The following is a 288358-nucleotide window of genomic DNA, read 5'->3' as shown; positions in this document are numbered from 1 at the left end:
AAGTTTGTTTTTTTTTTAAATTTTACCCAATTTTAACAAGACAAGACTGATGTCCTGACTGAAATTTATGCCTTTACTATTTTAAGATCAAATTTGTTGCATTCAGAACTTTATAATAAAATCCACTTTTAGAGCTTTAGCTGTTCTGGTCTCCTTTTTTTGTCCCTCAATTAGGCTATTCTCAGTTCTGGTACAAAGCTGTTCCTTGTGCTGAGAGAATTCCTTCTCCTAAACCCAGCATGCTTTTTCACCTAGTTAACTCCAATTCATCCATCACGTCAGCTTTCCTTAAGCATCACCATCCCCTTCAGTTTAGATTTGATTCATTTTGTCACATATTCAGCAACAGCTTGTAACTTTCCTATAAAGCATTTAACAACATGTAATTTCTAACTTTTTAATATAGAAACTTGTAGAGAGAAGAGTATGATGAATTTCCATGTACCCATCACCTTCAGCTTTAATAACAATAATCCATGGATGATTTTTCTCTCAACCGTGTAAATCACTTTTAATATATGTATAGCAATTTTAAATTTAAAGTCTGATTAATTTTGTCTACTACATAAAGTTCTGTTACCATCACCACAACTGTGATATAGAACATTTCCATCACCCTAAAATTTCCTCTAAGTCCCTTTGATGTCAATCTTATACCATTGGAGTATTATGGAGGAGATGCTATGCAACTCTTTTCTTTCTTTAGAAAAAAAAATGATTTCATTGTGGTTAGAACACTTAACATGAGATCTACTTTCTTGAATTTTTAAGTGTACAGTATAGTATTGTTAACTCTAGGTATATTGTACAGCAAATCTCTAGAACGTATTCCTCCTGCTTGACTGAAACTTTATGCATATTAACAGCCCATTTCCCCTTTCCCTTAACCCTTAGGAACCACCATTCCATTCTTTGAATCTGTAAATCGGACAATTTTATACACTTTGTATAAGTAGAATTTGCCCTTTTATGTCTGCCTTATTTCACTTGGTGTAATGTCCTTAAGGTTCATCCATATGGTCATATATTGCACAATGCCCTTCTTTTTTAAAGCTTAATAATATTTTATTTTATTTTATTTGTTTGTTTATTTATTTATTTTTAAATAAAATAAGCTTACTTTGGGGCCCCTGGGTGGCTCAGTCGGTTAAGCGTCTGACTTTGGCTCAGGTCATGATCTCACGGTTCGTGAGTTCAAGCGCCGCGTCTGGCTCTGTGCTGACAGCTCAGAGCCTGGAGCCTGTTTCATATTCTGTGTCTCCCTCTCTCTCTCTGACCCTCCCCTGTTCATGCTCTGTCTCTATCTGTCTCAAAAATAAATAAACGTTAAAAAAATTAAAAAAAATAAAATAAAATAAAAATAAAATAAAATAAAATCAGCTTACTTTATTTACTGGGGCTCCTGGATGGCTTAGTCACTTGAGTTTTTGACTTCTTGTTCAAGAAGATGTCATGAGATCCAATGGTTCATGAGCTTGACCCTGTCACTGACAGCACGTGGAGCCTGTTTGGGATTCTCTCTGCCCCTCCCTTGCACACTTGCATGCATGGGCTCTCTCTCTCTCTCTCTCTCTCTCTCTCTCTCAAAATAAATAAACAAACATATAAAAATCTATAAAGTTAAAAAATATTCCATTGTATGTATATATATATATATATATATATATATATATATATCACATTTTTTTATTCATTCACCTGCCAGTGAACATTGAGGTTGTTTCCATATCTTGACTATTGTGAGCAGTGGTGCTATGAATATGGTAATGCTCATATTACTATATTACTTCTTCTCTAAGCAAATTACTTCTTCAAGATCCTTATTTCAATTATTTTAGATAAATAAAGAAGATGCTGCCTGGCACTCTTTCTGTTTCACAGTGTTCACCTGTGGAATCCAGCTACCATGTTATAAAGAATACCAGGTGACATGTAGAGACAATGTGTTAACAGCCCCAAATAAGGTCTTGGTTGATAGACAGCAATGACCAGAAGATATGTGAGTAAAAAGTCCTCAGAAAATTATGGCCCCCAGCGTTCAAGTCTTACAACTGAGACTCCATTTGGGACTAGATGCCTTCTCTAAATTGATGACCTATAGAAACAATGAGAAAAGAAATCATTTTCTTATTTTAATCCATTAAATTGTGAGATGATTGGTAACAAAGCAATAGATATCTGAAATACTTTCCATGACATTTTCTGGCCATGATGCTAGCCATAGAAAGGGCTTAGAAGTTGCTTCATCTTGATTTTCCTCCTCTCAGCATGGTCCACCATGTCTACTCCTCCCATCTCATGGCACAGATTTGTCCATGGTTTCTTCTATTAATTCCTTTCAGCAAAAGGACATGGCATAGTAATCTGGGCTTCCATCTAGTCACTTTATAATCTTTTAATAAATAGCCAACACAAAATAAATATGACTTGTATTAATACACACACACACACACACATACACACACACACACACACACACACATACTAGTGTTTCCAAGGCTTCCATTTCAATTCTCAAGATATTGTTTAGATACTTAAGACAGTGAACCTTGATTCTTTCTTTCTTATCCCTTTTCTGTTGTACAAATTTTAATTCTCCTTGATTCAGTGTGGAAGACTGATGGGATGTGGAAAGAAAGAAAAACACAAAGGTGAATATTTTAAGATATAATCTTACTAAATGTGTATGTGACATATGTTATATGATTATAAATGGAAACAACATCACTTGTAGTAAGTATGCATTTAAAATGTCTTTTAAACTCTTCACATCCACTTTCCTGGGGAGCTTTAGCATTATTCCTATTCTAGATGTCCAGCACCAAAACCAGCTAGCCCTTAGTGATGTATATGTGTTATGCAATTCTCCCAAATCAGTCAATGTCATTTAACAATGTCCAATAATGAGGCAGATTAGAGCAAGGAAACATTTTTCCTATCACTCTTCTTATTGGATTACTATTTCTTTCTACCAACATATATTCTCAATCTTTTTCCAACTTTCTTGTTGAGCTGATGTAAACCTTCATTCAAACAACAATAACAGAACAAAATGAAAAACAAATGCAAATCTTCTTCTTCCTGTTATGAGAAGTTGTTCATCTGCTACTCCCACTTCTACACTCCTCCCCAGTACCATGCTTCTTAGCAAAAGGCACAAGGACCTTCAACATCTTTCCCATGTTTATTATATATATATATTAAAAAAATTTTTAATGTGTATTTATTTTTGAGAGAGAGAGAGAGAGAGAGAGAGAGTGCTAGTGGGGAAGGGACAGAGAGAGAAGGAGACACAGAATCCAAACCAGGCTCCAGGCTCTGAGCTCTCAGCACAGGGCCTGAACTCATGAAACATGAGCTCATGACCTGAGCTGAAGTCAGACACTTAACCAACTGAGCCACCCAGGCGCCCCATGTTTTCATTATATTTTTATTGCAAGACTCATGGATGGAAGTATTGGCAGGATAGGGTAAATGGAAAGAGAAGCAAATTACTTTTAATAAAATTTAAGATGCATACCTTAACATTTAAATAATAAGATTATAACTTAAAACAACACAATACTGGTTGCTACTCAGTTATTAAAAAGTTATAACTACATCTCGATTTTTCCCTGAAAGTGAATTTAGCAATATAAAGTTTAGAATATAAATTGGTGTAGCCAAATTATTTCTAATTTTATTCAGGTAGATCTTTTGTCAATGAAACTGTCAATCATTCAGATTTTTATAAGGTTTTTGCTAATGAGTGAACACAACATTAAAAAGCTATCAAGGTAAACCATCCAATCAGAGGTACTAAATGCACTTTACAAGAATGGTTGTCTTATCAGGAATTACATTTTCTTCAGACCAAATTTCAACGTATGCACGCGTACATATGAGTTTGGTGTCTCACAAATTTTCTCATTTTTCTGGAAATCCCTTATGGTTTGCTTACCTTTTATCTGCCATGTGGTTGAATCAAAAGGAAAAAAAAAATGGGCTGAAAGCCTTGGACATGAGGTAATTTGTTTTCTATAAACTAGAATTCGTATAAATAAAACCCAGGAGAAAGGTTGGCTAAAAAAGACCTTTTAAATCTCTTTCTGCCACATGCCAGAGGAGGATTTTTTTAGGCACCATGAGTGTGTTTCACAATATACTTAAGGGTCAAAGAAAGTGCAGTCATTCAACTCTAGGAACTTGAGGTCATATGATTTCAAGGGTGTCTGTTTTCTAATACCTCAGGACTGGAAAATTCACCTGGACTGAAGGGTTTAATTTAAAAGTTTCTAGTCATTGCTAGTTTATGGAGGAACACGAAGCTAGGTAAAGTGAACACAACACAACACAACAAAAACCAAACCAAAGATACGCAGAAAGTACAGCTACAACTTTATGTTCTCTGCACTCACACTCTCTTTCAAGGAGTCCTGTGGAGGCGGGGGTGGGGGGGGGTGGGGGGGTGGGGGGGTGGGGGGGTTTGGGGAGGGTGGAGAGTTGCTGACTGGGAATTCAGGACGAATTTTTGCCCGAGAGGAAAAGGCAAGCAGTGAGGTTTCAGGCCTTGGACTTTGAGTAGATGCCTGAGAGTATTGGTCAGTCCTCTCACATTCCTGCTTTTGGGAGAAGGGTGGGGCCACGAAGGCTTTCTTTCTAATTATTTACCGATATATTTTAATTCCCCATTATAGCAATAAATGATTCCAGCAGAATATTTACAATATCCGAAGGAGGAAATAAAACAAATACCCATAGACTTATTACACAGGCAAATACTCTTGGTATTTTGGGACGTTTTTTTTTTTTCTCCTGTGTTCTTTTAAAGCGTGGTTGTATTTATATAATACGATCAAAATTACATACTAATTTAAAATTTCATGCAAATGTAATATGCTATATTAAGTGCTGATGTCGAAAATAAATGCATTTCATATAGTTTCATATTTAACTTTTATAGATATAGTTTACATCTATATCTATCTATATATTTGTATTTTATCTGATATTGTTTTCTGATTAAAGAAGTAATACAAGATGTGTAACAACCAGAAATTCCAATTTTTCTTGAGAAATAGGAAAGTGTGTAGAAAGTAATTTGTAAAGATACCTGCATGGTATCTATCTTAGTTTTACAGTACTAAGGATACACGTATTTATATTCATACATACATTAAACAACTGATATGAAATTTTCAACTCACACGTTTTTTCCCAACAACATTGTCTAGGTGCTGATATATTGCACTCTTGTCATTTAAAGTTGCACAGGTATGTATGATATATGCTTCTTCCTTTGTGGTAAAACTTTTCTACCAATATACCTGAATAATATTCTTTTTATTCCTTATCAGTAAAAATATTTTGCAAGCATTTATGTTGTTAAGGGTCTTTCCATTTTAGTGTTCCTTGAAATATGGCATACTTTGGGTAGTACATTAGTTTTTGTCAATGAAGAAAAGATTTTCTTCCACTGTTTTAAGCTTCCTTGCCTTCACGTTTTCTGTTCTTCAAGAACATCATTTCTGTTCTTTTTTCTTCAAATCTATCAAATCCTGTTTAATTGTTTAATCAATTTAACATTTGGTCTGTATTTTAGATTTCTCAGTTAGTCTTGCTTTTACATCCATCAGTATTATGTATTTATACTATTTTCTTTGTTTTAGATTTTTAAAAATACCTCTTTTATTTATTTTCCTTTTCATCTCATCCTGTTAACTTTTTCTCTCAGATATGCTCCCCTTACAATTTTTTAAATTTCAAAATTGTTGGCTTCTTGAAGATATTTTATATTAAACCCTGTTCTGCTGAAGACTCAAAGACTGCTTTTAGACAATTGATTATATTTCAAAAAGTTCTTGAAGTTCATTGGAAATATTAAACCTTTTCCAGAAATTTACTTTGGGTACTAAAAATGGATGGTTTTCAAAATAATATTCAGTGGCAATGTACTGTAATGATTTGACAAGCAGACTAAGGGTCAGAGTATTGGAATCAAAGATTGCTTCCATTACTTACAATAGTAGAACTTTGGCCAAGTTACTTAATACTCTGTGCCTGGCTTCCTCATTGACAAAAGGGAGATGATATGAACTCATATGAAGTGTATGCCACCACACACATTAGTTGTTTATTAAATGTCAGCTATTAATAGTTAATTATTCTGGCTTTCTAAAAATGTCAGAAGGCAATCAAAATGAATAGCAAACTGGATGCCAAGTTTTCTGGTTAAGAATGACATTCCTCTAAGACTTTTTTTTTTCTGAAACTTAAGACAATTTTTTCTCAGTAACTTTCTCTGCTTTGTAGTTAATGGAGAACTCTCCCAGATTCGGGCATTACTTTATTTAACAGACTCAATTTCTGATACTGATGTTGTTTTTGACTTTTTCATTTTATTCACGTGTGTGTTTTTGAAGGAAAGCTGGTAGAAGCTGCTGTTTCAAGTCATAAAACAAACCAAGTCTGTGGATTATTTATTATGATTTCTTCATTCAGGTATGGAATCCTGCAACAATTATCCTGGGCTGCCTGGAGGCTGGGTCTGTTATTCTCCTGGGAGGAAATTGTAGTCTTTATTTTTACCAGGTTACTAGAGCAGTGATTTTCAGATTGAGGCTTTTATATTCTCTCTGGTGAGCTGGAAAGGGGGTAGCTGGGATCAGAGAGCAACCTGAGTGTGCTGAAGGGCCTCTGAACTTTATTACCTAGTTTAGTTTTATCAGACTTAAAGAAAGAAGTAACATTTTACCCAGGACCCACGTATATATAAACCAAAACAAAAGTTTCCTAAAACTCTATTTACTTTTACCATTTGTGATAAACTTTTTTTACTATTCCATTCTATTTTATGTATATATATATATATATATATATATATATATATATAAATAAATACCATCACAAGTTGTTAAATCGAATTTGTTACTTCTGAAGATTTGTGGCAATTTAAGAAAAAAAAATTAGGAATTATTGGATTAGAGCTTAAGGATCATAGGACTTTCCCTTACTCCATATTGATTCTTTTTAAATCTCCGTTGAAAATGACCAAAGATGATGGGGCCCGTGGGTGGCTCATTAGGTTGAGCATCCAAACTCCGCTCAGGTCATGGCCTCACAGTCCTGAGTTCGAGCTCCACAGGCTCTCTGTTGTCAGTGTGGAGTCCCTTTTGGATCCTTTGTCTCCTTCTTTCTCTGCATCTCTTCAACTCATGCTCTCTGTCTCAAAAATAAAATAAACATCACAAAAAAAGGGAAAAGAAAGAAAATGACCAAAGATGAGATGTGTATGAATGATACAGAAGGATATTAAATCAGATGTACAGTACATAGACAGAAAATAGGTCAACAGCACAACAAGTGTAAAAAGTAAATGCCTAATCAAAATATCCAGAATTTTTACTAATATTTATTGTATGCAAATTTATTTTCTGCATTTGGACAATTTTGCTTTCATAGGCTGGAAATCTGAAAAGAAGAAAGATCAACTAAAACAAGTTGCTTTGTGTCATTCAGAGGATGGAGAGGTTGTTCTCTGACAAAAACCAAAAGTTTGTAGAAATTGCTGTAGAGGCTGTAGAAATTGCAAACTCATGTCAATGAAATTTTCCAAGCGTTTATTATTTCCCCTTTAATTTAAGAATAAATAGGGGCTCCTGGGTGGCTCAGTTGGTTGAGCGTCTGGCTTCGGCTCAGGTCATGATCTTGCGGTCAGTGGGTTGGAGCCACACGTCAGGCTCTGTGCTGGCAGCTCAGAGCCTCGTGCCTGCTCCAGATTCTGTCTCCCTCTCTCTCTGCGCATCCTTGGCTCATGCTCTGTTCTCTCTGTCACTCAAAAATGAATAAACGTGAAAAGGCTTTTTTTTTAATTTAAGAATAAATAATTCTTATCTATATTGGTAACAGATAAAAGTAAAGGAAAAGAATAATCAGACACCAAACATATCTTTTATGTTTGCTTTTTTTTTCTTTTATAGGCAAGCAAATTACTGTAGCTAAAAACTGGCATTTTACTGTGTGCCATAACATGTCAGAATGATCTGAGATATATATATAAAGTTCTAAATTCAACTTATGATGCCCTAAGGACAATGTAGGGCTAATATTTTATAAGCCAAAAAAACAGACATCTGAATTATTGTAGCTTCTTGTTATTGCACACCAGGATTTACTGTACCTGCCTAATTAGACAGCTAAAAGTACCATAAAGGAATCTTTGAGCGTCTTTAGTTTATTTAGCGTAAACTTTTCTAGTTATTTAGCTTTGGGAAGTCTGCTGATATAAGGGTACAGTATCATTTTTCAAGTTTAATGCTGGCTCATAGTCAAAAAGAGAGAGAGTGAGAGAGAGGAAGAGAAAAGAAATTATTTCTTTGTCAAATTAAGTCATTTTTCAAGGGTCCCAGGGGGGAATATACTTACTCGCTTCATGTAACAGAAATTGGTAGGGAGGTTAGGTCAAAAATATTGTTCTGAAACTGAAGTGAGAACTAACAGCTGAGAAATGTATGTTTAAATTAGAGGTTCACATGAAGTATCAAAAGTTCAAAGAGTGTCTTTATTTCCATTCTATGTGTTTCATATCTATTTAACTGAAAGGCAGAAATAGTTGAATATTTTGAGTAATTTGTACACTCAGTGTCAGGACAGGGGATGGTGATTAAAAAAGAGCCTCTCACAAGACACTGCCATAAAGTTGGCAGTTATTTGCAATTTGATAGCTCTCTTTTCCACCTCTTGGTCTATCTGCTCCTAGACGTAAGCACACTCAATCAAATGAGTTTTACAGTTTAGTCCTAAAAGCTGTATTCTATAGGCAAACCCTTTAGGATGTTTTTTAATTTTCAGGCTTATGTACATTTATGTTCATTGTAGTCAAGCTAATTTTCTTTTATACTATAAAATTTGAAAAGATCACAAACAATTTTCTATTTAGATTTATCCCCCACCCCACATTGAATTTGACTGAATTCTAGAATAAGAAAAATACTTACTTTTTGTTGTACTTCAGTCCTATTAAAATATTTTGAAAAAGAAATTGAATAATTAACATCCATAAATATTTTTAAGGAATTATCAATAAATTATTATGAATTTTGTCTTCTACCTTAAAGGAGAAAAATATGTTAATAACAGAAAAAAATAATTTGTCACCTATTCATTTTTCTCCAATCTTCAGGTCAGCTGAATAATATACTATCGATGAAATAAAATACTCCAGGATTAAATTTTAAAGGAGCAGGAGGAACCTTTGCAAACTATTGCCACACACTTCAGGTGCTCTATTTTCTGTCTTTAATTAACTAAGGCATCTCTTCGGCTTCACTCTTTATTTTTTTTCTTTTTCTTGTAATTTTTTTACTCCATATAAAAAACTTTTAGTAGTTCCTCAGTGTTTGTTTATACCTTCTTCCATAGTAATGGAATTTTAGGTGGATTAAAGGTATTTCTCAGCTTCCTTTGCAACTAGTTATGGCCATTCAAATGTAATATGCTTCATGTTTTCATCTGTGAAAACTTTAATGGCTTAAAATAATACCTGAACATGATAAGCACTATTTACATTTTAGGAAGGGAAGGAACATGAATTAAAAAAAAAATACACCACTTACTTCCAGGTTTTGCTTTAAAACAAACAGGCATAGCTCCTCAAGTTTCTTACCTTCTTTTCACTAAGTTGAAGATGGTTGAACTGGAGCGGTCATGTTGGGCTCCCACGTTAATGGCAGAGAGAGATTGATAGAGGCATTTACTACTCCCGGATACCTGCCTACCATTAAATTGTCATATGAGAGGGAAATAAATTTCCATCTTCCATAACCCACTGAAATTTGGAATATCTTTGCAGCTGGGGCTTATCCTGTAATCAACTAATATGGATTACTAATAATTTTTTGAAGAAATTTTTTAGAAAAAAAATTTTCTAACAATTTTAGTTTTGGAAAAAACAAAACTAGTTATTAATTTTAAAATAGAACATAGAGGTTTGTTTGGCGTAGTTATTAACTATAATGTTACAAAATAAGAAGCATTTCTCTATAAATTTTTTAACATACTAAGGCATAGATTAGTTAAATTTGAGTAGTTATAATAATATTAACACATAAGTAGAAAGATTATTAATTTCAAATTTATTACTCCACAGAGAAATTTAATAGGGTCAGGTTTATCTTATCTTTCAGTCTGGTAGACATGCATTATGCAGCTCTTACTATATACGGCATTTTACCAACAACCTCTCCTCTACAGAAAATGATCCAGTATTACATACAAATTGTGTACAGACTTCCAACCAAGCCTCTCAAATCCTTCCCTTTCCCATTCATGTCCAACAAAATCACTAGACTGTTTTAACTTATTATTTTTCTTTTTTTTTTTTATTTTTTTAAATTTTTTTTTTTCAACGTTTATTTATTTTTGGGACAGAGAGAGACAGAGCATGAACGGGGGAGGGGCAGAGAGAGAGGGAGACACAGAATCGGAAACAGGCTCCAGGCTCCGAGCCATCAGCCCAGAGCCCGACGCGGGGCTCGAACTCACGGACCGCGAGACCGTGACCTGGCTGAAGTCGGACGCTTAACCGACTGCGCCACCCAGGCGCCCCTAACTTATTATTTTTCAAGATAGTTTGCTGTAATACAAAACTCTAAGACTTCCCTGCATGTTTAAAACTTCACATTTTTTGGCACGTTATTCAGAAATCGTCAATATCAAGTGCCGATCCACTTTTTTGTCTTCTTGGTTTATCCTTTTTTCCAAGTATTTCATGTTTTATCCAAGTAGGTAGAATGAGTCATGATTTTCTTATTGTTTCCATAGCACAATTGCTTTGCATATATTAGCATAATAATCATGTTGTTTTGTGGGTATTTGCTTATCTGCCTTCTTTATTATTCTGTGAAATTTGTGAAAGACAGGTATTTTATAGAATTCTCATTTTATACACTCCAGCATTTATTCCAGCATTTTAGTATTGCATTTCAATTTCAGTTATTTTTCTAAATATTGCCTGAACCATTTAGTGGTAGGAATAGAATGCTTTAGAATCATAAATTAAAAATGAAGTTTCTTATGTAATGCTTTATGTATGTGTGTGTATGTATGTGTATGTGTGTGTGTGCATGTGTGCATGTGCACGTACACCTTTACATCAGACATTCAGCCAAAAGATACTTTAAAAAACATCTTACATGTGTAACATTTTTATGGGAGTCATCAATATATACAAAAATACACAGAATACCACAAACAGCTACCATAAACCTAGCAATCAGTTTTAATATTGTCAATTCACTTCCAATCTTGTGTCATTTCTACACACATAATCTTCCTTCATGGCTTCTTTTGAAGTCAATCCCAAGAGTTGTATCTTTTTATCTGTAGATAATTCATTATGCTTTAAAAAATAAGACCTCTTATTAAAAATGTATCCACCAAAAAATTACCACACATAAAAACAATAATTTCTTTATGTCATTAAACATTCAATAGTGTTCAAATTTCCAATTTAAAAATGAAGTAAATGTTTTCAAATTTTAATGTATAGATTTCCTGCCTGTAAGTTTTTTTAAAGTTTTTTTTTAATGTTTATTTATTTTTGAGAGAGAGAGACAGAGACACAACACAAGTGGAGGAGGAGCAGAGAGAAGGGAAGACAGAATCCGAAGCAGGCTCCAGGATCTGAGCTGTTAGCACAGAGCCTGATGTGGGTCTCAAATCATAAACTGTGAGATCATGACCTGAGCCAAAGTCAGATGCTTAACTGACTGAGCCACCCAGGTACCCCCTCCATTAAAAAAAAAATTAATGTTTATTTTTGAGAGAGAGAAACAGTCTTTTTAAAAAATTCCAGTATAGGTAGCATACAGTGTTATGTTAGGTTAAGGTGTACAATATAGTGATTCAACAATTCTGTACATTACTCAGTGCTCATCAAGGTAAATGTACTCTTAATCCTCTTCCCCTATCTTACCCTTCCCCCCACCTGCCTCCCTTCTATTAACCATCAGTTTATTCTCTATAGTTAACAGTATGTCTTTTGGTTTGTCTTTTGTTTTGTTCATTTGTTCTGTTTCTTAAATTCCCCATATGAGTGAAATCATATATTTGTCCTTCTCTGACTGATTTATTTCATTTGGCATTATACCCTGTCAAGCCATCCGTGTTGTTGCAAATGACAAGATTTTATTATTTTTTATGGCTAATATTCCACTATGTGTATGTGTATACCACATCTTCTTTATGCATTCATCTATCAGTGGACACTTGGGCTGCTTCTATAATTTGGCTATTGTAAATAATGAGGCAATAAACATACGGGTGCATGTATCCCTTTGAATTAGTGTTTATTTTATTCTTTGTACAAATACTCAGTAGTGTGATTCTCTGATCATAGGAGAGTTCTATTTTTTAATTTTTTGAGGAACTCCCATACTGTTTTCCACAATGGCTGCACCAATTTGCATTCCCACCAACAATGCAAGAGGGTTCCTTTTTTTCTCCACAGCCTTGCCAACACTTGTTGGTTCTTGTGCTTTTCATTTTAGCCATTCTGACAGGTGTGAGGTGATATCAAATTGTGGTTTTGATTTGCACTTTTCTGATGATGAGTGATGTTGAACATCTTTGTATATCTTCCTTGGAAAAATATCTGTTCATGTCTTTTGCCCATTTTTTAATTGGATTGCTTGTTTTTTGGTGTTGAGGTGTATAAGTTCTTCCTATATTTTAGATACTAACCCTTTATTGGATATTTCATTTGAAAATATCATCTCCCATTCACTAGGTTGTCTTTTAGTTTTGTTGATTGTTTCCTTTGCTGTGCAGAAGTCCCAATGATTTATTTTTGCTTTTGTTTCCCTTGCCTCAGCAGACACATCTAGAAAAATGTCGTTACAGCTGATGTCAGAGAAATTACTGCCTGTGTGCTTTTATGGTTTCAGGTCTCACATTATATCTCCTACCCACATCTTTTTATATTATATATTGTTTTGTCTTTTAAAGTTTGTCACTATCTGGATTTTGCTATAATAATATAGTGTTTCGTCTCCCATATTACTTCTGCTATTGGTAGTTGGGTCTACTGGTTTGATTAGTATTGGATTTTTTTTTCTCATTGTACTAATTCAGGGTAATGTCATGTTCTTTTATCTGGAGGAACATCATAATATTTAATGTGCCAGTTTCTCAAAAGCAATATTTAGCTATTTGTTATTATCTGTAGAAACCTTTGGGGTGCCTGGGTGGCTCAGTTGGTTGAATGTCTGACTTCAGCTCAGGTGATGATCTTTCAGCTTGTGAGTTCAAACCCTGCCTTGGGCTCTCTGCTGTCAGTGCAAAGCCCACTTTGGATCATTTGTCCTCTTCTCTCTCTGCACTCACTGCTCATGCTCCCTCTCTCAAAAATAAATAAATATTTAAAAAGACTATAGAAACCTTCTACTATGATTTGAGAGCACAATCTTCAAGCTTCAATAAGTCTAGGAGCTCCTCTGATCTTCAGGCTTGTTTTTTTTAGCCAATCAAATCAATTTTCACAGGAAAAAAAGACAAAAAAAATTGAGTTTGGAGAAAAGCACCAAATATTCTAATGAAAATATGTTGAATTATAATACAGTCTTGTAGGAGATTGAACCACAAGTAAATGCTTAAAAGAATGTCATAAAGGGGCATCTCAGTGGCTTAGTTGGTTAAGCCTCTGACTCTTGATTTCAGATTAGGTCATGATTGAAGGGTTGTGGGATTGAGCCCCAGGTTGGGTTCCATGCTGTGCATGGAGTCTGCTGAAGATTCTCTCTCTTTCCTCCACTCACATTTGCTCCACTCACAGTTGCTTTCTATGTCTAAAAATAAATTTAAAAAATAAATAAAAAAGAATGTCATAAAGAGAAATATTGTAAGGTTTACAATAGGTTGGTCAGGCAAGATCCTAAAGAGATGTTGGATATGGTTAGGAAAAGTTTTCATGTAGAGAAAAAGATGGAGAACAGAGGCAAAGGATTAGTTGACTGTAAGTTTGATACGAAACAGTATAACATAACTACATAAAGACAAAGAATACTCTTTATAATATCTTATTCCATTCTGTAACATATGAAAATAGGTTTAGTTAAACATTGAGGATTTTGAGAATATTTAAAAGCAATTAAACATGATCATTGAACAGTTGGAGCCTCTGTCTTGCTTAGCTTGAAGAAGTAGCACGTGTGTGTGTGTGTGTGTGTGTGTGTGTGTGTGTGTGTATGTAATGGTATATGGGGGCAGTGTTAGATCAGCGGCATGATAAGAAAAGTTTAAAATATTTGAAAGGATATCATTTGGGACTTATTCTGTCTAATTTCAGAAGAAAAACCTATAACTGGTGGATAGAAACTGTAAATAGATGGATTTGGTCTCAAAAAAATTTTCATCTGTGGTAAATTAAAATGAGTTAAATTTTGGCAGACTATTGATAACCTCTTTAGGATTGTTATACAAGAGATCTCTGTTTTACATCAAAAACCACATGACCCTTTAAGGATGCTCTAGAGTAAAATCTAAAGCAATAAATTCTAAGTGAAATAGAAGCCACCCTGGTTGAAATCTTCAGAAACTAAGCTTATTCCCATAGTATATCACTTAGCTAACACATTCTCTAAACCTTGTTCTGCCAAATTCTGTCACTAAGGATGTAATACATAGAATGAGATGTTGTACAAATAATTCTAGCTTCAAGGACTCTTTTAATGACAAGCTTTCTGTTTATTCTTTTATCATCCTCATCATCATCATCATCATTACCAATAACATTTTGCTATTACCTTAAATCTTAGAAATCAGAACTCAGCTACAGCAGAGAGTATCAGGTTTTATGTTTTCAAGTCCCCAGAATTTCTTCAAAGACAGGAATTTAGGACAGTTGGAGAGGAATGGAAGCTGCCAGGTCTGTCTGGTTTGTCACTCCATTTGAGATTCTAGAGGATTTCTAGAGGTGGCTAGGAAACATAGGTGAGAAATGTGTAAGAGGGAGACAGACTAGCTGGGACATGCTGGCAAAATTCCCTTACCATTACTAGTAGCCTGGAATCAGCATTTGGCTCAGCCCAGTTTGGGCTTGCATTTCACATAGGGATGTCCAGCTTCTTAAGTACCTGGTCTTTTATCCCCTTTTGCTTGGTTGTTTCTAGGTCCCTATATAGTAGCTGTTTGATTTCAGGATTCCATCTGCCCATCTTGAGACAATGCATACATGGTCTATGCAGCACACACTCCTTCTTTCCAGGAGGCAACATTTATAGAATGTTTTGTCTCCTCTCCCACTTCCACTCACTCCTATCCTTTATCTGATTTTTCTCAATCCACCCCAAATTTCCAGAATCCACCAACGTGTACTCATTCCAAACCCCAAGAACATAGAGACAAGATTGTTTATTTAAAAGTTATTGTCAATATACCTTTTCCAGGATATACACATACCCATGGATAAAGCAGAAGGGGGTGAAGTGAGGTGAATGATGCAGATGTTGTGACAACAGCATTGCTGTTGGCCTCTGACCATATGTCAGAAGGAATGTCATCTGCTTCAGGATAGTGGTTGCCCATGGGTAACTGAAACCAAGAACAGCATAACTGCAAATAAGTGGGGACTGCTTTCTTTTTCTTTCTTTCTTTCTTTCTTTCTTTCTTTCTTTCTTTCTTTCTTCACATTGTTTTCACTTCCAAGATTTTATTTAAATTAAAGTTACTTAACACATAATGTAGTATTGATTTTAGGAGTAGAATCTAGTGATTCATCACTTACATATGATACCCAGTGCTCATCACAAGTGCCCCCCTTAATGCCCATCATCCATGCAGCTATCCCTCTGCCCACCTCCCCTCCAGCAATCCTCAGTTTGTTCTCTATAGTTCAGAGTCTCTTGTGGTTTGCCTTCCTCTCTATTTTTGTCTTATTTTTTCCTTCCTTTTCTCTATGTCATTTGTTTTGTTTCTTAAATTCCACATATGAGTGAAATCATATGATATTTGTCATTCTTTGACTTATTTTGCTTAGCATAATGTAATCTAGTTCCATCCATGTCATTGCAAATGGCAGGATTTCATTCTTTTTGATGACCAAGTAATATTCCATTATATATATATATATATATATATGTGTGTGTGTGTGTGTGTGTCTATATATATATATATATATATATAATCTCACATCTTTTTTTTAATATGAAATTTATTGACAAATTGTTTCTATACAACACCCAGTGCTCATCCCAACAGGTGCCCTCCTCAATGCCCATCACCCACTTTCCCCACATCTTTATCCATTCATGAATTGATGGACATTTGGGTTCTTTTCCAGAATTTGGCTATTGCTGATAGTGCTGCTATAAGTGAAAAGTGCCTTGGCATCAATTACTTACAGTGTCTAGGCTTCTCAAAATGTACAAACAAAACCACACATGTATGTAAGTGAACTGGTTCTTTTGCACAAAGCACTTGTTCACAAAAATATTCACACTGTGGCAGTTATTTTATTATTAATCTAAATATTTGAATAAAAACAACAAAATAATACAGGCTTTAAGATGATGATAATAATTGAAACAATGGAAAAGCAATTTTATATCTGCTCAATTTCCATTGTTTTTGCTCTAAGAATATATTTTTTAAGTTGCCTATCTTAAAATTGTATATTCTTAGAATTCTATAATATTGTAAATACACTTATTGGAGCTCTAACAGAGTAATCATATTTTTATTTAATGAACAGCTCCAGAAAGTAAACAATTGAAAATGTAGGGAGATAATAATATATTTATACACACACACACACACACACACACATAAACATGCACACACTTATACATAATTGTACATGGAGAGACAGAGAGGCAAAGAGAAGGAGAGACAGGAGAAGGAGAGAAGAATATGAAAACTTATTAAGACAGAGTCTAATCATTAGAATCATTAGGGCTAAATATGAAAGGCAAGTTTTTATATTTGAAAATTGTTGAGTGATTTCTCTTGAGATTGAATTTCTTTCAAACTAAACTTTGACAATTAACTAATTTTGAGTTATTTATTAAGTAAAAGAGTAACATTTTATAGTTTATTTTCTATTCATGAAGATAGACAGTCTATGACTCATCAGTCTTCTATTTAAAAAAAAAATTAAAAACACTGTAAAGTCTTGGTTTCCTTTTTCATGTCCTCTACTCTTTTCATTTAATCTGTCTAAATCATGTAAATTTCAATGGTGAATAAAGAGATTCTATTCATTGGAAATGGCTTGGGAAATACAAATGCTGATCCATAGGTAGGTAGATGATCAACTAGAAATAGAAACAGATACATTTCCATGTCATGGGCCATGAACTTGAAAACGATTTATTATTCTTTCTATTTGTACATCTTTATCTGCTGATATTTAATATATTATTTATATTTTATAAATGGAAGTAACAAAGGAGTTTTTTTTCTTTTTCTAAGTAGTTTAAGTTAAAATTTGGAATATTGACTTCTTATGCACAAATATGCAAAATATTCTGCATTCAATAACTAGGACAGCATTTTTTTTAAACAACTAGTGATTTCAGGGAGAAAACAAATGAAAAAAAAATCTTACCAATCCTTTGCCCCCCATGGAGTCTCAAAGGCCAACCTAGATCAACTGGGTTACACTGCTCTAAGTCAGCAACCAGGTAATTGTGTAATTCCTAACATGAATCTCTGGTCTCTCTCTGTCAGACCTTTTCAAATAAGCTTGTGCTTAGCCACTAGTATACTCAGTGTTGTCACCAAACTATGTGCCTATCACAACATAACATGTGGAATAGAACAGGACGTACATCATTCATTAGTCCTCCACATCAGAATTGTCTCATCCTTGCTGCTGGTGCTGCTTTGATTTGGGGACACCAATCATCCACTGTCTAAGTTTCCATTTTTGAGGCTCAAGTTCATACTATTTTTATTTAGAGATGGGATTCCAGACTTTGAAGTCTACTTTCTTGAACTAATTATGGCTTTGGCTGCCTTAACTCTTTACTATTCATTCTTCATTTTGATAAGATCTTGAATTCCAGTTGAAAGAACAGAAAACCCTGCTTTTCTAATCATTGTCCCTTTTTTCCTTTGCTTAGATTTATATAATTGGCTCCCATGTTTAGAGGGTTCTAATCAATTTCTTCTTCCTTGACTATGGAGGGCAGGTCCTCTACCTGGATCTTTTTAATGCTACCTGGACTGCGATCATGACACCATGAGGAAGATAACAATAACCTTTCCCCACTGTTCACTGACCCAAATTCTTTATCAACCAAGTTCAAGGAGATATCTTAAAAGGCTAATAAAAGAAACATAGCACATTTTGCAAAGTTTTACATAAATAGAAACAAAAATGCTACACCTGAGTTCAAAGACTATGGGGATACAGGAGATAATGAAAAGTAATGAATATGAGAAGAACTTGGTAGTGACAGTGAATTCTAAGAGAACAAAAAAAATAAATCATAATGGAAAAAAGTCTAAATGAAGTCAGATGATTTGTGAAAATTATATATACTCATCGTATCTTGCATGTATATATATATATATATATATATATATATATATAATCATAGCTACACTCTACTCAAGCATATATGTTGGAGAGCAGAGTACCCTCCCCCTCTTAGCAACCAGCAGCTTTTTGCCTTCAAACATCAGATTTGCCAGTTAACCATATGTGCCCTGCAAATACTACTTTCATTTGCTAGGTAGGCCATGAAGAGAAATAGATCAGGAAGCACTAGGGGCAGTCACACACTGATGGTGTTAGCATATGTTGCCTTGCAAAGGTCTTCTTTAGTTCACTTCATTATAAATATTATAACAACATGGGTTTGTCAAATATGGATTATCTTTTTTAGTAACTGAATTCTCAAACAAAATTATTTAGAAATGATGGATTAAAAAGTACTTTGTAATAAGTTATATGTAACTTCTTTGTGCCCTCCAAATCCCTGAGGCATACATCATAAATCTCAGATTTTCATTATTGTAAAATAGAAGAGCACAATTATCTAACTTATGAGGATGTTTCTAAGCTCCATCACTCGGTACTAAGATGCCTTCTGATTAAACTCACAGTATTAATGTTTCTAAGAGTAAGGGCATTTTTCAAGAACTTCAGTTACCAATGCAACATGTTAAGCATGATTTAATTAGTGCAGAACAGGCTGTCTCCAAGGCAATCAAACGAGCCACGTCCTACTCAGTGTGTGTCTCTCATTTTTCATAAGGATGGCAAATTAGGTTCACAAGATATATAGTAAGTTAATGTGGAAGTTGCATATTAAAATCATCTGGTTCTCTTAGATAAAATTGAAAACTTGGTAAAGATGTGAGGTCTTTGATAAGTCACTTGAAATTACTTTTACTGTCAGTTTTAAAAAAGAATATGCACTGCACTTGTCTCATTAAGGGAAAAAAGAATAAACAAATCATGTGAACTGATCCACCAATACTATAAATATGTTTGGCGCCCATGCTAAGTGTAATCCAATAAAGTGTAGTAAAACCGGAAGCTGACATGTAATGAGAAAAGAAGAAATGCTCTATTGATTTATAGGGGAAAGTTTGTTCTTTGAAATGAAATAAAAGCACCTGTTACCAGAAGAGAATATAAACGCCAAAGGGAGTAGTTCTGTTCATAAAGCTTTCTACTTAGAACTACAGGATTCAGCTTAGTAAATCAAAATTGTATGCAATAAAAGAAAAGCCAAGAACTACTTTGATTGTTAAAATGGCGTTTTAAAGGCTCACTAGACCATCAATTCTGTCACAATGTTGAAAAAATAAACTGTAGTTGACTATCCAATTGGCCCTTTCTTCCAGAACAAATTTTAAATTGGATTCAAACATCGTCTCTATGTTATATCCTACTGATGTTGACACTTGGCATACAAGCTTTGGTTGCTACTCACAAATGTTCACTGTAGGCCTCTTTATGTCTCAATTTTTTTCTTCTCTAACCCATTTCTTTCTACTAAACATTTACTGAGCATCCACTACGTGTGCAATACTCAGAGGTTTGGGGCAAAAATAAACATGGGATAGGGCAACAGCAAAGGAGACCCCAGCATTCTCGGTGCACGATGCCCAAGGTAGGGTCTCCATATCATGAGTTGGATCTGGATGAAAGAAGTGTGCCACCCTCTCTCAACCATTTGCCCAGGACTTAGCCTCAGTGACAGGTAGCTGGGGAAAAATGAGAAATGCTGAAGTCATGTTCCTCCCAGGAAGAAAGCCCTTTGAGAGTTTAGGGGAGAGAGAACCTGGTATCGTTGGCCACAGTCATCTGGATTAGAGTCTGTACCTTGCTCAGCCTGGAGTGGGTGGTAGAGTGGTCTTGGGCCCAATAGTATATATAGTCTTTTTTTTTTTTTATTGGATTCTCATAGATTTTCTTGAATAGATCTTTCTTCACTTGCTGTTTACTTTAAGTACCATTTCCACAGGCTTTAAATGGTTGAGTTTTTTAGATAATTTTCACCAGTTTCACTGGTGAGTCAGTAGAACTCCCCACATTGTCTTACTGGAAGTCAGTCTGATATCTCATTATTTTTAAACTGAAAATTTTTAGTCAGTGGGTGAAATTGGCAACTTTCAATTTCAAAGAAATAAGACCTTACTTGCCAGACTTGCTATCCTATGTTTCTCAAAGAACTCTGGCTGTAAGTGTAGTGACTTCAAGAAATCTTTCCTTCATCTTGCAGGTACTCAGTGTCCTTCTAAAAGTTAAATAAACAGAAAGAGAAAAGGAAGGAAAGAAGGAAGAAATGGAGGGAGGGAAGAAGAATGGAAGGGAGGGAGAAGGAGAAGGAACAAACTTACAATTTGATGAACAAATTAGACTTGTATAAGTATTTTGCTATAGACACCAAACCATGTCTTGGGTAAGCTAATATATAATATGCATAGCATATATTTATCATGTTTTAAAAATAACATGTAAATGAATGATTTTTTTTAAGTATTCTAAACTCTCTCCCTCCTGAAATTTGCTGTCACCTAAGATCCTGACCTCCTACAAGATATTTATGTTAACATTGTCTCTAGGTACCTGGTACCCAGTACAAACTTAATTCATATTTTAATTCATATTTTAAAATATATTTAAAAAATAAATAAATTACTCCATCTTGGCTACCACCTTTGAATAAAATTTAATAGTTTAGTACCATTACATTTGAGAAAAAAAATTAGGACCAACATCAAAGAAGAACTTAATTTTGAGAAGTGAACTTTTTAGAAAAGTTTCTAATCTCAGAAGCACTTAGTTAATGCTAATTAACAGCCATCAATTTAATTTAACTTTTTTCTACAATATTGCTATTATTGGTCTCCATCTGGACTAATTAATAAGAACCCTTCTTCCACTAGTTCTGATCATCAGCCAAATTTCATTTTCCCCAATCTGGTTTGATTAAGAAATATTGCTACTCCATCTGTACAGGCTTATTTCTCTAATAAGCCAGCAACAAAATGAGTGCTGATTATACCACCAAAGCTATGTTCTAGCATATCTATTGGGTCTCCATCTTGCCATTTACAAGGTGTGAAAAAGGCTGAAACTGAAAATGTCTCTTCCAGAAAAATGCTCTCTACATAACACATTACAGTTTAGAGTTTAGAGCTGGAAGTGTGTTGTTTGGAAGTCAATGATAATTATGAAACTTACCTAGTCAGTTACACATAGAAATTATGAATAAGCAACAGCCACAATACTATCAAATGAATAAATTATGCCTTTAAAAGGTTTTAGAAACAAGGACATCATTTCATGAGGACATATAACTCTTATTTTATATATGTATTCACAATAATTTATATTTTATGAAGAATTTTCAATGACACTTTTTTTCAGAAAAAGGAAGGTTTACATTATAGTAACTCAACACTAAAACACAATAAGTGCATGCTATTCAGCTTCCAGATATTCGTCTATAATCTATTCAATCTAAACACTTCTATACTTTTATACTCTTCTAACTAGATTGAGTACACTGTGAATTGCACCACCACCTTGATTATTACTTGTTCTCCCAGTGTGACATTTTCTTTTAAGTGTTTATTTATTTATTTTAAAAGAGCAAGCGCGCACGTGCACAAGCAAGCATGAGCGGGAGGAAGGGTAGAGGGAGGCGAGAATCCCAAGCAGCTGACAGCACAGAGCACAAAGCACCAGGCTCAATCTCAGGAACCGTCAGATCATGACCTGAGCCAAAATCAAGAGTCAGACGCTTAACCAACTTAGCCACCCAGTCACCCCAAAAATCCAAAGTTATTTTAAATTTTAAAAAACCCTATATTATTTATAACATCTAGTTTTTTGGAAATCAAACAATTGACATTTGTCTTATTTGCAAACAAGTTTTAGAACATCTTTTTCTCGATGACCACAGAAGGAAAGAAATACATTTCAGAAAAATCACTAATAAAAGGATTTTATTCCAGTTATGACCTTTTATTTTGCTTTTGTAAAGAAAAAAAATTAGCACCAGTTTAGGTTCACAACAAAATGGAGAGCAAGGTACCCAGATTTCCCATATATCCCCTGCCTCACATGGGTACAGTCTCCCCCATTATCAACATCACTCACCAGAATGGTACATTTGTAACCAAGGATAAACCTCCATTGATACATCATAATCAGTCAAAATACATATGTTACCTCAGGGTTCACTCTTGGTGTTGTACAATCTTCAGGTTGGGACAAATGTATAATGACATGTGTCTATCAGTATGATGTTGAAAATGAGTGGTTAAGAGTACACATTCTTGCATTGTACCTGATCTCAGTGAAAAACATCTTCAAGTTCCTCACACTTAGTATGATGTCATCTATAGTTTTTTTTTTTTTTGTAGATAATCTGTATTAAGTTGAGGCAGAAAAGGAAGAAGAAAAGGAAAAAAAAAATTCTCCTTGTGATAAGAACTCTCAGGATTTGCTCTCTTAATAACTTTCCTATATACCCCAGAGCAGTGTTAACTGTAGTCATGACATTATACATTATCTCCTTCAAGAGAATAGGGTTAGGGTCTCTGCATCTTTTTAAGTCCTACAGTTAGTTCTAAGACACATAAAAGTTTGAGAACCATTGCACAGTGATTTTTAAAATCACAACTTTTGGGGCACCTGGGTGGCTCCGTTGGTTAAGTGACTGACTCTTGATTTCAGCTCAGATCATTATCGCATGGTTCGTGGAATTGAGCCCCACATAGTATCTGTGCCCACATCATGGAGCCTGCTTGAGATTCTCTGTCTCTACCCCCTGCCCCATGCTCACATGTGTGTGCTCTCTCTCACTCTCTCTCTCAAAATAAATAAATAAACTTAAAATAAAAAATAAAATCACAACTTCTTAGTCTTCAGAAGTATGTGTTTTTTCTTTACAATTCTACCCTTTCAGAACTGTCTCTCCTCCCTTCTTCACTTCTTTAGTGGGTTCTCCTGGATCTGACTTTACTTGGGCAGTCTTACCCCCAGTGGGCTCTCAGGAAATATTTGTTGAAATAAACTGTGTAAACAAAGCCTTTATGAAAAATCTGATCTGTAGTCTGCTTTGCACTAACCAAATTTCATTTCCTTTAGAAATTAGCCTAAGGTTATTACTTTTTCAGAGTAGTGACACAGATTTTGCTTTTCAGATCTATGAGCAAATCATTTAAAATAAAAATCCAAACAGAAACACAATTCTTTCCCCTTCTCTGCCATGTCCATATTGGCATTTAGAAACAGAACTTAAATGATGACAAATTTGCCTGAGGAAAAATTGATTTAATATAATGCTATAATGCTTTATTGCTACTTTGCTGGTAACTGGATGGAGAATGCAGCATGTGGCTCTGATTCACAAATTGCATTTCTAATTCAAGGGCATATTCAATCAATGAAATACAGTTTTTAGTTTAAATTTTAGAACATATTGAAATATTTGGTAGAAAATTGAGTTTTGGGGGCCTATGGCTTTCTTCCCCTCAGAGGATCCTAATTGAAGCCAAATTCTAATGAAGCTAATAAAAATTTAGTAGATTGACAGTTGATTACAAGAATGCGTTTGTTGCCAACTTACTAAAATTAATCTATTCCACATGTAAAAATAGCATATGAGGCTATTCTTCTCTTTGACTCATGTTATTTTAGCTTTAGTACCTACCTTAGGATCCAAGTTCTCTTATAAGACTATCTTCCCTGAAATTGCTGGTGATAATGCACACATGGCTTTTCATGGCTATATAGGGCTGCATGTGGATCTTAGGCTTTTATATATGGAGCACATACGTGTGTATTCACACACATACTCTCGTTAACAGATCACATGCATGTCAGCTTACATGTAACAACGTTCTATCAGTGTTAAGCTGAGATGCTGAAGCCTACATAAATCAAGAGATTCAGAAGTTGGGTTCTCACAGCAATTTGAAACTAGCACTGATGTTATGTGCTATGACAGGGTTTTTCCATTACACAATCAGATAACCCTGTATAATGTGACATAAATATTTGGCAGATCTTCGCTTTGCAAACATACATATACTGCGTCATGTTGTATAAAAGGCTTCTATAACGTGGATGATGCTGAAAATGAAAGCTCTTGGTTTTATATATCATGTGTAAATATTTTGCTTATGAGACATGAATTAATTTTGAAGGTAAAACAATACAAATGATTGCCCTTTGAAAGACAGTATTTTGTTTAACAATGTATTTCTAATGTTAACCAAAAGAAAAAATGTTGAAGAATTAATTAGTAATCACAAATGATAAATGAAGCCTACATTTGGTAAATATAAGATAAACTATCTCGGCTCATAAAGATATTTTGTCATTAGGTTATAATCTTACAAAACATTAGATACTTGGAAATACAATAAGCCTAAAGAAAAGATTTTAAACGTGAGGAATGAAAGATGAATGTAAAATCTTAGACATAAGCTAATATTTTTATCCTTTATATATCTTAATGAATATTTGGTATAAATGACATAAATATTTTTTATTGTTGTTTTATATATATTTTATAATGAAAATACAAACATTTATCAAAAATAGGAAATACTCATTGAATGTGACTATTTAAATGCCTTCTAGATCTTCATCAAATTGCATGAGAAAAAATTGCAGTGAAATGCAGTTATTAGCATTTTTGGTTCTTTAACATGTCTAAATCTAAGCATAGGAAACCATTCTTAAATTATTAACCCTCAATTTAAATCAATTTAATTAAATATAATACCAATTACATATCAAACAATATGTAATACTGGTTTGGATTCACAGCAAATAAGAGGCAACTCTTTATTAAGTCATTCAATCTTCTCATACGCTAACCCATTTGGTCTTTAACCCACCAATCCACTTGGTGAATGGTCATTAGGAGTTCTCTGCACCACACACTTTGCTAGGCTAGGAGATTCTGGGATGAATTAAATAGACATAGGTGGGAACATCTCTCTGTTTTATGTCCAGCAGGGAAGATAGACATTCAAAATATCAGTATACGTGCTTCAAGACACATATTTTCTATCATTTATATATATACATATATACACAGTATATATAATAACAACTAGTATTTGTTGAAAGTTTATGTACCAAGAATCATATTAAAGATTTTACATGTATTAATTTGTTTATTCCTCACAATGTCAATGGGTAGGTATTATTACTCACATGTTATAGTGGAGGAAATTGAAGATCAGATTTACTCTAAAATGCCTAAAGTCATACAAATTATCTGGTGTTAATTTACATGAAATACATAGAAGTAAGAATTAGTGTGCAGGCATAAAATCCAAAAAGTTACAAAAAGAATAATAATTATAATATTCATTAACTATTGGAGGTTTTTTGACTATAAATAATTCACAAAAAGATCTTTTTAACAAAGGGTTAAATGTTTTCTCTTAAAATGGTCAGTAAAGTATATGAAATCTAATTTTTTAATGAAAAACAGAAATTATGCTTTCTAAATTTAAATATTTAAATTTGTATTCTACAAGAACTGAAAACTACTTTTTACATATTTTTATGTTTTGTACTACAGCTAATAGTACATGATAACTAACCTTCAGGCTTATCCTGGTAGTTTTAAATTCAAAAATAATAAGTTATGAGGACATTTTTATGTATGAGGTATTATTTGCTATAAAATTTTACACAAGAAAATCATTTTTAAAATGTGACTCCGTTTTGGGCATCTGGGTGGCTCAGTCGGGTAAGCAAACGACTTAGGCCCGAGTCATGATCTCACGGTTCTATGAGTTCGATCCCTGCGTTGGGCTCTGTGCTGGCAGCTCAGAGCCTCGAGCCTGCTTCAGATTCTCTCTCTCTCTCTCTCTCTCAAAAATAAACATTAAAAAAAATGTGACTCAGTTTTTCCCACATTTCCTTCATGTAGTTATGATCTTTAATTTCTCTTTGTTATTAAACTCTATTTTTCATCATAAAAAGAATATGATACAGAATTGTAATTTTTTTCCTCATAGCTGCATACCATGTAAAGAAAAGTATAAACCTTAAATCAGCATTTCTATTCTTAAAAGCCTTTGGCAAACACCAAAAGACAACATCGAGAAATTTTTGCAGACCTAATATATAACCAAGTTACCATGAGGCTATGAATAAGATCTTTTTCAGGGACAGAGAATTATCTAAAATTTATGAAACAAAAAATAAAAATAAACAAAACTTGTCTTAATATATATGCCTCAAAAACCTCTACATTTGGATACTGGACCTGGTTTCATTTAAGATTATTATAAGTAATCCAGAAGCAAGAGCCCTCTATAAAATCTTCACATCCATAGAAGGTGCATTTCCAGATAATTACATGCATATCAATGCAAAGAAATTACAGGTCTTTTTTTAAAAAAAATTTTTGATGTTTATTTTTGAGACAGAGACAGAGTGAGCAGAGGAGTGGCAGAAAGAAAGGAAGACACAGAATCTGAAATAGGCTTCAGGCTCTGAACTGTCAGCACAAAACCCGATGCAGGGCTGGAACCCACGAACCGCGAGATCATGACCTGAAGTCGGACACTTAACTGACTGAGTCACCCAGGTGCCCCTCAAATGAGTAATTTCTGCAGCTATGCTTGGCATTTTTACATGTCAGTGGATATTTCCAGTTAGCAAAATTACTATAAAACGGGATGAAATATGACAAATTATACACATTTTAATATATATTAATTACAAAATAATATGTATCAACTCTTTATGATGTGCAACATGCTATTCTACAGTGTGTTAAGAAAATAAAAAAAATTAAGACATGATCTTTAACCTAGAGGAGTATATAGCCTAAATAGGAAATATCACTCGTAAAGAGAGGGCCATAATATTGTAATGAGTAGGTGTAAAACTGTGATGCAGACCTTTAAGACCTCAGAGAGGATGCCTCAGAGGCTGTTGGGAGAAGGTGAAAGGTGTGAAGGGAAGGAGAGGATACTATCAAGAACTTACCCTTAGGTCAACGCAAATAAAAAACAATTCAATGAAACCTGATGGAATACTTTGCAAGCGGATTCAAAAGTGGTAGGTGTATTTGAAATAACTAGAGTTAGGCTGTTCAAACCCTAACATATAATAAAGGGGGATGTAATGAGTGTACTACTACTACTAATGCTATTACTATTTCTACAAGTGTAAGCAAATGCTTGAATAGTCTTTACAGGAACTTAATTGCGGAAGAAAATAACAGGAAAATAATTAGGAGATTCTTGAATGTCAGGGTTAGTGGGTTTGTGCTTAAATCAATAAAATTGGCCAACTATTCTGGCAAGGTGAACAGACAACTTTGAGGTTCACTTTTATTTTATTTGCTTATTTTTTTTATTGATTGATTTTGAGAATGGGAGAGAGAGCGAGCATGAGCAGTAGAGGGAGAGAATCTCAAGCAGGTTCCATGCCTAACATGGAGCCTGATGTGGGGCTGGATCTCATGACGCCAGGATCATGACTTGAGCTGAAATCAAGAGTCAGATGCTTAACTGACTGAGCCACCCAGGTGCCCCAATAAGGTTCACTTTTAAAAATGGGGTTCCTGGGTGGCTCAGTAGGTTAAGCATCCTACTTCAGCTCAAGTCATGATTTCGTGGTGGGTGAGTTCGAGCCTTGTGTTGGGCTCTGTTCTGAGAGCTCAGAGCCTGGAGCCTACTTTGGATTCTGTGTCTCCCTCTCTCTCCACCCCTTCCCCACTCACACTCTATCTGTCTGGTTCTCTATCTCTCAAAAATAAAATAAACATTAAGAAACATTTAAAAAAAGAGACTGATCTATAAGATTTGAGTAACATAAATTAAAACTGGGGGAATGTAGGAGAGGGACAAATTGGGCCTTTCTTGCAATAAATAATCATATATCTCAAAGAGATTGTTTACAGTCACAATAAAACAAATATAATATATATGAGAAGCACTGGAATTAACATCTGCAATATCTGACAGTAAATTAGATGTGGGGCTAAAAGAGGAAGGACAGAATTATTTAGTAACTCGGAGCTTTCCTGCCTGAGAGGTGGGAAAGATGGAGTCAGGGTAGAGCAGATTCTGGTGGAAAAATAATTTCTTAGATTCATTCTTATAAACTAAAACCTCAGTAATGCTTAAAGCCACAGCAGCAGATGGTTCTATGAGGGTGATAAGTTAGATAAGGAAATGAAGGAGGATAAAAATTTTACCAATGCCCGGCTTCAGGGTATAAGAGAGAAACAGAAGCCAAGTGCTATGGAGAGTAGATGAATATTTACAACTGAGTTAAGATTGCTTTTGACTTTTGAAAGAGCAAATTCATTCACCTGAGGAAAAAGTCGTTTTAGGGCAGTAGAAATGATATACTTTTCCCAAACATTCAAGAGTGCCTATACTTTATAGGCACTTTAAATTTCCTGAAACTCTCTATCAATAAACTGTGAAAGACCTTCCTCAACATCTTGTCATGTCTTTAAAAAGCTCATTTAAAAAAAAAGAAGAAGAAGAAGAAAAAGGGTGCCTGGGTGACTCAGTCAGCTGGGCATCTGATTCTTGATTTTGGCTCACATCACGATTTCATGGTTTGTAAGATTAAGCCCCAGGTCAAACCTGGAGTTAAGCTCAGTGCTGAGTGTGGAGCCTACTTGGGATTCCCTCTCTCCTCTTTCTGACCCTCCCTGCTCATGCTGTCTCTCTCTCAAAATAAATAAATATTAAAAAAAAAAAAACAACACCTCTCTCTAGTTCATCACTTTTTCCCTTTTAATTATTGTCTAATTATACAGCAAATAAGTAAATAGATGTGGTATCATATCATTTTATATCAGAAATATATCAGTAAATATCTTTAACAGATATATTTTTATTTAACTTACTTACCAATATCATAATAGTCCTCAGTATCATCTTACAGCCATTCTGCTTTTATTTTTCCACAATTATCTAAAAAAATAACTTAGTATGGTAATATTTTCGAATTGGTATCTCAACAAGGTCTATCTTGCAATTGTTCGGTATATCTCTAAAATCTATTTTTATGGTAATTTAATGTCACTATTTTTTTTTATAATCTGTATCATTTGTTCTGGAGATTTTCAGCATTCTGCAGTTGGCTAAATGTGTCCCCCTGGTGTTATTTAATATGTTTTCCACCCCCTATATTTCCTGAACATGGTTAGTTAGCTCTACAGTCTTGACCAAATATAAACCTATTTTCTTTTCCTTCTTTTTTCTTTCCCTTCCCTTCCTTCCTCCTCTCCTCCCCTTCTCTACCTCCCTCCCCTCCCCTCTCCCTTAGCCTCCTCCCCCTCCCTTCCTTCTCCCCTCCCTTCCTTTTCCCTCCCTCTCCTCTCCCTTCCCTTTCCCTCCCTCTCCTCCCCTCCCAAAACCAAGAGTCAGAGCTTAACTGACTGAACGTCCCCAGAGCCCCTATCTAGAGCTTCTTTGTAATAGTTTTTCTGTTGCTGCTGTTACAAATTACCACAAACTTAGTGGCACTAAACAACCCATATGTATCATCTCATAATTTCCATCAGTGGAGAGTCCAGGTACCATTTATCTGGATGTTCTGCTGAAGTCTTGCGGGCTGAGATTAAGGTGGCCCCCAGGGCTGCGATCCCCATTTGAGTCTAGTGCTTCTCTTTTGAGCTCACTGATGGTTGGCAGAATTTGTTTCCTAGTGCTCTTAGGACCAGTTTCCTCTTTTCTTGCTGTAGACTGTAGGCCACTCTCAGCTTCTAGAGGCCTCCCTCTTCACCAGTAGTTCAAAATTACCTTTGTGCTTTCTTGCTCAAAGCCAGCAAGACCTCATCCATCTGATTTCTGCCACCAGCCAGAGAAAACACTACTTTTAAAGAGTTTATCTGATTATATCAAGCCCACCCAGATTATTTTTGTATTTGAAGATTAAAGGACTTGGAACTTCCATTATGTCTGAAAAATCTCTTCCCAGAAGTGCCCAGATTAGTCCCAAATGAGAATCTCACAGAATTCTGCCTATTATGAGCTTGTCATACAAAACTTTTCTCTTGGGGATTTTGTGTCTATTTGTCACATCTCCTGGGAGCTCTCAACTAAGGTCTTTTCATGTTTGGTTTCTCATGCTTGGTTTTTCCTTCAAGTCCCAGTATAAATATATTTCCTCAAAACGAACCTCCTTGATTACCCTACTTCAATCTTCCTGTCACAACATTCTCAGTTTCCTTCATAACAATAATCACAATTTCTGTTTATTTAATTGGCATATTTGCTTAGTTGTTTATTGTTTCTCTATCCCAAGACAACATAGAACCTAAAAGACCATGAAACTTATACACCTTCTTATAACTCCCAAGCCTACCTGAGTGCATGCACCCAGTGGATCTTTATGAATTGTCATATTATAGCTTATAAATTTTATTGAATGAATGCAGAATATCGGTCTCCAAAGATGTAAATAAAATCTAAGCTCTGAAAAATAGTCAATTGCTACTTGCAATATAAAACCTTTATATAAATGGAACTGTAAATTCCTTGAAATTGAATTTCTACTTCTTTTATCTCAGAAGTAACAAACTTGGCATTAATTTTTAAATACAAAAGTAAAATAACCATTTCACTGAGGAAGAATAATGAGGCAAAAAAGAGAAAAGCACTGAGCAGTATATGTCCTTTTGACAAACCACACATGTTAATCTCTTTTGATCACATACACACTCACATACTTCTGAGGCTTTCCTTTGCTTGCAAAATATGGTATGTTAAAACACAGTGGAAATAGATGGGAAATTAGGGAAGAAAGTCATATTTTTCAAAGCTCATGATATTAACTTATTTCCGTTTTCAATCAGAGCCTAGGATTTCCACACTCCCATAATCTTGTCCTTTTGAAGTGCTTTTAGGGGCACCCGGGTGGCTAAGTTGGTTAAGCATCTGACTTCAGCTCAGGTCATGATCTCAAGGCTCTTGAGTTTGAGCTCCTGGTCGCAGTAGGCTCTCTGCTGACAGTTTGGAGCCCGGAGCCTTCTTCGGAATCTGTATCTCCCTCTCTCTGCCCCTCCCCTAATAGTGCTCTGTCTCTCTCTCAAAAATAAATGAACATTAAAAAAAAATCTCTCAAAAATGCCTTTAGCATATTGCATTTAGCAGAGTAGAGTGTTGGAACTAAGCTCCCTTCTGTGCTTTTTTTGGTCTTCTAACCAAAGAATGGACAAATTAAGGGTTTAGCTCCGGGTGGTGTACTAGGCACTGTTCAGTTTGTCTCCTCCCCTTCGAAGAGTTAAGCCCCAGTAATTTGCGACCCTTCACAATAAACCCTAAAGCTTACTTTGCTTTATGCATTTTCACATTTATTTAGCATATCGTGTCTTCAATATAACTTAAAGGCAGAGGAATAAGGGCATGTATTTCTGGCCCTTTTACTCCTTACTTTTCATCAACAGAGCCCTGACACTCACAAGTCTTTTGTTTAGTCCTTCCTTTTATGGGGATATTTGAAAAGGCAGCGATGTTAGCTAAAGCAAATCCTTTGTGTTAGCACTGGACCCACCCGCACTGCTTTGGCTTCCTGTGTGGCTCTGGCAGCCACTCTCCTTCACAGACAACTTCTCCAGTAGCTTAGAAGACTGGGCTGTGCTTCCCTTCAACCTCCTCAGTTAATAAGCTATTAATAAACTGCACTGTGTAATGAATAGGCTTTATGGGGGATCTTGCCCTCTTTGTTTCATTCATGCGTTGGTATCTATATTAGCACTCCGATTTTAAGCCTCTTTCTCTTCTTTCTCCTCTATTTGTAATATTATTTTTCCCTTCTCCCTGGCCTCTTCCTGCAATTTACTGTTTGATGTAGATAATTTTTTCCTGAGTTTTTTTGTTGGCTTGCATTTCCTCCCTTCAGTGGAGTGAAGTAACAAGGTGCTCTAAAAGAGTGAGCAGGGAAACATGAAAACTGAAGGTTGAAATTTTGCAGATGTAGCGCTTTTTATAAATTCATAGCTCTCTTTCAATAGCTGAAATGTCATTGTTTCATTAAGAAGAAATATATACATATCAGACGGAGCATACATATTTTTAATTATGTGATAATAGTCGTGATAAAATTATCACAATATATCCATTTATTAATTTCATTTCAAATAAAATATCTTTCTGGATTGGTATTTTAAAAAAGAAGAGAAAAGCCACATACTTTTGAAAGATTTCCTGGTCATTCGATCATAATGAGTTTGACTGAAGATAAAATGAGAGCAATTTTTCTCAGTGATGAGAGTAATTTTATATTTAATACTACAGGTTTCAGAAGAGTTAACCACAAATTCCTAACCCTCCCATAGGTTCCTTACCTTGCGGCTCACAGAAGCTGTAAAAGTAACTTAAATTTTGATGTAGACCATTTTGTAGTGTATAAAATGGTCAAATAATGAATTAATATTCCACATTGACTTTATCAATTGCTTTACTTGGCTCATATAAGTAGTAAGGCTCCTTATATTCCCAGGCTTGGGCTACATCTCTAAAGTGTGTATGCGCCAGAACAAATAAAATTAACATATAGATGATGGATTACTCAAATTAAAATTGAAAATTCTGGAATGAAAAAAGAATATCTTTAGAAAAACTAAGCACCTTTATATCTTCCTTAAACTGAGCTAAATTACCAATGTGCACATTGGGTTCTTACAAAGCTCCAGGCACTTTATTAATGGATTACAATTATACATTGTCTTATCAACAAAACAATTCCATTAAAGAGATTCTATAATTATCACCATTTCTCAGAATAAAACTGAGGCGCAGAGGTGTTAAATAACTTGTTCAAAGTTACCAATCCAGAAAGCAGCACTCCCAGAAATTGAACAGAGAGTACTTACAGACAATGTGTCCCTCCCACAAATGCACACAAACACACACACACACACACACACACACACACACACACACACACACAAACTCAGTTATTTTTAATAACGTGTTTACCACTATGCTTGCTGCTATATATACATGGTATTTTTATCTTTTCAGTAACACTGTAAAGTAAATATCATTTTAATTCCCATTTTATGATTGAGAAAACTGATTTAGCTGGGTTAATTTATGTAAATCAGTAAGTGAATAAATAGCAGAGTCAGGATCTGAAGCCAGCACTCTCTGACTCCAGAGCCTACCTGTTTTCCTGGATGCCATTGCTTCATTCCTAACCAAACTCTAAGGCTGTCTGGGGTATTTTTTAATCAAAATCCGTGCAGGACTCTACCTAAGGGATTTCAGAAATGCCAAAGTATAATTGTATAATTCTAATTCATTCTGTATCAGTTGCTTGTGGCTGATGTAAAAAATTACTATACATGTAGTGTCTTAAAACAACATAATTTTATCATCTCACAATTTTGGAGGCCAGAAGGCCAAAATCAAGGTGTTGACATTGCTGCACTCCACCTGGAGGCTCCAGGAGAAAAGCCCTTCCCTGCCTCTTCTCCTTCTGGTGGCTGCCAGAATCCCTTGATTTGCGGCTCCATTACTCCAGTCTCCAAGGTCACCATCTTCAAATATTTCTCTGTTCTGTCTTCATGTTGCCTACTCCTCTGTGTAGAGTATCCCTCTTACAAGGATGCATGACAGTGGACTTAAGGCCCATATGGATAATCCAAGGTAGTCTCTTCACCTCAAAATCCTTAATTTAATCACATCTGTCAAGATTCTTTTTTGCCATATAAAGTAACATTCATAGGATCCAGGGATTAGGAAATGGATATATTTATCACATACTTCACATTTATTAATAGTGTAACTGTAATTATCACCTTATTTTTGGCTCCAGGAAAAGACCAAGCTATCTTTTTTGCAAAACTAATCCCAACACCTGGTACTCCCAATTCCATTTCTTTTGATTCTATCCTAGGACCGTATCCCACCAATCACCCCTTACTTCATGTACCAATTTCTATTCCAATATTGGCTCCTTCCAGAAAGCCTATGTCTCCCCTGCCATTAAATACAAAACCAATAACAAAATTTTTTAAACTTCATTAAAATTTACCTTTCCATCAAGACTGCCCATTTCTCTTTTCTTTCATCAACAGATTTCTTAATTATATCATCTTTTAGAATCCTCTGACAATAAGATATCTTGGATACTTCCCCCATTGCTTTTAGGATTAAAATTCAAGCTCTTTTTCTTGACATTCAAAATTGCTTTAAATCTGATTTCCATGGTTGTCCTAGTCTCATCTGTTACTCATTACATACTCCTAAATGCAATATGCATATGATAGATTAAACAAAGGTGCTAATTCCTTTGCAATCCCCCCCTCCACACACACACACACACACACACACACACACACACACACACACACCTTTAATCTGGATAGGCTCTGTGACTACTTTCACCAGTGCAAAATGAACTAACATGGTGCCAGTGTTCAGGCTTGTGCCTTAATAGACTGGCAGCTTCCATGCCTGCCTCTGAGAATTTTCTCTCCAATAGTCCTCATCCACCATATAGAAGTCATACTATCCCAAAACCATGCTTGGAAGCCTGGCATTGTTTAGTATGTTTAATAGTCCACATTGAGCCTATCTTTTCTGTCATCTTTGATAAGGCATCAGAAATATGAGTGAAGTGGCTCTGGTCATTCTAGACCAGCCCACCCACCAGCTGAACACTATTGAGTGGCCTCAATCAATACCACATGGAGCAGAAGATTTGGCCAGATGATCCCTGCTGGAATTTCTGAAACACAAAATCATGAGATAAAATCAAATTGTTATTGTTTTTAGCCTCTAATTTTTTAGGTAATTTGTTGTGGAACACAGGATGGAATTTGGAACTTCAAATATCACTGACTTTTTTTTTCATCATGATAAGTATATTCTTTTATCCCCATCCCCTACTTCCCCCATACACCCCCCCCCCACCCAACTCCCCTCTGGTAACCATCAGTTTTTCTCTATAGTTGAGTCTGTTTCTTGGTTTGTTTCTCTCTCTTTTTTTTCCTTTGCACATTTGTTTTGTTTGTTGAATTCCATATATGAGTCAGATCAAATGGTATTTGTCTTTCTCTGACTGACTTACATCACTCAGCATTGTACTCTCTATCTCCATACATGTTATTGCAAATGGAAGATTTTATTCTTTTTTATGACTAAATAATAGTCCATTATATATATCTCACATCTTCTTTATCCATTCATCTATTGAGGTACATTGGCCTGATTCCATAATTTGGCTATGGTAAATACTACTGCAACTAATATAGGGGTACATGTATTCCTCTGAATTAGTGTTTTTATATTTTGGGGGTAAATATGCAGTAGTATGATTCCTGGATCATAGGATAGTTCTATTTCTAATATTTTTGAGAAACTTCCATACTGTTTTCCACAACTGTTGCACCAATTTGCATTCCCACCAACAGTGCAAGAAGGTTCCTTTCCCTCCATATCCTCACCTACATTTGTTACTTCTTGGGTTGTTGATTCTTGACAGGTGTGAGGTAATATCTCAATGTGGTTTTGATTTGCATTTCACTGATAATGAGTGATGTTGAGCATCTTTCTATCTGTTGGCCATTTGTATGTTTTCTTTGGAGAAATGTCTGTTCATGTTTTCTGTCCATGTTGAGCATCTTTCTATGTTGCTGTTGGCCATTTGTATGTTTTCTTTGGAGAAATGTCTGTTCATGTCTTCTGCCCAGTTTCATTTGGATTATTTGTTTTTTGGGTATTGAGTTGTATCAGTTCTTTATAAATTTTGGATACTAACCCTTTATCAGATATGACATTTGCAAATATCTTCCTCCATTCAGTAGGTTGTCTTTTGGTTTTGTTGACTCTTTCCCTCACTCTGCAGAAACTTTTTATTTTGATGTAGTCTCAATAGTTTATTTTTGCCTTTATTTCCATTGTCTCAGGAATATATCTAGAAAAATGTTGCTACCTCTGATGTCACAGAGATTCTTGCCTATGTTTTTTTTCCAATGATTGTTATGGTTTCAGGTCTTTAATCTATTTTGAGTTCATTTTTGTGTGTGGTGAAGAAAGTTTCGTTCTCCTGCATGTTGCTGTCCCATTTTCTCAACACCATTAGTTGAAGAGATTGTCTTTTTCCCACTGAATCGTCATTCTTCCTTTGTTAAAGATTAATTAACTATATAATTGTGGGCTTATTTCTAGGTTTTCTGTTCCATTCTGTTGATCTATGTGTCTATTTTAATGTAAGTGCCATCCTGTTTTAATTACTACACTTTGTCTATAGTCTAACTTGAAATCTGGAATTGTGATACCTCCAGTTTTGCTTTTCTTTTTCAAAGTTTCTTTGGCTATTCAAGGTGTCTTGTGGTTCCATACAATTTTTAGGAGTATTTGTTTCAATTATGTGAAAAATGCTGTTGATATTTTGATAGGGACTGCATTAAATGTGTAGATTTCTTTGGGTAGTGCAGACATTTAAACAATGTTCTATCATCCATGAGCATGTAATATCTTTCCATTTCTTTGCATCATCTTGTATTCCTTTCATCAGTGTTTCATAGTTTTCAGAGTACAGGTCTCTTACTTTCTGAGTAACTTTATTCCTGGATATTTTATGGTATTGGCTCTGGGTTTTTTAATCTAAGGTCCTTATTATGTTGAAATATGCTCCCTCTAGACCTACTTCACAGAGGTTTTGTTTGTTTGTTTTGTTTTTTTATCATGAATGGATGTTGTACTTTGTCAACATGTATTAAAATGATCGTATGGTTTTTATACTTTCTCTTGTTGATGTGATGTATCACATTGATTGTTTTGCAAATATTAAAGCACTCTCACATCCCAGGAATAAATCCCACTTGATCGTGGTGTATTACTTTTTAAATGCACTATTGGATTTGGTTTACTAATATTCTGTTGGGGATTTTTGCATCCATATTCATGAGAGACATTGGCCCTGTTTTTGTGGTGTCTTTATCTGGTTTTGGTATCAGGATGATACTTACTTTGTAGAATGAATTTGGAAGTTTTACTTCCTCTCGTATTTTTGGAGTAGTTTAAAAATGGGTATTAACTCTTCTTTAGATGTGTAGTAGAACTCACCTGTGAGCTGTCTGGTCCTGGACTTTGTTTTTTGAAATATCTCTGACTTCTGGACCAGATATCAATCAAAACTGAATGGGCCTAGAGGAGATTCTTAATAAAATCTGGAAGGGTCTCAGTGAGATTATTGGTGAATTCTGGGAGGACAGAGAGGAATTTGTAGTTGGTGGTTAGAGAAAATGATATCCTTATTATCTAGTGGGAAAACATTGACAATAGTGTGGAAAATAGAAAGGTTATCTACTTAACTTACGGATCTGGCTCTGGAGATTTCCAAGCAAAAGGTAGAAGGTGCCAACTCCTTTATCTTAGATGCCTATGAGGAAATATGAAAGACAGACATAAACTAAAGAAGGATTTTCTCAGCTTTCAAACATAATATACAGAAATATAAAGAAGTAAGAACTTCCTGGGTTGGAATTAGTCTGTTTCTCATCTATATTCTCTTCCAGAAAAAAAAAAAAAATTCTGAAAGTAAGAAATGGCTTCAGGATAAACATCAAATCCAGCATGAAGATTAAAGATGCTTTGCTAAGGCCACAGAAAAATTTGTGGTGGTGCAACACATACCATTTCAGCTAGTCAAAAATCAAAAAGATTACCTTATTGATCTTGTCTTCTAAGACAGAAATGCTTCTGGGTCTTAAAGACATTGTTTCATAGAACCCTCACACAGTGTCTTTCACAAGATAGAGAAGGGTCTATCCAATTAAGTGGCCTAAGGAAATTTGTTGAAAACCTGTAACATTTTAAAGAGGATTATATCATCAGAAGCAACAATACCTTGGACCGATGGGGACAGAGATAGTACAAAATGAAAAGAGACCTTATGGTCCCCTAGTATTCCAAATGGGAAAAGAGATATATGTGGTTGTAAACATGAACCAAGAAGGATAATTCAGAAGACAAAGAGTTCATGGGATAGAGCTAAGAGCCAGAAAAATTTTTCTTAGGAAGCAGGACTCAATCCTAATCAAGGAACTGATGACACCTTCCAGGCTGATTCAGAGTTTCTATGAAACAGTGACTACTACCTGGCCAAGAATATCCTCTTTTTTTAATGTCATATAAAAAAAATGCTTATTATTTATTTTGAGAAAGAGAGAGAGAGAGAGAGAGCAGAGAGGAGGGGCAGATAGGGAGAGAGAGAATCGCAAGCAGGCTCTGTGCTGTCAGTACATAGCCTAAGGTGGGACTCCATCCCACAAACTGCGAGATCATGACTTGAGCTGAAATCAAGGGTAGGAAGATGCTGGACTGACTGAGCCACCTAAGTACCCCTAATGTCCTCCTTTTTGAATAGGAATATCTATTGTGGTTATCCTGTCTCAGTCTTACCATTATGTAGTGAGGTTTTTTGAAAGGAGAGGAGAAGGAGTGTGGATACGTAACAGTGTAGTTCACATAATTTTAGAGTGAGAGGGCTCATACTCAAGAGATACCTACGGAGCAGCATAACACCTGAATCTAACTTAGGTGATAAGATCCAAAACTTTGAGCTAAAGAGATGAAATGTAATGGTGTTGGAATGGAGAGAATATGTTATTTAGGGGAAGGCAGCCAGAATATGAATAATATATGACAAAAGGGAGAATGATAGTGGACTAGAAATGGCCAAGCGTTCTCTGAAACTTCCCCCCTAATAGGTGGGGCCTGTTTTCCCTTCCCTTAAGTGAGAGCTCTCTCGCTGCTTTGGCCAACAGAATAAGACAGAAGTGAGGACTGTGCTAAATTTTTGTCTCAGTCCTTAAAACATTGACAGTGTATACTTCCTAACCTTTGAAAGACTTGCTTTTAGATTCTAGTTGCCATGCCAGGATCAGCCAAAGCCACATGGCAATGCTACATGCAGGCACCACAACAGATATCCCTGAGTTCTCAAAGAGCAATCAGAATTAACTGCCAGCTCTGAGTGATACATCTTGGATATCTGAGGGCAGTTTAGCCCTCAGATAATTCCATCCCCTGTCACTAACTGACTATAACTGTGAAAGAGTCCAAGTAAGAGCCAACCGTCCGCCCCGAGTCAAAACTCAGTGCCATGAGAAATTATTATAAATTCTAATTTACGCCACTATGATTTGGGGAGGTATATTACACAGTAATAGGCAAATGGAAACATGAACTATTTTATTTTGTTGCTGTCCAACAATTTCTATAATCTCACTAAAACTGTTTGTCATTTTTGCTATAAATAGTTGCACAGCCACGGGGTATATTTTGCAGACCTTCTTGGATTCAGAAATGTCCATGAGATAATTTTAACAAGTTAAGTGTGAGCAGAAATGAATTACCCTACCTAATCCACAATATTTCTGCTCCAAATTTAATTACTTTTTGGAATAGCTCATTATGATTTTATTTTATTTATTTTTTGCTAAGAAAAACATTCTTTTCTTAGGATAAATTGAAATCTCACCTCCTTCTAGCAGAATCTTTCTCCCACACATGCAGATTCTTATTACCTTTTCTGCCACCTTGGAATCAGTCCTTTTTCCTCTGTGCTCCAATCACATTTTAATAGCATTATTTTTTCTTTCCTTATGGTAAGTAGGAGAATAAATCTCCTCACTCATTATTATTCTAGACCACTTGGGCTGCTGTAACAAAATACCACAGACTGGCTGGCTTATAAACAACTGAAATTTATTTTTCGCAGTTGTGAAAGTTGGAAATCCAAGATCAGTATGGTCAGGTGAGGGCCCCAGCTTGTATCCTCACATTGCAGATGAGGTTAAGAAACTCTTTGGAGTCTTTTTTATAAGAGCACTTATCCCATTCACAAGGGTAAGCCTCCCAAAGTCCCCACCTCCTAAAGCATTGCCTTTAGGGGTTAGGATTTCAACATAAAATTTGGGGGAACACAAGCATTCAGATAATAACAAATGTATTAACATTTTGATATCAAGGAACTAAATTACTAGCACGCAACCCAATGTTAGATGCATAGAAAATATTTTAAACTTGTTGAATAGAAGATAAATGCACTAATTAGCTACAGTGTTTATTTAAAATTATTAGAATCTAGTAAGTTAAATTTTAAAAGCCAACTTTCAGATACAATATTTTATCTTTTTTTTTCCAAAATAAGTAAAAACCTTTTAAGGAATATCTTGGTAGTTTTTTTTTTTTTTTCTATTAAATGAGTTTTAAAAGAAATGTGTACAGGGGCGCCTGGGTGGCGCAGTCGGTTAAGCGTCCGACTTCAGCCAGGTCACGATCTCGCGGTCCGTGAGTTCGAGCCCCGCGTCAGGCTCTGGGCTGATGGCTCGGAGCCTGGAGCCTGTTTCCGATTCTGTGTCTCCCTCTCTCTCTGCCTCTACCCTGTTCATGCTCTGTCTCTCTCTGTCCCAAAAATAAATAAAAAACGTTGAAAAAAAAATAAATGTGTACATTAATGTTTTGGGTAGAAACAAGTGAAAGAGATTTAAAAAAACATACTGAGAAATTTACTTGAAAATAAATTCTTTTCAATTGTCTCCCTATAAAAAAAAAATTCACCAAAGCTGCCAAACATTAAAAATTATACCAAGCAAGTTAATAGATCATTGTATTTGAAGTTATATTGTTATTTCAGTTTTACTGCTATCAGTTTTAAGATTTATTTAATTAAGATTTTAACACTTAACTGTTACTAAAGAGTATTTCCATCTTATTATGACAACTTCTGGCTGAATAAACTTCATTTACTCAGAGCTAGTTAGATCTTTCTTTTCATATACTTGGAGAAGGTTAGTGTAGTTTTAGATTAAAAAAAAAAAAGACAGAAAGAAACCTGAAGCTTGAAGTAAATTATTTTATATTTATCACCAAATAATATTCATCCATGGATGTGTAGTAAAGCTTTTATAAAACTTTAAAAAAGCATGTGCACTTAAAGTTTTTATAAGAGCAAACATACACTAATTCAAAATGTTGTTTCTACCTTAAATCCATGCATAAATAGCCACACATAAATGTTTGGAGAAAACTGGGAGTGTTAAGATAATAAGTTCAAATGAGAGACATAATTTGTTTAGTTTCTTTAGTACTTTATGATACTTTACTATTTCACTATCTCTTGGAATGTGGACATAGATTGTCTTTATTTTGCGGGGAAGCAGACTGCTAGAGTCTCAGACCTTTCCATTTGAACAGGAAGCCTGTATCATTTCAAGTCAACACTTGGGACCAACTCAAGGAAGGATGTTGTCAGCACTGTGAACTTGAAGTTGGATGAGGGAAAAGTCTCAAAAAACTCTTTTCAATTATTTCTTTCAAAGTTTTAAAACTTTCTTTACATTTCAACATATTTATATTTAGAGAAAACAATGTTACACTCTGACCTGTAAAGGATAAAAAGTCCTCTTTTGACCACCAACAAAGCAATATGTTTTATGTTTGTTTGTTTGTTTGCTTTTTAAACAGATACTATTAAGAGAATTATGTGGCATTCTCAAAGATGAAGTGTATGTGAACATATACCTAATATTTTCTCACTGTGATGTGTAAAATGCTTAGGCTCATGAAGTGATTAAATAGTAATATGCTGAGAAGTAGAGTTGACAATTTTATACTTTGGACACTGTCTCTGTCTCTCTCTCTCTCAAAAATAAACATTAAACTAAGAAAAAAAATCCAAATTAACCTCATATATGCTGAGATTTGAAAACTATTAGATTATGCTTCCCCATCCCCTCTATACTTGAGCAGGATGAGTTTGGGCAAATAAGAAGAAAGGAGCTTTAAAAGGAAGCATACTTTATTCTTTGTAAATAAGACTAACAGACAGACATTGAACGGTTGCTTGATTAAAAAAAAAAAAGTTGATGCTTTATTTATACGCTTAAGTTTGTGGAGCAAATCTATGCAGTTCATATCCATTTATTATCAAGCATGTCTTCTCACTGCTCCACAGAGTTGCCATTTAAAGCACTATTTAATCTTGTTCGCAGTGAGAGGTTATATATCTATATATCTATATATCTATATGTTTATAGACATATAACTTCTTATGAAAGCCTAGATCAGCACTTTACTTGTGTACAGGGCTGAAGAATGTAAACTCACTTCCCTAAACACACTTCCCATAGAGCATATTTTCCTTTCTTTTCTTTCTCCTCATGAAATTTTAATATGTTCTTAATGTGTAATTTTACTCTTCATATTTTTATACATTATTTGTACACATATACATTTATTTCTTTGGGAGTAAAGCAGTAACATTTCTCCTATTGGTTGTAAGATACAATACAATATACAATATATAAAATTATACATATACAATATATAAAAATAAATAAATTATATAAGTAGATAAATACATCTCCAAATGCAATAGATTCAGTCCAATACTTTCCCAAGTGGTTCTACAGTTTACAACCCCACTGGTAATAATGACAAAGTTTGGTTACAACAGTCTTCTTAATTGTAGCTACTCTTCTAGGTATGTAATAGTATCCCCTTTGATTCTAAGTGGCATTTCCCTAATTATTAATGAAGTCAAACATCTTATTTCTATATTAATTGTTCAGGTGGACAAATGTGGTGAAAGTCTATTCAAATCCCATGCCCATTTTGTAGTGAAATTTTTCACTTTTTTTCTCATTGCTTTGCAGATTATATGAGATTTTTTTTGGTAATATATTGTTATATGTGTTGCAATTTTACATTTGTATTCTCTTACTGCTTTTGATATACAGGATTCTTTTTATCTTTACTGTTGTCCGTTTTTTTCAATCTTTTATTTAACGTTAGTGCATTTTGTATATCGTTTAAGAAATCTTTCCTTACTCAGAGTTGATAAAAATATTCTCCTTTATTAATTATTAGAGGCAATTGTTATGCCATCTGTATTTATATCTATAGTCTAACACAAATGATTTTGAATACAGTATGAAGGATGTTATCAAATATTATTTTTCTTGTCTATATCCATTATTCTGGGAATTAATGAAAAGACTCTTTCCTATAGGGTTTTCAGTACCACTTTTGTGGTATATAAATATGAATCGTTCTATTTCTAGACTCTTTATTCTGACCCATTAGTCTATTAATCTCTCATCATGCCAATGCTTCAATATCATAATTCATGTAGCTTATAAAAAGGTGTGACACTCACTAATGGTTTTTTTTTGCATTTTGCAGGTCTCAAAAATAGTCTTCTCTAATTTTAACTCTAAATTTTTGCATGCAATTTAGAATTAGTTTGTGAATTCATTCATGAACTTGTAGAGATTTTAAGGAGACTGCATAGATTCCACACAAAAATTTCTGAAATGCTGATCATTTTATAAGAGTAAGTCTTCTTGTTCCATGAATATGATATATTTCCCTTTATTTTGTTGTTTTAAAGTACTTTCAATAGTGTTTAATTAATTTTTGTGTAGATATCTTGTACAAATTTCATTATATTTATTTCTAGTTATTTTTTTTACTATATTCCTATATAGAGTGGCATTTTTAAAATTTCACTTTCAACTACTTGTTAGGATATGAAAATATGTATTTTTATATATTTGTCTTCTATCCAGAAATAGTGTTAAGCACATTTATTTATATTATTTGTAGACTGTTTAGTTTCTAATGTTCCCAATCATATCTATAAGTAATGGCAATTTTATTTCTTCTTTAACTAGACCCTAAACTTTCATTTCTTAGTTGTATATTTTGCACTAACTAGCAATCTGGCATGCTGTTGAATAACAGAGATATAGAGTGTATTCTTGCCTCATTCCCATTCTTCATTCAGACAGATTTCAGTATGTTATCACTAAATATGATTTTTATGTACTTTTTCTTTATAATATTAGGAAAGCTCTTTCTTATTTCTATTTTATCAAAAGCTTTCTTTCTCTATTTAGTTAATAATGAAGGAATGTTGAATTGGATCAATGCTTTCTCAGCAGCTACTGAAAAAGCCCCATGATTTTTTCTCTTTTGTTAATGCAGTGATATACCCAAACTTCTGTATGTATTTCACTTAGGTATGTTTGCATGATATGATAGATTTTCTAGTCATATTTGGTGGAAAACTTAGTATGGAAAACTTAGTCCGGTCCATAAGTGTCAGAAGTAGAATTTGTACATTATACAAATATATAAAATTTTTATATTATTGTTTTGTGCCTATATCTGAAAATGCCCCATCAAGAAATTTACTATAGATGAAAAGCATTGACTAAATTTTAATGTTATCCCCCTAACAAATGAAAGAATGAATTAATAGTTGAAAATAATTATAAAAAACAAGAATTAAGTGTTCCATAATTTTAAGATAAAATTACATGCTGTTGATCTGTTGATGTCTGGCTTATTTTTAGAACTTAGTAGTCATCTAATTTTTTTTTTTTTTTTGATAACAGACTGACTCATTTTCAGAACCAGTGTTTGTTTCAATTCCCTCCTCTTCAGGGTTACAAATTTCTAAGGAGGTATTTAAATTCATGTTTTTGAGTAATAATTTCACAAATATGCACATTCCCTTTACTGATATGCACTGGTAAGATGGCCATATGGCTGATATGCACCATTTATGTATGTATGGCGGCAAGACAAAAAATAAAAATGAGTGAAATCTGACACGTACTGGGTATTCAGTAGCTTCAGTATAATCTATTGTGAGAAATGAGCATTTCCTCATAATGCTAAGAATATTTCTATTCAATTGCAGATAGATAAGAAGAAACAATCCTCAGAGAATGCAAACCTATACTGGACCTAATAATACCTAATCTCATGTGAAAATCCTTCAATGAGTATTATTATGACTGTCTTTTCTGACTACATGAGTTTGATTACCATTGCTATTTCATATTCCACTCATGTATTTATGTTAGCAATAATGAAAAAATATTCTAAATTATGCCTTTATAAGGGAAACAGAAGGAGAGTGAAAAAGTACTCTTTCTGGAATTATAATTCAATCTAATTTTCTACAAATATTTAAATAAAATTGTTATATATCAGCTCTAAAGGAATTGATAAATTCCCAAGACATTCCAGGATATAAACATTTTTCCTGTCCACATTTACTCCTAATTCACTTTTTTTTCTTGGTTATATTATATTGTGTTGAAACTATATGAGACAAAAAAAAGGTAGTCTTGTCTCATATAGATCAAAAATAGTTATGTCTTGTGTAGTATTTTAAATTTTTTTTCAACGTTTATTTATTTTTGGGACAGAGAGAGACAGAGCATGAACAGAGGAGGGGCAGAGAGAGAGGGAGACACAGAATCGGAAACAGGCTCCAGGCTCTGAGCCATCAGCCCAGAGCCTGACGCGGGGCTCGAACTCACGGACCGCGAGATCGTGACCTGGCTGAAGTCGGACGCTCAACCGACTGCGCCACCCAGGAGCCCCTCTTGTGTAGTATTTTAATACTAATTGCATTCCATTACAACTCTGTACTCAAATACCGGGTGTATTTTGGTTATTATCTAGAAATACTATTCCTTACCACTCTTATTACTGGTGGTGCCATTTCTTCTTTCTCTGTTTTCTCAACCCATCAGAGTGTTGCATACAGACTCAATATCTTCTTACTGGAAGGACAGTTTCCTGATCAAACCAGACCTTAAAAGGAAGAATCATTGCTCCTTCAATGATACTCATAAATTTCTTTTCTGCTGATGAAAATAATGAAGCTTGTGGACAACGACTTGAGTAACAATTTAGGAGGCAAGAGGACCATGCAATGAACTCAAGGCTGGAATTATATATCATGTATTGATCTCAACTGATACAAAAAAAAAAGGAATATTGCCATGACATTCTATAATTATTTTTTTAATGTGGCTTGAGTAGAAAGATAATACATTCATATGTAGATCACGTCTATCATCTGGTCAGAGCAAAAGAATAATATGCATACAGTTGTTGCTTTGGAAACATCTCAATTTTAACATCTTGCTAGAACTGTACAGAACTGTGGAATAATGCCCAGAACCTCAAGAAAACAAAACAAAACAAAACAAAAACAACACAGACTCGTGCACACACACACACACACACACAACAAGCAACAAGCAACAAAAAACTAACTTCACTTTGAAGATAATTGTTAAATATTGACATTAGAACAGGGTTCAATAGTAGTTTGATCAATGATCTAAATTTTTTTTTCTTGAAAAAAAATCAAGGTGCTTAAAATTTTTAAATATAAAATGAACACAAGGTGTTTATTTGTCTCCTAAGCAAATTGTTAGGGTTTAGTATTTTTAATCATAAGTTGATAAAACTTTACCTAGTTAGAAACTTCAGTTGAAAAATTGTCAAGTTTTGTTCAACTTTAAAATACACGTGTTCTTTATTGTATACTGAGAGATAATACAGTATGAAACAGTTATTCCCCAGAGTATAATGTTGAATCAGCAGGCCTTGATTACTTACTCAGTAGGATGCCTTTGAATTGGTTAAATCAAATAACTGTCATGTTGGACAATTCATAGAGGACTAATGAAGTGGATAGAAATTGGAAAAAAGCCAAAATAGACTTTTGAAAAGGAAAAATGATGACCATGAAAATTATATATCATTCAGTTTAGGTGTAAACATCCATCTGTTTCCATTATGTTATAATAGTTTATTATTCAAATGCAGACTTTAAAGGAAGACTCTCAACTGATAAGCAATTGGTTTAGAATCTAATAAACACCAAAGAAAAGAAGATAAACATTTAGTCTTGCACAAACCATCTGTGTTTGACTACTGAAAAATTGGAGTGAAGAGACTTCTAAGAATAAGCTTCTGTTAAAATTTTCCATTTGTAATAAAGAGTCACCAGTATCCCAAACAAAAGAGTATTTTACATTTAATTACTTGATACTAGCAATAAACATTAATTAAATGTAAAATTTAAAAATATTTTGGACATTATAAAACTTTTACATGCACGTAATATTGAGGGATGCAAATTTATAGGAAATATTTGTGCTAGTCAAAAAGGAGAATAATTTATTTATGACCAGAAAATCCATTTCTGGATGAAATTAGTGAACTCAATAATTCAATTTAGTTTCAAAATCAAATTAATGGCTTCAATTCAGCTGACTATTCCATTTAATATTAATTATGCTCTTTTTATGACATTATTTTAGTTTTTACTTTTAAAGTTTACATTGAAGTTTAGTGAAATTTTCTGAATGTTCAATGGAGTTTTTGTTGTTAGGCTTTTGATTGTATGCTTTTAATTAAAAAGACATTAATCGTTCTAAGCACTTTTAGTTAAAAAGGACTCAAATTTCAGTAAAGAGGAAAAGTTAACGATGCTTAATGTTTTAAGCTCAGTTACTGAAATTTAAGAAATAAAACAACTTAGATCTTGAATTATTGTCAATTCTTCTTTTAAAATAATTTTCAATTTTTCACTTTTAAACATATTCATTATCACTAGCTCAATGTCATTTCACTAAGTACTTGGGCAGTTGCTATAAATTCTTAATAGGTTCTCTATTCCTTCAGTGTCCTTCTTTTCCAATACAAATTATTAAATCCTAGGAGGATAAACCTTTAAAAATTTTTGATAGCTATTACCTAGCAGATCAGGGCCAAAGCTTTTAGTCTCATGTTAAAACTATTTCTCAGCTGAGTCTCCATCTACATTACTAAATTTATTTTGAATTTGTTTTCTGAGCAAACTCTCCATTAGACTTTCTTCAACACCCATATGTAAGTTTCACAGTGTTAAGCTTCTTGTTATCTGTGGCCAATTTTTTCCTGAAGTATCGTAGCAAGTAACATTCCCACCAGCAGCGGAGATGTTTCCGTACATCATTGCCAAAACTACATAATTTTGTGTGTTTTCAGTAATACCATCTTCTAATTATATATTTGCATTATAGTTGTCCTCAGAAACTGCTTAGTTCGCAAGACTGTTAATAGTAGTAAAATTAAATAATTAAGAATAGATGTAAGATAATATTTGTATAATTTAATGATGCAAGTTCATATTACACAAACGTTATACTAGTTTCTGTATAGTAATGCATTGAATATGCTCAACAATTCTGTTTTATTACTCAAATAAGATAACTAAACTTTAAGAATGTAAGTAATATGTCCAAATTCACCAAACTAGAGGAAGATGTAGGTGCACCTCAACCTTATGCTTTACATAGCATATGACATTGTTGAGAATATAAAATGGTATGATGTAAGTACTGAAATAGCCTCATTCATAGTATGCATGAAATGTTCACAAAATAATATCTTATAAATACAAATTCTGAACTGCTTGTGTGCAGAAGCATAACTAATTCATTTTCATACCTGTCACCTCCAAGCAAAAAACTTGGAACATGTAAGTATCCAATAAATATTGGCTTACTTATTGTAGAACATATATTCTTAAATTTCTCACTTCTCTTTCCCAAACTGAAAGACAGGACATTTATTTTAATAAGAGATATGATTATGTCAACAGTTGTTAAGATCTATTCTATGAAGTTGGACCCATTATCATTAACATGTTATTTAATAAATATTTGTTGAACATCTATTATATGCCAGACATTGTTCTAGATGCTGGAGACAGTAGTTAATAAAACAAACAAACAAAAAAAATCTTAGCCTGATGGAGTTTAGATTCTAATAAAAGACAGACAATAAATGACACGAATAAGCAAAATGCATACTGAATAAAGTACTGATAGTGATAAATGCCAACAAGAAAAGCAAAATGTGTGTGTGTGTGTGTGTGTATGTGTATGTAGGTATGGAGGTGTAAGAATATGGAGTTTTAGATTGGGTTGCCAAGGAAGACTTCATGGATATTCTTCTGAGTAAGGATCTGAAGGGTATGAAAGATCCAGTCATGTGGATTTCTTTGGACAGAATATTTCAAGCAAAGGAAAAGAAATATGGAGGACTAAGGTGGTGTTTATCTAGAACATTCAAGAAACTTTACAAAGAGGCCTGAGCAGTGAAAGTGAGGGAAAGAGGAGTCCAGGTACAAGAGATGAGCAGCTCATGTGGACTCTGGAGTCCATCAGCAGGGCTTTGGCTTGCATTTCCAGTGAGGTGGAAGCTGATGTAAGATTTTGAGGAAAGGACTGAAAACATCTGATGTCTCTACACAGGTTCTCCCTCAATTTGCCCATTCTATTGAGAAAATATTTAAAGGGGAAGAATGGTAGATGGGAGACTCATTAATATTTTATTTATAATACTAATGTAGGCAAAAACAGAATGCAGATTAGACTCAGAAAGTAGCAGAATTGCATGGAAGGGAATGTTTTCAAGGTAGATTATGTGAGTCACCAGTGTGATACAAGGTATAGGAGAAAAAGAGCAGTTAAGGATGATTTCAAGATATTTGAACTAAACAATTGGAAGAATGGAGTCCTCATTTCCTGAGGTGGGAAAGATCAATAAAGGCATATTTAGGAGGGAGGGGTCAGTGGGAGACATATGAGGAGTTAGGTTTGGGCCTTTAGGTTTATAGCGGAGAATCTACTGGAAAACAACTACTTCCCATGCCCTTCTCCAGTAATATGTTAGCTCAGGCCAACATCACCTCTCCATGGATTTTTGAAATAATTCCTGATTAATGTTTTCTTTTCTTTCCATTCTTGCCTCCTACAATGAAGTCTCTCAGCTCTCAGTGGCAGTTAGTGTGAAAATTGTATGAAGTGAGTCAGATCATGTCAGTCCTACTGCTCAAGACCCTCCCATGCTTCTAAACTCATTCACCATGAAAGGTTTTACCCTGGTCTCTTTTGTTTGGCCAACAAAAAACTCTCTGATTTCTCTCCACCCTCTCCACTCATCCCATTCCCTACTCTAAACCCTTTCTGTTCTTCCAACCCTTCAACCACATGTCCAAGGCCTTTGTGTTTGCTATTTCCATTGCTCTATGTTCTTCACCAAGTGCCTCAAGGCTTGCTTCCTTAATTTTTTGTCAGGTCTTTGGTCACATGAAACCTTAACAGAGTCAGCTTCCCCGATAATTTTTTTCATAAAATATCAAGTTTCTCCATCCTTAATTAACAGAATAGTTAATTACTTTAATCTTGCTTATTTTAAAGCATTTAGTAATTTTTTAAAAATTTTATTTAACATACAATTTTACATGGTTATTTGGCACCAGGCACAGTTCTAAGATTTTTATAAATATTCATTCCTTCAATTTTCATAACCCTTCAGTGAGTAGGTTAGTCTCTCCTTTTATAGAGAAGGTAATAGAAGTATAAAGAGCTTATGTAATTTCTCCAAGATGCGATATCTAGAAAATGGTGGAATCAAGGCTGTCTTTATCTCTGTTTATTTATTTACCATATTCCCACCATGCTATTATAATATTTGTTTACTTATTTGTCATATCTCTACCATACTGTCTATTATATCTGTTTACTTATTTATCATCTCTGTTCCCCTATTAAAATGCAAGCTCCTTGAGAGGAGAAATTTTGTTTTTGTCACTGCTGTATCAACAGGGCCTAGAAGAGAGATCCATACATGAAAATATTTATGGAATGGGTAGAAACAGAGACACTTTATCACAAGAGAATATATGAGTAATAATGATGGTACTTAGACACATGAAAATTGTTCAGAGATATTCACTGCTTCCATTGAGGTTTCCAAGCCTCCACGACTTTGAGTTAGGACCCACTAAACTACAAAAATATAAACTATTTTATTTGCTATGAATATAGTTAGCATAATGTTCAACAGATCAGACTTTGAAGCATTTAGAACAAGTCTGCCTTTGGTATAACCCCAGCTCTGATACCTACTAGCTTTGTGACCTTGGGCAATTTACTTAATCTCCCTGTACTATCTACAAATTTTAATTGAAGAAAATTGTAATAACTTACCTTACAAGTCACTGAGAGAAACAGTGGGTTTATGCACATAAAGAACTTGGCAAATAATGCCAAGTACCTGGCAAATAAAAAGCATTCAGGAAACGTTGCTGATGAGATTATTTCTATTGTTTGGTTGTTGTTTAAAGAATATAAATTCATTTGCTCAGTAGAGGCTTATCTTACTGAGAAAATAATGGAGATTTCCCTCCTTCTAAATTTGTATATCATAATTAACAATAGACTGAACTATTTCTCATTGCCCACCTCACACAGGCTATTTGTCATTACATAATGTAAATAAAATGGGTGTGCACAAATATTTTCTTTTTTATATATTTAGTTAGCTACAAATCTAAAAATATCTATTGAAATTGATCTTTTGTTCTGGGTGTTCTTTTGAAAAATTTCTCTTATGTGTGAGGAAAGACCAAATTTTTAGGATTGGTGTAAAATCCCTTAACTTTCTTTGTAGTTACATGCTTACATACATAACTATACACATGTGTGTGCGTTAAATATGCCTGAAGGACCAGTGGTGTAATCTTACTGTATTTATTCAGTTTGGTACCTGGCCTTCAATATCCTTTATAGATGTCCATATTGGTATATGGGGTGCCTGGGTGGCTCAGTCAGTTAAGCAGACAACTTCGGCTCAGGTCATGATCTCACAGTTCCTGAGTTTGAGCTCCACGTCGGGTTCTGTGCTGACAGCTTGGAGCCTGGAACCTGTTTCAGATTCTGTGTCTCCCTCTCTCTCTCTGTCCCTCCCCTGCTCACGCTCTGTCTTTCTGTCTCTCAAAAATAACAAATAAACATTAAAATTTTTGTTTAAATTAAAAAAATAAATAAGAAGATGTTAATATTGGTATAAATTGATAGTTCTATTTTCTATTGACATTTTATGTTGTAAAAAACCTCAGTCTATTACTGATCTCAAATAGTGTAGAACAATATGAACTCATATAACTGCATGTTACTGACATAGAATTAAGAAACAGGAATATACATATGCACATATCCAACTTGAAGATATAATTGGAATTTGGAATCATGTGTTGGTAAACTGAGATATGTGTATCAGTGGGGGAAAAGAGAGGGAAAATAAGATCAGAGGTATATGACAGGATTAGTTCATAAAGGTACGTTTCAACTAGAAGTTGAACTCATACTGAAGGCCCTTATAGGCAACTTTGATTTCATAAAGTGGGCAACTTGATCTTAGTTTAGTCAATTATTGCATACAAATAACAGAAATGCTGCCATTTAGGAAGAAGATGGCTGGGTTGGTTAAAATACAAAACCCAACTATGTTAAATGTTTTTAATGTCACATATATATAAAATAACATACATATAAAGGCTACAAATTAAAGAATGGAAAAAGACATACTGTGAAACACTAAAAAAGGCAACATGTGTAGATATATTAATATAGCTCATGTAATAGACTTATAGGTAAAGCTCATTATTAGAAATATGAGAGATGCTTCATATTGAAAAATGATTCAACAGAAACATAAAACATCCAAATTCGTACACACCTAAAAATGTGACTTCAAGCCATGTAGAGTAAAATCTGACAAAATTAGAAGAAAAACAGAAATTTTTACACTTGCAGGTAATTTTGCAATACTTTTAGCAGTAACGGAACAAGTAGAAAAATACAAGTATTAACAGCACACAGTATTGATCAACATGATTGCAAATTTGAACTAATGGATATGTAAAGAATCCTAATCTTCTAAACTGCACTATGCACATTTTTCAAGCTTAATACATAAAACATAAACAAAACAATGACCGTATGCCAGGTGTAAATCTTGTTTCAATAAATTTCAAAATTGAAGTTCTACAGAAGACTTAATCTGAGAACAATAAAATAAAGCATGAAATCATTAGCCAAAGGTAATTATAAAATTCCATATTTCCTTAAATAAAACAGTAAATTTCTAAGTAATTTAGAATCAAAGAAGAAATTATAATTAACATTGAAAATTATTCCTGAACAAATAATAATAGCACACAAAATGCTACGTATCAACACTCCTGCATGTTGAAAGAGAATTGTTGTTTTAAATGCATATATTAGTAGAGAAGAAAACCTAAAAATCAATTCGAAATTTAGAGGGTTGCTTGGGTGGCTCAGTTGGTTAAGGGTCTGACTTGAATTCAGCTCAGGTCACACTGGGTGTGAAGCCTACTTAAAAAAGAAAAAAAAAAAAAGAAACAAACAAATAGCTATTTAAATCTTAAAAAGTAGAAGAAAAAAGATAATGAAAGAACAGAAGTTAGTAAAGAGAAAAATAACATATACTAAAATAATCAGCAAAGGCAAAATTGTTTTTTGTGAAAACACTTCAAACTTTTTAACTCTTAAGAAACTATCAAAAGAATAAAAGAGGGGCACCTGGGTGGCTCAGTGGGTTGAGCGTCCGACTTCCACTCAGGTCATGATTTCCCAGTCCATGAGTTCAAGCCCCATGTCGGGCCCTGTGCTGACAGCTCAGAGCCTGGAGCCTGCTTCAGATTCTGTGTCTCCCTCTCTATCTCTGTCCCTACCCTCCTCGTGCTCTGTCTCTCTCTGTCTCAAAGATAAATAAACATTTAAAATATTAAAAAGAAAAAAAAAAAGAAGAAGAAAAGGGAGCGGTGCCCTGGTGGCTCAGTAGGTTAAGCATCAGACTTTTGATCTCAGCTCAGGTCATGATCTCAAGATTCATGAGTTCTAACCCATGCTCTGCTCTGACAGTGGGGAGTCTGCTTGGAATTCTGTCTCTCCCCCTCTCTGCCCAGCCCCCATAAGCATGCACATGGTCTCTCTATCTCTCAAATAAATAAACTTAAAAACAGATAAAAAATAAAAAATAAAAGAATAAAAGAGAAAGGCACAAATAACAATATCAGTAATGAATGGGAGGGATGACTTGTAAGTCATCCAGACAATAATATTTTATCATGGTAAGTATTATATTATGTATATATGCATTATATGTAATACGTAATAATAATATTATGGTTAAATTCATGCAAACTAACTTGCAAATTTAAATGAAATTGAATAATTCTAAAGACAAAAGTAACCAATATTGATAAAATATGAAATGAAAATAGGAGTACTTCTATTGAAATGCAAGTATTTGTAGGCATTATTAAAAATTTTTTTATTAAAAACTTTTCACAAAGGAGACCTGTGCTTAGATTACTTCCCCAGAAATTTCTACTAAAATATTAAAAAAATAGATAATGCCACTTTTCCACAAATTTTTCCAGAACATAGAAAAGAACACTCACTATTTTTATGAAGCCAGGCTTTGGCACTCAAACTTGAAATATATTATTTTTTTTAAAATAACCTTTACACAGCAATCTATTCATTAATTAATTACATGCAAACATTTTAGACTAATATATTAAGTCAAATCTAGTAAATATTTTTAAAGGATACTATTGTTTTACTATCCTGTGTCTATTTTAGAAATGCAAATTTACTTTAAGATTTGAAAAAAACAATTGATGAAATTCATCACATTTACATACAGAAGAGAAAGAAAATCGTGCAATCAACAGAAGATATGGCAAAAGAATTTGATAAAATCAACAACTGTTCATGATAAATTACAAGACAAATTATGGACCAGAACTTTCTTATTATGATAAAGGATGTCACAGCATTTTACAAACATCATACTTGATAAGTTAATTTAAAATGGTATGTAGGAAAACACTAAGAATAATGAAGAAGACAATTTTTAGAAAATTGGAAGAACTCACTCTAATTGATTTTTAGACATATAATAAAGTTACAGTAATTATGACATTGCACCATAAAATAAGAATAGACAAATAATTCAACAATATATAAACAGAGAGCCCAGTCACTAATGCACACATACAGGGACAGGATGTAAAATAAATTTGACACTGTACGACAGCTGGGAAAAGGTGGTCTTTTCAATAAATGGTGCTGGGACACTTGGAAATCTGTGCGGAAGAGACATGACCATTACTTCAAACCATACACAAAAGCAACTTGAGATAAATTATAGATCTAATTGTAATCTTAAAATAAAATATAGTTTTGGGATGCCTGGATGGCTCAGTCAGTTAAGCATCCAACTTCAGCTCAGGTCATGATCTCGCAGTTGGTGGGTTCGAGCCCACAGCTCTGTGCTGACAGTGTCAGATTCTGTACTTCCCTCTCTCTCTGTCCCCTCCTGTTCACACTCTGTCTCTCTCTCTCAATAAATAAATAAATATTCAAAAGAATAAAAAAATATATAGTTGCCAAATGTACTGTACAAAACTGTCTTCATGTTATTAGAGTAGGTTATTTATTATTTTAGTTTATATTTTCATTTAAAGTGTTTTAAATGCAAGAATATTTAGTTCCCACTGGGAAAAGATGTGTTGAGGAGTATCTTCAAAAATGAGGAGGGAGCCAGCAATTGAGAATAAATTTCAATGATGCCTCCAGAGGAAGAATGAGAGTGAAAGTTGACAAAGGAAATAAACCATTGTGGAGAATTTAGGAGGTAGTTTGAAACAAGTTTGATAACTGATTGAAGATGAGAAGGTGAGGCAGAGGTAGGAAGTCGTTAAGAATGATTCCTAGGTCCTGAGTGTATGTCTGGACAGTATTAATCGCTAGAAATATTAATAAATAGATTACTGTTATGTGCTGGCCTGAATGCAGAGAACGAGACACACAAATTCAGTAATCCTATGTTATTTGCAAACTGTTGAAAGTGAGCTTCAGGCTGAAATCATGAGAATAGAATTCCTAAACCAGAAATACCATATAGACTGGACTCCAGTAAACTAAAGGAATGGTGTGGTACCATTATTGTAGAAAGACATTCCAATTCAGCTTGCAACGTGGATCTTATCAATAATCAAGTTTCTTTACAGTATAAATAAAAAGAGAACACAAAAAGAGTAAAAATGATTCTTCTGGGAAGCAGTCGTGTTTAATTAGCTCTTTATAAGTGGTGTAATAATTGGCAGCATTCAAATTGCTGACAGCTTCTCTTTCTCACTTCTTTCTTTTACTCCCTTCTTCTTTTCTCTTGCTCCTTTTAAAGGAAGATCAAAGCCTTTATAGCCTTTATAGCTGAGTGAATGCTAATGGTGCATACATTTATTTGAAAAGCTTTAAGCCCTTGAAAATCTGCACATAACATTTTTTATTCCCAAATGTCTGTAAGTGTATTCGATACTATTAGAGGAATTATCTCTACTTTTTTTTCTCCCCTGTCCTTTTAAAAAGAAAACAAGCCTACTTTAACATCTTGGAAATGTTGATTAAAATGAGAGTTACATAACCTTTTTTGACCCTCCACAAAATAGATACTTTGAACTACAGACTTGCCATAGAGTTAATGAGTCTCTTCCTCATGCATATGCACTTCCTTCCACATTGGACGTGGGATGGGGAGGGGCCTGAGCCCACCACACAAGCTTGGGAAAATGATTCAACCCTCTTGTTGGTGTATATATAACTCTGACAGGTGGGAGGTGTTGCTGCTGCAGTTTGTGAAGAAAGAATGGAATATTTTCAGTTGAACAAAAACATTTCCCGGATTCTTACAAGAACAAAATGCATTTCCGCTTTTCTTGACATAGTAAGAATTATTCATGGCAACTTTGCAAGACTGGCTCAGAGTTCCTTCAGAAAATGGAAGCTGATAAATACTAGTGCTGATAGTATGGTTTTAGAGGAATCAGTTTTCTGAAATATTTATAATGTTTAATTTGGGGTTTATGGATATGGATGTTCCTTATAATGGGATACTCAGTTTTGTTGACTCTTATGCTTAGTCAAATTTCAAGGGACACTATGTGTACTTGTATACTTTGAGACACACATAGTCTTAAGTTACTAGCTGCTATTGCTGCTATTGTAGTTAATGAAGGAGAAAGGGTGGAGGTGGAAAAAATTGAGAATTTAAAATACCTATAGCACTCTGTGACTTAAGGAAGCTGTACTACCGTTCCTGGTAACATTTCACATTTTTGGTAACCTCAGAGTGAAGAGTGGCCACATCGCATTAAATGGCACTTTATTAATTACAAAACACAGAAGCAAATGTTTAGTATGGCTAACCTAAACCTTCCGCTTGTTCAAAACCTGGAGAAGCCTTAAAATACCTCATCCTTGGGATGTCTGGGTGGCTCAGTTGGTTAAGCATCTGCCTCTTGATTTCAGCTCAGGTCTTGATCTCAGGGTTCTTGAGTTTGAGTCCCGCATGGGGCTCTGCGCTGACAGTGAGGAGATTGCTTGGGATGCTCTTTTTCCCTCTCTCTCTGCCTCTCCCCCACTCAATGCACGTGTGTGTGTGTTAGTTCTCCCTCCCTCCCTCTCCCCCCCCCCAAAAAAAAAGTAAAACTTAAAACAAAACAAGCCTGGTCTTTCTCCTAAGAATATACTGCACAACATACCAGTTTACACAACAGAGTATTAAAAAGGAAAAAGTCTTTCACCTGAGTCCCCACAGTATTGAAAACCAACTTCTCCCAAAATCTAATATGAGACAGATTCAAGAACACCTGTGCAGGGCAAGCAAAGGAAGGGGGCAAACTCCTTTATGGCTCTTGGCTCTTAATGCCTTCACTTTTTAAAACTATAACAGGGGATAAAATAGAAAGTGTGGGACCAATGAGAATTTGGAGGATTTCTTTAGAATAAGATTACCGTGCATCTTAGATTCCCGCCCCCCCACCCCCCCACCCCCCCCCCCCCCCCCCCGCCAAACGCACACACCACAAACACATACACAAAGCTAGCAGAGACCAGGAGATTTTCCTTTGAAAGGAGTGCAGAATTTTGACAGTTTTACGGTACTGAATATGTTACCATAAAAAAAAAGTATACTATGATTTGAGACCGGTAGGGGGGTTAAAGTCACAAAAGGCGTTTTATTATCTGAGAATATCCAGAAAAATCTCTCAATTGTATTCAAAAATAATTAATTCAGAAATTTAAGCAGGAGAGTCTCATCTTCCGTTCTATTCTTGTTGAGCAATGTTTGTTATTTAATATATGAATATTTCTAGGGGTCTCTATGGTAACAAAGAAATGTTTTGGCAGTGATTGGAGTGGTTCAGATGATTGAAAGGGTGATAAGAATTATTATTTTTAAAAATTCCAGGCCCCCTGCCAATATTTTAAAAACCTGTCCCTCTCCAAGCTTAGGATTTTATTTAACCACAAATTTTTAAAAAGGAAGAACTCCCTCGGTGGAGAAGCCTACTTTATAATGAGGACACTTCTGAAGCATTTTGCAATATGTTGGCAAAGAATTAAAGTGTTTATTCTTTGTTAAGTTTAAACTGATAACTGATTAATAAACAGTATAATAATTAATTCTCACTAAGTACTTAAAATGTGTCAAAGCTCAGAACTCAGCTCTTTATATGGGTTGTCTCATAAACTCACCACAACAATGCCCAGTGACTTCCTGTACCGTTATCACCCTCTTCACTTAACTGAGGAAACTCGGGAATAAGAAGTTAGTTAGGTGAATTCCTTAAGGTCATACAGAATTAAAATTTTATTTAATCTAACAGAAGACCCTATGTTTTTTATTATTTTGCTGTCACTCTCTCTCATGTTTCAATGTTCCAAACATAGCCTGGTTGGAGTATCCAGGAATTCTAATAAAATAAATGTGTGCTTGTTCTGTAAATTTGTGCACATGTGGTGTGTATTTGGGTGGAGCGTGTGTATGTGTGTGTGTGTTTCCATAAATCCTACAGTTTTCTACCCATCTGAATTAATCCTTCCTGTCAAGACCCTGTAGGATCACTTTTCTTCTATATGAGTTTATCCAGAGCAAAAGCAGACATCTCAAACACTTATCTCTTAAAGGTGAAATTTGTTACTCATATATAAAAGGATAATTATTACAGAGCACCCCATAGAGCAAGATCAAGTCCCAGTCCATGCTGTCTCAGAAAACTGTTGGTTTTGTTTGTTTGTTTGTTTGTTTAGCTCCTTTCTTTTCTTGCCATTGTTGCACGGCTGTTGTCCATTCTCCTGGCCTTTGGAGTCTGCTCGAGTATGCTGCTGAATGGGTCTAATGTCTGTGTGTGGCTGGCCAAGGCCAGGCTGGGTGTGCTATTTGTTTTGAGGCTCCACCTCTCACAGCATATAGGAGGGAGCAGGGGCACCTTCTAATGGCAAATCCAATAATCTAATCTAAAACATGAGTCTTCTGCTCCTTCCAGGTCTACCAGCATCCTGTGAAACACCTATTTACCAGTTAGGAAAAGGTCATCCTTCCTCTGGTAAGCAAAGCCCTGCATCCTGGTATAGCCAGAAGTAGGGAACACAGGTCAGATGCCATCATCGGGGGTGTGTACTTGTGTAGTAAAGACCTCGCTTGAATATATGCAGCAGCTACATATGCAGACTAAAGCAGCTAAAAAAGATGAGAACCTCACGTCTCAGAAGCTTTATATTTCTGGTTACCAACACAATCAACAGTAATACCTCATAGTTAGAGAGCGCTAGGTGGAAAATATGAAACCAGGCTGGTTGATGGAAATATTTGGGGAAAAAAATACAGTATGCTTCCTTCGATTCCTCCTGCCCATTTCTAGAAAGGGCATTCCATTTTTAGATCTTTTATTCTTCCTCTAGCTTACGGGTTCTCAACTCTGGCTGGGTATCAGAATCACCTGGGGAACTTGGAAAACGACTGATCTTCAGGTTCAACTCCAGAGCAGTTAGATCAGAAACTCGAAGGGTGGGACCTAGGCATGTATAGTTTTGTAAGTGCTTCAGGTGATTCCAAAGAGGGAAGTTGAGAATCACTGTTGATATGAATAAATAATTGAGCCGTGAAGTAGTGCAAGGATAAAACCATGCAATCTGCTCCCTTCCTTCAACCCATACCTCACTGTAATGAGTTTGCATGACTTACATTATTGAAAACATTAAAGGTTCACTTTATTATTTCAAAAATTTTAACTATGGAATTTAACTCAAGTCAATTATTATCTTCCTTCAACAAGATGATCAAAATTGTTAAGTCTAGGATATTGGTAATCAATTGAACAATGTATTTTAGCTAGCACAATTTCTTTTTCTAGAAAGTTCTAGCAAAGTAGCAGCAAATGAGCATTATTTAGATAACAAGAGCAGCTTTTCACTACATTAAGGTTCCTGATGAAATTATTAGGCCTGGAACAGCCTCTTTTTTTTAAGTTTTAATTATAATAATTACTATAAAGAAAAACAAAGGAAGTTTAGCATCAAATCAATAAATAGTTCCCTTTGAGAAATAACTTTTTAATAATTCATAAGTGATCCATCTGCAGAAGATATAATGGTACAAATAACAATGCCATCACTAGGCCTCAGTAGTATCATAGTATATCAGCAAACCACAGTTAACAGAGCAAATATTTTTGGCTATAGAGAGGTAGGCTCTCCAAACACAAATTAATCTCCTTAATGGATTTTCCTTACCTTCATGAAAAATGCATTATGGGCTCTTAAGTCACACTCAACACATTGTTAGGGTTTTATATGATGTGGGGTTGGCACAAAGATGATTTTTCTTTCACACTGTGGGTAAAAAAAACAATGAGCTGGGTGGTTTGGAGCCAGACTATTTAATCACTAGCAAAGGCTGGTTACTAAGAGAAGCTGTATTATTCTTAAGCTCCCTCTTTCTGCAAAAGCCCCTCAAAGTTTGTTGAGAGGTTAAAAGAAAGTGTATTAATGGGCTTAACATTTGTGAAATTTTAAAAGTATCCCAAAACTTGTCCCAGTTGACCTCTTTATTAATTGTTCTAATTTTTTAAAAAGCTGAATAAAGAAAAGTTATCCCAACACAACTGCTTCTGTTCATGCCCAGCCTCTCTTTGAAAATTTTTGTTATTTCTGGGTGTCATTTCCTATGCATGCCTTTACTGGCAGAGATGTAATACGTAGATTCGCATTTATTCAGGACTGAATGGCCACATTAACCAGGTCACATGCATTAAGTAACTAAGTTTATCCTGCCTCAGATACATAAAGATGGGCAAGGAAACCTTACTACCATGCTCCTTAGGGTGTTAATTGGATGCACAGCCACGAGAGTTTGGTAAGAACATTGAAAGGGTAGACGTGCGGCACTCAAAAGCCTAGGGCTACATTTGAGTTTTATGGCGCAATCTGCCTTGTCTTTAGTTTTCTGTTTCAGTGTGTAAAACTGTTTCCAAACTACTGACTTTTATTTTCTTTTAAGAAGAGGTCAACAATCAGCCTTCACATGGTTCAGATTAGTCAACATAGATCAGAGCTGAACTCACGCCCTGGAAGTGAACATAACTTTTCCTGGGAGAAATCACCTGGTGGGCAGAACCTTGAGATGAGAGCATTGTTACAGCTGTGCAGAACATTCCTTTTTGAAATGGCGTTCAGGAGCACATCGAGAGTGCAGCTCGAGATCTTTCAATAATCATTGCTACTGCCTGATGGTTATGTTTCTAAGGATCTGGATTTAAAAATCATTGATGGCCATGTCAAGGATTCATAGGATCCATGAATTTTAAGCAGTGTGCTTTCCAAATGTATCATACAAAGAAATGACATTACTCAGTTATTTGGGGTTGTCAACCTGTAATATGACCATTTCATCACAAAACTAAGTGAAGAAGAGTTAAGAGGGTCTTTCAATTTTTTTTTTAATGTTTATTCATTTTTGAGAGACAGAAAGAGAACGTGAGTGAGGGAGGGGGAGAGAGAAGGAGACGCAGACTTGGAAGAAGGGTTCAGGCTCTGAGGTGTCAGCACAGAGACTGATGTGGGGCTTGAATCCATGAACCGTGAGATCATGACCTGAGCGGAAGTCAGACACTCTACCAACTGAGCCACCCACGTGCCCCTAGAAGGCCTTTTGAAATTTTGTGAGCATCAACTAACAGAATGAGAACAATCATGTTTGGATTATAAAGGGAATTTTAATGATGGTAAACTGCTAGGACCAGGGTTCTGAGAGTCACTGTTTTAGTGTCATCATGCCGGAACTCATTTTTTCAGTTCACCATGTGCAGCCACCCACACGTTTTCTGAGAGTTTATTGCTGAACTCTTGACTCAAGCAAAGTCAAATGTGTGGTAGGGCCTTAATTTCCCAAATTTCACAGTTAATAACTTTTCCAGTTCAGAGGCTAAACATCTCTGCTCCTTTTTACAGTGAACTAAGTTTGTAAAGTAAAGCATTTTATCTCACAAACACCTGCCTAGTTGTTACTTATTTCATTTTCCAGATGAATATCTGAAAATATAGAAACGAAGTAAGTCTTTATTTTTACTCCTGCTCTGTTCCAATCAGTTGTTCCCCAGAAGAGGTGACATAAATTAGACCATGAAAATTTCTTGCTTGCAAAGAAACAAAAATTCAAGAACTCCTCACGGTGTTAATAATAAACCCAAACTTTGTACAGAAGCCTGAACAACTTAGAAGAACTGACCTCTGTCTCACTGTCACCCTCTGCTTGTGCCACAGTTCACTCCTCAATCTCAGATCATTGGCTGAATAATGGTCCCCCCAAATGTCATCCACACCCTAATCCCAGGAATTTGGGAGTATATCAGCTGACATGTAAAAGGAAGTTTGAAAATGTGATAAAATTAAGGATCTTGAGATGGATGGTTATCCTGGATTATCCAGTTGGGCCCAACATAATCACATATATTTCTAGAAGAGGGAGCAAGACAACAGAATTGCAGAGAGATGTAAGGACGGAAGCAGATTTCAGCAAGGAGAGAAGATGATGTGATGCTGGCTTTGAAGGCAGAGGACGAGGCCAAAAGCCAAGGATTACAAGATGCCTCCAAAAGCTGTGAAAGGCAAGGAAATGAGTTTTCCCTTAAACACTCTAGAGGGAATTCAGGCCAGCTGACACTTTTTTTTTTAATTTTTATTTTTTTAACATTTATTTATTTTTGAGAGAGAGACAGAGACAAAGAGTGAGCAGGGGAGGGGCAGAGAGAGAGGGAGACACAGGATCTGAAGCAGGCTCCAGGCTCTGAGCCGTCAGCCCAGAGCCTGATGTGGGGCTTGAACTCACAGACCGCAAGATCATGACCTAAGCCAAAGTCAGACGCTTAACTGACTGAGCCACCCAGGTGCCTCAGGCCAGCTGACACCTTGATGCTAGCCCAGAGAAACTGATTTTGGATTTCTGACTTCCAAAAATGGATGCCAATAAACTGAGGGTGTGTTAAGCCCCTACTCGTGTAGTAACTTGTTACAGCAGTAATAGGAAATGAATGCAGCCACGTTGCCTTCTTTCCTTTGAAACAAACACAAAACATCCCTGACTCAGAGGTTTGCAGTTTCTCTAGACTCTAAAATGTATGGAGGAGAGTTTCTATCTCTTTCTTTACCTTTGTCTCCTGAATAAACAAGGCACTGAAGAAATATTTGTTAAATAAATGAGTGATTGGACAAGAATATCAGAAGGCAAGCGTACAGACTTGGAACTGGTTCTAGTGTGTTTTTTCTTGCTCCACACAGGATTGGTTAGAAAAGTGTAAGCAAGCAACTACCAAGTACCCAGAGTATAGGATTCGCTAGATGCCTTCTAAGCTCCTATTCTCACTTTGTTTCTGTACAGAATATTCCTTACTCAAGACACATTGAGAGGAAAATGGAAACAACGGGATACGAACCATCCATCTCTCTCCAAAAGTGCTCATTCGGTTCCTGATTACTACAAACACAAGCAACCCACCCACACTACTAACCATGATATCACCAACTGCTGAGTTTCCAGAGGATGTGAGTGGTCAGGTATATCTTTGACAAGGAAAAATGTTACAAGGAGGGATTACTTCATGTTTCTCAGAAACACTGCGAATAGATCCTGATTGGTTTTATGACCCACTGACCAACTCGTGCCAAGGGTCTTCTCTTATACCTACTCCTACAATTGTATTATATTCGTTAAATAACTTCCTATTGCTCAATTAGTCCCATCAGAAACATATTGGCCTTTCTATTAATTTTTCACACAAAATTCTTTGTACAAAATTTGCTAGCATATACTATCACTATCAGAAGGTGATGAATTTGACCTTGTGTCAGTCTACAAATGATATTTTAACATATCAAGTATGAAAGACTATATGAAAATGCATATGCTATTCCTTTCTATATATTAGGAAGAGCCAAGCTTTTGGACCTTGAAGATTTCTTTTTTTTTTTTTTTAAGTTTATTTATTTTGAGAGCGAGAGAGAGGGTGAGAGACCATGGGAGGGGCAGAGACAGAGGAGTTCATGCTGTCAGTGCAGGGCCTAACGTGGGGCTGGATCCCATGAACTATGAGATCATAACCTGAGTCAAAATCAAGAGTTGAATGCTCAACTGACTAAGCTACCCAGGCATCCCGTATCTTGAATATTTCTTATTAAATGCCTTGAAATACAACTTTCATTTGCTATTGCTTTTTGAACTACAATGTTAAGATTCATTTATTTTTAAAAAGTGAATTATACTTTATTTGTGCAAAGAAACAATTTTAATATTTAAATATATTTTTGAAAAATATATGACTGGTGAAGCCACATAATTTGATTTGATGAGTAGTACTTACGCCATATTTAAAAGTGTAGAATTTTTGGGGTGCCTGTGTGGCTCAGTCTGTCGGGCATCCAACTGTTGGTTTTGGCTCAGATCATGATCTCACAGTTTGTGGGATGGAGCCCTGCATCAGACTCTGCACTGACAATGCAGAGCCTGCTTTGGATTCTCTCACTCTCTCCCCTCTCTGTACTCCTCTTGTGCTCTCTCTCTCTCTCTTTCTCTGTCTCAAAATAAGTAAACTTAAAAAAAAAAAAATTAGTGTAGAATTTTTTTTAAAATTACATCATTTTTTTTGAAAAGGATGTTTATATCAACTTAAATTTTTATAGAAAAATACTGTTTGTTTTTATCTAGCTTGAAATCCTTTTATATTCATATTTATTACATTTATTTATTTTATATGTTTATATTAACTAAAAGTTATACTTTATATTTATTAAAGTTACACTATACTATTTCTTACTAATGAACTAAAAGTTAGGACTCATTTTCTTCAGGATTATTTATGAACACTGTCATAAAACTATTATAAGACTCCAGAACCTCTTTTTGCTTGATCTAGTCTTACGAAAATAATATCTTTACAGAGATTCCCCATTTAAAAATAAGATGCTAGGGGCGCCTGGGTGGCTCAGTCAGTTGAGCATCCGACTTCGGCTCAGGCCATGATCTCGCGGTCCGTGAGTTCAAGCCCCGCGTCGGGCTCTGGGCTGATGGCTCAGAGCCTGGAGCCTGCTTCCGATTCTGTGTCTTCCTCTCTCTCTGACCCTCCCCCATTCATGCTCTGTCTCTCTCTGTCTCAAAAATAAATAAAAATGTTAAAAAAAATTAAAAAAAAAAATAAGATGCTATAGGAGTGCCTGGGTGGCTCAGTCGGTTAAACGTCTGACTTTAGCTTAGGTCATGATCTCGCGGTCTGTGAGTTCAAGCCGCACATTGGGCTCTGTGCTGACAGCTCAGAGCCTGGAGCCTGCTTTGGATTCTGTGTCTCCCTCTCTCTCTGCCCCTCCCCCACTCATGCTCGCTCTCTCTCTCTCTCTCTCTCTCTCTCTGTCTCACACACACACACTCTCTCTCTCTGTGTCTCTCAAAAATAAAATAAAATGTTAAAAAATAAAAATAAGATATTGTAATCTTTTTAGATATATTCTATTAAGAGATCGTGGTTATTTCATATTGATTTTTTGGTAAGAGAAAATAACTATAAAACCACAACACAAAAATAAACAAAAAACAAAAAACTGAAATCTAGACTTTTCTACCTAAGGAGGGTAATGATAAAGGACAGTGAACTAGTATTTTCTTCGAGTAGCTTAATGAGAGTCATAGGAGCATAATAGCACAGAGAACTATTTTATATTAAAGAAAAAGGTACTCATTCCCCCTAAAATTGTAATGGAAAAACTTGCTGAGCCTTCAAGATTAGCAATGGTTATCCTTGGAATACAAAACATTTAATAGATTTTCATTTCTGTTCTAAATTTTATTTTAAAATTTTTAAATTTTTTAACTTAAAAAAAAATTTTAATGTTTATTTTTGAAAGACAGAGAGAGAGAGGGACACAGAGCGCAAGCAGGGGAGGGGAGGTGGGGGAGGAAGGGACACAGAATCCAAAGCAGGCTCCAGGCTCTGAGCTGTCAGCACAGAGCCCCACACTGGGCTTGAACTGTGAGATCATTAACTGAGCGGAAGTCAGATGCTTGACTGACTGAACCACCCAGGCTCCCCTAGCGACCAACTCTTGATTTGGGCTCAGGTCATGATCCCAGGGTCATGGGCTTGAGCCCTTTGTCAGGCTTCATGCCCAGCATGCTTAAGATTGATTCTTTCTCTCCCCTTCTCCTCTCCTTCTCTCATTCTCTCTAAAATAAAATAAAATAAAATAAAATAAAATAAAATAAAAATTAAAGAAAAAATAGATCAGTAAGTTGTGGATATAACAGACTATATTTGCATTCTGTTCTGCAACACGCTTTTTTTCTTTTTTTTATTGTAGTAAAATACAACATAAAACTTATCATCTTAACCAAAGAGCCTGACGCGGGGCTCAAACACATGAACTGCGAGATCAACACCTGAGCCAAAGTTAGACGAAGTCAGACGCTCAACTGACTGAGGGCCCAGTGCCCGCTAAGTTTTTTTCTATGCTACATCAGTGTTGAGAAAAATGTTACATTTACTTCACCTTTATTTTCTTTTTCCTTAGAAATTATTGGTACTTTGTAAATTGTTCAGAAGAAGATATTACATCTCTCTACAAGAAGTCCAGTTTTGTTGAAGATACTTGAATCCAAACCTGCAAAGAATGTACTAAATGCACAACCATCCATTAAAAAATTATCCAGTTAAACTATACAACTTCAACTGACTCAAATTCTATCCGTGCCTTGGAAATAAACTAGGAGATTCATTTGCCTCTAAATGAAGAGGGAAGAAAGATTAACTGGCACCAGTATTAAATTGTATCTTTTCTTCCAAGTTTTTAAAAAGTAGGCAGAGAGCAGTTAATCAAAATATTTTGAGGTCACTATTTTTTTTTTAATATTTATTTATTTTTGACAGAGAAAGAGACAGCGCGAGCTGGGTGGGATGGCAGAGCAGAGAGAGAGCAAGACAGAGGATCTGATCCGAAGCAGGCTCTCAGTGCAGAGCTCTGCGCTGAGAGCAGAGATGCAGACATAGGCCTGGAGCTCAGGGTGAGATGGTGACCTGAGCTGAAGTCAGACACTTAACTGACATTCAGGCGCCAGGAAGTCACTCTTTTGGAGAAATTTTGTTTTCAGGCTTTTTTGGTACCTGAATGTCCCTGATCTTTTACATAACAAAATTAATTAGCAAATTTAAATTCTATTTGATTGAAACCACTATTACCTACTATCAGATTTTCTGGAACATTGTTGATTGTTCCACCCTTCAGTGAGAGCCACTGGGGAAATTTATATCTCAGGACAAGAAAATTATGTAATTTTGATTCTGTTATTGATTAGAAAACTGAGCAATATGAGGATTAGGAGAACACAGAACTGTCTACGGGGAATCGTAAGTCACTTGGTTTGTCTGAATTAACTGTTAACTTCAGACAAGCACGTTGTTTTGCTTCAGCCTGAGTTTACTTACTAAATTTAGTAGTTTCAAGCATTATTACTGCATATACAACATAGACAGCTAATTAGCCTCTGTTGAATATTTTAATATGTTCCTCTGTAATACAATTTTTAATGGTAGAGAATAAATTAAACTTGTGTTGCAGGAAGAAGGAGAATCCACAAACTGGTGCTTCTTAATTGTTACCAAAGGAAAAGTAACAACAACGCATGAATTCAGAGGGAGTATTAATAATTCAATCAACAGATGGTTAAGTGTACCTCTGAAAAACACAGACAAATTAATTCTCACTTGCTCTCATCTATTGGGAGATAGAAGCAGAATTATGACTTTCTATCTTAAAATATTTACATTACTCTATGCCAAAATATTTTAGTGAAATAATCTGATATAAGCAATAAGAGAGTATAAAGGATTTTCTGCAATTTCTGCAACAATTAATATCTTTATTGCCATTTGCTTCCAAGAACATTTGACACTATTAAACTTGAAGTTCAAGGTTACTCAAGTCTTTGTTTCATGAGCTTCTCTGTATTAGTCAGGTTTCAACAGACTCTGCTACGGTAACAAATCACCCCGTATTTCAACGGCTTACAACAATAAAGGTTTATTTTTCACTCACATTAGTTAATGTCTGTTGCAGCACTGCTGCACATGCTCACCGTTCCAATACCCACGTGGAAGCGGCAGCCTCTATCTCCTATGAGCCGCTTTTTTTAAAAATATGAAATGTACTGTCAAATTGGTTTCCATACAACAGCCAGTGACCATCCCAACAGGTGCCCTCTCCTATGAGCCACTTTTAAAACTTTTGCTCAGAGGGGTTCCTGGTGGCTCAGTCAGTTGAGCGTCTGACTTCAGCTCAGGTCATGATCTCATGGTCTGTGGGTTCCAGTCCCGCTCTGAGCTGTCAGCACAGAGCATGGAGCCTGTTTCGAAATCTGTCTCCCTCTCTCTCTGCGCCTCCCCTGCTCACACTCTGTCTCTCTGTCTCTCAAAAATAAATAAACATAAAAAAAAATTAAAGAAGCAAAAAACGCTTGCTCAGAGGGATCACGTATTACACATTCACCTTTAATCGGCAAAAGGAATTTACATGGCAAGCCTGATGCCAGTGAGATTAAAAAATAAAATCTTCCTACCGGGGTAGTCCCTGCAAGAAGATGCAGCAAGAATTTTGTTGCTAATTCTATCAATCCCATAATTATTTTTCTAAAATCAACTTATAAAACTGATTTATAAATTTATAAAACAGCCCCAAAACCAAGTTCTTAAGACTTGCTGAAAGACTGTGAGTCCACATGACAGGAAAATGAGAAACTCTTACAACTAATTATAAAATATGCTGCAACATATGTACATATTTTTTAATCTGGCTAAAAGTCAGAACATCCTGACATTATCACTCAAATATCTTCATGAAAGGATATATATTTTTATTAGACTATTCTTCTGCTTATAGGTCTGATCTAAGACTCACACAGCTGTATCAAAAGATTATAAAGAGAATCAGTTCACATTCTATTCTGAAATTTTAATCAGTAACATGGATAAATGCATTGATAAATACATAAATAAATTTATGTATCATGTATCAATGAGATGGAAAGTCTTGGAAGTAAGGTCAATAATATGGCTGGCCATTATTGCGCAAAAAGAGATAGTGGTAAGAAATCTTTACATTAAACCCATATTTTAACCCTGAGAGTGGGCTCCTTTAGAATTACTGGCAATAGTTTCAGAACAGCTCACAGTTTACTAAATACCAAAGCAATGTTAGAGCCTAAAGATAGTGCTCCAACTATGAAGTCATCCATAGTGCTTACCTATTCATCACCCAAAGCAATCAAGCCAAAGAGCTGGGGTTGGACTGATTATTTCCTAAGTCAGATTATGACCCCAGAAGCTAACTCCCAATGCCTGAGAGAAATGTTTTCTGACTCTGTAAACTCACAAGAAGAAGAATAAAATTTATTAGTGTTTTAACTGATATCACATCATATACAGCAAAATCATTTTAACATCCCAGTAAGTCTTGTTTGCCATATTATATCCTATCTCCATCTACTTTGTTTCTTGTCTCAGGATCCTAGACCTCAATCATCTCTATTCTCCAGTCAAAAGCAGAAAGGAAGGAAAATACAGTAACTACACCTCAGAATATCTTCTCCTTTCAGGACCACATGTTATGCAAACTGAAAGGTAGAATTTACTAAGAATTGTATGGTACATTTTTGTATTAGTCTCTATTCTTTCAAAAAAAATCAAAACAAAAAGTGCCATTCATTACTTTAAAACATATTCCAATTAGATTTCTTACATTATTCTCTCTTCCATTAAGAAATTATTTGTCTAGTCTTCAGAAAGATTTAGAAGAAAGAATGCACACATGCAAGGGTGGAGTGCTAGAAAAAAAGTACCACTGAGGCAGTCCTGAACATATTTGCATTTTGCTTTATACTCTACATATGTAGTTTCCTATATTGCATTTAATGAAACTTTTCAATCACTGGTGGGGGGGATTGAAGACACTGTCACTCAGAAAACTTGAACAATAGTGGAAATGTAATTTTTTTAAGTTTATTTTTTTGGGAGAGAGGGTGGGGGAGGAGAGAGAGAGGGAAAGAGAGAGAATCGCAAGCAGGTTCCACACATGAGCATGGAGTCTGATGCAGGGCTCGAACTCATGGAACCGTGAGGTCATGACTTGAGCCAAAACCACGAGTCAGATGCTTAACCGACTGAGCCACCCAGGCACCCCTGGAAATGTAATTTTTAAAAGAAGATGTGACATGAGAGCCAAGTTCAAGTTGAAGGTTTGCCCCCAAACCCCATCGCTTAAGAAGCTGTGTTGGGTACAGTAGGGCTTCAGTAGGTGGGGTCCAAAGAGCACACCTCTAGCCTCCCTACACCTCCTGTACTGTTAGGCTCACCCAAGACAGAGCTTCAGCAGGAGGAGCTCTGGCATTTTTTGTTAACGTTTTTTGAATGTTGTTGCTTCAAATATCACTTGAATCAAGTGTTTTCCTTCTTCTCCATTGGTGGGCTTCTTAGGTGTCGTTGGAACTGACAGTGAAACACCAATGGACTAAACTGTATGCAGGAGGAAATGAGAGCAAAATAAATCAACACAAGTTTACACATAATCAAATAAGGGAGAGAAGAATGAGAACTCTGGCACAACATTAAATAGCATTTAATAGCATTACAGAAGATAAATGCTGCTTTGTATTTAGAACCCAACTTCTACTGATGTTAGTCTACGGTGACTTTTTAAATTAGCGGACATTGAGCATAAGGGCACCCAGGATTTCAGAGCAACCCAGTTCCCTAAATAAGTATGCTCTATAATAAATAAAGTTTTGTTTGTTTGTTTCTAGGCCTCAGTATTTTCACTGGAATATCCTTTGTTCTTTGAGAAGAAGGAGACTATATAATGTAATTCATGTAACCCCCAGAAACAGGAAGAAAATTTTATAAACAATAGTAGGGAGCTAATACTATTTTAGTATTTGATCTCAGCAACCTTGTATAATGTGTCTAATGAAGAAGAGTTACTAATGTGGGCTTCATTCTGTAATTTAACATTACTTAAGTGGGAACTAAGTCAAAATAAGTACTTTTAAACAAAGTATGAAAAATGTTTAACTCTTATTAATTTTCTTTTTGTGACTTGCCTGAAAATGCTCCTTATCTTTCTTCAGCACATTTCTATTCCTTAGAACTTATTTGTAAAATCTGGAATGTGGTAAGAGGAAAATCATGTTAGAAAATGAAAGTTAACTTTTCTAAGGCATTGTTATTTACCAAATTATTGTAAAGAACTTCAGGAAGACATTTCTGTCTTTCAGCATGCCACTACCTTGTTTTTATATTGTATTCTTATGGCAACATTTATGCAAAATCAGCATTCTGAAATTTTAAAGGTAAAATTAAAAGCTAAATTTTAAAGTGATGAGCATGTTCACATAAAATACCTCAAGAGAAAGATGAAGCACTATAAATTTATGAGTGATTCATTATTTTATATTTTTTACTGTTTAGAAAAAGCCTTATAAACCATTTGGGACTTCGCATTTCAGAGAAGATTCATTTGTAGGTTTTTGTTTGTTGTGCATAGGTATTATATTATTTCTTTTCCACCCCAATTTTTATCAGATATAATGGACATATAAAATTGTATGAGTTTCAGTTGTACAACGTAATGGTTTGATACATGTATATATTGTGAAATGATTACCACAATAAGTTTAGTTAACATCCATCACTTCACATATTTACAAATTTGTTTCCTTGAGTTGAGAACTTTTAAGATCTACTTTCTTAGCAACTTTCAAATATACACAGTATCTATAACCATAGTCTCCATACTGTAAATTATATCCCCAGGACCTATTTACCTTATAACTGGAAGTTTGTGAATTTTGACCCCCTTCGCTCATGTCTCCCACCCCCTGGCCCCAGCCTCTGGCAAATACCACTCTTCTCTGTGTCTATGAGTTTATTTATTTATTTTTTCAATCCCACATGTAAATGAGATCATGCAATATTTGTCTTTCTTTTTCTGAGTTATTTCACTTGATGCTTTAAAAGTATGCTATTATTTCACAATAATAATTGATGAGCAATAATCTTATATATGCACAGTTCCCGTTCACGAGAGCAATGATTCACCCAGAGACCGTATGATGATTTATAACTCCGATATTTGAGAAAGATACTAAATTGGCTGCTCTAGAAATCATTACGTTAACTGAACGGGCGTCTCATTTATGCCTCGACTGCAACTTTCCTGGCTGCAAACTGCAAGGAAAAACCAACTCATTTCATTGTAAAAGAAATTTTTGATTTAGAAAGGTAAAACAATGTACCCACAATGGCTTTCTGATGAGAATATACTTTTGACAAGAAATATTTAAAACTTTGAATTAGGGGCACCTAGATGGCTCAGTCTGTTGAGGTCAGGCTCTTGATTTTGGCTCAGGTCATGATCTCAGGGTCGTGGGATCCACTCCCACTTCGGGCTCCATGCTGAGCGTGGAGTCTGCTTAAGATTCTCTCTCTCCCTCCCTCTACCCCTGTCTCCCGCTGGCACACTCTCTCTCTCTCACTCTAAAAATAAATAAATATGGGGCGCCTGGGTGGCGCAGTCGGTTAAGCGTCCGACTTCAGCCAGGTCACGATCTCGCGGTCCGCGAGTTCGAGCCCCGCGTCGGGCTCTGGGCTGATGGCTCAGAGCCTGGAGCCTGTTTCCCATTCTGTGTCTCCCTCTCTCTCTGCCCCTCCCCCGTTCATGCTCTGTCTCTCTCTGTCCCAAAAATAAAAAAAAAAAAAAAAAAAAAAAACGTTGAAAAAAAAATAAAAATAAATAAATAAATAAATAAATATTAATTCATTACCTCAAGTCTAATGAAGAGTACTGACAGTGATATACCATAGTTGCCAATTTTGTATTCTAGATTACAAACCCCTAAGGTTGTCTACAGAGAATCCTGTCTTTGGACATTATGAGCCCATAATGATATTAGAAAGGTGTTTCAAATTTGTTTGCCCCTTCTGTGGAGTAAAGACCTTATACTTTCATACCAAGAATATTAAACGATTAGTTTGGTATTTTTTCTATTCACTTGACTAGAGGCCAGATCAGATTCTACTAGTATGACAACGAAAACACCAGCCTCAGGATTAAAATCATTATGGCTGCTTACTCAAAGTTTGAAGAAAAATGATCTGCTTCATCCCCTTTATTGATGGACTTCTGATTATGTGTAGACACTTAATGTTTTAAGCACTTTGTGTAAATGAATCCATTTGCTCTTCACACCATAGTAGAAATTACTATCATCCTCATACACATAGAGGAATAACAAAGAAGAAGTAATAGCAGAAGCACATCGTTTCAGGATCAGCATCACAAGCAAAAAGACACGAGGGAAAAGAGACAGATGTATAAGCCATGTTGTAGGAAAACATGGCAAGGGCACACCATGTTAAGAACCGTAGGCAAAAGTTAAGGTTTACTAACTAGGAGTGAGCTTTGACTAATATGCAATTTATTGGCATATTTAGTAGTAAAGTTGACTTGTAACTCAGAGGAGCCTGGGCTTAAATTCCAGTTTTACTCTCCATCAGTTATATGACTTTGTACAACACCTAGCCCTCAATTTCTGCATGTACAAGTCAGGTAATAAAATTATGGTCGTTGTGAGACAAATGAAATCAACTAATTAAATGAAATAATGTACATTAAGTTGCTTAGCACATTTTAATGAACTTCTATATACATTACTCTTTATTTTTAGCTTGTTGATGTTATATTTTCTTTATTGCTTTTTTAATATTGGTTCCTAATTTCCAGTAACATTAACTACTGCCAGATGCAAATTTCATCATTATTTTTAACATGACAATTCCTGGCTCAATGTTTCTCAGATGACTATAGTTTAATGCCAAAGATGATACTCTGGCATTTCACCCTTTCTGCATCATAATAAACTGGAAGAAAACATTCCAAATGGGGCTAATAAGTCTATTTAGAAAGAAACACTAACTCAACCAGTTATTAACTGTGACTTTGTCTCTTTGTCTCCATTTTCCTCTCAATAAAATGCAACAATCATTCTTAGTCAACCCCACAGGTGTGATATAACATTCAAATTAGCTAACTCATTTGAAGACTCTTTGAAAGCTGGAAAGGCTTATATACATATTAGGGAGTAGGAGGAGCAGAGTGAGCTTTGAAATCCAGTTCAAGTTCAGTTCAAGTCCTAGGACCTTATCTACCTGTGGCAATTAGGGCTCATTTACCCTATTTGATCCTCAGTATTTTTAACTAAATTTGGGAAGAATAATAGCTAATTTCAAAGGACTAAATCTTACTGCCAATTTTTTTTTTTTTTGACAGAAGGGTATCTTATCTATAAATCAAATTGTCCCTAGGACTAGGACACTGTTTTGTGACTTCCTCATATGCTCCAGGCTCTGCTACGACCAGCACAAGCCAACACATAGTAAACAAAAAACAGAAACAAACAAAACAAAATAAACATAGGTAGAATTTTGATCACTATTCTCCAACCTTTTTGTCAATATCTACCTTGAGTCTAATAAGTTCCTAATGTTGAAGGAAGGAAGTTCACTGGAGTCTGAAAATCAGAATGAAAAGAAGATTCTTTTGTAGTCCATGACGATTTAATTATGTAGCACAATTATGAAAAATGAAAATGTGTTTACCATGGTACAATTTCACTGCATTAAAGTTGTGTAGAGAATGGATGACAGCAAGGCCTAGACAGCTGTCATAAGCCCTGATGAAACGGGTGGACTGCCAGCACAGAGGGCAAGCATCAAATGCTGGCTTGGCCATGGGCTTCCGAGAAATAAAAAGAGCTGACAAGCCAGCCTGGTTTGAAGCAGGAAGACATTAGTTCACCACTTTAAACCAACAGATTCAAACTGATGCTGAATATAAAAGGCAGGGTCACAAATGACGGTAGTAATGACTGTAATATGACAGATTGAAGAGTAATGGCTTACAATTGCATAGTAGAGAAACATCGAAGGATAAATTGTGTGAGAGTGTTACTTATATAACTATCACATTGGTGCATCTATTACAATTATCTGGGAAGAGATTCATCTCAACTGTTAAACAAACTAAGTTACAAAGCAAATTGATATTAAATACAATTTCTTAGGTATGCTTTAATTTCATGCCTGTTAGAAATTTTGCAATGGGAATCGAGCGTTGGATAGTAAGTTTTCATTAAGGCTGTGAGGTTTGATAGTGCTGTCACTTATGTGAATAAAGCACTCAATGAATATTCAGTGAGTGTGTGGAAGAAACATGCTTTCAGTGAGGGTTCCCAGTGCTCATTCCTCAAAAAAGATATATGTCAATAGCTGATTCATGAATTGCCTGCTTGTCACGTTTCTTGTAAGCCTAACACCATAAATCTGTGTTATCAAAACCTTCCCTGTATCTTCCAATGTTAAAAAAAAAAATGTTACTTTGAGCAACTAAAGTTAAAGCTGGGATTAAATGGTCTGTTTTGCCAACATTTAACATAGCTTAGAGAGGGGGTACCTGGGTGGCTCAGTCGGTTAAGTGTCAGACTTCGGCTCAGGTCTCACAGTTTCTGAGTTTGAAGGCTGCATTGGGCTCTGTGCTGACAGCTGGGAGCCTGGAGCCTGCTTTGGATTCTGTGTCTCCCTCTATTTCTGCCCCTCCCCCGCTCATTCTCTGTCTCTGTCTCTGTCTCTGTCTGTCTGTCTCTATCTCTCTCTCTCTCTCTCCCTCTCTGAAAAATAAGTAATAAAAACATTAAAAATTATAAAATAGCTTAGAGAGGAGACCCATGAGCATCACCACAAGCCTTTGTGGTATTGAATGTGGCTTCTCTTCTTTCCTTCTTTGGAGCCCCTCTTGGTCCCTTGCCACAATGCACAGACCCTGGCCCTTTTCAGCTCCCAGACATGGGACTTGGCTGATGGCGAGGGCTTTGTTCCTATGCCTGCCTCTGTGAGAGGTAAGTCACTGCTTCAGTCGTCACTCTAGAGAGGCCTTCTTCAACCAACCCATCAGTAACTTCCTAGTCACATCATAGCCTTTTGGAACTAAAAGGACATTCAGCATGCTAACTGCAAAGTCATTCTCTTTAAATCTGTATTTATTAGAATATTTCCTCAAGTCTCAGTGATATCAAATTGTCAAAAATACTCAAAAGGACTCAATTTTGAAAAAGGTCACAATTTGCTTCATTTAAGTATGTATAAATTTGTGTCTGCATGTGCTATCAAAGAGTTGTAGTCATAAGATATCATATTTAGATTGTTAGGTTTACTACTTTTACTTCCTTTTTAAACTAATCTTGTTCATACTCTTGATTTTTGTAACAATTTTTATATTAGGGGAATTATTAAAGTGGTAATCTTAGGTTAATGAACACTGAAGTTAGTATTTTTGTAATTGTCTTTGAATTTGCCTCAAAATTCTCAATTCTCCCAAAAGTTACTAGGAAACATTGTAAGAGACAACATTTTAAACACTTTGACTTTTCTTTTTCAATGTTTGATAAGAGGCAAAATGTTTCTTACTTCAGGTTGCTCTGGGACACCCCATTCATTATTCTGTGTGTTGTCTTTGTTACAGAGTATTATTAATAAGACTATTATTATTAATTTTATTAATTGATTATTAATCTTGTTAATTATTAATAAGACTATTATTAAGAATAATAAGACTTTGTTATTGGCCTTTGTTCCTCATTAACAAAATATAGCTAAGATTTCTAGGGCCATAAAACGAAACCAAATTCTTTAATGAATACTTTCAAACTGTAGCAATCAGTTATTACTCTAAAATGTATTTGTGGTAGAATTCAATATTTAAGATTTATTTCATTTGTTTTGTAACATTAATGATAATGGCAACATTTATGCTCTGACAAAATTAAATGCTATTTTTTTGATTATCTCATATGATAATTGAGTCTACAAAAAATTTTTGCTAGTTATTAAATGCAGCACCTTTTAGGGGATATGAAATTTTCTTCAATGAAAACCTTGAACTATATCATATGAAATAATGAACGCTCTAGAGAAAATTTACAGAAAAAGCAGGGCACATAGAGTTATTTTATGCAGTTTTTTCAGACTACTTAGAAAAAATAATATGGTTTAAAAAACAAAAATGTCAAGAAAAACATGAATCATTTGATTACTCTTTTTCCTCACAGTTTTGACTGCCTTCTTTCTACAAACATAGCCATAAATGAATCCTATGACAATTTGAAAGGGGCCAGAAAAATTAAAATGGAAAATTGAAAGGATCGGAATTGGAAAGCAAAGGAACTTTGAGATAGCTTGACAACTTGTCAGAGGTAATTTATTCAGTAATTTTACCCAAATTATACTTCAGTCCTATTTACCACAAACAGCAAAACATGCTGCATGTGGATAGCCTCACATACTTTTTACTGGGGATGACACCAAAGTTTGTGAAAAAGTACAGTTCTAAAAACAAATGAACTAGCTTAAAAATACACAGATGAAAGAACAAAGTTGATATTAGTTCAGGGCAATAGCTTTCAAATACCAAGTATATCAACTAAGTCTAACCTAAATAGGCAATGTAGGAATTGCTGAAAAATATTGGTAACTTGCCTAAAATTTTCTTTAAAAGTCACTAACCGTATTGTTACTTTTGAAGATGCAATAAATTGTCAAAGTTCAAGAAGTTATTGATTATATTGGATATCCAGGAGACTGCATGTGGAACATACATGAGTGCAAATAGAAATTTCTTTGAAAATATTGACATTATTCTCTGAAAGCAGAGCTATGCAGATTTTTAAGTATTTTGGAAAAGGGACAGTCTAGTCACCAGATGCAAGTTTCTTGAAGACAAAAATCACCTTGTTTGCTTAGTTCTTCCCAGTGCTGGATGCACAGAGCTGAGCAAATTAAAAACTGCATGCATCACCATGACTCACAAGCTAATTTCCAGGGAGTAGTTATGCTTTCAATTTGATGTTCCACAAATATCTATTTATAAGTGCATTAAATGCAGAATGGCCAGGGATTGGGCCTTAATTTGTACAGAAAGCTGCCTATAAATTATAGATAATTGATTTTGCCACTTTAAAATCTGTTGAGCATTTCTTGGACTCATTCTGTTCTGATCTGAAGCTGTATAAATTAAGAAGATTTCAAATGCAAATGTACTTTTTTTCTATGCTATAATACTGACAGCCCGAACCACCCTCTATCAGAGGGCATTATTACGTACTCACTGTCTAAAAACTTAAAAGAATAAAAACTTCTGGTTTTGATTCACCTCCAGATCCAGGTATCCCTGTATGCAGCATCTGCTATCGTAAGCTTTTTGCACGGGTTAGAAGAAATATTTTTAAGACATCAATGGTTTCCTGTTATATAGCACATGACTGACAGCCAAAGTTTCTTGATGGCAGTTTTCCAAAGCAAAAGAGGGCAGGTGAGTTTTTGTTTTGTCTTGTTGTTTTTTTTGTTGTTGTTTTGTTTTGTTTTCTTTTGTTTTTGTTTTTGTTTTCCATTTTCTATTTATCCAAATTTATTTCCCAAATGTATCAGGTTCCCATGAAGAGTCCATTTCATCATGTGACTTTCCGACTAGAATTACCCCAGTTTCAGTACATGATAGCTTTGTTTCCTTTTTACTTACAGCTGTAGAAGAATTAACCCATTTCTGGAGTAGGTTATGCTGCACTCATTGCCTTATTCATATTGCATTTCTAAAGAGATATTTCCCTAGATGTATCACTTTAGACTTCAAAGTCAGGTATATCGATAAAACTCTGTTTTTGGCGGCGCTCTGACCCAAGACCGTGTGAATAATGGAAGAGAAGGGTGACCCGAGTGAACAGATCGCTTGAGCAAAATGGAATCTTATTTTGAGCAACGTCTGCACCATACACAATATGGTTTCAATTTGAAATCTGGAACTCAGCGACATTGCCAGAGAACTTAGTGCATTGTTGGTTATTTTATTTGGGCTAAAATGGCACACAGATTAAGATCCTAACTTTCTGCCAGAATACCAGGATGACTGTACTTTATACTTTGCAACCTGATTTGAGGGTTTGGTACATTGATTCATAAACTAATAAAACCAGAAGTATCCAAAATGGGCCACCTGGAAATTATCTGCCTTTATGCGTGCATTTTTTTTTAACTGTGCTTTTAAATATTCTGGGGGTCTTTTTGTTTTAATTACAGTTCTTCAGATATGGAGATTCTCTCACAAATGATTTCAGTGTATCTATCTTGAACATATCACACACTGCATGAGGGTATGAAGAGTCTGTCATTACTCAGCATATTCCATTATTATGGGCAAAGAGTCCTTAGCTTACCTATATGATGTGAGTTACACATTGGTCAGAATCGCCTACATGAATCTTAATGTAATTATGAGTCTGCATATGCACACTGCACAGTACATGAAAAGACTTCATCCAAGAGTTTTTATGGTAAATGGCAAAAGTATGACTTTAAGTCTTAATCCCAGTGCATCACACTTCACTTGAATTTGAAAAAAGTTGTATTAGTGTTGCAAAGATGAAGGCTAACTTCACTTACAACAAAGACTCAGTAAGAGACATTTGGACAAGCCTTAGTTAACTTGAATTCAGACAGATTTATCATTGTGTCTTAGAGATATTTTATTTGCCATCACACTCCCCACCAATATAAGTCTTGTTTTATTTGAAAACCTTTTCTTGCAAATGAGCCACTTCACAAAAATAGAAGTCAGTTTTTAAAATTAAATTTTCTGGAATTCTAATCAGTAGATATCTCATACTTTGGATATGTTAAAGTCTCAGCAATAAGGAAGCAGACTGCCTTATTTTCAGACATCTTAACACACTTCCTGTGGATATGTCTACACATTTGGCTTCATCACTGAGAATAGCATGAATCAATCAATGTTAGCATAGACATTTATCTCAGTTATACATGTCTCTCCTTTTGTCTTCTGGATCTTAGGCACCAGTGCAGAATGAGGTCATACACACTTTCTCAGGATCTACTTTGCATTTAGAGAGGCTCTTATTTTGCAAGATAATGAACATATACGAAGATTTGGTTCAATGGTAACCTCTCTGGGTAAACTTTCTGGGACTGTTCTGAATTATTATTCTTATTTTTGACCGTTCATCCCTAAGATTTTTGTGGTGCAGCCTTTGCTGTTGTGTAGACAAACATCTGGCCCTCGACTCTCTGGCTGCTCCTCTAACATGGAATGTTCTCCTATTCTGGGCTTCCCCATGCCATTGCCCCTACCTGCAACAGCAATATCCATGAGAACCCATGACTTGCTCTTCTGCCTCATTCAGCTTTCTGCTCAAACGTCATCTTTCCAGAAAGGTTTTCCTTGATCAACCCGACTAAAATAGCCTACACATTCCCAAGTCAGTATCTAGCCCTTTGCCTGCTTCAGTTGACCTTCTAGCACTTGTTTTCACTAGATCCCACACTCTATAATTATTGCTGTATTTATGTATTGTCTCTCTCCTTTACTAGAATGTAAGTTCCATAGAGGAAGATGCTTTGTCTGTTGTCTTCACTATTTTATCCCATGATTTAGAGGAGTGCCTGGCATGCAAAGGGCACTAATTACTACTTGTGATTAAATAGATTTTCCCAGGACCCTGACCTTTTATATCTCAATTAATTTCTCTGTTGAGGGAGAATATTGTACTTCATGGACTTTAGGCCAGAATATATTTATTTGCAATGATTATCATACATACATAGATTATGTTAGGAGAGAATTACTGGTATTTATTCGTACACACCAAAATTTATTGGAACCTAATGCCTTTTCCCTCATTAACAATGAATGAAAATTTTAGGGGTGCTCACTCTGTTAAGCGTCTGCCTCTTTTTTTTTAATTTCTTTTTTAATGTGTAGTTATTTTTTAGAGACAGAATGCCAGAGGGGGAGGGTCAGAGAGAGAGGAAGATATAGAATCTGAAGCAGGCTCCAGTTTCTGAGCTCAGCACAGAGCCCGATACAGGGCTCGAACCCGCAGACAATGAGATCATGACCTGAGCTGAAGTCGGACACTTAACCGATTGAGCTGCCCGGGAGCCCCAAAGGTGTCTGACTCTTGATTTGGGCTCGGGTCATAAGCTCATGGTTTGTGAGTTTGAACCCTGCATCAGTCTCTTCACTGACAGCTGCAGAGGCTGCTTAGGAGTCTCTGTCTCTCTCTCTGCCCCTCTGTACTCTCTCTCTCTCTTTCTCAAAATAAATAAATAAACTTAAAAATTTTTAATTAAAAAATAAATGAAAATATTGAACTCATGTATAACACTGGTGTATACCTTTTGGACTGATAAACTGTTAAAACTACTGGCTTGGCTCAGTAGTAGTTACCATATATATTAATGATGTGACATTTCACACAAAGTATCTTTAAGGAGTATTTACTAAATTAATTTAGACTTTTTATTTCACACTGAAAGCTCTAATACATATATGCTAAAATATATTTTATCTCTAGTCTTGTTTTTCCTAGGGGAACGTAAATTCAGTCATCTTGAAATGTTAGTCCTTTTAAAATTAAATCTATAACAGGGGCACCTGGGTGGCTCAGTCGGTTAAGCATCTGACTTTGGCTCAGGTCATGATCTCACGGTTCGTGGGTTCCAGCCCCACGTTAGGCTCTGTGCTGACAGCTCAGAGCCTGGAGCCTGCTTCAGATTCTGTGTCTCCCTCTCTCTCTGCCCCTTCCCCACACAGGTTCTATCTCTCTCCGTCTCTCAAAACTAAATAAACATTAAGAAAAAATTTTTTTAGGGGCGCCTGGGTGGCGCAGTCGGTTAAGCGTCCGACTTCAGCCAGGTCACGATCTCGCGGTCCGTGAGTTCGAGCCCCGCGTCAGGCTCTGGGCTGATGGCTCGGAGCCTGGAGCCTGTTTCCGATTCTGTGTCTCCCTCTCTCTCTGCCCCTCCCCCGTTCATGCTCTGTCTCTCTCTGTCCCAAAAATAAATAAACGTTGAAAAAAAAATTTTTTTTTAATTAAATCTATAACATAAAATCGGGAAAAAGTGGATTGCTGCATTGCCGATTCAAAATTTTGAAGTCATTTTCACTTATTGCAGATTAATTTTACTATAATGTTGAATTCAAAAAAATAAAGCATTTTAGTGAAAATAGTGCTTTATTCTTAGATGGAATGTTAAAATCACATGATGATATATTTTATTTTCCATTATAAATAAAATATTTAAAAGGGGCATAACTTTCAGTGGTTTAAACCAGTTATATTTCTCATCAGCCTTGATGTTGGTAAACATTGTGACAATGACATGTAAGACAGAAGTTGTGCTCCAGGCCCTTTTGATCTTTCATTTCCTTAAATTGATTTTAATTGATCTGATAAACTATTGATGATATTAGCCAATTTAGAAATTTCCAGAAACAGCCTTGAAAACAACAGCAACAGCAAGAGCTAAGTGATCAGAGACCTGGGCCGTGTTGCCACTCTAAAGCCATGGGTCTTGCGTGGTCACGTGCTTTTCCTGACATGGTGCTCATGGAGGCATTTTCAGTGTGCATTTCAGCACTGAAAGAAAGTGCTGTTCTCCACAACACAGTTGCAGGAAGAGACCCAAAAACAAAGACTGTGCTCCAGGCCATTCAATAAACTATTGCAGGGGCTGAATAAAATTCTGAGGTCATGATTTTTACACGTGAATGTGCAGCTCACTACTCACCGTTAATTTTGGAGGGTGTTTACCTTGTCAGTTTGCCTATAATCCCTCCCCACATTCACCACAGTGCATGTTCTGTCACTTCTGTAGTTCAGTAAAGTAAGTATTAAACTCTATTTCAAGTGAGACTTTCATTCCATTCATTTCTGATTTGTTTTGCTCCAAGTATTGTTCTTGCTTCAGTGGAAAAGATTTTTAAGCGGAACCAAAGACTAGAAGTTTTCTTATAAAAATCCTATCTTATTCCAAAATTGGGATTGATTAATCAAAGGAATAATAATTCTCTATCTCACAAAGAACTCTTAGAGAATTAGAATACAGGATCTTGGCATCATGTTCGGAGGCCTTAACCCTTAGCTATAATGATGGTTATCATTTTTGCTTTTAGCTCTGTTCTCAATTATAGCATTTATATCCTTGAGGACATCTTAAGCTGCTTCAGAGTTTCTTGAGAAAAGAAAAGTATTCTGTTTTGAGTTACTCAAAGCAATCAGCATATTCCCATATTTGGCACATAGTTGGTTCATAATACTAAAATTCATAAAAAGATACTAAAACATGTTGGCTCATCACAGGTGACAAAAAAAAAAGAAAGAAAATTAGATTAGTGTCTTACACTCAGTCTCTAAACTACACTGTAGGAATGTTATAATTTCGATTAAACCCACATTTTATTTCCTATTCTGAAACAAAAAAATAATCTCATCATTATTAAATGACAAAATAATTCTGGCATGTATCTCAATCTGTTGGTATTAATTTAAAAATACTGTACTTACTAAATCGTTTACGTATTTCATGCACTAAAAACTTTTACATATTGTTAAAATTTTCAATACAGCACAGCCAACGTTAGAGGATAATATTCTGAACAAATATTCGCTATGGTGCAGATATTTAATAGCAAAAAGTTCTGAGGTTGTGAGGCAATTTGCAGAAATCCAATTATTTCAGATGCAACTCTTTGTACACAAATGAATCTTGTTCTGGACTAGTCCCTTCTGAGTTGTTTCACTCTTGGTGACTATTTAAAAGTAGAGGTTTGTCTTGGCCAGGATAACATGTAAAAATGTGTTTAGAATTTATGCAGCAGAGTGATCAATAAATTAAACACAGGTATGTGTAGCAGAGATATCAGTGTCATTTTTCCGACCCACCATCCGACCTAGAAAATTTGGGGCTGGGTCCTTGGAGAAAATGAGAGCCAGACATTTTTCCATAATTAGCTTTAATTCATTGCTGTTCCTAAAACTCTAAGCCTGGTCTAAAGCTAGCCTTGAGTGAGCATACTCTGCTGGGGATGTCCAAACATTTATTGCCTGAAGGCTTAAACCAGGTTCATAACAAACTTAATCCCCAAAGACCCAACCTCGTCTAGACTCATTAGGCTCTAGGGAATTTCAAGAACTCTGACAGGTAGGAATGTACTAACATGACCTTAAAATATCTGCTCTGGCAATTATCCATACTCAGGTTTTTTAAAAGAAAATGATGCTTCTCGTTTGTAGTTCAACTTGCAATACCCCTGTTGACAAGTAGAGATTATTCAGGTTGGGCGTAAAAGAGTAAAGAAAGATGAAAATACACTGTGAATGCAAAGTATTTTAAATAAATATTTTAATTCTATTGTTGGCATTTACAAGTAGAAAGCATACAGTATGTTACAAATATCAAAATGTGAAAAATATGAACGTTACATAAGTAACAAATGTAAAAAAAGTATTTTCTTACCTTCCCTGAAAGTAAGAAAACTTTTCAGCATAGGAAAATATCAGTATCAAAAACACAGCTTAGGTGTAAAAAAAAGCTTTTACACTGTATTAAAAAATGATCTACAAAATGACAGAAAGAAAGAAGAGTTGAAATTTGACTTTATATAAATTATAAAAACTGGGTACTTGGGGTAAACTTCAAATGGCTGAAAAGTCCAATCATAGGCTTTCTTTAGGTCGATTCTTTAAAATTTTAAAAGCATAGAACATTTTTCAATAAATAACTTCTAAAAGTGTCTCTGAGAAGCGCTGCTGAGAACATCATTCCACGGTAGGAAGGGAGCAGTGTTCTAAGGATAATAAGCAGTCATTTTGTTCCTATTGGAAGCCTGATGAAAGTCAGATGACCATAATTGTTCACAAAAAGAGAGAGAGAGAGAGAGCAAGAGAGAGAGAGAGATTCGGAAGTTTTAACACAATTTTGTAAGAAACTTCTAAAGTGCTGAACAAAATGACTTCATTTTAGTACCCACTGTCATGTAAAACCTACTCAAATATCAGACATTTCTGAGCAACATCAAATATGGAATCTACAGCTCTGGAAAGTGTTAATACTTAGTCTTTCATTCAAGAAGAGGAAGGCTCTTTCTACACTTTACAAGGATTGGTTAAACCCCAAGGATCTTGCAATGCAAAACATAAGGATGATAACACAATGGAAACAATACACATACCCCACTGTGAAAGCACAAATTCATTTCTGCAATGGCAACGGTATTCATTTCAAAAATCACAAATCAAACATTGGTAAATAAGAAAAAAACTTTCCAAACGCTGCATGCCACATGACTAGTTACAAAATACGATGCATGCAGGAAAAGAAATTCAACCAAGCATATTTAAATTAAAGACTTGTTTGGAGTCTGTTTCAGCAGCATTGTGGTTATTATTTTTTAAAGTTTCCCTCCAACACCAGTCCATACTGGCCTCTTTCGCAAATGGAATACCCCTTCGTCGGCAACCTTATAACGGTTTGAGTGTTCCTTGTTTTTCTGTTTTTCCAATGCCAGTACATAAAGTTCACACATACTGCTCTGATTCCCCATCTTTGGGGACGGGCTTAGCTGTCCCATTCTTGCCTTCTTCGTTTGCTGCTGCTTTTTCTGGGAGAGATGCCAAATCTTTAAAAACATCTACATAATGGCCAAAGCCAGGGCCCCAGTTCAAAAGGTTGTCCCAGTTGAAATTCCCTGCTTGCTGCCCAAGTTTCAAGGGCAGTGTGTTGTCAGCAACCCCTGGTGCTGCTGCCTGTGTGCCCCCAGGTCCTCCCTCAGCCCTTCGGCCATGGTATCTTCTAGGCTTCAGTCTGGCTCCATAATTATCTTCGTCATCTGCATCAGATTCATTGACTTGAGATAATTTGGGCATCCTGGAAGTATATACCATTGGCTTTTCCCTGTCATACTCCATCTCTGAGCAAGTGAAAGACTCATGTGAGTCACTATCAGAAGAAGATTCTGGAGCTGGAATGCCATCTGCTGGGTTCCTTGTTCTGGACAATGGCCTTCTGCAATCCTCTTCTGAAGAAGACCTTCCGTGATCTGCACTGCAGATACTTGGGTTTCTAGGGCGAGGGGTGTTTAGCCTCTCCACCTCTTCAATCGAGAGTCCTACCGGAGGGGAAGATTCCAAAGGAATCTGCCCAATTGGCTGCTTTAAGCGACTCCCTGGTCTAGAACCGTGAGAGGTCATGGCCTGAGGACTCTTACTTCTCCTTCCCAGCCTTGTGGCATAGTTGAAAATGCCAGGTTGGCAGGTATCAGCATGCATTTCCAAAGTATTTCCATCTCTTATAGGAAGATGCAATTCCCTGGCGGGACTGTTCCTATAGAAAGTAGAGGACTTTGAGAAAGGGGCTGGGCTGTGTCGAGACAGGGGGTTGGGGGTTGGGCAAGCTGAATGGCTCAGGGAGCTGGTTCTCAAACCCTGACCGTATGAAGGTTGGTAAGTCAAACTGCTTGCTCCTAAGGGCATGGGGGATTGCCTCGCAAAGCCTAGGGGACTATGCCTCTGGATAGAAAATTTAGGTGTGTGGCTGCGGAACTGCTTGTAGTGTTGGATGATGTCCGCGTCTGAAGGGGCGATGCTGCTGGCGTTGTCGATGTCGTAATGCTCTATCTCTTGCTCCGGCGAAGCCAAAGGGGCGCTGGGGATGGTTTCTGAGCTGTGGGGAATATCAGTCTCATCGTAGATGAGGTAGGGGTTTTCCCGCTCAATGATATCTGGCTTAGGGTTCCCCTCGGGCTGCTTCCTCACAGTCATATCGTCCCCGTAGGGGGGGATATTGTCTGGGTCATCAAAAGCAACGTTCTCGCTTCCCTTCTTCTTCTTCTCCTTCGGTTTCTTCTCCTCTTTAGGGTCTTTTGTCTTCTTCCCCCTGCACTGGTTACACAGAATCAGGCTCAGGACCAGGAGGGCCAGGACTGTCGCACAGCTGCCCACGATGGCAGGCACAGCCCACAGAGGCAGGGAGATCTCTTCGGGACCCTGACTCAGAACACAGACATGCCCTCCAGGGCTTCCAGCTTTGCACACTCTCCCCTGAGGACAGAGGACCCCGAGACAAGCCACCACCGTCTCACAGGTCCTCCCTGTGTGGGACTCTGGGCAACTACATGTGAAGCCAGAGTGCAGGCCCGGCTCGCAGCTGCCCCCATTCTGGCATGGGTGGGAGGCACAGTCTCCAGGGGGAACGCACTTGTAGGCATACCACTGATTAATGCACAGTAAGTCGCCCCAGCAGGGGTTGCTGGCACAGATGTTCGGGCCACGACAGCCAATCTTCACAGAGGGGTCCGTCTTAGAGATGGAGGCCAAGCTATGCTTCCCACTGAAAGGAAGACTTTCTCCACCATACAGCATAGAGGCAATGCAGCCATCAAAACCTGTAGGGGGGAGAAGGAGCAGTAAGGCATTTTAGAGAAAATGCTGCATTTAAAACACTGCACCACTGAACTATGGTAAAAAGAAGCCTCCCAATCACATCACAAGAGCTAAGAAACCACAGTCTCAGAGCCATCAGCCAGTCCAAAGTCAATAACTCTGTGTGTCTTATGACATAACTTAGTAAGATATATAAGATTTCCATGACAAAAGTATGAAGAGAATTGCTCAGATACTGCTCTTTCTGAAAATTTATAAATGACTCAGGCTAGATTTTCTTTTACTCCCTCTTTTATTAATTTGATTATCTATTTGTCTTATTTTTATAGTATATATATATCAAGAATTGCATACATAGAAATAAAATGTATTTAAAAAACTTATAAAGAACAAAAAAATAAGTTAATAGCTTTTTTCTCAATTTTTTAAAATTAAAAAATATTTTTAAAGGGAAAGAAAGACAGTGCAAGCAGAGGAGGGGCAGAGGCAGAGAGAGAGAGAGAGAGAGAGAGAATCCCAAATAGGCTCCATGCCCAATGCAGAGCCTGACATGGAGCTCGATCCCATGACCCTGAGATCATGACCTGAGCCAAAATCAAGAGTCAGTTGTTTAACCCACTGAGCCGCCCAGGTGCCCCTAGGCTAATAGCTGTAATCATTAGATCATGCATTCTCAATGGAGGTGATACTGCTCCCAAGGAGTTGAACATAAGTTCTTGAAGAGTAAAGGGAAAATCTTAGGTATTACAATGGTTTGCGGTCATCTAGAGGGCGGCTATAGAGTATAACTGTGGCATGAACGCTTCATGAGGTGGGACAGGCAGAGTTAGGAAAACATATCTTAAATGGCTCTTTAGAGGGTAGTAATTATTATTATTTCTTAAGGTTGAGAAACTCTTTGTTGAACTTGAGTGTGTTAATATTGCTAATGCCCCTGTCCCAGAGCCCAAGAATTGATTTTGACACTAACAAAAGAGTATGATCTACTTCGGCTTGTTTCTTAAAACATCCAAATGAATTATCATCCATATTCTAAAATAAGCTAAGTATATAAGAACAACTTGTGACCTGAACTTATACTTTTGTGCCTTAAGTCCATCACCCTCCCCTGCATTTTCCAATTTTCTTCATATTTGATATATCCTTCCACCTTAGTGACATTTCCATACCTGATACACTTTTTCCATAAGGTTCTGTAACATCTGCTTTTGTTCCTACTCTACAGATTGTTTTTCTATGACTTAGTCTCTTTCATGTTTCATTTTCCTCTCATCAACCACTGACTCCTAGAGTTGCTCAAGCTAAGGCTCCAGGCTTTCTTTTTAATCTACCCCTTCATGTTAGGTTATCACATCCATGACCAGTACATCAGTTACTTGCTTGACTCTGCTAACTCTTAATATGTATTTCCAGCTGGTGTCCATTCCTGATTATAGCCCATCTATCCAAAAGTCTTTCTCAAAGGTGCTGCAAACTCCAGGTGTCCCAAACCACCATTTTGATATTTCCCATAGACAGGCTTCTCTCTCCACTGCTCTGCAGTTTCCTCTTTCAATGGTGCTGCCCTTTTTCTAGTTGACAGGTCAGAAACCGTCTTGAATTTCACCACAATCATCAACAGTTTGATTTACTCTAATTCCTAAAAAAAATTTCTTCCCCATTTACTTCCCTCTAAACTCCTCTGCCACCACACTAGTCAGAACTCACATAATACCTTGCCTAGATCACTGCAGTATCATCCCAGCTAATTTATGCAAGCCCACTCTTGTCTCCACCAATGCATTCTCCATGTTGTAATCTGGAAGATCGTTAATATCGCTACCTGTCTCGTCTTGACACTCCTAACATAAATTTTTTATTGACTTCCCACTGTCCTGAGAGTAAACCCAAAAATGCAACATGGTCTAGGAGGCCCTGCTTCATTCTTCAACTCCCTTCATTACCTGATGACATCAGTCTCCAATGTGCTAATAGGTCAGGTTCTATGATTTTTATCTACTTTTTGTTAAGTTCCTATCAATGTAAATTAATCTTTCATACTCTCCCATCTTCATCTTCACAGTTCATTTTAAGTACCAATAGTCAATTTCCCATGGAAATTTCCCTTTCTCATTTTTTGGAAATCTCTTAGAATTCTATATTCCTTCTTCACATCCTTTTTCATATTTTAAAATAATACATCTAGTTGTATAATGGTTTGATCAATGTTGCCTTCCTTACTTGGTCATGTTTTGTATGAGGAGAGTAGCTATTTATTTAGCCCACCATTGTACTCCCAATGCCAAGTACAGGGCTCAGTAATATCTGCCATGTGAATGGACACATGAATGAATGGATAAATAAGTGTTTGGTGGACAAGGGAAGAACCATGGGATGAATTATGAACTTGGTAGAACAAATGTAAATGACTAAAATAAAGTAAGTGATGACCAATAGTTTATTATAGACTTTTTTTTTGTTTTATTTATTTTTGAGAGAAAGAGAGAGCGAAGGAGAGAGTGAGCATGGGAGGGACAGAGAGAGAGGGAGACACAGAATCTGAATACAGGCTCCAGGCTGTGAGCTGTCAGCATAGAGCCTGACATGGGGCTTGAACCCACAAACTGCGAGATCATGACCTGAGCCGAAGTCGGACACTTAACCGACTGAGCCACCCAGGTGCCCCTATTATAGGCTTCTTAAAGATAGTTATGAGAGACTTAGAATAGTCATAATGGATGTTATCAGAAGTCCAACTACTTTTATAGGAATAATTTTACCTTTCCTTTGCTCAACGCAAGCATTTTTTACCTGTGTGGGAATCTCGATGAGCTTGATTGGGTGGAATTCCTCCAAGAGATATAGTGAGTACATCGAGGCCACCAAAATCCTGTGTAGGGTGGATGATATCTCTGTTATATATTCTGTCGATGGACAGTACTGTGGCTGTTCCATTTTTTCCGATTAGAAAAGTATGCCAGTGGCCATCTGCAACATAAACTTCAGGAATATTTCTCTCCACTTTCCCAGCAATTCCTGCATCTGACGTAAAATGTACTTTGCCATTTTTAATCTGTAAAATGTATTAAAATAATGTTCAATTAAGCTATGATGTGCTTGAGTAAAAATAGAATAGAAATGAAATGAAACTTACAATATTGATCAACTGAAAGCTAACAGGCTAGCTGAAGAGTCTGGCTATATCAGAGTATACTTACCCATACTTCCCCTACAAACTTAGGTAACATATACCTTCATATTTAATAGTTTTAATAGTTTTCAAGTTGTTATTATATTTATACCTAATTTTTTAAGATGCCTAAAATTATTTTCTGGAACACAGCTGAGATAATAATGGAGTGAAAACCCATTTAAAGATAAGTAAAATATACCTTTTTGTAATTACTTATAATTTAATCACAACGGCAAGTATAGAGAATCAATCAGTTTAGTAAATGGTCCACAGTGATCAAAAAATGTTAAAACTACTTGCAGAAAAAGAAGCATCAATGCTTAGGCAAAAATGAAACATAGTTGGAAAAATAGACAAAAAGAAATTCTTTTATATGTTATCTATTATGCACTGGAATTTTAGATGAAAACATGCCTATTGTTTATATCATTTATTCAGATGAAAATTATGAGTGAATTCCTAATAATGAGGTGTCTGGGAAAGTCTTCACTTAGACTGCCTTTTACAATTTATCTAAGGGATATTTGGTTTCTTTGACTTTGCCCAGTAGAACATTGGGTAACAGGATGCTCCTACTCCAGTTTCCAGCTACCAAGTTTCCAGTATTCTGAGGAGACACTTTAGAAAATGAAATAATTTATGAGGCAACATGAACATTTGGTTCAGAGAGCATAATCCCATCATGCTGCCAGACAGAGCTGGTGCCTGGGCTGGGGGATGAAGTGGCACTGTGTATCAAATGACAGGAATGAATGGATGGATCAGTGATTTTGTCACTCGGATCAGATGCTATTTCTACATGCAACAAACACATCTGGTAGAACTAAAAGTCAGTTCATTTTTACTCTGTGGAAAATATGCCTAACACATTTACATACGTTACTCATACTGTAAGATTTTATTTAAAGAGTCTCTCTAGATGGTAATATAATTCAGTACCAAATTCAGATGGGAAAAGAAAAGAGAGTTGTGGTTAAATGACAATAACATTTCATCAAGTGAGCAATGTCTCATGAAACACGCGTTGAAAATAGCAGCCCGTCATTGGTGATACCTAGAGTCCTTTTGGAAAGAAGCCGTGAGAAGAGCCTTCTCCCGGCACTGTGTTTCCCTCCTACCTGATCAAACCCTGGCATCCTTCTATGTGACCAAATCTGATGAGAGTCTTTAGAATACACCATAGAGTAGGGTGAACAAGAACCTAAGTGCCCATTGTAACATTCCTGATGTTCTGCTTCTCCCCACTAATACTCTACTCGGCTCTTGCATCCTTCCTAACTTCAAAACATCATGCTCACTTTTTATGTTCATTTTTGCTTGGTTTTATTTATCCATAGATTTATTTATTTATTTATTTATTTATTTATTTTTGATCTAGACCTCCGAATCCCTCATCCCAACTCTGTACAATACATTTAGCCCCACTTAAAAATAAACACAAACAAACAAACAAACAAAAAAAACCTACACATCAAGAAAACAGGATTGATTTGGAACAGAAATAGAGTCCGTAATCTTACATTATTACAGAACTCTAAATATGGAGTTACACAAAATGCCATAAAAGAAGGGAGGTTGGCAGAACACTTTAAATATACCATCAGCACAGTTAGACATGAGTATGCTTCCTTCTGTTTTTCAATCTAATATTCTCTCTACCTAATGCCTTTTTTATCTGAACAGATTCTATCTATTCTACATATTCTCCTCTCTCTTCACATTGCTATTGCTACTCACTCTTGACACTCCCCCCAAACCATTGGACATCTCATTTACCCAACTCTCTTTTCTATGTTCAAAATGATCATCTTGATTCCTTTGTGTGTGTGTGAGAGAGAGAAGAAAGATGGATTGATGCAGAGAATGAAGAACAAAAGAAAGAAAGGAAGAAATAAAGGAAGGAAGGAAGGAAGGAAGGAAGGAAGGAAGGAAGGAAGAAACTGTCAGAAAGAAACTGTCAGAAAGTGAGCCAAAAGAAAGAAGGAAAAAAACCAGGGGCCTAACTCACCGATAAACTAAATGAAAAGTAACAGTTCCTTCTGACTAGCTTCCTAGCCTGTGCAAGTAGATCGTATTCCTGTCATCCGAATAATTTGCCTGCTTACTTACAATAGCCATTCTCTTTCCATCTATTTTGTTCTCTTTATTCACTGGTTTTTTAATCTACTTACTTTACCTGCCAACCCCCTTAATCTCTGAAAAGCTGCTTTTCAAAATATTCATAGAAAAGAAATGTGCATTTTGGTCTGCATTAGTCATTATTTTTATTCATTAGCATTTACTTTTCCTTCAGGAAAAAAATCTCTTTCTAAGTGCTTGCTACCAATGTAAGAATATCTGGAGAAGTTGAATGCTGCCGTCCTGTTGGAAATGCAAGATTTTATGGTGACAAAAATGGATCCTGACATTCAGCTTCTTCCTTAAGGAAAAAAAAAATATTCTCTCTCTGATTTCTTCAACCACATTGTATTTTGTATCTCTTGGCTTAAAGAGATAATGTACAGAAATATTTCATATGTCATTTAAATGGCACGAGGACTTGGAAGCAGCTTAACAGATAATGCACAGACCTCAATGTCAAAGCCTCTCAACGCATACAAAAAGTGTTTCTTGTAGACTGTGAAGCTGTACGTCTTTCTGTACTTCCACTTTCTTTGGTTCTGATACACTTTCCAATACAAATTATAAACACCAAATAAAATCATAATATAATGACATAGATGCTTTGTTTTGCAGTACATTTGTTAATTTTGAACTGGGCTCCTTGGTTGAATATGGAGGTAAATTTATAACCTGAAGATGTTCTTTTGTACTAGATTAGAGCGGAGTTGTTCAACTTCGGCACTATTGACATTTTGGACCAGATTCCTTCTTTGTTTTGGGGTGCTGCGTTGTGCAATGTAGGATATTTAGTGACATATCTGATCTCTACTTACTAGATGCTGGTAGCACCCCCTCCCCATTGTGACAATAAAAAATGCCTCCAGACATTGTCAAATGTCTCCTGGGGGAAAGAGAGGGTAAAATCATCCACAGTTGGGAATGACTGGACTGTGAGGACTAAGATTTTTAAAAATATTTTTTGTACTGCTTCCTAAAGATATGTGCATGCAGCATAACAACCAGAGTTGACTTGGATGGAGAGAAATTTTAAGAATAAAAAGGCTGAAGTTCAGAGGTGAATGTCTGTTTTATTTTTAAATATTATATGTGAGTTAAATGGAGTAATTCTCTATGCATATTGCTTTTTTTCTTCATGAACTAAGCTTTTAGTAATGTTCAAAATATTAATTTATAGGTGAAGAGAATACAGGATGTCTGAGTTTATTTTCTTCAGAATTTACCAAAATTCATGTAAAAATTATGAGTGGAATTATAATATCAAAATGATATTAATCAAAATCAGTCAAAAGAAACTGATGATTTAAAAGGTGAAGTCTTATTTGTGGGAAAGAAAGCAGACTAATATAATAGTCTTAGAATTAAGAAGCTAAAAGCTGAAGGAAAATGCATATCTTGGGAAATTATTCACTGGGTTAGCATCTCATTTATAGTTTAAAATATTATGTAAAAGCCTAATGATAAATCAATACATTGTTCTCATAAAACAGAATGTTAAAAAACAATGTTTTTAGAAATTATTTGGGGTAGTCAGGAGGAATTTAACTTGCAATAATTCCAAAGATACTTAATTTCACAGGGTTTACCTAGATAGTTAATTGACTATATGCTCCAGAATAAAGCCAGATAACTTAAAAATGTTTTTTTCTTATTCTTGTCCCACCAATTAATGTAAACATATCAGTGTTTGGAATAATTTCTGGAGCTTTTTTTTTTTTTCACTTCAAAAGCACATTATCTTTTTGTTTTACTTTGTTTAAAGGTAGAGAAAGAAAAGCAATATAAATTTTTATTTGACAAAATAGATTGCAACAAATTCTTTCTATGCTGGCCTACCTAGCAGTGGTCTTTACTCTAAACCAAGACAAAAGTGTTTAGAAAGCAAACCATTCAGATCTTTGTTACTCTGGCCAATGCCTGGGGAATAGTTAAGATAGATGATATTGGAATAGTGCCCAGTATTAGTCGGAACTCTAATGGGTTGTAAAGAAAGGACAGAAATTATGGGCGAAGTGATTTAAATCATGACACAGCAGGCGGTCTAATCAAATGAAGTCACCATTAGCTTTTATCTTACCTTCACAGTAGTGTAATTGCTGCTTTCTTGGATATGGATTAAAATGCCATTCTCGCTTCTTGTTCTGAATTTTATTTCCAGACTGTTCACACCAAAAGGCTCCAACATGGCACCTCGTATGCTCTGTCTTAACAAATATTCCCGTTTCTCATTCTGACTCATGTGGTAATCCAAGCGCCCTTTGCCTTCTAATGATAACGCAGTGTCAGGAGTAATAGCTGAAAGGCAACGAAGAAAGGGAAAAATGAATGCATCCATTTGGCTTCTGAAGAAGTTTTTATAAGTGACAAAAATTATAAAAAAGGACAATAAAATATCAGGTTTTTGGAATCCATATTCCCCAATCCTCCTCTTGGGAAAAAAAAAAAAATTCCATTTGTGAATTACTGTATAAGGTAATTTCAAATGCTTAAATCAAAATCAGAATCAATCATTTGGGTAATATTCAATAAAATATTTGGTATAGCAGGGGCGCCTGAGTGGCTCAGTTGGTTAAGGGTCCGACTTTGGCTCAGGTCATGATCTCATAGTTCGTGACTATGAGCCCCGCCACCGGCTCTGGGCTGACAGCTCAGAGCCTGGAGCCCACTTCAGATTCTGTGTCTCCCTCTGTCTGCCCCTCTGCTGCTTTCACTCTATCTCTCTCATTGTCTCAAAAATAAATAAACATTAAAAAATTTAAAAAAAAATATTTGGTATAGCATATAAATCATGAATACTTATAGAGATACCACCTGTTAAAAACATGGAGTTGCAAATGTGTTTATAGTAAGTGTTACTTTATTCCCAAAATTTATAAATGTGTTCAGAGTTGAATGATTTGTAATCATAAGTCTCTAGCATGTTAGAAATTTGGACAAAGAAGTGAACAAATATTTAATTTGTATTAATTTTATTATTAGCAATCATCATATAATCATGTTGAATTTAATTTATCATTATGTGTAACTGTAATGTGTAATTATAATTTATCATAATTTGGTAAAATGTTCACACTACTGAACTTTAGAAGTTTGTTATCATAACAGTTAATATAGCTAAAGAAAAGACATAAAGCAAATGAGCTCAAAAGGGTTTCAGCACTGAATAGTATACTTTATAGAGCTAAATTTTATAGTATGTGCATTATATCTCAATTAAAAAAAAAGAACCTCAGACATCTCTCAAGCCGATGACTCATTTCATGTTCCAGGCATAACTGGATTCCTATTTATAAATACTCATTACTTAATGAAAAAACTATCTGACAACATACTTTTTTGTTGTTTTGATGTTATCCTAATTCAATATGATTATATCTTCTGCTAGTAAGATCTTTTTGACTACAGTATACCCTTAACGTGATCATGAATTTATATTCATTCTTATAATATAATTAGGACTCCTTGGGAAGTGGTCAAATAACTGCAATGATTTGAGTATTAACCATATACTTGAAAATAAGGCAAATTTTATAGAAGAAACTCCATTAGGGTTAGTTAGTGGGATGTACAGCTTGAAATTAGAGAATGCTGTGTTCTAATGATGGCTTGAACGCCTCTAGCGTCTTATTAAAAAACAGTAGTAGGGTTTAAAAAACAAATAATCATACAAAGATTTAAAAAGTAAGACTCAAAACCAATTCTAATAATTGTAAATTAAAATGCAAGTATCACCCTTAATTGTAATAGATTATACTGCCATTGTATGATGGTTTGAACTCAGTGTTTGGTCATATATTATTTACATTTTTCTACCACATACAAAATATTTACTGGAGAAATATTCCTTAAAGGCAGATAATATTAGACCCAAACCTGAATATAGTCCTTGGCCTTGTATTTGTATAGCATTCCTATAAATTAGCTTTGCTAAATTCATAAATTTATAAAATGGAAATTAACAACTTAGTAAATAATTCTGAAAGACTATCACTCTTCCTCAGGTTAAAAAAATAAATGTAAAATGTCACTATAGTTTCTAATTGTTACCCATTTATTATTTTCAACATTTAGAATGAAAAAAAATTTCTTTGAATATAATTACATATTTAAGTGCATATATTTATACTTTTCATGATTACTATAATTTCCAGTGGAAGAGAAAACAGCTTGCATACATTTTTCACAGTATTTCCCAGTTAGTCCTTCTTTGCAATGACACTGCTGCCATGACCAGTAATCCGTACATGTGCCACCATGTTGGCAGGGGCTGTGAGTACAAGCACCTTCTAGTCTGGGACATCTAAAATGAAATAATAATAAAGACTCATAAGGCACAAAATAAAGTGTGGGGGATTTGTTAAAACTAGATATAAGCTTTTATTAACTTGCTTAGTTTCATGCACTCACTTCTTGGAAACTCAAGTTACGACTATATTTTGGGCATCTAGTCAAACTAGGAGCTGTAACACAGGGCTTGCCTCATTCAAAAAGGAGAAAGTTAAACCAAATAACATCCTACACAATACAGAAAAAGAGGTGATAATTTATTTTTTAAATTAATTCTTATTTGAGTAGGACATCTTTGGTTAATGTAATCTAAGGCCCCCATATTTATTTGCTTATACATCTCCTCCAGACAATTCATCAACTGATGTCTATTAAATGTCTACCATATGCCAATTACAAGCATACTATTCTAAGCATGGGGGCAAAGTGTTGAAAAATCCACATGTCGTGGAGTATTTATTTTTCCTTGTGTAGGAGGTAGTCAAAACAAAACAAAACAAAACAAAAATTAGGTAAATATGTAATATGTTAGAACAAAGAAAGTTCTTTGGAAAATTAAGATAGACAAAGGGTATCGAGAGATTTTTTTTTAGGATGGAGGGTAGATTCATCAGCGAAGGAAGGACATATTTTTGTAAAGACCTAAACAAATTGAGAGAATGAAGAATATTTGGTAGAAGATCACTCCAGACAGAGGAAACAGCAAGTAAGAAAGTTAAATTGTACCTAATATGTTTGAGGAACACCGAGGGGCCCAGTATGGTTGGAGCAGAGTGAACAAGAAAAAGAAGCATATGTAAATACAGTGAGAAAATGGAGAAAAAGGCTAGATCATGAAGGCCTTGTAAGTCAGGCTTAGGACGAACATCTGTTTTTAAATGTCATTCTGGTTGTTGGTAGATTGGATGTGAAGTATGTCAGAAAGAGAAGAATCAAAGGTAAGTCTAAAAGTTTTGGCTGAACAGTTTTGGCTGATTGACTTATTATTTAAGACAGAGAGAACTGTGGAAGAAATAGATTTAGAAGGTTTCGGGAAAGAAGGCCACGAATTCAGTTTTAAACTTAAGTGTGAGATATTTGTTAGAAAGACACATAGGATATTGGGGAGTCCGTTGGATAGAAGGGTCTAAAGTGCAGAAGAAAGGCCAAGTTGAAGATAACCATTTAAGAGTCACCAGTTTTAAAGTTAGTACTTAAAACCAAGGGCTATAAAACATGATTTAAAGAATGAATATATATACAAAAGAGAAGGGGTCAACCAGATGAGAAAAAGAAAACCAGGATTGTACCATATGCTGATAGAGGTATTTTTAGGGAGAGGAAGAAATGAACATTGGAATTCAAAGAAGATGAGAACTGACCATTGATTTTAGCAACACAAAGGTTATTGATCACTTTGACAAAGAACAATTTTTCAAAAAGAGAGAGGATGGTAATTAGAGAGTAAAATGGGATTAATAAAGTTTTTACAAAAAATAAAATGGGAGAAATAGCAGCATGGATTTAAATGAGGAAAGGCATGCCAAGGAGACAGCTGGACTATTGTTTTTAGAACATTGCAGGGGACTGAGCCTTTTACATAAAAAGGGGTTGGTCTTTATGGGAATAGGAGCAGTTCGTTCATAGTAATAGGATGCAATGTAGACCATGGGATGCACACGTGCATGGGCAAATGTGGAGGAATCAGCTTTTGGAAGTTTTCTTTTGATTGCTTCCATTTTCCGAGCAAGGTAGGAAGCAAATTCATTAGCTGGGAAAGATGGTACAGGAGTGATATTTGGGGTATGTGAAAAGGGGAGGCTGGAAAGTAATTGAGAAAAGTGAGCAAATGATTAAACTGGGGAATAGAATATGTTGCCACGCAAAATCATGGCCGCATTAGAGATTAGTAATCACGAATTTGAAGACAATGAACTCCTCCAGAGCAAGAATCTGCCTTGTTCATTTATTTGTAACTAACCTCAGTCCAAGTGCCTAATTCAAGACTTAGCTTTGCTACTCACCAGCTTGTTGACTTTGAGAAAGTTTTTAAAACACTGAGTAGCTCAGAAATAAATATTATCTATCTCATAAAATGGTTGTAAAAGTTAAAATAGACTAAAAATATTAAGAATAGTATTAACCACAGGGCTTTTAATATATTAATAAAATTAGAAACAAGTAAAGTGTATAATAATAGTTAAAATAGGGCACATTCATATGATGGAACAGCAGGCAGTCATGAACCTCACAATGAGGTTAAGAGTGTTTGTCTCTGGGTGGTGCATAGGATACTTTATATTTTTCTGAATTTTCCAATTTTCATTATGAATAAGATTAATTTTTAAAATAAAGTGTGTTATTTTCACAATTCCAAAATCATTGCAGGGAACCTTAACCAATAAGCACATAGGAAAATAAAATGTTTTACAATTAATCAAATTATTGCTTGTTAAAGGTGTACTAAGGTATATTTTGAAAATATATGTTTGTATGTAAAGCTATTTAATATCAAAAGTTTTTTTGTATACATTATTACTAACATTTATACGTCATCATGTGGCAGATACTTTTCTATGTGATTCATCTACTTGTCATTATAATCTTCACAACTGTTTTGAAGCGTATATAGGCATAAAAGCATACGTATATTTTTCTTACACTCCAGAAAATAAGAGTTAATTTTCTAAGTAAACATCACATTTTATACCAAACAGTAAATACTTAAATTTAATAAGTTAATTAATTCAAATAATTTCTGTGTTAACTGTAAAAGTTAGCTGGTGGTAATTAAATTAAATAAGTAATTAAATGAAATGAATATTTAAAATTCAAAACAATGTAAAACATTTGATACTTTTAGAACTGTGGTCACAATAATTTCAGCTTTGGATGCTCAATTATCATGCATTTTGTTCATTTTTATTTAAAATAATAAGAAATAAAATTGTCATACTGATCTAGGATGCCTTGTGCTGCCAGAGCTTGGCTGGGTTCCAGAGGCCTTCCATTGACTGCAAACTCCATTATGCACCCAACAAAATCATGGCTTTCCACGTGTCCTCTCCTCTGAAGGATCGGATCTAGGGATCTGATACCTCCAACTGTGACTCGATTTGGCTGAACGTCAAGAGTCCTACATGAGAAAGCAAAGATAAGTATATTAGCTCCAACATGATAGATTTCAGTAGAATGTTTAGCTTTAAAAAGAGTGAATATACTGGGCGCCTGGGTGGTGCAGTCGGTTAAGCGTCCGACTTCAGCCAGGTCACGATCTCGCGGTCCGTGAGTTCGAGCCCCGCGTCGGGCTCTGGGCTGATGGCTCAGGGCCTGGAGCCTGTTTCCGATTCTGTGTCTCCCTCTCTCTCTGCCCCTCCCCCGTTCATGCTCTGTCTCTCTCTGTCCCCCCAAAAAAAAAAAAAATTAAAAAAGAGTGAATATAACTTTCTGGCATGTGTTATAGCGTGGTAAATTTGAATGGAAAATATTGCCTATTCCCTTACAGATTTCTACAGGATTATGTTTTCAAGGCATGAAAAATAATAAAACTTATGGAAGTGATATTTTCAGTTAGCCAAATGGGATGTATAAAACAATGCTGAATTAGCAAGAAGCAGCATAACATCAGAGAGAAGATAAAGTGCAGCAGAAATAGTGATTATATTAATGTTAGATAATATTAATGTTAGATTATACATTTTTCTTCCCCACAAGATGATAATAATGCCAATATGTTAATTAATATCATAGATGATATGTCAATATTTATTTTTCTCTGTTGTTATTTCTGTTAACATCACTTAGGTTTTAGATGGCATAATTCTGTGTCTCTTCCTGAGGTGCCATTGAAAAGTATCCGTGGATAATTGTGGTATACAACTTCCAAAGGAGGTAAAGACTGGGATCTTTAGACTAGCCTTGCAGGACCCAGGTCATAGGCAACAATTTCATGATCTACTCAAAGAGCACAGGCCGTGTTAGTCTTTCCTTCCTCTATTTGTCCTCATCTCTCCCATCTCATGTCACACCATTTTTACATATTTTTTATACTCATTATTAACTTTTTATTTACAGAGTAAAAATTCCTTTGGAGAGCATAAAATATTGTAAACTCTCATAACACTTAGCATAATAAAATTATTTGTAAATGCAGAATTTCCTTTTTAAGGTCAAGTAATAGTAAGATCAAACGAATAATTTTACTTACCAGTCATCTGAAACCGCCACATTACTGACAGTGCAATACCCTGGTTCTTGGTTCTCGGAACAAGAGTCCACAGTTAAGGAAGCTGCCTATAAAGTAGGAGAAGGAAACATTCATCCTGGGTTCTGCTGTCCCTATTGTCCTTTATGGCCAACACTGCCCAGTACTTGTTTCTACGTGGACATGATTTTGAAGTCGTGATAACATTTTGGCTTAGTATATAATGACATAATACACCTATAATATCAAATTTTGGGCACATATTTCTTTTACATATCTAAAACTGTGACATTATTACATATAAGAAGTAGGAAGTACTTTGAAAAATCTTCACCAGGCCCCTTGTGTATAAGTGAAAAACCGATAGGGCACCTGGGTGGCTCAGTGAATTGACAGTCCAGCGCTTAATTCTGGTCAGGTCACGATCTCACAGTTTGTGAGTTTGAGCCCCGTATCGGACTCCATGCTGACGGTGCAGACCTGCTTGGGATTCTCTCGCATCTAGTTGATATTTTCAACTAGAGAATATCACATAGATATTTATGAATGACTCAACTAGGAAAAAAAACACTTTAGATAGTGGCATAATATTTTGATAAATCTTAACATAATTTTCTGATTTTCTAAAAGCTTCATGATACAGAACGTCTGAGGGGAAGTTTTATTTGAATAACACCCTATGCAATTTAATCGTCAGAGTTAAATGTGCTTTCTCGTACTGTTGAATTTTTCTACCAGTACTGCTGTAAATTGACATGTTTGTATCCTGTCTATTCAGTGATTCAAAGCTGAGAAGTTAATGATTTTGCCAGTTTCTAACAAAATCCCTTTGAACTGTAGAAAATGACAGATTCAAAATCCAGTAGGGGCCTTCTTTTGGGTATTTTCTAAAATAGGAAGATACTTTTTTCCTCTGACTGAAGTACTAATGGCAAAGGTATTTTTTCCCACATTTGGTATTATTTAAAACTTGAGGGGCGCCTGGGTGGCGCAGTCGGTTAAGCGTCCGACTTCAGCCAGGTCACGATCTCGCGGTCCGTGAGTTCGAGCCCCGCGTCGGGCTCTGGGCTGATGGCTCAGAGCCTGGAGCCTGTTTCCGATTCTGTGTCTCCCTCTCTCTCTCTACCCCTCCCCCATTCATGCTCTGTCTCTCTCTGTCCCAAAAATAAATAAACATTGAAAAAAAAAAAAAAACTTGATAGCCACATACTACAAATGAACTGAAAGAATTTTTCTTCTATCACTTTTGGCATACACATAGTACCTCTTTTTTTTTTTTTTTTTTTTTTTTTTTTTTTTTTTTGCTTTCCCTCTTGCTCCCAAGTCCTAAATTTAGATAGAATTAAATGGGCATAAAATTTAAAGGGGCCTTGGAAGTCATCAGATAAAATCACCTATTCTACATAAATGTCTGTTGACAATATCTTAGCAATATAGTTATCTCCCACCTGCTATGCCCCATTAGGATGCTGTCATTATTAGGAAATCATTGTGGCTAATGTAAGCCCCAATATACAATATCGATACCAGACTCCATATGCTTGTTCTAATTCTGTCTGTTTCAATAATGCCAGAGTAAATGGATAATCAGGAATATTGGACTTTTCTAAATTTGTATTCTCCTAAAGGTCTTCCTCTGAGAATACTAGTTTGGTATTAGGCTGGTTTAAAAAAGCTCAGGCAGGAAGGTGCATACTAACTTATTACTAACCTAAAAAATTATTATTGCCAAGATTTGCTTGTTATACCCCTATTAGAATTCACTGAAGTCGGTATGATTTTTTAGGCACTACTCATAATTAAAATTTATTGAGATTAAAACATTTTTTTCTAACCTCAAAAGGATGTATGGAGCCATGTTTTTGAAAACTCAGGATGACTAACATTCAACAAGCACCTACTTAATATCAAATATTTAAAAATATATAAAATATATACATTTTTATAAAGGAAACTATATGTAAAGTATATAACAATATATAAAATTTTAGATATAATTTATATTAATCCTTGCAATAATACCAAAATGTGGAGATATTATTCCCATTTATAGACCACATTTTGATTTTCTGCCCAACCCCTTTTCAAAACACAACCCATCTTGAATTATTATCAGATACAGTCTCCAAATGAGTATTTTTCAAGTAGATTTTTTAAAAAATTATTTTTAGAATATCAATGTTTTAAATTACTGTTACTAGGGGCACCTGGGTGGCTCAGTCGGTTAAGCTTTGGATTTCGGCTCAGGACATGATGTGGTGGTTTGTGGGTTCAAGGCCCAGGCTGGACTCCTCACTGACAACTCAGACCCTGGAGCCTGCTTCAGATTCTCTGCTTCAGATTCTGTGTCTCCCTCTCTCTCTGCCCCTCCCCCCTTATGCTCTCTCTCAAAAATAAATAAATAAACATTAAAAAAAATAAGTTACTGTTACTAAATTTTATTCTCGTTTTGGTCTCATTTTCAGAATATTGGGGGTAATTTTTTAAGTAAACATTTTATAAATTAATATATGTTAGAATAAAGTTATAGTTACAGAATATTAATACCAAGTTCATAAGAAAATGGAAGACAATATATAAAGTAATATAATATATAATTTAAATGATTCATAAATTTTCACTAATACTTTTATTGTTTCCTCACTTATATTTTAATAAACTACAACTACTAGCCTTGTAAGACCCTGAATGTAACACAATGGATATGGAGATATCAGTGGATGAATATCTGAACATCTAACCTTGATGATGTTGATAAAATCATCTGGTCATCTTTATATCCATCATCATTCCTTTTTTTCTTTTTTTGTCCTTCGTGTTTCTGTATTTAAAAAATTGTTTAAAATCTTCTTTTCTAAGTTATATTAGAGTGGAGGAGAGAAAAGCCATTGTATCTGATGCCATTACACACACACACACACACACACACACACACACACAAAACAAACAAAACAAAACCCCAAAAAATCCCACATGGATTTAAAGTACTGCTAAAAACAAATGGGGAATTTGATCCTTTGATAAAGATTGTTTGTTATTTATATTTGTCAGAAAAAAAATCAATATAATAAGATTCCTCCTGTCTTATGGCTTTATGAAATTTGTAATTAAGAAGGGCACAAAAGTTTTTCTTTTAAAATTGTGGATCACAGAAAAAATAGCAGAAATATTTTCTATGTTCTTTCTATAAATTTCTTATATGTAGTCCAACAATATAAAGTGGTCCCAAAATTTAGTGCCCAAAAATTTCTATTGTCAGACAAATACATGATTCATTTGATCAGTTTCAAAACTATATAACTCACTGTATTTTTTATATTTTTCTGGATTGTCACAGAGCTGAGACATAAAACTATAATCATTTAGATCACATTTCTTCATTTAAAAAATGATTTCAGAGCATTTATTTTGTTCTTTTGGCTAATTTTTATTTTAAATATTTATTTATTTTTGAGAGAGAGTGCCTAAGCAGGGAAGGGGCAGAGAGAGAGAGGGAATACAGGATCCAAAGTGGGCTCCCCACTGACAGCAGAGGGGCTCCAACTTATGAACTACGAGATCATGACCTGAGATGAAGTCGGATGCTTAATCTACTGAGTCACCCAGGTGCCCCAAATGTTTATTTTAATACATGACTTCAACCTTTAACTCTATTTCTATGTAGGGTAGAATGTAAATTTTAAAGAGTAGTTATCATTTTAGAAGTTTGATGATAAAATCCAAAAATATTTTAAAATAGTTTTTGTTAGCATTTACTTTTTCAAAAACCCTTGATAGTTGTTGAAAATGGGGGTGGGGGAACCATGAAGAGACAGTTGGTAAGTAAGTAAATATATGTGTGTGTGTGTGTGTGTGTGTGTGTGTGTGTGTGCGTGCGTCTTTCCATTCTAGATGTATTGCTCTGTATCAAATGGTTTCAAACACTTACAGGTAAAATACATCATGCATTTTTCCTTTTTAAAGAAAAAAAATACTTGTTTAATGAACACAAGTACTAAATAAATACATACCGTCTTACTGTAACATGAGAGCCATATAATTAAGTGGAATATAATATGGAAATCTTGAATATTACTGAGTTTATAATTCTAAAAATACTTTAGCTAGTCAGCAAAAAGAAATTCATTTTATTGCAGTCTCATGTGATAGACCTCACAGATGACAGCGTATTGAGGAGCTAAGTGCAGTAAGGACTACTCATGACTGTTTTGGAATATGTGTCAGCATCATCTTTTATCAGTAATTTATTTACAGAAAAGTTTTTTTCATTTGTTTTTAAATTGTTTCTTCAGTTAGGACAAGGATACTTACAAAAGTAGCCATTTTAAGTACAGTTCTGACATGGCCTTAAACATATATAGGAAATGTATAAAATGGAATATTTATGCACTAGGATGTTTTATTTACTTTGCTTCCTTTTATTATTTTTGAGACAAGTTATTTTTTGTGACAGGCATAGCTGTCATGAGCAAAAGAAAGATTATTACCTACTTGTGGCTATAGTTCATACCAAAATTGGTTAAATTTGACCCTTAATTCATGCTTTAACTTGAAGGCCTGATTGACTGGATGTACAACAATAAAACAAGTTTTAATGTAAAATGAAATGTCTTACCATTCCTGCTCTCCGGGCAATCACAGTGTGAAAATGTCCATCTGACACTTTCTTCATAGTGGTGAGCTTATATGTACCACTGCCTAAATTATAAGAGAATCTTAATCTTTCTTCAGCAATTTCAAGGGCCAAAAACTCAGCCCGGTCCCCTGTCTGGTTGTCATAGTTGTAAAGCAGTAAAGCATGACTTTTAATAGTTGCAAATTTGACATAAATATAGTTGTTATTGGGGTCCAAGCTGGGAAATTCCATGTATGACAGCTCCTCAAATCCATAACTGTTCAACTCACAGTGCTTTCCAAAGACACCTGTAGATGAAAAAATTGACAAATTGACACATCAAATTCCAGTGAAGTTTCAGTAAATGATTTTGGTTAAAATATTTTTATGTTGCAATAATGAATCAGGCTTTACCAGCCTTATTTTGTATTATTCTCCAAAGAATATTGTCTAAATTAAATTGAAATAGAACAAATCAATGATCTTTAAGGCATATGAGAGATGATGAACTACTGTACTTGCTTCTCTTTGGCCAACTAAAAACCATACCTAAGTAGGTCCCATTTCTAAAAATTAGAATTAGTGGAATGGAGTATGTCTGGAGTTATTTCTTCCCTGGAAAACTTTCAAAATTAGTTTGTCACCATTTTAAAAGTTCTAATATGCTGTAATTTTCAACTGAGATACTTCCCTTACAATACTTAATTCTTAAAAACAATTTTAATCCAATTGATGGTAAATTTTGTTTTGACTTTCAAAAAGAATTAATCACTATACTCATGGTATTTTCGAGAGCCACTAGATTAGGGAACCACTGCTTTTAGGAAAGGAAATAACTGTCTTAAGTTTTTTATCTCTGTCTTGCTTTATACCTTCTTTGGGTATGATTTACAACAGGCTACTTTAAAATAGCTTTCTGCTTTTTTTTTTTTTTTTTTTTTTTTTTTTTTTTGAAATCCAGTATCCCCACTTGTTTGTGCTGGTTCTTTTTCAAACTTGAAAAATGAGTTTTATTGATGTTACAGTGCTACGCCAAAATTCTTTTCCCACAAATATTAGTAGACTGTAGCAAATGATTGGAAAATTAACCCATGCCAATACATCATGATTCTTATTAACTGGCAAAGGTTCCATTCCTTAATTTTGGCTGTATATCTCTTGTAAATGCGTTAAATTTAGTCAGGGAATTGTTAAGCTAGAAGAAACTAATGCCATCATTTTACAGAATATTTAAAACTCGCCTGAGGTCACAAAACCATGGGAGACAGAGCCAGAATTTGAGGCCAGATCTACTGATTGTCTAGTTGTTTTGACTACATCACATTTTATATCCAAATGTTCTTTAAATTAAAATGGCCTAGAAGTTGCTGTAAAAGCCTGTGTTGCTTATCTTTTCCTTCTCTGTCAAGGTTGAGATAATAATCATAAATATGTAGGAAATATGCATATGAGTTATTTCTAAACATTAGCCGCATGAAGGAAAAAGCAAACATATAATAGAAATTATATCTATTGTCAATATTTCATACATTTATTTGTATATAATAATATATGATATATATCATATATTATTATATAATTAATAATGTGTATATATATAACATATATGCACAAATTTTTAAATTTTATTTATATTAAATGTTCATTTAGTATATTACATATATCTTGCTTATATATACAGGAAGAGTAATGAAAGTTAAAAGAACAAGCAGAGATGGAGCATAGAAATGAAATAGACTATTGAGTAAAAAACTGTGCTGTGTCTTCTCTTAGGCCTCTTCTAATTAAAAATATGAACACACGCTTAAAAATTGATTTATGCAAAAAGAATATACATACTGGACAGATGTCCTATATTTTTATTCAAGTAGGCACTAGATACAAATTGATTCATGAAAATATTTGTTTATGGAATATTTTTCTTAGAGAAAGGTACATTCTTGTTTTTAAAATAAAATTTAATGAAGATTTTAACACAGCCCTCCAAATGAAATGCTGTGAAAGAAATCTACATAAAGATCAGGTGAAATTATTAAAATTACTCTAATAAGGAATATTTTGTGTGTAGATAGTTATACATATATATACATACATAGGAAGTTATAATTATGCAGGCTTCCTTTATAAAATCGTAAGCACTTTATGCTTTTCTAAAACAAAATCCAAAAAAATAAAAATCTGAAAAAATTTTAAAAATCCAAACAACAAATCCTTCACTGATGAGAAAGTAAACAGTGCAAAATTTTTTCCCAATTTCAAAATTACAGTTAGGATGTTGTTTTATAGGATGCATGTGTAACTACCTCCAGCTATTTGTTTGAGGCATTCCATCTGTCATTTGTATTTGTATGGTTCACCCACATTCAATTTGAAAAGGAAAATACTTTATCCTTTAATTCTCTCTGGTCTCCAGTCATGTATTATTGTTTTAAGGTTTTCTGTTTTCTTTTCTTTTATAAATCTTCTATTGCCAACTGACAATGTCAAAGTTTACATAATGTTTGTTTGTTTGTTTGTTTGCCACTGGAAGAAACAGTGGGAGAAATCTGCTGCCAACTGTATGTGATCTGCCTCCAATTTACATTGTTGTGCTAGTCTGCTTTCCCTGGGGAACTCAGGTAGGGTGAAGGCAAGGTCCATTTGGACCCCAAACACTTTTGCCCAATAGGCAACGATTGTTGTATCAGCTACACTGCAGCAACAACTTGTTTCTATTTGGTATCAATTATCTTAAATCTTCATATTTGCAACTGAAATGCAATGCAATCTCTAAAAATGTAAAAACCTTTCTTCAGTCACTTGAAAATTCATTTTTTCCACTTTGCATTCCAATCCCCTTATCTTTCATTCCAAATACAAGTTAAACCATGAAACCTACTTGTGGTTATCTATAGAAAGCAGCACCCTTTAGGATTATAACAGATTACTGAAAGAAGTTTTTAGAAGATCTAAAGTTGTGGTTATTTTGACCTTAATCTACTTTTCACTGCTTCAGAGGCATTGTTGGTGAGAATCTCAAAGCAAGTGTAAATGTCACTGAACTGAAAATAATATTGTGTTCTAGTTACTATATCATCTTGAGGTAGTTTTGTTTCATTTTTATTTTTTTTGACTTTAGAGAAAGTCCTCAATTTCTGGACCTCAGAACCACTGCTAAATGCATGGCTCACAATTAGATACTTATATTCTGTTTTTCTTTATCATTCTACTGATGTGCTTTGCGAAGATAAAACTAGATAGAGTCATGGAGTTATTTGAAAATGAATTAACACTACATTTTACTTTTACTAGAAATCTCAGATTCTGTTTTAAATTCTATTCTCCAATATATGTTGAGATTCACTTTTCAGAGTCCATACAGCACAATGATATGCTCAAAAGACTACAAAATATCTTTCTCTTCTCTTGTTTATGGAGAGAGATTAGGGTCTTTAATTACCGTAGGACATCTGGGGATGAATACTATATTGTGGGGTAAGGTATCTCTTAAATAAATGGAATAATCACAAAGCGCTGAAACAACCCAGGTTAAAATAAAAGCTTGCTACAAAGCTGTTTTCATAGTCCTTGGTGGTCTCAGTGCTGGATAACATTTGAGTGAGATCTGAAAGAAATCTTTTAGTTCATTCCAGTATGGTCAATAGATACTAATGTGTTAAAAAAAAATTGTAACAACTTTCTTTTTCAAAAAAGACATTATTAGTCTGAATTTTGATTAGTTATTTGGTAGTATCTACCAAAAGCCTGTCATGAAAATTGCATGTCTAGTTATTAAATCCTTCTATTAGAAGTGGATGAATTAATGTAAAAAAAAAAAAAGCAAAACAAAACAAAAACCAATTCGATTAATTATCCTTAAAGATTTTAAGTAGGGAGTGACGTCATAGAGTGCTTTAAAAGATTTTTTCTTTGATATGTTCCAGGCTAAAAAGAAGTCATCCATAAATATTGAAGGGAAATGTCCTGAGGAGACAACATCAAATTCAATTATCTTGCATCAATTGCTTTTCTAGTAATAATCAAAGCAATATATTCAAGGGCATTCCATAATTAACTTTTTAAAAAAGTATCAAACCTTTGTACCTTCATTTTGCTAAAACCTCCTGTGTAAAACAACTAATATCTTCTTAATCACTCATGGCCACAATAAAATAAAATTGCTAAACTGTATGCCAAAATAGATTGATATTTTATATCAATAAATAAGCTGAACTCACCAAATGGACAATGGCAATAGTATGACTCCACACCACTTTGGCAGGAACCTCCATTAAAACAGGGGTTACACTCACAGTAATTGACTGAAGATTCACACAGTTTCCCTGAAAAGTATCAAATTCATTTTTAAAAATCTTATGCAAACATATTGATACCATTACTGCATCACCATATGTAAAAATCTGTTCTGAGAGATCATATCTTGGAGAAAAGAAATATAAGAACATTTTACTTGCCATGAGAAAATTGGAATACCTCAGAGTTCAAAATCCTATTTACTTGTCTCAGCGTAAAGATGTGCATTAAAATAGTTGGGAAATAATTTGTATAATCATCTTGGAAGGAACTACTGTTTTCAGGAAAATCACAAATGTGAACATATTTAAATGTTTTCACTGAACTTATTTTCTCTTGTCAGTGTTGCTTCTTTTTTCAATTTTATGAGATTTGAAAGTTCTATAGTATAATTCTCACTGTAGAGATTTCCTTGACTCAGATTTTTTTAAAGGTAAGAATCAATTTCGTTTAGCCTATTTGTCAAACTAAAATATTTTCCCTCTCCGAAATATCCCTTCACTTAAAAATTTCTGTTGTAAAACAGAATAAGAAATCCAGAGAAACACATCATATATTTCAAATACTTAAGATTTACTCTTGACTACAAGTTATGGATACCTTGTCTTTTTTCTAAAACATTCATACACAACCAGCACATCATTCAGTATCCAAGAACTCCTCATAGATCTTAAATCCATTAATATTAACTATTACTGGCCATCTTCTAAGATGGGGATATGGCAGTCAAAAAGAAAAAAAGCAGATAAGTGTCAGAACATGGCATTTCCATTTTAATGGGGGAGATTAATCCAAACAATAGGAAACTTTTACATTTCACAGATGAAAAAGAAGAGGCTCTTGAAGTCTAATATTTTGCCTAAGAAATTGCAAAACTATGGCACAAGACCAATGCAGGTCTGCTCCCATATCTAGGTTTTGCAAAGCTGTGGGTGAATACTTAACCACTTGGTAGGCCAAATTTAGAGTTTATGGTCAATCCTATCTGTTTTTGGTTGTTCTAATGCCACTTTTCTATAATTTTAAAATACTGTAATGACTTATTTGTTAGAATAGCTTCTAGTTTTCCAATTCCCAGAAACAATAAGATGGTATAGAGTTCTTTGTTAATTTCCACTTATTGATATGAGGGTTTAGTTATTTAATTAAATAGAGTTTTTTTCCAGAAAGTTATTTTCTACTTCTTAGTATAAGAACTAGAAATGTTTCTATGAGCATAGATAATCCATTTTATCATGATTACTATGCTTAAAACATAGTCAAAATTTTGTTTAATTTAGTTCTGTTTTTGTGGCTTGATTATGTAGCCACAATTGTTCCAGTTAAAATTATAAGCATGAGTCAGAATGCATGACATTGCTAACTAAACATGTTTCTCTACATCATAGGGTCATAAACAACATTTTTTCTTTATAAATAAAATTGGGAACCTCCTTAAAAGGTAAAACAGTAACAATTTTAGAATACCTTTCCATTCTAAAGGGAAATAATGAAAATAAACAAGTTACCAATCTAGAGGCACAGAAATTGGGTTTTAAGCATTATAGCAATTAGTTACATTTGAGAAACAGGCAGAAGAACTTTATTATAAGCCTGTACCATATCATAAGAGAGATGCTATGTCATAGAACTCTTTCCTGTGGCATTTTCCAATTGGATTTCTGACAGACCATTCTAGAGAAGTGAATTTTTTTCTTTAATAAAATATTAGTATTGCCCAATAAATAAGGCCTATGGGCTGTACTTTTAATTATTTATTTGCTATCAGGAAAGTCATATCCACTACTTGTATTTTTCTCCACTATAAGAACATACATAATTTTCACATGTGCTATGGGACTAAATAAGGTTTCATTTTCTTTTTTTTTTCTTTTTGAAAATTTCTTTTAGAATTATGTTAAAAGTAGCATGTATTGAGTACAGTTGTTCTTGAACAATACAGGGTTTTTAAGGAAGCCGACCCCCCCCTCAGTTGAAAATCCACATATAACTTTTGACTCCCCCAAGAGTTAATTACTAACAGCCTGCTGTCGATCAGAAGCCTTGCCAATAACATAGTCAATTAACACGTTTTATATATGTATTAATATACTGTATTTTTATAATAAAGTAACCTTGAGAAAATAAAATGTTATTAAGAAAATGAAAAGGAAGGAGAAAATACGTTTATAATACTGTACTATATTTATCAAAAAAATATATATATATATACATGTGAGGTGGACCCTGCACAGTTCAAAAGTGTATTGTTTAAGGGTCATGTGTACATAGATTAACATACTGGACAAATGCAGTCAGTAGAACACTTATATTGTGAAAACAAGTTAGTGGGTTCCAAAATTACAGCTTTACTTTTTGATGACTGGAAACGGGGAGCAAAGAGTAACCAATTTAGGGAGCACAGGCATGAACAATACTCAAATATTTGGACTTAAATTTCCTCCAAGAAAAATATCTGTGTATAAAAGCCCAAGTCATTGATACTATAAATCTCAAATACATCCTCTTTAGAATCCTGTTGGGAAAGACTACCTTTTAAACTTGTGGTGTAAACAACAACAACAAAAGAAAATCAGGTGTTTTTTTTGTAATTTATATAAATTAGCTATCTTATTTACCCCTCACAAAATTAGAATTTAATATAGACATCTGAATTTAATTTAAATATACACTATAGGCTATTTCAGTCCAAAATTAAGAATGGAAAAAAAAAACCCAAATTAGGTCGACTTACTCATGTATTAAAACATATAGCAACTATGGAAATTGCAGAAGAAACTACAAACTAAGAAAATATTAGTTTGAGAATGAATTTCTTCTAAAAGTTAAAATAAATTCTCAATGGAATCTGATTCTTTGAGTATACAACAATTTAAATAGACAGTTGTAAGAGAAAAATTCAGTCTTTCATTTTACGTTTTAATTGAAACCAGAGCTTTATTTTCTTACTTTTCCCTAGTAGATAAATATTTTTAAAAATGTGAAAAGTGGCTTTGGTAGGGGTGAAATAAATGGATTTATTGTTGAGTTTGAGAAAAATAGTCTTAAATGTTGGTATTACAGTATGTAAATTATTTACCATTCAAAAATTTAGTTTGAGTACTCCATTTAATGAGGTTTTTTTAATAATTAGTGAATTTCAAAGAAGTTACCATACTAGATTCAAAGACATAGTTTAAAAAACTCAATGTTGAAATTTAAATTATTATTAAAAAGACTTGTGTAATGAAGGAAAGATGTCATAATTTTACGTAGAATCAAAAGAAAGCCTTCAGTTGCAAATTTCTTAGGTTTGGAAAGTTCATGCTCTATTATCCAGTTAGAAGTCAGCAGCAAGTTCTGCAAACATCTATCTACTTAAATACTCGTGTTAATGGCATAATGTTTATTAGAGAACGCAGCAGTTTGAATTACTCTAACATAGATAATCTGATGTGTTGGAGAATCCATATAAAGCTAAATCTTGGGTCATTAACTTAATTAAAGCTGCAAGTCTATTAACAATATTTGCCATAGCCTTGAGGCTTTGAAGTATACTGATAGGGCTTGCACAAAGAAAAGGATCTCAAACTCAAGGATCTGGAACTCAAAAGGCCTTGTTCTATTAAGATATGTTAGTTGTGACAGAAGTTGTTTACAAGCTTAAACTGGTCTAAGTCCTTTGACATCCATCAATTAATTGTGCTGATATAAATTATTTATCATAGATAGAAGGATGTGTGCTTCAAGAAGTATAAGCTCTTAGCACCTGGAGAATAGGAATGCTGAAGATAATGCATAATTGGAGGCCAGTGTATCTACAGACTTTCCAAGATTATAGTTTAAACTTACAAAATAGATTTAGCATGTATCTTCACGTTTGGGGCAGAAGTTATGATGAATTCATAAACTGACCATTCTGTGATCACCTATGGTCTTTTCAACAAGGACGCATATTCAAGTTTCATTCATTCCAATGGAACATTTCAGTGTTGATTATGTGGAGCAGCACACTTATTCTCATCTGCTAATTTGTCCAGCTATGAGAATATGATTTCTGATATCTGACAGTCCATGTAGGCTTCACTTTAATATCTTAGACTGTACATAATATATTATATCACAACGAATATTATTTTTGCACCTTTTGTATTTGTACATAGGTAGAAAGGAGACTATGTGAAACTATTAAAGTCCATTTTATATCTAAATTGATTATACTATTAATAAATATAATTCTACAGGAATGCAAGCTGGTGCAGCCACTCTGGAAAACAGTATGGAGGTTCCTCAAAATACTAAAAACAGAACTACCCTACAACCCAGCAATTGCACTACTAGGCATTTATCCAAGGGATACAGGGGTGCTGTTTCGAAGGGACACATGCACCCCTGTGTTTATAACAGCACTATCAACAATAGCCAAAGTATGGAAAGACCCCAAATGTCCATCAATGAATGAATGGATGAAGAAGAGGTGGTATATATATACAATGGAGTATTACTCGGCAATCAAAAAGAATGAAATCTTGCCATTTGCAACTACGTGGATGGAACGGGAGGGTATTATGCTAAGTGAAATTAGTCAGTCAGAGAAAGACAAAAATCATATGACTTCACTGATATGAAGAGACAAAACAAAAACACTGATATTTAAGAGACAAAACAGATGAACATAAGGGAAGGGAAACAAAAATAATATGAAAACAGGGAGGGGACAAAACAGAAGAGACTCATAAATATGGAGAACAAACTGAAGGTTGCTGGAGGGGGTGTGGGAGGGGGAATGGGCTAAATGGGTAAGGGGCACTAAGGAATCTACTCCTGAAATCATTGTTGCATTATATGCTAACTAATTTAGATGTAAATTTAATAAATAAATAAATTAAATTAAAAATTAAAAAAATAAATAAATCTAATTCTATGATATATATGTTATTTATTCTGAATATTTATGCTTATAAGCTTTTTTACTATTTTTGCAGAAAGTAGCTTTTATTCACACTATTAAATGTTTCCTATTATTGTGAAAAAAACTATGAAGATAGCTCATCTAAATATCCTAATCAAATAGTATTTTGTTTTATTACATCAAAAGAAAGCAAAAATATCATGTTTAAGAGCTGCTAGAAAGAAAGGCAAAGGGGAAAATATTTTATTTTTGTATTTTAAAAAATGTACAAATACAATTTCAATGAGGCTACAGATGATGATGTATAATCACATTCATAATATCCATGACAAGTTTACAAATACATGTTTGTTTTCTGCAGAAATAAGAAGCATTTAAGTTTCTGGAAACCTCTTATTAATGCTTTTGTAAGTTGCAAATCATATTTTAAAGTAAAGTAATCAAAACAAGAAATGAGCCACTCTTCCATATCTCCCAGAAATTTTCATTTCCTATCTATTCGCTACATTTTGTTTACGTTCTATGGTTTTCTTGTCACATGATCATTGACAACATCCATGTATGACTGTTGTGATTTTGAAAGAATGACTCAGTTACAACTCCCATCTTCATGAAAGCAAATGTTTGCCAAGTTTTTCAGTAAAATTACTATGCACAACCTGTTTATAACTTTATATATGTCTGGAAAAAAATTCCTATTTATACTGTCAAATGTCATAAAAGTGATGAATGGACATATCTCATCCTCTGAAATATCAGGACTTATTGAGAGCATAGGAAAACTTCTCCATATGGTAATACACCCTGGCACGACTCCAAATACCACACCTAAAATGCATCCAGATGTGTGAAAGTGAATGGGAAAGGTTAAAGGGGCTATGAACTAATTCTGTTAGGAGAGACCCAGATTTGGGAATAAGCTCCATCTACCTGCTGCATTTTATAACACCATCCATTCCTATGTGAATGACTTAATGCAACATTGTGCTACAAACAGTGGAAACCTAGAACAGGAAGACAAATGATAAGTGGTTACTGACTCCAATTGTGCTTTCTAATTAGTCTTCTATTAAATGCGAGAAATTTTCATTTGTATGGGAAGAGAAATACTGGATTTGTAGTTGTTAATTTCCTCTGGAGGAGGAACTGAGGCATGTTATGAACTTCTGAGGTATGAATATATGAAAGATATTCTCTTTTGATTTACTGAGGTATATATCAACAATGATGTAATTTCTGGTATTGTTAAACCTTGTGAAAATCTAGAAATTAATTTTTCACATGTCCTATACTATACTAAATTGATTCATTCTTTCGAATAACCTGTATTATAGTGAATCAAAGTTCCACTTAGTGATATAAAAATTAAATTATAGAACAGTTTTTTAATAATGAAACATGAAGTGATTGTTACTGAATGTGAAGTCTCACTATATATTTTTTTCAATTTCCTTTTGATCATTTTTCTAGTAATTAGGAAAAAGAGATCAGAAAGACAAGTTATACAAACAAATTCATTCCCTCTAAATCACTCATTCATTTAAAAAAATCCTTATTTCATGTGTATTATGTGATGCTATGATAACAAACTAGAAATTAAAATTTAAAATATATATATGGTATATACATATATATCAGGACTATGCTGGTGGCAATGTGGTAATCACTACATCCCTTCATATCTTTTTATTGTGTTTGTTCCATAATTTTCATTTTTATACTTATACCCCTAGAGGACGTTCACACAAAATCCTTGTTCAGCTAACACTTAATCACCCCCTGTAGGATTCTTAGGATAAAGTCTCTTGGTTTGTGTCAGTGCATAAGCCACTCACTTTTTCAATCTTCAGCACAGTTTCTAACTTCATGTGAAATATGCAGTGGTTGTGTGTGTGTGTGTGTGTGTGTGTGTGTGAGAGAGAGAGAGAGAGAGAGAGAGAGAGAGAGAGAGAGAGAGAGAGAGAGAGATGGGGAAATATCTGAGGATTATTTTAAACATAAAGTTTAAGAAAATCTCACAGTTTCAATTTGTAATGCCACAGACTTTAAAAACCGTTAAAGGGGGGGGTGCCTGGGTGGCTCAGTTGGTTAAGCATCCTACTTTGGCTCAGGTCATGATCTCACGGTTCATGAGTTCAAGCCCCACGTTGGGCTCTGTGCAGACAGCTGGGGGCCTGGAGCCTGCTTCAGATTTTGTGTCTCCCTATCTCTCTGCTCCTCCCCTGCTCACACTCTGTCTCTCTCTCAAAGATAAATAAATATTTAAAAAAGTTAAAACCATTAAAGAAATACAGATTACATTACAAAAACAGTAAACAGAGTAAAAAATATAGGTGATTGGAAATAGTTCTCATGATCTGATATTGAATATACACAGGCTTTGGAGAAAGCTTTACTAAAGCATTAGTACTTAATTAATATTAACAAAGCTAAAGCTTACTGCAATAAATATTTTTAAAAATTCATTCTATGAGGTACACATATGCTTAAGTATCAATCTTGTCTTATGGCTGATTAGCTCTTTAAGATGTTTTGATGCATTTACTCCATCTTCCTTAAGTCAGGTTAGCTGGTAAAGACTACCTGGAAGGAATAACTGAAAATGATCTTTCAGGCATTACCTTTACAAAGAATTAAACAGATACAGACATTTGAACAATACATTCTTCTTTAGTGTATGGAATAACAATTTGTCACTATGTTTCCTATAAAACAAAACAAAACTAAAACTATCAGACTTGAATGATCTGCTAGTTTTACTGGATGGACTGTGCATGTAGAATTTAAAACAATGAATTACATGAATTCAAAAAATAAAAGATCCATATTAATCATTCGACTTTGTTTTTTTACATCATTCTTGATTAGTTGGATTATCTCCAAGTATGCAAATGAAGACTAAAATGAACTACAAAGAGGGACAGTATGTAAAATTACATAGTAATTGCAAACTATTTTTGTAACTTCAAATAACTTTCCTAACAGACAGAGGTTATGATCTAATCTTTGGAAGCTTTGGCTCTAGAGTCACCTGAGTGTAGGCTAAGTTTTCTACAACATAAAATAGGAGTAATAATAGTATCTTTCTATGCCAGATATTATCTCTTGACACTCAGCATCATTCCTATCCTTCTGAAGTACAGGGCCTGGGAGTCACAAAACTCTCTTTTCTAGACTCCTGTCTAGCAGGGCTCAGGTTTAGATTCTGCCAGGGAGTGAGTTGAATGATATCTGAAGAGTGAAAGCAAAGCAAGGGCTGTTTTGGGACTCTTTGCAGACTGCAGGTAGACAAGATGATCAGTTGTGGTTTCTTGCAGTATCTGCAACGGTCTTATTGCTGAAGTTAGTGGTGAATTTTCCTGACTTTCATTCTTAGGCAGTTTAACGATATTGCAAGCCATTTCCAAGTACTAAGTACCTTCCTACCTAGAAGTCTGGGAGTAATTTCAGTTATTGACCAATCTCATTCCAATACACTATCTCATATGCTTTTTGTGAGGATCCAGTAGAAAAACGTACAAAAAGTTCTCAAAAGATATCATGGACTTGCCATAATACTCTATAGCAAATACAAACAAATGTGTGATGAAGAATCACATATAGAAATCACATATAAGAAAAAAATATAAAAATTGTATACATATAAAAAAGTATGTGATGAAGAATCATATACATAAAAAAAAGTAGAAAGAAGTCAAGTTTATAGTCAAGACTCATTTAGACCATCTTCTGTGCCATGCAAGAGCCAAGTTATTTAATCTCTTTTAACCTATCTGAGACCCAATATCCCAATATTTTTTGCCCTTAAAATAAGAATAATAATAGTGATAATACAGTTTCATTGAATTTTGAGAACTAAATGAATAACTAAGTGAATAATAATGTCTATGATGCAAAGACTTTAAGAAGTGCTTTTTTTTTTAAGTTTATTTATCTATATTGAGAGAGTAAGAGAGAGCACAAGCTGGGAAGGGACAGAGAGGGAGAGACAGAATCCCAACCAGGCTCTGTGCTATCAGTGGAGAGCCCAATGCAGGGCTTGAACTCATGAACTGAGAGATCATGACCTGAGCCAAGCTCAAGAGTGGGATGGTTAATCAACTGAACCACCCAAGCTCCCCTAAAGCAGTGCTTTAAATAGCCACCTAATAAATGATATGCATATTTCATAATGAAAAGAAAGGTATTCCTAAAAGTTTCAACTACTACATTTAGAAAAGTAGGCAATGTACGTTTAAATCTAATGTAATGAAGAAAGAAAGAATTAATGTTAAAGAATTAGTTTTATGCCCAATCATGAAGCAACATTTATGCTGCAATCAGCATATGGTGCTTTTGCTCATACCCACGGTACTTTCCCTGTTTCCTATCTACTACCAAATGCCTTCACACATTTTTCATTTTAGGGCTAAGTATAAACTCATTTTAAATCTAAATGTGAATGAGCATATTATACTAAAATGGACAAAAATAATCCTTATTGTTGAATTTTCAACAGAGGAAGTAATTTTTGGGGTTGGAGTAGGAAAGATTGAGGAAGGTTTTCTAGAAATTCTGAACTGATAACTTAGATGGAGCCAAATTACTCACGATGCTAAGAATACAACTGTAGTAGGATTCACAACTTGTGCATTGAGGCTTCTGTCTTTTTAGAAATTCTGTGCTGCCCCTCTGTAACACCACTACTAATACAACTAATTTACATTACTAGTTATTGAATGCTGGACACTCTGGTGGGCGTTTTACAAGCATTATCTTTATTCATTACCACAAGCCTGAAAGATAAGTAAATACGAGTAATCTCATTTTGCAGATGGAGAAATTGAAGGTCAGCAAGGTTAAATGACTTTCCAAAAGCTATAGTTAAATCAAATACTATCAAATTCCTGATTGTTTTCATTATACATTATTGTTGCACCTTTTCTTCATCTATACTTCAAGGATATTATTTTAATAGGCAAAGCTTGTATGTTAAACCTTGACTCATTCACACTTGCTTTATGTCACTATCAAGCAATTCAATTCTTCAAATATAAAGCCATTAGTATATACATGATGGGCACCTATTTGAAAACACAATATCTAAATGTATTTTTTTATAAAAACTTCTTTCGAAATATTATTCTGCAAGATATTTACCAAATTAAAGAAAAACAAAACTATGTCCTGGTTTTATCTATTTCGCTGGTACTTTAAATTGTGTTTATAAACCCTGCAAAGCAACCCAATGTAATATATATGGCCTAACAATGTATAGTGTGCAAATGACAGCAGAGAATTTTTCTCTCCTCAGACTTATTAAAAGCATAATATTTACACACATTGAAGGTGCACCAACCACTGATCAGTTAGTAGATAGATGATAGAAGATAGCCAGCTAGCTAGCTGGATAATTAGAGACAGAAACTTATAGAGATATATGTATATTTGTACATCATACCCTGTTAAAATGCCAAAGACTAGTGAAACATATTTGCTGCTGTATGTTTTATTATGCTTCTAAAATGTCAAGGTAAATGGTGGTTCAGTTCTGTTGTGATTTTCCAGAGAAGTCAGGTATTATGCCTTCTACCTGACTAGTAGAAATACATGGCATTTTAATTTCAATCTTAACACATTGCTCTTGCTGCCCTCAAATATGGATCAAATTTCAGTAATAATGATAATGATTTTAAAAGATCATAAAAATGATGAAGATACACCAAAAAAAAAAAAAGATGACGATAAAATAAAAGAATCAACAACCATTGTTGACATATTTAGGACATCAAATGGTCCAGGCCTTATGCCTTAGACTTGAGAACACTCTTATTTGAAGACATTATATGGTTTTTGCTCTTGTACAAGACATTTAGCAGATTGAGAGCTTAAACTCTGGAAATAACTGTGTAGGCTTACCACCTGACTCTATGACAAATCTGGGTCATCTTAGAAAACTGACTTACCTTCTCTCTCCTTCAGCTTCGCTATCTGTATAAACTGGAAAATATTTACCCCAACCTCATGGGTCTCTTGTGAAAAGTAAGTAAAATAAATACAGGTAAAGTCCTGAGAACAGTGTAGGCCAATAGTAAGTACTTACAGCATTTGCTATGATTATGGAAAACCATTTAAAAATGACAAAACACACTGCTTTCTACTATACTTGACATGACTAAAGCCTTAGTGAAAAAGCCAAACATTGTCATACCTGTGTATCCAGTTTTGCAAACACAGTTGAAGCTTCCTGGAACATTTTGGCAGACAGCACCGTTCTTGCAGGGACCAGGCAGGCACTCATTGACATCTCTCTCACAGGCCCTGCCAGTGAAGCCATCTGGGCAGCTGCAGGAAAATCCTCCCACTAAATTGTGACAGGTCCCACCATTGTGGCAAGGGGATGGAAGGCATTCATCTATATCTATTTCACACCAGCTACCAGCATAACCTGGCAGACACTTGCATAAGAAAGGCCGCAGAGGTTCGTTTGCCACAATGATGACTGGGAGACTCTCGTGGCTCTTTAATACAGAGCTCACAGCCAGTCTTCTTATACAGCTCCCTCCATTCTGACATGGGCCGTGAACACATGAGTCATGATCCACAGATTCTACCTTTACTCCACTCTGCCGGAGAAGGATCTCTTTGATGCTTTCAAAGAAGGTGGCTACACCACTGGGATTCACATACTGATTATTGTTTCGTTTCACAGCTGCTAAAAGAAACGTTCTATTGTTCTCCTCATATGCACCATAAAGTTGCACAGCAGTCCCTAAGCCTGTCAGTTGGGAACTGGCAATGCGTAGAAAATGAAGGTAGTGGTTAGTCAAGAAGTCCTTTACTGTTGGAATGCTGAGACGCAGTAGGATGCTGTTATCCACAGTAGCATTAGAAAATCCAGCAAAGAAAACTCGGATATTGCTCGTGACTGTGCTGTGAACTCCATCACTGCTAAGGACAGTGAGATCAAATGTGCCATCTGTTGACCTTGGCTGTGAATTCAGATCACAAGTACCCCTTGGAATACTGAACAGGCTTGTAACTCCTGAAGTAAGGGAGCAGTGGAAGGTATCTAACACATCCGGATCCTGCGGCTTCACAGAGCCTAATATCCCACCAGGAAATAAATTGCCATAATAATTAACAAATATCTCCACAGTCCGAGACTGTGAAGGATTGTCATTTTGGTCTATAACTGTGATATGCACGGTTCCTGTGGAAGACATTTGAGGAACACCAGAATCCCTAGTAATCACAGACAGGTAGAAGTCTGCAATCTGTTCTCTGTCAATCTCTCTGGTTGTGCTCAGAACTCCAGCAGTGTTCAGACTAAAATAATTGGTGGCAGGACCTGTGCTCAGCAAGTAATAGGTAAAAGGGCCTTGATTTGGAGGGAGATCAGGATCAGTGGACTGAAGGGTCATCACCAGAGTTCCTGGGCGTTTGTTTTCCATAACTTCACCTTCACTGATGGTCAACATAGGTCCATTATCATTTATATCTTCTAGGGTAACTAACAGGGAGGCACTTCCTGTAGCGGAGGGGGTCCCTGAATCTATAGCCAACACCGTGAGATTATAGACAGGTAGGGTTTCTCTGTCTAGTTCTGCTGTGACAGTGATCTGTCCCGTCTGTGGATTAATGGAAAAGGCACCATTTTCGTTCCCTGATCCAATGAAGTAAGAAAACCTGCTCCAGCTGGGGACAGAGTCTGAGTCAAAGGCACTGACAAATGTCACATGGGTTCCAGTTGGGACCCCTTCACTGATCTGAACACTGTAGATGTTTAAACTAAAAATGGGTGGGTCATTGGCATCAAGTACAGTGACGTTTACAGTGACCTCGTCTATATCGGCACCTCGAATGCTGCCGGAATTCTTGGCCAGTACCTTCAAAGATACCCTCTCTTCTTTTTCCCTATCGAGAAGGCCAGAAACATAAATCTGCCCAGTCTTCTTATTGATCTGGAAACCCTTCTTCCTACTGTTACCAAAAATCAAATAGTGTACCTCCCCATCGGTGCCCAAATCACGGTCGCTGGCAAACACTTCTCCAACAATTGTGCCTTTGGGAGCTGCTTCTGAGATTTCAAAATAGTAAAGTTTGGAAACAAAGCGAGGCACGTACTCATTTGTCCCTTTTAATTGTATATTAACAGTGGCAAAACTGCACCTTTCTTCATCAGGGACATTGAAGGCTTTCACAGTCAGATGGTAGCTCTGCTTAGTTTCAAAATCCAAGAAGCCTTGAGTGGTGATGACTCCTGTGTTAGGGTCAATGACAAAGAGGTCACTGTCAGATGACTGGACGGTGTATGCAATCACAGCATTGGTTCCGGAATCAGCGTCTGTAGCATTTAGGTGGATGACCGTTGTTCCACTTGGGGCATTTTCCAAAACAGTAGGGAAATATTCATCAGGGAAGAATACTGGAGAATTGTCATTCACATCGATCACATTTACAGTCACGCTGCAGTAACCAGTTCTTGCAACCCATCCTCCATCTGTTGCAGTAATAGTCATCTCATGTTTCTGGCATAGCTCATAATCAAGAGCTTTGGCTAGTGTTAATATACCTGTGGAGGAATTGATTGCAAAAATGCCTTCTTCGTTTCCTGAAGAAATACTGTACCTAATTAAGCCATTCATCGCTGCATCTCTGTCTCTTGCAGAAACGGTTCTGACAATGGCCCCGATACTATGGCTTTCAGGGATGGTTGCACTCATGTGACTTTGAGAGAATTCGGGTGTATGGTAGTTTTCCTCAGTGACAATTATTTGAACAGTTGCTTGGGATGAAAGCGGAGGGTTTCCTTTATCTCTCGCGGTGACAGTAATCACAAAGTTTTGATTTAAGTCAGAGATCAGGGAAGATGCTACTGAAATCCACCCTGTACTGTTGTCCAACTTGAATTTTCCGAAATGATTTTCATTAGAAATCAGATACTCCACTTCAGAATTCAGTCCAAAATCTCTATCATCTACTGCTGTAACTTTGATTAACTTCGTACCAACTTTAACATTTTTGGTGACCGGAGTAAAATATTTACCTTTAAGAAACTGTGGTGCATTGTCATTACTGTCCACTGTGTTGATGGTGACTGTTGTCTCACTGAGTAATGAAGGATTACCTCGATCTGAAGATGTCACTATAAAACTGTGTCTGTTGATGTTCACATTACTGGTGCCACTGACATTTTGGTATTTTAAGACCTGTTTATTGAAAATCTCTCCTGTGGTGGCGTTAATCCTGAAATACTCTGACTGAGATTTTATAAAATAAAAAACTTGCCCATTTGATCCCTCATCAGGATCTGTTGCAGATACCTGAGTCACTTTGGAGCCAATTTCAGTAAGTTCAGGACAATCTAAATAGTAAGAGGGTCTGCTAAATCTTGGAGCATTGTCATTGACATCTGTCACAAATATTGTGACATCTGTACTTACAGTCCACCCAGAATCATGTGCAGAAACTCGGATTCTGTAACGGTCCGTATCTTCTCTATTTAAAGGTCTGCTAATTACAATATCCCCTGTGCTGGGATTAATTGTAAATGGAAGACTTGTGTCTGTTATAGAATATCTACTGATTGCATTTACACCAATGTCTTCATCAGAAGTTGTGACACGTGTAACTGTGTATCCTAAAGGGGAATTTTCAGGAACATAGGCACTAAATATTTGAGAGAACCTTGGGGCATTGTCATTTTCATCTAAAATGTTAATGATGACTTTTACTGAGGTACTCTGAGAAGGGGAGCCTTTGTCCGAGGACTTTATGGTGAGCACATACTGCGATATTTTTTCCCTGTCTAACGACCGAATGCTTCTAATTTCGCCAGTGGCGTGATTAATAGTGAAACTATGTTCTTTGTTGCCATTAACAATTTCATAATCTAACTGTCCATTGGGTCCACTATCCTTATCCATTGCTGAAACAGTAAGAATTTTTCGAGGGGAGAGATTTTCCAATATTTCAGATACAAATGGATCTTCCTTAAAAACTGGGGAGTTATCATTGACATCTAATACTGTTAAGTCAAGTTTCTCATAAGAGGATAGAGGAGGGAAGCCTCCATCTCTGGCCTCTATCCATATAACATATTTTTGTATCTTTTCAAAATCTAGAGGTTGACTAATGGACACTTGCCCTGTTAACTGATCGATTTGGAATGTACTGCCGAGATTCCCACTTGCAATATAATAGGACAAAGGTTCTCCTCTCAAGGAGGACCCAGTAACGGTGGTGACAAGAGTGCCGACTGGCTGGTTTTCAGGGAACATGAAAGTCTGTTCCTTGGCTCTGACTTTAGGGAAATCTGCCTTGTTCACAAACCTAACAGTCACTGTGGTAGAATCTGTCTTTGGAAATGAGCCACCGTCTTTTACATGTACAGAAAATGTCACTTCTGAAGCCCCATTTAGTGGTCCAGCTGCCATAATAGCTCCCCTCAGTGGGTCAATGTGAAATTTTTCAGAGTTTCTGCCCGAAAGAGAATAATGCAGCTCAGAATTGGGTCCAATATCAGCATCTGTGACTGTAACCGCAAAGACGAAGGAACCTATAAAAGATGGAGCGTACAGTTATAATCACATGGAACCCAAACAAAACATTTGATAGTGGATTAATGTATACAAAGTATTATATTGCTCCCTAGTATAACTTAATTTTCTCATGATTACTGGGAAGAACAGTAACTCCTATATTATCTCTGAAGTTCCCAAGTCAAATCTACTTAATGGTAGTCTTTAGGGGCTGACCTGCCATTTTCTAACTAAAACCCATATGGTCTACTAGATTTAATACTTTTCAGTATGCCTTTGAGAAAAGTACAGTGAAGAGCAATGGCTAATCATTCAAAATTATAGTTCCTAGGAGAAAAATTGTACATAAGACAACTTTCAACAAACATGATACTATGTGAGTTCTGCTAAGAGCTACGTTTCTGCCCAATGAAAAAAGATAATTGCTCTCTTAGGTCTTAAAGTATCTTTGAATTACCATACATGTAATCAAGTCAACAATATTTTTAATACATTTTTTAAAATTACTGTGATTCTTTAATTCACCATTTTTTGGCAAAATGCTTTTATCTGTGATCTATTATCACATGGAGACAAAATATATATACATATATGAATACATATATTCATAAATCAATTAGAACAATTATAAAGTAGTATGAAATAAGAACTGAGGAAGAATGGAGTCAATTTGGATTCCAAAAGTTAGTGCTTGGGATGAATGCCAATGAAACAGATTGTAGCAGAAATACGCAGGAAAACTGCCATAAGGACATGTTTTTGATGTACTCATTCAAAAAACCTTTTCCAAACCTGTATTCATACCCTACAGTAAAGTTTGTGACAAAAGCGAAGTCTTTTATTAAGGCCAGTGATTCTTATTAATTACAATAAGTCTAATGAGGAAAAGATGCTTAAGCATTACATACTCCCTTTTTATAGGGGATTCTATATTGCATCACCACACATTGGATGTAATTAGAATCACGCCTGCCGGCATCATTTCAGCTACAGGCCTTCATCAGGGATATATGACTTTGATATTGACATTTCCTTTTGATAAAAGATTGGCACAGAAATTTATGCATTTTATACTTTGAATTGCTATCAATTTGACATTCTCAAGTGAATAGGAGATCAAACACCACTGAGAGAAGAGATCCTGGATCCATTTGCTTTTTCTTCTAATTAAAAGTATTTTAAAGCAAAGCAGATCAAATTAATTTGGGCCTATATTTGTATATTTTCCTGTTTGGAAACACATCTCAAAGATTACAAATGGCAGATTATTTGTGCAGTTTTTTAGAGAGCTTGCCATTTTTTACAAACAAGCAAATGAAACCAAAGTAAATTTAAATGAAAGAAGATAAATGCATATAGTGTCATATGAAAGTGGTCACTAATGTCTTCATAAACTTACTAACAGAAAATCTTCATCCATCAAAACTGGAATAAAATATTAACAATAATAATTCATTAGAATTATTCACTCATTAAATATTTTTGAAAACCTACCTATGAAGGATTAAAACAAAATCTTTATTTTCTACCCACAAATATAGTAGAATGCTTTCTACCTCTCAGATGTTTCAGGAAATAGCATATGGCAAAAAGAAAGGAAGAAAGAAAGAAAGAGAGAAAGGAAGAAAAAGAAACAACATCTCTCCTCTCAGGGAATTTACAAACAAATTACATACATCTCTGGGCAGAACCCTTCTTGACTATGAAGTGACTCTTTTAATCATTTGAAAATATTCAAATTATATTAAGAAACAGTACCAGGAAAGATGTAGCAACTATAAAATCTTAAACACAATCGGTCTAAAATTAAAAAAAAAATCATTTATGAAGATTCAACATTCCTTCAGTTTCGTTAGTCAAAACAAGTTGAATTTAGAGGATCTATGAAGCTAAGCTGTATCAGAAATATTCATATAAAAGTAACAAAAATATGTTTATAGAAAACGTCCAATGTATAGATTGCATTTATCCATGACACCTCAGAGTTGGCTTGATTACCTGGAGGAGTAGGAGACGGGATGTGTGTGACATATGGGTGATGTTGAAATCTTGGTGGGTTGTCATTGACATCAGTCACAGTGACAAGCACACTGGCAGAACTGGAAAGAGGCTCCGGGGATCCAGCATCACTGGAGACCACAACTAAAGTGTAATTCTCTTTTGTTTCCCTGTCTAGTAATGCACTTGTGATGATTTGTCCTGTGGATGGGTTGATGGTGAACTGAGAGTTTCCACCAATGATTCTATAACTAAAGAGAACAGAGATGGGCATATTTTTTCTGGTGTTCATACTGCAGCATCTATTCACTACAATTCAAAAACTGAGGCAGAAATGTTAAAACAAATCATTAGAAGTACAATCATACAACAATTAAAGAATATGGCTAGAAGATAAATATTTCAAATTTTATGTATCACATTGACAATCTTTACTGTGAGATGTCCAGTGAGCTCAAGCAGGTCCTCACAAGATATCTGGATTTTTTGGATCATGCAAGTCCCCAAAATATACCCAGAAGACTATTGTGTTATAAATAAGTGAACCTTAAGGCATAAATCAGGGCCTCGCTCTAATATTGCGGTTAGTGGCCAGGATCACAAATGAACATCTGTTAAATGAATCTAAAAATTACTTTTCTGCTGTGTACCATAATAAACCAGAGAAGATCAGTTGAAGATCTTATTTTTTAAAGACAAAAAACACTGTATTTGACATCCGCCGCCTACCCAGAACAACTAAAGAACTGATTATTTATACAGAGACATTCCTGCTTACTAATTCTCTCATTTGTCATTCCTCATATGGCTATGCTTTTCTTTCTTGTTGTCAGGAGAGGTATGACATTTTCATGGATATTCTGATGCTAACCAGATTGGTTAATAGGCAGGAGTTTCCTCTGAGAACACCTTCTCTCTTCTTTATGAAGAGAAAGCTATCTGTATATTCCTCAGAGATCAACTAGAAAAGAAGTAGCTAAGCTTGAAGGTTCAGAAACTGTCTATGGTCCATTGTTTTTAGAGTTGGAGGGTGGCAAGGAAATGGATGTCTTTAAAAGTCTTCTCCTTTAGACTAACAAAGAAATGGCCTTGTTAGAATTAAATGCATGTTTCTATAGTTTGGTTTGTGCCCATGAAAACAAAGCAACAGCAAGTATATCTAACAGTAGAAAAAGGCCTACATTGCAGTAAGTGGAATGGGCATTCCTCCTATTGAGCTCACAGTTCAAAACTAACATTCAGCAATTTTATCCTTTTTAGAGAAATAATGAACTACTCGGGAGCTGATATTTTTAAAAAGGAGAAGTCCTATCGAATGATAACAAAATAGAAAAAAAAAGGTACAGGGGGCGTTTGGCTGAGAAATGACTTCAGTATTTACAAAGTACTTGATATCACTCAGACTTTCAATACATTTTGGCATATTCACATGCCAGGATTAGCAGTAAATGAGAATAGCATTTCCTGGACCAGAAGTGACTCTTTATGAAGTATAATTACTGCCTTTATACAGTAGATATCTATTCCCTTTATCAAAATAAAAATATCACAGGTTTATAAGTGAATTCTTAAAGTTATAAAATCAGGACTTATGAAATAATCAAATTATTTTACCCTTTCAATAAATTCTGTAAGAACCTGAATTATGCGAATTGTGTCATCTTATTCTGAGAAACCTTGTGTCTATCAGTAGATGTAGAAACTATCAAACAGGGAAAAAGAGCAATTCATAACTCATAGCACCACAAACTTTTTTACAGCTTTGTGACAGCAAAGTTCAGGGATTGATTAAATATTACCTCAATTATTCACAAATACAAATAAAGTTAAAATGATGAGAAATGCATGAAAATTTAGATTTGGATATTTGTCTATGACCAGACTGTGATGTATTAGGAAGAGCAACATGTTGAAAGGCAAATGATGTGAGTTCTGAAGTAGGCTCTAGGCTCTGAGCTATTTGTTAGCACAGAGCACGACGCGGGTCTCGAACTCACAAACCACGATTCCATGACCTGAGCTGAAGTCGAATGCTCAACCGACTGAGCCACCCAGGAGCCTCTCTATTTAAAAGTAATTAATATCTTTACTATTTTTAAACATTAAAAATAAACTGTCACACTAGTATGTGATTTTTTTTCCTAGACTTTACCTAATTCTGAAGTGTATCAAAAGTCTATTTAAATTTTTTAATGTTTATTTATTTTTGAGAGACAGAGAGAGAGACAGAGATTGGGAGGGGCAGAGAAGAGAGGGGACACAGAATCCAAAGCAGGCTCCAGGCTCTGATCTGTCAGCACAGGGCTCGATGCGTGACCTGTGAGATCATGACCCGAGTTGAAGTTGGATGCTTAACTTACTGAGCCACCCAGGAGCCCTCCAAAAAGTCTATTTTACATATGAAGTATTCTGTAAATGCCTCATAATATCTACAATATCAGTTTTATCTGATATATACTTGTAAGTTAAAAAACACACACATATAGAAGGGACACAAGTGGCTCTATAAGTGGATAGACGTTCAAGATAATATGCCCAGGTTTGCCTTTCCTCTACCACTTGAATCCTGGTTTAGTTCTCATCCCTTCGTGAAGATCTTTCCTCCTTCTCGGTCCAAAATTTCTTTTATGGATATTAACTTTATCACATTGGGTTTTGTGCTGTCCTTTCACACCTGAACATCTATGCTGGGGTTTAAAGCTCTGCAGCATCTTACCGTGTCCTTATTGTGTACTGAGCACAGGCTACAAGGCACTTTATATATGCTCTCGTTTAGGTTGGAAACAATCCTGACATTTTGGTTTTGTTTTGGATTTTTTATAGATAATGAATCTGAATCTAAGAGAGACCAATACACTTGCACAACAAAGCACACTATCTACAACAGGTCAATCTACACTTTGAATTTGAAAATCTAGTCTTTAGGACTCAACACCCACTTGTTCTATCATACTACAGTATAAAGAAGGTAAAACTCAGCTGGAGTGAAGGCAAGAAATGCTGCACCTGCTTGCTAAGACTAAAAGGAACTAGTGCTCAAGGTGTGTATCAATGTAGAATTGGTTTCCATTGATTTGGCTCGGTGCAAATCAACAAATATTTATTTGCAGATTCAAGAATAAGAAATTACTGTTTCAAATTATGGGCATAGACTGACATCATTGTTACCTAAAATCTAAATCACTTTTGCACTTTTAAAGGTAAAATATCACAATTTGATTTTTTAATCTTTTTTTTTTTTTTGCCTCTTCCTGACATCTACTAGGAGCATAAAGCACTGTGTTTTATGTTGCGAGAATACAATAATTCAGTTTCTGTATTAAATTGTGTGCACTTTGAAACACAATTCACTTGGACATGAATTTTTATCTCACTTCTAACACTTCAATTCATAAAATTCCTTCTTTCTAAGCCTTTTCTCTCCATTTATAAAGTGTTGATCACATATACGTTCCTTTCACTTAGTACTTTGGAGCATTAAATGTTATTTCATATGAAATGCACTTGGTATTGTAATTGGTACATGATGAGAATTAAAAGTTCAGTTTTACACACATAACAGAGTATATACACATATTCAATTATAATATAATAGTCTATCATATATAATCTATTATAATCCATCTACATGTTTAGTCAAATGGATAGGTGGACTAATTGATAGACACTTGGAGAAGTAGGTGAAAATCCTGTCCTCAAGCTTACATCCTGAATGGAAGAAAGAGAGAAATACAAAACAAGGCAGTATATTCAAGTAGAAGTATTGCTCTAGTTATCCGAAAGACAGAGACCACTTTTGACTGGAGTGATTGATTAAAGGAAAGCTTTCTGTGAAGAAGGCTAAAGTTAAGCTAAGCTTTAAAGGAGCTACCCATCTTGCAATAGTGGTGAAAAGGGAGAAAGGTGGTCTAGGTCAGGAGTCAGCAAATTTTTTTCCTTAAAAGGCCATTGCTAGTCAATATGCCTCTGCAGGCCATAAGAGCTCTGTTGCAATACTCAGCTTGCTGTTGCAGGACAAAAGCAGCCGCAGACAATACATACATGAATGGGCATGGCTATATCCCAATACAACTTTACTTACAAATGCAGGTTTAGCCTACAGATTGCCATTTGCAGAACCTGGATCTAGGATACAGAAGAACTCGAACAAAGCCATAAAGCTTGGGAAAGCACAGATCCTTTTCCCAGGGGCAGAAAGTGATCCAGTGAGGCTGAAAGTTTGGCTATATGTTGAGGGTTTGTGCAGAATAAGCTCGGGAAGACGCTGGGGTCATTTATGGAGTGACTGGAATATGGAGCCTGGGCATTATGCCACATGCAAACTGGAAGTTGAAGGATTTTGAGGAAGGGAGTATCACTGTTAAAGCTGAGCCACTGAACGCCCAAGCTGGTTCATATTACTGCCGTTGCTCTTTCATTCACTGACTCAGGCTTTGCTTCATCCAGACTACTTCCTACAGTACTGAGAGATCAATCATCATAAAATGTAAACTAGTCGTGTGATTGCCCAGCTCAAACACTTCAGTTGTTTCTCCCATTAGACACAGAAAGGTGTGTGACTTTTTTCATATGATATACAAAGCCCATTCCTAATCCACACTGACCATAATGAATCGCTTTGCTTCTCTGATAACATGCTTCTGCAGAGCCCTTTGCCTTTGTGGCTGTTGTTGTCTTTGCCTAGAAGGTCTGTCATCCCTTATTTTGTGATAAGCTACTTCTCAGTCTTTCAGAAATCATCAAGTACTTGAAGCTTCTACTGATTTCTTCGAACAGCATCAAGTATGCTATTCTTTCCACCCATTCTGTGCTTAAACTATACTTGTTGCAAAGTACTATAATTTCAAGATTACAAAATTATCTCCTATACTGAACTGTTCTCCTTGCGGTGGCTGGAGGTCCTAACTCCTTGGAACTTAAAGTGCCCAGGACATAGTGAGGGCTTCAAAATTATACAGTACAGGGTAGTATAGAGATTAGAAACCAGAGTCAGGGAAGAAAGTTAATTTTTATTATAATAGTCCAGGCATGATGTAATTGTGGATTGAACTAGAATCTTGGCAGGAAAAATGCACAGAAGAGAATGGGTGCCAGAGGCCTTAGTAAGGAAGAAACATGAGAACTTGTCCACTGACTGAGTATAGGGGGAGAGGGTGACCCCTGGCTATCCAACATCGATGAAAAAAAGCAAGACAACACCATTAAGAGAAAGCAGAATGCCAAGATGAGAAACAGGAAAGTTAGGAGCTTCTGATATGCTGTGCTCCTGCTGCCAGCAGATCCTCCAGGTAGAGATGTCACCTGCAGAGTTAGAAATACAGGAAGGGTATCTCTGGGATGGAGTCGGAATCAATACTACAGATTTAGAGGCATCTGCATAGTTTTCTGGGTGGTTGCAGCTGTGAAAATGAAATATTCTCCCTCTCCTTCTCTCTCTAGTTCACGCTCTCTCACTTTTCTTGCTCTCTCACACTTTTGCTCTCACACACACACCAAAAAAAGAAAAAAAAAAGGACTGAGAAAAATATGATGGGCAATATCTAAATTACTTTGCAAAGAGAGAAAGAGGAGATTAGAAGGTAAATTAGAAAGTGTGGTCAGAGATGCAGAGTGAGAAATAAGAGATAACATTTCCATAGACACTGACGAGAAAAAAAAAAGGTTAAAAAGAAAGGATGATCTGTGGTGCAAATATTGCAAAAGGTACAGGAAAATAAAGACTCAGAAAAAGTCACTGAACTTGGTAAATTTCAGCAGAATCTTTGGATAGATTATTTTTTTATAGATCAATGGAGGAGACAAACCACTTGGAAGATTTTTGGGAAAAAATGGCTGGAGAAAACTGTGAGATAATGACCCAGTCTGGGTCAAAAGTGTGATATAAAAAAAAAAGTGAGTGCAAACCAGCAGTTCTAAGAATATTGGAATCATTCATTCAATGCATTTATTTAGGTGTCAGTCACGACTATGGTGCAAATGTTGTGAAAGGAAGACTATACTAGGAATAAAATAGATATAAGAAGATTAACAAGAAAAAAACATTAATTTAACGAGTTTTGGGTCCTGATAATTGTATGAGAGACATTTATGCATATTAACTGATGACATATATACTACTTGGCACATAGTAGGTGATCAATATATATTTAACTCTCACAAATTATAAAATAACAATTCTTATCTCCACTTTTACTGATGGATACACTGAGCCTTAGAGACACGAACATGACTTTTCTAAGTCATGGTAGGTAAATAAAAAAACCAGCATTCAATACCAGATATTCTGAGGGTTTCCATAGGGATAAATACATGATTCGGGGAAGAGGGATGATTTGAAGATTTAAGAGAGAAATGCAAAAACTGTTAAATTAAAGATGTGGAGGAAGTTAAATGGGATGGCATGAAGAGCACAGAGTAAGGGACTTGCCTTTGAATGTTGACCCTGTCAATACAATTTTGTAAGTTTCCCCACTGCTATGACATAAAATTAGAAATAAGGTTTAAATGGAGATTTGGTCCAGTTGGGATAAAAAGGGATACATTTCCTTAAAAGCTAACTTTGGAATGAGTGTCGGTCTGGGAAGCAAATATGTAAACTAGACAAAGACTAGGAATTAATGCAGTCTAGTTTACCAGAGGGGAAATATTAAAAGTGAAATAAAGGGTATAACTCACCATCCATACAAATCTATAGTTTTATCAAATGGGTAGAATGAAAAATATAAATAAGTATTGGTTGGGCGATTGCTGTGTGTAAGATTATGGTAGACTATAAGGGAAAAGTAACAATATATGACACATAACAGGTTGTGCTATTAGAGAGCCCACAAGTAGTTGGGTAAATGACTTACACTGTAATATTTAAATAAGCAACATAAAATTAATATAAAATAGCTCTGCTAACCAGGAGAATGGGTTTGCCCCAGATTCTATGCATAGCAAGGAGCAATTAACACCTAATATAAAAGTGTATTATATTCCATTAAAAAGATATGAAGCCAGAGTAAATAAGGTTTAGGTTGGCATCACTACTTATTTTACCTATGAAAGTATTTTAAATTTAAGCTGTAATAATTGTCTGTCCTAAGTTAATTTAAAAGTGAATTTAATAATTTTACAAAATAAAAATAGCTTCAATTTTTATATTATCTGACTTATGACAGTCAATGTAGTCATTTAAAGATTTTTGCATATGCATTTTATAGATTTCAGGGCATGTAAAAGTATAAAGTTAATTCTCTCATATTAAAGGAGGAAAAATATTCAACCAGTCAACCAAACAACCAAAAATCAAAACAATCATTTCAAAGCTACCAATACAACTGTGTAAAACACTCTGGAAATATTGACAGGATTTCCTAGACCAACTTTCCATTGATCACCATTGCCCACAAATGTAAGATCACATGTAGCAGTGAAACTTTGACATACGCTAGAAGAAAATAGCATACCATCATAGCATTTTATTCCAGCACTCATTGATTTTGTAAGCACACAGCTTCACAATTGTTGCAGCAATTGAAACATCTCAGATGGGAATAGTTATGCTACTGATTTGTCATACTCTATATTTTATCTTTAGAGAAGGACTCCTTGGCATGGCAGATAAATATTTATTAGACTATAACACTACAATGGATAGGACATCTCTTCCAAAATTGTCACAAACTTACTGAGCACTAACAGATGGCAAGAAAAGGGAAAAGTGCTTTGCATATATTGGGACAGTATGGGTTGATGGATATTGAGTAATTTTTGTTCTAACATTATTCTAAGCAGTTCACTTAGAACTGTTAAAGTATTTTATTTGTCCTCACAACAATTCCATAAAGTCACTTTTATTATGTAGTATACCTATTACATTGATAAGAAAAAAACTGATGCCCAGAAATGTTCAATAAACTGCCCCACAATTAAAAGGAGAGTCAGGATTCCATTCCACCCAGCTTCATTCTCAAGGCTGTGTTCTTACCACAAAGCTAAAGACTTAGTTCTTAGGGTACAGATTCCATTATTCCTATGCTTTGGTGTAGGACAATTGAAGGAGGTTGTATTTACTGCCTTTTTGAGGTTCATGCCAGGAAGTAGTTAGGTTGTACCTGCCTTTCTCCAAGTGGTACTAAGCACAGTGAGCCAAAAGCATATAACTATGACCTTGGGCAGAAGTTTTCTCCATCCTTAATGATTTGACTGTATAAGCCTCTTAAAATTCAGCTCTTTGCCTGGAAGTAGGTCCCAGCTTCTGAAAGAAGTTCATGCATAGCCTTTCCTCTTATAGTGCATGTCAGTGTCCATTCTCTTCTGGATTTCCTTCTGTATATCTCTGGTCAGAACTGCTTAGCTCCCTAGGTGACTCTTCCTTCTAAACGTGCTTATCAACTGTTAGGAGAATTCCAGAAGACTCATTCCTGCCCCCCTTTTATTTCTCTATTCTCTCTCCTAAAGTGTTCTTATTCAGTGCCTTGGTTTTATATGTGCTGTGAGCATTGATGATTCTCAAATCTGTATCTACAGCCCTGATGCAAACCTAAGCTTCACACTCGTAGTTTTAATGTCCCAACTGATATCCCCATGTGAATGACTAGTAGTCACTTCAAATTGGATTCAAGTAAGAACTCCTGGTTTCCCCCATGCCTGTTTCTCCTCCAATGCTACCCATAATGGTACCACCATCTGCCCAGGTGTTCAGCCAAAAACTTAGTAGATGGCCATTCTGATTTCTCTCTTTCTTTTAGTTCCACTTACAATCTCAAATGTTTTTCCAAATACATTCATTCAATTTTCATTTTTCCACCTTAGTACAAGGACACTCCACCTTTTGTTTGAATCAGTATATTAATTAACACCTGAATGGTCTCACTGGTTTCTCTTCTAATAGCTTCTTTCTACAGTCCTGCCTCTAACCCAATCCAAACAGATCAGTTTATTTTGGCCCCTGTTTGAAATACTCCAATAGTTTATCACATAAATGATTTTAAGAATTTCAATAAATAAATAAATTAATTAATTAATATCTCAATTTCTTACCATGACCTAGGAGCCCTTGTATGGGCTACATGATTTGGCCCCTGCCTACCTCTCTGAGCCTGTTCTCACTCTGGTCCACACTCACAAAACTTCCTAGTTAAATGCACCATGCTTACTTAAATTCCACAGCCCAGTTCTTCAGCCTAAAGGTCACTTCCATAAAGAAGTCACCATACCATACCTAACAGTCCCTTGTCACTCTCTTGTTATATAAGCCTATTTTATTTTCAAGGCTGCATTCACCATATTAAGTAATCTTCTTTATTTCATATTAAATTGCCTATCTACCTCACAAAGCATGCCGGCTCGAAGAAAGTGGAAACTTTGTCTTGTTACCCATACTAAAAACTCAATGCATGTTTATTAAATGAAAAATAGCTTGAGGTCTTCTATATACCTCAGTCACCTCTGTCAGCAGGAAGAGACTACTTAATAGCAGTTTCCCAAAGTGATTTTATAAATAGGAAATTAGTAACAAACAAAATAAATCACTAACCAAATCATCACAGAATCAACATTCATAGGCCTCCTTTTACTGATAACTCCTCAGAACACTCAGATTCTCTTTTCTGATCCATTACACAGCCATCTGACCTACTCTAATTTACCTTATATAAGCCTATAGAGGGTAGGGATGTTGTGTGGGTAAGAAATATTTATGTCTTTGAGACTCTTCTTTGGAAAACTTAGAAATCTTCATTTCTTACTGTTGATAATAGGAAGAAGTGAAGAAGGTGACACACAACTCGATCCACCAAATGTTACAACACAACCATTTTCACATCGTCTCTGAAAAAGGTACCATATTGTTTTCTCCATTTTAAATGGGTTTCAGTAGATTAACAGAAAGTTTTTAAACTTTGAAAACACAAATATTCTTATTGAGGCTAGTGGCTGGGTTAAAAATGGCCAAAATTCTTTGATATTCCTCTTCAAGTGGTGAGGTGCATTTCTCCTCCCAGTGAATCTAGGCAGGTCATGGCTGCTTTGACAAAGTATTATGGAAGTGATGCTACACCACTTCTAGGACTTTTCCTTAAGAGCACTGGCAGATTTCGCCTGAGGTTCTCGGACCCCAGAGCTACCATGTAGCCCATTTCAGCTACCTGCCAAAGAACCATATTGTGAAGCCCTGAGACCACAAGATCAGAGACAGGGGGCCAGCAGAGCCCAACCTTCCAATCATCCTTGCCGAAGTACCAGACGTTGAGTGAAGACATCTTGAACCTTCAAGACTGCCCAGTTACCAGGTAAATACCATTAAGTGATACCGGTCAATCACATGAAGCAGAAGAATCTCCCTGTGAACCCAGCCCTGTAAATGAACTACATGGACTACAAATTCATGAGATAAATAAAAATATAAATAAAACTAAGTAATTAAAATTTTAGAATGACAAGTAAAATCATTGTTTAAATCCTCATTTTAGCCATAGTTAGTTATTCAACAGTACATGGACATAATAAGGCTATGGGTTAATGTTACAGAATTTCTAGCAAAATTAAGCATTATATTCAGTTAGTCCAAAGACTAATGTTTAATGAAAAAATAATCAAAGTTTACAAAGGAAAATGTACTGACCTGATAACTGCATTTGTTGAGGCATCAGCATCTGAGGCATTTACCAATAAAACATCTGTTCCAGTGGGTGCATCTTCAGGAATTGTTGTGAAATACATTTTACTGGCAAAAGTAGGGACATTGTCATTGACATCATCTACGATGACATTGATTGTTCCAGTTCCAGTCAGGGCAGGGGATCCTAGAAGGAGAAGAAAATCAAGTTTTTAATGTTTATAAATAACAAAGATAACAGCAAATTTAACATTAATTAGTTACAGATAACACTACCGGAGACAATTTAGAAAACATCTCAAAGTGAAATTTCTAAATGCTACAAGTGATTGAGTGTTTTTTTGATTTTGTTACAAGACAAGTATTTTCATTTATAAACTGGTATTTCAAATCTTTTCTGATGATATTGAACAAAAAGAGTATGTCAACCTCTTATTCTATTTGAAACGTGCTGATTCGGCAATGAAAAACACAACAATATCATTTAAACACCACAAAAGAGGCACTGCTGGTTTCTCTGAAATTGCATTAAAATAGCTCACTCCAAATTTGGAGAATACCCATGGGCATTGAATATCTGGCCAACTGACAAAGCACGAAAACTAAATTCCTAGCTGTGACTATCAATGTTAATATCAAAAATTTGGGTTTCTGGGTCTTTAAATTCCCTATTCTCAACTAATATTTGTTTGTAAAGGAAAAAAAAAATTAAGCTTCAAGTTATATCTCAAAACCACGATCTTCCACTTGGTGGAAATAACATTATGTGGATGAGCTGACTTGGAATTATTTTTGTTACATTTATTTAATATTTAATATAAATGTGAAACAATTATTTTTTTTTATTTCCTGTTCCAGCTCTGTTATCAGCATATAATGAAAAGCCAACATTGAAGAAAACCTTGGCATACACTGTTCGTACTACACAAAGTTAACAGACTCTTTGTGGTGAAGGTCAGAAGCCATATTTGGTTACATTCTGTGGGTTGTCCCAAAACTAAAAGTCAAATCAACTGTCTTTAGATGCATGTTCAAAATCAGTTTTCAAACTTTAATCTCTCTAAATAGAAACAATAGAGATCTGTTTAACTGTGTTTATCTAAAATAAAATAAAGCCCTGAATACTCTCTTTTTTTGTTTAAGATATTAAAACTTTCCATAAAATTATTCACCCTTATATGAAATTTAAATTCTACTTATTTCTAGCACTCAACACTTCTTAATAAAAGCCATCCATTCATTCACTCATTCATTTCTCTGTAAAATGTCTACGATGTTCCCTTTTACTCCTTACAGAATGGTGTTGAGATTCACAACCTTCCAGTATTTTTTTTTCTAGTAATCCTGTGATTTGCTGATATTTCCTTTACTACTATTTAAACCTGTTCTACGTTCTTAGATTGTAACTACTGATGGCCTATAACCAATGAGCTTTTATGCTCAAATATATAGGAACCAAAATCAGACTAGAACAAACAGACTAGAAAATTATGGAATGCAATGGATTTAGTGATGTTATATCTGTGCTCTATACAAGGAAGCTTGAATTCTACATGAGATGAAAATGCATATGACCAGTTGAGCTAGGCACTGTGATGAAGCATGACTGCTCCCATAAATCTATGCCATTAAATTTAGGCTACATGGTGATAATTATTGCCAAATATATCTTTCTCAGTAAAGTATTTTATATTAAACATTCCATTTCCATTAACATATTTTTAAATTCATGACTCCCAAAGTCTTACCTTTTATTTTTTTTAATTTTTATTTATTTTTGACAGAGAGACAGAGCATGAGTCGGGGAGGGGCAGAGAGAGAGGGAGACACAGAATCCAAAGCAGGCTCCATGCTCTGAGCTGTCAGCAGAGTCCGACGCAGGGCTCAAACCCACAAATCGCAAGTTCATGACCTGAGCTGAAGTTGGACACAACTGACTGAGCCACCCAGGCACCCCAGAGTCTCACCTTTTAGATGTTTGATTTTGTATTAAAGGAAACAAAAATTAGTCTTTACTATTGCTTACAAGTATAATTAATTATAAACTTACTAAAAGAGTATAATTGCCTTTTCACTAGTCACTTGATGTTAATAATGGTAAAATGATGTCACAAATATTTCATACACAAAATAGATTTGGAAGTATTATAAACACTGGAGAAGCACATCAAAATAAGACTTTAAAGATCTCACTCAACATATTAATAATGATCATATCCTTAGGTAGGCAAGTACTGGTTTAAGAAGTTTACATAGACTACATTGTGTAATCCTCATCAGTTAGTACCCCTGCTATCCCCAATATATGTCTAAAAAAGCTGATAATTGGATTAAATGATTTTTCAAGGCCATAGACATAGTGAGAGAGCTGGAATTTAATCCATGGGACTTGGATGTGAAGCTGTTTGCCACTGGCAAAAAGCTGAAAGGTGTTGCTAGCGACTGAACTGGTGCCACTCAGCGAGATGTGCTGGGACTCTGAACAAGCTGGGCCCAGAGAACAACATAAGACACAAGTTGGAGAAAATCCCCAAGTCCATAGGTGATAGACCCTAGTTATTTGCCAGTTGAAGTTTGTGGGGCATTTGGAGACAGCACTCCTGTCAGAGACTTTCAATTTCTCATAAGGGTCATGTTAAAGCTAACTAAATACCTTCAGGGGTATCATTGATGATCAATGTTTGGACTAAATCTCTTATATATGTTTAATTATGTACAATTTGGTGAAATGGAAGTTAATTATCTGCATCATGTTGGTATCTCTTCCACTAGTTACATTTAAAAAAAAAAAGGTAAGTAAAGGATAACTGTGTTTTCATGTGGGCAAAAGAGGATGCCATGGGAAGGACAGTGTGCACACTAGGATGTATTGAGAGAGGGAATAACTAAATCAAGTCCCTAGAAGCAAAGGATAGGAGGATATGGAGGGCTCTTTTATATAGTTTACTGACATTGAACTCTACTCACTAAATCTCAGTTTCCTTTTCTGTAAAATGGGAATAATAAGCATAGAACGTACCCCAAAGAGGTACTGAGGGAAATGTAACATGCTAAGGATAGTGACTGGTATATAGTTAAAATGTATTCCTTGTTCTTGTACTTGCTTTAGACACAAGAAAAATGAAAACTTTACATTAGGAAGGTCCATTTTCTTAATATTAAAGATTTCAATTTTATAGTTCTCAGGATTTTTATTCTCCAATGAAACTTTTGACTCAGCTCTATGATAATATTATTCAGGAAAATATTTTGAGTCATCCTTTCTTCTTAATGATTCCCTTGTAGTGTAACAAAATGAGACACTTAGCTCTCAAACCTTTCATAGCTTTGTGGAGGACATGTTGATTGGAAATTTAAAGATAAAAAATTTGGTACTTTACAGTGAGAGTTTAAAGAAGACCTAAATATTTCTGGTATGCCCATTGCTCTCTAATCAACAATACTTAGACTTGTTAAGAAGTATCCCAGTAACTGCCAAGCAAAGGTTTTATCCTTGGTATTCTAAAGTGTCTGATGACACATATATGGAAAACCACATAAAATGATGACTAACTCATTTGGTCAGGAACATGTGATTTCTTTCTTTGTCTCTAAACTACATAAATATGGTTGCTGATGTGTTTTCTGAATTAGTAAGCAAAAAGAGAAAAACATTGTTTACCCAGGAAAATATTCAGCAAGTTCAATCTCAGTGTCTTCATACCAGAGAATACCTAATTTTCCAAAAGATTTTAAAAGCACACCAGTGACAGCAAGATGGTCCCAGCTTGAGAAGTAGCCCCATAGGTGATCCCATATCCACATGGGAGCTCTTCTCAAGCAAAGGGTCCCCTTTGCTTCTCTTAGTAGCTGCCACAGCCCAGTTTATAAGCACTTAGGGTTCTTTTCCTATTTTCTTCAAGAATTGTCAGAATGAACCACAATTCTCCAGTGGCCTCCCCTTCTTGTTGCCCCAAAGGATGTGCATGCAGGTCTTATCTACTTTTTTCAATTTTATAAGGAAACCTTACAAACACATTGTTCTAAATTTCTAAGTCTTTTACTGAAATTTAATTAACCCTAAATTTGAATTCTGCTTCCAATATGTTTTACTTTTATTCTTGGGAATGGGACCTAACCGCCAAACAACCAGATCCCATCTCATCCTTGTCCACTAATAGCGTGAGCTCTGGAAGTCACTGCCTCTGAACTTTAGTCAGGAAAGTGAAATCAAAGGAGAAAAATGGAACGCCCCTGATTTCACATAAATCTTATTTCTACATCACTGGTCTCAGATGAAAGACACAAGTTCCCTAGTTGATGGCCCACATAAATTTTAGCACTTCTCTCATCTGCTAATTGAATGATGAAGCCATGTTTTCATCGTTGCTTTTCTGTGTTTGGTTGTCTTTAAACTCTCTCCCTCTTAACTATGTGAGGAAGTGGTCTAGGATCCTTATGTTCCTGTTTCTTAACAGTTTTTGTTATGTCCCTTGTGAAGTGCAGCACAATGCCTACTGTTACTTTATCTTTAGTCCACACCTCTCTGTTGGCTCTAGGCTGACACATGCGACTATCTGTTGTCTCTGCTTGCAAGTTACCAAAAAGCCTCAATATTAGTATGCGAAAAACTGAAATATTAATTATTCTGTGTAAATGTAGCCCATATTTTTATCTATAAATTGAAATATAAATGTATATATACATATATATTTGTATATACATATTGTTGAACAATTACTTGAGATCATGTATATATATATATATATTTATATATGTATTACTCATTTAATATACAGATTCCATAAAATAGGTATTATTTTTTTTTTGATAAAGAATTTGAGACTCAAAGAATTTAAGCAATTTATTTATATTCAGCCATAGTGGAAAGAGAGAGCCAATTTTGAACTCAATGCCATTCTTACTATAGATGTTTTACTCTGTATTATTATTACTATCAATGTACTCTGTCATATCCTCTATTAAGTTATAAGCTAATAGAGAGCAGGAGTAATTTTATTTAATTCATCTTTATGTCAACCCATAATGCATACCATTAGACTTTGTTCTCATTCTGCAGTCTTTTCCTCTGATTCTTTATATGGAAATCTGGTCTAGTGACTGGCTGAAAGTTCAAAGAACAGAATACTTCTAGAAATATACATCTGGGAATACAGGCCTTAGCCTAAGGCTGGGGTCAGAGAAGAAAACTGCAGACAAAGGTCAACGTTTTGGAGGTAGTCTACTACTTAAAAAACAGAGGGTCCCAATTAATACTGAATCCCAGAAGAATCAGAATACTAGGGACCAATGTTTAGTTTGAATAGGTCTGCTAATGATGAATTATATAGGCAGTGGCGTAATAGAGCAAGATTGTTCAATTTCATCTTGGATTGATTTATGAAAAACAGACACAATCAGAAAGAAGAGGCAGGATGTAGTGACACAGACTCCTGACAGATGACAGTGAGCCAATGAAAAGGGTTGAAGGTACAGATAAAATAAAAGGTCAAGGCCTCAGAAATTTATAATTATAGAGGCCAGGAGGTGCGGTGGACATTTGAAATATACTTATAAGTTGGAAGATAAGAAGAACTTCAAATTTCATTTTGTATAATTTTATGTATTGTATACATTCATCTGTATACATGTATATATATACATATATATATAAGTGTAAAAATAAACATGAGTAAATTGGTAGAAACCTTCTGAAATTTTTAGAGCAAATATCAAACAATACATATGATTCTGAAAAGCATTTTTAAAAGGGTGTGAAAATAAATCACACACACAGAGACTGTTTACAACTTAATCTTCTGAAAATCCATTATGCTATGGTAGTTTCATGCTCTGTGTGGGTCATATTTTATATTTTTGAATTTGGAAAATGATTAAGTGGATATTGGCTTTTAACACTGGTGGCTTAATATGCTCAAATACATCAACATAAAGTTCAAGTTAATTTAAAATGAGATTTAAAAAGAAAAAAGTTTTAAGCAACTGCTCTATCAGAAAATACATTTTTAGTAAGTGTAATAAATGAGTCTAAATGAGTAATTAAAGTTCAAACTGCAGGCAGATTACATTTTTTTATGTTAACCCTTATAAATTAAACATACTTTCATGAAACATAAAAAACTATTCTGCAGAAATAAAATTTTTGCTTCACTAAAATCTGTTGCTTTGCAACAAAGCCGATTTCATTCTTGACATCAAACATTTGGTGAATAGGTCCTCTGGATGTGTGTTTGTTGTAGTAAAGTATTAGCTTCTGTTTTTTCTTTCCCAAGAAGTAAACACATTTTTCTCACAGTAAGCCATCCGCTGAAAATCTACTGAAATTTCAGCCGTTCTATATTAACATTAGACCTTGTGTGGTTAGATTTAAATTTGAATTCAGCAAATGTATAAAGCAAATAAGTACGGAACCTTTCAAATAAGAACAGGAACTGTGTATTTTAAAAATAACATTTATAATGTAATTTATTACTGCTAATTAGTTTTACAAATATATTTATATAAATTAGGTATATATACTCTTAGATAACACTTGATTTTTAAATTATTGCTGTAGGAATCTTTACCAAAAACACCATATTTCCTTGATAAATTCTTTTACTAAATAGAAGTGATAAGTAAAAAAGGGAAACTATTTAATAATGTTATGAAAATGACACTGAAAAGTCACACAACTATATGAATGTACTTAATGCTACTGAATTGTGCACTTAAAATAATTAAAATGGTAATTATGTTATATATATATAGCCACAATTTAAAATTTTTATAAAGTAATATATAATGTTAACAAAATATTTTATCCTGCACAAAAAGCAGGTCTTGAGGAATTACTTTTTAGAGGACTTTAAAAGAAAATCCTCAATACATGTTGAAACTCTGAAACATTAAAGGCTACCTCAAATGCTAAACACAACTTGCCTCCTGCCTACTTAGTTAAAATATCTAATTATATATTTATGAAATAATGATCAAAACACACTACAAAATGATTATGCTTTATCAGGATAAAATGAAAAGACTTTTTGAAAAGGTAAAAAAAAATTCTCACAGTGAGGTCAGTTTTTACGACATTTAATGTTTATCTTTTAAGTCATATAAATATTTTCCTTAATATTGCAAATAGTTTGTATCCATTTCAAAGTTGGGTCCTTTGTCCACTCGTATTTATAGCTTACACGAATAAATAAAATCTACACTGAAATTATTTTATTAAATTTTAATTCTATGCAACATAATGACAATTCTAGCTTTTACTTAACAATTTTAGAAGCTAAATCATTTGTTTTTGTATTTGTATCTAGTGAATATACAAATGAAATTCTATGTAGGAAGAATTTTTCTTACTAAAGAGTACCTGGTTTTAAAAAAAAGTAAATAAATAATTTATAATAATATAATGTCACTAACATACATGGTACAAAGTCTTACTAGAAATAAGAGGAAGTAAAACAATTGTTATCAACTTTGGAAATAAAATTCTCATCCTAGGACAAGTATTTTGTTAAAGTAAGCATATTTGGCCCAAGATGGACCCATTCATGTTAAGCGTCACATCAGCAAACCAGAACTTAATTGTCTGTGCTCAGTTCTCCAGAAACAGAGGTCAACCAACCAGTACCGGCCTCTTCAGCACAAATTACCTTAGCTCACTCCAAGTCTTCCTTATGCCTATAAGGAAAGTAACCTTGCTTTAACCAATCAGCAAATGCCCTGTATAATGTCCTCGTTCTTCCCGTTGAAGTACTAACCAGGCCAGACCCTGCTTAGCTTCTGAGATAAGACAAGATCAGGTGTGTTCAGGGCTGTAGAGGGCTTATCTGGTCTACACAAATCTCTTGCCTTGTACAGCTCTGTGAAGGTTCTTTCTGTCTACTAGCTTGGATACTGTTTGATTCATGAATTGCTGAACAAAAGCCTATGAGATCAGTAACTTGTGGAAAAAATTTATTTCAGCAACTCTGATGGAAATAACCAAGACTGCCTTAGACGCAAATATACAACAAGTTAAATACAATTAATTTTTTTGTAATTGAAGATAATCCTGGCTCTATCTGACTTACGGAACCACTGGTGCCTTGTGGAAAGCTTTCAAGCAATTTTCATTATTAAAAATGTTCATCATAACACACAAGGCAAGCTCTTCTTCAACATTTTCCCACAAATAATGCTGACAAAATGCCATCTTTCTGGAACATTTAAAAAACAACCATCTTCCAATGTAAAATGTCATATTCCACATTTCTGACCTCTCTTTTGATTATAGAGCCATTTATAATGCAATGACTGTCTCAGCTTAAACAATATGACAGATAGCATTCATTCAAATGTCATCATATCTTCACCAAGAAAATAAAGCATAGTTATTAGCCCTTTTAGCTTTTAGAATCAACTTTTGCAAAAGCATCATGTTTCCCCTCCATTAAAAAGTAATTTTCTATCCCTGCATAAGAATGAAGTTTAGGCCTTCTTTCAGTCATATGATAAATGTCCTTAATTAGAAATGCTAATAACTGAACTTTTCCCCTCAGACCTATTAGTTATGCTGACACATAGATGTTTCATAACTAAACTTTTTGGTCTAATCTATACACAGAATATCTCTATATCCCTTTGTATATTAGACCAAGAACAGATAAAGAATAATGTATTTAATTTGTGAACTGATTAATTTCCCACCTCCAAATTCAATGCCAACATACACACATAGCACAACTGATTCATTGTATGTGTACATATGTGTGTATCACACATATTGTATACTAGAAAAATATCTAACACTTGTTTTACACTTTCTAAAACCCTTGGACATGCATTTCCTGATTTAAGAAGAATATCAATCCTTTGATTTCAAATTTATGAATATTCTTATTTTGCAAGCTGTTTTAATGGCTAAAAACCACTTGGTTTTTAAGCGTTTTTTTTTTAAATATAAAAATAACATTTAATCCAAAGAAAGGAAATTCTTATAAATGTGGTCTATGCAAAACATATCACAGTAGACAAGCTAATATGTGGAAGCAGTGAATAATGGTTTAGAAATGTTTTCCCTGACAGGGTTACCAGTTTTAAATCCCATTTTCACTGAAAAACAGCTGCATGCTAAGCCAAGTTGCTTATCTTCTTGAATGCTTAGTTTTATTTTTTTTCTTTTAATTCATAAAATTGGAATAATAGTGTCTAATTTACAGTGCCATTATGAGATTAAATGAGATGATATAGTACAAATTCTGGCACATACAAGCCCTCAGAATTCACGGAATGGAAAGTTTATGACTTTTTCACGTTGTATCTACCCCAATGTCTTCTCTAAGAACTAAACTTTTATATATATCTCCCTGACATCTCCACTGGATATCTCATATCTAAAATATACCATATCCAAAAATTAGTTCTTGATAATTTATCTTAAAATTCTTCTATCTCCCTGTCTCCAAATTTCTAAGGCAAATATTCTAGGACTCCTGTTTGATTCATCTGTTTTCCTAACTTCCCACGCCTCCTATTCGATCATCGAGTCCCACTAGCTCTATCTTCAAAATGGATAAGATATTTAGCTCGTTACGTCCACACCGTCACCTTATGCCAAATACTATCATCTCCTTCAGGGATTGCTGTCATGGTCTTTAACCACCATCTCTATTTCTGCTCTTGCTCTTTACCACCACTACAAAGCCAGATCTCTTCTCTATGAAACCAGATCTTTCCAAAATCTCTCGGCACTCTCTGTCCAAAACCCTAACAAGGCTTCACCTCTTTGTTTGAACAAAATTAAAATTCTTTACCCTGCCCTAAAACATTTGTGTGATCTAGCTTCTGCTTCCTCCATCCTCCAAGACTGTCTTTTTTTCACCCTTGTCCAGCCATCCAGCACCTCTTGCAGTTCTCTGGGTGTGGTCAACTCCATCCTTGCCTCAGGGCTGTTTCATCTGCCAGCAACACTGTTTCCCTAGATTTCTACATTTCACTTTCTTGACTATACTATCCTCCAGTTCCTCACTCTGTGCCACTTAACCTGCTTTATTAACTTCATAACAACACAATATCAAGATGCTTGTTACACATTAATATAGCCTATAGAAGCAGAAGAATCTCATTGACTGTAGTCAGAATTCACTTATAAGGTCTATTGAATTAGCTTCATGGGGGCGCTTGGGTGGCTCAGTCAGTTAAGCATCCAACCTTGGCTCAGGTCATGATCTCGTGGTTTGTGGGTTTGAGCCTTGTGCCGGGCTCTGTGCTGACAGTTCAGAGCCTGGAGCCTGCTTCACATTCTGTGTCTCCCTCTCTCTCTGCCCCTTCCCCATTCATGCTCTCTCTCTCTCTCTCTCTCTCTCTCACACACACACACACACACACACACACACACAAACACAAATAAATACCTTAAAAAATTAGCTTCATGGTTTGATTTTAATAAATGCAAAATGACAGCTGGCAGGGATCATTGATAATATTCTCATCTTCTACCTGGAAATTCTAATGAATTTTTTTGTATCTTCTCCTACCTAGCAATTTAGATTGAACAATGGCTAAATTTAAGCCTATTTTCAAAAGATCAATATTGAAATTACTGATTCTAATTAATTTGGCTTCACTTAAAAATATTTTGAACTTGATTCAATGTATTTGGAAAAATAAAAATAACAGTTAAATGTCTTATTCATTAGAGTACAATGAACAACATATAAGAAGAAAAGCTTTATTAAAATTGCATTTTTGGAAATCTGTGTTATTCAGAGAGTCAGCAGATCCTAATTCATAAATACAGTATACATGAGCAAGAACTCAGTTGACAGGCAGAAATCCTTGATATTGTTCTTGACTCTGTCAGTCTCATTCTTCAAGCTCTGGCAAACTGCCTAATTATTCCAGGCCTCACTTTTCTTATCTCAAATATAAAGAAAATGGTCTGGTTCATCTCCAAGAAGTCCTCTGGCTATAAAATTATTATTTTAAGTCAAATTTTTCTAATTTGAAAGTGTTTCATATACAGTTCTCTTTCAAAATCCTTCCATATTACACACTGAAATACAACAAGCATCCCTCTATTGTCATATCACCTTGTTTTAATGTTTTTTACACACTAATTCAGTTCCCTGAAAGAGTAGTGGCAGACAGTAATGACTCACAGACTCTAAAATTTCTGGTGAGGGCAGAAAATAATCTTGCATTAAAAGAATGTATGTAGGGGCGCCTGGGTGGCGCAGTCGGTTAAGCGTCCGACTTCAGCCAGGTCACGATCTCGCGGTCCGGGAGTTCGAGCCCCACATTAGGCTCTGGGCTGATGGCTCAGAGCCTGGAGCCTGTTTCCGATTCTGTGTCTCCCTCTCTCTCTGCCCCTCGCCCGTTCATGCTCTGTCTCTCTCTGTCCCAAAAATAAATAATAAACGTTGAAAAAAAAATAAAATAAAAAATAAAAAAAATTAAAAAAAAATAAAAATGTATGTATATACATATATATATCAAACCTGAAAAAATTACTTGTATAAATGTATATCTATTGGAACGGTTTATCTAAACACCAAAATTCCCATGACAAAAGTCAAAACAAGTGAAAGTTTTCTTATTACGTTTATATGAAGAGTCATAGGCCCTTATTATTAAGCCATGTGAAGCTAAGTACCATACATGTGACATATTTCTATAGCTAAAAAGGTGCTGGGTATTTGAGTGATATGGAAGGCTCACACTTTTTTTTTGTTTTGTTTTGGGAAGCCCATGTATTAAAGAATTGTTAAATGGTAACACTTCAAATGCACATAATTTCTTCTTATGCAGATTTTGAAATAGTGAATTAAATTAAGAAAAGGTAGGGGGCACAGCACAGAGTAGAACAAGACCTACCTAGAAACATCTAATAGATAACAGAATTGAATGAGATCCAGAAGGTTCAAGGGAAAGTCATGAGAACATAGCTCAAACAGTATTTTAAGTATCTGAAACTGAATTAAAGCCATAAAATGCTTCACTGGGTCCTTGCATATGACTGCAATTTATCACATCACACTAAACACTCCAGAGCCTTAAACACTTGTGCTGTTTTTTCAAAGCAGAGGTCAATTTGAATGACCACAACCAATGTAGAAAAACTTCTGGAATTTCAGCCATGAGTTTACAAAGATTGGTGCTTTTCCTTTTGGTAGGACCTTTGAAAAATCTGCAAGTGATAAATATACAACAATAAACTAAAAGCCTGGTAAATAAAATATGAAATAACAGTTGCATATTAAAATAACAAGATGGTGATGGTTGATTATCATGACTTTTTACCCATTAAATCATTTTATCATTTAACAAATGTTTAGTAAGCACCTGTTATGTCACAGGTTCTGTTCTGGGTGTTTCTGGCAATTCATTTTTTTTAAGTTTATTCATTTATTTTGAGAAAGACAGAGACAGCACGAGTGGGGGAGGAGCAGAGAGAGAATCCCAAGCAGGGTTCGCGCTGTCGGCCCAGAGCCTGACATGGGGCTCAAACTCACAAAACAATGAGATCATGACCTGAGCCAAAACCAAGAGTGAGATGCTTAACCTACTGAGCCACACAGGTGCCCCTCTGGCAATTCATTTTTGCACAAGACTTAGGAAGTTTACATTCTATTGGAAGGATATCTATTGATAGAGTTTGATTACTCCACACACTCATGTATGATATTAGATTTTCAGATAATAATTGGTTTTAAGACAAAATCACAACAAGGCAAAGTGATAGTAAAACTGGAGAGAGGGGATTACATTAGATTGGTGGTCAGATAAGTCCTTTCTGAGGGGCGCCTGGGTGGCTCAGTCAGTTAGGTGTCCGACTTTGGCTCATGTCAAAATCTCACGGTTTTTGAGTTCGAGCCCCACGTTGGGCTTTGTGCTGACAGTTCAGAGCCTGGAACCTGCTTCGGATTCCGTGTCTCCCTCTCTCTCTCTACCCCTCTCCTGCATGCGCTTTGTCTCTCTCTCTCTTTCTTTCTCTCAAAAATAAGTAAACATTAAAAAAAAAGAAAAAAAAAGATAAGACTTTTATGAGAAGTTGACATCTCACCTAGATATAATGGCAGGATGACTAAAACATGAATGTGTCTGGCCTTAAAAAAAAAAGAAAAGAAAAAAGAAAAAGCCAGCTACAGGGTAGAACACTTCAGACAGAGTGAAGTACCTGAACATGGGGGCAAATGCAGAAGGTTGGCAATTTTTAAAGGCCAAATTATCTGACATTGGCAATTTGCAATAAAAGTGACGGCAACTACTCTCCAGAAGCAAGTCACCTGATTGGTGACATTTACTGGTTTCTGTGTGTCAAATGTTTCCACACTGGCTGATGTCAACCCATCAACATGATGACACTGAATGCAGAGCTGGAGGTGACAGTGGCTGAACCTGCCCAGTTCGGGAGGGCAGGTGCCTGATAAAGGTGGCAGTGGGTGGGGAAAGACCAAGTCAGAGAGGTGGACAGAGGCCAGGTCACTGAATGCTATGTGTCATGGTGAGAAGTTCAGGCTTTATTCTCAGAAACCACTGAAGGGTTTTTAAGCAAGCGATAGGGCATGATGATCTAATTTATAGTTTCAAAGTTCATGAGATGCTTGAAGAATGTACTTTGGGGAGAAGAGTTAGGCAGTTAGGGAGCTATTATATTAGTCCTGGCTTAGACCAAGGTGTTGGTAGTGGAAATGAAGAAAGTGGAAAAATTCAGGATGTTTTTCAATGTCTTTTTAAGGAAGAAATCTACTTGCCAATGCAGTTGTTGAATGTGGGGATACGGAGAAAAGGGAACGAAGAAGGATAACAGCAATTGGGAAATTGTGGACAAAGAGAAATTTATGGAGGGTAGGGAGTCAAAAAATTTTCTCTGGGCTTACTGAGCTTGAGATGTTCAGCAAACAAGCTGACTAATATTAAACCTAAAAGTAAGTCATTCTCATATTTATTTCTGCCAGTAAGCTTTTCATGTAGAAATTGGTATATTCATTTTATCAGTATGAACATGAGGGTAACTTAACCAAGGTTATGTGGCTAAGAAATGGCAAAGGTGAGATTTGAACTTCAGTTTAATTACAAAGCTATGTATTTACCTCAGGATATACTTCCATTTTGTAACTGAATTCTCTGAATTAATTTTCTAAGTTATTGCTTTGGGCTCCCTGATAATTCACTGCAACTTACTACATTAAACTCATATTATTTTATTTATTGCATATATAAGACAATGGTAAGGAAGACTCTTATAAGGAAGGCTACTTGGGAAGAGAATGCTAAATCTTGTGAAGGGCATTGACTGCTTTATAGCCAACGCCCCTCTTAAAAGCAACCACATAGTGATGGGTTCTCTGTAGTACTTGCATTACTGTGCCAAGCTGAAGCTTTAGCCTCCTAGGAATTGGTACTTGGTACAAACTATTTCTATTTCTAGAAAAAATAACAGGAATACAGAATTAAGGGGAATATTTATATTTTTAATTATAAACAAAATATTATTCTGAGTTGAGTTATACTTTCAACCCATTACATTACCATTTAATAATTTAAGCCTATAGGAAAAAAAATGAGGTCGAATTATCTTACTCTGTTCTGGTTTTGTTATTTAGCAATGTAACATTCAGCCCCCCACACACGTGATAGAGTGGTTGTAGCTCATTTTAAGTAATAGACAGGAGTAGAGAGTTTCCAGATGTGCTACTTTATACTCATGCAGTCAGTAAATAAAAATAAAATGAGAGTGCAATGCTAATATTTTCTCTCCCAAAAATATTCAAAGATTTAAAGGTTTTCTGATAAAAACAAAAACAAAAACAGCTGATTCAAGTATTGCCATATTGCCAAAGTTAACCTATCTCTGGGCTGCCACAGGTAAGAATTTTTAAAAAGCAATGGGAAAGTAATTTGTGGGCTAGAATAAAACTGTCAAACTTTTTTCTTGTTTAGAATGCTTTGATATTTCCTGGTCCTTAGAACATGGCAAATTTGAGAATAACATGGCATCTGGGATCTAAAGCTGCCATATTTTTCTGAGTTTTCTCACGTCACCTACCAATTTGACTTTTAAATCAAAGAAGTGAATCTGTATTTTAAATCTTGTGTCAGAAACTTCATGGTTGGAATACAAGATTAAACGGCAGATTCTTAAGCCTGATACCTCAAACTCATGTTCTCTCACAAAAATGGTTTATTTGTGATACCCAAAGTATGCAAATTAATGGCATATAAAATCATTGTCACATATGAGTTTTAATGACTTTAAAATAATTCAGTCCAACTTCCCACACAACTTCCGATTGTTTTCTACATGATCCATATTAAGTGATCTTCAGATACCTAACTACTTTTTGTCTAGGGGCCTCACACACATGAGCTCATATCAGGGCAACTCAAAAAAAAAAAAAAACACTCTCATCAAAATCTGTGCTTTCGGACAAAGTTTAAGAAATCCTCAGGGCGCCTGGGTAGCTCAGTTGGTTAGGTGTCCAACTTCAGCTCAGGTCATGATCTCAGTTCTGTGAGCTCAAGTACCACATCGGGCTCTGTGTTGATAGCTCGGAGCTTGGAGCCTGCCTTGGATTCTGTGTCTCCCTCTCTCTCTGCCCCTTCCCTGCTCACGCTCCATCTCTCTCATTCTTAAAACTAAATAAACATAAAAAAATTTTTTTAAGAAATTCTCTAATTTCCAGGCTGCCAAAATGCTGAATTTCATTTACATCTCCCATCATGCTCTCTAACACCATGTTTAAAGCACTAAATGACAAACTTCCAAATACCTTAATTTTACTGATAATCTGAATTTCCATAACTTAGTAATACTCCTATCTCAATATTTGGCAGAATCAATACAGACATGGTCTTTCCATTTTTCATGTAGTGCCAATAATCCTTTCTAGAAATTAGAGTTATACTTCTATTATTTGTCCTGATATTAAGAATTTTAGATCCCCAATTTTCCTCAGACTCAAGGCTGATGGCATCAGTTTGACTCGCTGGAACCAGGGCTTGGTTCTTGCATAGTCTGCACATGTAGATCAATGTTTTATTGAATCTCCTCCTTGTGAAAGTTACTCCTAACAGGTTCATTCACCCACGTCTATTAGAAGAAAACACTTTTAGCTTTATCACTTCAAGGTGTTTGTTTTTTTTTGTTTGTTTGTTTTTTATTTTTTGTCTTTGTTTTTGTTTTTGTTTTTTTCCCCAAATTAAATGTCCCTTCCATATTGTCATTTTGATGGAGAAATAGCACTACGAGTGATGGTTAACTTTGCTGGTCAGTCCACAAAATCCTCTTTAACTGTATTTTGGTTGAACTATAGTTTTAAAAATCTGTGGTCTTCTTGAATAGTGAAACATTTACTATAAAATACATTCTTTGGAAGTTGAAAAGAAATATCTGCTACAAATTAAAAATTTCTAAAGTAGTAAAGTATAAAATGAAACTTAATGTGAACTACGATTTTTAAAAAATGTTTATGAAACCAATACATCTATACATCTTTTAATAATAACACTTATATAGCAAGGGACAGGGCAAATATTTCTAAGAATTTTACAGTATTTAAAGTGTATGAAGTACAATTCTTATTAAAATCATTATATACACTATGTTATAGGCATATTTAGCAATTTAACATAGGTTGTATCAATTAAACCTTATAATAAACTACTTTCTAGTTATTATTACCCCAATTGTAATGAAGAAGATGCTGAAATTGAGAGAGATAGTACACCTTGCCTGAATCACAAAGAAAATTATGACAGAACCAGAATTCAAACTGAGATAGATTCAAAGTAAAAGTTTTTTTTCATTTTATTATACAGATTAATAACTAAGTTTTGGTTTGCAAATGAAATAATTTTGGCAATCAATATTATTCTTTTCAAATTTGACTTTGCTTACACACTAAAAATTCAGTATACTCTGAACTTGCAAGTAAGCTATGCTAAGGTCTGAATCATACTCTGCCACATAGCTGTGTGATCCTGAGCAAATTATTTAACCACACTGAGTTTGGGTTTACTGTAAGTAAAATCAAAATAACATGCAAGGTTTTGAGATGATAAAGAAAAGTGATGTATAAAAATGGGTTAAGGTCTGTAAAACCTGTTATACTGCATGACACAGATGGATATAGATATAGATATAGATATAGATATAGATATAGATATAGATATAGATATGGATATATATATATATACATATATATATATATAAATTTCCTTCCTCTTCACAATATCCCCCACCCCTTGACTACATAGACATACAAAAATAATTTAAATTCTCAGAATCCCCTGGTTGAAAACAAGCACTCTTGTCTACATGGTTACATTCTTTCTCTACCATGATTTTTGACTTAGAATATTCCAAAGTACAAATCCTCTCATGGAGAACTTGTGGGCTGTGCCTGCTCATCCCAGATCACCCTGAGCTGCAACCTAACTCTTGCAATCACATCCTGCTTCCCACCCAGGGATGACTTCTCTGTGACACACATTCTGTGCACAGGTTTTATAGTGACTGATGCCTTAGCCAACTAGATTTCTGGTCCTGGTTTCTCCTTCCCCACTTCACTTTTACAAAGGCTATGTTTTCACGCATGCATAGAACTGACCACACATTTCCAGTACTAACTGGAGAAGGAAGCTAAGACTGGGGTGTTTTAGCAATAAAACCTTGGTTGTAAATATCTGACTACCAGTGTCTACTCATTTTTTTTCTCTCTTCTATCCAAGTGACTGTTGAAATACTGGATTGATATGAGCAATGTAGCATATACTGTTTTTCATTATTTCTATGGTAGTCCACTATGCTGCTAACTCAGTGAGGATGCCAGGTTCTCACTGATACTCCTTTTGGAGCTCTGTGGGGCTTCATCAAATGCCTATTATGGCTACTTACAAAACCTAGACGACTAATGAAGAACTCTGGACCCACTTTATTACCCACTATGGCCAGTTAGAACCATTGAATGTTTTAAAGCTGAAAGTGCTTGAAATGCCTCATGGCTCAATTGGTAGAGTATCAAATTACCCTCAAAAGTGATGGCTAAGTGGGCAGGGAAACATTTGGTCTTATAGGAATAGAGCCCTGTTTGTATTGTGCTCAAGCCTTTATCAATTAGATATTTATACACAAATTTCACAAAGTGATATATCTGCTATAAATTATATAGATACAATTGGAGTGCCAAGAATTCATAAATTCTTCAATAAATGTTTAATTTCATGGTAGACGAATATACTTTTATTTATTTATATTGTGAAGAAATTCTTCATAACCAGACAAGGCGTACCTGAATCTGTAGCTGTGATCATCAAGACAAAGTGTTCCTTTGTCTCGCGGTCCAAACTCTGTGTTACTCGAAGTTCTCCGCTAGCCGAGAGAGTAAAAGCATTGTCTTCATTACCACCAAATAGAACATATGAGAGTTTGCTATTAGGACCTTGATCATCATCTCTTGCCACCACCTGTAGGGGAGAATAATACATGCCAGGAATGTGAATAAATCTAGACACAATGTCTACCACAAAATAAAATGTATCATTAAAAATAATGAGGTAGAGGCATCTGGGTAGTCAGTTAATAGTCTGACTCTTGATTTTGGCTCAGGTCATGATCTCACAGTAGTGGGATCGGGCCCTTCATCAGGCTCCCCGCTGACAGCTTGGAGCCTGCTTGGGATTCTCCCATTTCCTCTGTCTCTGCCCCTCCCCTGCTCACACACTCTCTCTCTCTCAAAATAAATAAATAAACTTAAATAAAATGAGATAAAGTCATATGTACCAATATTAAAAGGTTCCTGAGACACATCTTTAAGTTTCGAGTAAAAAGTAAAAATGGTACAGAGTAGTAGGTATTATTTGTGTAAAACTATATATAAAATCAACTTACAGTATTTTTGGAAAGCTTCACAAAAATTTTTAACAAAAGTTCCATCCAGGTAAGGAGGCGAGCGAGTAGAATTTTTGTAACCAAGTTTTCAAACATTTACATCATTTTATTTTCTCACTATGTTTAGATATTACTGTTATAGTGAAACAATTCAAAATACACAAATACATAAAAGTGTGCAACATGAGTATCCACAAAAGAACATAATTGTAATGTGATATTTTAATCTATGAGGAGGAAATCAGTAAGTTCTTGGGTATAGTTTTCATAAACCTTTCCTTTTCGAGATTTCCTGTATCTGCAGGTAAGCATTTATGGAGACAATGAGGAAGAGAGTGGGTGAAGCATGAACACTGTAGAAGAGGGTTGACATTTATTTATTTTTGAAAAAGTTTTCATGTTTATTTATTTTTGAGAGAGAGACAGGGCACAAGCAGGGGAGGAGCAGACAGAGAGGGAGACACAGAACCCAAAACAGCTGTGCTGTACAGTACAGAGCCCTACGTGGGGCTCAAACCCATGAACCACGAGATCACAACCTGAGCTCAAACCAGACACTCACCTGACTGAGCCACCCAGGCGCCCCGAGTGTTGACTTTTAAATTAGATGTCTTATAGTGAACATAGCATTTATTTTATTTAAATACACTGACCTGAAGAATTGTTCTGGGCAGTGTCCCTAAATTCTCAGGGACATTCACAGAATATGGAGATAGCTCAAACATGGGAACAAAATCATTAATATCCAGTAGAACAATGCTGACAGTGGAGGTGTCAGTTCTGGGGTTACTTCCCCGATCTGTTGCCTGAACAGTTAGTGAGTAAGTAGGAGTTTTTTCTCTATCCAAAGGCTTAGCCACAGTGATGGCACCTGTGACAGAGTCGATGCGAAATTCCTGATTGGCATTACCATCAACAATGCCATAGCGAACCTGTCCATTTGTACCTTCATCTCCATCTGCTGCGTATACTTGTATTATATCTGTTCCAGTAAGTGTGTTCTCATTAATCTCCACTTTATACAAGGCCTGCACAAAAACAGGGTTGTTGTCATTGATATCAAGCACCATAACTACAACTTCTGTAGATGAAGAGAGAGCTGGTTGACCTTTGTCTGTAGCCACCACTGTTAGAGTGTAATTAGAAACCTCTTCTCTATCCAGTTCTCCAGTGAGCCTCACTTCACCATCAATGGTCCCAATACTGAACTTGTTTCCCAAAGGGTTCAGCAGGGTGTATTCAATATAGCTGTTTGGGCCACTGTCTGGGTCAGTTGCTTGAGCTTTGAAAACAATAGTATCAATAGGTGTGTTTTCTGGAATGTATGTCAATTTAGGGGAAAGAAATGTTGGTGGGTTATCATTTACATCCAACAAAATAATGGAGACATGGGCAGTGCTTGTGAATCTGGAGGCTGGAAGTTGTGGCAGGTCATGTGCTTGAACAACCAGGTTGTAGAAGGACTGACTTTCCCGATCCAAACTTTTAAGGACTTTCAGTACACCATTCTGGTCCACTGTAAACTGACCGAGGCTATCACCTGAAGCAATGCTATAAGCCAATTGGGAGTTGATGCCTGAAATGGAAGGGAAAACATTAAATTTTCTTGAATGTGTGCTGATTACAGACCAAGTAATACCAAACATTCTGGCATAAAACTTTGCATATTTGATATATGATGCCCCAAACACAACTTTGGATGATTTAGCCACAGTTAATTGTTTTGTAAGTAATGCATACACATAATTCCTTGTCTGTCAACTTTTGTTCTGAAAAGATGTTTACAATCTGGTGAACAAATGATCTATATAATGCCTACAATTTACTACGATGTTGAAATGTTAAATTACAAAATTAGAAAGGAGAAAAATATTCCGGAGAGCGAATATTTTTCTATATACTTTCTTATTTCTATCAAATGGTTCCTGAGGGTTCAACATTAACAGTGCCACAGTCTATACTATTAGCCAAACATTTAGAACTTCAGTAATTTATTGAGGTTGACACCAATTTTCAGAGAAGGGTAATAAAATTTTCTGATGTATGGCATTAGTCATGTTTTAAGCCTACTTTTACATTTCTTGTCAGAACCAATAAATACTTTTTAATTCTTATTAAGCATCTGGCTCATGCCCTTTGTGAAAATAATTCTCTCTCGGATTTTATTATGTACACTTAATGTGTTTTAAAAGTATTCTTTGAAGGAAATGTTAGCAGTAAAGTTACACATAAAAGGCTGCAAATATAAATGCTCACACTATATTATTGGGCTATATTTAGATACTATTTTATATATTTTTCTTACAACATGTGTCACTTCTTAATTATAAAAAAATAATATATAATTTCCTATTTCAGAAAATGACTGCAGAGAATATTCTCACAAAAATGATGTGGGGAATGGATTGGCCAATTTTTTTAGTAAATAATTTGAAAGTAAATAACAGAAAAGCAGTGAAGACAAAAAGAAATCAGATTTCTTGCCCCAGATTTATGTTTTCTTCACTTGTGCATAATGCTATGCACATTTTTATATCTCTTCCTAAAGATGTTGGGACACTGTAGGATATTCTAAGTATTGTTAAGAAACATTTCATGTATTTAGATAATTCATTCTCAACAAGGATTTTATACTCTCGGATTTTATGCTAGGGGAAATCTGTTGAGTTATGTTAACTGCTGACAAATAGTTCCTATTTTTCTGAAGTTAATTTAAACTGTTTAGGCATCAGGGGTGCTTGGCTGGCTCATTCACTAGAGCATGTGACTCTTAAGCTCAGGGTTGGTTCAAGCCCCATGTTGGGTTTAGAGATTACTTAAAAAAATAAAAAACAAAAAACAAAAAACAAAAAACAAACTATTCAGGTGTCAGAAATGATATCTAGTCTGTCCCAAGAGTCTTCTAAAGCAATTTGATCACTCTTTTTCTCTTTTTTTTTTTTCTTGAAAAATATTCTTTCTTAGAAGCCTATTACTACTTGAGTTAGCGCTTTTTTTTTTTAACTTTTTTTCAACGTTTATTTATTTTTGAGAGACAGAGACAGAGTCTGAGCAGGGGAGGGGCAGAGAGAGAAAGAGACACAGAATCTGAAGCAGGATCCAGGCTCTGAGCTGTCAGCACAGAGCCTGATGTGGGACTTGAACTCGCAAACCATGAGATCATGACCTGAGCCAAGGTCAGACCCTTAACCGACTGAGCCACCCGGGCGCCCCTACTTAAGTTAGCGTTTAACGTTTTTTGAAACTTGTCATGTTCCTTGTGAAGGCAAGTTTTAGTTGAGTAATGGTATTTTCTTTTCTACCAGCTAAGGATTGCCTGCTCTTTAAAAAAAAAAAAATGTTAGAATTACTCTTTCCCTGTGATTTTATGGTCTCTATCTAATGTCCTTTGTCTATATGTTGCTATACAGAAGAAATTTTTATGAAAATAACTTTCAGACACTGACTTATTCATAAAAATCTCCAGGATTGAATAGATCTTTGAAAAGGTAGATTTTCCTCCTCATTGTGAGTTGTGGCTTTTAATATTTATAGTTTATTTAAAACAGGGGCGCCTGGGTGGCGCAGTCGGTTAAGCGTCCGACTTCAGCCAGGTCACGATCTCGCGGTCCGGGAGTTCGAGCCCCGCGTCGGGCTCTGGGCTGATGGCTCAGAGCCTGGAGCCTGTTTCCAATATTGTGTCTCCCTCTCTCTCTGCCCCTCCCCCGTTCATGCTCTGTCTCTCTATGTCCCAAAAATAAATAAACGTTGAAAAAAAAAAAAAAAAAAAAGAAGTGAACAACCAGTGTAAAGTTCAGAATAATTAGGACTCTGAAGATCCGGAAAAATATGAATAAATAAAGCTAATGGGAGTCAAAGGTCAATTTACCAGGAGGAGATAAAGAGAATTTTAAGATCTGGATTGAACAAGGTCAACAGTCTACTTCAACCTTTGACTTTAAATTCAAAGGATGGGGGACAAAAGTTCCATCAACTGGTGCAAAAAATTTTCCTTCAATTGGTTCAATATATAGAGATTTTATATATATAATATTTTATATATTTCTTATTTCAGAAAATATATACACCTATATATCCCTAAAAAGACATTTAATTTAAAAGATGTATATTATATATTTTTAATATACTTGTAAGTCATTTTTTACCAAGGAAATTTTCTGCATTTTTTATGGCTAAACCCATCAGTAAATATTGAATTCCTATTCTTTGAGGCACAAATTCAGACACAATTATTACTGAGAAAAAGTTATGAAAACATCTGGATAAAATAATACCAACAAACAGAGATATAAAATTTAGCTCTGTGAAAGCATATAAAATCTTTCATGCCCAAGATCAAAAGAAATTAGAAAAACTGACAAAATTACACATGGCTACAAAGTGATGGCCTAGCATTTCTACATAAATCAATTGGAATTCAAGCAATTAAATCAAGGATCTGAACACTCTGGTCCACCATGTTTGCCACTTCCTTGAGTAAACAACTACATTTCAGAGGCAAAAAGAGAATGTGATACCAAGACTTTATAGCCTCCTTGTAAACAGCAGAACAGCCTCTTTTTTTAAGGAAAAAAAGTATGGTGAGGCAGTTGGGTGGGGTAAGTAGTAAGTATTAAACTTTAACAAGAATTACAAAAAAAGAAAAATTTGATTTTATATTGAGGTTCATAATGACAAATATTGATATTAGATAATAACATTAAGAGGAACTCATGATAACAATCATCTTTGAGAAAATAAACATAAAAATACTTTTGCACAAAAGTACTGCACAACATACTTTGCACAAATACTGCACCACTATCTGAAAAATAGCTCTCATCTCAGGAACTTCATGAATCCTTCCCGTTGCAATTACAGGCCACAAGAGCCACCCAAATATTACCTTACTATAAAGAAAAGGACTTTTCCTTTCTGACAATTCTAAATGACTCTGGGCATGTGCTCTACAGCTAGAAAATAGATGTGGATAGAGAGAAGCTCAAAATTCTCCCTAACGATTTGTAGTTTCCTAAAAAAAATACAGAGCTCATATCATTTGTCTCTCTCTGTCCTTTGCATCAAATACTCAAATCACGAAACAGTACATGCATTATTTTAAAATTCTGTAATTTACCCATAAGCAATGGGACTTGAGTTTAGTGGGATTTTATAGCCCATCAGGTCTTTAAACTTAAAACTGTTCATATTTCTAGCCATTTGTGTTCAATGTTCTGAAAGTGGTTTAGGCGCATGATTCTTTCTGGCAGTTTTATTGTGCATGTGTGGTTGTATTGAGTCTTTGTTTCTGTTTTTGTTTTTTTCAGTCTCGAGAATTATTTAGTTCCAGGAAATATAGCACGTAACATAGGTATATAGTTCTGTGATGAAATGTGTGTATTTATTCACAATCCCTAAACATGATTTAATTAGGCTACAATGAACTACCATTTGTCAACTTATCATACAGCTGTAAGGCACAGAACTGTTTCAGATAGCATTCAGCTTTATGAAGCGATTTCAAAAAAGGTCATCAAGTCAATGGAATATGAAACTTCTTTAATTTGAATGCCTGCAATTGTACCAAGCATATACAGGTGAACTTATTCAGTAATAATTACCATTGCTCTATTCTCAAAACAGTCTATGACTCCCAATATTTTGAAAAATCATATGCACTTATTTCTAGAATAACATAATAACTACCAAAGCCAGTTTATTTGCATTAAGTTCGGTTTATAACATTTTGCCTCAATATAATACTTTTTAAACTATACACAGGGAAGCCTTGAGATTAATACATATACTATTTGTATTGTAAAAATAGTAAAATATTTGACCTATTTTTACTAAATAATTCTGTAACCTAAAATTTTAGGTTAAACTCTGGAGAATCAGAAAATATTAACTTTATTTTTATATAAAATTTCCTCAAATGACAATACTCTCCCATCAGGAACCTTTTGATCACAGATTTAGATGAATTTGTTTTGTATTTTATTTTATTTTATTTTATTTTATTTTATTTTATTTTAAAGTTTATTTATTTTGGGAAGAGAGAGAGAACAAGTGGAGGAGAGGCAAGGAGAGAGACAGAGGGAGAGAGAGAATCCCAAGAAGGCTCCACGCTCAGCATGGAGCCTCAGGTGGGCTTGAACTCACAAACAGCAAGACCATAACCTGAGCTAAATTCAGATGCTTAACTGAGTCACCCAGGTACCCCGAATTTGTTATTTTTTAAAAAAAATGTCTAAATAATACTGTCTGTGAAATACTTTGAGAACTATTTAGTGTGATTGAGTTGGTAATTTTAAACAAAGAAGGTTACCCTGGTTCAGTCTTATCATTATCCTTGAAATTCAGAAAGAATAGGAACCATGTCCTATATTTTAGGCCAAAATACAGGAAATTACAGTGATAAAAACATTCAAAACTAAAACAATGGAAAAATGTAGCTTGAAACTTTTACTCAACACAATTAAAGGAAAAGAAATGCATGAAGAGTAACTTGAAGTCAATGGTTAATATATGGCTGTGAATAATATATTGCTTTAGGAATATTCCAACAGGCTTTCACAAAGAAAGTTTCTTATTTGCTCTTGTTCAGTTCTCTGTATTTGAAGGTATGAGGAAAAATAAAATTTAATCCAGAGGAACACACAGTCCTGTGAAGCAACGGTCACTCTCTAGTGCATAATAAATAAATCACAAAGAAACATAGCAAAAAAATTCTTCACTACAGAAAAGTCAGGACCAGTCATAAGGACAAATAAGATATTGATATTCAGAGAGCAGGTAAACTAATGAAAGTTATAATACAGACATCAACTTCCAAAATTGGGATTAAGCTCAATTGTATATAAATGCCAGTTGGAGCCAATCACAGAGCTGGGCTGGTGTAAATGAAATAGAGTGAGCAATGTTCCTAGGCCAAGACTAGTTACATGCTAAATATGCCACGAATATTGGTTATTATTAGCTATAGTAGTAGTACTAGAATTACAGATACTTCTTTTTTAGATATATACCTGCGACCAATATTAACTGTGCTTGTATATAAAAGGGGAAAACTTCAAAATGCACTTAATGAACTCTAAAGAAAGTATTTCCAATTTTGTGAATTGAAACATATATAAAATAATGTGCTTTTTCCCTATCATATCTTTCTCAGTGACACTTCTAGACAATTCTGAAAGGAAACTAAGTATAGAGGAGAATGTTGAGATACAATGGTATTCCGAAATTACATTAATCATCCAAGTCAGTAAGAACCAGGAAATTCTAAATTAAGGTTGATATGCCTATGTTGTTAGGCATATCCTCAGGCTCGAGACCTATTTCCTCTTGAAAGTTCTGTCCCTTGTTTTCTCAAGAGATAGGACATCTAACTCATCCAATAAAAGGGGAAACAAGGTATTAACTTTCCAAACATATCAGTTAAAGACTGATAATATGCACAATGTTATCTCTAGTGCTATATTATATAATATGTGTATTTACAAAACAGGTTTTAGAATAAAGGCCAGGAGAGTTATATTTTAAAAGAAAGTTTGCCAAATGATTTTGCAATAAATAAAATTAAACACATGTAAAGTCTAGAGTTAAGGTGAAATCTCAACTTGATTATATAGCATAAGTTAAAGAGATCTGGAATCATCTTTTCAGTCAAAGCATGAAAGCTTGCTAAAAGATTATTAGAAGCTTTCTGTTGGAAATATATAACTAATTATGCATTCTTTTTTTTTTATTTTTTTTAAAATTTTTTTTTTCAACGTTTATTTATTTTTGGGACAGAGAGAGGCAGAGCACGAACGGGGGAGGGGCAGAGAGAGAGGGAGACACAGAATCGGAAACAGGCTCCAGGCTCTGAGCCATCAGCCCAGAGCCCGACGCGGGGCTCGAACTCCCGGACCGCGAGATCGTGACCTGGCTGAAGTCGGACGCTTAACCGACTGCGCCACCCAGGCGCCCCACTAATTATGCATTCTTAAGTATTTTTTTAAATGTTGGTTTTCCTTTTGCTTCCAAATTTTATCCTTTATATGTTAAAGTTATAAATGTAGACAAATATTTTTACTAATCTGACAGAAGCCTAGTAAAAAATTGTTTTATGACTTCTACATTATTAAACTACAATACTGTAAAAAAGGAAGATAAAGAGGTTTTTTTTTTTTCATGTTTATTTATTTTTGAGAGTGAGAGAGAGAGAGACAGAGCGTGAGCAAGGGAGGGGCAGAGAGAGAAGGAAACACAGAATCCGAAGCAGGCTCCAAGCTCCGAGCTGTCAGCACAGAGCCCAACGTGGAGTTCGAACTCACAAACTGCCAGATCATGACCTGAGCCTAAGTCGGATGCTTAACCAACCAAGCCACCCAGGTGCCCCAGAAGACAAAGTTTTTGAAATGATAACAATGCATGCTGTGTAACTGTTACAAGAATTTAACTTATAAAGTACTCAGATTTTTAATCCTCTATAATTAAATCATAAATCTATTCCTTTTTGGACCTATATTAAAAAAAATTGTGACAGCTGAACACAGTAAATAAATATAATATAAATCTGAGGTCATATTTAGTAAAATTTTAAGTGTATAAAATAAAGTACATACCATCATCTGCGTCGGTAACATTAAACACAAGAACAGTAGATCCTAGAGGTAGATTCTCCATTAAAGATGTGCTATATGAATTTAAGCTGAAAATAGGTGGGTTATCATTTACGTCTAGTACATTAAAATACACCCTAATGGTAGTAAATTGTCCCCCACCATCTTCAGCTCGAACAGTGAGGATATAATATTGCTGTGCTTCATAATCTAATGCTCGAGTCAAATTAAAGACTCCAGTAACTGGATTCAGGAAAAATATGCCATCTTCATCATCTTCATTCACAATATATGTAATTTCTCCATTCACACCAGAGTCATCATCTGTAGCTAAAATAGCTGCTACCAATGAACCTATCAAAAAATAAATTAATGGTCTAAAATTAATGAGATAAGGTATTACTCAGAGACTATATGCAGACACCAACAAATGTTATTATTACAGTAAAACATTTTAACCAGAGAATCACTATGAAAATAGAGTGACCTCAACATTCTGCAGATTTCTACATTAATGCTGATACCAACCTTCCCAAATATTAATGAAATATATAGCATATTAAATACTCAGGAAATTCTATGTTGCAGTGTAAATGTTCTGGAGAAATAATACTACTTCTGACATTATTTTTCTGCTTGGCACTAACAATTCATGAACATATTGGTGACTGCAATGACTTCTATTGGGGCCCATTGCTAGTATCAGGAAGGTGTGGGTCCCAAGCAATAATTCAGACTTATGCTCAGGGGATATCACTTGATAGCTCATGTGGTCATTGCTGTAATTAAGGCAGAAATAAACGTGATGGTAATTTCATGAAGGACGTGCACAACTCATGTTGGGGAGGGAAGAGAAAACTGCAGTGAGAAGTAGTCTATAAATATTTAATTTCTTTGTCAAATGAGTTTCTGTAACATATGCCTTGTTACGCAAAATCATTCCAAATGTAATTCAGAATAAAATTTCAATTTTAGATAAGAATTTCCAATAATTGAAATGAAGCGTACACACACTGAAAATATGGATATTTAGTACTCAAACTCAACAATCACAACATAATATGTTCAAAGAGGCAAGGTGACAATTCAGGATTGAGATTCCACTAATACTTATTGAGTACCTGCGATTTCCCAAGCCCCGTGTTAGCACACTATGATATATTCTCCAAATTAACCTTTACTCTAATTCCAACAGGAATTATTATTTCCATTTTATGGAACTTGAAATTAAGGCTAAGAGATATGAATTAACTTTCCCTGGGCCACACAGGTTTTAAGTGTTAGAGGCAGTATTCACAGGTTTTCATGTGTTTTTCTTTGTGCTTTGTACACATAGCACTATAAGTATATTAGGCACTTTTACAGTATCCATTTATTTTAATTTTTGTAATCAATTTAAAATATGTTAAAAATAAAGATGCAGTCCTGTCCTGCAAATGCATTTCTAAAGTACATTAATTCAGAATGGATGCAGGGGTAGCAAAGTACAACATATTAAATGACCAGTTTCTTAGAGGTCAGCATGTAGAAATATTAACACATAAAATGTTTAAGTGGGATGTAAAATATCACAGAGTATAAAGTGGAAAAATAGTATCAAAACGGTCATTGACAGAAAATTAACAACTCATCACAACTACTTTCAGAAACAGAAATATTTGTAATTAGTAATTAGATGAATTGCTAACTTCATTTGTTCTCCAACGTCTAGGAATTCACTTGGGAACTATATCAAAGAAGGTTAATTAAAATACTAAAATAGCTAGCACATATATTTTTATACCTAGTAGTATACAATAAAAACTAGTTACTTAAGAGCAGTCATTACATATCCCATAATTTTAGTCAAAAGTGACCTTGGCAAAATACACTTAAGGGTGTGCCGCTTACCTGGGGTTGTGTCTTCTGGGATGTCAAAAGAGTACACAGGTCTGGAGAACTTGGGTGTGTGGTCATTCACATCACTGACAGTGATGTTAATTCTCATATCTGAGGACTGAAGGCCATCATCTGCCCGAACCAGCAAGGAATATTTGGAACGGCGTTCCCTGTCCAACCGCTTGGTTGCTATCAGATCTCCAGATTCGGGGTCAATGCGGAAACTGTCATCAGCTCCACTAATGATAGTGTATGTGACCAGAGCATTCGCACCCTAAGAAAAAGACCCATATCTGAACGTGTTAGAAGTAGAAAAGTAAGAGCACCATTCTTTATGTTGAATATGTATTTGACAAAGTGAGGCTTTGGGCTTTCCTTTATAAGATATTAAAAGATTTCAAAAGATAACCACCCAAAGTAGTATATTACATAGTCTTTCAACACCTATCCATTAAATAACAGAAAATATCAGCCATCAGTATAAGATATATATCTTTTAACTCATAAAATATACACATAGAAAAAAGTCAAGTTGTTGCTACAGAAAATACAAATGACACTACTACTAATCGCATGACCAGAGGATCTGCTATAGGCTTGCTCTGTGCCAGGCACTGTGACAGCATTATGTATGCATTATCTCACTTCAGTTCACGACTCCATGAGGTGCCATTTCACAAATGAAGACAGTGGGTTCTGAGATTCTAGGTAACTTACAGAGTCACACTGCATCAGTTAGCATGGATTTCAAATCCAACTCTGCCTGACTCTGAGTTCATGATCATTCTGATTCAGTATGAGAAAGTAATTAAATGAGGCAAGTACTAAATGGGGGAGGCTTTAAATAACCACTGTAAGAACCAAGTTGATTTCTTTAAGGAAGATAATAATGGAGAATGTGTATGGACTGAACTGGGGTTTGTAGAATGGCTTCCTTCTTTTTGTTTGTTTATTTGTTTATTTTTTTTTTTTTGTAAAGCAAAGTCTAAGGGAATATTTGAGTTTAAGCAAAAGTGCAGAAGAAAGGAAAATGATGTGTTTGGCTTACTCATTGTTAAACAGTTTGTTAGAGGAAAGAGTTTAAATGAAAAATAGAAGGTCAAACCAAACTCTTGGTTTGGTTATGGGTATATTTTGGAGAACCTCAACTGCAACACAAATTGGTTTGAATTTTATGGCCAAGAAAACACTAATCTTGGCTTAATTGGAAGCAATCTTTCAAGGCTGTTGATAATGTAGGAGGGACTAGAGTGGGAAGAGGCCAGAGAAGGGAAAGAGTGAGGAGAGTTTGGACCCAAAGGACTGGGGCTTCATTTCCTCAAGGTGAAACCTTCTACAATCTATATGGTTTGAAGTTCCAAGTCCATGTTCTGTAAAATGAGAGCGGGTGATTTCTTGTGTTCTCTTAGACCTTTGAGCTGTGACCCTCAAAACACGAAATCTAAACTAGAAAGTTAGTAGGGGACATGAAAAGGTTGAGAAAAACGGTACATTCATTCAGTGTTCACTAAGTGCTAAACACTGCCCTAAGCGCATCACTTGATGGGCACTCACTGAGTTTAAAGGGCAGGTTTCAAGAAAGATTAGATATTAGCAAAGTCAAAAATAAAGAAGTTTAGAAGAATTAAAATTAAAGAACCCATGTGGACTTGATGATGGGGAATGCCGACCTCCTAGTATTTTAAAATATATTCTACATATATGATTTCAAAACATATTTGGTAATACAGTATTTTAAAACATATATTAAATACAAACTTGACAGTACAATATTGAAATTACAAGCAGTTTGATTTAGATATTTCTTAATTATATTATAATTAAAATACTACATTGAATATTATATACGACACTGGATGAGATTTGATGTTTTTGGGGTTGAATCTCTGCTCCACCTTGGTCCTTATACTTAGCCCCAATGAGCTGATGTTTCTTTACTTGGACAATCAGAATAATAACATTACCTGCCACATAGGGCTACTGTGAAGATTAAATGAGTTAATACATGTAAAACACCTAGAATGATCCTTCAGAAAGCATGTAACAGTGATAGCTGTTATCTTTATTCCTGTTTTTATATAATGGATTAAGTTCATTTGATGACTGAGATTCCTGTAAATGAATACTTTAAATGAAAATACAACTGAGTTGCTATATATTGCAGGGAAAAAATATGTTTTCTCATTTCCTATAATACATATATGTTAAGTTTTGACACTGACTTATAGTGTCGGAATTGTTGACTTCAAACAATTACTTTTTTACTTAAATATACTTACATAAAATAAATATCTTTTTTACAATTATTAAGCTCTAGAAATTTATTTATCAAAATATCCGGGATAAGAACTCCCAAGAAGGATATCGGGAAAACCTGAAATTTAGGATTTGTAGACTAGAAGTCTGGCATGCTGGGAGACCACAGCACCCACGGTTTCCATACATCTTTTCCTCCACAGATTAGATGTGTTTTATCCTTCATTACCAAATACATAAGGGTATGACTTCTATAAGCCAAAGACAAAAATACTCTTTGAAAATACATGTTCAGTGGGATTGGCTATATTTTTCTACTGCATTCTTCAAGCCAATCTTAAAATTTAGTAAAGTGAATGCCTCAAAGCACGTTTTAGTTTGGTAACAGAATAGCTGAGTTTAACACAAAACCACATGTATCTTGTATATTCAGGTGTACATGGAGTATCTAACGTATTTATTATAATTATATGGTTTAACAAAAACATTCAAATAAGAATTTTAGACTTCTAATCTGACCACATTCTGTACTATTTATTCTGTTTCACTAAGAGTTCCATTATTCTAGTAAAGCAATCCAGGTATGAAAACAGCTACATTCAATTCTTACCTATTAAAATGGTAAGTGTTTGGAAATTAGGGGAAAGCAAAGAAAAAAAAAACAACTTAAAGCTATTACACAAATGGTTTGAAATTTAGATATGTCCTGTCTATATAGTGACAGTCATAATTAATACTCCTAAAGTTAAGATAATTCTTATGAACAGAAACAAAGGCATCAAAATATGTTGATACAACAATCTTTTTATATTCAAAATCAGCTGATGCAGTGAATTAATAGCTCTAGTGAATGTCTGAAAATGTCTGGCCAAGAGTAATGACTTAATTAGGTCTTTTGAAAAGTCTATTTATTTAATATCTAAAATATGCAGTATCAGCAATACCACAAGAAACAAATATCGTATTTCAGTTGCTGTGCAGTGGAAATAATGCTAGTTGAAAACATGCTACTCTCCTGAGGAACCACAGAGACAAAAGCACGTGGAAGGAATTCTAAAAGTAAATAGCTATAAATTGCAAATGCATTTTACAACCTTAAGTAGTATTTTCAAAAACAAGTATGGTACTCTGAAACAAAGCTTGAGTATCCTGGCCCATTACAAGCATAATAATTCTGTTTATAAAAGGAAACAAGAGACTGACAAAGTCATGTGCTTCTGAAAGATGTGTATCTTGGTCCAACATATGTTTCAAATGATATTTAAATTAAGTTCAACATGTACATGTTGCTTCCTAAAACTGATTCCTTTACCCAGGCATTATTCTCCAGTGCCCGACTAGAGTTTCTCTAACATACTAATACTTAGATGTTTGATTTAGTCATTAAGGAATTGTGTATAAATAATAATTTATTGACACATAGTTTGCTAATAACTTACATAATATTAGTGTTTTAAATAATTCTATTGATCTTTTAAAACCAATCCACTGGATAATTGTGCAACAATTTAATGCTGACTGCAAAGCTAACTAAAAGAAATCCCTTGCATTCAATATTGAATTCTATTCATACTAGAGGAAGAAAAAAACAGCCATGATTTGGTGAGAGAAAACACTTCAAATATATATATATATATATTTTTCAAATTCAACTAAGAGGTAAAAAGCTGAGGATAGAGTAGAAAATAGAATGAAGGTTTATCTAAAAGCATTAATATTAATTTTTTGCAAGCCACTCAAAAAAGGAAACAACCAGATTCTGAATGCCATAGAAAGCTGAGGTATCCATTCCAGCTGGCATAGGGCCAAAGAAATGTTGATTCCTCATGTCATGAGTTGACAGAGTCAGCAATCATTTAAAGGCTCCTAAAAATTTTTAAGAAAAAACATATTCAAGAAGGAAAGCAACCTCATGAGCCTAACCCTTAAAAACATAATAGTCCAAGAGCAGTTTTACAGAAATATCTTCCTTTCTTTTAAAGTTGTAGGTAAACCTCCTTCCTCCCTCCCATCTTCTCCTGCCTTTCCCTTCCCCCCCCCCCATCAAGATATTTGATTACAAAGTACTTGGTGATTTTTATGCCTTCAGGCATAAAACTCAACCTCCATTTCCCTTTTCTGTACAACCTTACACTTTCCTGTCCATTTAACTCCACACCTTGTCTCACCCCAAATGCACTTCTTACTTATCCTAGATATCATCATTTTACATTTCAGTAGCTTTTAATACTAGGATGTCTAAGTGATAACACCTACACAGTTACTTACATTTTTTTTTACTTAAAAAATAAGCTCAATAGAAATAAAACAAAGTGCATTAAAATAATTTTGATATAAATACCTAAAGACATAAGGACCTTCCCAGCTTTCCTCAGATCTCATTGTAAATATAAACATCTCAAAAGATAAACTTGAAGGCAAGTATGCATGCACGTGCACACACAGCAAAGCTAGATGGAGAAAAATAAACAGGCAGGCAGCACTTTATTTGTAGTAAACCTTATTTGTCATAACTTGAAAAAACAGAGGGGCATATAAAATTATAATACTATGAACATCATAGTATTGTCTCTTTCAAATAATCAGTTCTTAAGAGAATAGCATATCCCATTAGAATATTTTTTATCATAGTTAACATGAATATTGCTTCACTCTTTGAATAAACCACTTAAAATATAGGAAGTTTGTTTATCTCATTCCTATTGAAAGAATAACCAATAAGAGTCATTACAGTTACAATTATTTAATGTGAATTGTCTTTAAAAAATTTATTAATGTTTACTTTTGAGAGACAGAGACAGAGTGCGAGTGAGGGAGAGAGAGGGAGACGTAGAATCTGAAGCAGGCTCCAGGCTCTGAACTGTCAGCACAGAGCAAGACGCAGAGCTCAAACCCACGAACCATGAGATCATGACCTGAGCCGAGGTCTGACATTTAACCTACTGAGACAACAGGCACCCCACGGGTGCTTTTTTTTTATTTTTTTCTTTTTTTTTTTATTTTGTTTGATTCTTCACATATTTTTTTTCTTTGTTGGTTTTTATTTAAATTCCAGTTAGTTAACATACAGTGTAATATTAGTTTCAGGTGTACAATTCAGTGGTTCAACACTTCCACAGAATACCCAGTGCTTATCACAATACGTGCCTCCTAAATTCCCATCACCTGTTTAACCCATCCTCCCACCGACCTCCCCTCTGGTAGCCATCAGTTTGTTCTCTATAGTTAAGAGTCTGTTTCTTGGTTTTCCTTCCTCTTGTTTTTCCCTATGATTATTTTTTGTTTGTTTCTTAATTCCACATATAACTGAAATCATATGTTGTTTGTCTTTCTCTGACTGGCTTATTTTGCTTAGTATAATACTCTCCTGCTCTACCTATGTCATTGCAAATGGCAAGGTTTCATTCTTTTTATGGCTGGGTAATATTCCATTGTGTATGTATGTACACACACATCTTCTTTGTCCATTCATCAGTTGATAGACATTTAGGGTCTTTCCATAATTTGACTATTGTTGATAATTCTGCCATAAACATTGGGGGGCATGTATCCCTTTGAATTAGTCTTTTTGTATTCTTTGGGTAAATAGCTACTAGTGCAATTGCTGGATCATAGGTTTACTACTTTTCTAAATAAAAGTTAATCAAATTTTATGAATTGAGCTAGCCAAATATATATTATCAATGAAGAGTTGTAAGAAAATGAAGTATTTACTAATTAATAGCTGATATATCATAGCTATAAATAATAATATAGTCACATAACTTTTAAGGTAGCTGGAATTAGGAAAGAAAAATTCTTAATTGTTAAAAAGGATATAGCAGGCCCAAAATAGAGTCCCTTGTGCTAAGCCTTATGTTAAAAAACCAAGACTTAATACTTAATCTATTTGCAGTTTCAACTCCTTGAGGAATTTAACTTTTAACCAGTCAACATGGAATTACCTGGTCAGGGCTAGTGAGATAATCTACCCAATAGACCCTTTCTGCTCCCCTCAGGAAGGTGACCTTGCCTAAAACAATACATTTGCTAATAATTTCCTGGCCTTCTCTTGGCCAGTCTGCAGTAACATCTGATTGCTGCTGGCATGTTAGGAGGCACATGTTTGTCTTGTTTTGTGTAGAGAAAAGTTATTGTTAACAGGGATCTCAGAGGCCAAAAAGCTGCAAAAAATTGGTGGGCATGGGTCAAGCACTTAAAAGCTATTGTATATGCTTACCACCTAAATCAAAGACTCGTCTGTTAGAATAAGTTGGTCATGGAATGAGTTAGAAGGACACTAAGCCATCTGCTAATCTCAAGCAAATTTCCATGCAATGAGGTACACTGTAAAACACTGCACAGTCACCAACCCAGAGCCACATCCCTTTTCGGTATTAGTTTGGCTCCGAGAGACCCAAAAGCTTAGCTGAAAAAAGTAATTATAATAAAGTGGGATGTCTAAAATCTAAAGAGTTTCTGCTATTTTCCGGCACACCTGTTTATTTTATGTCTAAGAACTATGATCCTGGAAGAAATAACCATCTACAAAAATAGCAAAATCAGGGGGGCCTGGGTGGCTCAGTCGGTTAAGCGTCCGACTTCAGCTCAGGTCACGATCTCGCGGTCCGTGAGTTCAAGCCCCGCGTCGGGCTCTGGGCTGATGGCTCAGAGCCTGGAGCCTGCTTCTGATTCTGTGTCTCCCTCTCTCTCTGCCCCTCCCCCGTTCATGCTCTGTCTCTCTCTGTCTCAAAAATAAATAAACGTTAAAAAAAAATAAAAAAAATAGCAAAATCATCTTAAGCTTTTGTTTTGTGTTCTGAGAACTTGGCTTGGTATCTGTCACCCTGGGAGCCCCAAGATATGGTGGGGTAGATAAGTGGGTCACACCCAATTAGCCAGCTAGATATGGCTGGACAAAAAAATGTGGGTTAAACCCCCTTTGCAGCTAAGGTCCCGCCAAACTGCTGCCAGCCCTCAAAGTAATTATAACCTAGAATTACAGTGGGCATTATGAGGAATGTTCCAATTAGGTAAGATCATTTAAGAAGTGTGTTTCAAAGCTAAGACTCCCAAATCAAAGAAACAGAATGGAATACCTATTTAATTGGCATACAAAAAACCTCCAAAAGTCTCCAAATTCCAAAATAGTTCATTAAAAGATTTGCTGCAAAAGGTTAATGAAAAATTCAAGATACAAAATGTACCTAAAAACAAAACAAAGCGACACAAACAAAAAATAAGGTTGATGTAAGTCTCACTGCTTCCCTCTATTCTCCTTTATTTGAGTACTCATTCTAGTAATCCTGTGTCTGAATTCCCTTAAGCAAAAGCAAAAGTATGCCAAGTTAATGACCCTAAAGACACCACATTTCTACTCTTGAAGGAGGGCTCTTTGCTAATGGGGATCTCCCAAAGTTGATGGAACTCTGAGGGATTTTTCTGGTAAACTGCTGTTTTTCTCTTAAACAGCCAAGGGAAAACCTAAATTAAAATAATGAAAAACCTTGCCAAATTCTGGTAAAATGCTACAGATGGATCTTGGAAAAACTGGCGGAAGCCAGCTAAGGGTAAGAATTCTTGCCAGAGTCAGCTCTCCCAGATCTCTGTCTGTAGTGCCCAGTATAAGGAGGAAAACAAAATATCTTTTGCATCCTCTTCGGGGATGCCTCTTCATTCCCAGGGGTTATTCAATACTGCCAGAAATATTTACTGTTTGTTCCAGCTAAAAACTACAAAGTAGTTCTGTGGTCAGAAATTGGCCAAATTGCAGGGCCTGAAAGAACTTTTTTTAGGCCTTCTCCCCTACACTAAAATAAAACTATGAATCCAGAAGGAAAGAAAACCCTTCTAAAGCCCTTGTAAAAGAATTTATGGGTAAATCAACCTATGATGTCATTTAAGTTGCAATCCAATTCTTTGAAGAATTGAGAGCAACTGTCCTTATCTTACAAATCTTTGCAGAACTAAAAATGTAGCTCTAGAGACAGTTGAAGTTTCACTTACTCTTTTTTACCCATCCCAAAGAATCCCCTATTTATCTTAAACTCTCATTTTCACTGTGCCTTTGACATGTAAGTGTTAATGTATAAACTTTGGGGAGGTAACTCTTATCAGAATAAAAAAAGGGGAAGAAGGTCATTTAGATTTTGAACTAATGGGAAATTTTAAGTATATAGAAGCTATAATGTGTCTTTTTTCTATATTTATGTGAGTATATATGTATAATATATATTAAACTTAATTTTAATAATACCATCTGGGAGTAGAGAATTCCACCACCTTTACCTCCAGATAGTATTATTAAAATTAGTTTGTGAACAAAGCTATATTTATTTGACTTAAGCAAATATGTGCTTATACAAATTTAATATTCATAAAAAAATCAAAAATACAATGAAAACTGACTCAAATGCTTTTCAAATCCATGTGATACAGGAAAATATTCAGTAATAAAGCTAATTCAAGTTTGTTGGTTAATTAAAATATACATGTCCTTAGACTTTTCAACATTGAATATAATACAGTCATGCAAATTTTATTTTACTTGGATTTATTAATCAAATAAGGTCATGTTATCTGCCTTATAAAATTTGTCAGCAATAAAAATAACTTGTCATGATGAAATTTTCATCAGTAATCTAAATGTAATTGTTAAGAAACGGTAAATAAAATAGATATAAGTAGCATAAAAACTTTTAGGTAATTTTTTTAGTTTCCTCAAATCTTTTTGGTAACCTGAAACCTTAAAGTTTTACTTGGTTAAGTTAAATGATGAGTCAAGTTATATTCGTTGAATATCCAGATCATTTCCAAATAAGGCAAAATACTAAAACATTAGTTATTGAACATGAGCTTATCCACTTTCAGCTTCCTTTTACAGAGAAACTAAAGATAATTAGGTCTATTAGTGAACATGTTTATGCTGTGTTGAGAAATTTTCTATGAGGAAGTACATGTTTTTAGAAATTATAAAAAGTGTAAATCTGCCAATCCATAGAATGCTAATGTAAAAGACAGTTTATAATTGCTTACTTCTTAGTTTTCATTAGAAATCAAAGGCTTCTAAGCATTATAAATTCTAATATATGTAACTAAAACTACTAAAAACAAGGGAAAGGAATTTCATGTGTGATCAACACTGGTTAAGATTGGAATGAATTTAATTAAGCAACTGAGTTCTAATATCAAAAGTAAGCTGGTGCAAAATTAGAATTTTGTTTTCTGGGGGCGCCTGGGTGACTCAGTTCGTTAAGCATCTAATTCTTGGTTTCAGCTCAGGTCATGATCTCACAGTTTCATGAGTTCAAGCTCCCTGTTGGGCTCACTGACAGTGAGGAGACTGCTTAGGATTCTCTATCTCCCTCTCTCTCTGCCCCATCCCCCACTTGTACTGTATCTGTCTCTCAAAATAAATAAATAAACTTAAAAAAAAAAGAATTTTGTTTCCTGTCTGTTAAAAAGACAAAATTTTCTTGGTCCAGTGGTCTATTCTTGATAAGTGATTATAAAAAGAATTTTCCTTACTGTTCAAAGTAACATGCCTTAAAAAAACAAGAATTCTATGTTCTGTCAAAATAATTTCCCATGTTGTTTTTATCAAGTTTTTGGTTACTGAAACCTAGGACTCTCAATATTAAAAGAATTAAATTTTTCTCAGAACCATGAGGTCTTCTATATTTGCTTATGAAGTCTTCAATTGTCACTGGTTAAATAAATAACTGAATATTATTTCATGGTGACATATAGTCTTAATTGCCCAAGTATCTTAAAACCTTTTTGATATTTTTTGACAAACTTCCCTGAAATAAAATTCTAAACAAAGTCTTTTTGACCTTGAATTACTTTGGGATTTTCAAGAGGGTCCCTGAAATATCTCAAAAGATATGATCTCTCTCCTTATAAAAAGATATTAAAGTAGTTAAGTTTAATTGATATATTAAATTATTGTCAAATAAGAAATAATACTAAAGAATTTTTAATGCTATATTTGTATAGATATATGTTATAAGTGTTCCAGAAATAATATAAAATTCCTGGAAACATAATATGTCTTGGAATGTTTTCAGTTATAATGCTAGTTATTATATTAAAATTACATTTAATATTTTACACATAGAAATAAGCATATTTCTTTGTGAATTACATTGTAGTGACCTCTCACCAGATTTTAATCACAGCCATTTTTAAGTCTTTTGTGATTTATAGACAGTTATTTCATTCTGATGCTTTGGCAAAAGTGTTTAATTTTTAAGAAGACTTGTGGAAAGTATTCTAAAATACTGATTTCTGATAAATTTAAAATTTAAAAAATGGGCAAGAATTTCCAGAGCTAATGAAAAAAAAAAAACTGGATTCAATTAGAACAAGTATTAATTACATGGAACTAAATGAACTAAGGAGGATGATCATAATTCTTCATGACTTTTGTTTAAAACATTGCCAGTTCTTTAGTGTTTTGTTTTGTTTTTTTTTGTTTTTTTTTTTTTAATTTTTTTTTCAACGTTTATTTATTTTTGGGACAGCGAGAGACAGAGCATGAACGGGGGAGGGGCAGAGAGAGAGGGAGACACAGAATGGGAAACAGGCTCCAGGCTCTGAGCCATCAGCCCAGAGCCTGACGCGGGGCTCGAACTCACGGACTGCGAGATCGTGACCTGGCTGAAGTCGGACGCTTAACCGACTGCGCCACCCAGGCGCCCCTAGTGTTTTGTTTTAATAGATATAAGAAAACTTTTTTCTTTTCTTTTGTTTTCTTATTTTGCTTTTCTTTTTTACTATGGCCTAGAGCAGATTGGTAAAGTATACCTTTGTAACTAAAGATGAAACGTCTGCTTTTTCTCCCTACCTGATCTCTCCAGAATTCAGAAACTATTTTTCTGGCAATATAATTGTTTCATGCAATATTGTTATTTGTTTGCATAAATTCAATGAGGATCCATTCTCTTTTAACAGGACATAATTGGAAATAGTCATAATTGGAAATAGTCTAGTCAAGGCTTTTACTAGAATGTCATATTTGAGAGAGATGTGTGTACATTCAGATATGATCAGTTTCAAGGAACTAGGTTGACTTTATGGAGTCAAGATATCCCCTTGGAAAATTGTCTTTGTACCTTGCTTCCAAGGTTTCAGCAAATTAATCTTAAAAAAGATCTTATATGGTCAGAGCACCTGTGTGGCTCAGTTGGTTAAGCATCTGACTCTTGATTTTGGCTTGGGTCATGATCTCATGGTTTGTGAGTTTGAGCCCTGCATTGGGCTCTGCGTTGACCTGCTTGGGATTATTTCTCTCTCTCTCTCTCTCTCTCTCTGCCCCTCCCCAACCTGTGTGAACTCTCTCTCTCTCTCAAAATAAATAAATAAATTTTAAAAATAATAGCTTATAGGGGCAACCGCTATTTAGGTTGCACTTATGTAAATAATCATAAATAATGCACTTATGTAAATATGCAAACAAATTAGTTTTACTCCAATTATCTTTTAAAAATGGGAGTAACTGTAGAAAGAAAAGTATGTTTGCATTTTTGTGGATATTGGATTCTAGATTCTATTGGATTAGATTCTAGACTGTTAATTGTGTTTGAGGTTTTGTTATACACATGTAAATACTAGATCCTGCATTGTAGCTTCCTCAAATATCTGGCTACAATTTACCAAAGTAACATTTCCAATTCTCTCTCATCCTTCTGATTTAGACTTGTTAAGAAATGAGACTTCCCTTCAAACTCCTTGGGAAAGACTGTATCAGGTCCTTCTCACTACCCAGATGGCAACCACACTCCAGGGACTTGCAGAAAAATAACTCACATTAAAGAAAACTCCACTTGACAACTGGTCTTGCACAAATGCAGGAGACCTCCAAAGTCAAATTGACTAGGAAGAGAAATAACCAACATCAAGGTACATGGCTTCTTCCCAAGATGCCAGATCAAGACTTCACATTCCAACTAAACATAAAACTCTCTCTTTTTTTTTCTTTCTTTCATTTAATCTGACATCAGCCTAGAAAAATAATGCCATCATCAGTATTTCCCAGGCCATTGCTAAGGAAGGGAGACTTTGCCTCTTAGGCTGCTGGATTTGTCATTAAAAGCTCCTCTGTATCCATTATTGTCCATTAACAGTGTCACCTTATCAAGAATGGTTTATGCCCCTATAATATCTGTCTTTTCTCTATGGTGGTTATCATTCTCCTTGGACCTATGAATGCCTAAGTACCTGGTGCATAGCCAGGCAATGACTCTTGGGTTATCTAACTGTGTTCCTAACTATCCACAAAGACACTTCACTGGTCGGCTCCCCTAGATTTATACTGTTGAGCTGGAAAGGAATTACCAGAAAGAATTAATGATTCAGGATTCACTTCTCTTTGCAGGGCCATACTTCCTTGGTTGGGAGCAAATATAAATGAGGCTGTGATTAGAAACCTTTCCTTGACTCTTGAAAGTACTATACAGTCTGCAAAGACAATAGCTGCCAAACAAAAGTCCTTAGACTCTCTGAACAAAGTTGTTCCCTTGAATATTTTTTAGCTGAGCAAAGTCTGTGCTGTGGCTAATATCATCTGCTGCACACTTTTGGAGAAATGGAAACTCAGTTACATAAAATCACTGAGCAAGACACTTGCCTCTTAGAAAGGTGACTCCTCCAGCAGGGTCTTTCTTTTACTTATTTAATTTTGATTGGCTTGGTTTTGGGGACCAAGCTATGAAGTAATTTCTAAACATTAGAAATTATCTTGCATGTAATAATCATAGTAATCTCCCTGGCACATGGTATTCTCTGAAGAGTTTTAAATGCATGTTTGGCACTGCTAGTAACCAAGCAAATGATCTCTCTAAGTAAGACTGGAACATCAGAAAAGGAATGAAGAGAATGAACAACTTAAAATTATAACCTGAAGTCATGGGCTTCACAGAGATTAAGCAAAAAAAAAAAAAAAAAAAAAAAAAAAAAGTGTCATGACCTATGAATGCCACACAGAGGATTGACAAAAGCTGTAGGAACAACTGAGTGGGATCTGTGAGTGGTGCTGATGCCTTAAATTTTGATCATATTTTGCAGTTAACTGAGAGTCGAATCAAAAGAAAGGAATTGGTAGAAAGGAGACAGCTGTCCCAAAATGGAGTTGCTTATGCTAAATCTCATGGCAATGAACTGAGACTGTAATACTTAATCTAACTGCAGCTTCAACTTCCCTAGAAATGTAACTTTTACCAAGTCCAAATGGAATTACCTGGTCAGCACTGGTGAGGTAATAGGAGCAATAGATCCCTCTGTTCCCTTTAGGAAGGTGACCTTGCTCAAAACAACGCATCCATTGCTAAGAATTTCCTTTTTCCACCCCATTCAGCCTTTAAAAACTTTTTCTTTTCTACAGCTTGTTGGAGTTCCTTTCTCTTGCTAGATGAGACACTGCCTGATTCATGAATCATTGAATGAAGCCAATTTAATTCTAATTTTACTTGTTGAGTTTTTGTTGTTTAACATTTTATAAAATTGAGTAGAATATACTGAACTTAAAACACCAAATCTTTTTAAATAGAAAACTACAATTATCTAAATATTTATGGGTTTTTTTGCTTACTTTTCCTTAGATTTTGGCAAAATTTATAAAAAAACTACATCATTACATTTCTGTATTAGCTGTTAAATTAGTCTGTTTTTTATTTATTAACCTTTTAAAGTTAAAGAAATAAATTTATGGAGATCTTACTCTTAGATCAAAAATCAAGTTTGAAGATACTTCTGAAGTTTAATTGAGGGCAAAAAAAATTGAGTCCTCTGGTTTGTGTTGGGGTTAGCTCAAGGTGAAAGGTGATACTGGTGTCTGGGAAGGTTATCTCTCTTTCCACAACACCATCACATTAATCAATTTCTTTACCTAGCAAGAAGGAGAAAGGAAGCAATGGGCTTTTTTCACAGGAAAAAGATAAATTACAAATTTTATAAGTTGTTATGCCATTTGGAGCTTGGTAATTAACTAGCTAAACTTGAAATATAAATATAGAAGACAGTAATCTAAATTATGTTCCCAAATTTTACATTTACTACTAGATAAGAAATTTCTGTTTATTAACAGATTTGAAAAATCATTAGCTTGCCTAGATAATTTCTTTAAAATGTATAAGGCTATTATTAAATCGTATATTTTGTTTTATAGATATATGCAAATTAAGTAAAACACTATATAATAGTGTTTTTAAAATATTTTAATTTTAAATGATCAGCTTTTTGCCAAATACAAATAAAAGTTCAATCCTTAGCTGCTAGGATAGCAAATTGGAATGATAAAGGCATAAAAAATATGGCTGTTTGATATTTTTACTATTTGTGAAATTAAAATAATTTGGCTAAGAAATCTAAAGTGCAACCAGCAACTAACTGAAAAATGAATTACTGATGAAAGGAAAATTAACTCCTGGTAGACTCTATCTTAGCCTTCTTATATCACATTTCAACAATTAATATTCTTTGAAAAAGAGTACACGATGCTTAACCTTAATTATTAGGTATTAAAAATGGTCAATAGGGGCGCCTGGGTGGCTCAGTCCGTTAAGTATCCGTCTTCGGCTCAGGTCATGATCTCACAGGTCGTGAGTTCGAGCCCCGTGTTGGGCTCTGTGCTGACAGCTCTCTGCCCCTCCTCTGCTCACGCTCTGTCTCTCTCTCTCTCAAAAATAAATAAACATTAAAAAAAACTTTTTAAAAAAGTGGTCAATATATGGTAGAAACTTGATAGGTCACTGGGATACTAGATTTCGAAATGAATTCAGGCTCTGAGTTACCTCATCAGCATCCATGGCTGTCAGTTGCATGATCTTAGAGCCATCTCCAATGTTCTCCTCCACAGTAAGGTCCAGCATGTCTGTTGGAAATACTGGTGGATTATCATTAATATCTTGAAGCGTTATTTCAACCTACAAGGAGAGAAATAAATAGCGCATGAAAGCCCCACATGTCTGCAAGGTGCTAATTAAAATGTATACTAAGAGCCCACTAGCTAGGTAGTCCTTCCAAAAAGAACAGAATTTTTATACAGAACATCCAAACAATGAAAATACCCTAGAGAAAGCTATGAAATCCTTATAAAAAAATATAAAATCCAAGTGAAACTCATTTCAAAGGGTTGCCTTGGAGTTTATACTAGAAAAGGCCCACTGATCAACTGCTGATTTAATCCCGATTTGTGCACCACTGAAGAACTGCCCAGACTTTGGACCGTCTGCCATTCAACCATGAAATGTCGCCTGACACAAATGAGGTGTAGAATTTCTTCCTGAAATGTTTATATATTGGCAATGTCTGGGGGAAACAAAGAAGTTCACATTTTGTTTTAAGAAACCCTCAGCACTTTCCCCTTTAAAATCAACTCCCAACCTGTGGAGAAGAAAAATACACTCATCTTCTTTTCTCTCCCTTTCCACTACTGCCAGCACTTTTTAATATGACTAAAGCTAAATAATCATTCCTTTCTGATGTCGTGTTTATGTAGATGGCAAATATTAACAGCTTTGTTTGAAAGATCCTAGTCAGAGTTATTTGTTTCCCTCTCTAGGAAAAAATTGTTTAGAAGCAAAGACTTGTGAAGTCTAAATAATAGCTTCAAACCATGTGTTTTCTCTTTTGAGCTAGGTGCTAAAAGCTGAATATCTGATAAGTAAGGGAAGACAGCTGCTAATAAAACTGCAAGTTTCCCCATTTGGGTCACAAAATTAAGTCATGGAGAAAAATCCATCCATCCATTTAGCTCGGATATAACCAAGACATTTTTCTCATGGGATGAAATGTCATCTTTTATAGTTCCACGGTAAAAACTCCATCAGATCTAAGAGTGATGGAGACGAATATGAAGAGAGAGAAGAGAGCAAAAGAATTTTGATTTTTTTTTTCTGGGAAGAGGTAGAGATGGGGTAGAGGGAGACTGTCCTTATTCTCCGAAAAGGAATGAATGGGAAATAGAGCAGAGCTAGATGAATAAATGGATGAGCAAATGATAAAAATAACTCCCTCCCCAAGAAACAATATACAAATTAAGTACTAGAGAATTATTATGCCTCTAGTTGCACCTTTTTTTTTTTAATTTTTTTTTCAACGTTTTTTATTTATTTTTGGGACAGAGAGAGACAGAGCATGAACGGGGGAGGGGCAGAGAGAGAGGGAGACACAGAATCGGAAACAGGCTCCAGGCTCCGAGCCATCAGCCCAGAGCCTGACGCGGGGCTCGAACTCACGGACCGCGAGATCGTGACCTGGCTGAAGTCGGACGCTCAATCGACTGCGCCACCCAGGCGCCCCTAGTTGCACCTTTTAATAGGAGAGTTTTGATCATAACAAATGGCTCAAATTAGTCCAGGGTATTGTTGAAACAGGCAGTCTCAGTGGTTAGAAATGTGGCACTTCTGGTTTGGGCTCACATCATTCTCTATACCACTTCCTTTAAAGAAAAGGTCCACAGTATGTACAACTGCAGCCAAGGTCCAACTGCCTTGCACATTTGTAAATAACCTGGATTTTCAAATTAGAAAAACTGAAATTCAGATTCTGGCTCCCCAACTTATTAGTTAGTTGGATAAACCTGAGTGCTTAATTTATCTGGGTCTCAGTCTCCTCATCTTAAAACTGAGATAATACTATATGTCTTAGAGCATTTTATGATGACTAGACTTCAATGAGGCCAGCAAAATGCTTAGGCCAGAGGGAAGTGGTTAATAAGAAATTAATCTCGGGGCACCTGGGTGGCTCAGTTGGTTAAGCAAACAACTCACGGCTTCAGCTCAGGTCATGATCTCACAGTTCATGAGTTTGAGTCCTGCATCCAGCTCCACACCAGCGCCGTGGAGCCTGCTTAGGATTCTCTCTCTCCCCCTCTCTGCCCCTCCCCTGATGCAATGTGCTCTCTCTCTCTCTCTCTTTCTCAAAATAAATAAATCAAGCTTAAAAATATTTTTGAAAAAGTTATTCTTGGTTTTCAAGTTGTGACCACAGACCTCAGAGTTCTGTAGAGCTAGGGAGAGACTTTGAGAAAATGACTTAATAAATCAGAATTTCAGGTCCTAAAAGCCAAATTCAAAAAAATACAAGTTACTGTTCATCTCTGAAACATATTGAATATGTACAAAGTTTTCATGTAGGAAGAGCTTTGACATACATATTCATATATGTATTTCAAAAGCCTGAAAATGTGAATTTAAGAATAAATGACCCAATGGTCATCCAAAAACATAATCATCAATGTTCCTTAGAAATTAATAATTATCTTCACATTATATGTGTGCACAGTACTCAAAATACTGTAGGAAAATAAATGAAGAATAAGAGGTAACTAACCAAAATACCTCATAACTTAACTCTGACTTTTTAGCTTAATAGAATTTTTTTCAATTCTAAATTGTCTTTCATCTATAATTTTATGACTGAATCTAATTGTAAACCAAGATGCCAACCTTGTGTATGATTGTGTGTGTGTGTGAGAGAGAGAGAGAGAGAGGGAGAGAGAGAGAGAGGAGAGAGAGAGAGAGAGAGAGAGAGAGTTTTCTAAGTGTATTTGTGCGAGAATGTGCATATATGAGTGTATGTTTATGTAAGTGTATATGAGTGTGTGTGTGTGTGTGTGTGTGTTGTGTGTGTTTAGGGAAGAACACTAAACTGAGAGTGAGGATAATCCATATTGGCACCAATTAAATATGACATCAAAGATGCATCAGGAAACAGTACCATGCACTAGAAGCATGTTGGGTATTCCAGAAAGGTACCTTACTCATTACACTCATTATAAATGGTGAGTGCATAAATTGAACACCTTTGTATATTTTAATAGTTATTATAAAATAACTAACATATGTGCAAGACATAGTTTTAGATTATACATGTACACACACACACACACACACATTTTTAAAAATCTTCGAAAGAGCCTTTGAGGAAAATACTACTATCTTCTCATTAGAGAAATTAGAGTTAAAGAGGTTAAATAATTACCCAATGACACAGAGCTAGCACATAAGTTTTCTCTACTGTTAGACAAACCTGTCTCTCTCATGTGTAGGTGAATCATATTTGAAAAGTATGTCACAGCTATACAAACACATTTTCATAAATGTGCATATTATTTATATCTGGAATCTGAATCACTTACATATGAACTAACTAGCCATATAATCTTGGGTCAGCCAACAAATTTATCTCTGTCAAATTTTAAGAAGAAATAAGACTGTACTACTGATCCCTACACAGCTCTAGAAGTCTTTGATCATGCATGCTCTATGAAATTTTGTCCAACTCCATCATTTCAGGTAAAGAAAGACCTTTCCCATTTTACTAGAAAGAATAAATTTAGTTCAATATTAATGAGTTCAAAATTAAACGTTTCTGAATATATCTATAATCAGCCAGTTATAAAAACAGATCTAGAACATTTCATCATTGTATTCTGATATATGCAATGGTTATTTTTTGGATATCACATAGCACCCATTTAATAAGTCAGGCTATCATTTTTCCTAAAATCAGTGTCAGCTTGCCAACCAAAAAGGTAAGACCTCCATATTTCTTTCTCAGGCTGGGGGGTGGAAATATGGATATTTCTCTTAATTGTCCAGTATCTCTTTGCTATTCCACAATACCTTAGATATTCCTAAAAAGCTTTTGGCATGGTTTTTCTAAGCTCTCTCAATAGCCTGGGGTAATGATTTATGTAGAAAGAGAGGTATGAACTCCTTAGCTCAGGTAGGTCTTTTCCTGCAATCCGTTCACTTTTCCTGACCCCCTGTAGCATGTTTCTACCAACCAAGAATTTCAGGACTATGAACCCTGCTTGCCTATGAGACTGTCACTGATTCCAGTATTCATCCATTCTATATTTTAAAATCTATCACATAACAGACATATGTTAGTCACTAGAAATACAGAAGAAAACAAGACAGATCACATCTCTTGCAGGGAAGAAGTAGAGTTTGATATCAGAAATATGTACAAATAGAAACATTTACAGTTATCCCTGGGAAAACACACTGTTGGTATCTTGATTCCAAAAGGTTTATCTCCCGCACCTAGGATAATTCTTTGAGCTGTCTGCCATCTTGCCCTTGGCAGTTACCATCCTTCTGATGACTCCAAACTCTAACATGTGCTTGGCTCACTCTTGGGTCTGCCACCAACCTAAGAGTCTTGCCTTCTTTGGACTAAGATTCAATAAAATTTGTTTTGAAATGTTATTACACAAAACGCAGGAATCAAAAATTAAAAGTTTACAGAAGATATTGGGAAACAAGATTGAAGACTTTATAATTTTTAAAAACTTCTTTCTGTGCAAACCAGATCACTTTAATAGTAGACAGTGACTATTAGTGGTTTATTTTATTTTAAAATTCTGAGATTTTAAAATATTGTTCCTAAGCTAAAAAAACATGCTTATATCTTTTTTCCCCAAAGTTTATTGTTTTGTTTTGAGAGAGAGAACACAGACAGAGAGGGACAGAGAGAGAGAGTGAGAGAGAGAATCCCAAGCAGGCTCTGAGCTGTCACTGCAGAGCTCCAGCCAGGACTTAATCTCATGAACTGTGAGATCAGGACCTGAGCTGAAATCAAGAGCTGGTCACTAGGAGCACCTGGGTGGCTCAGTCAGTTAAGTGTCCAACTTTGGCTCAGGTCATGATCTTGCTGCTCATGGGTTTGAGCCCCACATCAGGCTTTGTGCTGACAGCTCGGAGCCTGGAGCCTGCTTCGGATTCTGTGTCTCCCTCTCTCTCTGTCCCTCCCCCACTCACTCTCTGTCTCTCTATTTCAAAAATAAATCAACATTAAAAAAAATTTTAAATAAAAAAAAAAAGAGTTGGTCGCTTAACCATCTGAACCACCCAGGCACCCCAAAAACATGTGTATGTTAAAAAATACATTCCATTCTCTTAAAAGACAAACCAAGAACTCCTGCACAGAAGCTAGTATTTGCCCCTTTAGTGTTTACATTTATCCTTACATTTGTTTAAACCTGAAACAATCAAATAATTGCATTAAATATTCATTTTGCAAAAATAAAATGAAGGAAAATAAAATAAAATAATATAGTAAAATAAAATAAAATAAGACCACATTTTGAACTCAGAAAATTCCCTTCACAAGTAACTATATTTAAAATAAAAACAAAACAAAAACTTATAACAGCTTCGATAATTTAAATCCAGGCGGTATGTTCAAGGTATGTATCCTGAAAGTTTGTGAAAATTTATCCTTAATGATTAAAGAAACATTACACCAGGAAGATAAGGCACTTGCATATTTTATGCCTGCCTATCAAATGCTGACCTTTGTGCTTAGATAGCTGGTGTTTCAGAAACATATGTGGTTTCACCTGCTACAATTACAAGGCCAGTTGTAACTTTGTGGTTGACTTCTTCATAACAAAACATCAGCTGCAGCTAATGGTTGAACCATAGGTATTGTCTTCTGACACCACCTCTGTTCAACCATTTAAAGTCCTTCAGAATAGTGACTTTCTTGGTTGAGACACCTGATCCCTAAGAGTGAAACCCTGGTAAATGGATGATTATATTCAGAAACAAAAACATGACTGAGATTAAGGGGGCTAATGACCAATTAATTTAAAAATAGCCTGCCTTTTGGTAGCTTAATAAAGTTAAAAGTTATATAAAAATATGGCTTTAAGTATTGTCACCAAACTTCTTTATGCTAAAGGAAGAGCCCTTGATAATTCAGCTCGCTGAATAAATAGGTACTTAAAAACAAACAAACAAAAAACTTACTGTGTAAAGAGCTGCTATGAAATGAGTACAATGCTTTCCTCTGATTTTTTTTCTGTAGTATGCAGGCTATAATTTTATTCTACAGTGCATCAAGAATAATATTATATCTTGGGGATTCATTTTTAAGTTTTTAAGTGAAGAAATCAGCATACAACTACATAATCAATGAGCAATCATTAATTAGCAATATCAATTGTCAAATCATTACATATGTGGGGATATAACTACAAAACATGGCATTTCACTGATTCAAAATGATATTATGAAGATAATATGTTACGGTCAAGGCTAAGGAATTGATTAAAATAGCAAGGTCCTTTATGAACTGATTCTCCAGTTAAATCAATAATTTCACTGAGGTCACTATATCAACAACAATTAAAATTTTTTTTCTTCAATTCATAACTTCTTGCAAGCTAAATAAAGTGGTTATTAATGAATCAGGATGAAAACATAAAACATTTTTTTTAATTCAAAACCTTCCTTCAACCTACATAAAATGGTTCTTAGTAAATAAGAATGAAAAACAATCTTTTTTTTTTTCCTTTTGGGAAGTTGTAGAGTTCATAGTTCACTAAAAGTTCAGAAATCCACTTATTTGCAAGTAGATGTATTAAAATTTTAGGAGGAATATTAAATATCATCATGGCTCTCTCCTTTATTTTATAGAGAATCAAAAGTAAGGCATTGAAATAGTAACTCATTTATCTAAGCAAAACAAGGTCAGCCTCCTAATTCTAGCCCAGTGATTCTTCCAGAGACCTGTGGAGAGAGCCAGAACCAGAATGCAGACTGAATATGCCTTAGACCAAAGCTTCTAATCTGTGCACGAAGACAGTGATCTTTCAAACAAAATATGCATTTGACAAATATCAATAAGAAAATGACTTTGAAGAAATTAATACATGATTGTCTACAAATACTATTTAATCCACATTTTTTTAATTTTTAAGTTTCTTCATATTTACAGTAAGGGAAAATATTCTGGGAAGGTTTGTTTTATCAATGCCACTGAAACTATTGATCATTGAGCAGAAAGATGGTGGGTATATATTACAAGTAAAGAAACTAGCTAAATTCTCTATAGATATCAGCAAAAGTTACTGTTGTTAAAATGTCTACAAAGAATTTGTTTCTTTTTCTTAAAAGATGCAATCATAAATATTCATTTCCAGAAATGACTAAAATCTAAACTATAAAATAGTAAAAGAAGATGTATCAAGGAAAATAGTACTTGATTAGTTGTTTTTTAGTGACAAAATATTTACATTATTGTCTTTTAATCTGTGTGGGACTGACACCCCAAAATTAAACTCCTCAAGTAATACTGTTACCTAGATAGCATAAACCCTGACAAAGCATTGCACCAAAAATAATACTTAGAGTTCACATATAAGACTTCCAAAGATATTATGATAATACCATAAAGACTGCATTTCAATACACCTTTTAATTAACAGTTCTGCCAAAAAATATTATTTTAATAATCGTACTTTGTTACTCTGATTTCTTTAATAAATGTGTGTATTAAAGAAATCGGTCACTGAAAAATCTCTTCATGTTACCAAAGATCATTTATATTGCTCAGATTAGTGTCTTTTAAACTGAGCTTTTGGGAGCAAGAATTATCTTGCTCATTTTCCATTCTTACACCTTATCCATGCCTAACAATTATCTAAGTTATTTTTACATTTTTATTAGAGTACTAAGTTCAGCATATTTAATGAAATAGGTATACTACTGGTTTATGAAAGTGTATTGATCAAAGTTGTCTTCTATCACAGTGATTTTTGGAACCAATCCAATCCTATTGATTTCCTTATTCATTAACATTTTTTTTAATGTTTATTCATTTTTGAGAGAAAGAAACAGAGTATGAGCAGGAGAGGGGCAGAGAGAGAGGGAGACAAAGGATCCGAAGCAGGCTCCAGACTGAGCTGTCAGCACAGAACCTGACACGGGGCTTGAACACACACACCATGAGATCATGACCTGAGCCGAAGTCGGAGGCTTAACCAACTGAGCCACCTAAGCATCCCCCAATTGATTTCCTAGTTCTTGTATGACTGTCATGCCATTATGTGTAAATTTTATGATATGAAATCCTATGGCATTATAATTCAATAACTTCACATTCAGGATGATAAAATTAAAAGAGCCTCAGACAGACATCTTATGTATGTTTTGTTCAGAAAATCTCCCAGCTGGGAGGCTGGAATGTAAAATTTAATCAATGTTCATCACTACTTTAGAAATGCTACACTGAGCGCCACACAAGTCATAAGTAAACATGAAAGAGTAACTAAAAGCTCATTCAAATGTGCATTCCCCTTAATACGTTATTATAATGTCACTCAAATAACACTTTACTAAATGATGTCCTAGTTTATATTATGTAGGTGCTACCTAAATTCACTGGAGAAAGAAGTCTAATCTTACACTCCAAACAATTTTTATTTCATCAGAGTGAAACAAGATGCTGAGACCTACCACTTAATTTTCTGTAGGCTCAAGTGAGGAGTTGAAGTTGAAAGCAAATTAACCAAGCTGAAATCCACACCACGACCAGTACAGCCATCACGCCTGGCCTGTCACTTCCTTTGACCCTGAAAAGGAAAACTCCACCTTTCCTGCTTGAGATGAGGCTGTGTGTGGAGTAGGAGTTTGCTCTCAGTGCAGTGACAGGCTCGGTGCTGAGGGACAACTTGCTGTCACCGTATCAGGGTGGTGTGTGGAAAGGAATATTCTGGGGCTTGATATCAAACATGGGACTTGAGCACAGCATTCATTAGAGGAAAAAACATCAGGATAAAAATATCAAAACCTGGCTCAAGTCAATAATCAAATATGTATTTTAAATGTTTGGCAATAGTTTCACATGTTCTGTCTTCAGTTGAAACCAAATACTACATGATTCATTTAATTCAATGGGATTGACACATTTTGCATGCTGCACAGGCTTCCAATAACAAAGTTTTATTTAGTAAATTTATGACAAAGTCTATACTGAGATTATATAGCAGAAGTTCTAATTAAATTGCAGCAGAAAGTTTGACATTCTACATTCATTTTCTTGCTGAACTAACCACATAATTTCATTTGGTAGAACATATACCTACGCCTTTTTATTTTTTTAAATCTATTTATTTTGTGTGCCCGCGCACATGCACGAGCCGGGGAGGGACAGAGAGAGAATCTTAAGATGACTTTGCACTATCAGCGCAGGGCCCAACCTGGGACCTGCCCTCATGAACCATGAGATCATGACCTGAGCTGAAATTAAGAGTCAGACAGATTAACCAACTGAGCTACCCAGATGCCCCTATCTACGCCTACTTAAAATTTCAAGTTCAGAGCAAAATTCAGTAATCAGGAAAGAGAAAACTCAACATGCACTTGTAACTATCACTCATGGGGTTAAACTCTAAGTACTTTCATTTCTTAACAATAATAAAAAGCTGTATTGCCATGAAAGGGTGGTGCCAGGTTTGTTTAGTTCCTTCAGTTTGATTCTTCATTTCTTTCCCTATTTTGGGGTGACCGCTGGGAATTCTGTCGCCATGAGCCTGGGTGAAAATGTCTCACTACATGCAGAACACTTCATCATGTTGCAGAGCCAAACTCTATTATGGTTTGCAACTGACTCATATTTTAGTTATGAGAAGGCCCTAGCAAAGAACAGTTTACATTTAAAAGTCCTAAATGTCCGGAATGTAATGTTTGGACTATGTAGGTATGCAAGGTCTAATCATATTCTGTGAACAATGTTTTTAGGTAGTTATTTATTTATAACGCATAATCGACCAAATTCAAAACAGTCTGTGGGAGCTGTAACAATAGCATACTCTCTCATCTTGATGGTATTTCTGAACTTTGGAAACTGAAATCTGCAAGGAAAAGGGAGAAATCAAAGTTTGGCGAAAAGACCTATGATTCCCTGCCATGAAAGACTGGAAGGGGCTAGGTGTGACCTTTTAGGGAAACCTGGCAAAGCCACTCCCCCCCCCCAGCATGTACAAGTGAACCACAAACTCTTGAGGACACAGGTCTGTTGCAGCCCCAAACTCTACTGAAGTTTCAGAAACCATCAGAAAGTAAATCTATGTATTTATGTATAGTTTCTGTTTAGAATGACAAAAAATTGAAAAAACTATTGCATTTACTAGAAGATAAAAACCATCATGTTACCTAATACATACTAAATACTGTTTTACTATGTTGTTTTACAGAAAACACTTTAGTAAAACAAACGTGATGTAACGACAATATTTGAGGAAATGACACTTAATGTGGGAATTAAAAGACTCTTCTTTTTGGAATTGTAGGCCAGCAAATATTTTGTCGTTTTAAACTTTACCCCTTAAATTTAAATTATGTGTATATTTAGATACTTGTGTGTTTATTTCACACAAATTAGTACTGTTTCTATTCCATGTTTTCTGGAATATGAGGAAAGAAGGAAGCATGCACATTTTAGATTCTTTTTAGTTTACTTTTAAAAGCGAAGTAAAAATAAACATAATGAGTTTTAAAACAAAGCATATTTCTCATATAAGCTACATGTATGTAACTGTGACCAATTCTATTTCTCAAACAAAAGCAATTACATTAATCTCTCATCGCTAAAACTCTTCTAGCAGTCAGCAGCATATGTTCCTGGGATTTCAATGCATTTCTAACTAGGAAAGAAATCTGTATGAGTAACAGGCAGGCTTGGAGAGTAGCCAGAAATGACAAGAATGGCTAGAAGTGCGGACAAGACATAGTTAACTCCACTCTTGAAACAAAATGCTTTCCATAACTCTATAAATGTGTGGTGACATAATAGAAAGCTAGTTTTGTTGTGCTTTCAATATTGTTCAAATTAGAACCAAATAAGGATTTCTTTTAAGGCAGAGGCAATCATGTGTAACCACTTCAACTTTTCCTGAAATCAATACCGCATAATTTCAGAATTTTAACAGATTCTTAAGAACGCCCCAAAGTAAATGCAGAATAAAAGATCAAGTTAAAATATGTGCGGTTGCATATGAAACTTATGGAAATTTTTATACTATCCTTCAAAACAAACACCCTGCAAAAGCATCCTGTAGTACACTTTTCAATAGATGTGACTCTGAATGTGGTAGACATACATCAAAAGGGAAATGTCATATAAAACAAATAAAAATATTCCACTGTTTTTTTCTTAACTTTTTTTCCCCAGTAGATAGATATCAGATCTTATAAAATATAAATCACGTCTGTTCAGACTGCTGAAAAACAGAAAAGTAGTTTGATTTATATTAATGATACAAGCCATGGTAGATTGAATCACTGATCCTGATTCTTCACCCCTCCCTATATGCGACTTCACAGTCCCTTCCATTAAAGGTGGGCTTTCTCTCCCTGCCTCTTGGTTTTGAGATCATCCACAATGATCAATTGTTTTGGTCAATGGGATATTTAAAATTTGAAACATGTTTGCTGTCTTGTACCTCTGTCATGGTCACTAGAAAACAATATGTCCCTGCTAGTCCATGAGTACCAGAAGGAAAACAACATACATTGGGTTGAGAAGTCTCCACTGAGAGACTTGGAGAGTCTGAAGCAGAGCTTCCCAGCTGAGCCCAGCCTAGATCAGTCCAACTGTAGCCAACCTTCAGGTGCACAAGAATAAATGTGTATTGCTGTAAGCCTTTGAGATTTTGTGGCTTCTTATTATGCAGCATTATTGTGTCAAAAGTTAACACATACCTAAGTCAAAACCATGAATTCATTGGAGCGCCTGGGTGGCTCAGTTGGTTATGCATCCAACTCTTGATTTGGGCTCAGGTCATGATCTTGTGGTCTGTGAGATCAAGCCCTGAGTGATGTCAGGCTCTGCACTAACAGCACAGAGCCTACTTGATATTCTCTCTCCCTCTCTCTCTCTCTGCCTCTCCCCAACCTGAGCATGTACGTGTTCTATCTCTCTCATTCTCAAAATAAATAAACGTGAAAAAGCCCAATGTATTTATTAATTGAATATTTTATTTAATCTTCATGTTATAAATAATGGATTACTGTTTAAAAGGCAAAAAAAGAAAAATAGATTATATACACTAATAACTGTGATATACCTTATATTATGAGATAATTTTTATTGATACGAACCTATTAATAATTTTTCTTATCCTGTAAAACTTCTCATTCTCACTTCACATGCCATACCCTCATCTTTTAGAAGGGCAACTTAGGGGTGCCTGGGTAGCTCAGTCGGTTAAGTGTCTGACTTCAGCTCAGGTCATGATTTCACACCTCACAGGTTTGAGCCCCGCATCAGGCTTTGTGCTGACAGCTCAGAGCCTGGAGCCTGCATTGGATTCTGTGTCTCCCTCTCTCTCTGCCCCTCCCCTGCTTGTGCTCTTTCTCTCTCTCTCAAAAATAAATAGACATTAAAAAAAATTTTAGAAGGGCAACTCAAAACAAGATGTGACCTTCAAGTCTCCCCCACTTCCCAACCAAACCAAGGATTGGAGGAAAAGGTAGGAATACCTGAACCAAGAGGAGAAAATTATGACTGGGTTGAGTCAATCAGATTGCCTTTCTTAAGAGTAGAAAATTATCAAAAAATGGAAATACTATAGAGAACATAATAGTAGAATTACAATACGAGAATGCAACCCCCATGAATATATACACTCCATCTTTAGTGTCTTTCTAGTACCCACAGGAGACTTGACTACACTTTTTTTTTGAATGGAATTACTGCAATGTCAAAATAATCCCTCTGTGCCATTTCGCCTTTGCACATTACTCTTCACCCTGGAAGAAATTTCTATTACTTGACATAAATGACATAAAGTTTGGACTTATAGCCAATCTATTTTATTTTAGTTGCTTTTGAGTATATTTGTTATACTTCCTTACATATTTTAAACAACTATTTCAAAGTATAAGATTAAAATCTCATTTTAGAGTTTTGTGTTCTTTTTACTTCAACACAATAACAAGTTTAATTTATTTGAAGCAGCATTAGCTCATCAAAAATAGGGATGAATATAGTTTTTGTTTGATAGGAAGTGTGACACATGTTTTCTGAAGATATTGAACTCACTGTCAAAATAAAAAAAAAGTTTACAGTGCACTGTGCTTTAATTATATTTAAAAATCCTATTTCAATAAACTCAGAAGAAAGACCGCTTCTCTTCTAAGTTTCGATGGAGTGTTTAGTTTCCACCACAGTATGTGTCATACAGGAGGCACTTAACATATGTTTATTCAATGACTTAAAAGCCAATATGCTCATTACCCTGACATCAAAACCAGATAAAGACACTGCTAAAAAAGAGAATCACAGGCCAATATCCCTAATGAACATAGATGCAAAACTCCTCAACAAAATCCAACAATACATTAAAAAAATCACCACAATCAAATGAGATTTATTCCTGGCCTGCAAGTGTGGTTCAATATTTTCAAATCCATCAACATGATATATCACATCAATAAGAGAAAGGATAAGAACAATATGATCATTTCAACACATTCAGAAAAAGCATTTGACAAAGTACAATATCGATCCATGATAAAAACCCTCAACAAAGTTGATTTGGAGGGAACATGCTTCAACATAATAAAGGCTATATATGAAAACCCCACAGCCAACATCATCTTTAATGGGAAAAAGCGGGGGGGCTTTTCTCCAAAGGTCAGGAATAAGACAAGGATGTGTACTCTCTTCACTTTTATTCAACATAATACTAGAAGTCCTAGCCACAGCACTCAGACAACAAAAATGAATAAATGGGATCCAAATCAGTAAGGAAAAAGTAAAACGTTCACTATTTGCAGATGATATGATACTATATATAGAAAACCTGAAAGACTCCACCCAAAAATTGCTAAAAGTGATAAACGAATTCAGCCAAGTTACAGGATACACAATCAATGTACAAAAATCCATTGCATTTCTATACGCCAATAATGAAGCAGTAGAAAAAGAAATTTTAAAAAAATCCCATTTACAAGTGCACCCAAAATATAAGATACCTCAGAATATACCTAACCAAAGAGGTAAAAGACGTGTACTTCAAAAACTATAATACACTGATGAAAGAAATTGAGGATAACACAAAGAAATGGAAAAACGGCCCACGTTCATGGATTGGAAGAACAAATATTGTTAAAATGTCTATACTACCCAAAGCAATCTACACATTTAATGCATTCCCTATGAAAATACCAACAGCAACTTTTACAGAACTAGAACAAACAATCTTAAAATTGTATGAAACCACGAAAGCCCCAAATAGCCAAGCAATCTTGAAAAAGAAAAGCCAAGCTGGAGGCATCACAATTCTGAATGGAATTCAGAATGGAATATATACTCTAGTATATATAAATAATGGAATATTATTTGGTCATAAAAAAGAATGAAATCTTGCCATTTGCGATGCAAGGGTGGAGCTGGAGAGTATAATGCTAAATGAAATAAGTCAGTCAGAGAAAGACAAATACCATATGATTTCACTCATATATGGAATTTAAGAAACAAAGCAAATGATCATAGGGGGAAAAGAGAGAGAGAGAGAAATCAAGAAACAGACTCTTAATTATAGAGAACAAATGGATGGTTACCAAAGGGGAGGGGGTAGAGGGATTAAACAGGTGATGAGGATTAAGGAGTGCACTTGTCATGATGAGCACTAGGTAGTGTATATGTGCTGAATCACTATATTATACACCTGACATTAATATAACACTGTGTGTTAACTAATTGCAATTTAAATAAAAACTTGAAAAAAAATTTGAAATGTAAAAAAAAAAATAGCCAATATACTCATTGCAGAAGCATATTTTGTTGTTACATACACACAAATGAAGAGAATAGTGCTTTATAAGCAAAATTAAGAGCAGAGGACATGAGCAGGGATGAACCATCAACTATTACAATAATATCAAGTAATGAAAGTCTAAGAATTATCTCCTTACAATATTATCAAAATAATAACTAATTAGAAGGAAAACTTATTAAATGTCAAGAAAAAAATAAATGACAAATGAAAAAGATGTTTCAGTACGGAAGGCTATTTGTCTTCTATTTTTCATTGTCAAAGCCAAGTCCCCAAAGATTTTTAGCAAAATAGCAATATCAGAAGGAGCTTAGTAAGCTTTAAAAAATATTTCACTTTCAAGAAATCTTTAAGTTGCTACAGAAACGTATTCTTCCAATAGAAAGAAAAATCATGCAAAATACAAGAAAATGTCTGTTTACTTATGCAAGATATAAGACTCAAGGGTAATGAAAAAGACATGCCAATTACGAATACAAACTGACTACAACTATCTCCATGAAATATGTTTGATTATTTTGTTAGTACACTCTCACTCCTTCTCAATTCATGACAATACAACACTGAATAGGATGGCATCAATGAATGTTTGGAGTTTATTTTTCAAACCAAAGTATATTCTCTTCACTGGAAAGAAAGGAAGCAAGGAAGCAAGGAAGGAAGGAAGGAAGGAAGGGAGGAAGGAAGAAAAATATTTTGTGTGATCTCCTACCACTGATTAGTTTTCTCTGCACTATTATTTAAAAACGTTGGGGCGCCTGGGTGGCGCAGTCGGTTAAGCGTCCGACTTCAGCCAGGTCACGATCTCGCGGTCCGTGAGTTCAAGCCCCGCGTCGGGCTCTGGGCTGATGGCTCAGAGCCTGGAGCCTGTTTCCGGTTCTGTGTCTCCCTCTCTCTCTGCCCCTCGCCCGTTCATGCTCTGTCTCTCTCTGTCCCAAAAATAAATAAACGTTGAAAAAAAAAAACAAAAAAAAAAACGTAATCACTTTGTCAAAGATTAGTCGACCACATAGTTGTGAGTCCATTTCTGGGTTTTTTATTCTGTTCCGTTGATCTATGTGTCTGTTTTTGTGCCAGTACCATACTGTCTTGATGATTACAGCTTCAAATTTAAATAAAAACTTGAAACCTTAAAAAAAAAGACTAATTGCATTTTTTAAATACCTGGTAAGTACTCAAAAATTAAACTGTATCTGAGTAGGGGATTCACGGAAACCTGGTGGTACAGAATTGCAAGCATTTCAGAACTGTGAAAATAAGGAAGACAAAAGAAACATTGCATTTCTCTTGTTTAGACTAATAGAATTCTCACAATCTATTTATGTTAATAAAAGTTACATGAAATCTAGCCCTTTCCTCTAGTGATTGCCTTTATATATTAGAATCTGTTATTATTTGCTCAGTTAATCAGAGACTAGTTTGTTTTTAAGTTTATTTATTTATTTGGAGACAGAGTGTGTGTGTGAGCAATCATTTTTAATACTCTATGTATTATATGTGAAAAAGCATTGTGCAAATTTTCACATAAAATCCCCCTTAAACTACCAAAAACATCTGTATATTACATCGTATAGGTCCTTCTTTTCAAAAGTATTTTCTTACAAAACCTCAATATAGACTATTGTGACAAAAATGACCTGGATTTTGCAGGTTAATAGTGTTACTTTAAATTGTTTACTCAAATTGTTTAAATTGTTTACTTAAATTGTTTAATTTTTTAACTGTTACTTTAAACTGTCTCAGTAGTGTTTCAGCCAAAGTAGATCTCTTCCATTTATATATTTTAATAACCATCTTCATCACCTAACTTCCCTAAGAATAAATTCCATAAAAACATGGGAATTACAAGTTAGAAATTTGGTTATCTAATATATGAAATAAGTTCAAAATTTAAAGAGAAAGATTAAATACATCTAACTTATTTACTAGAAAATATCAACATTTCTTTTAGAGCTCTACAATCTATCACTTTGTTTTTCAAAAGTTAGTTTGGCATATTAATATATTCTATTCTCTCTAACAACATGTTTTTAATCATGCAAATAAAAGAAATATTGTTCCCTATTTGCAAAAAGTGTATTCTTTGTCAAAACTAAGGCACAAGCATTATGCTGCCAAATAACTGCAAATGCAAAGAAATTATAATGAGCTTCTAAACACTTTTTATACTTCATTTAATCCAAGATTTTTGGTGACGATTTTGGTAGATACATTCCTTATTCATAAGATTTTTTTTTTTTTTGGTACAGAATGAGAATAAACTCTCAATACAACCAATGGAGTTCAAATCAAGCCATTTTGATGAGCATCTTATAATAGAGGATATAATTCCATAGCCAATGAAACTATCCCTTAGAAAAACTAAATCTTTTCTGTTCAGTTTGCTTCCTACATTTAAAGGTTTAATAATAGCAATTAAGAAAGTAATTTAAGTTACATTACAATGGTAAATATGGAGCATGGAAATTTTCTTAGTTTTTTGGACGGTGCTTTGAATGTTGTTAAATTTAGAGGACATGCTCATATTTTATTGAGAAATTCCACTACATATTTTGGCAAGCAGGAATGACAATACATATGTATTTAGTCATACAAGAAAATAAATTTGCAAAACTGAAAATTAGAAAATACGTATAAGATTCCTAGAGGCAAGAATTGATAATATCACAAAATATTATTTTGTTAAAAATAATGGTTCAATTAATGATGGTCCAGTTTGGGACCTAATCTGAAATTGTTTATGAAATTTGAATTAGTATTATGATTCATCTGTGATACAGAAAAATGTTTCTGACCCACTACCCATCTCAGCAGATAATATTAAATGACAGCTTATTTTTATATTAAAAATGGCTGATGTCAGGTATTGTTACATTTCTGAGCAACAACTGTAATTATATTTCATTAATTTATCCAATAAAGACTTATTTCGGGCCTACTATGTACCGTTCTAAGTGGTAGATGTACAACAGCAAACAACACCAACCATAATTTCTGACCTCCTATCCCTTTCTTTTATTTATTTTTAAAAATTGTTTTAAATGTTTATTTATTTTGGAGAGAAAGAGAAAGAGAGAAAGAATGAGCGGGGGAGGGGCAGAGAGAGAGAGGGAGACACAGAATCCGAAGCAGGCTCCAGGCTTTGAGCTAAAGGCACAGGGCCCAACGTGGGGGTCCAAACTCAGGAACTGTGAGATCATAACCTGAGCCGAAGTAGGGTGCTCATGAGCCACCCAGGTGCTCCTCCTATCCTTTACTTTCTAATGACATTCTGAAACCTATCCTTTATATTGGGCTCTCAAAATTACGTTTTTCTGCGAAGACTTTAGATTTTATGAGACTATTCCTAAATCTATTCCTCTATATGTCCAATTCAATACAATACATGCAACCAGTAATGGTCTATTAGTGTGGGGTAGAGCTGGTATACTTCTTATTTGACAACAGCTTATTCTCATGTTTATGATTTTTTTTAATTGTGTTTGGTACAGGAGTGTCTTGCTGTGCAGGCATTGATAAGCTCTTCCAGCCCAGTGTATGCCTGCAATATTCTTTTAGGTTTCATATAATTTACACTTACTTGCCTAATAGAGTAGTTGTATGAATAAATGAACAAGGTTTTCTCTACTTTAAAACATCTAACTTATGTTTTATTTGCTAAGGTAATATGAAAATCAACTAAAATGTCCTAAGTTTGCTCTGGTTTGTGAAGGCTTGCCAACATTTTTTAGTCTGTTTATTCATGATTAGAGTAACTTTTTAATTCTTTGAAATCCAGTGCTCTGGAAAAGCAAGTTATCTATAAAAACCCGAAATTTAAAAAGTTTAATTGGGTTAATAACTCGTCTTTTCGAATGTGCACGATTACTCAAAACTATGTAACAGAAGAATAAATTACCACTCAAGTATGTATTCATCACTACTCATAAATAACATATTTAAGAATTTCTAGAGGCTTCTATTTAAGCAAATCTTAGCAAAACCAAAATTAATTTGTTTGGGTCTATTTTCAGAAATAATATTGGTAGTAAGGTAAGAAAACATAAGGGTAGGAAAGAGCAACATAGCCTGGAGTGGAAACAATACATACTTAAATATGTAAAGATACAAACTTGGTAAAAATAAAAACAAACAAACAAACAAACAAACAAAAACTTTGTAAATATATAGTTCTTGGACAAATGAGAGGCCAATAAAATTGGCAAATTAAATGCATACCCAATAAAATTCAAATTAATAGCAATAACGGATTATGACAGGTGTTGTTTTGCTGAAAATAAGTTCTTCACGTCACTGTGATATTTGGCACAACCGCCTGTACATTACCTGGGTCCTATCTAGTCTTGGCACCATTATCCCAACACTTGTCACCTTTTCTAAGCCTCAGCTTCCTCATATATTTAATGGGGCTCCCAAATGCAATAATAATAATAATAATAATAATAATAATAAATTTTTACATGATGTCGGGCAAAATATAAGGTAATCATAATAATGGTTTTGCTCAGATGATTATAAATCTAAATAATTACTTACTAAAGTGAAAAGCTTAGACAATTATCACACATTAAAATTTTTCTTAGGGGCGTCTGAGTGACTCAGTCATTTAAGAGTCTGACTTCAGCTCAGGTCATGATCTCACAGTTTGTGGGTTCGAGCCCCACATCGGGCTCTGTGCTATCAGCACAGAGTCTGCTTTGGATTCTCCGTCCCCCTCTCTCTCTCTCTGCCCCTCCCTGCCTGCACTTCTCTCTGTCTCTCTCAAAAATAAATAAACTTTAAAAAAAAACAAAAACTTTTTTATAACATTTTTTGAGCAAAGTAGGAATTAAACACTTCCTTAAAATGCTTTTATGGACAGCATCAAAAGTCAAGAAAATCTTTTGAGCCAAGTTATAAAAGACAGCTACTGGATAATGAAAACTACTAAACCCAGAGCAGAAACCTAAAAGATCTTACTTTGAGTGCAGTGGTTTTTAACTAGGTTTATAAATTAGACTCATCAGACAGAGCTTTCAAAATACACATTTCCAGGCCTACACCTCCGGGAACCCCACTCATTTGGGCACCTAAGTAGGTTGCCAAGGCCAGAGCAAGTATATAAAGAATGGTCATTCAGTGAAATGAACACATACACAACGCTCATTGGAACTACAGGTGAAAAAGGATACTAAATAAAATCTTCAGTTTTTTTGTCATCTCTGTAGTAATAACTACATCAACCAAGCTTATGCATGAGCAATAGTTAGTTGCTTTCCTAAATGTGTTATACCACTAAATTTTAAGACAAAAGAGATTGCCAGGGAAAACATTTTTGCTATAGTTTCAATTTAGAATCACCAAGAAGGAACCTAAAATAATGATCAAATTTTCTTCTCATCAGTTTTATGAGTTGCTAAATCACTAAGGCCCATGGGAAAATTTCAGACATTGCCACTCAATGTTATGATGCTGTCTTCCTCAAAGAATAATCTACTTAAAAAAAATCGAAAATGTTAATTCATTTTGCTCTGAAGATGCCAAGATGTGTCCATGAATTTAAGTCCTTCATAAAAGTACTCAAGATGTATAATGGACAAATGTCATCCTTGACAACGATTACATTGTTTTTCTAGGTGCTAATATTACAAGTAAACAGGTCCTTTTAATCATTTATTGGCATGCTTCTGGGGATCTATATCTTAATACATGATCATTCCTTGTGTTTTTACAAGTGATTTCATCCGGGTTTAGCTAGGATTATCTGGCTCTTTCTGCTATATCCCTGTAGTCATTAAGTGGTTTATTCAGCAAATATTGATAGAATGCCAGCACCGCACACTTTCTGGGATAGATGCTCTTGACAAGCAAGAGAAAATAAGGAACAATATGGACAGTTCTGTGAATATACTAAAACCCACTTAATTGTACCCTTTAAAAGGGTGATCTTTATGGTATATGAATTATATTTGCTAGAGCTCTTAAAAATAGGCAAGAGGACTTCTGAAATCAGTAAGTCTAAAGAATAAGGACGCGATGTTTATATCATATAAATTATGTTGAAGCCAAGAAAGATCCTTATAGATAGCACCTACTTTTGTGAGTTTTTCCATAGACTAATTTTGGTAATCTATTATGGAATATTGTCAAGTTACAGATTTACACCGATGTTTCATTGCTTTAAAAACAGGAGATTGTCACCAAACTCCTGGAATGCTACAAGAACTTCAAAGATAACAAAATGTGACTAAAGATTTACATTTTTTTCATTATGCCCAGTTTTACTTTCACAAGTAGGATGCAAGAAAAACATGGGGAGAAAACTGAAGCCATGACTACTCTTTACAACTCACAAACCATCAAGTGATAACATGAAAGGTGACAACAAAATTTTACAATTGGCAAAGAATTTAGAGATCACCTCCTCTGATTCCTCTGAATAAAGAATCTGCAGCCAAAGAGTTAAAAAGATATCCCAAATTTCAGGGTTAGTAGAGGTCTGTGACTAGGATGGAGGTTTTTCCCTAGCATTTCACCCAATAACAAATATGCCATTTATTCTAATTTATTATAAGTGGAAATAGTCTAAAACTGAATGTATACAGTCCCCATTATTTTCTAACACATTTGTTATATTTTCATCTAGATGCTGTTTGAAATTAGATGTTAAACAAGGGTTGTTTCCTGCTCTCAATTAATTTCTAGAAGATATATGTACAATACTCCTATTGGTGGGTTTAAATCCTGGCATTGTCTCGCTCACGCTCTGTCTCTCAAAAATAAATAAACATTAAAAAAAAGTTTTTAAAGGGGACACCTGGGTGGCTCAGTAGGTTAAGTGACCAACTTCGCCCAAGGTCATGATTTCACAAATTCATGAATTTGAGCTCCACATTAAGCTCTGAGCTGACAGCTCAGAGCCTGGATCCTGCTTCAGATTCTATGTCTCTGTCTCTCTTGGCCCCCCACCTGCTTGCACTCTCTCTCTCTCAATAATAAATAAACATTAAAAATGTTTTAATTAAAAAAATAAATCCTGGCTTTGTCATTTTCACCTGCATGACATTAGAAAATGATTTAACCTGCATGTGTCCCTGTTTCTTCATTAGTAACCTTGATAATAATAAAAATACCTTGTTCACAGAGTTGTTGTGGTGATTAAATGAGATAAAGGGTGTAAAGTACATGGAATACTGTATGGCACAAAGTGCTCACGAAAAGAGGACTGATATTAATACTAGTATTACTGAATTGTGTATTGCTGAAGTGTTTTTGTAAGCAACAGAACACAAATATTCAACATACACACCTATAGATTCTAGTTACAGAAATAAAGCCTCATTTATCAGAAGGAACATTTTTTAGGCACAGAATAATAAATGTCAAACTTTTTTTTTAACTTATGACCCTTATTCTTACCTCTACACCTCTTTTTGGAAAAAAACATATTTTTGTTAGAACAATTAAGATAAAATCAAGATAGGGGCGCCTGGGTGGCTCAGTCAGTTAAGCTCCAACTCTTCATTTCGACTGAGGTTGTGATCTCAAGGTTCGTGGGATCGAGCCCCACGTTGGGCTGCGCTGACAGTGTGGAGCCTGCTTGGGATTCTGACTCCCTTTCTCTCTGCCATTTCTCTGCTCATGCTTGCTCTTTCTCAAAACTAAATAAATAAACATAAAAAAAAAGATAAAATCAAGATAAAAAGGAAAGTAAAGGGAAATATTCTTATGCTGATTTGCTTCATATATGTGAAACTGCATCCATGGCAATTCTGATTCAAACAATTCATTAAATTATCATCATTTCATGGGAATGCAAGCTGGTGCAGCCACTTTGCAAAACAGTATGGAGGTTCCTCAAAAACCTAAAACTAGAACTACCCTGTGACCCAGCAATTGCACTACTAGGCATTTATCCAATTGATATAGGTGTGCTATTTCGACGTTTTTTTTGTTTGTTTTTTTGTTTTTTTGTTTTTTATTTCTTTTTGGGACAGAGAGAGACAGAGCATGAACGGGGGAGGGGCAGAGAGAGAGGGAGACACAGAATCGGAAACAGGCTCCAGGCTCCGAGCCATCAGTCCAGAGCCTGATGCTGGGCTCGAACTCACGGACCGCGAGATCGTGACCTGGCTGAAGTCGGACGCTTAACCGACTGCACCACCCAGGTGCCCCTAGGTGTGCTATTTCGAAGGGACACATGCACCCCCATGTTTATAGCAGCACTATCAACAATAGCCAAAGTATGGAAAGAGTCCAAATGTCCATCAACGGATGAATAGATAAAGAAAATGTGGTATGTATATATATATATATATATATATATATATATATATATATATACATTTGCAACTATGTGGATGGAACTGGAGAGTATCATGCTAGGTGAAATTAGCCAGAGAAAGACAAAAATCATATGACTTCACTCATATGAGGACTTTAAGATACAAAACAGATGAACATAAAGGAAGGGAAACAAAAATAATATAAAAACAGGGAGGTGGGACAAAACAGAAGAGACTCATAAATATGGAGAACAAACTGAGGGTTGCTGGAGGGGTTGTGGGAGGGGGGATGGGCTAAATGGGTAAGGGGCATTAAAGAATCTACTCCTGAAATCATTGTTTCACTATATGCTAACTAATTTGGATGTAAATTTTAAAAAATAAAAAATAAAATTAAAAAAAAATATCATTTTATTATAATAAAACTAAATAATAGATTTAAATCCAGTCATTTTCAAGCTTCTACCCAAATTTAGTAACACATTTCATACATAATTTTTTAAGAAAAAAGAAGTTCAATTATTCATACCAGATTATTAATGATGATCATTTTTGTTTTTTCTTTTGTGTATTTTCTAAATCTGTTCCAATAAAAAGCTAACATTTCATAAAAAGGAAAAACCAACATATATTATTTTTAAAAATAAAGATATTAGGTTTAGAACTTTTTAAGAAATATTTTGACCACATAAAGAAATCCACAAGAACATAAATTCCTGTATGAAACACTTGAGTTTTCCACCTGCTATAGTACATGACATTGATCAAGACAACTTTTTTCAACTTCTCTTTCTGTGCCTATAAACACAAATATGATAATGTTTTCTTTCTCACTGGACCACTGTAAGCATACAAGCATATATCAAAACACTTTGAAGTCAATCTACTTACTATTATGTAAATGAATGTGATTTGCATCTTATAAAATCTCCAAACTCGACCTAACAACACGATTAATCATGAATCATTGTGTCATATATGTAGGATGAGGACTGTTTGAGAAGCCCTGTTTCCCTTTTTAAACGTCAGCTCCTCCCTTCACTAGCTGCATAATCTAAGTATCTCAAACTCATCAACTCGTCCTACTGCCTCAGGTAGTTCTAAAGACGAAATAAAATGATTTCTATTGAATTATTTTTAAAAGTGACTTACACTTATAAAGCATCATCACACTGTATTTTGATATCAGAGTCATCACTATATCACTTTTGTTAAGCCATCATTCTTTTTTTTCCCCTTAATACAGTATTTATTTGTCTTCCCTCTGTCACATCCTGACCAATCACTCTCCCTAGCCTACCTGGAGAGGTGTGGAAAAGGATATGTGGGGCAGATGAGATATGGGAGGTGGAGGGAGCTCCTTCACATGGTAAAGACCTGTTTCCACTTCACTCTTCTTACATTCAACAGATATTTAGTGAATGCCTATCAAGTGCCAGGCTCTGGGCTAGGCACTGCAGATATACTAGCCAACATGGAAAACATGGTCCTCGCCCTCCTGGAGCAGACAGTTGAATGGTTGTCATTTCAGATGCCTCATCCTCAGAGAGGCATTTCCTAAATGGCCCTATCCAAATGGTATTCTCCATATACCTCCATCATGCCCCATTGCATCACTATGTTTAGTTTTATTCATAAAATATTTCACTATCAAAATTTTCCAACTTATATATTTGTCAATTATCTTCCATCTCTCCCTAGAGATGATCTTCCCAAAAGAAATACATTATTCACCTTATTTAGTCTTACCTTCTCAGCCCCCCTTTTTCAGGATCATATAATATAATGCACACAACAGTAAAAGATGGAAGCAACTCAAGTGCCCATTGGACAAATGAATAGATAAATAAAATGTATATATGCATACAGTGAAGTATTACCCTTAAAAAGAAAGAAAATTCTGGCACAGCATTCATACACATGAACCTTAAAGACATTATGTTAAGTGAAATAATCCAGTCACTAACGACAAAAATTGTACGATTCTGTTTATTTTTTTTAATGTTTTTCAATGTTTACTTATTTTTGAGAGACACAGAGCATGAGCGGAGGAGAGGAAGAGAGAGAGAGGGAGACACAGAATCTGAAGCAGGTTCCAGGCTCTGAGCTATCAGCACAGAGCCCGAGGCAGGGATCGAACTCCTGAACCACAAGATCATGACCTGAGCCGAAGTCAGATGCTTAACCAACTGAGCCACCTAAGTGCTCCTGTACGATTCTGTTTATGTAAGACACCTAGAGTAATCAAATTCATAGAGACAGAAATCAGAATGGTGGATGTCAGGAGCTAGAGGTTGGGGGAAATGGAGAGTTTGTGTTCCATGGGTACAGAGTTTCAGTGTGGGAAGATGAACACTTCTGGAAGTGAATGGTGGCAAAAGACCTAAGCACTTAAAAATGGTTACATGGTAAATTTTATGTTATGTATAATTTATCAGAATTTTTAAAAACCCAATGCTATGGGCACATCTGTACCATCTATATTAAACAATAGAACGAATTAATTAATACAAAAGAGAGTGATAATAATCTTCCAAATTGTTGCTGGAAAGGCAGTTTTCTTCTTGGCCATTTCTGACTATCGACAGTTGTCCCCTCTCCCTTAAAAGCTATGTTGATAGGATTTAAAACTTTCAGTTCAGATGAGAGTTCTGCTGATTTTACATTATTTCCCTGAAATCATATCTGACTTCTGCCCTCCAACCATTGCATCTGCATATCAGTTATCTGGTGTCAATTTATTTTAATGGGAAAGCAAAAGGGTGATACAGATTTGTCTAACATAAGGAGACATACATATCATACATGAACAATATAACTCAAGCTAAAAAATATAACTCTCTTCTGGCATATTTATTCTCAAAGTCTCTAAGATTGTGTAGTGCCAAACACAATATATTTTTTTTGTCACCTCGCCAAAGTGAAACTTGGCCACTGAAGTCTAAAGGATGTACAACAACAAGGCACAAATTGATGAGACTTTAAATTCACTCAAGTAACATTTGGGGCCATGCAAGCATGGAGAACATGATTACCTTAAAAAGTACACTTTCCAGAAATTCTCATAAGAATTCCTCAGCAGGCATTTGGCTAGAATCCAACTTTCTCTTTTTCTCTAAAAAAAAGGGGGGGGGTTGGATATTTTCCTATCTTGACATTTTAGAGAGGTCTAAGGCATTGCCAAGTGTCATGTATGCACTGGTATTTTTTTAATCATACTCAAAAAAACCTTAATTTGCATTCAGTTTTGAGTTTCAGAATCAGGAAAGTCTCCAATTCAATGGAAAGAGTTAACATTTTTTATCCAATACCATATATATATATATATATATATATATATATATATATATATATATATCTCCTAACTAGAGAAATATCACAGACTTCCTGGCTTCCCTCCAAAGACTCTACCAGTCAGGCTTATTGGCTCAATTCCCATTCTACTCTAAAACGTCTTTTTAGTTTGCTTTTCTTTGTCTTTTTCATATTTCAGCTGCATAAATTGTTTACTACAAAATGCTATGGAGCTTCCCTCCAAGCAATTCCTATAAAACACACAACTATTTAATAATCACTAAGTCACACTGGAAAAACCAGCTTTCTCAATCATACACGTTATTTCCACAAACCCACACCACTCTCTACAAATCTGGATTTGCACTTGAATCTGCACAAGCTCATCTGCCACAGTGAAAGGCCATGTCAAGATTCTCTGTATTCTTTGCCAAAGTTTCTGTCTATAAATACTTAACACTTCATACTGGCTTCAGAAAAATAATTTCCAAACTAGTAACAAATACTAAATTGACTATTTAGAAAGTCTCATAAAACCTAAAACAGAATAGAAAAAGAACTGGACTGGCATATTTAGAGAGTTCCACACCATCAGGTAGGAAATTGCCTTTTTCCCTTTTGTTCATAGTATCTACCTACCTGAGACAGGGTGGGATTTACAAACACACACATGCATGCCCACACGCACCCTTTACCCTTATTTTAAAACTATGGTAGATATGCTGGCAAAATCACCGAACCGATTTTTGCATATACTAGTTTACGTGCTACTTAAGGAAAGGTGAATGTTGTGTATGTCTGAGTATAAATGATAAGGGTCACTCTTAAATTTCAACCAACTCTCATTGAACTCAATTCACTTTGAACAACCGGATAACTTTTTTTATTTAAAAAATGTTTATTTATTTATTTTGAGAGAAAGAGTGCACGTGCACATGGAGGAGGGGAGAGAGAGAGAGGGAGAGAGAATCCCAAGAAGGTTCCACACTGTTAGTGAAGAGCCTGGTGCAGAGCTTGAACTCACAAACCAAACCTTGAGATCATGACCTGAGCGCTTATCAAGAAGCAGACGCTTAACTGACCGAGCCACCCAAGTGCCGCATGAACAACTAAATAGCTTCTTAACTTTCTATCATATGTGGCTCAAAACTAATTAGAGTATGTTCTTTTATACCCCAACCTGTTATTTAAGCTGTGAGTATGTATTGATTTGTGTATGTATGGGTTTTTATTTCAGTTTTACTGAGGTATAATAAACATATAAAATTTTAAGATATGTTCAAAGTGTACATTGTGGAATTTGATATATGTGTACGTTGTGAAAGGAGTCTCCCCATGTAGTTAATTAACACGTCTATCACCTCACATATTTATTTTTCTCTTTCTTTCTTTTTTTGGTGAGAACATTTATGTTCTACTCTCTTAGCAAATTTCAGTTGTACAATACCATGTTACCAACTATAGTCACCATGTTTTACATTAGATCCTCAGACCTTATTCATCTTACAGTTGAGAGTTTGTACTATTTCACCAATTTTTTCCTACTTCCCCCATTACCAGTGGTCCCCTGGCACCACTTTTCTGCTTTCTGTTCCTATGAGTTTTTAAATATTACATGTATTTTAATGGATATTTAATGGATATTTTAAATATCATGTGCATTTAAATGTTAAGTCATGCATTTCTCATATACCCCATTGTTCTCCACACATTAATAAGTGCTTAAAATGTATGCAATCCCCTATTTTCCTGGATACAAATATAGTCTCTGGAAACAGAACATCTAGACTCAAATCTGTTTTTGTTGAAAACTTATGATCTAGGGATACATACACCACAACATTTTTGTTCTTCAATTTCCTTATTTGTTAGATGTAATAATATGTGTTCCATAGATTTTTTATAAATATTAAGTGACTTAATATATACGAAATATTTGGAAAAAAGTGTCTGCGAAATACTTATTGCAAGCTATATTAAAATTTATTCCAAATCAATTTTACCTGAATTATTATTGCTAGATAAGGCTTTGTAGAGGGGTGGGATAAAATACATTGATATCCTTTGATGCATATTCATTATGTAAAAAATGAAGGGGAAAATGTTCTAGTATGCACATATGTGGAGGTATTTATAATGTCCTCTCCCCAGCTACTAGTTTTAATTAAATATTCATTTTCCATTCCCTCTTTCCATATCCTATATATCTTAATCCACCCATTTTCCTCTTTCCCCATAGCTAATACCCTTGTTCAAATAACAGTCATAATTTTCCTAGTTTACTGTAATAGTCCGTTAATCTCCTGACAACCAGTCTTGCTACCTTTAAATATGTAATAGTTCTGGTGATAAATAACAAGAACCTAATTAGACCACTAGAAATAGAAATGGCAGTATGAACAAGAAATAAAATAGAGACCCAAACTGGTAAGACTCAACAATGGTTTACACATATGGAACAAGAAAGAGGAACAAGGAGTCAAAGCATAAAGTTGAAGTTTTGAGTTTGCCGTGATGTTGTTTAGTATCAAAAGAGAGCCCACTCTCCTTCGGATGACACATCTGCTCTCATGGTTCCTTTTACGAATACTAAACTCCAGATTTAAATTTTAACCTAGACTGCTCATGTGGAACTCCAGATGCAAATATCCTCCACGTGCCTGATATTGCCACTGGATGTCTCAGAATAACCTCACATTTAACAGATTACATTCATCACCTTCCTGTTATTGTCTGTCCTCCAGTGCTCCCTAACTCACCATTCATTTAGCTGTGTTCAAGGCAGAAACCTATCATCTTGCCACTTTCATCATCTTCCACCTGTACGTCCAATTCATCACTAAGAACCAACCACTCAGCACCACCTCATCAACACATCTCAAATCAATGCCTGTATCTCTAACCTCACTGCCACCTCCTAATCAAGGACCCCATGTTCTCTATGTTCAACCACTAAAGTCTGTCATGGCCCCAACCTCTAACTAGTCTGGCTCCATTCAGCTAGAAGTCTTTTTATCAAACACAAGTATGGTCAAATCAAGAATTTGATGAAAACTCTTCAATGGCTTCTCCATTTGGCATGAGGAATACCAAGCTTTTAACCTGATTCTGGACATCTTCACACTCCTACCCAGACTCACTCTTCCTACTCACCTGCCACTTCTCTCCTTTCAGCACTCCATGTGCCAGCTTGGTAGACTCCTCGTTTTCCAGTTTCTCAGAGTTGTATACTTTCCCACCTCAGGGCATTTAGGCATGCTATTCTTTCTTCTTGGAACACTGCCTCCTGACCATTGAACTTTGCCTAATTAATTTCAAGTGATCCTTCAAGCCGCAGTGTAAATATCATTTCTATAGTGATTCCTTTAGTGACCCACCAGCACATTTGTAAAGTGCCCAGTTTTTCTGTCATATACTCATCGTAATGTATTGAAATACTTTCTAACAATTGTTTTTCTCAACAGACGGAATAAACTTGATGAAGGTTGAGGGTTGAATTTCCAGGTAAAAATTTCCAGCAAATAGTCAGAATGTGATGCTCTTGATGTAAAATGAAAGAGATAAAAAGTGGTCACCATAAATGTGAGTTGATACTATGGGGATTGCTAAGGAGAAAAGAGAGAGAGAGAAGACGAGAAGCCCAAGGAAAGATCTTTGAGAGAAAGTCCATTTAATCTCTAGCAAGAGGAAGATTAAGAAAGAAGAGGATAGAGGGAGAAGGGAAAGAGATTATAAATGAAAACCCTCAGAGAAGTAACCAAAGAAGAAGCGAGTTTCAATTTAATTATATAAAGTGATATGATGACCTTAAAACTGAAGTGTAATTTTAGGATCCCACTCCTAGCACATAACTCTAAAACAAGAACAAGCAAGATATTATAGTCGAATGTGAATATTACAAAAGTGTTTAGATATGTGCTTCTATTTTATTCTCTTGAACCAGAGAGAGAGGGGGAATTTCCTAACAACTTGGTATCAGAAAACTGCAAATGTCCTTCAGTAAGAAAGTCTGATCCCAAAGTTCACCCATGGTTAGTCAGGAATAAGATAGAATGTAAAATTTCAAATAAACCGGGCAACATGCCACCCAGGCAGCTGAAGTTTGATTTGAACCAATAATCCTTTTCTCCCACTGTGTTTCATGGGCAACTAAAGCCCATGACCATGAGTCTGAGACTTGCACGTGAGGAGAAATGAATGGAGCTTCTGACTAATGTAGGACATAGATGGATGGAGCATTGGCAGTAATTACAGGGGAGAAAATGATCACTTTTCTTGCTTCCTATGAATCTCCCCTACTTCATTTCCCTCTTCTATGTCGCAAAACTCAGGTTAAATGTGAAGTCCTTGTCAGATCCTGTTCTACCAACCGAGTGAGTAGCCTCTTCTCTATGTGGTTCACAATATCTCAAAGTTTGCAAAGGGGAGGGGCGGGGGGGGGAGACACAGAATCCGAAGCAGGCTCCAGGCTCTGACCCATCAACACAGAGCCTGACACGGGGCTGGAACCCACGGAGTGTGAGATCATGACCCAAGCTGAAGTTGGACGCTCAACCGACTGAGCCACCCAGGGGCCCCTGCGAATATCACAACTTTAAAATAAATTGTTTGGCTGCCTGCCCTCCCTATTCGGGCAAATTTATGTCTTCTTTTATCATCTAACATAGTCCCTGTTCAAGGTAGCAAGTTTCAAATGAACATTTGTGAGCTCACCTGTCAGCATTACTGCCTGCACACCATCCTAGATTTAAAACAAATAGAATGACGCTATTTCCCGAACCTCTCACGGGCATGTGGGTCCCTGCTTCCATCACTATCAGAAATGCATCATCTTTTGTTTACCATGTCAAATGCCATCTCCCTCATGATTCCTTCCAGACTGCCACCACCTGATGGGTCACATTTCCTTTATTCCCACTGCAACTTGTTAGGTTTCTTTCCTTGTACATGTTAGACTGAACCGCTTCATATGTATAACTGCTTTATATGCTTAGCTAATAATTGACCCAAATCCCAAAGAACAGAGACACTTTTTTTTTTTACATTTGAATTCGTTCCAACATCTATCACAGTACCTCTCTGAGAGAATTAAGATCTAATACATATTCATGGAAGCTAATTAAATTGAACTTTGCCCCATAGGGAAAAAATGCAATATTTAGCCATAAAGTAACTAGCAATTTGACACTGAATTTAACGAAGAGTACTTGAAACAATATGCATTAGTGTACTCATGTCCATAAATATTTATCCCAGAATTAAGTAAAACCATATTTTATATGTTTATGATTTTTACTTTAGTAAATTAAAACTTTAATGAAGTAAAGATGTCTATGCTTCCCATATTATGTCTGTAATCCATCCTCCTCCCTAAAGGTATGTTAAATTTTATAAGAAAATTCAAGGGGACAGCTACAATTAAGTGCATACATATTGAAGTTAAATGGAAATAGTATAGGTACATTACAATTATCCCTGATCTGTTCAGCTTCCCCTACCAGACTGTGAGCTCCTTGAGGACAGTACCTGTTTACTTGGGTCCTGGGACATAATAGGCTTGATTAAATAGTTCCTAAATTATTTAATTATGTAAGAAATATGACTTAACAGTGGGGTTGTACTGTGGGAATAATAATAATAATAATAATAGCTAATATGAAATCCAGCACCCGGCTCTCTGCTAAGAACTTTGCATTATTACATAATTTTATCTTCCCTACAAGCCTAAGTGGGGAACGTTGTTATCCATGAAGAAGAAATGGAAGCTTAATGAAATTAACTGACTTGCTAAGTTAACTCACAAAGCCAGTAAACTATAAACACAGGATGTGAATCCAGACATTATGACTCCAGACCTCTTTACCGTTTTTGGAAAGAGGAAGGAGGGAATAATTCCCAGGGTGGCGGGAATGTTAGCACTACAAATGTGTGAGGAAGCAACACTGTGGAGGAACACGGGTGCTTCAGAATGTCAATGGGTTAACAGAGAATAAAAGATGAGCTGAGTTCGAGTGAAGAAACTGAGGGAAAGGTAATGACCGGAGGGGGAAGAGAGAGGAGGTTAAGATACTTCAACTTGGGTTACTGTTTTCCAAGAACCATCTATCTAGGGAATACAGGTGAGTGGACTCCAGTGGAGAGTCAGTAAGTAGTGTTTCTAGAGTAAGGTTAAGGAGGGTAAACTTTGGAATTATTTCTATCCAGAGATCCAGACTATAGCCTGTAAGTAAAAGAAAGATAAACAGGCAAAAAACTAAACATATAAATAAAATAAAAACTAAAAACAAAACACACACAAAAACAGGCAAAGCATAAGGGCATTCATACTAAATGCCGGTATTGCAGTATTGCTTCAGTGTTAATTTATATGCATGTATGATTTTCCTCTGGTGGTTCCTTTCCACTATCTCAGTTTTTTCCTCAAAGCTTCTATTTTCTTTTGGGTTACTAAACTCATACCAAGAAGAAGGTATATGTTTTTGGTTTAAAGGAAAATTAGACAGTAATAGGATTATAAATAATGATCTTCTCAATAATTATGTTTTCAAGAATGATAAATCTTATCCTACTAATCATTAGTCAATTTACTGAATGGCAGTAAGCAAGCCACCATGAAATAAATTATTTGCATTTGAATATATAAGCAGTGTATTGTCTAACAATATCCCATTTGGCAAAGATGGATGAGCATAGTGTATTTGAGGGATATATTGTCATGTTCAGCATGTACGGCCAGTTTAGCATGCACATATAGTTAACTCACTTACTAGGAAAACAATAAAAGCCCCCAAATCAAAGATATTTAACAAATAACTTAATTCCCTACAGTAGGAAGATTTTTTCATTTGGCCTTAATGACCTTGGGTGAATTACCTTCACCTATCAATGACACTTTTCTCATGGAGAGAGTAGCGGTCCCTACCTCAGAGGACAGTTAGGGACATTAAATATGCACCTATATTACGTCAACATGCTAGGGCAAAACCTGGCAAATGCTACGTAGCTGTTTGTGCTGCTGCTTCTTTCATTTGTTGAACACTTAGCTACTAAGCCTGATCATAAATTTAATAAAGGCAAATCAACAATGGTAATTATGACTCATGCACAGTTAACTACTTTCTAAATCAGCCATGGTAAAATACTCAATCATGCTTCATCTAGCAAACAAGATTCTATAATTTATACCTAGAATGTGGGTTCTAAAGAAAGTACAATGTAAATGGCTGTACTTTCCACTTCCAGTTTCATTCTTTCTTCTAACAGATATAATTTTTGGCTTCTAAATATATTGCCCCATACCAAATCCTCACAAAAGACTGAAAGTGTGGACATAAATGGTAATAAAAAATCATTTCATCTCACAACATAACAGGAAATTTGTCCATAATAAGTCCCAATTATTTCAAAAATAGAGACTTAAAATTAAACATGATTCTTTTAAAGAAAAAAATGGCTAATATCCATCACTGAAATTCCATTTAGTTTTTTTTCTAACTATACAGTCATAATAATAGTGCTCCCCTTACCCCCGCCCCTTGCTGGCTTCCTTAAAGGAACTCCAGTTGGATGTATGTATTTAAAGATTAAATAACTACAAAAGAAACTAATACCAAAGGGCAAAAGGAAATAATCTTCTAGCTCTATGAATTAGTTAGCTATTCCTTTCATAAGTGAAGGGGAAGGGATATATGGCCCAGTTCATTCATCTATAGGATTTGACAACGTTGAGAGGTTCTCAGAGGCTGTTCCCCACAATGCAAAAGAGTGTCTATGGCAAATGACAGCCCCCTAGGAAGAAGGTCTGAGCCCTTGATAAAAGCCCTTGATTCAAACATCCTTAGAGCACATGCCAGCAGTGTTCAACAATTTATGCCCTAGTTGTTACACTTTAAATCTGAGCTGCAGTGAGGAGAGAAAATATTTTGTTTCCCCTTGGTGAAAGGAGTAAAATCCACAAGAATGACCAGTAAAACAAAATTTCCTGTGTCTTTGTGTGAAAATCTAATACTACCAAATATAGACGGAATACTGAATATATTTTGTTCAGTTAATACTAGTGGGCATAGTAGTAAAATAATTTCTATTAAAATTACATTTGACTCATCTCTTTTGTTATTATTATTTAAATGTCTGGGTTAAAATATAAATATATCCTGGATCTTGTTTTATAGGTCTTTTTTGCTCTAAAGAATCTGCATCAATTTAAGTAAGCAAGTAACAGTGTTTATTACAGATGAAGAGACTGCATACTGGCCTAAATTCATCATAAAAACTGGAATCAAGAGTCTCTTATCCAGACATGTATCCACTAGAAATAAGTCAAGCATTTTACTCTAAGATCACTTGTGACACCTGAGAAGTTTTAATGTTTCTTTTTATTTACAGATGCTTAGAAACACAGACTTTTACAATTGAACTTGCTGATGATCAATTATTCTATCTACTTGAATGTAGCTTCTTATTGCATTTTATATAACACATAGGATATAATCACTTTTTATTTTATTCATTCATCATTACGGCCAGGCGCTCTGTATGATAGCAGGCAATGGGACATATTGGGGTAGGGGGGGTGGTGAGATTATAAAAGAGAAGAAATGCAAAGACATAGTGACACCCTCAGGGGATTTAATTTCCATAGTTTTAGATTCATGACTATTCAACATAGAACTACTGGAGGTTTAATGCAATGTCCCATCATCTATCTATTGATGAATGACTTTCATTTCTGTGTGCATTGTACAAAACATTCTCTAACTCAACTATTCATCTGGTCTTTTCACTTGTATTATATAGTCATTTTTGAAAATAATTCTCTTATGGGACATTTCCAAATATGTAAATATGGCTCATGAGTTATAAAATGGCAAAAAGTTAGACCTACAATTTTAGGGTAGAATATTATTAGTATAATAATCTCCTGCATGTATAGAAGACTTCTTTTCATATTTCCTTCATCAAATAAAAAAAAACCCTCCAGATTGCATATATAAACACCAATCTGTTACATATTAGTTCAAGTATCTGTATAAAATAAATATTGATTCAGACATGCAATAAATCCACAAACAGCACTTCTCCACATTTACTTTGAAGACAAATTACCCAGGGAGGTAAAGATGTCATTCCCTTTATCACAGATCCAATTTTAAGACATGTCAAAGAATAAAAATGTATGACTCTTCGGCGACTTTGCTCGAGCTGAGGAATGCAAGCCAGGGTGTACTATTATTGTTAGACTACAAAGATAAGACCACCCTGAGTGGCTCGTGTGAACACTGTCACAGCTGCTTCTTTTCTCTTTGAAATCATTCAAAGTGATGCCTGAAGACGAGGCTGCTTTTATCGCCCTCCCACTCGGGGTCTGTTTAGCCCACTGAGGAAAATACTTGTGATACACTGCTGACAGAAAACAAAACATGATCCAAACAGCAGGGCTGCAACTCACAGGATATTATTATGTCAATCAAGGGATGCAGCTGTGATAGAGAAAATCTTCTAACACAAACATATTAGGGGGAGGGGGAGGAAGAGACTATTTGTGCTTCTATAAGTCAGTGTTGGGCAAATTGGCAATGGCCCTGGAGCAGGATGATCTGTTGAAAAGAAAAAAAAAAGAAAAGAAAAAAGAAAAGAAAAGGAAAGAAAAGGAAAGGAAAGGAAAAGAAAGGAAAGGAAAGAAAAGGAAAAGAAAAGAAAAGAAAAGAAAAGAAAAGAAAAGAAAAGGATCCTAAAAATCACTTTCATCATCATTACCATTATTATCACAAAATTTTCTCTCCCCACAAAACACCACCCATCTCAATTCACTTGGGTCCATTGATGAATGGAGAACAAAACAAAAAGACTGAACCACCATCTCCACATCACCAGAAACAAATGAGATAAAGATGTAAGATACTTTACCTGTAATAACATACAAGGCATTGTTACATGTGCAATACACAAACTACATTCTTTAATATTTATAAAACCCTAAACGTAGGTATTTTCCCCATTTCACAGATAAGAAAATCAAACTTCACACAAGTTAAGTAACTTGACAAGAACAGAAAACTAAAAAGAGTTGAGATTCAAACCACATCTCTGATCATTTTTCCATCATATCACTACAACACTAGGATCTTTTTTTTTTCTTTCCATTTACCTAAATGTATTTGGAATCAGATCAGGACTTTATCCTTTAATGGATAGATTAATAAAATAATTTATTTTTGTTATATTTTGTTATATTAATATATGTAGAGGCTATTGATTTACTAGGAGTACCCTTTCAATATTCTGTTATAGCTAGTCAACTCTAATAGATATCTTAGAACCTATTTAATTTTACTGTAGAGAATTAAGTATGTTTTAGGTTTAAAGAAAATTAATACATGTATTAATAAATCATTTGCTTGGAAATAAACGTTTTTCTGAAAAGGTCTTTAACTCTCTTGTCAGTACTGATATAGCATATGAAAGTCCTCTAAAACTAAATGGGCTAAACATATAAATCATTAATAATATGCAAGAATTTTTTTAGAAAAGCAAAGTATCAAAATTATTAGTAAGTAGAGACTATACTAAATTTCTTTATATGCATATCTGAATGCAAAAATATGTGGGTCATGGGAAAGGCCACCATGATATAAATTTACAGCGCTAAACTATTATGATTTTTCTCCAACATTCTTGAACCCCCAAAAATTACAAAGTCTCAGAAACAATTCTAAGAATACTTCTTTGAACAGTTCTTTTAGGATACCAAGTTTGATCCAAGATTCTGATCAAGTTAAAAACTAAACTGTGGATTTATTTTCCCTCATATTCAATAGTTCAAATTCTTTCATTGAAGTCTTCATGGCTAGTTCACTACTCGACCATCTACTAATCATTCTTTAATTTCTATTTTCCTGTTAGATTTGAGGCTTGACATTTATCCCAGTTAGAGCTTATGACCCTCTCAACTGTAGTTTAAATTTCTCTTCCTGAACTGGCTTCTTGGGACTGAGAAGGGTAAACTTCATCACTGTTTAAATTGGCCTGAGACTCTCTGTTCTTACTTAACATACACTATTTACATATGGTGGATAAGAAAAGGGAGGGATCATTTGTTCAACATTCTACCAGCAAAGACATAATCAAAAATTCACTGATAGATGGCCATAATAAAAAGAGTCTATGTGTAGAATTTTGAAAGTTGAGTCTATCTACATGCTACCCGAAAGTATCTTAGTTATTTTTTTTCTCTGCATTTGGATCAGAAACTCTATGGAAAGCAAATAAAATATACACTGAAGTTTAAAAATAGAAATGTTCACTAAATTTAAAAAATCCTTTATGAAGAAAAAGTTTCCATTAATTTTAGCAACACCTGATTTGAGACTTTATTTTTTTGCTAGGTAATCTATGAAAAAACTGGGCAAAATCTTTCAAAACCACCTTAGTGGTTTGTAGAATTTTTCTAAAATATTGTAAAATGCAATGTCGTTTCTGACCTTTGTTTTGAAATAGACATAACCTTCTATTTTTTTGATGTAGCATATTTTCAATATTTACTTTGTACTTTATAAATTATGCTCACTTTGGAAATATGTGTTTAATAACAGCATATATATCTATCTTTCCATGATGATTAAAATCTAGTTCAGTCTGCAGAAAGGATGGTTGATTATATAAAATTTTGGAGACCTTTAGATCAATTCTATAATGATGACTTTGCAAATTCTCACATACCACAGCATTCAACCAAAGCATATTTTACTTAGTGTTCACTTGGAATTTTTTAGCCATTGAATATTTTACTTTAAGAATAAAAATTTGTACCAAATGTTCATTTAAAAGTAAAGTTGTGTGTAAGTAAGTCATATCACAAACCAGCAGACCTGTTTTATAACACAATACCATTACTGAGACTTTTTGCTTAGAGATATATATAATTTGACCCATGGTCCTTCCAAATCTATGTGACCACAAGCTTTGCTACAGCACTATTTTATTCTAAATATAAATATTAATATATGTTTTTAAAGATAATTTCAAGTCTTAGACAAACTAATAGATTGACATAGAATAGTAAACATATTATGAAAATTGCTTACTTTAAAAAAATATTTATCTCACTTTGGGCCAACTCCAGTGGGTCAAATGACAATTTTAAAGTAAAAAGAAAACAATGAAAATTTTAATTTACATCATACTCTTAAACAATATAAAAATGGACAAGTCAATAGTGGACAGATGTTGAGATGATGCCCAACAGGCAATGAATAGTTCCTTTGTTTGTGATGAAGTAATGTTTTGGTGAAATTTGTGTCGACTATCATCACTAAATACTGGCTGGTTTTCATTTTCAAATTATTGTAAAACTGCTTGAATAAAGAAGTCTTTCTAACTGAATGCCAAACTTCCTATGGAGCCGAACATTTCTTGAAAAATAAGATCTGGTTTGGGTCATTTAAAATCTTTATTAGTTGTTAAGAATGCACCTTTTGTATCTTCTAAAATTTCAGAAAGATTTGAAAACATCTTCAAGTTAGAGTTATATTTTAACATTACCATACAGAAGAAGAAGAATTATAATTAGAAACATATTCATCAAGGACCTATTACATGCAAAGTGCTCTGCTGGGGACAGAGGAATGTGGAAATGCATCATTTTCTAATATTACCACTGCATCCAATAGAATTTAGTATAGTCTTGTGGCCTATACAGTTGATGCTAGCTTTTTGTCCCTCTAAGGCCAAGATTGTAGTGTGCTGGAGAAGCATAGGAAAGCCACTGTTTCATTTCATCAAAGGACAACTTTTACGTGTTGAACTTGCAAAGGAGAAGACTGGCAGCATTCATTGAGGAAAGTGTCCCTATCATCAGTAACCCAGATGGGGAAGCGGTCTGAAGAACCACACTTTGAAATCAGGAACCTCAAAGTCCCACTATAAAAATACCCTTACTCTAGGGGCACCTGGGTGGCTCAGTCAGTTAAGCATCTGACTACATCTCAGGTCATGATCTCCCAGTTCATGGGTTCGAGCCCTGCATTGGGCTCTGAGCTGACATCTTGGGGCCTGGAGCCTGCTTCAGATTCTGTGTCTCCCTCTCTCTCTGCCCCTTCCTCCACTTGTGGTCTCTCTGTCTTAAGAATAAATAAATAAGCATTAAAGAAAATATCCATATTCTAAGGGTGCCTGGGTGGCACAGTATTTTAAGCGTCCAACTCTTGATGTCTGCTCAGGTCATAGTCTCACAGTTAGTGAGTTCAAGCCCTACATTGGGCTCTGTGATAATGGTGCCGAGCCTGCTTGGGATTCTGTCTCTCCTCTCTCTGACCCTCCCCCAGGTCTCTCAGAATAAAGAAACAAACATAAAAATAATAATCCTTACTTTAACATGTACAGTGTACTTGAAAATATTGACAGGCTCAAAAAGTAGCAATTAAAAATAACTAAGAGGAATAGTCAAGCATAGGAGACATTTCCCAAATCTGTTGGCAATCTACATGGCTGGTACGTTTTCAAAAAAAAAAAAAATGAAAAAGAAAAAAGAAAAAAAACTTAGTAATTACCTATTCTACTCAAACTTTTTTTTTTAGTCTTGAAAAATTAATTGTTATATTAAAAGTAAATGTTAGGTGGAAAAAACACATTTGAAATAGTTAAACTTGGAACTACTCTGCTTGAAATATTGAAAAGGGGGAGAAATAGTGGTGACAGTTTCTCCTGGCCCTTGAGGCCTCTTCAACCCTCGTTTGAAAAATCACTATATTAGGTGATCAAAAACCTTCCAGAATATTTTAATTGCCCTTCGTATAATCACTTAGAATTATATTGTATTTAAGCACTTCACTTCAATGTCTTAATATTCACAATATCTATTTTATATGTTGCAAAAATCATAAAAATTAAAATAACAATGATTTGCAACAACCTCAATTACTTTATAAAAATGTGTTTGTTGGGGCGCCTGGGTGGCTCAGTCAGTTAAGCGGCCGACTTCGGCTCAGGTCATGATCTTGCGGTCCGTGAGTTCGAGCCCCGCGTCGGGCTCTGTGCTGACAGCTCAGAACCTGGAGCTTGTTTCAGATTCTGTGTCTCCCTCTCTCTGACCCTCCCCTGTTCATGCTCTGTCTCCCTGTGTCAAAAATAAATTAAAAAAAAAAACGTTAAAAAATTTTAAAAAAATAAAATAAAAATGTGTTTGTTAAAGAAAATAAGAGTTATACTATAATGAAGCTAAAAGCTTAATATATCTACTTGTCTGTTGAAATTTCAGTATCAAATGCTTCAGTGGGGGGTATCTCTCTTTCTGAAGTGACTTGAATCACTTCACCAAGTCCTGTGCCTCAAGTAGGGTATCCCTCATAAGCAAGTTCAACCTGAGTTAGGAAGAGTCTAGAATTCTGTAGGTAGTGGGGGAATTCTGAAGAATTCATTTTTCTCAGAATGAAGCTTATCTCATGGTGGGAAGAATTGTGAATACAAAAACTTAGTCACAGGTCATGATCAGGAGGAGACTTGTAGAAATATTTGTAATGTTCATTGACAATTTTGAAAAGTTTTAACAAAATTCTGCTCCCTAGCTCATTATGCATTTATTTCCTAACTTTGTACGTAGTTTAGTTCCATACATCAGGCCAATAAATTTACCATCTGAAACAGCCAAAAAGCTGTGGTATGAACAGGAACTCTTGTGTATACAATGAAATAGAATTTATTCTGATAAAAAAAGAGAAATGATATGATTCACAGTATTGCAGACAAGCTGATACAAATAATATGATCATAAAAAATAGTTTCTTATAAGACAGCAGAGGAAAACAAAAGAAAAGGTATCATGTTATTCATGGTTTCTCAAAAATGTGAAACTCTGTTTTGCTCATTTACTTATGACTAATACTGCTGGAATTAAAATTGTAAAACTAAATTAAAAAAAAAAGTGCATTGACCAAAATCAACATGAATATGAAATTTGTCAAATGCTTCAAAGTCATCACTGTATCAGCAAAGGCTCTTGTGTTTTGTCTTTATATTTTAATTCCAAACTGGCTGCACCAAGCTTATGTTCATAAATACTTTAGTCCTAAAATTAGAAATTCATATGATTCATTGCCTTTGAATGTAAGTTCATTAAATAAAGATGAAATAAAACAGAACTACAAGAACAAAAAAACAAACTTTAGTCCAATCTGACCAGTCAAGTGCATCATATGACCATATGCAAGTCCACTAAGTGCTGGCTCTGGTTGAGGGCTGAGTGGTGCAAGGCCAGGAATCAGTAACCTTCTACTGAGAAACCTCAGTCACCATCCCCATGCCTCTAATCTGATAGTAAAAATAATAATTTAAGAGACTTTTCATGACCAATTGCCAGAATGGGAAATAGGATGAACCACCCTGCTTTAAAGTGTCAGGCATTCTTCTTCAAATTTAATGGACTGCCTGACTGGGAAAAATGAATAGATACCTCAGAAATCTTTCTGCCTAGTGTCTGTCCCTAGTAACATTAAATGGCTTACTGCAGTGCAGGAGGGGCAAGAACTTTCAAGGAAATCAGCAGGAGTTCTATAAACTAGTTCTGTTTTCCTATGGATGACAGCCAGTACCCATTTCTCCAAACTTGCAAGGATCCAAGCCTTCCTGGAGGCCAGCCCTGGGGACAAAGGTGCTTCTCCAAAGCTGTTACAGATAGGGACATTTGGGCTGAATGCGAAGCACAGTAAACAAAAGCAAAAACTACTAACTTGAAACACTGGCTATACAACTCATACTTCCTTCCTAGTCTTTCACTCCTTACAAAGACCCAACTGGATTCTTTCTGTGGCATTCAAAAAACTAAGTAATTGAAACTGATTTAAAAAAAAAATAATCAACGTTAAGGAACAGGGCTTTGGAAGATCATCTAAATAAAGTAGGATGAGGTTTGACTTTTGTACTTGGAAAATAGTGATAAAATTACAGCAAATATAGGGAAAGCCCCCAAATGCATGATTTTTCTCAATTTCTTTGAATTTACATGGCCCAAGTAGAGAGAAAGTTTCAAATCTCTCTACTTGTTTGGAATAAAGAAAGAAAACACTGACTGTGACCAAAGATAAACACAATCAAGTTACTTCCACATTCAACTGTCTGTAAAGTGCATGAATTGCTGGAATCAAAATTTACTGTACCTTTGTGTTCCTTCAAGAAGCTGTCCTACCCAAGAGAAATCAATATAAATTATTCAGTCATTATGTGAAACGTGCATTTTTGTGAAGTACTAAATAACCAAGCTTTACTGGAGAGGAATTTACTGAATCCAAATTTAATTGAAAGTAATGGATCCACACATGAAAACCTGACCACAGTTACAAAATAAATTTAATAGAATCAAAATTGTAAATTAGATATGCATGTCTGAAATTTCTCACTGAGGTTAGGGGCCTATGAAATCACTCTGAATTGTATTAAACCAGATTTTAATCAGTTTTTATTGTCCTTCACCTTTGTAAAAGTTAATCACAGTTATTTTTTTTATTTCAATAAGGCTTTGTGCATCTTTACATAATTTGAAACTCGTTTGTGACATCTGAGTGTCAAGCAAAATGACAATATTATAAATAAATTCATTACTATATTTAAAAATGTGCTACTGGTATATTTAAAAGTTTAAAAGTAGGCATTACATTAAATCATGCCATGGTATCTATCACATATATAAATCTACATGTGTTATTTGCCTGTGTCAAATAACAAATAATAATAATAAGTCAAATAACAAATAATAAGTCCCTGTAAATCTTTCTAGGTATGACCTTTAACCTGAAATGCAAAAATTTCAATGCATTAGATCCAATATTCCCTCTCAGACTATGGATGCCCAGGGCCATCTGTGGAAGGGTGTGAAAAGCATTCACAAATTAATTTAAATGTCTTGTAAACTTTCAACCCACTTCATCTCTTGTGATACTGGTATAATTCAATCCGTAACACATGTGTTAATATAATGTGTATAATAGAACACTGGATATTACATTATTTTCCCAAATACATCTCTTTCAAGCTACAAATGTTAGCCATTATCTTTAATATACTGGGAAATTCTGAAAATATGCCAGTTTCGGCAATATTTTATACTACTTTATAAGTTTCAATAAAAAATGCCTTCTTCATTTTCTCCCCTATACTTGGGAGCCCTAATTTTTAAAATTTTTATTATGCTTTTCTAAACATTTCTGGATAATTTATGTCCTCTTTTTACTTTCATTCTCAATTGCAACAACCAAAACTATATACAATATTCCTAGCACATAGATTATTTCTTATTTATTTATTTATTTGTTATTTTTAAGTAGGCTCCACACCCAGCATGGAGCTCACTGCTGGGCTGGAACTCATGACCCAAAGATCAAGACCTGAGCTAAGATCAAGAGTCAGAAGCTCAACCGACTGAGCCACTCAGGTGTCTCTATTTTAGTTTTTAGTCTTCTTCCCAGATGTGGCCGGCATTTTGGAAAATAACTATAGTTTTCCAAGAATTATCTACACAGAATTTCCAGATTCTTCCATATTCCTCAGCATCATAAGATATGTCTACAATTTTCTCTCCAATATGATAATTTTAATATAAGCTATCCTTAATTTTATAATAAACTTAGCACCTTGTCTTAGGGAAAGAAATGCCTTGTTTCAATCATAAGTAAAATATAGCATTGTCAACATCATTTTTTGCTGAGATTATCCAGGTAGCTAGCACTATATGGTTCCAGGTTTTAATATTTGCTTGGATTACTTATATGTGTTCTCCAGGATTATTACTTTATGTATTCATAGAGTTAAAAAGCCCCTCTAGTGTGCAATGTAGGTTAAGTACAGTTTTCACATTAATTAATTTTCACCCAATCTAATCCTGTGGTGTTTATTCACTTTATCGAGAAATAATTATTGATTAAACTTCAGCTGTCAGACATTTGGTTCAACGCAGGAGATACAATGATGAATAGCACAAATGAGGACAGGAAGAATACCTCAGCTTTCCAAAGTGTACATCCAGACATAATGTTCCACTCTATTATAGATGTGAGCACTCTGATATTTTGTTGTGATGTTCTTTGGCCTTTGAAGTTCTTTTTATTGGACCATCTTACAATATCAAAGGATATGCTCAAGTTTATGTGATAAACAATTATCTCCTTAAGCATGTTCCTTACAATAAGGAAACTACTATATTAGATGCGCTGCTGTATTAACTAATTAGGATGCACAGTAACTGAATAAGGTAGGTACTGACATAATTATTTTAGGATCCAAAAAAACAGGGCCAGAAATATTTAATAAGTTTCTCAGTATCACAGAGCTAGTTCAGGGGCTAAGTGATGCAAAATTTGAACCCTGAGCCCCCTGACTCCAAAATTTATTATCTTTCTAGCTCTTTTTATATTATTGTGTTGTAATTCTTGTCAACTCTAAAACTCCCAAGTAGTAGATGCAAAGGTTTTTATGTATTAGTATGATTATTATGATAAAATTGTTAACTCTTAGCAACTGGTATATCCCATTTAAAAGGGCTAAGTGAATTGGTTATATAACCAAATCCGAAAGTCAATTAATTTTCTGTCATGCATCTCTCAGGTCTAATGAGTATAAAGTCTTAGGGCTTTTCAAAATGTTAAGAAATATATACTAACATTTTAAGTAAGCTATATTAATTTTTAAAAATAAATTTGATTAGCGGGACGCTGGGTCGCTCAGTTGGTTAAGTGTCTGACTCTTGATTTAGGCTCCAGTCATGATCTCAAGGTTTGTAAGATCGAGCCCTAAGTGGGGCTTCCTGCTGACAGTGCAGAGTCTTCGTGGGATTCTCTCTCTCCCTCTCTGCTCCTCATCCACTTAAAATTTCTCTCAAAATAAATAAGTATATTTATAAATAAATAAATAAATAAATAAATAAATAAATAAATTTGATTATTATTTTAATGTGGCAAATAGTGGATTCAAACCCCAATGAAAATATAACAAAGTGAGAATTCTTACAAATTCTAATTAGTAGTTATTTATTATCTATTAATGTTATAGATTTTACACATATGTTCAAATTATATATCAAATGTACATCCAAACCTGCACATTAATTTTTCTTTTCCAAAATGAATGTTTTTGGTTACATGTTAGCAGTGAGTCACCTTTTTAAATATCAATAAAATGAAGCGTTCCTGTTAAAAGAGAGTAGTTGTGGAGAACTGACTATTTTTCCACTGGAAGTATAATTAAAATTTGCTTTTATTTCCAAAAATATCTTTAAATGTTACTCTACTGTATTTATTTACCTTTCTTCTTTTATTTTTGTTGTATCATTTTTAGTTACTACTACTACTGGGCTGGTCTTTCTACCTATGTGTTTTTATCTCTACATATAAAATAAGTAATATAATTGAAATATATGTAGAGAGAGATAATATATATTATGTGTATTATAAATGTACATGACATAAACTATGTATTACATGCATAATTGGTAATATGTATTTACGATTCATTTCTGTTAATTAAAGCTATAGGAAATTAAAGCATTTTTATCAGTTATTTTCATAAAATATCAAATCAAAGAAAGCCTTTGCCCTTTTATTCACTTTCAGAAGACCGCTTCATTACAAATAAATATTAATTTTCATCATTGCACAATACACTTTATTACTCATTAAAAATGCAAAAAAGCTTTACATTCACTGTTAGCCACTAGTTTCTCCTTTACCTTGTCATAATTTATTGATGTTCTCACTTGTTAAACACAAGCATTTATTAAGTTCCTTGTGAATGAATGAATGTCATTGGTATTAGATTCTGCCCATACCCTAACATTTCTGTTGAGTTTCCATAAAATTAATTCATATAAAATATCCATGGATCAAGTAATTAAATATAAAAAAATACCTTGTAAAAGTCACTGTCACTAGTTAAATGATGAGCTATATTTCCTATATTATTGAATACATAACACAAATATTTAAATTTATTAATTTGAGATTTAGAAATACAAAAAAAAATTCAATGCTACTAATTCGTTTGATTTGGAAAAATGGACCTCTTAGTATTAATATGTTTATATACGTTTTGACTAGCACTGAGCCTACATCTCAGGCTCATGCTTTTTTATGGTATTTGCAAATTAATTGCTCCCACCTTATTTCTTTAAAGAGTGTATGTAAGTGCTTACACTCCTGAGAGACACTGGATTATAACATAAACATTTTTCTTAGCACAGTCTAGACCTTATTTAGAGAAGGGTAACACTTTCACGAAGCATTACAGAGAAAAGTCAGTCAGCTTCAAGACACAAGGACTACTGTTTCTATTCACAGCTTTGTTTTAAATCTTCCCTTGTTTTTTCTCAACAAACCATGGCACAATGCTACTGCATGTTCCCCTCCCAAACTGTGGCTGTCAATACCAGGTTGTTCGGCCCCTGAATATGCGAGCAGGCTAGAGTCGGTCTTCCCATGAAAATCAAGTCAATGACCTGCCTCCTTGGCTTCTTGTGAACTAAAAGACAACCATAATTTTTCATCCTCTCCATTCTCACGTGTTGTAAATGTTCACTCAAGTCCACAATCCAATACAAAATGCATTAATTCCTCCAAAGTGAGTTCACCATGCATGATTTAATTATAGCCAATGGATATACTTTTCTTTTACTTTTAAAAAAAATCATTCAGGGATCTATCTCTAAGAAAATTTATATTCGATAGCTTTGCATTGCCCTTATCTAATCATGTGGAAGAATATGAGGTCTTGTCCTATTGGTTTACCAAAATATATATAAATATATATATATGGATAGCCTTAGAACTTTATCCACAAATTTTTTGTCCTCAAAGACCCAAGTTTAGCCAAGTGACACCTTTTTTATTTCCCACCACTTACTGTACCCCAACTTGAAAAAGAAGAAAGAAGGAACACTGCCGCTGTTTTTATTCTAATCCCTCACATTTTGCAGTCAGCACTGGAGTCAGATACACAAAATTACACAGTTTTCCAAGATTTGCATTTAAAAGATTGTACACAAGCTTCAATACAGGTTGCTTTTCCGTGACCATAGAAACATCAGAAAAGTTGGAAAATTCAGTCCACTGAACTTCAAATGACTTTATTAAAGTGTCACTAATCAGAGTTAAAAGACACAAAGTTTTAGTGTTTGGGCTAACAAAGTGAATAACTCTCAAAGTCTAATGACCTACTAAGAGCATTACTTAAAATTAAAAAAAAAAAGTCTAGTTGAAAGCAAATTAAATAAGAAAACTTTCCTTGCCTTCTCCAAAAGATTGATCCTATGCGGATAAGGGCAGCTCAGCCTAACTGTGATAATAAATATTGTGCTCTGGCTGGCCAGCTGGGAAAATCTGCCTGTTAACATTTAAAGCACTATTTATACTATATTATATTATTATGTATAGATATACTTGAAATAAAAATGTTATATATATATAATTTATATACATAACATATATATATATATACTACCAACTATAAAATATAAATACAAGATATATATGTAAACTACAACCCTCTGGAACTGGGTGTACTCTAATTTAATTACAAGCCAATAAGAAATTCCAATGTGCAAAGGCAAATCAAAGTTCATTAATAATGCATGCCGGACAATATTTAGGAGACAGAAAAATCATTAAGTGCTACTAAAAAAATCTATACAATTGCTATAGGTTTGAGAGATAAGACGTTTTCTTTTTTAATCATGCTTCTGCTACTAATAGGAAAGTGAAGGAAAAATAACACATAATTTAAGTATCATTTTTGTGATATTAAAGGCAGTCTCTAAGATTAGCTATATTTAAATCTGTATAATAACAATATGAAAAAAAATGCCAGAGAAAAAATTAAAGGAAAATCATTTACTAAACGGAAATTTTTATTTATTTGTTTGTTTGTTTATGAGAGAGCACATATGTATGTGGGAGGGGCAGAGAGAGGCGGGCAGAGGATCCCAAGCAAGCTCTTTGCTGACAAGTTGACATCAGCTAGCCTGACAGGGGGCTTGAACTCACGAACCACGAGATCATAACCTCAGCTGAAGTTGGATGCTCAACCAACTGGGCCACCCAGCTGCCCCTAAAATATTATATATTATTAGTACTCCTTTTCCCTTTCTTTTCCAGTGGTTCTTAAGAGATCCTTAGACATTTCTCTTTGCCTTAAGCAGAAGGTTAATAGTAGAAGAAACCTGAAGTTTACTGATATCACTTCAAACTCAGAATCTCCAAGTCAAAAACACAGAAAAGGCAGAGTTAGCACCTTCACTGTCCAATATTCCTCTTTTACAGTTTCTTTTCACTGCTTACTCCAATGTAAACAATACACAGTGTGATTAGGCAGGACAATGACCTGCTCCATTCACTGTTTCCTCCAGGAGACATCTGGACATTCACCTTGTTCAACAAGCTCACAAACTTTTCAATCACCCATAATGTGTACAAGAGCGGCAACTCTAGGACATTGATTAGATCATGATGTTTGTTTCTTTTAGCAATTCAAATATGACCTAATTATAAAGGTACCTCCTAAAGGAGGTAAAATCATCTGAAAGCAACAGCTATGATAGCACCAAAGAAGCTAAACCAGGTTATTCATACAATTCATTTCAATGAATTCATTTTTTTCAACTTTTGTTGATCATTAATGTGCCAGGCACCACAATAGACACGGAAAATGTGCTGTTCAAAATCCATACTCAATGTCTCTTGGATATGCTCTGGTAAAAGTTACAGCCCTGGCTCATCATCCACCAGGAATTTTCTTTTACTGAATTATAATTGACATACAGTGTTATATTAGTTTCAGGTGTACAACGTATCGATTCAACAATTCCACATATTACCTAATGTTCACCATGAGAAGTGTTGTCACCATCTGTCACCATACATTATTACAATATTACTGCTTATATTCCCAATGCTGTACTTTTCACCTTTGTGACTATCTTACAACTAGAAGTTCATACCTCTTAATCCCTTCACCTATTTCACCTACATCCCCACCCAGGAGCCAGTTTATTCTTTGCATTTAAGAATCCATTTTTGTTTGTTCGTTTGTTTAGATTCCACATATATATGAATTCAAATGGAAAGATATACCATGCTAATTTGTTAAAATGTCCATATTACCCAAAACAATCTATAGATTCAACACAATCCTTATCAAAATACCAACAATATTTTTCAAAGAACTAGAACAAACAATCCTAAAATTTGCATGGAACTACAAAAGACCTCGGATAGCCAAAGCAATTTTGAAAAAGAAGAACAAATCTGGAGGCATAACAATCCCAGATTTCAGTAATATACTACAAAGCTGTAGTATAATTAAAATACTCTGGTACCAGCATAAAAAAAGACATAGATCAATGGAACAAGAACAAAAGCCCAGAAATAAACTCACTCATATATAGTCAACTAATCTGTGACAGAGGAACCAAGAATATACAATGGGGAAAAGATAGTCTTTTCAATAAATGGTGTTAGGAAAACTGGATAGTTACACGCAAAAGAATAATCACTTTTTTACACCATGCACAAAAATAAACTCAAAAAGAATAAAGACCTAAATGTGAGACATGAGGACCTTTTTTCATTGTACTAATTGAGTTATGAGAGGTCCCTGCAATTTAAAAATATATGTAATTGCTTAATAGGTCAAGAAAATCTCTCTGTCCTAATGCTCATCTCCAGCTCACATCCTGCAGCTCCCATCAAAACCCAAATCTGTATCAGTTCATCTATTAAAACACAACATGGTCTTGTGACCAGCTCACAAACTGTTCTTGATACTCATTTTACACAATCCTGGGTTGAAGTTGCCTTTGGAAGATGACTGGTGTTTTCTCCCTCCCCCCTATATTTAGCAATTCACATAAGTCCAAGATCAAACTTCTCATCAGGAAGCACTTTCAAATTAACATACCTAATAATGTTAACTGATTGACTTTGTCTACTCTCACAAAGCTTTTGCTACATTCTTTTTTTTTTTTTTTCTAGAGTGTGGCTTCTCAAATTTTCTATCAAAGAAGGGCCAATATTTCTTTTTTAATTTAATTCCTAAGCAGTGAAAGTCTTCCTATACTAGGTAGTCGCTATGCAAACTCAGATTTTTTTTTAAATATGTTCAGAAGTCTGAGGTAAATAAAATCATTAAGAACTGCTATTCATACTATATTAAGAAATAAAATTAAAGTTTCATCATTTTTTAACCAAATGGAATTCTAAATTAGGTAAAAGTTCTTGTTTGATTTAGGGGGTCCGTTAGGACAGCAAGTGCATGGTAACACGTACTGATGTAAAAGTGGGAGGAGTCTGGTCCTGTGGCTGTGGATTCCAGCCCTGAAGCTGAAAAGCAACCAGCCCCATGAACTGAAGCTGCTTCGTTCATCATTGTTTTTAAACCAATGAAGATATAGTGCAACATTCCTGGAATTAAATACTGACTTGTTTCTGAAATATCTATACTGACTGAAGGACAGTAAACTATCAGTATGCAGAAGAGAAAATGTAGAGAATTTAAATATATACCTTAGCTTTTACAGAAAACTATAGAGCCCTTAATACAAGAACCACAGGTGTTTTTCAAAGGACTCACTGGATTGGATTTAAAACTGCAAAATGAGGGGTACCTGGGTGGCTCAGTCGGTTAAGTGTCCGACTTCAGCTCAAGTCATGATCTCAAGGCTCTTGAGTTCCAGTCCCACCTCGTACTCTGTGATGACAGCTCAGAGCCTGGAGCTTGTTTTGGGTTCTGTGTCTCCCTCTCTCTCTGCCCCTCTCTCGCTCATGCTCTGTCACTCTCTCTCAAAAATAAGTAAACATTAAAATTTATTTTTAAACCTGCAAAATAATCGATTCCTTTAAAAGCTTAAATAGCTTCTACAGGAAATTATGTTAAAATGCACCAGAACATTTACTATCTAGGAACTAAAGCACTCCTACAATTAATTAGCCAATGTAGTTCATTATAACCCAATGAATAACAGTTTTGAAATGATATAGCATTGATTTATTTGCTTTAGTTATTTATTCAAAAGAATTGTACATGGGTGAAACATTCTCTCTTTCAAAACTCTGATTTAATATAATAACTAAGAAATTAAAAAAGCAGTGAAATGAATGAACAAAGTTTTACACAGTGGAATTTTTTATTTCATTTTAATTTTCTTAGCTAGGAGTAATATAACATTTTCTCTCTTCAACCAATTGTTTTTATTATAAAGAATAAAATTATATGCTTACGATGACATTTACAAAATATTTAAGTACTAGCCATAATCACAATAAATTGTGACAAATACACTATTTTAGGAATTTTTAATATTTAAAAGTATATTCATAGTAAATAAGAAAATAAGAGAGAAAAATCTTTAAAAATTATCTTTCTAACTTAGAAGGCTAAATTAAAATAAAATGCAATGGCAAACACATGATTATTTGGTTTATAATATGAACTATGAACATAGAACTCACCAATATTTTTCAGATTAATGGATATATATGTATATGTATACATATATGTTATGAAACATAACAATATAGCTATTAAACTATATATAAAACAGTTATGAAACAATTTGACTGACAAATCTTGGCCACTGATCTTGTTCTTTGTAGTGGCAGCCTAAATAAATTTCTTAAGAAAACAAATATTTTGCAAGTGTATTAAGATGATTTATAATACAGATTGAAATGTGCTGCCTGGTACAGAAAGTAGAAATCCAAAGAATATGGCCATCATTCAGTAATGATAATCTAAACAGTGAGACTGAGCAGACTGAGCAGTCAGGAATATAAAAGGAGCCCTAAAAAGTAAAAATATAAATATCTGAATTTTTAAATATAAAAACAAACTAGGAGAAACCTTTTGCACATTAAATAAAAAGTCATATGTTAAAAAAATACTCTTTTAAATACATATAACATATCTCAAGCTCTCAATTTTAAAAATTCTATTTTTAGTTTGTTTTTTAAATATGAAATTCAACATACACTATAAAATTAAGTAAAATATATCATATAATAATTTAATAAATTGCCAAATATTATTTTGATTAGAAGTCTACCCTTAGAATACATTTACATTAGGTAACAAACAAAAAACTATAAAAGTATATTTTAATTATTTACTTTAAAATAATTTAGTTATTAATTTTTGTAAGTCAATGTATTCCTCATGCAAACACATAGTGAAAGAGATAACTCAGCAATTCTCACGTAACCTTGTTTTAGAATGATAAATCAAGTAACTATAAAATTTCAAATCACTACAATTATACTTATTGGCAAACTTAATGAATCTCTTTTGTAGGATAAATTAGTTATTAATAATTTCAGACACTGTAAGACAGGCTTATGTACACAAAATTAGACATTTTTATGTGGTTTTTTAATTCAGAAAAATAAATGTCTGTAAGTGAAACAGTTCTGACCAGTCAATAAAGAGCTAATTGATTAAATTTATTCATGTTCCAGTGAGTTTTCAGGTTTTCCCTCATGGTCCTAAAATTTGTTTTCCTATTTTTGTTGGTATAATGCTTTGCCCAACCCTGTATATATGTAAATATACAAAAAACATTTAATTTACTTGATTATGAAGATTTGTGTGTGTCCTGAACAAGAAACAACAAAAATCCGTCTCTTTGGTAACCACCCCACACGAACATCTTATATTAAATTGTCCACTGAAGAAGGAACTCGGATGCTTATTTTAACTGTAAATAATAAATATGTAACTTCAGTTACAGGATCTCAATAAAAATTAAAAATAATATTCAAATTAGAATACCAAAAGCTACCATAACAACAGCAATTTCAATTTCATATTTTATAAAATAAAAGCTATTTGTTTAATACTTGAACTATAAGATTTAGAATTGAGTTTAATAAAAATTTTAGTCTCAAAAACATCTTTTTATACAGTATTTCATATTGGTACCATCTACGTGGTGCTTTATCAACATCAATTACCATGTTGAAAATTTAGAAGTTTATAGATGATAAGTTAGAATGATTTTATAGTGCTATTTAATGTGCTTCGTATAAAACACTCATATGTAATATTAAGATAATCATGTCTTTACTCCATTCATTCATTCAACCACAGTTTAATAATGCCAAGATCATTATTTACTTCAAAAAAATTATACTTTGTTACCATTTGATGAACTTTTTAAACAAAATACTTCGGAATATTTCCTGTCACCTTTGTTCACAGAACCTCAAAGATTCATTTTGCTTAACTTTATGTATTCATTTTATAAAATGAAAGAATGAAAGGACATTTAGGAAATCATTAATCTTTTATATATGAGGGAAAGCCACACATAGTCTCAATAAATCAATGTCTTTGGAAGACACAAAAGATTTCTGGTTTAATTCAAAATCCTTTATTTAAAATGCCAAATGTCTCTATATTATGCAGAAATGTTCCAGATGGCTAGGCACTTGTTTCAATTAAGCTAAATTACAATTTTTTCAACTGTTCTCTTACTCTGTTATGTATAGAATGTGACATGTATAGCTACTGATTGTATCTTGGTTGCTGCAGGTAAAAATTCTTATTTGTGAATATAAATGCTTTTTAGATAAGGGTGAATATACATAAATTTAAAAACATTACACAACATATAAGTCGAAACTTTAAAAAGATCTTGACGGAATGATGGATCTTACTTGAGTACATGATGGATCCTATTTTTTTTAATAGTTCTATTAATGATTAATCAATTTTCTCATACCTGGACATTTCTATAGTTCCCATGATTTCACTTCTCAGAAAACTTCAGAAATAGGAAACACTTTAAGACTCCACACTGATAGCAAATGTATAACCATTGCACTATAATATGAAAACTAAGAGGTCTTCCTCAGATAAGTCAGTAAAGTCTGTAATACATCATTTACTATTAGATCTAATTAATGTAACTGCTTGTATAAAACCTAACCTAGTAAAGAATAACAGTATCTTATAATGAGGTCTATGGCCATTTGCATCAGAATCACTTGCGGGACTTGTTAAAATGACAGGTTCCAAGGATCTTTCTTGAATCTTATGAAAAACAATCTACATTTCAAATAATTATCTACATAAGGGATTCTGATGTGCATTAAGTTTTGAAAAGTCATCAAACTAAAAGATATCACTGTGTGAAAATTAAGTATTTTAAAAAGTTTAAATTTTGCTTCAGTTGAATATTTCCAAGTAGAAAAAATAAAAGCTCTGAAAAACTATGTTGAAGAAAATGCTCTTTTTGTACATTCCCATATTTTGTATGAGTCAGTGACACCAGTGATATTTAAAAAAAATATTTTCCAGGTTATTTGCTTAAAGTCCTGCATCAACATTTGGACAATTTTTTTAGATTTATGACTCATTCCAAAAAAAAAAAAGACTTAAAGTGTTAGCTTAAAAAGCATCTATGCAATTATATACATATGTATGTATGTAATTTACAAATAATATGCCATTACAATGAAAATATTAATGACTTTTTTTAAAAGTTCCCAAACTGATAAATTTGTTAACAACTTCAGCTGAATTGTGCTATTGGCTCGGATGAGTTCTGCAGTTCATGCCTGGGTTCCAGTCCCTGCTCTTTTTCTTTCTAATTGTATGACTCAAAGTGATTAAATTTGTCCTTCCTAAGCCTAAGTTTTCTCATCTGTAAAATGCTAATAGCAGCATCTATTTCATAGAATTATTTTGAGATTTGAATTAAAAAGCATAGGTAGCCATCAGTTCTCAAGAAATAGTTCATATTGTTTAAGGCGCAGTTGCTATTATTGTTTAATAATTATTATTTAATAACCATGGTGTTATTGTTTAATAGCTATTAGCAGAGATGGAAATAATGTTGAAGACAGATGAATGAACATAGTTCCTGAGCAAGATGTACAAATATGTCATCAAATGTCGTCATGTGCCGAGGCATTTAGGGCAAAGATGGATTTTACGGGCAGAGATGGGAGCAGCACACAATGGACCTGTGTCCTGCTGTAAGGAAGGAGCACACATGAGGACTGAGAAGCAGCCTTACAGCAGCTACACTACAGTATCACTGGGATGAGGCCAATAGTGGGCATACCTTAAATCAAACTCCGTTCACTTACATAGGGATTTATAGACGTTTTCTCAGAATATGGACCATGAAAATAATTTTACTTCAAGTAGTTCAAATTATGCAGACAGCCTTAGAAAGCCAGTCACTGAATGCTTACGTAGGATAAATAATCTCAATTGTGTAAAAGCAGATGCTACAATTAACTGGTAAAACTTTTTTCATCATAGCAGCCTTTATGTTTTCAGATAATGGTTTAGGTGACCTTTGTCTTCCTACCATGCTGTTGTCTCTTGAAAGTGTGCATCTGGAAAATGCAAATGTCAATCTCTAGTACTGAACAGTATGCCTGGCATATTGAATACTGGAATGGAGGTTGAGAATGGGAAGGCAATACAAAGGCAAATACATTGTTTAAAATAAAAAATAAGAACAAGGTCATAACCAAAAAAAAACAAACTTATGATTGCCAGAGGGGAGGTGGGGGGGGGAATGGGTGAAACAGGTGACAGGGACTAAGGGGTGCACTTGTTGTGATGAGCACCCAGTGTTGAATGAAAGTGTTGAATCACTATATTGTAAACCTGAAACTAATATTATACTGTATGTTTACTAATTGGAATTTCAATACAAATTTTAAAAAATCATAACAATGTCCTAATTTAGAAGTCCTTGGTTATCGCCTAAACGGCAATGTGCAGAAACAAGACTTAGCAAGGTGAACATAGACATTTGGGCAAATGGCCAGGAAAAAGACTAATATCTCTTCATCCTATGTCTATCTTTCATCTTAGAAGAAAACTGGAAATCCTAAGTAGGTTGAATTCTCTACTGGGAAAAACTGCAAGAAAGCTCTCAAATTTGTTCTCATTTGAAGGCAGGAAGAAAAAGATGAGGTATCATTTATGCAGTTCTCAATGTTACATCTTTGAGATATCTTTGATATCTTGCCTGATCAAAGACAAAATTACCATCTATGTAAATGAAAAGGTGACCTAATACTTTGGGGGAATATCCTGTGTACATTTATTCATTCTATCTCTCTAAGCAGCTCTGTGAAATAGGTATCAAAGCATCAGTGTCCTTTTTTGTGAATCTGTGTCAGAAAGTTGTTTTGAGATGCTCCAAATATTGAGAAAATGACTTTAATATTTGAAACTCTTATCAGAACACAGTGTATAAATTGGATAATGTTCATCTGGCTCTGTATTATATTAAAACTTTAAGAAGAATCCTGCAATTTACTTAAATCGTAGGCAAACTTGAGATTTTGAAAACTATGTCACTTCCCTGTCATAGTTAATAATCTTTATTTCCTTAGTTATATATTTCAGCTCAGTAATCACTGTTACTTAAAAATTATTTTTCAACCTGATATATTATAATGAAGAAAATTACCACAGAGGTAATTTTTAATGCGCTTCCTTTAATAATTTTCCTAAAACTAGGAAATAGAACGTATAAGTTTGGTTTTGTTTCCTGTCTGCATGGTATCATTAGAAATGTCATCACAATTCTCCTATAAACAGTAGCTATTTACATACCAGTAGCTGTTTACATTTTTTTTTTTAATCATTGCCTTCTGGACCACACAAGGAGCAACTGAACGCAGCATCAATAAAAGTAAACCAAACAGTCTTAGGAAAGTCTGCACTGCTATGTGTACTGGATATTTTTGTCCCAACCCTTAATAAGTAAAGTGGTTAGAATTCCCTTCCTTTAACAGATGAAGACGCTGTAGCTCAGAGAAGTTTAGCGTCTGCTTCAAGGTCACACAGCATGAAAGGGTAAAGCCAAGATTTGATCAAAATTATTCTGACTCCTAAATTTATGTTTATTTTTGTGTTTAACCATGCATGCACAACTGCACTCAATATCAAGAACAACACGGGACTCCCTCAGAAAGTAAAGTACATGTTAAATTCTTTAATCAAATTAGAAGAAAAATAAATTTAGAAAAAGTTAAGTTATGAAAATAAAATTTAAATCATAGTTTTACTTCTTCAAATGTTTGCCTTGTGATTAAAACTTACACTGTTTACTAATATAATACATTTACTTAGGCCGTTTCTTTCAAATACTATGTGAGGTAGAAGGTAGAGACAAGCTAAGAAGTAAAATGTACAATGTGATTTATTTAAATTTAGGTAATGTGTAACAAACACTTCTCTCCCAGAAGACCTCCTGGAAATACTGTTCAATAGCAATACTGCTCCACTATATAATATTTACCACATCATTTTTTTAAACAAAAATGGATTCTTTGAATGTATTTTCTCTTAGTTGCTGAGCAACAAAATATTCTTCATCTCAGTATAAACACACTGATACACACAAAAAAAAAGTGCTGAGAAGAAATTACAATCATAGACACCTCTATCAGCTCCAGCCATCTGTGTTCAGTTTGACCCAAATTTTTGGCAAGCTTATGTTGTCCCTCCCATCCCAAACCATCTTGTCCTATAAAGAAAATTTTTACTCCTACTTCCTTCATTTTCCAGCAAGTCAGAGGTCAAGTGGTGTTCTAAATCTGCCAGGCTCAGACTTCAAATACTAAGGATTCATTGTAATTAACTTACTTGTAATTAATTACAACCTCAGTGGATAAACAAATAACTTTCCCTATTTTATTATGCAAAGTAATAAAATACTAAGTTGCCATTACAATACGAGCAGTTGTGCCCTACTTAGTCATACACATGAAATAGTATTTTAATCTTCTTAGTGAAGAATGTAAGGTAGCATCTTAAAAACTAGCCTATGAATTAACTCTTTGCAGCAATTAAAGGACATAGGCTCTTGCTAATGAAAAATGCTACAATATAGCAATACAGTCAATTCAAATAACATTTAGTAACTGAATCTGTTTCTTAGAAATGATCTAAGGCACAGATTGCTAGATATGTGCCAAGTGTTTTAAAGAATTGCCTTAAATTTACCAATTATGCCTTTAAAAATACAAGTCTTCTCATACATTAAGCTAAAACTATACTGAAAACCCCTGTAAGTCAGGTTTTCCCTGTGATGTGCTGCAGATATGTTAATGTGAAAACCCCAACAGGAATGCTCTTTGTTTGACTATAAAATATTAACCTACCACATGAAATAAAGCCAAACATAAGCACTTTACCAATAGGGAATCTCTTCTGACCCAGACATAAATAATTTGTCAAGATCACACTTTTACAATTTGCCATAAACCCACAGTGAAAGACATTGCAATAAAGAGATGTTGAAAATCTGTCATTGTACTAGTGAGAGTACCATTGACAAAGAAAATAAGATCTCTTTTTAAGAATCTGTGAGACAAATTCCCCTTAGGTCCTGAGGTTTAGAAAAATCTATATATATTTTGTTTGTTAGTTTAAATCTATATATTTTTTTGTTAACACTTATGCATGTATGTGTTTGTTTAGTCTTACAACACTATGACTTACATACTTCATCTCATTTCTTTGATTTGGCCTTTAGAAAGCAAACATAAACTCAGTGGGCTACCTAAGCCATACATTTCTGTACACTAATCATATACTCCAGGATTCTTTAGCGATCGCTTATTTTTACTTCCTAGAGATTCATTAAATTATTTTTCTTTTATTGTAATCCATTTCATGTCCTCTGTAGAATGAGGTGAATGCGTATATAAATGTAAACTCTAATTATTTTGACTAAAGCTCAAAGAGTTATATGCTATAGAACACTACCCCAAGCAAGAGGGAAGGCCATTGTCTCTGGGTATACGCTTATTTTGAAATTTTCAGTTAAGTAACAGAACAGTTTTCTTTTCAGGGAAATGTTTTAACTATGAATTAGATAACTCTCACTTAAGAAATTGCCAGAATTTTTGTGTTTGTAAAAATCAAGGTAATTTTGAAGAAAAGATAATTCTATCTTTGATGACGACAATTGGACTTCCATTAAGAGAACTGCATCAAGTAGTTGACAAAAAATATTTTCAAAATAAATTCATGAATAAACACACAATTTTGTGTTAGTTGATATTTCACTACCATTACCGAAAACTGGAGAGATGAAAATGCCCCATCTAAATCAAAGACAAGGCTTCAAAATGATATGGACAATGTCTCATAAGCATCTAAGCTTCTAAGCAAAGTTTCTGGATTAATAAATTGCTCCACTTAAGGGACTATAACTATTATTGAATTATGTCAAAAACAATAAAATGGCGCATGGATAAATAGCATTAATTTAACCACAGATTGGACAATGTGGTTTCATGTCAAGCACATTGACCAAAGGTCAGAAAGACCCAGATGTGGTCTAGATTTGTGACCACACGCAAAATCATAAAATTCTCTGTGCCTTGTCTTTAAAATGAAGAGAACACCTGACTTACCTCCTTACAGACTTGTTAGGGAAGTCAAGGGGAAAGGAGGATAGCGCTCCACAACACTTTAGAAATAGAAAGTATTCTTTAATGTTAATAGTTCTGTGCATATCTGTGTTTTGGAAAAAAAGAGGAGGAATTTACAAATTTTACTGAGACCTCTTTTTTTCCCCTTGCATTAAGCTATGAAATGGGTATTGCCATTCAAATTTTATACAGGAGGAACATGAGAGTAGCTGTGACAACCTTTGAATTGAGATTTTCCAAATCAAAAGCATACATTCTGCCCACTATACCTCAGTCACGATGAATTACTAAGCAACATATTCTCTGCTGTATTTTATTAATCAGATTTACTAACATTATTGATGTGAAATGTTGATCAAGGATAGTAAATTCAAAAAAAAAAAAGAATGGCAATACCTAAATTTACTAATATTGAAAGTACTAATTAAAAAAAAAACAGTCTATGTATTCATCTTTCTGCTCAAGAGCTACATAATTTACGGCAAGTTAAGATTTGCTCTCTAAAGCAAAACTAGGTAAGTTCCAAGAAAATGAGAAGACCTACTCATAGTGTAGCTACGTTGCAATATATATTTTAAAATGTTCCACTTCATCAAAATATCTATAAAATAAGAGTTAGCGATCTCACTGTACTTCAGACACTAATGATTTCTGGACTTTGGGTTACAAGGCTTTTTTTTTTTTTTTTTTTTTTTTTTTTGCCAGTCTAGTTTTACAGCCTCTGTCATTGTATCCAGGAAAATCAATCCATGCCAATTAGCTAGCTTCACTAATTTCAGAAGAAGCTCCATAGCTTGGCTTGAGATATGAAAAATGACTCCTTTACTCCAGCATGCATCTCTGACTTGAGCTCCTGGCATTTAAGCAGCCTATTAGCCATGTGTTCAACAGTAATTCCTTAGTTTATCAAAGATTTACTGAATGTCTGAATAGGGCCAGCCCTATTGTAGGTGCTGGGAATTCAACAGTAATAAACAGATGAAAATTTTTCCCCGTATGGAACATATATTTTGGAGAGAAGACATGTCATAAACAAAATAAAGAAGTAACATATGTGTTATGGTGGGTGATGATAGAGTCTAAGGAGAAACAAAAAGAAGAAAATAGAAAAAGGAAGGTTGAGGGAAGGAGAACTTTGCAAGGTGACTTTGAGAAAAGATGTGAGATAAATTCAAGGCAAGCAGTCCAAGCAGAGGGCACAGCTAGCACTGAGGCTGGAGCGCCGGAGGCTGGGGCCTGGAGCCCTCACTGTGGTTGCTGAGCAAGGTCAGTAAGAACAGCCAGGAGAAAAAAAAGCCAGAAAAGTAAAGAAGAGCTGGTCACAAAGGGCCTTATGAATTACTGTAAGGATTTGACTTTCATTATGAGTGAAATGGAAAGTCATGGGCTTTTGAGCAAATGAGTGAAATAATCTGACCTGCAACTTATTTTTTTTTATTTTTTAAAGTTTGTTGGTTTATTTATTTATTTATTTATTTATTTAGAGAGAAAGCATGGAATGCATGAGTGGGAGAGGGGCAGAAAGAGGGAGATAAGAGAGTCCCAAGTGGGAATCTGATCTCATGAACAGTGAGATCATGACCTAAACCAAAATCAGGAGTCAGATGCTCAACTGACTGAGCCACCCAAACACCCCTGATCTACATTTGAAGGATCATTCTAACTGCTACACTCAATTAAAGTGTCAAGGACAGAAGTAGGAAGCTCATTTAATTCATTCATTCATTCACCCATTCGTGTATTCATTCATTCATTCTACAAAAACTTATTATGTGCCTACTATGTTCCAAGTAATTTTCTAGTCTCTTGAGGTACATCAGTAAACATAGCAGATAAATATACCTGTCTTTGTGGAACTTCATTCTAGTGGGAAAAAGACATAATCAAAATTATAGATCAGTAACTTATATCACACACACACTTAAGCATGTAGATAGATACATGGATGGATGGATGGATGGATAGATAGATAGATAGATAGATAGATAATTGAAAGTAATGAGATGGATTGACTTCTCATTGGAATAGTATAGATTAGAAAGGGAAACATTTCAAGAACTGATTCCAGGGGCATTCCAACATTTAGCATTTGGGAGATAAGAAGAAGTGGTGAGGGTAAATCCTATAGGGGAAGAATGTGAAAAACTACAGTGGAGAAGGCAGGATGAGGAGGTGGCTACAGTGATGTTAGTAAAGGAAGATTAATTCTCAGTTATAATGTGAGATATAAGCAAATACTGGAAGAGAGGAAATTATCCAAATAGATATCTAGAGGAAGGAATGTTCTATGTGGAAGGAAGGGCCAGGAGCAAAGGCTCCAAGGCAGATGTGTACCTAGAAAATCCTGGGAATAACAAGACACCAGTGTGGGTAAAGCAGATAAGCAAGGGAAGAGAATAGTAGGAAAGGATTTTGGAAATTAATGAGAAAATGTCTTCAATAATCTAATAAAAGGATGATAGGGTCTTAGACCAAGGTAGTAAATGGTAGAAGTGCTGAGAAATGATCCAGTTTCTGGACATATTTTTAAAAGATCCAAGATTAGTTAAACAGATGGTATGTAAGGTGGTGAGGAGTCAAAGATGATTCCAAGATTTTTGACCTGAACAATTAGAAGATTGCAATTGCCATTAATTGAGAAGGAGATGGCTAAGAGTAAAGCAGATTTTTATTGGGGAAGATATCAGGAGGTCAGATTTGGAAATCTTAATTTAAAATAGCTAATAAGAAACCAATCAAACATGATGAATAAGTGGTTGGTTATATAAAAAATGGGATTCAGGAGAAATACATAAGGTAGAAACAAAATTTTGGAGTCATCAATGTATATATGTTATTTGAAACCATAAGACTGAGATCCTCAAGGAAATAAGTGTACATTGAAATGAGAAGAGTTTCAAGAACTGATTCCAGGGATATTACAACATTTAGAATTTAAGAACATAGAGAGAAGCTGGTAAAGAAAGTTGAGAAGAAATTGGTTAAAGAAATAGGATTAAAAATCCACAGTATGATTATTTAGAAGTATGTATACAATAAGCACTGGGAACTGACTATTGGATGTAGAAATGTGGCTATCATGGTGGCCTTGGTAAGAACAATTTTCATTGGAGTGGCAGCAGGGAAGCCTGATGAGGTGAATTTAGAGATAGTAAGAAGAGAGAAGGCAGGTATAGGCAACTTTTTGAAATTTTGCTGAAAAGGGAAGAAAATAATAAGTGAGGCAGTAACTGGAAGAATGGGAAATCAAAATGAAGAATGTACAGATTATAGGTCCATTTGTTCACGCCTAACTAAAATAAAGATTAATAGGGAGCTAAAGTAATCCTACCACTAGATCATTACTTAAATTTAAATCTACCCTGTATTTCTTCAGCCACTGGTATGAAGAAATATCAAAATATAAAAACAACTTTTTACACAGTAAATATTGTATGCAGATGAGACTACAGAAAGTATCAACCACTCTTACAATACATAGTGTTCGTCAGTGCTGTGGAGTCAGACTGCTGGGTTCAAATCCTGCTTCCAGTGTAAACCAGATCCATAAACTTAACCTCCACTAGCCTCAGAATTGTCATTTGTCAAGTGATGAGATGTTGTCATATGAGTCTCCAACAGTATTGTGAAGGCAAGACAATGCCCAGTGCTTACCACTGTCTGACATAATGTAAGCACTTTACATATGTTAAAATCTATAAGTGACAAAATATTTCAGAAAAATATCAAATAATCTGAAACAAATAATCAGTAATAACCCCATTGGTTCCCAACTGCCAGTTGTCAAACAGGGTTTGTAAATGTTCCTCAATTAGTGTTCTTTAATTGTTCCTTAAAGTCTAATTTTTACTCACTGATTGTTTCTTAAATATGGATATCTGTCTGGAAATTGAAAAAGACTGTTTGCCTATAGTCAATTCTTGATTACCACATATTTATTATCGGCCAATTAGATTATATTTCTTCCTTATGACTTTATTGTCCCATTTTGTCTCAGGATCTTAACACAAGGGAAAATCCAACAGTCTTTGCATAATGGTTGCATACATACTCACGTATACTATATATGGGAATATATAATATATTACATGTGTGAACTTCATAAAGAATATTTGTCTAATAGAATTTTTTTCATTTGTCTCCATTCCTTATATTCTCTCCTTCTTATTTAATCTACTAAAACAGGCCACTGGTGTCACAGACTGCTTAAAGCCTGAAAGCATTAGAAGGTATTTACCATAGTTTATATCGAGGACACTTTAAGGGACTTTTAAACTCATCTTGGCCCAAATCATTTGCCAGTTATTTTTTTCCTATATCTACTCACAAGCTCCTAATTCTAAATACTACCTACTTTCATGGTTATTATAAAAAGCTGAACTTTAGATTTATTAATTCTTGGAATAGAGGACCCACCTTGGGGCCTGTGGAATCCTTTATAGTCACTAATTCAACAGTCCCTCACAGCTAATGAGGCTCCTAGGTAGTTTTTCATTGTAATGATGACAAAGTGCAAGCTGTAGACAATACAATGAAAAATTGATTCCACAAAACGCTAAGTACATAGATACTTTTCCAAAATATTCTTAGACAAGTCGTCTCAAAATCTATTGGAACAAAAAGGAATTAAAATGATTAGGGTTTTAATAAAGGCACAAAAAAAGACATTATAAATTAATCAGAAGATAAATTATGTCTATGGAAATCTATTACCAAAACAGAGAGACCAAATCAAGCTTCCTGAAGCCATGTATAAATATGGAGCATGAGCGTAATTGGCCATCAGTACTCCTGTTTGTAATACACATTTGCCCATGTCTTGAAAATTTAATCACAATATCTTGTTTAAAAACATGTCAATAAGAAAAAAATAAAATCGGAAAAAAATCACAGGTTGTTTTTTTAAAAGAACACTCTGGAGATCAAAAGCAGAAAAGCAATAAAATGTTTTCTTCCTTTTAATATAAGCCTCACAGTCCATCCATTCCAACGTCATCATATTCTGTGGAGTGTAAGATTTGTCATCTGTTAATCCAAAAACGGATTCTCCACCTTAGTAAATCACAGCAACTACTTCCAAACTGTACAGTACTGTGGATTAGGAGAGGCACTACCAATACCTGTGCCCTTCATTTGTCTCCAGGTCCCCTCTCCTGTTCTGACCCTTCCTACCTGCACCTCCACATGTCCCGATTTGGGCTTGCTACCACCACTAACTGACCCATAACGATGTACAGAGTCTGCTGATGGCCATGACTAAAGCAGGCGAAAACCAGGTTTCCCTTAGTTCAGACAATATATACTACTACTTTTCAAAAACTGTTTAACAATAAATAAGGGCATGAAAACAAGATTACTAAAAACATTATATATATATATGTATATATATATACTCAAATATACAGTATATACATACAGTATATATACAGTATATATACAGTATATACACAGTATATATATATATATACACTCAAATCTACAGAGTAAAGCACCCTTCTTTTAACTAAACCCACAGATTGCCCTGGCTTTACAGAATAGTAGGTGTGCATACAAATAATGGACTTAGCAAGTCCGGATGTGATTTTCCTTTCTATCTATCTGAATTAAAGCAAATTATTTAACTTTTCTGAGACTATTTCCACAGCTGTGAAGTGGGAATGATATTACCAGTGTTACAAGGCTCAAATAATACATTCGCGAAGCACTTAGCACAATGACTGAACATAGCAATACTCAATACATGTTATTATAATTGTTACTATTGTTATTACTTTAATATTATTATTTACCCAGTGCTGTTGCTTACATTTTCCCTGTAAGGGATAATACACAAGATATATAGATATTTAATCTAAGCGTCACTAACTCTGTTTCTAAAGCCTCTAGAAGACAACCATTTCTTTTTTTTATTTTTTAAGCTTATTTATTTACTTTGAGAGACAGTGAGAGAGAGAGAGATCGTGAACAGGGGCAGTGCTGTCTCTACAGAAGGAGAGAGAGAGAATCCCAAGCAGGGTTCTCACTATCAGCAGGAGCCTGACGTGGGGCTGGATCTCACAAACCGGAAGATCATGACCTGAGCCAAAATCAAGTCAGACACTTAACCAACGGAGCCACCCCTGTGACCTGAAGACAATCATTTCTAAACTTGGGTCTTCAGCCCTAATCTTACATATGTCCCATCATTCCTCTTAGAAATCTCGATGGTGGATTGGGGCGCCTGGGTGGCGCAGTCGGTTAAGCGTCCGACTTCAGCCAGGTCACGATCTCACAGTCCGGGAGTTCGAGCCCCACGTCAGGCTCTGGGCTGATGGCTCAGAGCCTGGAGCCTGTTTCCAATTCTGTGTCTCCCTCTCTCTCTGCCCCTTGCCCATTCATGCTCTGTCTCTCTCTGTCCCAAAAATAAATAAACGTTGAAAAAAATATTAAAAAAAAAAAAAGAAATCTCGATGGTGTTCATTGTGAAAATAAATTAATTTATCCAATAATAAATAAATTAAATAAAAAATAAATTAATTAGGTATCCAATTGCTGAAACTCATTTCTAATTGGTAATGTCACAATCCGTTCGCCTAATATCCTAAACACGCTCTTGATAGACTATTTCTGGTGGCCTTTGTTAAACGGAAAAGTAAAAATCTCATTACCTAGGCCAATGGTTCTCCCTTGGTGCAAATGGGGCTTAAGGCATACCAGAAACCCATTAGAGAGGCCTGCGAAGTCAAAACTGTCTTTGTAATAATGCCAAACAGTGCTCGCCTTTTTCTCTGCATTGACATGTATACTAGAGATGCAAAAGCAACGATGGGTAAAACCGCTGGTGCCTTGGCGCAAATTAAAGCAGTAGCTCTAGAGTATTCCAGCGATTGTATTCTTCACTGTGAGGCACTGACAGAAAAAATGCAGCGCCAGTTTCACCTAGAAACCGAAGAAAAAGTTTTGAAGAAGTATCAAAATTATTAAATGTATTAAATCTAGGCCCTCAAAACTCCATGTTTTCAACATTTTGTATGACAAATAGTAGAATGTGCACAAAGAACCATGAATCTGTACCTCAGTACTGGAGTTGTCTCAAAGAAAAGCAGGTGTATGATGCACTGCAAGCTAAGCGAGCTGCTTTATTTATGGAATACAGTTTTTACTTAAGAGAACAAATGACAGCGAAACTATACATTTTTAGACCTGGATATGTGTGGCAGACATTTGTTCATTAGCGGATGAACGAAGGGAACCCAACACCTCATGGAAAACAAGAATATAAGTTGCTGATAAAGAAAATTTGAGCTTTCAAGTAAAAATTCAAATTCTGAAAAACCTCTAAGCATTGTCAGGATGTTGAGACTCCATATATAAAGATCTTCTTGATAAGATTCTTACCGGTTATACCAATATTTTCCAAATGATCAATTCCTGATGTTTCTAAGTCATACATAGGTAAAAAAAGATCCATTCAAAATGCAAGGTCAGACAAGGTATTTTTATGTAACAAAGTATGAAAAGTTCACTAAGAGGGTTTCAGATTCCATGCCGTAAGTAAGTTTTAGGAAGCTGCCACTTGTGGACTTCTGGTGTAGTATCAAAAGAAAATTGACAATCATCTGAAAATAACGTATGTCTCCCTTATCCAACTTCATAGACCTGAGTGAGATGGGTTCTTTTCATATACTTTAATCAGAACAATGTAATACAATAGAATGAATGAGAAGATTTGAGAATCCAGCTGTGTTCTCTTAAGCCAGATATTAAAGGGATTTCTGAAAATGTAAAACAAAAAAATAATGTCTCTTTTTCCATTATGTTTTAAGTTTGGGGAAACATTTTCAATAAAATAAGACTATGTGTTTAACATGATTTTTAAACAAACTAATAAATATTAAAAAATTTTCTCAGTCTTAATGTTCAAAATGACAAAGATCAGTAGATAAGACACACCTAAACAAAAGCCCTATGAAGTCCTTGACAATTACTAAGAGCATAAAGGGGTCTTGAGACTAACAAATTTGATAACTTTGAGCTGGACACATACACAGTATCTCCTTCCATTTAAACCCTTATTCCATGTGACACCACCCACCTAAGTTTCCCTTTCCTCTGTGAGTGTTCTGACAATGCTCAATACGCTGGTAGAATAGAGATGATTGGCACGTCCTTATGTTCTCAGTTCAATTCATTGTCAAGATCGAGTTTACTAACTTCCTCCATTTCCCCAGCTTCTCTCTGTCAAGTTATTCTTGAGGCAAAAGAAAACATATTCTGGTCTTAATTCTTCTATAATCTCATTTAACAACCATGTACTGAGCACCTATTACACCTCAGGTATATACTACACTCCGAGATAATAAAGATCAATGAAACAAAACCTCTGACATGGTTGAGGTCCAACCAAGTCCCTAAGTTCTATGTTTCCATACAATATGTATTTAAAAAGAAATGTTCATTGAATTACTACATCCCTATTTTTTGTTGAACCTAGAAAAACAATACAACCTTTATATCAGTTGTTCTAACATAATCAAGATTTTCTAAGAATACTAAGACCCAAAAGTATAATAAACCTTGTATCTGCAACTCAGAAGCCAGTCTTTAAAGACTCCTATTTATATCAAAGTTTTAGATGTGCAAAGTAGAGTAAGTGAAGGTTTACAACTGGACAGAAATCTGGAATGAACAAGATCAGAGCCAGAGTCCCCTGCCTCTCTCCACAAGTGTCAGAGATTAAAAAAAAAGAATGCAGATTAAATCATTTCTCTTTTACCCACTGACCCTCTGCTTGCCAATGGAATGTGATCAGCCATGATTCTAGCCAGAAACCTGAGTAAGCAACCCAGGCTCCTATCAGTGCACATGAATCTTTTTTTTTTTTTAATGTATTAGAGCAAAGTTTGCACTTGAGAACAACTGAAAAATCATCTCTGACAACCAGAGGTAACTTATAACTTATTTCTGCACAATCATGGTAAATTAATTGAGCAGAAGGGAAAAAGAACTTTATTATATATACTTGAATGATACAACCAACAATAATATGAAACTCTAGCTTCCAACTACTGCTTTCAATATTCTTTGGAGAAACACATTTGCTTTTAATTATAGGAGTGGTTGGAGCTTTGGAAACTCAAACTTGGTTTACAATTTCAGCACTTTAGTTCACAGAAAATACCCTGAAAGTTTTTTTCTTCTTCTAAAAAATCACCATAATGAGTTACCTCAGATTTTTAAATAAATAGGGTGCAGTTAATATGAACAACTTTTTATATTGGTGTTATTTGATATTAAAAAAGTAACAGACATACTATTCCCTATTACTAGCAAAATGACTTATAATTATTACTTTTTAATTCTCATACCTATTGCAGAGACAGTAGTATTTAATAAACTTAAGCTAAGTCATTCTTTGCATATTTAATGAATAAATAACAAGACAAAATAAATCTAATGATACCAGTGAGCATTTAGTCTCATTCTCCATGTTGTTCTAATAAACTGTAATGCATTGAACCAAACAACAACAGCCAGTAACATAATTTGTTTTACAGTTTAATAAATTCATCTAAAGTCTAAAATGACTTAATTGCCCATCTTGAATAAATATTTCGGTTTTCAAACTACTTAAATCTCCTTACCTAGTAAATAATCCCTGAGAAGGAAGGTGGAAATAGAGGGTCAGTTAATGTGAGGGATGACCTGAAATTAATATAAAATTACATGTAAATCATGGGCTAAGTTACATCAAATAGTTCACCATATAAGCCATGTGTTAAGATCTTTAAAAAGCTAATTAGGTAAAAGAGGACATTTGGGTTACAAGTCCCTTCAGGGCTATGTATGTAAGATAAAACTGAATTGCACTTAGAATTATATCTCTAAGAATTATATCTCTATTAAGAATTATATCTCTAATTATACCTCTAATATCCTCTAGGACATGAAGATGCTTCTCTATGTGCAGAATAGATACAGCTAGCTATTACAAAAAAAAAATCCAAGGGATTAAAAAGATAGTAATAATAAAAGAACATTTTAAATGAAGAAAACCCCTCACCTCTTCCCCGCCCCCCAAGAAAGAAAGCAAGAAAACAAATACGTAAGCCTCAATTTTACTAGTATATTGTGTCTGGGTTACTGCCAAGTATCACAAACCACACTTGATATTTTGTGTTTTTGGCTGAGTGACACTAGAATGTCTTTGAGGGGAGTGGAGGAAAAGAAGAAACTTAGAAAACAGCGAACAAGAGCTTTCCAGAGGATAGCTGTGTGATTTCTAGTTGATTATCAAAACAACTTTGGAAGTAATTTAATTAAAATACAAATCAGTAATACATAGAGGTAGTAGCCTAAAATACACCCCAGGGAAGACCAGGCTTCGAATTCTCTTGGCATATGCCAGAAACCCTAACTTCTTACCCATCAGCAGACAGAACAACATGTGCCTATAGCATAGTGCTGAACACATATTTGTATCAAGAAGCACCTTCTAATCTCTGATAATTCACAGCACATTACACGCTTTCATTCAAGAGGGAAGAGAAAGGATTACCCTAAGTCAGAAGATAGTGCCTCCAGTGTAAAAGCAGATGAAATCAGGAATCTCCCCAAACTTGGCTCAGCACATTAAAATTAGTCACTGTCTATAAAGAAGCTGCCAAGACTGCTGAGGATGTGAAAGTTAATACTGTCCTGATGTAAACTGCCAGTCTGTACTGTGTTTGCGTTACACCCCTCCCAAAAAACTATGCTTATAATGCTGATTTCTACCAAACTTCTTCAGTTTGGAATAGAAATTTAAGCCTGAAATTGCCCATTCTCTACTAGACTTCCTTACTGAGAGGTGTCTAATTAGTGCACTGATTTAATTTAGATACATGTTTTTTGTTTTGGTTTTTTTTTTGTTTGTTTGTTTGTTTTGCACTTATGAAATGGCTGGATTTCTCCTTGGCCTTATACATATGATTGCAATGAGGTGAAGTATAAGATAAAAACTGTTCACTGTTTGGTTTTGACCAAGATTAAAGCTAAATTTTATGTGATTCTTGTTAGTTTTTGTAACAGAACACTTTATATGCTCCTGCCAGTATTATTAACAGTAAACATTGAAGGTAAATAATTGTAGAAAGCAAACAGAAAGAGAACAATCTTTCTAAAAAGCACATCAATAAATAGTTCAAAAATGACTACAAAATCATTACCTCTGCTCTCTGTGTTCTGGGAAAAGCAGTTGACTTTTCTATGGCATAAACATCCACCAGGTAAAGACATGCTCCTTGCTCCCGGTCCAGAATGGCTGCAGTCTGAATTATGCCAGTTTGTCGTCCAATAGTAAAGAGACGTCCAACAGTTTTTTCTTCACAACGAACTGAAACAATATAATACTCCACTGGGGCTTCAGATCCTCTAGGGCTAGCTGCTTCTATTGATATTACATTGGTACCAATGGGCTCACCTTCCTTCAAAATAGTTATATATTTGGGTTGAGTAAAAACAGGTCCATCAAGGCCTTGAAGAATGATGGTCAATTCAGTGGTTGATTTCCTCCTTTCAGGGCCAAGGTCTGTTGCTGAAACTATGAGGTTATAGATCAGCTGTGAAGGCACCAGTGCTGAAGCCACTCTCAAGTCTCCACTGTAACGATCCACAATGAAGGTGTCTGTGTCCCCATTGATGATCTCATACTCCACTTCTCCATTAGCCCCTTCATCTGGGTCCGCAGCCATTATTGTTGTCAGGACAGAACCAATCACAGCTGAAGGGTCTGCAGCAAGGGCATTTTGTGATATAAACATTGGAACGTTGTCATTGAGGTCTGTGACCAAAATGGTCACGTTTTTCAAAGCATACCGTCTAGTTTCTATAGGCACAGCTTGATCATTGGCTTTTACAGTTAACTCAAAGAGATTAGCAAATTCCCGATCTATTTCAGCGTTAGTATATATAGTGCCTTTGACTTCATCTATGCCAAAGTGGTTGCCCCTGGGCATCTGTTGAATGATCGTATAGGATAGTTGCCCATTAATGTCTGCATCAGGGTCATGTGCAGTCACTGAAATGACAGACGTTCCAATGGGAATGTTCTCAACAATAGACTTGAAAATATCCCCAGGAGGAAAGCTAGGAGGATTGTCATTAAAGTCCCTCACATGTATAACCACTGACATTGTAGATGAACGAGGAGGCCTTCCTTGGTCTTTTGCTGTTATATTTAATTTGTACAAAGACTGTGTTTCAAAGTCCAATTTTTTGGCAAGAAAAATACTGCCAGTGTTTGGGCTTATGCTAAAAGTTCCGTGGTTGTTAGTTCCAGTAATACTATAATGTAAATCAGCATTGTCACCTGAATCTGAGTCAGTTGCAGTAACAGAAGACACGAGTTCACCAATTCTCATGTTTTCCAAAACATCAACAAACAGCGTTGATTTAGGGAAAGAAGGGGTATTGTCATTTTCATCTAAAATATCAATATTTAAGGTACAGGTTGAATTGAGGGAGATTGCACCTGAATCCACTGCTTGAATTACAAGGGAATAGGCAGGTGTTGCTTCATAGTCTAATTTGCCAATTAGCGTCACCTGACCAGAGGTACTGTCTATAGCAAATTGTCTTTCTTCATTTCCTTTCATTACAGAGTAATGAATAAGTCCATTATTACCTTCATCAACGTCTGAGGCAGATACTCTTAAAACTTGTGTCAGGTTGGCTGCTGACTCTGATATTGTAGCTTGGTAAAAGTCTTTTAAAAACTTGGGAGCATTATCATTTATATCCTTCATGTAAACATGTACTGTAGCCTGATCCTTGAGAGGCTGAGGGAGCCCCTGATCTGTTGCAATGACTGTAAAGCTGAACACTGCAGTCCCTCTCTGCCTCATGAGAGACTCCCTGTCAAACTGACGAGTATTAGTAATTTCCCCACTAATAGCATGCAACTCAAAATCTGGCTGCACCATTTCAAAAGAATACCTTACTTCTCCATTCGGCCCAAAGTCTTTATCTATAGCATTTACTTTGCCCACAAATGACCCGGCTCTCTGTTCCTCTTCAAAGTAAAATGTGTAATTCGTACTGTTAAAAAGAGGTCTGTTATCATTTACATCTTCTAAAATTACAGTAACATTCACAGTAGCACTAAGGGGTTCCACTGCTCTGTCAGAAGCAACAACCAGTAAAACATATCTGTCTTGAAGTTCACGGTCCAGTTCACTCTTTATATACAATTGACCATCTGGGAATATGCCAAAAGCATCCCCTGTATTTCCTTCAGCAATGCTATAGGCAATTTCACCATTCGCTCCTGAATCCTTATCAAAAGCTTGCACTTTAAAGAATCGAGAATTCACAGGTTCTGACTCAGAAAGGGTGACCTCATAAGAGAGTTGGTCAAACACGGGTGGGTTGTCATTTACATCATGAACATAAACCGTTAAGATGAAACTAGAGGAGAGCTGTGGGACACCCATATCAGATGCCACGATCTCTATTTGGTAGGAACCAGCATGAACATCCAGGGGACCTAGCAGACTAATATTACCATTCTTTTCATTGATAGTAAACAGGTTCTTGGGGTTCTGCTTCAGGCTATAGAGTACCATGCCATTGACACCTTCATCAGGGTCCACGGCTTTGGCTTGGAAAATGCTGTGACCTGCCTGCCAATTCTCCACCACGTTTACACTCTCTACTGCCTGGAGGAAATGGGGAGAGTTGTCATTCAAATCCTTAACTGTTATATTAACCATAGTGTCTCCAGTCACTGTGCCCCCACTGGCCACTACTTTCAGCTGATAAAAGGATTGCTCTTCTCTGTCAATCACACTTGCCGTGGTAAGCTGCCCAGTGACCTGGTTGATAGCAAACATACCTTTCTGATCCCCAGTAGTAATGAGATAACTGATGTTGGAATTGAGATCCATGGTAGATGCAGACACACTACCCACATGATATCCCAGAGCCACATTCTCAAAGACCACGAAGCTGTAGGCAGCCTGGCTGAATACAGGCGGGTTGTCTTGAGTGTCCAGTACAGTGATGGTTACTATTGCCTGGTTGGGAGACTGCAAATTGCCACCATCAGTAGCCACTATTTGCAACTGGTAAGCTGTTTTTTCTTCTCTGTCTAGGGCCATTCTTGTAGAAATAACCCCACTCTGAGCATTGACTTGAAACCGAGACCTGTCCCCGGCTGATATACTATATTTGACAGTTCCATTGAGACCCAAGTCTGGGTCAGTGGCAGACACTGTAGTGATGTAACTTCCTCCAGGCTCATTCTCCTGGATATGAGCAAAGTACTGGACTGGGTAAAACACAGGGCTGTTGTCATTCATATCCAGGAGACTCACGTTTATTCGAGCCATTGAGGACTGGGGAGGGGAGCCCAGATCAGTGGCCAGGACCAATAGGGAGTAGAAAGCTTGCTCCTCTCTGTCCAAGGAGGCGACAGTGCTCAACCTCCCAGACACAGGATCCAGGCGGAAGGATCTCTGGTCAGTCTCGGCCTCTTGCAGGGAGAAGCGCACTGTCCCGTTGTCACCCAGGTCCCTATCAGTTGCCCTGAGCACCAGTAGCTCTGTCCCTGTTGGGGCATTTTCAACCACAGACACATCATACCCTTCTGGCTGGCTAAATACTGGCTTTTCATCATTCACATCCAGGAGAGTCACTACAAGTTGGGCATAGGAAAACTTGGGGTGAACCCCCTGGTCCCGAGCACTGATATTCAGTACAATCTGGGAAGCGAGTTCACGGTCCAAGCCCCCAGCAACCCCAGTGGTCACCAGGCCACTATGTTCACTGATGTGGAACCAACCTAGTCCATTGCCAGAGACGATGCTGTAACGCAGATTAGCATTGAGACCAGAGTCGCCATCAGTGGCAGATACTCCACTCACATAGCTTCCCGGGGGCGCCTCCTCGCTCAGGTTCACTCTGTACACCTGCTGCGCAAAGACAGGAGGGTGGTCATTGATGTCATTTACGAAAATCACCAGGCTTGCCACAGAAGAACGCGCCTGGACCGCTGCGCCAGGGGGCGCCCCGTAGTTATCTGAGACCGAAACTGTCAGGTTGTAAGAAGGAATGCGCTCTCGGTCTAGGGCGCTGGCCACTTTGATGAGGCTCAGGTTCGGCACTTTGCTGCTCTGCACCTCAAAGTGGCGCTGCTCATTGCCCCCTAGAATCTGCACGGAAATGTTCCCGTTGGCCGCGGGCGAGTCTGCGTCCGTCACGGTGAGCAGAGCCACCACAGTGCCCACTTGAGCGTTCTCATCTACCGAGGCGTAGCGCGAGGTGGCGGGGAAGTAGCGGAATTTCACCACCGGGTCATTGTCGTTGACATCCAGCAGCTGAATGAGCGCCTCGGCACGCCCAGTGAGGGAAGGCACGCCTCGGTCCATAGCTTGCACGGTAAGCGAGTACTGGCGCCTGGCCTCGAAGTCCAGGGGCTCCCGCACCGTGATAAGCCCCGTTTCGGGGTCCATTTGGAAGGGAGTTCCCTCGTCCTGCAGCCGATAGCGGATGTCCGCATTGGTGCCCTCGTCCGCGTCCGCCGCCGCCACCTGGAGGACGCTGGAGCCCACGGCCGCGTCCTCAGGCACCCCCGCCTGGTAGTGGGAACTGCCAAAAACTGGGGGGTTGTCATTTATGTCTTGCACAGTCACGTTTACCTGGAGGTAGCCCCGCCGCTTCGGCTCGCCCTTGTCCTCCACTTCCACCAATAGCTGGTACTGCGGTGTGACCTCGCGGTCCAGCCCGCCCTTGGACACGAGATGCAGAAACGCACCCTCGCCGCTCGGGTTCAGGGTGATGTCCAGGCGGAAGCGCCCCGCCTCGTTGCCCTGGATGATGCGGTACGAGCGATGGTCCACACCGTTGGAGCCGATGTCCGAGTCGGTGGCCGTATCCAAGATGACTTGGCGCCCGCTGCTACTGTCCTCCTTGAAAGTGACCACGATGGAGGGGTCGGGGAAGACGGGGGCGTTGTCGTTGAGGTCCCGCACCAGCACTCGCACTTCGGTGGGGTAGGTGGGAGAGCTGGAAAGGACCACCAGGTTGATCACGTCGCTGGGCAAGCTCTCGCGGTCGATGGTGGCGGTGGTGTAGAGGGCCCCGGTGCTACTGTTTATGGCAAACAGGGCGTGGCTTTCGCTGAGCCGGTAGGTGAAGCCGGGGCGCGTCTGGATGGTGCCCACCAGCGTGCCGGGAGGCTGCTCCTCCAGCACTTGGAACACCTGGCGCTGCTCGGCCCCGCTGACCCGGGCCGGCCCGGGGAGCTGTGAGAGCAGCCAAAAGACCCGGAGGAGCTGAAATACCGACAGAGTGGGCAGCTGGAGCCACGGGCGTCCAGGAGCCCCGTCTGCTGCCAAGTCCATGGTCCTGGCTCCCTGGAACGGTGTGATGAAGAGAAGGAAGAAACGAAGCGAAAAGAATAAGAGCAGGGATTAGGTAGCCCCAGCAAATACTGAGGCCGATAGCTCTGGGAGCTCTATTTCAAAGACCCTCCAGCCCAGCAAAAGCAAATCGCGTCAGAGAAAGGCTCCAGGTAGCCATCTGGACTTGTAGGACGAGAGAGATGCCCTGACGAAAAAGCGTCCAGGCATTCCGCGGGACACTCCAGTGCGCTGATGAATTCCCAGAAAAGTTTCTCAACCCCCCTACATTCTTCCCCGCCTTTCACTTTGTTTTAGAATCCAGACAGTCTGAGCGTTTTCGCCCGGGTATGGACGTGGATCGGGAGAGGTTGCTTGTATTCAAGGTATATGAGGAATCATTGCAAACAATTGTCTTCAGAAACTTTAGAACTTACCCGGGGCGACGAAACCGAAGAGGAAAGGAAGAACAAACGTCGGTAGCGGTAGCGACGTGTGGAAAGAACAATTGCGCACGGGGGAGGGGGCGGTGGGGCACCAGGAGATTATCGAATTCCTTTCCCCAAAGCTGGAGACGAGGGGTTTCCTCGAGTCCCCACTCCTCAACAGCAGGGCTGCAAGGCCCCTCCAACAGGGCTGCACAAGTGGCTGCTGCGAGCCCCGGCGCCGGCGTCGGCGCTCCTGCAGCCGGAGATTGCGTTCGGAGCGCTGGCGTTGGAGCTAGGGCTCCGGTACCCGGGAGCGCTCAGCTCCGTCCCTTCGCCTCCAGCCGCCGCCGCCGCCGCCCCTGCTGCGGCTTCGAGACGGTGGTCGCGCGCAGGCAACATCCACTGCTCCCCACCATTTTTTTTTTTTTTTTTACCTCTGCCGAGGTGCCTGCCGACTCATTATTTGTACATCCAGATCGAGTGCAGGTTCGTCCCCCTTTCTTCTGGGCCTCGCAGGGGTCGGGCAGGAGCAGCGCGCGGCCCCCGGGTCCCCTCCCCTCACCATGCCAGGGGGATCGGTTCTCCGGCGGCCCGGGTCAGACGCCCACTGTAGCGCGCCTCGACCCTGCCCGCGTTATCTTTGCTTTTATTGTCCCGTGTCAGTTTCACTTTGTAATCCACGAGCCTTTTTGTTTGGGGCGGGGGGGAGGGGGGTGGCTGGTCCCTCTTTCTCCTTCACCGCTGGCGGTGGAGGCGGGGAAGTCGGCGCTGGGCTGTGGCGGCGCCCGTGGCAGCTCCGGACGGCGCCTGTCAGCGCTCTCCTTCTCGCCCGCCCGGGATGAAGGTGGAACCGCTGTGGAGCTGGAGCTCAGCGAGCCGCTCGCCACCTCCGGCTGGTCCCTCACGCTCTCCCCGCCTCTTCCCCGCTGCGCGCACACAACCGCGCGCGCACACACACACACACACACACACACACACACACGCAGCGACCGTCGCTGAAACACAAACAGAGGGGGAGGGCAGACCGCGAGCTGGAGCAGCACTCCGAAACTTTGCTCGCCGCTCATTGATCCCCGCACTTTAGTTCGCCCTGACTCCCCCTAGCTCCGGGTCCTGTCACCTACTGCCCCTCCCTCACCCCAGCCCCATTGGGCCGGAGCTCAGGCAGCCCCGCCTGGCACTCCTACCGCGAGCGCTCGCCGGCTCTTTGGGCCTCCGACTGGCTTTTCAGGATGCTAATCACTCCAGCCTCCCGGAGGACTGTAGGCGGTCGGGGGTGGGAGCCCGGCGAGTCGGAGGCGCTGAGAAGGGGGATGATTTTTTTTTTCCTTTTTTTTTTCTTCCTTTCTTTTTGGTCAAATCTTGGCCGGCGTCAGAGCAATAACAGCAAAAAGCTGCCGCAGGATAGATGGGGGTGGGGTCAGGTTTGCAGATAAATAACTTTAGTGGCGGGGTCTGAGGGAAGACCGTTAGGTTGTTATGCTAGTAATAACTCAGGGGTAAGGGGGTCGAGAGAAATAAAAGAAAGGCGGGGGGTGAGGGTCTGTTAGAGCGGGGAGGAAGGATTAAGCAAAGCCTGTCTGGGAATGCACAGTGCAGATTTGCTTTAACCATTTCCTGCCTCCTCTCTTTCGATGGGAGGGGAGAGAGCTGCTGTGCAACGTGACCCTACAGAAGCCAAACCAAGTCGTCCCCGTTTTTCCTCTGTCTACAGAACGAACTCCCTGAAGTCCAGGGCTAGCCAGACCCTAACCCTGCACCCACTGGCCCCCTCCCCTCCCTTCCAGGTGACGAGGGGCATCAAGGCCTTAGTACCAATGGCACTTTGGACTTCCTATAGGAAAAGCCAAGGGAACTCAGTGTTTGTTTTGTTTCCCTTCCCAAATGGATCCCAGGTGCCAGTAGCTAAACCTTGCAGTTTCAACAATAACAATGATAGCCCTTTGGAAAGATGGAGATCTTTTCCTGTTGCAAAGTTTGGAATTTTGATCTCTGTTGGAGTATTTCCCCCCTTGACATTTTGTAACCAAAGGAATCCTGATGAAGTTTTGTTTCCTTTCGTGTTTTTTTTTCTTTTTGTCTGGGGAAAGGATAGATATGAGAAAAATAGAAATAAATAGAATGAAATCAAACTTTAAGAATGCCCATGTGCCACGTACTGCACTCCAATTAATTCTTGTGCTATCTACTGTGGCTAATTTTTGTAGTGGCATGAATTGCTTCATTAAAAAAGAAAAGTGACTGTTCATCAGGTGAGTATTCTTTCCCCTTTAAGGGAAACCATATAAAAAATACGAATTTAAGCCAAGGAATGCAAATATAGGGCATATGTCATACATTTCTGCCACAGTGACCCCACCAAATTTAAAACTTTTCTGAGCCCTGACATGATTCAGCTATGAGTAAATACTGCCCTCTGCTGTTCTCTGTCAGCCTGACATCCTTAGTCTCCTGGTTTCTTGCTGAAAATTAAATGCAGAGGCTAGAGAGATCTGGTTACAAGGCTAATTCCTCCTTCTTGCCTAGGGATAGTGGCAAAGAAAAAAAGACCTTTAGGAATCTCCTAATGCCTTTCCTTATTTAAAGGGAAAAATAAGGTTAAGAGCAATAGAACAGACAGAAAATTCAGGTCTTCTGATGTAGACAGAAGAAAATTGTAAGACTAATGGAAATCTGAATACTAACAATGCTTTGAGCAATTCCTTTGTTTAGGTTAGAACATTCACTTTTGCATATACATATATGTATAATGACATATACAGAGTATATAACGAGTGAATTGGAAACAAAGTTAAATTTCAACATTTCTGTATTTTTAGGACTTGAAAACTTTAAAAAACTTTTTAAAACATTGGAAGGTTTTATTTTATTTTATTTTACTTTACTTTTTAAGTTTATTTATCTTGAGAGAGAGAGAGAGAGAGCACACATGTGTGCAGGCGCTTAAGGGGCAGAGAAAGAGAGGAAGTGAGAGAATTTCAAGAAGGCTTTGTGCTGTCAGCATAAAGCCAGACACTGGGCTCCTTCTCACAAACCATGAAATCATGACCTGAGCTGAAACTAAGAGTCAAGAGTCAGATACTTAACTGACTGAGCAACCCAAGTACCCCGGAAAGCTTTTATTTTGAAAGAGAGACATTTTTAAGTCTTTTCTCAAACTCATACCTTTGCCAACAAGTTACAATCTTAATAACATTATTTTGGTGTAATTTAGCCAACAAACATTTGTAAATTAACTGCAGTGGAACTAAAACTTTTTTATCCTTTTTTTAAGTTTAAGTATAATTAGCATACAGTGTTATATTAGTTTCAGGTATACAATAAAATGCTTCAACAGTTCTGTACATTACTCAGTGTTCGTCATGATAAGTGTACTCTTAATCCCCTTCACCTATTTCATCCGTCCCTCAGTCACCTGCCTTCTGGTAACCATCTGTTTGTTCTCTATAGTTAAGAGCCTATTTCATTGTTTGTCTCTTTTTTTCTTTGTGAAACCAAAACATTTGACAAACCGTCGCTATGATGTATGATTTTAAATAATATGAGGGGGTTTTATTTGTTGTTGTTTTCGCTCGTGCACAGTTCAGTAACTCAGACAGGCATGAATGGAAACATTTAGATATTTGTTGTAAGAGATCAGGTACTTTTGTTTGTTTCCTTGTTTGTTTAGAAAACCTGGGGAGTAATCTTCATATTGCATCTCTGTAGTATTAAATTTGTATCATTTATAAATGGATTTGATTTGGGAGAACAGGTGAAAATCATTCATTTTGTGGGATGAGGTGTTAATTTTGTATAATATATATTGTTTGAATTTTTAAAAAATGAGATATGGTAAAATTAAGTAATACACAAAATGTGTATATATTCAGTACATAAAATAACTTTTTGAGCAATTTTGAAAGAGGATTATCAAAAATGATTTATACTATGGTAGGGTTATTTGAATAGCTTTCCATGATAGTTACTTTCAAGTAACACATTCATTTATAGACAAACACTATGAATAAAATTACAATCTATGTATACATAATTTATGATGTAAAGAAAGGTTTTACAAAAAGACAAGGGATGAAACCTTTATTATATTTTATTTTTTCTCTTGAGTTTCAAAATTGTGATAATACAATAAAATGTGATTTTCAAAATTGTGATAAAATGTAAGGATTCCCCCCTAAAAGTTAAGTAAAAGAAAATAAAGACATATAGAGTTTATACGCCTAAAAAAACAAAGTTTACTTTATCTCTGCTGTTCCACCAAAAGCTTAATTATTTTAAGAAAAGGATTACTTAATGAAAGCTTTCAAGAAAGATGAAAATAGATGCTCCTAAGAGAGAAAATATTTATCAATTTTTTAAAAATGTTTATTTTTGAGACAGAGAGAGAGAGAGCAGGGAAGGGGCAGAGAGAGGGGAACAGAGGATCTGAAACAGGATCTCTCCACGCTGAGAGCAGAAGATCCTATGCGGGGCTTGAACTCACAAACTGTGAGAACATGACCTGAGCTGAAGTCAGACACTTAACCAACTGAGTCACTCAGGTATATGTTCATTACTTTTAATAGACTGTAGGGGAAATTGCATGTTTATGTCCAGGCATGAAAAAAACTAGAGAATACAGCTCATTTGAGCTTTGGACTGTACATTAAAACAAATAGCTTAAGGGGCACCTGGGTGGTTCAGTCGATTAAGCATCTGACTTCAGCTCAGGTCATGATCTCACAGTTCATGGTTCGATCCCCGCATTGGGCTCTGTGCTGACAGCTCAGAGCCTGGAGCCTGCTTTGGATTCTGTGTCTTCCTCTCTTTCTGCCCCTCTCTTGCTCTCATTCTGTCTCTCTTTCTCTCTCTCTAAAAAAAAATGAATAAACATTAAAAAAATAGCTTTGTAAAAATTTGTTACTCTGATCTGTACACATTTGCCATCATTACTTCATTAAGTGTCTGAAGTTATTTGTTTTTTCATGTTTTAGACCCCAGTTGAAGAAGCTAAGGTTAATCATACCCTGTCCAGAAAAGGATTTTCCTTCCTACTTCATTTTCTTCCCTCGTCTCCCCTCTCTCCCTCACTCTTCTCTCCCTATTTTCCTCTTTCCCTTTCTTTCCCTCTCTTCCTTCTGCTCCTCTCCTTTCTTTTCTCTTCCCTTCCAATTCCCTCTCCTCTCTTCCTGTCTCTTCTCTAGGTTTTCTGTTCTCCCCTCCTCTCCCTTCCTATCCCTTTTGCTTCCTTCCCTTTACTCTCCAACTATACTTGGCTCACTTTATTTTACTCTATTCTACCTTACTCTCGTCTCCTTATCATTTTTCACTACCATTACAGGACTCAGAGGCAAGCATTCTCATGAGTGGAACGTGTATCTTTTTGTTTCCATGTTTTTGTGAAATATGTATTATATAGTTTTCCTGTATTTTTAACTGAAATAAATGATTTGGGTTATATTGTGTATGTGTCTCATCCTATTTATTATCTTTTTGGTTTTTTTTTTCTTTACCAAGCACTATGTTTTAAAGACTTATACATGTTGCTATGTGTACATCTAGAGTATTGTTTCTGACTTTTGCCTTTTACTGTAAAGAATGTATCCATTTTTCTTAACCCATATCTACTTACACAGTTGTAGACATCCAGTTTGCTTCCAACTCCCTGACATCACAAATTAGTATGCAATGAATACCCTTGTAATTGTCCCCATATGGAAATGAATGTCTTTGGGATATATAATGTCAAAGGAAGAGGTCTCGACTCCATACCTGAAATGAACAGCTGATTGCTTGCTAAACAAGAAAGAGCTGTGTTTATAGGACACAGTATTTCTGAGCAAAGAAGAGAACTGATCTTAGGTTTGGGGAAGCATGGCCGTCAGAGATGGCAAACTTTCAGAAATGTGAGGGGTTAGAGACTGGTTAACTTTTAGCTGTGGAATTGAATCTACTAGACTATAATTTTTGCAGATAGGCTGAATTTCAGATATGTGGGTACTGTTGCGAATTTAACATTAATCTGGGATAGGTTTAACACTGGGTCTTATAAACAGGTTCTTGATACATTGAAACAAGTGGATAGAATTTTTGTCCTTACCTATGTTATTTCTCACTCATTTCTTTGTTTGGCTCTGTTGTCTTCCAACTTTTTGCGCTAAATATTTAATTCAGTATTTTAGATTTTTTTATTTCCTAGTAAAAATAGTTAAAGCTATAAACTTCCTCAAAGTACTAGATTAGCCTTACTCCACACAAAAAAAGTTTAATTATAAAATATTATGTGTAGTGATTTCATTATCTTTCACCTTTAAATATTCAGTAATTTATTTTATGGCTTCCTCTGTAGCACAAGATTATTTATTATTTATAATTTATAAATTATATAAGTATATATAAATTATATTTATAAATTATTTATAATTTAAAAATATGTGAAAATTAATCAAGAGGTCTCTCCTTCAGCAAACACTGCTGCTTTTCACCATCTTCTGTGGTACACAGAATCTATATTCGTTTGTTATTATTTAGTCACTATGTTATATTCAAAGACAATAGTCTGTGATAGAAAGAAATCTTTAGTTTCTCTCCTCTCATCTTTTCTTAACCTACTCCAAAGCAATCTACTGAAATGTTTCATATCAGGGTAGCAGTTGAATGGCACCTCTTTCTCCCTTATTAACTTTTCTCATCTGCCTTCCAGAACTCCATTTCTGCCTCATGGACCACTACTTTTCAGACTCAGATATTTTACTAGTTAGCACCCCAGAATTGAAGAAACAAACTGTTCCCTTCTCTTTCTTACGTTCTCAATTCCTTGGTAATTTCATCCTGTCTCAAAACTTCAAATAAGCTGATAACACTCAGAAAAGATTGTGAATTCTATGGTTCTTGGGTGCAGGGTTCTATCCACAACCATTTAGTTTATTAATTATGCTATTCAAATCTTATTTACCTTACTGATTTTCTTTTGGTTTCATGTATTGATACTAAAAAAGGCATATTAAATCTGCTTTATGATTGCTGATTTAAACCTCTTTATGGTTACACAAGCATTCTTATTTTGTATTTCAAGACATTATATAAATATGCATAACTTATAGATATATATATTATATAGCATTTTAGAAATTTTATATAATTTTTATACGTTTTCATCAATTAAATGTTTTCTAATTAAGATGTGACTCTCTTTATTCCAAATAATGTACTTTCCTTTTGTCTAATATATGCACAGGTAACCAGTATTCTTTGGTATTATCATGGTAAATTATTTTCTATTCTTTCACCTCCTATTCTGTACTCTAATGTTTTAAAAGTGTCTTTTGACACAGCATCATTTTTGAAAATGCGTTCATTGTTTTTTTTAAAACAACATTCTACTTATTGTCTCTTAACTGGAGCTTTTTGACTAGTTATACTTAATGCAATTGCTCTCATATTCCTATCTTCTTATTTTGTGTTTTGCTTTTTTTTTTTTTCTCTAGTTTTACGGTTTTGTTTATTTCTATGTTTCTGACCTGCTTTAATTTGTTAGATATTTCTTTCACTTTCTCCTACTCCTTTAGATGAAATATGCTCTGTTTGGGCCATTTTAGTTTTATCTCTAGAAATTACAAAATGTGTTCTTCTCAAAGTTTATAATAATTTAATACCTTAAGGAAAAAAGAGGCTTCTTCTTGAACAATTTATATACATTCATTTACTTTCCAACTTACATCTTAATTTGGTGTTGTTTTTTAATTCTTTATTTTATTTTAAGCTTGCACATATTTTTGTTTTTAATTTTTGCTTTTAAAAAGTCAATAATGTATTTCACAGTATTTTTATTTTTTGCTTTTCAATCTGTCTTCTAACACAAGCATTCTATCCTGAATTACTTGCATTTCTGCTTGAAATATATTTTTTTGAATTTCCTTTACAATAACAGCTGCTGGTAGAAATACTTTGTAGTGTCCCTGTTCCTGAAAGATTTTTTCTTTAAAAATAAAATTCAAAGTTCAAAATTCAAAATTATTTTAGAGTCACTTTGACATAGACTTTTTGTCATATGCCATTTTAGTGCAAATATGAATAAAACAATAAAGAGTATTTCTAATACTTCATATTGATAGTTCATTTCACATGAATCTTTTTTCCTCAAAATCATCATTATTCATATATAACAGCACAGTTTAGTTACACAAAAGTTTGACTTTCATTTTGCTGTCAATCTAGTTCTAATTTCCTTTTATCTCTTGCATCAGAGATACTTTACACAGACTATTGTTAAAATACCTCTTTATTTTTGATATTTTGCAGTTTTATTTTGGTATATGTATAGATGTAAAGGTGATTTGTAATTCTGCTTAGAAATTGAAGTCTTCATGATATAAATTATTCTTTCATCATCTCTGGGAACTTGCATTATTTCTGCCATTATATTTGCAGATACTACTCTTTCACCTTGCTTTTCCTCCTTTAACTCTAATTAGATATATATATTAGTAATTCTCATATCTTCTATGTCTTGTAATATCACTTCAATATTTTTCTTTCATTCTCTCTATGCTTAATTCTGAAAAATTTTTCTGACTTGTCTTCTAGTTCACTAATTCTCTTTTCAGCTGTGTCTAACCTACTTCTAAACTCATCCATTTATTTTTCAGTGTAATTACTGAATTCTCATACCTTCATATCCTACTGTGTTTTGTAGTCAACTATATCCCAAAGATATTTTCCAGCTTGTTTTCTATTTATTTAAACAGGTTAAACATAGTTTTGATATTGTTTTGAATGTGTGTCTGACAATTCTAATATCAGAAATATGTAATCATCTGTTTCTGCCTTCCATTGTTATTGTTAGTTTTTGTTCATAGTAAATTGTTTCTTTGTTTATCTAGTTAAGTTTAAAACTTAACTGTTAATGTTAATTAGCAAATTATTTGTGATATTCTATGAGGCTTAGGATGGGTGTTCTTCTGTGAAGTTCTTATTATGCGTCAGTTAGGTACATGTAGGTTACATAGTCTGCAACCACTAGTGTTTTCACTGAAGCTAAGGTACAAAGAATAAAACATTAAAAACAATAAAAAGCAATAGTATTTTATAAATCACTAAGTAATGTTGCCGAGTAAACCACAAAAAATGCTTTCTCATAGCTAGATTTTTATTTAAAGACTTCTTTTAAACTAATTTAGATTGTTGTTATGTGTCATTCTTTTGTATGTATAAAAAGGAAGCTATAAGCCAGATAAATTGGACAAAGTACACTTAAGATTTTTTTTCACATTGAAAATCCAGCTCAAAGTGGTATAGTATTTATTGGAAAAGTGCTTCATCACCCTGTATTTTATTTTATTTTTTCCTAACATACTGCTTATTTGATGTTCATGTACAGTCAATGATAATTAAGTCACAATTGCTGCTGGGCCTTTAGCAAATATAATACATATCCTGATTGCTGCATGTTAAATGAGAACCCCCTCCTCAAAGAAAAAGTGAATCTTGGAACAAAGAAACATGGTTAATTCACAACTTGAGCTTTGTTTTGTTGGTTTGTTGGTTTGTTTGGTTGGGTGGTTTGTTGGTTTTTGTCCTACACTACCTCACTAACATGATTTTGAGAGCTGCCTTGTGGCTTCAACTTCTTAGGGATGGGTTGCCCTTTCTCCATTGCTAGTCTAATCAGTGCCAAGGTAACTTTATTTTCAGTGTTTTGGAGAAAGCAGGATGACTAGGTATATATACGGTTATCTTAACTGAGAACTTGTGATTTGGGGCCTATATCTTTAATAGAAGAGGTTATCAATTAGTCTCCACCCTCTCAGAGAAGTCTAAGCTTTTTCTTAGTTTTCACACCCTACCATACCTTAAAAGTCAAAATTTGTATTTATAAATTTTTGCAAATGTCTTCACAAGAGCTACTTTAATCTTGAAATTAGCTCTGTGGGATTTCATCTTTTTCTAAACTGTATATGGTAATTCCTGACTATCCTATAATGTTAGTGTTTTAAAATTTGATAATTTTAGTACTTTTTAGTGGTAAATAATAGCCTGGCATATTACTAGAATTAAAAAAAAAACTCCTTTATTTTTTGAAATATTTTTCTCTTTCCAGTTTTTTTTTTTTTCCTCCTTTGGGAAATCTTATTTTTTGGTACTTATCTGTAAGCCTGTTATCTTTAGCTTTTCTTGCTGTCTTCTGGGAAATTCCTTAATCTGATGTTCCAACTCACTAATTCACTGTTCAAATATATCCATCTAATCTACCATCGATTAACCTTTTGTTCTGTTTATATCAACTCATACTTTTTCATACCTAATATGTTGACTTCATTTTAAATACATTTTTATTCTTGTCTTATATTGACAATATCTACCATCCATCAATCAACTTTCTATCTTTAACATACTTATTTTAGATTCTTGCTCCATCTGTCAAAATTCTCTCCTTATTATGACCCATTGTCCAGTTTGACTTTCTCTGAGGTACTTCTTTTCTTATGTGTTTAGTTATTTCGGCTTAGGAGCTCTTGCTCTGGTGGGTGTTGACTGTGCTGGCAATGTGTAATGTGTGCCAAGAAGGCATCAAAAGCCAGACCTCAGTCTGTGAGTTAAGAGCAGGGGTTGGCAAAAGTTTTCTAAAGGCAAGATAGTTAATATTTCAGGTGTTGAGGGCCAGACAGTTTCTGTCACACCACTTATTAACCTTGCCTTTGTAATGTAAAAGCAGCTGTAGATAATATAGAAATTATTGGGTATGGCTGTGTTCCAATAAAACTTTATTTACAAAAACAAGAGGCAGGCCCAATTTGCCCTGCAGGCTCTCATTTGCTGACCACTGTTTTAGTGCATGGAACATTAGAATTGCACTGAAAACTCTACTAGATGACAGCTGTTGATTGTTCCCATTTGTAATCTTTTTTTATACATATATGTGTGTGTGTGTATGTGTATGTATATATATATATATATATATGTATATATATAGTCAATATTTTAAATATGATTCAAAATTTCTATGTCTGTTTTATATCAACTGCACTTTTTTTCTTTTTACCTTCTGACCTTTTGTAGTCTTGAATTTTAAGCTGTGAGGTGTAGTATGATTGGGAAGAGACAATCTCCCTAAACTACAATCCACAGCACTGTGGATTTTTAGAGAGAGGAGAGGATATTCAGTGCCTACAGGCAAGTGGTCAATCTGTACTTATTTCATGAGGACCCTGATGCCTAGGCTGTTGCTGCCAATTTCTGTAGAGAAATAGGCAGTAATTGTCTCTAGGCAACACAGGGTAAAGACAAAAGTTATTTTTTTCCTAAACATTTATCCTCTTTAGTCTTTTATAAAACTTTTTGGCCCGTATTATTTGGTACTTAGGTTTCTTTTTCCATTATCTGTATATCATTAATTTACACGCACGTGTGCACACACACACACACACACATATATAATATATATGTTTATTCATCAGTTTTTTTTATTCTGGCCAGTGTTCAATTTCCAAAGATTATGTGGAACCACCGTGTATGTAAATAAATCTGAAACTACATGATGGAAACTAAAATCATATTTTTTAACATCACACTTATGGGAGAAACAAAATGAAGGGTTAGCTTTAAAATCCTTCATAATATAGTACATGTGAGTTTGTGAGCAAACCCGCTGGAATGGAAATTGCTTATACTAAATGTGAGACTAGGTTTCTCAATATTGTGGCATTTGCCACAAACTAGTAATTACATACCATAATTTGGAGAAACTGCTCAGTCCAACAACTGCTTGTGACAATTTACCCTTCTGTTGAAATATATAATATGTCAAGTGTTGGTCATATTTTACCTTCACAGGTATAAATATCAATTTATCTCAAACTAAAAATATATGAATATGGGTAATAATCAAAACATTGTATCAATACTTAAATGAATCTGGCATTGAATTTCATGCTAGAATATAATGAGAATAAAGAGAATGGATGTCTTTAACTTATATATAATTTATATATTTGTCATGCCAAAGAAATGTTAAGTGGAATGATATGATAATCACTCTAGGTCTCCTAGATTTTTAACGTATGAAATATTTTGAAAATACTAAACAACACTGAATTAACAGGTGAATGGAGAATTAGGAGAGTCCCTTCAGAGGAGCGGATTCTTTTTTTTTTATTTTTAATTGTTTTTATATATTAATTTTGAGAGAGAGGAAGAGACAGAGCATGAGCTGGGGAGGGGCAGAGAGAGAGGGAGACACAGAGTCCGAAGCAGGCTCCGGGCTCTGAGCTGTCAGCACGTTGCCCGACGCAGGGCCCAAACCCACAAACCACAAGATCATGACTTGAGTCGAAGTCCCACGCTCAACCGATTGAGCCACCCAAGCACCCCCGGAAGACCTGATTCTAAGAACACAAGTAACCTTGAACCACAGCTAACATATTAGCATATTTTCTATTTTAAATTGATTTGTGGGGTGCCTGGGTGGCTCAGCCATTAAGCATGGGACTCTTGATACCAACTCAGGTTATGATCTTGTGGTTTGTGTGATTGAGCTCTGGGTAGGGCTCGTTGCTAACAGTACGGAACCTGCTGGGGATTCTTTCTCTCCCTCTCTCTGCCCCTCTCCCACTTGTGCTCAAGCTCTCTCTCTCTCTCTCTCTCTCTCAAAATAAATAAATAAATTTAAAAAATTATTTGAGAAAATGAAATGTCGACTACTATAAGACTACTTTATGTTATATGATTGCTTGATGAGCATTCCCTTGCCATTATAATAATCTTATACACATATTATTTTATTGGATGAATAATATTTTGCCATATGAATAGGCCAGAAATTATTAGTTGTTCCTTTAATATTGATATTCAGGATTTTTTAGGTTATTTTGCTATTAAAATTTATGCTTTGATAATTGTCATTCATTCATCCAGAAAAATTTATTGAAAAATAACTGTATGTCAAATACTTCACGAGCTATAGAGAATGCAGAGGTGAGTAAAATAGATACAACCTCTATCATGTTTAGTCAAATTAAAGAAGTTTTAAAAGAATCTAAACTTATTACTTATTGCCAAGTTTCTTTCCAAAATGGTGTACCAGTTTATAATCAAAACCAAAGTATATCAGAATTCTCCTTCCACCAAACAAGAAACAAATACATTTGAATATAACACACCTTAAATCCTGACCCATTTAAGGGGTAAAAAGGGGTGTTTTCCTGTAACATGTATTTTATTACATTTTATTTTATTATTATTTTTTAAATGTTTTAATGTTTATTTATTTTTGAGAGAGAGACAGACAGAGCGCAAGCAGGAGAGGGGCTGAGACAGAGACACAGAATCTGAAGCAGGCTCCAGGCTCTGAACCGTCAGCATAGAGCCCAACGTGGGGCTCAATCCCATGGACCTGAACTGAAGTTGGACGCTTAACCAACTGAGCCACCCAGGCACTGCTATTAAATTTTAAATACTAGCAATTTGTTTCCCTTTTGTTGAAATTATTCATGTTTGTTGCATTAATCAACAAGGGTCTCATTTTTTTTGGTTGTTACTGCTATAGTTGTTTAATCTATTTGTTTTTCTTTATAAACACCTACCTTTCTTTTAAATTTGTAATTCTTTCCTTTAAGCAGAGACTAAATAAGTGCTCATAAAACTTTAATTCTCGTTTCTTCTTTCTGCTCTTCCTTCTACATCTGTGTCTTCATTATGTTGTATCAATTGGAATAATACCGAAGGGCCAGGGAAAATAAATAATTTTGTTTTCTCTGAATCTAGCATGATGCCTAGAATTCATATAGTATCCAATGAATGTCTGTTCTGTTAAATTCCATCCCATGTAGGATGCCTAAAAGTTAAAATAAATAAAATTTCAAAAAGCAATAATAAATTGTCTTAATGTTACAGTCCAAAATGTTGTTTTCTAAAATGTGGTAAAGGGTGGTATTCACAGATAAACCCAGGGGTCTCAGAAGAGGATATTGAACAGTATGACAAATAAGAAAAAACAAAAACTCAAAACTCTGTGATGGGTGTTATAACTTGACATTCACCTTCCATTCAAACTGTCCAGCCTACCTTTAGAGTATGCATTTCCAGAAGCCTTTTTTCAGATACTGTCTTACCCATGGTTCTTCACACAGTGTTCCTCTATTTAAATACGTACACATGGAATTTGTTAGGTAAGCATATACAACAGCCATCTTCATTTTGCTTTAGCTCTTTCTTTGCCAGCCAGCACAGCCATGGATGCATATCCACACTGGTATGCCAGTGTCTAATTTGTGTGTATTGAGAAGCAACACTCATATCATTTGTAGCTGCCACTAATTCCTAACCCCTGAATCACATGTACTTTGGTGTTCTGGTGAAATTAATTGTTCCACACGGCCAATTCCACATGGCTAATTGTTCCACATTGCTAATTCATGTGGCAGAAGTCATAATGCCTACGGTGGGACATTTCTGTTTCTATCACCATCACAATAATTCTGAAAGGAACTCATTCTTTAAATGTCTTTCTTGAAACAGCTAGACTGCCTAACAGTTCCTACAACTGGGACTTGACTGATACAATCACAGGTGATGATAACTATTTCACTTTCATTTCTTTTCAAAAGAAAAGAAAAATTCTATGGTATCAGAATATTTACCTCCTATTTAACATCACATATCTTCCTTTTGAATGAAGAGTGGTCTACGTGAATAGTTGTAACTAAGGACAAGCATAACTAATTCATCAAGATTTGATTAACATGATATTGTTTAAACACAACAAAGATTCTCTTCAATAAAGAAGATTCAAATCTCATGAGTCAGAAGTAGTGAACACAATACACATTGGAATAGAGAAAAAACTCAGAACTTGGCATAAACTAGAAGACAAAAGAAGCATAATGCAGTAATACTTAAGCATTTTGATATTTTATGGTACTCAAAGCTCTTATTAAAAGAAACAGTGCATTATCTGTACTATTGAGTTGGAATATTCCAGATGTCTCTAGTCTTTATAAACATATCACAACATCTTAATTCTTTGTTTATTTGAACTGCTCCTTAGTCATGTCTCCTTTTCATTCCATTCTTAATCACTGAGTCTGTGATTAAAAATGGCAAACATGTGTTTGGAGAAGAAACTAAGCTATGATTTTGATTGTGGGTAGTAATTTTGGAGTGGAAGAACATATTAACCTCTTCCTTTCCACCCCACCCATGAACTCACAACAAGACACAAGGAAACAGTAAATACAAAGTAAGCAAAGCATGGAAAGTAAACTACTTCTCAGTCTAATGCTTACATATGGTTATACTAAGGAAAGGTTTCTGAAAAAGCAAAGAAAAAGTGAGAGTTTAATATTTATAAAACAATGTTAAGCCAAAATGATATAAATAATCACAAATAAGATATTGTTGTAGCTAAGACTCTGAACTTTTGCTCTTAAGTAAAGGTGAATTTTAAGAATCTCACAATCTTTGGACCTAATCTTGACTCTGCTTCCTACTGTCTATAGGGTCAAGTGTCAGTCATTTAAATGTTCCACAACTGACTTCTTTATTTTTAAAATAACAGAAATCAGCTCATGTGGTAACTGTAAGTTGATTACCATCTGCCCAGAGTATGAGATATACTTCAATTTAATTAGAAAAGCTTCTAGATAAAAATTAAATACTGTTAAACCTTCCTATAAAAGGGAAAAGTTGAAAATATAATTCCAATTTTTATAGAATGGGGAACAGTTTCATTCATTTAAAAACAGCACCACATATTTTCATAAGTAGAATTACAAAATTTATAGTAAATTTCCATAAAAATTGGAGCAAAACAAGAAAAAATAATATAAAATAAATACATTGAAATATTTACAGGTAAATAAATTCAAACACCATAATATGGTTGTGTGAAATGAAATATTAATGACATATCTTTTTAAATAAATTTGAATAAATCCCAATGAGGTAGATTCAGACAGGATAACATATTAATAAAATTTAGTTCAAAGGAAACAATAAACCATGTAAAGTTGAACAGAAGCCTATGTATGTAGTCATAGCAAAGCATTAGCAAATATTCGGAAAAATTAAAAGTTTTATTGTCTCCAAATATAAAAAAATACATTTGAAGAAATTCTAACGTTAACACTTTCAGTAAAAGCAAATAAGTCACTGAATATTAATATATTGCAAGCAACCAAAATACTACTCTACAGTTTTATCACCAGGTTCTTTGGGTAATCTATATATTAAATATGAATAATATTTTATGAAAATGTTTTGTTGCCTTTTAGTCTGGAGATAGATAGCAATAAGTTTGTATCAAATATATTAAAGGGATGGTCCAAACTCTCTGATCCACAGTATGTCTGTGATGTGTTGATTTTTTCTTTCTTTTTTAAAGGATTTTCCTAAAAGAACACTGATTTGAAATAAGTATCTTTGCTTCAATAACTTGTGCTTCACCTTTTCCTCTTGCTGTATGCATTATTACCTTATTGTAGACTAAGTCATGCAAATGGTAAAATCTCTTTGTTTTTCATCCCTTTTTGTTGATTACACTTATATAATTTCATAAATGAAGATATCAAATTGATGCTATTAAGAAGGCTAAATGAGGGGCACCTGGGTGGCTCAGTTAGTTAAGCATCTGACTTTGGCTCAGGTCTTGATCTCGCGGTTGGTGGGTTTGAATTCTGTGTTGCGCTCTGTGCTGACAGACCAGAGCCTGGAGCCTGCTTCGGATTCTATGTCTCCCTCTCTCGCTGCCTCTCGCCCATTCGCGCTCTGTCTCTCTCCCTCTCAAAAATGAATAAATGTTAAAAAAAATTAATAAAAATAAAAAGAACATAAAACTCGGTGTGTTATTTATCTACTGCTGTTTAATAATAGTGCTGAAAACTTAGTGGCTTAAAATAGCACACGTGTATTACCTCACAGTTTCTCTGGATCCGGAGTCTGGGCACAGCTTAGCTTAGGGTCTCACAAAGCTACAGTCGAAGTGTCAGCCAGTGGTGATCTCATCTGAGGCTCGACTGTGAGAGGATCAACTTCTAACTTACAGTATCGTTGGTAGAATTCAGTCCCTTCTAGTTTGCCAGATGGGGGCCAGAGGTCACGTTCAGCTTCTTGCCACGTGTCCTCCACATGGCAGCTCACAGTATGGTTGCTTGCTTCAAATGCAGCAAGAGAGAATCTCCTAGTAAAATGGGTTAGAGTATTTGTAATATATACATCCAGTCTAGTAAGTACGTCATGTCACCTTTGCCACATTCTATTAATGAAAAACAATTCAAAAGTCCCACCCACTAGAGGGAAACGTATCAGACAAAACACCAGGGATCATGGATAATGGGGGCCACCCTAGAGTCTGCCAACAACATTCCATAAGAACAAAACTCACAAAGCAGTAGCTGTATTTCATTGTTTAAACTCATGAATATCTTTTTTCTCTGCTTTTTGCAATGAGGAATATTTTTTTTCTAATTAAAACATTTGAGAAAAAAAAGCTCTGTTGTAAGTTTTTTAAGTACTAAAGGGTTGGAAGGGGATAATATCCTGGGTTTGCATGGCACTTTAGAGTTAACGGTATAGTAATATTTATGAGTATTATTATTTCATGCTAGAAAGCAGAGAGTAGAAGTAATATCAATTTCAATATTGTAACACAGTCTTTAGGCTCCAAGTAAAGACTCAATTACAACATCCTGCTGCATATTTGTTGATGAATTCAATACGTCCTTCCCTCAACTTTGTTCATTTTTTTAAAATAACTTTGTTAATTAAAAGTAATTCATATCAAATGGGATGGCAGTAGAAAGTGGGTGGAAACCAAGCCTGCCCCGCAGCCAAACAAGCTGTTAGGCCAGGATAGTCCAGTGCCAACATCTCTGTATTAAAGGCATCAAGATGAGGTGTACCATAGGTCAACTGGAAAAACGGATGCTAAGGATGAATGAAATTGGTGACACAGATCATTTAATTTCTTTGTTGGAAATACATGTTTTGAACTATTTTCTAGAGCTTGTCTACAAGTTCTGTGTGCAAATGATCTGGCAGTCAAGAGAATATCGTAACAGAGGACATGAAAACCAGAACTCCACACACAGCTCCAAAAATAGCTGCCCTCTATTCTCAAAATTGCTTGCCTTGTAACGAAGACTGCATCTTTGCTCTAGCAGTAAACAAATGTCACACATACTTCTTACAGATACTTCTATCTGGAATACTCTCTTTTTGCAGAGACGTTACCTGGCATCTATGTGTAGCCATTTTGTAGCTCTTCTTTAATGTGGTTTGGAATAACATTCATATGGACTTTATCAAAATGGCATATTTCAGGATACTAGGAAGATGGCGGCGTAGGAGGACGCTGGGCTCACCGCGCGTCCTGCTGATCACTTAGATTCCACCTACACCTGCCTAAATAACCCAGAAAACCGCCAGAGGATTAGCAGAACAGAGTCACCGGACCCAAGTGCAGACGAGAGGCCCACGGAAGAGGGTAGGAAGGGCGGCGAGGCGGTGCGCGCTCCACGGACTGGCGGGAGGGAGCCGGGGCGGAGGGGCGGCTCGCCGGCCAAGCAGAGCCCCCGAGTCCGGCTTGCAAAAGCGGAGGGGCCTGACGGACTGTGTTCCGACAGCAAGCGCGACTTAGCGTCTGGGAGGTCATAAGTTAACAGCTCTGCTCAGAAAGCGGGAAGGCTGGAGGACAAAGGGAGGGTGAGCTGCGGAGCCCCCGGACGACAGAGCTCAGTTTGGCGGGGAACAAAGGCGCTCTCCAGCGCCATCTCCCCCGCCCATCCCCCAGCCAAAATCCCAAAGGGAACCGGCTCCGGCCAGGGAAATTGCTCGCTCCGCGCGAACACCCAACTCTGTGCTTCTGCGGAGCCAAACCTCCGGCAGCGATCTGACTCCCTCCGGCTGCACAGGGCCCCTCCTGAAGTGGATCACCTAAGGAGAAGCGAGCTAAGCCTGCCCCCCCTGCCGCCGTGCACCTTGCCTTCCCACCCCAGCTAATACGCCAGATCCCCAGCATCACAAGCCTGGCAGTGTGCAAGTAGCCCAGACGGGCCACGCCACCCCACAGTGAATCCCGCCCCTAGGAGAGGGGAAGAGAAGGCACACACCAGTCTGACTGTGGCCCCAGCGGTGGGCTGGGGGCAGACATCAGGTCGGACTGCGGCCCCGCCCACCAACTCCAGTTATACACCACAGCACAGGGGAAGTGCCCTGCAGGCCCTCACCACACCAGGGACTATCCAAAATGACCAAGCGGAAGAATTCCCCCCAGAAGAATCTCCAGGAAATAACAACAGCTAATGAGCTGATCAAAAAGGATTTAAATAATATAACAGAAAGTGAATTTAGAATAATAGTCATAAAATTAATCGCTGGGCTGGAAAACAGCATACAGGACAGCAGAGAATCTCTTGCTACAGACATCAGGGGACTAATGAACAGTCACGAGGAGCTGAAAAACGCTTTAAAGGAAATGGAAAACAAAATGCAAACCGCCACAGCTCGGATGGAAGAGGCAGAGGAGAGAATAGGTGAACTAGAAGATAAAGTTATGGAAAAAGAGGAAGCTGAGAAAAAGAGAGATAAAAAAATCCAGGAGTATGAGGGGAAAATTAGAGAACTAAGTGATACACTAAAAAGAAATAATTTACGCATAATTGGTATCCCAGAGGAGGAAGAGAGAGGGAAAGGTGCTGAAGGGGTACTTGAAGAAATCATAGCTGAGAACTTCCCTGAACTGGGGAAGGAAAAAGGCATTGAAATCCAAGAGGCACAGAGAACTCCCTTCAGACGTAACTTGAATCGATCTTCTGCACGACATATCATAGTGAAACTGGCAAAATACAAGGATAAAGAGAAAATTCTGAAAGCAGCAAGGGGTAAACGTGCCCTCACATATAAAGGGAGACCTATAAGACTCGTGACTGATCTCTCTTTTGAAACTTGGCAGGCCAGAAAGAATTGGCACGAGATTTTCAGGGTGCTAGACAGCAAAAATATGCAGCCAAGAATCCTTTATCCAGCAAGTCTGTCATTTAGAATAGAAGGAGAGATAAAGGTCTTCCCAAACAAACAAAAACTGAAGGAATTTGTCACCACTAAACCAGCCCTACAAGAGATCCTAAGGGGGACCCTGTGAGACAAAGTACCAGAGACATCACTACAAGCATAAAACATACAGACATCACAATGACTCTAAACCCGTATCTTTCTATAATAACACTGAATGTAAATGGATTAAATGCGCCAACCAAAAGACATAGGGTATCAGAATGGATAAAAAAACAAGACCCATCTATTTGCTGTCTACAAGAGACTCATTTTAGACCTGAGGACACCTTTAGATTGAGAGTGAGGGGATGGAGAACTATTTATCATGCTACTGGAAGCCAGAAGAAAGCTGGAGTAGCCATACTTATATCAGACAAACTAGACTTTAAATTAAAGGCTGTAACAAGAGATGAAGAAGGACATTATATAATAGTTACAGGGTCTATCCATCAGGAAGAGCTAACAATTATAAATGTCTATGCGCCGAATACCGGAGCCCCCAAATATATAAAACAATTACTCATAAACATAAGCAACCTTATTGATAAGAATGTGGTAATTGCTGGGGACTTTAACACCCCACTTACAGAAATGGATAGATCATCTAGACACACGGTCAATAAAGAAACAAGGGCCCTGAATGAGACACTGGATCAGATGGACTTGACAGATATATTTAGAACTCTGCATCCCAAAGCAACAGAATATACTTTCTTCTCGAGTGCACATGGAACATTCTCCAAGATAGATCATATACTGGGTCACAAATCAGCCCTTCATAAGTTTACAAGAATTGAAATTATACCATGCATACTTTCAGACCACAATGCTATGAAGCTTGAAGTCAACCACAGGAAAAAGTCTGGAAAACCTCCAAAAGCATGGAGGTTAAAGAACACCCTACTCACGAATGAGTGGGTCAACCAGGCAATTAGAGAAGAAATCAAAAAATATATGGAAACAAACGAAAATGAAAATACAACAATCCAAACGCTTTGGGACGCAGCGAAGGCAGTCCTGAGAGGAAAATACATCGCAATCCAGGCCTATCTCAAGAAACAAGAAAAATCCCAAATACAAAATCTAACAGCACACCTAAAGGAAATAGAAGCAGAACAGCAAAGGCAGCCTAAACCCAGCAGAAGAAGAGAAATAATAAAGATCAGAGCAGAAATAAACAATATAGAATCTAAAAAAACTGTAGAGCAGATCAACGAAACCAAGAGTTGGTTTTTTGAAAAAATAAACAAAATTGACAAACCTCTAGCCAGGCTTCTCAAAAAGAAAAGGGAGATGACCCAAATAGATAAAATCATGAATGAAAATGGAATTATTACAACCAATCCCTCAGAGATACAAACAATTATCAGGGAATACTATGAAAAATTATATGCCAACAAATTGGACAACCTGGAAGAAATGGACAAATTCCTGAACACCCACACTCTTCCAAAACTCAATCAGGAGGAAATAGAAAGCTTGAACAGACCCATAACCAGCGAAGAAATTGAATCGGTTATCAAAAATCTCCCAACAAATAAGAGTCCAGGACCAGATGGCTTCCCAGGGGAGTTCTACCAGACGTTTAAAGCAGAGATAATACCTATCCTTCTCAAGCTATTCCAAGAAATAGAAAGGGAAGGAAAACTTCCAGACTCATTCTATGAAGCCAGTATTACTTTGATTCCTAAACCAGACAGAGACCCAGTAAAAAAAGAGAACTACAGGCCAATATCCCTGATGAATATGGATGCCAAAATTCTCAATAAGATACTAGCAAATCGAATTCAACAGCATATAAAAAGAATTATTCACCATGATCAAGTGGGATTCATTCCTGGGATGCAGGGCTGGTTCAACATTCGCAAATCAATCAACGTGATACATCACATTAACAAAAAAAAAGAGAAGAACCATATGATCCTGTCAATCGATGCAGAAAAGGCCTTTGATAAAATCCAGCACCCTTTCTTAATAAAAACCCTTGAGAAAGTCGGGATAGAAGGAACATACTTAAAGATCATAAAAGCCATTTATGAAAAGCCCACAGCTAACATCATCCTCAACGGGGAAAAACTGAGAGCTTTTTCCCTGAGATCAGGAACACGACAGGGATGCCCACTCTCACCGTTGTTATTTAACATAGTGCTGGAAGTTCTAGCATCAGCAATCAGACAACAAAAGGAAATCAAAGGCATCCAAATTGGCAAAGATGAAGTCAAGCTTTCGCTTTTTGCAGATGACATGATATTATACATGGAAAATCCGATAGACTCCACCAAAAGTCTGCTAGAACTGATACATGAATTCAGCAAAGTTGCAGGATACAAAATCAATGTACAGAAATCAGTTGCATTCTTATACACTAACAATGAAGCAACAGAAAGACAAATAAAGAAACTGATCCCATTCACAATTGCACCAAAAAGCATAAAATACCTAGGAATAAATCTAACCAAAGATGTAAAGGATCTGTATGCTGAAAACTATAGAAAGCTTATGAAGGTAATTGAAGAAGATTTAAAGAAATGGAAAGACATTCCCTGCTCATGGATTGGAAAAATAAATATTGTCAAAATGTCAATACTACCCAAAGCTATCTACACATTCAATGCAATCCCAATCAAAATTGCACCAGCATTCTTCTCGAAACTAGAACAAGCAATCCTAAAATTCATATGGAACCACAAAAGGCCCCGAATAGCCAAAGGAATTTTGAAGAAGAAGACCAAAGCAGGAGGCATCACAATCCCAGACTTCAGCCTCTACTACAAAGCTGTCATCATCAAGACAGCATGGTATTGGCACAAAAACAGACACACAGACCAATGGAATAGAATAGAAACCCCAGAACTAGACCCACAAACATATGGCCAACTCATCTTTGACAAAGCAGGAAAGAACATCCAATGGAAAAAAGACAGCCTCTTTAACAAATGGTGCTGGGAGAACTGGACAGCAACATGCAGAAGGTTGAAACTAGACCACTTTCTCACACCATTTACAAAAATAAACTCAAAATGGATAAAGGACCTAAATGTGAGACAGGAAACCATCAGAACCTTAGAGGAGAAAGCAGGAAAAGACCTCTCTGACCTCAGCCGTAGCAATCTCTTACTCGACACATCCCCAAAGGCAAGGGAATTAAAAGCAAAAGTGAATTACTGGGACCTTATGAAGATAAAAAGCTTCTGCACAGCAAAGGAAACAACCAACAAAACTAAAAGGCAACCAACGGAATGGGAAAAGATATTTGCAAATGACATATCGGACAAAGGGCTAGTATCTAAAATCTATAAAGAGCTCACCAAACTCCACACCCGAAAAACAAATAACCCAGTGAAGAAATGGGCAGAAAACATGAATAGACACTTCTCTAAAGAAGACATCCAGATGGCCAACAGGCACATGAAAAGATGTTCAGCGTCGCTCCTTATCAGGGAAATACAAATCAAAACCACACTCAGGTATCACCTCACGCCAGTCAGAGTGGCCAAAATGAACAAATCAGGAGACTATAGATGCTGGAGAGGATGTGGAGAAACGGGAACCCTCTTGCACTGTTGGTGGGAATGCAAATTGGTGCAGCCGCTCTGGAAAACAGTGTGGAGGTTCCTCAGAAAATTAAAAATAGACCTACCCTATGACCCAGCAATAGCACTGCTAGGAATCTACCCAAGGGATACAGGAGTACTGATGCATAGGGGCACTTGTACCCCAATGTTCATAGCAGCACTCTCAACAATAGCCAAATTATGGAAAGAGCCTAAATGTCCATCAACTGATGAATGGATAAAGAAATTGTGGTTTATATACACAATGGAATACTACGTGGCAATGAGAAAAAATGAAATATGGCCTTTTGTAGCAACGTGGATGGAACTGGAGAGTGTGATGCTAAGTGAAATAAGCCATACAGAGAAAGACAGATACCATATGGTTTCACTCTTATGTGGATCCTGAGAAACTCAACAGGAACCCATGGGGGAGGGGAAGGGAGAAAAAAAAAAAAAAAAAAGACGTTAGAGTGGGAGAGAGCCAAAGCATAAGAGACTGTTAAAAACTGAGAACAAACTGAGGGTTGATGGGGGGTGGGAGGGAGGGGCGGGTGGGTGATGGGTATTGAGGAGGGCACCTTTTGGGATGAGCACTGGGTGTTGTATGGAAACCAATTTGTCAATAAACTTCATAAAAAAAAAAAAAAAAAAAAAAAAATGGCATATTTCAGTTTACATGTAGAGTGATAATTACCCATCTGGGATAATGTTCATGACGGGGTTTGATATTTCTGTCTTTCACCAACAATTGGTTGATCTCAACTCAGGTCAACTAGGTATGTATAGAACATTTGCAAAATGCAGATGGAACCATAAACATAGTTGTTAAGTATTTATTTATCCATGGAGAGTTGAAACAGCACAGCTCCTAAACCTAGAGGCTACAGTACTATATGAAAATATATTCAGCTTTTTGAAATTAAAATGCTTCACAGTAATGGGATGTGCACGCTCGTTTGTTTGACAAACTTAAATTAGAAGACCCTATGCAGTTAGCTTTTCTCCATGGAAACCTTCTATATGTGATAAACTCATAGAGAAGATGCTGTCTTGTAAAAAGAAGAGTGATGAGCACCATAGTAAATGCATTGCTGCTACAGAATTCCAGTGTAAACTCCAATGTATAAAGAGCTTGTAAGTTGTCAGTCCTGTGACTACAAGAAAAGGGAGAACAGACTGAAAATCAATGACTTTTATTGGATGCATCAAAGACTAAGATTACAAGGAGACTTGTCCTGAAATCTGGAGACTGGCAAATCTAGAGCCACATCCAAATTCTGTTTACCTGTAACAGAAGCTGCAGAAGCCTTAAACTAATAAGGATGCTTAACTGGTAATTATGAAGAATCGCTTGAGGCTGAGTGAGGACCAGTGCGAGAGTAAGAAGCTCTGGGAGGCTGCAGTCTTAGATGACCTCCATATTTTCACAGGTTTTATTTCCAGGTTCTTGCAGGGAACATATAAGATCTCTGACCTTGTGACTTTGGCTAGAAGGGGGGAAGAGAAATCACTGTGAAATCTTCCTAGATTATTCTCCATAACAAAGGCCTGCTTTTCAAGAGGAAAAGATTTTACCCAAAGCCTTATTCCAGATAGAGGAAGGGAATTTTTCCAACTCCAGCAAACTCTTGCCTTCCTGTCTAACCTAAGGTGATGGGGGGGATGCTAAACAACTATAGAAAAACCATTAAGGTCTTATCCCAGAGTTAGAGGCTCACTAAAAGATCAAGATTTAATCATAAGATGATAAGATCGTTCCCCTGTCTCACATCTTATCACCACCCACCAGATTCCAGTATAATGACAGCAGAATATAGTTGAAAGAGCTATAAGATGCAGAGGTAACCTAAAGAGGGAGTACTTAGGAAAGCCCAAAGTGAAGAAGGGGGGCAAAAACAATAACATCAGAGGAATTTAAAGCCACTGGCACCTGTAGCCAGAGCAGACATTAATCACTTCCCAACTTCTACCCAGATTAGCATACATGCTCACACTAAAGACCTATTTAACTCAGTTTCTATTCCCCAATACAAGATGACTCACATTCAACACAAAACTACAAGGCATGCCAAAAGTCAAGAAAAAAATACAAAGAGATAAAGCAAGCATCAATACCAGACTCAGATATGACACAAATTTTGGAATTATCAGAAAGAGAATATAAGATAACTATGAATTACACACTAAGTGATCAAATTGAAAAATATGTCCATATTAAAGAAGAGATAATTAAAGTAAACAGACAGGTGGAAATTCTAAGAAAGTTCAAAAGTAAATGCCAGAAATAAAAAACATTGTAACACAAATGAAGAATATCTTTAAAGCTCTCATCAGTATGGACACAATTTGAGGAGAATTCAGTGGGCTTAAAGATAGGTCAATAGAAACCTCCCAAACTTAAATGCAAAGCATAAAAAGAAAAAAAAAATAACAGAAACTCCAAGAACTTGGCACATTCTAAAAATTAATATATATGTATTAGGAATACCAGAAGAAGAGAGACAATATGGAATAGAAGAAATAATTTGAAGTAATAATGGACAAAACATCTTCAAAATTAATACCAGACACCAGACTACAGATCCAGGAATCTCAGAGAATAACACAGGATAAACACAAAACAAACAAATCAACAAACTAAAACCATACCTACACATATATTCACACTATAGAAAACCAAAGAAAAGGAAGCAAATCTTTAAAGAAGCCAAAGGGAGGAAGGAGAAATAACTCACCTATTACGGGGGGAAAAAAAGGAATTACTATGGACTTCACATCAGAAATCACAAAAACAAGAGGAGGAGAGTGAAGTACTAAAATTATTGAAAGAAAGAAAGAAAGAAAGAAAGAAAGAAAGAAAGAAAGAAGCATATAGAATTCTATACCCAGTGAAATTATTCTTCAGAAGGATATCTTTAAAAAGAGCATAAAGACTTTCCATTTCTCAGTCTCTCTTATGTATATACACCACACACACACACACACACACACACACACACACACACCCCACAACTGAAGAAATTCACCCCCAGCAGGCCTGCCCTGAAGGAAATATTAAAAGAAGTTCTTTAAGGAGACAGAAAATAATGTAAGTCAGGAACACAGATCTACATAGAGAAAAATCCTGGAGAAGGAAAGAGTGAATGAAAATAAAACATTTTATTTTTCTTATTTAATAGATCTAAATGTAACTGTTTATAGTAATAATACTAACAATTTATTCGGTGATTATAGCATATAGATAATGAAATGAGTGACAGAAATGTCACAAGGGAAGGAGGGAGAAACTGTGAACACCCATGTCACACATAGAGTGGTATAGTATTACTTGGAAGTACTTAGATTAATTTAAAATATATATTTCAAACTCTAAGGAAATTTAAACATGTTTCAAAGTGGTACAGTCAATAAGCTAAGAAAGGAGAGAAAACTCGAATAATTAACATATTCAATAAAATCCAGGGAAAGCAGAAAAAAGAGGGGGGAAATAAAGAACAAATGTAAGGAATATTAAAAAGTTACATACCTGGTAGATATTACTCCAACTGTATCAGTAATCACTTTAAGTGATAATGGTCTAAATGTGCCAATTAAGAGACATAGGTTGTCACAGTGAATAAAATGATACGCTGTGTACAGGAAACCCATTCTAAATATAAAAACTCAGAAGGATTAAAGTTAAAGGATGGAGAAAAAGTATATACTATGTTAACACTGATTATAAGAAAACCAGAATACCTATATTATTCCAGAAAGAGCAGACCTCAGAACAAGGAAAATTAGTAGGGATGATGACAAGCACAACCCAAGGAGATATCACAGTCTTAAACATGTGTGTACTTAACAACAAAGCATCAAACTCTGTGAAGCAACAACTAATATAACTGAAGGGGACAAGAGACGAACAAATATTGTGGTTGGCGTCTTCACCACTCCTCTCTGAGTGATTGGTAGATCCCAGAAGCATAAAAACATGAATGACGTAGTTTACCTGGAGAGCATTATCAGTCAATGTCATCAAATTGACATTTACAGAATCCTCCATCCAATGACAGTTGAAAAACCTCAAGCTCACATGGAATTTGCTAAAGTATACCATACTCTTGGTCATAAAGCACCTCTTAACAAATTTTAAAGAATAGAAGTCATACAAAATATGCTATCAGACCACAGTGCAATTAAATGAGAAATCAAAAACCAAAAGGTTTTTAGAAAACCGTCAAATATTTGGAATTAAACAACACACTTTGAAATAAAACATTGGTCAAAGAAATGTCTCGAGAAAATTTTAAAATATTTTGATATGAGGTGCCTGGGTGGCTCAATTGGTTAAGCATCTGATGTTGGCTCAGGTCATGACCATATGGTTCATGAACTCCAGCCCCACTTTGGGTGAGCCCACTTCTCTCTCTCTCTCTCTCGCTCTCGCTCTCGCTCTCACTCTCCCTCCCAATCTATCTACCCCTCATGGGATTCTCTCTCTCTTTTTCCCTCTCTCTCTTGCTGCCCCTTGTTCATTTGTGCCCTAAATAAATAAATAAATAAATAAAATATTTTGATATGAATGTAAGTGAAAATATAATATCAAAATATGTGGAACTCAATACAATCAGTGCTTAGAGGAAAATTTATATTGTGTTATATAACAAATAATTTAACATTAAATTCATGTACTAGAAAAGAATACACAAAGTCAATAACCTAAATTTCCACTCTAAGAAACTAGGGAAAGAATAACAGTTGAAGACTAAAAGAGACAGAAGAAAAATAATAAAATTTGATACAGACATCAGTAAACCTGAAAAGAAAAAGACAGTAGAGAATGTCAACATAACCAAAAGCTGTTTCTCTGAAAAAAATTAATGAAATTGATAAATACCAGGCTGAAGCAATTACCAATATAAGAAATGAAATAGGAGTTATCTATCACTACTGGTTTTGTGAAATGCCAAAAAAATAATGAAATACCAAATAACTTTATGTCCGTTAATTTATTAGCTAGCTACAATGGACCAACTCATTGAAAGATACAAATTACCAGAATTCATACAGAGAAATAATCTAAATTGGCCTATATCTATTAAAGAAATGGAATCAATAATTAATAACCTTCCATAAAAGAAAACCCCAGAGCCCTATGCTTTCACTGGTGAATTCTGTCAAATATTTAAGGAAGAAATGATACTAATTCTACAAAGTGTCTTCCAAAAATAAAAGCAGATGGAACACTTTCTAGCAC

General features: G+C 35.4%; 1 protein-coding gene across 2 annotated transcripts; it reads right to left on the bottom strand.

Moving 5' to 3' along the window:
• Positions 1 to 86061: 86061 nt before the first annotated feature.
• On the bottom strand, positions 86062 to 259112 carry FAT4 (FAT atypical cadherin 4). 2 transcript variants are annotated; one of them, XM_047092173.1, is made up of 17 exons: positions 253938 to 259112; positions 182965 to 183096; positions 167951 to 168212; positions 166064 to 166414; positions 158129 to 159051; positions 156877 to 157051; positions 138617 to 138797; positions 128008 to 128258; positions 121677 to 126026; positions 110520 to 110624; positions 106303 to 106610; positions 101691 to 101776; positions 100440 to 100619; positions 97393 to 97517; positions 95295 to 95512; positions 90715 to 90976; positions 86062 to 87926 (listed from the first exon to the last, which is right to left on the bottom strand). In XM_047092173.1, exons 1-17 carry the CDS (start codon positions 259110 to 259112, stop codon positions 86062 to 86064), a joined length of 14949 nt encoding a protein of 4982 aa, XP_046948129.1. The 2 variants fall into 2 exon arrangements, with proteins under 2 accessions (XP_046948129.1, XP_046948130.1); XM_047092174.1 differs by having other exon boundaries at positions 128008 to 128252.
• Positions 259113 to 288358: the final 29246 nt, after the last annotated feature.

The sequence above is a fragment of the Lynx rufus genome, unplaced genomic scaffold, assembly GCF_022079265.1.
Source record: "Lynx rufus isolate CCGP_SWC_20201006 ecotype Redwood Valley unplaced genomic scaffold, mLynRuf1.p SCAF_3, whole genome shotgun sequence".
NCBI lineage: Eukaryota > Metazoa > Chordata > Mammalia > Carnivora > Felidae > Lynx > Lynx rufus.
The sequence above is the reverse complement of the archived record's forward strand: the minus strand, read 5'-3'. Positions and strand labels throughout refer to the sequence as shown.

Excerpts from the sequence above, each read along its gene's own strand:
- FAT4 (XM_047092173.1), bottom strand. The coding sequence starts at position 259,112 with ATGGACTTGGCAGCAGACGGGGCTCCTGGACGCCCGTGGCTCCAGCTG. Across the intron at positions 126,027-128,007 it reads CCCGTCTCCTACTCCTCCAG|GTTCCTTCGTCTTTGCGGTT; the intron begins GTAATCAAGCCA and ends CATCTTTTATAG. Across the intron at positions 90,977-95,294 it reads GCAATTACACTACTGTGAAG|ATTAAAAATGGCAAAGTACA; the intron begins GTAAGATAAAAG and ends TACATTTTACAG.